We start from the raw sequence: 288358 nt of genomic DNA, 5'->3' as shown, positions 1-288358 counted from the left end.
ACACAGTATAATCTCAGCTGTGTTTAAGAAGCACAGTAAGATTAACAGCTGGTGATTCATCACAACCGCTGACTGTCCCATGATGGAACGCATTTTGTGGAATCGCACCCTAATTAATGAGACTTTCATCTTTGGATGACAACTAAGTGCAACGTGATAAAATTCCACGAAAGGCTCCTTGTGAGCTTGTTATTGCCCGATTTGGTAGTTAAACACAGCACATATAAAGACTGTCAAAATCCCTTTAAAGCCTCGTGAGTGCTTTTTTATTCTTCAATGTGATTTTTTAATTGTGATTTTAATGTGAATGAACTGGCTTACTCTGTTTTAGTGAAACCTTTTATGACGAGTGTAATTCTCCCAGCATAGACATTTAAATATATATCCCATTATGTGACAGTATGTGTGAAATGAGTTTTAGCCCCATATCTACCATGTCAATTAGAATTCGCTTTCCAAGGTCTCCTTTGGAGACTCGTCTTTTTTCCTGCATGTTATAATCGCCTTGTAAAAATGTATATCAAGCCATTCACATCTTATTTACAAACACATTTAACTGCAGTATTTGGATCATTTTTATATCAGTACATATTTTGCTCTAGAATAAAAAGTGATAGCAGAACATAACACTATCCAGGTTATCTACGCTCGCTGTCATAAAATAATGTCTCTCTTGTACTAGAAATGTTATTTCTCAAGAGATTCCATGTTTGATTTGACAAGGACCCAACTTTAGTGCACTAAAAAAGAAAACAGTGTATTTTTCAGTTTAGTGGCTCCGGTGTAGGCAGTTTTACGCTCAATTGAATCAGGGAAAGATGATGAACCTACGATAAGTTCACGGGATGCCAGAAAAATCAAGTTTCACCAATGGGGAAAAAATTCTGTGACCTGGTAAGGTGATAAGCAGAAGGCCAGAGATGTTACTACAAGACACCCGATCACTCCTAATTGGTTGACATGACAGAAGGGAGGAACTTACCTCTGCAGATGGTGCCATTCCCAACGTAGCCCGGCTTGCAGCTACACAGATGTCCTCGAACGGTATTGGTGCAGATCGCATTCTCATCGCACGAGTTCTGACGACTGGCACACTCATCATGTTCTGGAAGAGACATATAGCTCATGTGAGAAGCATTACAGCAGCAACAGTTGGCTAACTGAACTAGCCGGGGGATCCTAAATATGTCGGAAGATTCATCTCTCTTTGGTAAAAAGAGAATCCTTGAAGTAGAATTAAGAGGCTCTAACACGGCAATATGACATCCTTTTAGTCAAGCTGCCTGACTTTTTACACCTTAAAAAGAAAGTCGTCCTTCATTCATTTGATCATCTAAGCATCGTATCCACCCGTTGTGTTGTTACGATTTATGCTGACGAGATAACGGGTTTGTCGATTTAGCGTTTGCAATACTGAGTACGAGCGGTGTCCTCCCATTGAGAGTTTATTTGAAAGCAAAAGTCAACAATTTCTGTCAGCTCCAGCCGCTGGAGCGATTCCATCTTTGCTGCAGTCCATGTACACGTTACACATGAACGTGTTCCACTAATGAGACAATCTGATGAAGCTGTTGTGGGAACGACCTGGGGGCCGGCACGATGTAGAAGTAATATGCAGAATAGGGCAAAAAAAATTGCGTAATTATTCATATCCTTAATTGCATAATTAAGATAGCATGACAAATTGTAATAACGCCATTTAAGTCTAAATATGTTACTCGTTCATTCGAGTGTTAATGCTTGAATTTATCAGATTAATTTTCTAACATCTGATTTTCAATTTGAATATGGAACACTTTCAGATTATTATACGAGACGGTGGGAGAATATTTCCTTATATCCGAACAAAGTCTTTAAATACTGAACATGTTCTTTTCTCCTGAGGCAGCCATCCCTCTCCTTGGGGCGCACACTCCTCATGAATATGCAGCTTTGGAAGTCATGACTAATACATTTTCCTTAATTAATGAGTGGCAAGCTGAACGCCCCGCAGCAGCTAGCTGAAATAATTTAGCTTTTGTCTTCCCGATGAATGCTCCCTATGCTGAGATAAAAAAAAAAAGGGGGGGGGGGGGGGGGGGAGGCATTGTGTTTCCGCGTCTTGTTTTAAGACAACTTCACTCATAGTTTACTATGCTCAGATTCCTTCACCGGCCCCCGATTGTATTCTTATTACATTTGATGTATTTTCTAGCTCGGCCTTGGTGCTCACCTTGATGTGACGAGAGCTGAGCTGCGTCCGGGGTCACAGGGGGAAACAATATTGATTGGTTGTCGCAGTATTTAGCTGAGGGAGCATGGATTTCCATGAAATTAGTCCAGTAAATGCGTAATAACAATCTCCATGTTAAAGTGGCAATTTTCTGCAGACCCAGCAGTCAATGAATTCCACCTCGCACAGCTGCTTTGCATGGAAAGCTGGCTGTGTTCAGGAATGAGCTGATACTTTAAAGTGTTCCCTGAAGGCTTACACAGTGATGCCTTGACTTGCAAGTTTAATATGTCACATTTATGTTTTCTGTATTTGCATGTCCTACCAAGTGTACAGTTACACATTTTTAGTCAGCTGCTCTTCTTTTAAAATGTCCGTGTGATGTGTCTCATTTGCATAAAAAAATAGATACAGAGCGATTTCAACCAGAAAGTTGCATTAGCTGTTAAGTGTGCTGTAATTCTCTAGAACTCTTAAAATGCAACATTTTTGTTTTGTTTTTTTCCTTCTGTTGCAAATGAAGATATGTTGTTGTTTCCGTTCCCTTATTATAATCTCGGGGAGCCCAAACAAATCATTTACAATCTTTAATTTGCTACCCTACAAATTTGCAAAGCTCAGGGCCACGTCTGAGATGCTTTAGCTGTTTTGTACATTAATGAAAAGCGTGTTTCATTAATGTGCCCTGTCAGTAAACATGCACAGTGCATTATATTCTTGACGTCTCTGTGTATTCACCCGGGGGAAATGGAATCAATGCCTCTCCAGAGAGCGCAACATCAAGCTTTCCGCACAGCGGTGTGACACGCAGACAGAAATCACTGTGGACGGCCTTTGAGTAAGTGGAAAAGAATTTTTGCATCAAATCTTTATGAGGAGGCTAAATATAAACACTGGCCTCTACAGAGACAATTATGAATTGATGAAAACTTACATGACTCCTGCTCAAATCAAGTTTGATGGCTTTATTAAAATGACTGCTCCTTTGCCAGCCTTACAACGTGACCTTCATCTTCGAAAAGCTAACGTATACAGGGAGGGTTGCCAAGGTTACCGCGCTTGTCGCACCTGAGCTCAACATTCATTATATGTATCATTGGAATTGGATTTGATTAAATTTTCATTAAACCAATGTGTCTGCGGGGGGAGGCTTCCAGTGTCGGAATGTCAAACAATATGCAAGGCATGACCAAAATGAATAGCAGCTCCTTATTATCATATGATATAACATAGGTGTCAAAGTCAAGGCCCGGGGGACAGATACGGCCCGTCACATCATTTTATGTGGCCGGCGAAGACAAATTTTGCATTGATTTCATGAGTCAATACGAAAATTCCAAATTGTCTTGACTTTTAAAAAATAGAAAAATTGCTATTTTTATGACTACATTCATCTTTTTAAAATATTTGAACAGTTTTCACTCGTCTCTGATTTCAAAGCTAGTTATTCATCAGTTTGTTGTTAGCTTATACTGTATATAAGACATTTAATCATTACTGTGAGTTTACAATGTTTTTCTCAGTAATAAAAAATATTTCCCAAAGCAGTTAAGTCATTTTGTTTCAATCAGACAACAATGGAATCCCATTGCGTCAGTGTTATGAGTAAATATTAAACTCGGCATTTGCGTAAAGCGGAACACGACTGCAAAATCTATCATAAGATACAGTCCAGCGCGGGAGCTGGACATTTTCCTCGATCACAGATGGCACATAGCTGTTATCCACGTGAAGTTAGGGCTCATAATGACCTTCCACGGGGAAATCATTTGTGTTCTGCCTGCACTGAATCATAAAACTGAGTGTAAACACCATTCATCGTTGCCACTTATGCCAATTGGCCGAAGCTGTATATTCCAAACACAATTCATTATTTATTGTTACAGTTCTAAAATACAACCACACTATTTCACTTTGTATAAACAACTAATCACCGAGTGGAAATGTGCAACTGTGGATTGACTGAATCAAATATGGAATCAAATGGGGGGGTATTTCCCCGCACTGGCGGAGCTAGAATTTTTTTCCTTGGGGATCCGTGGGGTGGCCAAGGCATCAAAGCAGTTGGATTAATTTGAAAATATATATATATATATTTGTTTTAAAAACCCAAAGCATATTTCAGGGGGGACCAGTGCCCAAGCAGCTCCCCTCTCTCTCGATGCAGGGCAAATTAGGCCTGTATTAACTAACGTTAAATTGTTGATCCGAATAACTTGAGATAAAGTCCGAATGAAGAAACAATGCCCTGTGAGTGATATTAATTTGTGTGACCGCAGCTTTGTGGCATTTTGACAAACAATGTGCAGAAGCTCGCATTCCCCGACACTGCGTTGATTTCTCTGTCCATTCCCTGTTTCCCCCGAGCTGCCTGCCTGCTTCCATGGAGGTGAAATCAAGTGGAACCACAATTACTGCAGCTTCCTATTGTTTACGGGGCACTGTCAGCACAAAGGACAGCCCCCAAAGCAAGGCAGATGATAAAAGAGAAAGAGCACGAGATAATGTCCAATGGCATTTTATATCTCAGAGGAACTATGCAGTTTTTTTTAATATAAAGGAAAATTATTTCTGAACAGAGGGGTATATAAGTGTATGTTTTATATATATATATATATATATAAATAATACATATTTTATTTATTATTTCATTTATTATTATTTTTTATATTTATATATATTATTGTTATTTTTACTTTTTATACTTTTATGATTTTTTGTATACATCTTTTTAGTCCACACCATTGTTCAACTTTCTCTGATATAAATCCCTCCAAATTAAAGATATTGATCTCTTGTGTCATAAGCACGATTGCAATGCTTTTGATGGTAAGTGTATAGAATTGGAGCAATTACTGGAGCTTTTTATTTCCATGTCGCACATATGAAAACGTCGAGTGCACGCAAGAGGATTTATCTTGAGGAGCACATGTTGAGTGTTTTTGCTGCTCCGAGTCAGCAGCTCAAGACACTTTACAAGCTGTAAAATAGATTGATTGTCCACGGATGCTTGTCCCTGCGTGTCTGCCAAGTCCGAGCTAATTAAAGTACACTAAAAGGGGGGAAAAAAAAAAAACAACGAAAAAAAAGCGATAATGAAGAAGATTGTACAAACAACCCGCTCTAAACTGACACGATGACCTAAAAACAAGTCATCCTCTGTATTACATGAGGACAAAATAAAACACTATTTGTTGCTCATTCTCCATTTTGTTGAGAAGTCACGATACATTTAGATTGCATAACAAGTGTGGACAAGCTGAATGACCGCAATTACTTCCATATAGCCATACGGGCTCAGGCAGCCTGTAACGAATACATTCATGAAAATCAATTCCTTTCATTTTTCCGCAGGCTTCAATTTCAGATAACAAATAATTCATCATCGCACTTGCCGAAGCATGATACGACATTATTCTGGCAAGAGCCGCCAATTTTCAGCACCACCTCTGAATGACACCACAGGCTGTCCCTCGCCTTTGTGAAGGTAGCCCTGGTGGTTGCTTTGCACTTCTTCTGGCGGGCCATTATTATGAGCTCCTACCTGCTGTTGCAGCACCTGAAGGCAATTAGCACGCAGGTGGAGAAGTGATAGAAAATGTCGGACTTGCTTTTCTTTTTATCCACACACAACATAGGGAGGGCATGACGTGCAAGAGTGAGTCGGTTCTGGAAAACTTATTTTTGCAAGAACCGCACGGGAGACAGTATGCCCTTTTTAAGCACTTGCAAGCGGAGAGTCATTCGTCCCTGTGCGTACAGCGATGATCGAATGAGGTCTGACTTTGGATTCTTACAAGAGGGTATTTATTGAGAGAAAGCAGGGTGGGGGTGAGATTGGACATGTTTGGTGGTCACCTCAGCAACTGGTTAATCAGTGCGGAGGGTTCACAGCTCATTGTTTTACAAGGTCGTGGAAACAGAAACTAGTGGAGCATTTTCGATGACTAACTAAGCAAGAATGTTTCTACACCATTTGGAAAGTTTCAACAACTGAATGGTTAAACTGTTCAGAGTCAAGGAAAGGTAAAAGGTTTAAACAAAGTTAATAATTCTAGTCTACATTCCAACATAATCATACGATCAAAATAATCTGTAAACCTACCTGTGCATGAGTATTGGTCCACCCAGGTGAAGCCTGGCAAACAGTCACAGCGATGGCTGCCGGGTAGGTTGACACACACCGTGTTGGACTGACAGTAGTGCATCTGGGCTGCACATTCATCAATATCTGGGAAGAAAGAAAGAATGTTCTTTTAGTTCTGTGAAGCACGGATCAAATGTGGGAGGTCACAGAAAATAGTTTTTAAAGAACGGTCATTTGACATCGGGCTCGCATTGCGGTTGTTTCAAACCTCACCTATTTTTTTGGGTGTGGTCACTAATATTTGGGAATTTAGTTCACTTCTCTACCATAGTTAGCCATAGTAACATATTCTGTAAAATATTTTATCGTATCCAATGTTTGCTCCGCTTTTTGCGGGCTGCTGACAGAAATGGAACTGTCATTGCAAACAGGAAGGATTTTTTTTTTTTACTCGGTAGGATACGTCTGCCTCCCCCTGCTCATTCTCACATCTCTACTGCTTTATTCATGCAGTGATGTAGGTCACAACTGGAGAATAGCTAAAAATAAGACACGATAGGGCTTGTGTGTGTCTGATGCTTCCACCCCTTTGTGTCAATGTGAGTGTGTGTGGGTAGGAAGGTTTGTGTGTATCAATGTAGCAATTTAGAAGGATAAGACCTCATCTAACGTGCCAGTTACTGCGCAGAGGTTAATAAAAAAAACGAGTTCTCATCCTACTGGGATGATGACTCATTTGATAACCTTTATGTCGATAGCGTGCCGTTATCTGTTAGCATGAACGTCACACATAGCAGTTTAGTTTGATGTCTCCAAATACTGTTGCATCATCCTGCAAAATAGGAATGAAGAACAGGTGATACAAGCATCATTTTCTCTTGCTATTTTTGTTGTTGTTTGCTGCTGTGAATTGACATTTAAAGATTTTGTCGTTGCTTTGTGTGTCTTCTTGATGCACAGTGGAGGGATTTACCCGGGCAATTTGCATTCCCCTTCTTCACTGACCTCTCTTTGTCACCCTCTTTATTTTTATTTACACTGAAATTAATCTCACTCAACAATTATGCAGTGTGATAATTGAAGCTGGCAGAGTGTGACACAGAAAGCACACACAGACCAACGCACACACACAATTGATATTTGTTCCAGAACACATACGTATAAGCCCCTTTTCAATGACTAGACTCGTCGTGAATGAATAAAATATAATAACACACAATCGGCATAGCAACAATTGTGAGTAATGACATGACAACAGAAACTAAGGTCCAACATATCAAACTTTTCCAAAATATGTTAACCAATGTCAATGGCAAATACAATCCTAAAAGGCAAAAAAGAATGAATTGAATGCCACCAATAAAGCTGTACTTAACTCATCCACCGCCAGCCCAGTTCAAATGGATATTTGACGTCAATAGCTGTCAATGGTAGCGAACAAATTAGAGAAAACTTCCTCATTGACATAGCGTGTACTGGTGTAACGGGCACACGCATCAGACACCTCCACAGCGGTACACCAAGCCTGTCTAAGGACTCTCCGCCGCTGACTGTCTTTTAGCGTCGCTCCGTTGAGAGCATCTTGATGCACTGCCAGCACCACCATGCCACACAGGGAGGGAACTCCAAAGTGTCATGAACAGCCAACATCAAATCAATGGCCATCCTCTCACCTCCCTGAAGGACCTCTACCGTCTGGCAGGACCACCAGGACATACGCTGAGTTGAAGGACAAACACATTCAGCTTCTACAACAGGCCAATCACAACGTGGGACGGTAACCCAATTTCATTGCACACCGTGTAGTGCCAAAAACAATTCAAATGAAATGAAAAGAATTACATTAATAAAATAATAATGATACAAATAATTAATGAAAAATTAAATAAGAGACACAAAAAACGTGTCGGGGATAGAACCGTTTGAAATCTTACCAATGACACATACTATAAATATTTGATAAAGCAGGATGTGAACGATTAATTGGTGTCATTCTTTGTGTCATCGTCTGATAATTAACGCTGAGTGACGGGCTGAGCAAGTAAATGCAAATAGCATGTCAAGTTTTATTTTGGTATCAGTAAATTTTTTGAGCTTTGTTGTGGATGCGCAATGTACCTCAGAGTGTGTTTGAAGATTCCTAATGAGCTGTATTTGCGTCTCTGTTCTCAGTCGACGATGTAGGAACTTTTCAAAAACTTGGAGAAAGCTCAGCCGTCGAAACATCGGGCTTTGTAAATTTACGATTATAGATGACTGCAATCGATGAATGCAAAGCTCCGAGCTTTCTGGATGACAACGATGTGTCCATGCATCATTTTGCAGAATGTTCTTTGGAGTTTGTTGACAGTCTACCGTGACAACGAGAAATATCAGACATGCCTGCTAGCAACCAAAACAAAACTCGAATATCAACACTCAGCATCCTCGTAAGAGGAAAAACCCGAGCAGCGGTCCGCCCGAAACGACCCCCTGACCTTGGATTGAGGACCATCTCCTTGGTCAGCCTGGCTGATTAGTCCCGCACCACTGCGGAAAACTCGATTCTTGCGAGGTCAACTGTGAATCGGTGCAGTATTGCTCTCCACTCAAAAACAACATAAGGAGATTTGTGGAAATGACACAATCATGAGTTTTGCTGTGCGCCGGCCGATGGGGGAGTGCTCATTGGTAAAATGGAAAACCACCGCCTTCATTTAGTCAGCATGGGGGATTTATTTTTTATTTATTTTTTATTTACAGGCGGCCACACTTTCTTACCAGAACATCAGTGCTCTTATTCTGGGATTTATAACTGGTCTCAACATGGAAGAGACATTTTGGAGACAGACCAGCATTCACGCTCACCTTCATGCCATCATGTTGTCACAGTTACCTCCAAAGAGTAACTTAGTTACTTTACTGATTATCTGGCTAGCTTTTGATAGGCTATAGAAGACAACATTTCTTGACTCAATATAAGTAATTGTTTTTATTTAAGGGGGGAAAAAGGCTATTTATGGATTTTCACTTTGCGTAAATGTAATGTATTTTGTTGATTGTTTGTTTTGTTCCATGAATAGTACAGCTGTGAGGAATTTGGAAAAAAATACAATTCCTATTCAAGTGTCATTAAACATCACTCACTGCTGCACTCGCGACGCAGTTAATGGCACTTCCGCTTGATGGTGAATGCTAAGTGGCAGTTGGCGTTCTGTGAGCTTGTTAGAATTTTTAATTGCTAGAAACAAATGGATTGGGACTTTGTAAAATGGCGTCAGACAACTGTTGTTACAGTAAAAAAAAAGTGTTACTGTAATAAAAAATATTTGTTTTTTACAGTAACATATATATGTATATATTAGAAAAAATATATCTATTTTTTGTATATTCTTTTTACAGTAACTCGTGTTACTGTAAAAAAAAGATATATATTAGGATAACACGTTAATTTTGAATATGACTGATCCTCAGTGTGAACTGTACCCCACCCTGCCTGCACATAAAGTAAACCACTCCAAAAATTTGGATAAGACATCATTTGTCTCAATTACATCACCTGATAGCTCGTCCTTGGCCCGACCACCATTGTCCTCTCTCGCCACCAAAGTGCCATCAGCATGCCGTTTGCACAGATCTCCATCCCGACTGAAGCATTCTCAACTTATAATTGAGACAGCAACCTGATGCCCTGAGCAGCTGACATTCAAGGAAGTCTGAAGGACAGCTATGGAAACGAGCAGCGTGGAATGGAATACGCCGCTGGCGCAAACAGCAGGAAGAGGCACTCGTAATGCCATTTCCTCCAGCGCTTACACATGAAGTGCAATTAAATGCCAGTGATAAGCTGTGTCAATGGAAAAGAAATCCTCACAGTGACATCGTTTATCTGGTCAGATATCGTTTACAGCGAGTAAATGACACGACCGGACTGAGGTTTACAACCTGGAAAGGGAATACAGTATTGGCTCACTTGAGTCTCTGGAATGACAAGGGGAGGACATTTTGGGGACTTAATGGAATTTAGGTTTCACCTAAAATCAACAAACAAACAAGCACTATGGGAGAAAGAAGCGTAAATGGCGCTTCGGGCAAGCCAGTTGGTCTCAAACTTGAACTGCAATGGACTTTCGAGAATTAGCATTGCAAATGGCCACCTGGCTTTCTGCCTGATATGACATGGCAGGGTTAGGACAAATAATGTAATTTATTTGACTGTACTGATTAAAAAAATGTCAGCCAGAAATATCTGGAGAAAGAGTCAGAGACCGAATGGAGCATGGAAGGAGCACACAAAGACGCAACGGCCGAGATTCTCTTTTTCATGCATGGCCAGCGATCTGTTCACACACTGAATTTGAGGTGACATTCCACTTTTCGAGCACAAATCAAAGCAAGTCAGCCGACATGATTGTGTTTGTCACTCCGACATGGAGATCATTCAAAAGCTGACTTACCAGCCGATCCATTTTTTTCAACTCCGGAGTTCTGGAGGACGCTTCTATTAACTGTGAAGGTATCAGCATCGACTTGGACGATGAATTTTGGTTCTCGACTGTCAAGATATCAGATTGTCACAGGGCACTGAATCTCACCTTGATGGCTCTAAGAATTGCCTTCAGTGTTTATTTATTTATTTATCTATCTACTCATCCATCCATTCATCCCATTTATTTATTTATTTTTGACTCCACATTATATTTTAGTGGCAATAACAGATCATGTACAAAACATATTCTCAAAATGACATAAAAATAATATCCATCCTGTATTTAATATATATATATATATAATTGCCTAAAAATGACTGCCCAATCTAAATGGAGCAAATCTTTTAAAAGATTTTTTAAATCAATCATTACTGAAATTCATCAAGTGTCTAATTAAGCATAATGGCAAAGCATGATTCTAACTACTATTTAATGTTTAAAAAAAAAACATGAAAACAAGAGAAAGCGCATTCAACCATGGAGAGATCATTTCCCAGAAACTGAAAAAATAAAGGAAAAAAATATCATCGATTGATTTCCGACTTAACGGCTTCCTGTGCAAAAAGATACTGCCAACATGACCTTGCTTTGACCTCTGAACAATGCCACGGTCGCTTAGTTCAGTCCTCATCAATTCCAAGGCGACACGCAGGTTTGTTCATCTTCAGTTTCGCCCCGCCCCGCCCCGCCCTGCACACGTCAAGGTCACCTGCCAGACGTGCGCTGAGCGAGACACATTTTTAACACTCAACTTAAACCTGATTTACTCGAGATGATTTCAGGTTCCACTTCATCTACTGTCTGTGTGTATGTGTCCTCCATCACGCCTATGTCATGATGAATGCTTGGTCAACGGAGCAGGAGAGTTGGCGAGAGGGAGAGAGCGTGAGAGGAAATTCACTTTCTCCTCTGACTTTTTATCGCTCTATTTCATCACGGAAATCACCTCGTTTATTGTGAGCACTTCGCCATTCATCTCCTCTACTCAGTGGCAAACCCCCATTTTGTGTGTGTGTGTGTGTGTGTGTGTGTGTGTGTGTGTGTGCGTGTGTGCCCACATATGCTATATTAAAAGGAATGCCCTAATGTGGCGAACCGTTACGAGCCAGTCGGGAACCCTCGCTGGCAAAAAAACAACATTAAAAAAATGTAATTCAAGGCATATTTTGTTTAAACCGAGTTCATTGAGAGGCGAACTAGAGATAGTCAAATAATATCGTGTCAAAATTCATCTAAAAAGTAACTGCGTAGTAGGGCTGTCCCAAACTAACTTTTCGAATCAATTATTCAATCGATTCTTCCATCAAATTCTCGAGTAACCCATTTTTTGTGCTTTTAATTGTAAGATACTATTTCCTCGCAATGCAACTACAATGATAGCAATTTCAAGCGAAGAAGAGAAAGGGAAACTCTGACAGACAAAATAGAAGTTTGAGCCTCGCTAGTCAATCTGGTGAACGGTGATTGTGTTATTATTTTTGGCTAATGCTAATTGCTATCTTGGTTGACAGTTCCAGCAGCTGTAAACAAGTCAATACACTCATCATTTTCCTTTTTTGCTCATTGGAAGATGCCATTATTATTATTTTTATTATTACTATTATTTTTATTATTATCATTATTATTATCCATCAGCTGATATTCACATTCATTTCTTGCTGCATCCATTCCAAAACAAGTGCGAACTGCTCGGCTTGGGGAGGATGCTCTTGCCGCTTAATACTATTAATAATTCACAAGCACTTCTATAGCGGTCTAAAACGAAGTGTGCGGTGTGCCGGGATCTTCAGAGCAGGAGCAGGAGCAGGAGCGGGAGGACAGCGGCAGCGGGGTTCTTGGACTAATGTAACATGACAGCATTCACCTCAGATGATAGAGAGTGGAAGAAAACTATCAAAATGCTTATAAATATCTTATGGAGCGAGTCAAGAGAAGCGCAACGGGGGGGGGGGGGGGGGGCATAGGACGCAGGGAGCAACTGTCAGATGTGCTCCCCGCTCTGCGGCAGAAGAACATTTCACGCAAGTCACACGGACGACCGAGATGATGTTGTGTTTGCAAGCATACGTGTCGCTCAGCGTGCGCTCTCCAAATCACCGCAATAGATCGAAAAAGGAAGTCAAGTAGGGAAAATGTAGATGGATTCCGGAGGTAGCATCATCGCAAGGACAAGGAACGACACATTCACTTTATGTATGCCGGTAATAGTCGTCATCGACATTAATGACGCAGGGTCCCGTCGACGAGTACGCTCGTCAACTTATTTTATTACGAAAAATATTTCTGAGGAAAAAGTAATAACATCCACCCAAAGTTGTCAAAGAAAGCTTCAGCATCACTTTCCATCACTGTCACAATATTTTTGCATTTTCCAAATTTCCCCATAATTTTTCCGATAGAGCCTCTCTAGATTCGCTATCTATTTTACATTTATGCATTAAAAATGTGCCTTGCTTTCTTCTGCGAGCTACTGGGAATTTCATATATTCACTATATTCATTTGGGATGCTGCTGAGCTGACATGACACGTTCTCATTACTAAGCAATGAAAATTGCAAAGCAGAGGAAACGGTGGCACAGACACTTTAGAGGAACTAGGACAAAAAGCTTGGCAAACAAACAGCATCATATCATTAATAACCAAAACGACCAACAAACCGGCAAAAAAAAAACCCCATTAAATACGGCAGCATTTAGAGAACGTGAGGAAAAAAAATGGATAGGTTGTTCAAATCAAGCGCTCCATCACTGTCAGTTGTGCTTGGCTTCATGTGAATTATTAACTGCAATGTGACTTTCACATTCATCCTAATGAACATCCCTAACCAAGGTGAATGCCAAGTGCCAAAGCAAAAGACGAATCACGGTGAGCGATCGCCTCTGCTGATTCTCAGGACAGCATAAGTGTCTTTTTTTTTTTCTTCTTTTCTCTTGATGCACAACTGGAGGAGGATTGCTCGTTTTTTTTTTTTTTTCCTTTTACGTCTCACTGAATGTGCGGGGAGTGAGATTTATTGCACATTGAGCTTTATGTCATGCTTGTCCTTTGGAATCATGCTCGTGCTACAAGATAATCATTTGTGGTACAGTAAAGAGTATGATGATGTGGAAGTAAAACTCTTTCATTTTTGATAACGTGGAAAAAAAGTCGATATAAATCGTTGTTACGTCATAAAACGCCACACCGAATAATTTGCCATGTCATTTTAGTGCCAACAATTCCTTGCAAGTATGCAAATGCAATGCAAAAACAGAAAGCCCTTATGTAACCTGCTACGTTATGTAAATTCAAATTTGTCGAGTGACAGTCAGCAGATGATTCTTATTTATGTATGGAGGAGGATGGAGGGGGCGGGGCTTATTTAATTTTTAACTCCAACAAAAAAATGACTATATCCTCACACAAGTACCGGATAATATTCACAGAGCATTTCAACAATTATAATTTAATAAACTAAACATATTTAATACATAATATTTAATACTATATTTAATCAAATTAAATATACTTCATGAATCATATTTAATAATATATTTAATAATTTTAAAAACGCATTCCCTATTTCAGTCCTTTGATTGGGATTCACTCCACATCCCCAAAAACCTGCACTGGATCAGAATCAATAATGCGGACGGGGGAATCTATTTAGGGAGCATTCTGTTGTCACCAAGTGACATCTGCTCGAGAAAAACATTCATCATACCAAATGACAATCGCATTCCCCCCAAACTGTGGCTGCTACTCGGCAGAAATAGGTTTGCTTATGTAACGCGGCATATGCTTGAATATAAAGAATTGTGAATATCGATACTCGGGGTTGCAATTTTTGTCGGGTCGAGAAGGCAATGAGGTAAATTGCATTTGCTAAGAAAAATCCAGTTGCATGAATAAAGAATGACAGAGGTGTTGATTAGCAGAAGGTGAGGCCGCGGGTGGAGCAGACATCTTGTTAAGCGCAGTGAGTAGCAGATGCTGCAGAGTTTGCCGCTGCTTCTTGAATGATTCATTTTTCTTTTAGCATCAGCGACGGCGCAAAACATCACATTCTCGACTTTCTTCCAAAACATGCATTTTAATGACCAATAATGCTCGACTTTTTCCACATCTCGCTCTTTTAAATCCAAGTCGCGGGCGTAATCTCGCTATTGGAAAGTCATGCAAGTTTTAGTAGTTGACCATTTTCTGTCTGATATTTACACATCAGCTGGAAAACAGGAGAAGACACGGAGAGCGTTTTTATTCCGTCCTATACATATTTAATTGGAGCAAACTGTTCTAGAAGCTGCTTGAAGATGTGAATAGCATCTTTAAGAGAATGACTTGCTTCGGTTTTTGTACATCTATGGATCACAGGTAAAATGGTTGACGAATTATGTAATATCTGTACGTTCGCATTTTGGATGGAATAGACTTTAGCAACCGAGCAGCAATGAGGCGTAAGATCAAAGTTATACGCGAACAGCCAGGTGACAGACGTGCTCTGCTTTCGATTAATCGTCTGATAACTGTTGTTGCTTTGCCAACCAAGCAGCCATGTTGCTACGCTGATTATTTTGAGCGAACAGATAAGAGGCAGTTTACCTTTGTGTCAATCACAAGCACAGATGTTATTTAGGATAGCTCCAAAGATCACATTGGAAGCTTTTCTGAATGTACTAGCTGACATTTGCTTTAGTATTTATTTACTTCTGTTGTTTTTTTTTTCTTCTACCTTGTTTGCCGTCTTTTCGATATCATATGACAAATAGTGAATCTGCACCAGGAGGATGTCGTGAAAAAATATGAGAGTCACCTTGGAAAATCAAGAGGATTGTCACACAAGGTGCCAAAGGAGATCATAAATGTGCTGGAATGTACTAGATCTGCTCTATTACAACATAAATATATATATAGTAAAGAACATTTGGTGCCGAGTTGACCTGATGTCCTTGTAGTGTTTATTGGGTAGGGCATCTAAGTGTTACGTTGGTGGCCATTTTAAAATACAAAAATTTGAATAAATAAAAAAAATAGCAAATGAAATAAAAATTAAAAATAAAGAAATTAATTAATTAATACAAAAGCTTGCAAAAAGCAACCTTAACTTTTTACATAATTGAACTGTAAAGGCAATAAAATAAAGACCTAAAATATGTTTTAATCTCCCAAGGGAATGATGCCAATACGAAACTTTGAATTTACACGGAGAAGGATGTTTTTTTTTTTTTTTTTTAATGGTGAGATTACTGGAACATTAAAAATATGCTGATTGCTGAAGGAAGAGCTTCAGTCCAAAGTCACAGCTCATCTCCAACGCGCTAAAGCAATTAAAGCTGCGACAACTAGCATGGAATGCTGCTGGCAGCTTTAATTGTCAGTAGTTAAATAAGACACGAATACGGGGTAGCCTGTAAGAATCGTTCGGATGCAGTTGAGCATAAAATCACCACCGCGAGGCAAAATCCTTGACATGACGTCGGACAGCAAAAAATAAATCCTCAAACAAAGCGGACCGTTTTGGAGGCTTGGCTGACATTTCCTCATCAAATGAATGTCTAGGCTTGAATATTCATGGCGTTACCAACGGATTTATTTAATTTTTTTAGCTAGAATTTGATTTTTTTATGTATATATATATGTATTTTTTATACACAATGAATATTGAAACACAAATTACACAACTGGTGTCTTGTGTGGAAAAGACTTTTTAGTGAATCGACCAAGGTGACTTAAAGCCTGAGAAATTTTCACTACATCATACACTCTGTATTAGCTTCTCCAATTTTATAAACTGTAAAAGCAAGTTGCTCTCTGCCAGCGAACACAACATGAAAGTCGTGGAACGGACGTGTGCACCAGCCATTTGGCGGTGGATGAGAAATCCCATTTTTAAAAAAAATCCAAATGGGAAGGTTTTTAAGGTTTCCAAAGTAATCATTCATGCTTACAAAACGAAACCAAACAGCAATTCAGCCGATTTGGCCACGTTGAACAAATGAATAGTTGGAGGCAGCATGGCTGTTTTTAGGCTTCATTCCAGGGGAAATTTAAGCAGCAGGCCCTCCCTCCCTCCGGTTTAAGGATTAGCACAGCAATCCCCCCACAGCACCAAAATGGATCGGAAATTGAACGGAAAATAAGAAGGGATAAATAACCATATGAGGCAAGGGGCCGGGGTGATGCCAAGGACAGCATGCAGTCAGTGTTGTGCAGATGGCAGAGATGGATGCCACCCAAAAGTGAGTTTGAAGGGCGCCTGTGTGTGCCGCAGTCTATATAAACATGTTGTTGTTGTTCAGTGAGACAGGCAACAGCACCTGTAATTTACTTCGGGTCGTTCGCTGACATTTTACCAGTCCTGTGACGGCGGCCGCAGCAGACCTTTCATTTATTTATTTTTAAAAATGAATTTCTGTTGGGGTTTTTTTGTCCATTGAGCTCACCTCTGTAGTCCTAAAAAAGGACAAGGGCGTATTACTATAAATACTACGGGGTGGGGAGTCCTCATTTGACAATACCCTGGACCTGAGACGTTTTCGTGTTTACAAAGGACTCAACTCGCAGAGGGAAACAATTTTTCATTTGATTACAGTTTCTTTATAGTCTTACATTTTAGTACCAATATGATAATAAATTAATTTGATTACAGTTTCTTTATAGTTTATAAGACTTACATTTTAGTACAAATAATCAATTTACTACACGGGAGATTTGATAACAAGAGGGCAAATAAAGGGAATCATTTTAATTTTGAAGAAATACTTCAATACCCCAGCCTAAATATAATAGAAAAAATTAAAAAATAAAACAAAAATATTCATTTTGAAGAAGCACTTCAATACCCCAGCCTATAATATAAGGAAAAAAAAGTAAAAAATAAAAATAACAAAACACAATAAAACCCTATAATAAGTAATTAACGACGACTGGGAACCACAAATTTTAGGCGAAGGCACAATGGGCCTCACTCATTAAGTGCTTGTAAGTTTGTTTGGTTTGGGGTTATGATATAAAAAGAACAAAGAGAGAGAGAGAGAGAAAAGGGGGGTGGCAAAAAGCTTTCCTTTGCACATTAGCTTTCCTCTCCGTTGGATCCCCTCCTCCTCGACCTCCAATATTCCAAATTGAGGAGGAACATACGCCCCGGTTCCCTGCCATTACGCTCTTGTTTTAAGACCTCAGAGGCAGAGTTCCCACCGAGAACCTGATTGATTCGCAGAATAACAAAAAGAGCCAATTATTCTGCAATGCCACTGAGTGAGCACAATTCAGTCAGTCTTCCCGGCCAGTCCCGCAGGAGAGAGAAGCGTAATGCTCTTCCCATCACTGACGCTGAATAAGGACAAATGAGGGTTATTACCAATTGCTCCCAATCAATAAGCCGCATTCTTTCGCGTCGAGAGCATTACCATTAATGACTCCTCTCCGAAGACGATAGAGTCGGAAGATGAGCAAAACACGATACATGACGAGAGCGCGGAAGTATTTCCGTGCTATTCTCCTCCAGAGGTTCAGTTATGTGTGACTGACCTTAGCGGAGAAAAAGAATTTGCAGTCAGTAAAAGCAGACGCTGCGATTCATGCCGAGACGTCATGTTTTCCCCGAGTTTATCTGCAATCCCACGGCATCTACACAAGCTCGCAAACACACTTTCATCCCCGCTATGGGAGCTCTGCAGGCAGGCGCTGCCCTTGATTAGCACATTTCCAAACTGTGAGGATATGAATCTTGCCGCTTTGCTCTCCCATGGATCCGTTGGTCCTGTGTGTTTGATGCTGCTGCCCCCTCATCATTTGATATCTCACTGGTGCTGCTGCGATGAGCTGTCAATCCCTCAGTGTCCAGCTAGCCCTAAACTAAATATTGCAGATAATCTCAGATCATCTACGGACATAATAATTGCACCTCTACTGGGTACAAAATTGTGGGTTGACACAATCTTCTACAAGCCACTGGCGGAGCTAGATTTTTTTCTTGGGGGGCCAAGGATATCCCAGGGGGTCTGCAAAATAATATTATAATAATAATATAAAAAATAAGACAAAATAATATTTTTCCAAAGCCCAAAATATATTTAGAAAATGCTGAGAAAAATAATATTTTTATAATAATATTATAAAAATATATATCTATAAAATCCTATTTTTCCAAAGCCCAAAAATTCTTTGCAAAATGCTGATAACAATAATATTTTTCCAAAGCCCAAAAATCCTTTAAAAAATGCTGATAAACATTCACCATTTGATCTCTACAGGGACAGTGGGAAAGGTGAAAATAAAATAATCCAAAATACCCAAAAATCAATTAATTGTTGCTACTGTCACCCCCCATATTTTCATACCATTCCAAATTGAAATTTACCTCAACACTAAACAGCACAGTAATTAGTCAGTCACCTTAGCGGCGCGTTAAATACCACAGTTGACGGATAAACACGAAACATTTTGACAGTGTCTTAAAGGTCAGAAAAGTAAAGGCAAAGAATAAAAATGCTGAAAGCAGCTGCGCTGTCAGCTGAGATTGACTGGAGATCACGGGGCGTCATAAAGCGCTTCCCCACAGCCTCTTAGCTAAAGGGACACATCACACATTTGATGTCTGAGGTCCAGCCGCTCTGGAGGCTAAATGAAAGTGAGCTGAACAAACAGAAATTGCCCTGTTAGTTTTGATGTGTTGGCCTCACAGTAGGTTCTAATCGTGTTAACCGCAGCAGAAAAAAGGACAGCCGGCAAGAATCGCGTTGCAAAGGAATACTGTCAAAGAATACGGCCCTTATTGAAGACACCATCATGAAAATATGCTTCTATATATTCATTTGGTCAATATTTACTGGAAAAACACAACCGGAGGCGCAATGAAACCCATGGCAATTTCACATGAGCAAAAAACGAACTTCTGCGGTTGAGTTAGAAGAGAAAGCAAAGGGCTTCATGAAAGTGGTGGTTGCGAACAGCTGGAGATTCCTCCTAAATAAACCATTAAAGTGAAAGACGATATGGCGCATTTACATATTATGGACAGTATGGCGGGCGATGCGATGCCAGCTCAGTGGGGTTGTGTGCATCCTGTTGAATTTGTTTTACTAAGGAGCACGAACACACACCTTGGCCGAACCTGGCCCATTTTCTTTTAAAAAAGGCCTGACTCAGGAAAAGAAAAACATGCAAGCTACTATAAGACTTTCAATTATCATCTCGGTGTGAATGCTTTTCTATACTGTTCTGTGATTGACGGGCGAGTCTGCTGGGATTGCCCCCGTCTTATCTGTGACCTTGAACAAGATACGGCATGTGCTTGAAAGGGAATAGATGAACATGAAGAAGTAAATCTAAACAAATCTCTTACTGTACCGCTTCCTCATTATCGCCGTTATTCTTTTCAAGTGTAGTATTGAAATGATGGATATTATGTTGTCTTCGTTATACTTGAACAGATGATGTTGATTAGGTTTAAGAAATTGTGTTTGAACAAAAACATCATTGTTCCAGGCTGTAATTAGAGAACTGTCAGCCAGACAAAACCAGCGTTAATGTGTTTGTGTCCTAAGGCACTGAGCGAGCATTTCGATATGCTGGGAGACTCACTGACGGGATAAACAAGAGCTGATGAGGATAATAAGATGATCATAAGCCCATTAGTAGAAATGTGAAAAAGTGCAATTGGAATGGAGTGGAAAGAGAAAAGCCAATAAATAAGCCGTGCATTTTAACAACAGTGGCGGGGAGCGACACGCTACATTAGCATGGAAAGAAACCTTTTGGGAAACAAAATTTTCTCCTATACGTGAATATAATTTTTGCTTTTCGTCGAGTATTTTTCTTAAGAAGAAACGTTACTTTTTATATTACATGGCATCAACATCAAAAATAAAATAGGATAAATAAATAGAAAATAAGATAAATGGAAAATAAAATATAATAATAATAACAATAAATTTAAACTGCAATTGTTTTTGCTAAAATTATATTCTTGGACAATATCTGAATCTGCCCAACCTTATTCTAGGTTTATTTAACGATTGAGGGCTGAATGGAGTGATCAGTTTCTCTATAGTTAAATATGTTATTCACACAACTGACTGACCTGACAGAGGCAACATATTATTACACATGCAGTCACTCAGAAAAAAAAAATGCTAATTAATATTTGGTCACTGACTGTGACACCGAACGCCTGCATAAAGGTCAAACAAATTTGAAAGCGATCAAGAAGTCATGTCAAATGTATCAAAAGTGAAGGGTAAGAAGCTTGCGGCTAATCCATTTACAACAGTAACTTGAGCCGTCTTTAGTGAAATCCCCAAAGACGGCCAATGCTATGGCTTGCCGATTTACATTGTCGAACCAACAATCAGCGTCTTCCCATCCTCACTCGACAATCTCGGATGGGAGTGGTGCTTTGGGTAAACCTCTTTACCACGCAGATCAAGCAGAAGCAAACACACTGAAAGGCTCCAGGCTCCCCGGCTCTCAGCATTTTCAGAACATTCAGTCCAGGGTGGCGCCGAACCAAAGACAACAGCCCAGAGCAATGAGAAAATCCTTCAATCTGGCCAATGGCATGCCTGAGCGTCTTCATCGTATACAACCATTAGCTCCATCACAAGTAGTCTGAGCCCCCGGCACCCAGAGGCGACGTTTTGCTCAGCCAAGTCCAACAATCAGTAAACAGCAAGCACACTGACACTCTTAGATAAAGCCGTTTGGGTTCGGCTGGATGACTTCAACAAGCTCCCATTTCAAGATGGCTGCTATTAAAGTCTTAAAGGGGGCAGCCAGCCAGTCAAGCAGTCAAATCAGGGAACATGACAGTTGACAAGGGTGAAGTGATGTAACAAAAATTGAAATGCTCTCCATTTACTAAGAGTCGGTCAGGGAGTTTGAGCATGGTAAACAACAAAGAAAATATCGTCCCTACCTTCACAGTAAGTCGAGTCGCCGTGAATGGAAGCGTAGCCGCTCTTGCATTCACACTCCGCTTTAGTGTCCTTGTTTTTACAAAGAGAGTTTTCCCCGCAGATGACCCCTTCGGCGCAGAAGTCATAACCTATAAAATAAAATAACACCAAAGTATGAAAAACACTTTTTCTTGAGCCATCACCCCCATGACCCGCCGAGATGACTAATTTTGAAAGTACGAGGATTCCGCTCGACACCGGCGATGTGTATTTAAGTCACGATGTCTTTTTTTTCTACTCCGCAGATATATTGCAAGTTACGGCAAGATGAATCACAACCCCTAATAAAATTAAAGCACAACTGATCAGATGTTTACCCAAAATCAATTACAGCCAAACAAATTGCAGAACTGCGGTCACGCAGGAGATTTACAATTAAAGTCCAAGTCACACTTGAGTTTGGAGACAACTTCAATCTCTTACAAAATAAATGATCCTCTTTCCCGCGTTTATTTCCGACGCCAATTTTGAAAGTAAAAATAGAATTTTGCATTATAGCTAATCCCCCATCATCAGCGGCTTTCTCGCTAGCCATCTTGCTGCCTCATTTTCTATCCTTTACTTCAACAGCCAGCCTTAATCTTTTTATTCCGTATCATCTTCGGAACTTTTATTCACACTTTTACTCTGCATCCTTAAGGGGCAGCCACTTTAGTTTGTTCACTGGATGCAATTACCGAGTCAATCTTGGATATTCCACCAGTAATAGCTGTCTGCTAAAGCAACAGCGTTTGGGCAAATTAGCCTTGCTAGCTACGGCTAATTTTCTAAGAAACAATCAAAGTGGTTAATCGAGACAATAAATATTGCACGGGGGCAGAGTGTATTCCCATCACTCAACCTGTCTCTAAAGGATCTAAGGGATCAAGTAATTGTAACCCTGACATGCAAAGTGACCTTACCTTGACAAACATTGCAGCATCTCCCATCTCTTAATATCTGCTCACTGACAGAACAGTTGAGCTCTGGGCAGGTTTCTGTGACTCTCACCATCAGACCATTCTGCAAGTAGAGTGCAGCATACCATATCGCATTGGTGTCAAACTCAACGCCCGGGGGCCAGATCCGGCCCGCCACATCATTTTACGTGGCCCGCAAAATCACGAGTGTCGATGTTTCTTGCTAAAATGTCCAATTGTCTTTTCTTTTCATAACAGTGAGATATTGCAAACGTTTTTATTATCATCCCAATTTCAAAATGAATTTGATTTTTTTTAAAACTTTTGTGATAATATCTACACCCATTCATTTTTATTCAAGTCGTGAATGGCCCCACGAGGGAAACCGTAACTCGGATGTGGCCCGCAACAAAAAATTAGTTTGACACCTTTACCATATAGAGTTTGGCTCATAGGTCGGTTTTTCCTTTTGTTACGATGATAAATGTATCGCAACGTTTGTCCCGCACGTTCTACGTCACCTTGGCAAGCTATTCCCAGAATTTTTCATTGTATTATCTCACCTTCACCTCCCGGTTCGTCATCAACCCCGCTCCGTTGAAGGTGCTCTCATGTGCGACTTACTTGCCCTTTGTTTTCATCTTATTTGTCGAGTTATATTTTACACCAGCCAGCACCCAGAAGCTCTCATTAAATCTCAACAGGCGTATTCTGTACGCAGTGTAAATGAACCACTCGTGTTTTTCACTTTTGCTATTTGAGCTGCTACGCTTCCGTAGCCTCAGCCTTATGAAAAATGTGTGTTCCGGATGTGTGCGCTTTCTGATCACGCCCGGTGTCTTCTTTGTGCCACGGCTGTCATCAATATGATGTAAAGGCTACTCCACGGATGTGTTGTGCAATTTTAATGACACACTAGGGAGCCCCATCCGTGCAGTTCCCATACCGTTCCATGATGGAGTTGGTACGGATACGCTCCATCGTACATCTGTAAAAATTTGCTAGGGTTGTGGCTTGGGTTATTCTGAATCACCAAGTGCAATCTCTGTTGAGCTCTGGTTGAAACAACCGTGTTGAACGCTGAGCTGCCATCAATAAAGAGCTATCGAACCTACGTGTCCTTTTTTGGAGATGTGGGGAGGCTGCGTGAAGGCCAGTGAATTGGAGAAGGTTCAGTGTCACGAACTGTCTAAATTATATGTTTCGTAATGTCTTTCACACAACACTTCACGACTGAGGAGATTGGCATTGAAAGGCGGAATAGGCAGCTCATTCGCAAATAGTATAGGACATGCAGAGAGAGAAAATAAAATATCGTCAATAAAACGATGAAGACAAATAGGAAACAGTAGCAGAAGGTCGGTCAAATCAGTTGAACCTAGCTCTTGAGTTATTGCTCACGTATTGTCCATAACTTCTTTTTTCGTCTTCTCGACATATTTAGTCCATATTTTGTCACCCACAGCGGCACTTTTCTCCTTTGCAGACAAATGTCCGACCTGTGAGTAACATTCACATCTGACCTATTGTTAATACGAAGAATGCATTCAATTATGATCCACGCGGTGATAAGACAGCAGTTCACACGAGTCCTTTGTATTCCCACATTAATTGGTTTTCTTTTTGTTTTGCTTTTCTAATTACCTGGCTTCCTGATTATTTGGTAACAAAGAGAAACAGATTGAGTCAATCGAAAGTCAAACGGAACACTAACAAATTGTCTCGCCTTAATGAATATGTACAAGTCGAGCGGTCGCTACACATTCATGTCGGAAGACAAATGAAGCCTGGATAGCTGATTGCCATTCAAAAGGCAAAACAAAGCACCAAAAAAAAAAAGTTACCTTGCATTCCCTGCAGCTCCTGGATAAAACACGTTGACCCTCAGAAAAGACCTGCCCCATGTAACTGCATTTTGCTGAAGTGGAGAGGGAGAAACACTCCATTAAGGTCAGCACAAATTAAAATGTTTTGAAAACTCCGAGTACTTGAAACAACAAACAGCCTACCTACGTGCGATTGCTGCATGAATATAGTTCCAAGGCAAACACAGCCGGTTAATTGAGTCCATAAAATGACTTGTCCTTGGCTAGTGAGCCCAAGCAAAGGGGGAGGGGAAATCTAACCATGCATTAAGAATACAACACAAGAGACACGGCTACATATTCCTCTGGCAATAAAGCAGAAATAGACAATGAAGCCTATCATGTGAAGTCCTGCTTTTCTTCTCCCCCGGGTGTAGGGGACGTGGAGCTCACGCTCACAAGTCTGCAACATAATTCCCTTGTTTGCCTGTGCCAGAGTTCTGATGTTCATAGGGGAGGAAGAGGAGGAAGACTGAGCATGCAGAGCGGAAGAGAAAATAACAGCGGAGCTGGAATTATTCAAAGGCGGACTATTCGAAAGGGGATTACTCGGTTTGCAAAACACACATGAATTTTTGAGCATTTACCAAACGCGTATTCTTTATCCTCGGCCAAGATGTTTGTTGAGATACTTAAAATGGATGAACATGAAACCGATGTTTGGGATTCTCCAGTGTCATGTGGCCGTGTGGGAATGGCGAAATTATTATCTGAACCATAGAATCACATTCATCATCTAGATGGCCAGAGAGTGCCGCCCCCGAGTGGCCACCCCGCAGCGTATTTTTATCATCTCTACTCACGTCTGCATTTCTTGCAGCAGGTCCCCTCCACATGTACTGGCAAAGAGTCCTCGGAGCAATTGGCGGGAGGACAGAAAATCCTGCGGCACTCTACCACTCCATTCTGTAAAAAAACAACAACAAAATTAAATGAAACTTGTGTAATTTCTGGGTACATGCACTTTAAAAAAAAAGAAAAAATAATGCTTTCAAAAACACAATTATTCACACTTTTCAATTTCCGCACTCCATTGTATGAGCGCACCAGAATGTTAAAAGCCAAAACATAAAAGTAAGACGTGTTGTTTGGCCCGCTGAATAGCTTCAAGCTAACCGCGATCATCAATGTCATCAACAGTGAAAGACAAACAAATACTGCTTAAAAATATTCTAGTCACTTTTGGTTCTCTGGGCTGTGCTTTAAATTGATTTTCATTTTTGACGCAATAATATCCATCCATCCAGCTTTAGTCGGATCGCCCTCCCTCCCCCGTCTAATAGTACATGAAGTGATATATCCGCAAGTGCTGGAGGATGGCACCAACGACACCAAGCGGTCTGCTGGTACGGAGGCCCCGGAGGACTGACATGACTTTTGAAGCTGATCTCTCCTCGCAGACGCCTCGTCATTTCATGACTCATTGGAACGACTTCCCAGGGATACACACACACACACACATCACTTAACGATACGCTCACACCGGCTACACTTTGCCCACTACTAGCTGTGCTGCGATACAGTAAGTCGAATTACCAAAGGCTCTCGACGGCCAGATTCAGCACATTTCAAAGTCTGGCTGCCATGTGTGTGTGAGCAGACAGGGAGGCTAATTAGCCGGCGATTATCAGCATGCTGCCTGGAGCTAGCAAATTGGGTCTGACAAAGAAGAAATACTAAAGGAAAAGAAGTTATTATGGAATATTTCCTTCAACACCGTCCAAAAGTGTTATCTACCCATGCCTGGCCACAAATTCACAGACACGAGATTGGATGTTAATTTCATTTGATTTTTCCGTATTTTACAGACTATAAGTCACAATTTCTTTCCTAGTTTGGCAGGGCTGCGACTTATACTTAGGAGCGACTTATGTGTGAAATTACTAACACATTGTATCATTCACACTTAACCACTAGGTCTGTGGAATAATTGGAACTGCAACTGACGATGAGTCTGACGTAAGCCACGTAAGAGGAAGCGCTGCATCTTGTACTTTCGGAGTTAGCAAAGTTGTTTACAAGTGACACTGAGGATGAAGATTTCGTTGGATTTAATGATTTGGAGTGACATAGGTGGTTTGATAAACTTGTTATTCATGTTATAGTTATTTGAATAACTCTTAATTTCCTTAAGCTCCTTGTTTATGTAACGTTAGCATACGTTCAGCCTGTTGTTGCTTATTCTATTTTTATTTTTTTAAATTTTATCATGCATTTTATGGCTGGTGTGACTTATACTCCGAGCGACTTACAGTCCAGAAAATATGGTACTTTTAAATAATGTATTATATATTAATTTATAAAATGTGACACTCACCTTACATGCACAGTTCCGGCAATTTTCCGGCTCCACCCAGAGCTCCTTATCCCTGTAGACGAGGCCGTTGGCACTGCACGTCTTCTCGCAGTGACATCCCTCAAGCTGCGTCAGCCTGGACTCGGCGTAATTTAACTGCCAATGACATTAGAAGTCACAAAACTCAATGAAAGTATGACAATACGAGCAGGTTAACCCCTCGACCCCTCCCTCGCTGAAATGCCAACTTTAATTCAGCTCAACTGGGAACCAGTCATTAGAGAGAGGAAGAAGAAGAAGAAGTGATCTTCATTCAGCTCGTGTTTCAGGCCTCAGGCCATCAGCTACGGTGATGGCAAAGATAGACTTGAGATCCCGGCCAAGTCTCCTTTTGCTTTTTTTCCATTTTGTTTTATTCTCAATTCTCTTGAAGTTTGTCCTTCAAGTGTGATGCCTCTTTGACATCATTCAAAGAAGTGTTTGCACATCTCATGGTGATACAAATGACTCCTGACTTGAAGGGCAGAAATATGAAACACCAGGTGTGATTCACTAATATTTTGGAATATCATTACCATATTTTCCGGATGATAAACAGCTACTTTTTCCACAAACTTTGAACCCTGCTGTTTATAACCCAGTGCGGTTTATCTATGAACTTTTTATCATATTGTGCATATTCTCTTATATATGGAAATTAAACATTAACACGCCTGTGGTTTATAGTCCAGTGTGGCTTATATATGAACAAAACGGAATTTTTCCCGAATTTTAGCAGGTGGGGCTTATATTCGGGTGCGGTTTATAGTCTAGAAATTACGGTAGATTTATTCTGGGCAAGATTTAATCAATAGTGAAAAGAAAAGCTTGGAGTTAAATACATTCATTTCCTATGTCGTTGTGTAGTCCTCACACTTTTCAGAGATACCACCATTTTTTTTTTCTTCAATTAAAATATTGACTTGTTTAAGGTTGCCTGTAGGTCAAACTATGCCGGCCTGCCTTACTTATTTTTCGTAGGTTGATAGGGTCAGCTATGGAGACGAAGAAGTCTAATTAAATAGATGGAAGGAAAAAGTTGGTGGATAACAAGTTGGCTTCCAGCAGTAACATCTGCGTGTCTTAATTCAACTTTTTAAAAACGATTCCGTATTCTAGTCCGGTTTCAGTCGATTTTGTGTAATAGTTTTCAAAGACCATAATCTGAGTTACAGGAATACCGGAATATAAACAACAAATTTTATTTATTTTAATTATTGTCCGAAAATAAGTTGACTTTCTGCATGGCAAGCGTGAGCAATATTAATCTATATTAAAAAAATTAATTGAAAAAAAATTGGTCTCATTGCTGTATTCCATTTTCATGCCCTTGTATCAACATTGCTACGCATTTACTTATGCTAATTCGGACCAGCTGGCCCCAGCCTGCTATTTATGAGAAAATAAAATCATGAGTGTGAACAGTTGAACAGGTTGAGAAAAATTCATGAATCAGCATAAGTAGGAACATATTGGTAGACCAAAGTGATTACTCGGATCATTTCAAAGCAAGGTCCATAAACACATAGCAGGTTGCTCAAACGTCAATTCTCGAAACACGCTCAGAGTTCAGATTGGCATCGATGAATGGATGAACTGATCGGTGAAGAGAGAGAAAAACATTTCATTTCGAGGCATTCCCATTGGCTATTGTAGGGCTGCGTGAGCTTTAAAAAGCAGCCCAGTCAAAGCCCAAAACAAAAGCCCCACATTTGAAAGGTAAAGCATCAGCCCCCGAGGCTCCACAGAGGAATCACATTCCAGGAAATCGTGAGCGAGCGGCGTGCTATCACACGAGTCGAAAGCTAATAGACGTGTGACTCGAGCGGCTGATACGAGAGGCAAAGGCACTCTGGCATAATAGTAAAATGGCAGGAGAAGATGGAACTCTTCAATCTGCACACTCTCCTCGTCAATCCAATTCTCTGAGCGCATGAGATTCTTCATAATCCGTTGCACAGGCATGCTATATGCAAATGTCGAAGGAATCAATGGCTCGAATCACCTCTGTCTTTTTCACACGATAAGAAAAAATTCACCCTTTGATGAACTCTTCAAGTCCCACCACTAAAAAACGACATTTGGAGATGATCGGATCCTCCCCCCGCTGTGACTTGTATGAACAAATCAGGTGGCATGAACGGAAAAGGAGAACGTGTCAAGAACACAGCAGGATGGTAATGTTTCGTCGTAAATATTGTAGACTCGAATTGTGTGTGATTGTTTCAGAGAAATCAAAAATCAAAAATGGCTACGCTCGGTCACGGGAACGCAAATCACACACACACACACACACATAGATAGAAGTCATATATATGTGTTAACATGGTCCCGGCGGCCTGTCTGACAGATGAAGAATCTCCGTCTACATGTAAGCCGTATGTGGAAAGGATGGCCCTTTAGTTTCAGAAGAGCTCACTGGAACCGAATGTTAATAAAACCAACGAGCCGTACGGTAGGAAAAACCGGACCTGTGACGCACCACAGAACCACCTCAGGTTTTTGAACGGAATGACTCCGTTTTTTATTTTGCTGTCTTCTTGTGGGGGTGACATACAGCATTGATACTTACTGTATTGATACAAGAACTTACATTTTATGTACGGTGAACAATATTGGATATTCCTTTTGTGCGAGGCAATTGATCGTGCTTACCTTGAGGGTCATCTTTGCAAGTAGGTCTTGCAGATCCATAATGCCTTGCACTAGGCTCAAGAAATCACTACAGGTTGGACAGGCTGAAAGAAAGAGCGCAGCAACAATTGAAACAGCTGATCAATTGTAAACAAAAGCTAAGTCTTACACTCAGTTTAACTCATTCATTGTCAACCTAGTTTATATTTTTGACTTCTATAACCGTCAATGGCACTGAATGAGTTAAAAGAAAAAATGATTATGGGCCATGATAAGTATCGTGGGGGAATGAACTTTCCTGAAGAAGTAGGGCAGGGGGAATGGATGGCACACTTTTTTTTTTTTTTTTGATGCATGATATTGGTGAGCGCCATCCAATTTCACAAAGGGAACGTGTTCGTTTTACTTGAATGTACTTTTGAAACATCTGGTGGTTACTTACTGCGGTTGAGGTTTGGACACTGGCTGATGTAACCGTTGGGAGCGAAAACAAACTTCACATCCTGGATGATACCCTGGCGAGGAGAAAGCGAGAGAGCCACTGATGAGGTTTTTGTTTTTTATTGATGTTTATCAGTAGGTGTCTAGACACATTAGAGGTTGAGTTTCACATTTCGATGAAATCATTTGAAAGCATTTCATGGACATTTCATTAAGACATATTTCTTCCTTATTTATTAGACGGGAACTGTTGGAACTCATTTCGATGATGACGAGACAAGGCACAGGTAAGGCTGGAAAAAAGTCCTTGAAAATAACATGGAGGAAAAAGAAGCAAGTGAAGATGCTGACCAGTCTGCCAATCATTGTGAATGACAAAGTACAAGACGGTCCTTATGATAACCGCAGGGGGGGAAAAAAAAAAAAATCACTATCTTTAAGGAAAATGATAAATCCCCCTTATGCGGTGTCCAACAATTTCTCCTTAAAGTGTGTCGTTGAGAACATTAAAATGTGTCATCTGCTTGGGATATGAAAAGTCATTCACAGTGCATTTGGGTGGTCTTGAGGCTTGACTCACTAGCTTGTATGAGAGCCATGAGACTAACAGGATTGCAGCACAGATTGCCCACACAAATTCTTTCACACACACACACACACGGGCTGAGCACTGGCTGTTTCAGAAGAGGTTGTCAGAAGTGTCAGAATAAAAATGAAGGTGTAGATCTCAGATGTCTATCCAGTAATCTAGAAGCGCTGACCATACATCAGTGTCTACGATTAGGAGATAATTCAAGTGGAGCCCTGAAATACTTTCTTCCTTCCCACACCATGCTGTAAACAATACGCATCGCCATCTTAAGATCAGAAATACGAGAATGCATTTGTAGAAGAAAAAATTGTTTCAACGGGCTGGTGAATTTTGTTGGTGTTGGGATTTATTTTATGGTATTTATTTTATGGCAGTTATCATTTAAAATATTTTTTTTGCAAATTTTGTTGTTATTTTATGGTATTTATTTTATGGCAGTTATCATTTAAAATATTTTTTTCCCGACTCCAATTGAGTGACATCCACATATTTAGTACTGTAACCTTTTCATTACATGGGAGGAATTTTATTTCTACCTGGCTAAAACTGTAAGAAAACCGCATACGAAAGCCCGAGCCAAGATTCTAACCCAAAGCCTCTCAGCAGCAAGGCATGCATTCTAACCTCTACCCCGCCGCGCTGCCCACTTAAATAAGAGATGAAGAAAATTTGTAATGTATGAAAAAACATCCAATTTCAAGCTGGAAGTGTGTGGGCGACTAAATGTGTTTTAACTTGTGCTAGGAGACGTGCTGAGCTGAACAAAAACATGTAATCATTTACTCTCAGTGGTGCGAATTAGGGCTGACGATACAACTCATCACCATTAAAAGTTAGAACTTCAAATATAGTTGTCTGCTGCGCCGAGATAGTTTCACCAAAATTGACCCGTGAGTTGAACGCTGTTAAGAAATATTTTAAATGTTTATTGTGGCTGCTGCGGGGCGAGGCTTAAGGGAAGCATAAATGTGAGTGATTAAGTGCGAGTGTGTTTGTGTTGAAATGTTTTTACATGATATGCTGGATTCATTTTTAATCATTATTTTGTGTATTCTTATTCTTATTTGAACGTGTTGAAATAAGCCACCTCGAAAATGAGATGGAGGATATCCTTGAAAGCAACAAAACAATTTATGGAGGGACGCAAACGTGATTGTTTGAAGTGAAATGAAAATGTGTCAGATGGGAAAATTGATTGTCTGAATGGGTGTTTTTCACGATGGCTCCTCAAATCAATCATAGAAAAATATTTCAAAAAATGTTAGAGCTATTATTTTGAATTTGAAAACAAAAACAAACTGACAAGCCTTTTTCTTCAACCATATTTCAAGTTATATGGCTGCATTGCCAAGTTTATAATCTATATATCAAATTAATATTCCTCATTAGAATGAATCAAATTGCCAGTAATCTGTTGAAGCCGCCACAAAAACATTTTATTTTTGTTTTGTTTTTTTAAATAAAGACATTCAGCTGTGTTGTGTTAAAAAAAACACTAAGATGACAAACAAACAAATGTAAAGCAATAAACTGATTTTAGAATGTGAGAGGCAAAATCTTGGCTTGCAACATAAGACCATAAAAAAAAAAATTGTGACAGCTTAGAACTCATTTTGGGTTGCAACAGAAGACCAAAAAAAAAAGTAATAATAATTTGTGACAGCTTAGAACTCAAGAAATTCAAAGTGCCTCTGTATCAGAATACACTCTTCTGACCTGCTGATTCGTAACTTGTGAATATTTAATATGTAAGAACCGATAGCAGTAGATTGAACACTTTGACACTGGAGCAAAAATCTGAAGTTGGTTCTCCGATAGTTGCGTCAGATTGGGTTGACTCTTCTCCTACTATGACAGCCCTTGCAGCACACCGAGTAGCAGGTTCACGATTCAAGGTGTTACAAGCACACCTGTCAAGCAACATGCCAACCCAGATCAGTTGCAAGGGGAAATTTCCGCTTTTCTTCCATCACTTCACACAAACCAGTTTCCGTCCCATCTGTCTCTTTGCTGACAATCACTTCTGCATCGTGAGCACGAAACAAACCATGGGTAGAAGACTGCATGATTTAGCTGAATCTTTCAAGGCCAGAGCTAAAGAAAGAAAGATCCCCTTTAAATCCCGCGCTACAAAAAGAAGTAAAGCAGGAGCAGGCATTGGGGCGGCAAGACTGCGGCCTTCACAGCAAAAATAATTTACACCCAGCAGGGATTTTAGCTAATCGATATGTAAGAGAGTGCAGGGAAAAATGTCTATTGATTGGGTGGGCAGGGCTATGGGTTAAACAGGAACAAAATCATATCTTTGACACAATCTGTCATGTCCTCTGCCTGCTCGGAGCACACGCGGTGGGCTGAGAAAATGAGCGGTGATTAAAGATCGACATCGTAATGAGCTTGGGAGTAAGAGTTTCAGAGCACACACCGCTGAGGAAGCCCCCCCTCGCTACTTCTTCTAGCCCTGTGAAAATCTGCCCAATTATCGCAGGCAACTGGAAAAGTGAAGCAGGCGAAGGTACACCAAGGAATTGCGTGACTGCGTATGCATCTCCTTGCAAGGCTCACCTTGAATAGGCCGTGCTTGTGGCTGTGCTGGCCCAGCCAGACGCCACTTCCTGGGGTGAGTTCCATCTGAGGAGGGTCAATAACGCGCTCATAAATCCTGTCAGGACAAAAGACAAAAAAAATGATTAGATAATTGAAAAAAAAAAAATATATATATATATAATTTTTTTTTTAATTTATACATATGAATATATATATTTTAATATACATATATATAAATATAAATATATATTTTTTAATATATATAAATATATATATTTATATTCTTATTTATTATTTCTCTGTACTTTGTAATATGATCTCCTGATTTTTAGCATCCTTTACTACAGGGGTCTCAATGTCTAAATACGGTGAATAATTTCGGATTTATTTTTAATGTGTGTTATTTATGTCAAATCACAGTATGATATTTGTTGATTCTATTGACACGGGGGTATTTCTTAAAGCATGGATGACTTGCTTGCCGAGAGTAGAGTGCTGCTACTCTCCTCAAGCATGACTTCTGGGATTTGCCTTTCCATACAGGGTATTGATATCTGGACATGAGTAGTAGGCTGGATTAAGCAAGATTACTGACAAAGATGTAACAGGCTTTAGTGTTATCAAGGCAAAAGAACCTCAACAACAAGACTGTTTTTATCCAGCTTTAATACGTAGGCAGGTGCTCTCCAGTGGGCCTTGGAAAGGATACGGAGCAAACATTTGTCACTCAAAACGCCCGCTGTGAGACACATTCATAGCGGTATGGCCTAATTTATCGTGATGGTCTCTTTGTTAGAGAAATGGGCATCTTTCAGCGATATGTTTTCGTAAGAAAGACCAAAATGGGAGATTGTATAAACTAGGGGTCAACAACTGTTGAGACACCGATGGTTACTGGAAACATAAATCACGTGATTGATTTATAGAGATGGTTAATGATTGACACGTGGTAATGTACAATCAAGTGATCTAAATAAAAAATAAATCCACATTGGGTATGTGTTTTCTTAAATATCCCCCCCGATGGCCAACCAGGTTTTCCACAGTTCATCATTTTTGTTGTGTATTTTTTTTCCTTGCTCTATTTTGTCCAATAGCTAATTGCCTCTACTTGCAATTTTTAATCCACAATTCAACTTCTAAGGAATTCAGTGAAGGTAGTGTAGTTATAATTCAAAACACAACACAGTCATGAAAAAAAAATATATATAAAGCTCAATTTACTGCTTCTGGCAGCAAACAAAGTCACAAAGCAAACATTAAAGCAACTTTTAATTCTTTACCAGTATAATCTTTTATAAACATAAAAGCTTAAAAATGACATTTTAATTACTTGTACACAAATGATGTCTGGAATGCCATAAAGTATTTCATTTAAAAGTGTCTTTCAACACACACACAAAGACACGGCACAATGAAACATTAAAAACCAAATTCAAAACACATGAAACATCAAAGTCTGGTGAATTCCAAACAGTGAGGAGCAGCGCGACTCAGTATCCTGGTACATGGATGACTGGAGAAACAATAAGGATATAAAGCTGGCCAGCGTGTTGACAAGAACCTAATGAATGGCCTTTAAAGATAGCAGAAGGCTTTTGAAATGTATTCAAATTAATTGCCAGCAAGAAGTGTTTTAAGATGGCGGTGACGTGGTGAGAGGAGGTGGCTCAAGCCGTAGAATTCAGGCCATGCTGGGAGTTTAGGCGGGGGATTTGTGGGTGAAACCAAGACGATTTGAAGTGCCATAATTGATCCCGAAGGTGACGAGGCTGTGAGCGAGGACGGTAATGGAACAGCAGGTGAGCGAAGGATGAAGGTAGCGCATGTAGAAATGGAAGTTTGATTGAATCGTGGTATTTATGCGGCCGTGAAATGAAACACTCGGATTCGTGGAGTGGGAAGAACGAGGAAACAGGGCAATGGAGAAACTGTTTGCCAAGTGTAGATTTTGACCCAACTAGAATCCATTTAAGTTTGAGAAAATTTGCACGCAACCAGGAATGAATTTCAATTACGTTGGGATTGCTGGAGGTGTAGAATTTGATGTCATCCACCTTGTAGGATGTATTTGATTTTGCTGATGGGAATGAGATACGTGATGAAGAGGAGGGGGCCTAGAGTCCTGCCCTGTGGAACACTGGAGGTGATTGGGGAGAGCTGTTGCTGAGTGAATGGTTAAAGTTGAAGAAAATGAGAGCAGCCAAAAGCTGGGAATTAAATCAATTGGATGGCAAGTGGGAGATGATGTTGGGGGACATGGTGGCAAAGGCCATACTCTGATCAAGCAGAAGAATGATGATGATTAAACTAGATTCAGCTGCCAGGAGGAGGTCATTAGTGATTTTTATTAAGGCAGTTTCACGGCAGTATAAGTGGGTGAAAAGCAGACTGGAATTGCTCAAACTGACTGTTATGGGTTAGCTGAGAATCAATTTGTGAGGCAACTGCTCTCGAAAGTAGTTGGGATAAGGATGGAAGCTGGAAACCTTTGCTATAGGGTGACCCAAAATGATTGCAATTGCAAATTTTTCTTAATTATGCTTACGGTCTTATTATTCGTTAAAGTATTCCAAAGGATAACAAAAGAAACTTTTGGTGACTTTTGTTTTTCTGAAAAAGAATTGGACAACTGAGTGGAGCAATTCTCGCAGTATAAAAAAAAAAAAAAAAAACACTTTCCATTTAAAAAAAAAAAAATTATTAGCACCCACTCGTAGTATCTCTACTTAGCTCAATAGCTTAGTCACTTTGCTAGGGTAAATTTATTCAGCGTGTATGAAATTTAATCAAAACATTCATTTGCCTCTGGACATCGGTTAAAATGTTGCCCTGACGACAGCACGAGCATGCAAGGCCAAAGTTGCAAGGGCAGTTTTTTTTTCATCATCATCATCATCATCGTCATAAAAACACTGATCCGTGGAGGGCAATGGACATTACATCTAACAGATAAATCACAAAAACCTTTTTCATAGCTGTGGGGGTTGTTTCAAAAACAGAATAGAGGACAAAAGGTACAATTTGTAAGCCGGAAAGGTCAGCAGTGCAGGTAATTGGCCATAATAGCTCCATAAAAGTTCCTCGGTATACTGTAAATCAGTTTATGCGTTCACCTCAAGCGTGTTATTAGTTCGGTTAAACTGTATTCTTATTTAACATTAGGTAAAATCTTTGCAGTAGAAAATGTGTGTGTGTGGGGGGGGCTACTAACTCCTAAAATTGATTTAGTAAGTCAACAAAAGTTGGAGTCAAGGAAATACTGTGATGTCATTTGACATGTGACATTTATGGGTCAAATGCTATTTAAATGTTCCCGACTTTATCTTCAATTCTACATTGTGTGGATGCGTACATTTATACATGATCTATTTTTTGCAAAATGTTGTCGAGTCTGCAAAAGCTGTCACTGCACTAAAGAATGTCGAGGTGAGGTGATTTTTACTCTATTTTGTCTCCCCCAAGCTTCCCCTATTGTCAGCAGCTAAGCAAAAGTGACGGGATTCGCATGGGGCATGTTTGCATTGTTTGACGTTACCAGCGGCACCCATCAACAGCTAATTACACAGGATGTTCACCAGTCGACGCACCGTGGAGTATGATTAACAATGCTCTTTTATCACCGTGCTGCAGGTTTCACTGGATGGGCTACCAGAATGGAAAGCACAATTCACCAGTTTTTTGTTTTTTTTACATTTTTTAAAGGTGATTGCAGCACCCACCAAAATATTTGCCATAAAAAAAAAAAAAAATCTATGAACATCCAAGTACACCCATGCAACCTTGTTGGGATTATTGCAGTTTCTAATTCTGTTTTATAGGATATTAAATGAATTAAGAATGCCCAATAGTCTCTCAAGTATTAATTCCCTGGGGGTTCACAAACCTTTAATCAACAATCATAATAATTTCTCATAATTTTGCGGTTAGGTCCAAACAGTGTCTTTGTATATTTGACAATACATTAAAGAACTTTAAAAGCTTCAGAAAAAAAAAAATGTTACGTCATTTTCCTATGAGATTAGGAGTGCAGCCCAGCTTGCTGGTCAATAATTAATTTCAGGCACTTGGACAAACTGTGGAGCAGAATCACACGTATCATTCCATTCAACAAAATAGGGCAGCACTGCTCCACTTTTACACATGTGCTTCTCATGACCTTTATCTGTGTTTGTGTATGTTTGAATGTGACCTACATCTCAATTTAGATGGTAGAGGCAGAAAGGCAAATGTCTTTGTGATTGTTCCTGATCCTAATTAATAATAATAATGATAATAAAAATGATGATGATGATGATAATAATATGTATAATTGTATTTATAATATATATATATATATATATATATATATATATATATATATATATATATATATATATATACATTGGACAAAAATGGCAGCAGATGCACGGAAAATACTCCGTGTTGTTTATGGTATATTATGTGAAAACACAAACAGCTGCTTGTAAAGTCTGACTTGAAATATTGAAGCAGCTGCCCCTTTTTATGTGTTACTCGTGACAGTCGTAACACAGCGAGTCGGTGTACACGCCCAAGGCCACCTGTGTCATCACGATGCAACATCCATATGCTCGCTGTCTCGCGGCTGAACCTTGAGTTAGTTTAACATAAAAGCATCCACTTCAGTTTTCACCTCAAGCATAGTGTTCCGTGGCAGTGAAAAGAAAAGAAAAAAAAAAATCAAGACAGCCTTAATATCAAGCAATCAGAATCTTATATATATTTTTCTGTGGACTCAAGTTGGCCTATTGAAAAGCTTCTCTTGACACTAAACATAAGGTTGGAAGACGGAATAGAGGCAATTGGCACATTAAACGGCAACAACGCCTTTCAGAACAAACTTGGATGCAAACAATCTTGAGAATCACAGCACTGACAAATCATTGTGGGATTGTGATTTACGTACACATCAATACGCACAAGGCTGCTCATTATTCAGCTGCTGGCTTCTACTCTAGTTGTCAAGTCACGTTCATTCACCCGTTTTAGCGAGCATAAAGAAAATAGACACTTTCATCAATGTGATCAATTCACTACAAAACACTTTTTATGGATTTTTTTTTTTCATACATTTCCCCCAGTCCCCTAAAGTGAACATAATTTTGTTTGTGAGCATTTTCTGAAGAGTTGAGGGAGTTGAGAGACAACTTGTCTGACGTAACATATTTTCATGATTTTTCTTCACCCTTTGGCTTTGGATGTTTTATGAAAACTCAAGCAAAGTTACCCAAACACTTAAATTAATACGAGAGACAGAAAAGTTTTCATAAGAATTTCATGTTGCGGATTAGGAGTGAGCTTGGTGTACTTTTTCTTTCCTCATCTTTTTTGGCTGCATCTAAAGCATCGCTAATTCAGACTCTGTCATTGCAACCCAAAGCATTGATCGTCGATTTCAAAAGGGTATTCGTCAATCTCTCGTATCCTTCTACTTCTAAGTACTGTGTGAACACATTGAACAGTACCCAAATACAATTCTGTGGTTAAATATACAAGCATAGTGGTTTGCACCAGTTACGTAAATCCAGTGCAAGGAAATAAAACCGATTCTTAATGAAGATGTCACAAAAAGTCTTTTTTTTCCAACGCAGAAAAACAGGGCACAAAAGTAAGCCGCAATGACGAGTCTGAAAGTAGAGCATATGCAATACGATAGCAGATGTATCATGTTTAATGGACAAAATGACCCAATTCGACGACTTGTTGCCGAGCGAGGACGCGACTGCATTTACTCGCTGTATGGAAATGAAGATAGATCCCGATCAGGTGTCCTCAAGTCGAGTGCCTGCCTCCAGAGACGCCTCCGATTTTTTTCTCTCTCTCTTTCCTGGGGCTTAAGGTGGTCTTGATCGATAGATAGGGCATCTGAGAAAGTAATTTCTAAATACATTTCAAGAATATCAACTAAACCGCTGCAGGAGCTTAACTGGGGCTACACAAATTTCCAACTGCTTCTTATCTGGAGGCTACTTAGCGCATGACCTTATCTGCTAATAGAAGCTCCTGTCCTTTTCTGACAATAATGGAACTGGAGTTATTTTCTTTTCAGATTAAAGAAAAAAAAACGATGGAAAGTCTTGTAGGGAGTGTATTTATGTATCCAAGTGTCCCCTGAGTCTCCTTGTCACACCTTCTACTATGCCTCATCACCAGCAGGGAGCCCATATTTGGACGCCTGCCTGGCTGGCTGGCTTGGCGCTCTTAATGACACACTCCATCACACCTAACACAAGACAACAGTGAAACAACCTCACACACACATACAGTCGGAGGGCCGACAAAGTAACTGGAGCAGCAGGCTGATATAAGCTTAGCGGCGCTAATGCCAGCTGAAGGCTGATAGAGTATCCGTTTCATTGATGGTGACCTGGGTGTGAGTAGCCATATTTGTCACGTAACGACAAGTTTGGGGAACTGCTTCTGACGCCTGGTGATTGTGAATCAAATAATTATGAAATCAAGGCTGGGGGGGGGGAAAAAATAAAAAATAAATGACGCCACATACTTAATCCTCATCAAAAGCGGTTGGGAAGCTTTGATGAATGTCGTCCCATCGGGCAAATGTTCATAATAGCTTTGTAAAGCGATGAAACAGAAGAAATGGGACAGTGCTAGGTTTTTGGTTTTCAACACAAAAATTAAAGACTCAGTACCAGAAATTTATTCAAAACTCGTTTTTTTTGTAGCCGAGTTCTTCCAAATGCAGAGTGAATGTTTAGCAAAGTTTAACAAAGTTGAAGTAGACTCCTCAAGCAGAATATTTAACGACAAAACTGTAACATACAATTAGACATATCGATTAAAATCAATAAATTTGGCATTTTTGAACAATTTTTGCATCAGTTTCTAACAATATTCCGTCATTTTTCATTTCTTGTTGAAATAACCCGATTCGAAAAAAGGAAGAAAATCAATTCAGCATCATCACCCACAATAATTTCGTTCAACTGCAATTTTAGCATTAGCCTAATGCTCCACAGCAATGAAAAGATCATAACGTAGCTGATCTTCACATTACGAATGTTTTGCTAGTCCGATACGCTGGGTAGCAATGGAGAGGAAAAAAAATATATCCGAGCTCACTGGCATCGTAAATGAGGAACGCAGAATGTCATTTTATGGCTGCTGGACACAAAGGTAATACAACATGCATCATTATGAGACTCTCAAGGTGGCTCGCTCGTTCTCACTTTCTCTCCTTCATTAGGCAGTGACGCAATGAAACTAACGTCCTGCAATTCAATGTTTCATTTTCATGATTCAAAAGCAAATTGTGACCTTATTCGTCCTTGCACGATGGCAATCAAAATGTGATATTACTAAAACTGATTTGGAAATCCCTGGAGGCAAGTTGGCAGTATCAAAATTTGACAGCGCCAACCTGAGGGCGAGCACCTCTCCTTGATCATGTAGCACCTTAAACCTGCCGTTGGCAATACACAAGGGGGTCAGTAGTTTTTTCCTCTGCATTCCATTAACATAGAAAAAAAAACGCCATTTATACAGTAGGAGGCACCGAGGACCACCACTAAGCCGATTGGCCTATCATGGCTGAAGTGGCCCAGCCGTAGCAGCAGGGTCTCAAGATGGCGTGCCTTCAGGGGCAACGTTCCGCAGCCAGAACACACAGAGCAGAGCATTAGCCATGCTGGTGACTGCTACAAATATGCAAAGCTTAAAATGGCTTGAAATGACTATTGTGCAGCGGGGAGAAGCACAAGAGTTTTCATGACAACACATGGTTCTGCCTGGAGACAGTTTAGCGCATACTTTTGGCCACTCAGACCATGTATGTGGAATTAGATTATGAGTCAATATGACCAGTTACAGACTTTTGGAAGACTCAATGATGTCAACTGATGCTAATCGTCATAATAAAACGCTCGTTTGATGCTTAGAGGTCTGCTTCCAGTTCAACGTATTTTGCACTCAACCTCCCGCGGGGGACTCCAGCAAATCAGTTTCGGCTTCCGCCGTCTCAAGGACTGCACTCCTCTCTCATCCGATTATAAAGTGAACGAGAGGACCTGCTTCAATTAGCTGCGAATCAACTCGGCTGTGGTCACGCCCACAACGGCAAACACAATTTTTTTCAAACTGTGTCAAGATGTGTGCTTCATAAAAAATACCAGCACTTGCTGTAGACTACAAAATATTTCATATTGTGACCAATTATATAATGAATTGTTATGACTGGGAAAGCACATAAAAATCATATTCAATTTCAGATGTGGTAAATCTAAGCTTAAGGTTGCATTAAAACGTCGCTCAAGGTGTCTGATACATTTCAGGAGATGATGCCAAGTCATTTAGCGTGTACATGACCTTTATGAGTGTGACTTTTTAGATGAAAATGTCCTACACAATGAAGTCACATTTAATCCATCTTCTTTCACTGATAGAGCATTTTGCAATCTTAAGTGGGCCCCAGAGGCAAAGCCGTGAGCAATATTTTTTTTTAAACTGATGAATGAAATGCTGTTAGAATAAGTATGGGTTGAGTTTGAGACATTTTAGACTTTGAGACGGAGTAATCGTTTGATCCACTCTCGCAAAATGAGCATGTTCAGAGCTCATGCTGCACCCCAAGGAAGGAGCCTTGGAGGAGAAACCAAGCTCTACGTTGAGCTTGGCTTTTATCGCACTTTTAGCAGAACATTGTCTAAACTTAGTTCAAATAAAGGAGCTGGCATGGGGAACTGAGCATTAATGAGCCCCACGGCTTCGGCCCTTTGGGAAACGCTAGCCAGTGTGCACACAAGTTGACCTTCTGCGAGTAAGAAGGACAAAGACAAGGTTGCGCAAGACGGGCGGAGTCTACGTCATTACGATGATTAGCAAAACAAAACAAATGCGAGTCAGAGTGACAAGGATATGCGAGACTATAATGGGGGTGTGCCACTAATTCACTTTGGAAAAATATGGAGATGCATTTGCATAATGCGATGGAGTACTGTAAAAGCGTGACCTTGTCCGTGCTCCGTAATAACACTTTTGGAGGTAATGTCACGCAAATGTGTTTGCGTGATGAAAAAGGCCTACAGCGAAGAACTAGCATCCAATAAACGCATTGTTTATCCGCTCGCTCGTAGCCGGCTGAGCAAGATGGATGTATTCATTTCCGAGCATATTGCGAGAGGACTTTCCGTGCCCATAAATAAAACATCTGATGAAGAGCCGACGTTTGCAGGTAAAATGGTTGCTTTGCTTATTTCAAGCACTTTTAAAGCCGCTACTCATTTTACATATGGTCAGCTATAACATGATCACAGAAATGGAGGCTCATGAAAGCTAGGTTAATATTTAAGGGCATGATAAGCAACAATGTTGGAAGTCTGAGCAGTGCCATCTATTAAGTTGAAGCAATTCAGTCAGGATATCCTAAGTGGAAAGCCATGTACATGATGCCATGCAGGCACTGGAGGCTTGTTTTGTTGTTAAAATGACAGAGTGGAATCTGGTGTTGACAGGGAAGCAACACAGTGACGCAACGTGGAGGAGCAGATGATCCACAACCCCGGAAAAGTTTCCCTGGGGGTCACATTAGACTAAAGCGCTGAGCTGATCATTTGTGATGACTTGTTTTCAAAAAGTCATTCGCCAGCAAGCGCTGTCACCTGCCGCGACCGGGTCACGGTGAAATGCAGATTAGTAACAACGGGTCGGAGAAGCGAATGTGTCCAACCCTTACGCTGATGCTGCTGCGCACGTGTTTCGGAGGGGCTCGGTAACCATGGCGATTTTCACCCATTGATTCACAGCACCATGCCGAAGTTAACAATGTGATGTCTGAATAATTCTTCTATCTGGGGATCGATAAAGTGTCTGTCTGTCTGTCTATCCAGCTAGCTGGCTAGCCAGCTAATTAGCTATAGTAGGACTCAGTAAAGAGAATAGTACAATGTATCCTTATTTTTCAGTTAAAGAGGTGTTTTTTTTGGGGGTTGAGGCTCGTACAGTCGCCGGAATTCCAACCCCAAACATCTGAACTGCAACCGCTTATCAGCTTTGCTGCCCAACAACTGCAAATTAGCATAAAAGTCTGGATCGCGTTTTAAACAGTTATGTTTTGATCTCTTCTTTTTAATAGCCTCCCAGTGCCGGCTTTTATCTCCCGAATAGAGACGGCGAGCAGACGTTGCAGCTATAATTAATCGACAAAGCGCTACCCTTATGGGAGTAATAGGCATGTGGGAAAAAAATCAATCAATACTACAACATAACCCCCTGCGAATCATCCAACTTTTCATTCGAGATGGGTGACAGAGGCATTAGCGCTTCTCGAATTTGCACCGCTCGTTGGCTGAGTGGCTGTCTCGCCGCGAGTGCGTCTGAGGTAGGACAAGTGACGGCTTTCGGACTCTGGGGGGTGGACGACTGAGAGGGATCATAAGAGCGTGTTTATAGATCAGCTCTGACCGAGAGCTCTTGCAGAAAAGGGCTTTGACCGTCCAATCGATGAGCGATTATATCATTTTTAACTTCCACTTTATTATGGGGTGTGTGTTCCGGGTGCACCACCTCAGAGAAGCTTTAAGAAGGACCATTCCCATTACATGAGGTGAAATTGGTTCTTAATATGTTATGTATTCCCACAGCCGACGCCGTTAACAACCTGTCACTTCGGAGACAGCGGCAGTCAAATCCAGAGCTGATAATAGCCAATACTCATGAGCCGTATCAAAGTGGCAGCAAGGAAACGAGGACTTCAAACGAGGTGTTGAGTGTTTGAAAGGTACCTGTTGCAATCCACGTGCAGCAATAGGTGGGAGGAGCTTATAGTGAGGGCGATTTTGTGCCACTGGCCATCAGCAAGACGATAAGGGAAGGACTCGGTGCGGGGCTTGCCCTTGAAGCGGTAGTGGTAACGGATCTCCTCTCGAACGCCGCTGCTCTCCAATTCAAAGTAGCTAACGGGGGAAAGGAGGAAGGTCAGAGGTCATTAAACCACAAGATTTTTCATGAAGTCTACAATTTCCTAGCTAAACTTTAACAGCGAGTCAAACTCAGCATAGCGCACACACAAAATGAACAAAATATTCCCCACGCTGGTTTTGTGTCTGTCTAACTTCAGGCACTTGACCCGTATTCTTGCATTGTGTGCAGCCTCATCAGCTACGCTGAATTAGAGGGCAGCCAGCCAGCTGCAGCGGCGGCGGCGGCGGTAATGGCGGAGCTGCAGGCTCTCAAGTCATGGCATTTTAGCTTGCCCGTGGCAGCTGATGACCTGAACAGTGAAACCTTTGGCACAACACCGACATGGGAAACTACAGAACCGCTGTAAAATGATTGATAACATACAAAACATTTCCCCTAAGCTAGCAGCCTCCTTGCCAATTCAAATATACTGAGCTGGACAAGAACGCAGACACAATGGCGTTGGAGCCGAGCCCATTGAAGAGCAAAAGCTAAAAGAGTATCATGCATATTAATGAAGAGTGAAAAGTGTACCCTTCCCGCAGAATATCAATGTGGGCTACGCTGGAGCGGGACTGTTTGGGAAAATTGAATGAAACAGAGAAGAAGCAAACAGTATTCAAATGTAGCTTGCACGAATACGAAGAGGACAGCGACTGACTGTGAACCTGGAAAGAATTTGGTTTGGAAAAGTCAGAAATGAATAAATTCACATTTTAAAAGGTTGGGGTTTGCGTTCCAGGGTGTGTTTCCATCCAATACAGAAAGTACCCAAACATATTTTACAAATATATGTACTATAGGAAGGAGTGTCTTTTTCTAACCAGAAAACAATAAATTTATCAGGATAAGGCAAAATTAATTAATTAAAAAGGAAAATAAATTAAAAAAAAAACACATGAAAATAAATAAATAAACAGGAGGATGCCGAGCCAATCACGTAATCAAGAAGCTCAACCCTCGTGACACAGCTATTGACGGCCCACCAGCCACCCCCTCAGCTCAGGCTCATAATTACACCACATGAAGATTGCATAGTTCATATTAGATCGAAACACAAATAGATTATGACGAACAAGTGCTTTGACTCAAAACAAACATTGATTATCTCAAAGAAGTGTATTTAAGAGGAAGTTGTAGCAAAGTGACAGCGTTCCTGCAGCCCCAACGTGTGTCATTGGCCATCACAGATAAAAGGGGATGTAAATAAAGTCAAGGCAGGCCAGCTCGAGCGCCAGTCATCAAGCAGCGTGTCATCATTCCGAGATGAAATGAATCCATCAGCGTACGGCCGCGCCGGGCGCTGACCCGACAGCTCGTCTTCATCGATGATACTTGTCAGCCAAAAAAGCTTCATTTGCATTGAGTGAAGAAGAACGCCATTATAAAAGCTCTCCGGTAACAGCTCAGTTGATGTGAAGCCTTTTGTCAAAAGTTTATGGAGGCTTCGCTGGATTCACACACACCTTCATCTTGATTCAACTGGTGAAACAATCCAAAGCCATAAAATCCACTTCACGGCCGCCATTTGTTTTATAGAACATTTAGTAGGAGCTGTTGTAATAAGGAATATTTAATGAGGGGGAATAATCGACTGGCAAGGTGTAATAAACATGGGCTGACAGAGAATGAAAAAAAGAAAATCTATTTTAGTGCCACTGCACGGCACTAAATTTAACATTTGTAGATTTTAAGGGACCAATTTGGACACTGCCCTTCAGTTCCTCGCCGCTTTGTCCACGTCGTATCGCTGCTTGTCAACCAACTGCCAGCAGTTTCTCACAGTCTCAACATTAAGAAGAAAAAAAATCTGCTTGTAGAGCATTTTGAGCTAACAAGTGCTCATCTTCCAAATGAGCGCATTTCATTCCTCCGGGAAAAAAAAATTCCACTGCCGGGTGTGCGGTATATATCATCTGCGCCCTTTCCCTTCAACTTCGGTGTCACACATCTGCTTTATGGAGGGCAGATGACAGCCAATTATCCGTTCGGAAAGGAGGCGGGGTCAACACACATTGGGACTTGTCAATAAAAAGGCTGACTGAGACAAAGCAGAAAAAGCGCACATGCCGTAAGTGGTCATGATACATTGCAGCTTTAGATGTCACAGGAAGAACACGCTTGATGGACCAAGTAGATATCTTGATTACATCCTGCGGTCAAGACTGACAGGTGCACCCGTCTTCACTAACTCTATCGGAGGTTTATTGATGAGTTGAATTTCAGGACCACCGTTACAGACAACACCACGGTGACTATTTTCACATTGGTCTCTCTCGCTACTACTCAAAGAGATGTCGGCCATCTTTGAAAGATTGTCCCTGAATTTTTCATGACTAAGTACTCTTAACTGACAAGCGAACCTGCCCAGAATCATCAACAGAGACGAGATTCTCCCAACGGAGGCAGGATGAAGGAGATTTGAAGCGACTCTCGCGAGCAGCGTCTTCAATTACGCAAGTTGGAGGAGCTCTTCCTGTTGACAAGCGACATCGTCGAATGCTTTCAAAAACAAAAAGGAACAACGGGCTTTGAAAGGGAAAGAAAAGCAACATCTGAACGCAAATGTCAGGTATCGATGTCGAGCCGTTCCAAACGCCGGAGAAAAGCGGGCGACAATTGATGACCTTTCTATGTTTTTACCACGAACGGCAAAGTTGAATGAAAAACGAGAGATCTTCAGAATTTCCAGAGTAGCACTTCAACGGATCTGCGATGTTTCTTTTGCGTTTGAAAACTCAGAGCGGCGGAGTAGCTGAGCTTTGAATTTGTTTCTCACAGCCACTCGGTAACAATAAGCCTTACTGGGCTACTGAGGAGAAGTGCTGGCTGGACAAAAATTGTTCTTGCTAGGTGTATTCAGCACCAAAAATCGCTACAAAGAAGCGAGGAAAGGGTTTTATGATTTTGCAGCGGGGTCTGGGAAAGGCTTGCATTCAAAAGCTGTTTGACGCTGAGCAGGCTGAAGGATGAGTGGAAATTGCCGTTTCCTTGTAGGCGAGCGAGCAGAGAAGGTGGGCGGGAAAGGAGGATGACAAAGGGAATTATGGCGCGGCCAATATGATGGAGCTAGCTGTCGGGCGGATGGTAGAATGGAAGCTCTGCGTTCTAATGGTAAAGAATAGGCGCAGACAAGAGCTCTAATAGGGCCTTCAGAGAGGATTCACGGGTTCACGGAGGAACACAAGTCAGCAGCGGCGCGTCATTTGAGGTTCTGTCCATCTCGCCGACTGTAATTACCTAGCTTGGCGACAGTAAACAAAGACTGATGAATGGTTTGGAGTGTCTTTCCGGGATATTTCATGACCTTGAGGTCACTGTTTACAATGAATAACAGTTTGCTCATATTCAGATGAAGTGATAATCATATGTCTAATTGTTACCAATATTTGTGCCTCTCCTATTTTCTGCTGTTTTGACAGGTGGATGCTCCTCGCGGCCCTTGTGAGGATGAGTGGTGCAGATGATGGAGAGGGAGGGAGGGAGGGAGGGAGGGAGGGAGGGAGGGAGGGAGGGAGGGAGGGAGGGAGGGAGGGAGGGAGGGAGGGAGGGAGGGAGGGAGGGAGGGAGGGAGGGAGGGAGGGAGGGACGGACGGTCGGACGGACGGACGGACGGATGTAAAAACTGGTTGTCTGGTCATCCCTGTTTAACGGAGCACTTCTCAGAATTACAATCATTGTGTCAGATAATAGAAGAATGGAGATGGAAAAATAATATAGCGAATTAATTCTTACAAAAAAAAGAAGCGTGGTTATTGTGTGTAGTTTTGCCTTTTTCTTGAATCTGAACATTAACACATCCGGTACACACAAAGTCACACGTTCTCTTTCACTGTGCGAGTTGTATGCTTTTTAACAGAACAGAAAACATCTACCTTGAGAGAGAAAGGAGAAAGGAGAGAAAATCAATTTAGTTTGCCCTTTAAAACAACTTGTACAGTTTCTAAGGGAGCTGGCGGTCAATTCATTGGCGCTACTCATAAACGTCTGACAGATATGAAACAATCAGTCTGAGACTTACTTACAAGTTGGGCCGCCGCACACCATGTGACGGGGGCTCGAACAAGTCTAAACTAGACGATCAAAAAAATTGTACACTAGGCAATTAGCAATCGCGAAAAGGCAATGTCACAAAAGTTACTCTCCACTTACTTTTTGCGATTTCATTTCAGACGTAATTTAGCCAGACAAGGCCATCGCCATTTGAAAGCTTAGGCCTTGTTGATTTTGTACCATTTCATTGCCCATGGCTCGCCAATTGAAAAATTAACTGCCGGCAAAAGGTTTTTCTGTCCTCGAATGTTGTTCCGAGCAATTTTATGGCCATCGCGATATACTCCACCGTGCTTTACAATTCACGCCAGCCATGGCTAGTTTCTCAGAACCAGAACTCTTCTTGACAAAAGGCCTGCTATTACTACCACTGATGAAAAGACCAAACTTCAAGAGCAAGGTACGAGGCAGCTTTATCACTTCTACAATTGACTTTCCCCGTCTTTGTGCAAACGCCAGCTCTCACAGCGCTGGATGGTGACAATGAACTCAACCCACTTTATCGACGCCCTCAGTTGAAGTTGCATGAGAATTAAATTACAATTAAATTACAATTTAAACAACCACACAGCCTTGGCTTTAAAAACAAAGCATGGTATTCTTAAAACTAAATTTGTTGCCTTGAAATTCATCAATATAAATCAAAATAAATAGATAAAAAGTAAAATAATTATAATAAAATATGTATTATTTTTTATAATAATAAAAAGAAATAAATAAATAAACCCAGATTTTTTTCTCTCTCTCTCTCTCTCTCTCTCTCTCCCGGGACGAAGCTGAGAAAACATTTTACAAAATATTTTGAAATAGCAAATAAAATGCTGGTGAGTTCCACAGATTTCTAGCGGCGCTTAAGCCCCGCTTTGAAATACAAGTACAAGTTGAAGGCATGTGAGGTGCAAGGCCATTTCCTGGATTGCGTGCCTGTTTATACAACATCCTGCGATAAGCATTATCAGCATGCTTACAATTTTGACTCATGCAGACACAATAGACAGAAGCTTATCTCTCTGGCTTAGCATCCCTAAACGAGCGCTGACTGCGTCATCGCATCCACTACTGATCTAAAATGACGGGAGACTGATCTTTAACAGCCGTCTTAAGAACACATCGACACTGGCCACCTGCAAACAACTCGATCAAGGGGGGGAAAAAAAATCATCTTATTACAAAGAGTGTCGTCTAATCCGTTGCAGTCAAGTTGCGCCAGAAAGGATCTGGAAACAAAATGAAGAGGATTACAAAAGGATTACCTGTGTTCCGACTCATGGATGGAGAATATGACACCCGATGTTGAGGACTTCTGTTGGATGGAGGCCAAAAAGGTAAATTCACTTTTTCTCCTGAATAGCTGCATGACTTTCTCGGTGATGTGCGCCGGGGCTTGAACGGCTCTCCCAACATCTAAAGAAGGAAAATGTAGAAAATTAGACGAGGTTGTATACAGCTTTCTTGCCAAACATGCAAGGAACAAATGTTAATCTCACAAAGGAATGCAATCATAATTGTGTGCTTTCTTAGTTTCCTTCCTAATAAAGGCAAAATGTTTTTTTTTGTTTTTTTTCATTTATCAATTTATTCATTTATTGACTTATTCATTTATTTATGAATAAGGCAAACTTTTTGTTTACTTATGTATTTATTCATTTCTGATTTATTCATTTATTTATTTTTATTACCTTTGATTATTTTTTTATTGTACATTTTTATTTTTATTATTTTTTATTAACTGTTATTTATTTATTATATTACTACAAACAAGATGACCTGTCAAGTCACGGAATTCATAAATACACTCAATATATTTTGGTGCATTGTAAAAATTCAACTTCTCCTTTTCCGTTCTATTTTTAGATGACAGATTTGTTGCCGAGCATGGGCCAGCAGACTCCATTTTTTGCAGATCACTCAACGCTCTGGCATCTGTGCTGTGCCAGAGTTGAAATGCCTTTGCGCCAAACTATATCCGCGACTCCTCAAAATGTTTTGGTCTATATTCTCTTATTTTGGCAACACCGGCACATAAAGCTCGCCAGCGCATCAAGTCCACGGCAGAAAGTCCCTGAGGAGCTAGCCTGTTTTCGCATGCTCTTGGGGGGCTTTGCGGGATCCAGTTAAAAGTTTAGGCTGGAGCTAAAGATACAAACGACTGACTGTGACTACAAAAACAAAGGAGGGTAGCATATGGCAGTAGGGCTGCTTTAAAAATCCACCAAGGCACAAAGAAACAAAGACCAAAATGAATGCCAACTGCAGTTGGCATGTCACGTTGACTTCAGCAATGGGGGGGGGGGGGGAGATGTTTGATGCGGCCCAAAACAACAACTGAATAATGTAGTACTTCTGCGCGATATACAGCAGAATGGCAAGAAATGTACAACAAGGCTTTTAGAATAGCAAAGAAAGTTAACATTCTTCGTGCAAAACCAAAAGAGACAGAGAGCAGCACTCGTCTCAAACCACTGTCAAGCTTTCAGCACGCCTTGGCTCACATTTGAAAAAAATCTCTTGCCTGATAAAAAATTCATAAAATCCGAATGGATAAAAATTTGATGACTCCGTTGAAGAGCGAGAGAGAAGTAAATAACTCGTATGTAAACATGAAACGCAAAACCTCATTGTGCCAGGTAATTGGTGTCATGTGGCGCATCACTAACGAGGCGCAATCTCGGGAGGTTGTCATCCGACGACGTCGTCAACTCTAAGCAACCATCCACACATTCGACATTGTTGGATTCTTGTTAAGCTGTGAGAAATTAAGGCCGCCCCGTCTGAGAGCGCTGTCACTTGAAGAACAATCAGGCAGAGCCTTGATGCCAAACCCAGCGGAGGGAATACTGCTTCAAGAAAGCCCCTGCATTTTTGTTCTCTTCAGAAGTAAAAATGTTTGTAAACTAAAGCTTAAAGCTCCCTTTTCAACTTCTTCCTTCCACTGCTCCCTTTGAACATAAACTGTCACTTTCTACTGCATTTTGTGATATACACCGTGTTTGTGTGTATGAATAACGTGGTTTAGTTTTTAATGAATGTGCAGAAGAGTATCTGAATATAATTTAATGCACAAATAAAATCCGCTCCTCAACTATAAAAGCTTTGACGTGAAAAAAAAAAAAAAACGATCACAGATTGTGATTTCCGCAGGGATCCTTTGAGCCTGCTTTTTTTTTTTCCATCCCTCCATTGTGCATGTGCATGTAACTTACTTATTTCCGGCTTTTTTTTGGTGCTAATTGCAAATTGTTTTTATATTAAAAAAAATAAAAAACCAACATCATCATCATCATTAGGGAAATAACTCGTACATTGAAATTTAATATAATGCAGTATATATAGAGTCTTTTGTTAACAGCAACTCTCCACAGGACAACTCCCCCACACACACACACAATATCTACAACTCGACAACACAACTGGCTCAATCTGCCTCGAACCAACATAACTATTTACATCAGCATGACACACACACCTACTATAAATCCTCCCAGTGGGAATTACAATGTTCGCTTTTTATAGGTGCTGATCGAGAGATAGAGATTTTATATTTCATGGTCATTCTCAAGGACGGGGTTGTGATTTGAACTGAGCTAGGGTACAGTATTAAAATCTGATCTTAATGTTTCCTCACCTTTTTTTTTTTTTTTAATTAAAGTTGACAAATTACTCCCTCTAAATCCAAACTCAATCGCCTTCCCCAAAGCGGATCTAACTGGTCAGCACAAGGTTGCTTTACATTGTGACTTATCTCAATGATTCACGCTCTGCACACTTGAAAAATGCCAGGAAACCGGCTCTCATCCCCAGAGAAGCCGTAAACGACCACGTCATTAAATGTCCGCCGAAGCAACCGATCGCCAAATGAGCTAATCATCATACAATCAAGTTGATGGGCAGGAGCCTTAATTGGGTCCTCACGATGTTGATCACGCCAAGAGGTTTGCGTCATTTCCTAGCGGGCAATGTTATCGAGACAAATGGGAGGCTAAAAAATGTGCGGCGTTGCCGAGCAGCACTGAGAAATGCGATAAGGACGGCCGTGCCAGACAGGGACAAGACACACTGAGAGATAATATGGGCAAAGGTCACCCTGAGGTGCACTAGAGGTCATCTCATGACTTGTAGTCTCGCCAAAGACAAAATAAATAACACAGCCATTACATGTGAGAACCTCACATTCAATGTGACAAAATGAAGATGTTCCACATCTAAATCTATCAAAAAATATGCTTTGCATCTGTCTTGCAGGCGGCAAAATATTATTACGATTGGGAATGAAGGCAACAAAATGGGGAGATCGAGTTTAGCACGTCTGCCTCACAATCAAGAGATCCTGCACAGCAGAGGAGATTTTAAAATGAGATGTTTAGAGGTGCCGAGTTGACAGCCGGCCCAAATATATTGCAGGCGTATTAACATTTTCACTCCCACATTGATGGATGACATATGTGCGAAAGTCGAAAATGATGAATGAACTGCATCTCGACATACACATTAACTGTAGCAAGATGCATTTCTTTTTTTGTTCTTGCAATGCACACAATAGAAGTGAAGCTATCCTCCCCTACACTCTGAAAAATTAATTATTCAAAGTTGAAAGCTGAAAATGAATCACAGCTTATACAAATACCATTAATCATTTCATCATAGATTATATAGGTCATAGGTGTCAAACTCAAGGCCCGTGGGTCAAATGAGGCCCACAATATTATTTTACGTGGCCCGCTAAGACAAATTTTACATCGACTTGATGTCATTACTAAAATTACAAATTGTTTTCACTTTTAAATATTTGAACAATTTTTATTAGTCTCTGATTTTAAAACTAGTTATTCATCAGTTGACGATAATAAAATAAGTTAGGTTATCATCATGGGACACCAACTGAAGTAAATGTTGGTACTATTTATAAACGAATGCATGACTTTCTCTTGTTTGCCAAGATAAATGATTTATGGGGAGGGGGCATAATTGGGTAGATTTCCAATTCCTGAGGCGGAGTGTCACAGTGACATATTAGCAGTTCTCAGTCATTTTGCATTGTCAAGTTAATGCTTCAAGTTTTGAATGAGCCTGAGTAAAAAAAAAAAAAAAAAATCTGGTGAGGTGGGTGAAATTGTGGATAATTGTATCAGGGGTGGTGTTACATAAGCATTCATTTTTTCTTCTGTAACTCACACTATAAAAAAAAACATTTGCAAATACAATAAATAGAACATCTGACGCAGCAAATAGACAACAACAGTTTGTTACGTTGTGAGATTGACTCGGGACCCAAAAAAAAAAAAAGATCTTGTCACAGGAGCAAGTTTTGAAATATTGCTAACTCCCTGTGGGATAAACAAGTGAGTTCTATTGTAGTCAACACCATGGAGTCTGCTTCTTAAATCTTCCAGAAACCAAAACAATCGTCGTCTCCGCACGTCTTTGTTCTTCCAACCGGTTCTCCGGCCTTGTGATCCATTCACTGCCTCATTAATGATTGTAGTCTACAGCGGATGTTTGGTCTGATCAGACATTCCCAAAAATGTTGTTGCTCAGGCATTTGAATTTTAATGAGAAGATGCAAACGTGGGAAAAGCCTTCATCGCTTTCATAAAAGCGCCTCTCACTTTTCAGCCCTGTGACATGACAAGCCGGCAGTAGCCCCTTCACTTGTTTTTTTTGATTGGTTTTTTTTTTTCGGTTTCATCTGACAGTCGGGTGCTTCGGTGTGGAAGTTTGTGTTTTCGTTTTCCAAAAACAGTGAAGACTTAACTCAGTCACTGCCAGTCCAGTTAAAAACGTTGACGTCTATCGTCATCAATGGTAGTGAATGAGTTGCATATGCCACCTTAATTTTATTTTTTTATTTTCTTTTAATGGCAATGACTCAGAGGTGCTGTCTAATCACAATAATTTAAGCAATGAAATTCACCTACTTAGATAAAACTGCTACAATTTGGTCCAGTCTTTGTTTAAGATGACTTGGATCGAAATACTGACCTTTTTTGACTTTGTTAAAATACGATGCTAATGGAGAATAAATGATTTGGAAGTGTAGCTGCAAACTGAAAATATATCTACATTTTGTCCCCGAGATATTTACAATATGTCCTCCGTTTCAGTATAACACAGTCTATCATTACCCGTTTCTCTTTTTCACAGTCAAGGATATGTGAGCTCCTTTAGATGCTTTACGTACTAACAACGCTTCAGCACTTCAAGTTGGGAACAAATGTCTTCAGCCTTGAAAGGCAAGTATTTCCACACTTCCAACATGAAAACCTCCCACACGGTTTCTGTAAGGTGTTGCCACACACACACACACAGACAAAGAGCGATATGTTTCCTCTATGCATCAGTGTGATGCAAGTTTAATCCCGAGTACAAAAGTTGGAGATTGCACCTTCTGCCTTCAAGCTGCCAACCACTGAGATGATCAATTCACAGCAAAACAAGCAACAAGATCAACTACAATTTGAGATGGGGAGACAGAAATGGAGAGATGGATGGAGAGACGGATGGAGAGATTGAGAGCTAGAGAAAGAGAGCTAGAGAAAGAGAGTGACAGAGAGAGAGAGCAAGAGAGAGAGAGCAAGAGAGAGCAAGAGAGAGAGATGGATGGATGGATGGATGGATGGATGGATGGATGGATGGATGGATGGATGGATGGATGGATGGATGGATGGATGGATGGATGGATGGATGGATGGATGGATGGATGGATGGATGGATGGATGGATGGATGGGAGATTGAGAAATAGAGAAAGAGAGATGGATGGAGACATGGATGAAGGGATGGATGAGAGATTGAGAGATGGGGAGAGAGATGGAGATGGATAAAAAGAGGGACTGAGAGTGAGAGCGAAAAAGAGAGAGAGAGAGAGAGAGAGAGAGAGAGAGAGAGAGAGAGAGAGAGAGAGAGAGAGAGAGAGAGAGAGAGAGAGAGAGAGAGAAAGAGAGAGATAATTATGGCAAAAATTGGACAACAAGGACGTAACGGAGACACCGTTGTCTGTGCCTTTAAGAGCTATCCCCTTCATGTCAGATGAATAATTCAGATTCCATGGAGGTCTCTGTGAGGTGGGACCGGTGTCTCGCCTTCTCCCGCAGCAGTAGGACAGCCAGGAAGCTCATACATAAAAGATGAAAGGTTTGATAACCTTCATTGCTTTTGGTGCCACTGTAAAGACTTTATTGTGGTAACATCGTTTAGCTACATGGACGCAGCCTGTGAATTGCTCACAGCCTCCTGAAAAGAAAAAAAAAAACACTTCTTTGCAAATCTTTAATGAATTCTACACTCAATGTTTCCTTCTCACTTTTCAGTCATAGTTGACTTGTGACTCCAAACGCCACAGGTCTACTTTTACGACATTAGAAGCAGTGAGCGCTTTCAATTGCCATTTTTTCCAAGCTTCCTCAGTTTAGGCCACACACAAACGTGTTGAAAGGAGCAAAACATTCCTCCGATTGACTGACACAAATATTTACCTTGAGCGCCTACAAGACGGGGGTGTTTTCTTTCTGTACAGAGCTGAGAAGGAGACTTGTGATTTTAAACGTTTTGTGCTTTATGTTGAACTTGACTATTTCATGTTGAGTTGTATTCCCCTTTTTTTATCTTCCCACCTGGCTTCGCCATGAGCCTGCTTTTTCTTCCCCTTTAGAATTGAGATGTTGCCGACATCCATCTGATCCCACGGCAAGTGGGAAAGAAGCAACGGAGGTAGGATGAAACAAAAACAAAAATATCCGGTGGAAACTGTGGCTATTTTTAGCCACGCTTTGCAGACATTGTAATCATCAGGAATTTTAGATGAACGGCTGGCTGGCCAAAAGTATTGACAATTTGAGAAGTGTGATTAACAACCAATTTGTCACCCTTAACTCATTCCCTGCCAACCCAGGTCATATCGATGACGTCTATAACCATCAATGGCACCGAATGAGTTAAAAATGTTCAAGTGGCATACGCAGCCGTTGACATCACTCCTCATCAACTTTTTGAGCAAGCAAAGGTGCATGAAAACATGAGAACGTGTTAATTAGGAGATGCAAAAGTGGATTTATTACAATTTGAAATGATGCTATTTATAGTCACCGAGGAAAGTTGCAGGGGGTGTGAAATAGTTTATATTTCCTGGGGGATATAACTTTGCCTAATCTACAGGAGAAAAAAAAACAGCTCAATTCTCATCAGTGACATTTTAGCAGCCGTTCTCTAAAAAAAAACAAGAAAGAAAAAAAAACATGCCTTGCAGGAACTTTCCTTAATACATCAAACGTTTTGTTTCAGAGTCCCACAAATGATTTACCAGTAAAAAATAATTTTCATCCCTTTCCCATATGTTGAGCAATTCTGTTATTCATTAGCAAGAAGATGCTTGGTCCCCCCCCCTCCCCTTCCTGATGAATAAAAAATGTGACTTGCTTAATAATGTGGAAAGTCCTGTTGAAGTAATTGTATTTAAATTAAGATTAGCTGGCAAACTCATTAGCAGCTTTGTCAGTGATTTAACTCAAACATTCATAAATGTATACTTAACAGTTTCAACTCCACAGTATAATGGTGTCAAAAGAGATACGTGTTTTTTTTTTAATTAATTACTGTTGCCGTGAGAATAGTTCAGTTCCTGGTGCCGCCGCCAGTATTCACTTTAGTTGGGTTTGTATCATTTTGAATGCTCGCACCTCAATGTTTGTGGACTTGGCTGGCCTCTCGCTTGAAAATTGTCAGCTGAATATTGGCAGCCGGGGACCTGCCGCCGTCGCCGCCCCCCCAGCCTGACTCACGCTTTAAATGTGATGTTTTTCTAAAATGGTGTCAGCACCATCTGGGTGAGTCTGTGATTTCCTCTGTGGTGCTATTTGACATTGCCGCAACATGCTGCAGAGATTCTCAACATACATTCCGTGGGAAGGCAACAACCGAGATGTTCCGACGTCTGTACGTCGAAATCATTTTCTAATTAAATGTAGATATTTTGTACTTGTAATGAATCAGAATCCGGGCTGTGTGTGTCCACACCATGTTAAGAGCACTTATGCAAATATCAAGTCGTGTTTTGTTGCTGATTATTAGTACCCAGCAGGAGCAAATTAGCATTTTATTTATTTTTTTGTTCATCAAAAGGTCGGATCGCACGTGGCGATAAAGAGCTTTTAGTCATGCTTTTTGCTCAGCTGCCTATCCTAAACTAGCTTTCATTAAGCGCAGTGGTGCAATAATCTTGGGACGGGAAATGATGTGATGGAGAGATGAGATAAAGACATGCTGGGATGATTATTTCTGCAAAGCTTCTGCCCACTAGTCTCTCTCTCTCTCTCTCTCTCTCTCTCGTTGTGCCTCCCCCACACTCTTTTGGACACTTACTGAAAAGCTTGATTGCCTCTTCCTAGAGCTACTTCAACGACATTACAAAGTGTACATGCTCTTTCCCAATTCATGTGTTAAAACAGATCAAATATGCTCTCCAGCTCAGAACACAACATGATTACATCCAGCATGCATAAATGATCAGATCACGGATATTCTGTCACTCCGCCCCCGCAGACCCTTGCACACTTCCTAACAGACGCTTAATTATGGACTGTTTGCAGCAAAGGCTTTTTTAGAACTCGACACTCCATTTTTAAAAGTCTGAGCTAGCCACTGCCTGATAACAGCTACAATTCAAGGCGGGCAGACGTACGTGCGAGTTGCACGACAGCGCCACCTACAGGAGCCACACAAGGCAGACTTTAAACTAGTTTTCAAGCAATCTCAATGCAATAAAAACATAATATGAATATGAACCAAGCCATGCCACAGATAGCACAATTCCAAAAGTTATAGACACGCCCCCAAACACTTCAGGAATTCTCCACAAGATGGCAGCAACCTTCCTATTGACTGGGCAGAGCATGAAAACAGCAAGTAGGTGAGTTTTTGTGCCAATAAAGGCAGGTTGCCCCACCAAACAATACAAATGGCTAAAATTATGAATTGTGGATATGCGAGAACAAACTAACCGCAAAATTATTCATATTTTAGCTATTAGTTGCCTTTTTTTTGGCATACTGCTGAAATTGATATATTGTAGTAGAAGATATTTATTTCACACAAAAATTTCAAATGAAAACAGCTGCTCGTAAAATACAACCCAAAACATAATAACTAAAAAAAATGAAATTTTTCCCCTTCTTGGTGGGGAATTTTGTTGAAATAAAATCATGCCAAATGTTTCCCATACTGTTTCATGCGTTGGCGTATCTCTACACGAGTAACCAGGAAACCATAAGGAGAACAGGTTGGCAGGAGTGTGCGAGCTTGTTCATGTCACAAATATTAGGAGGAAGAAAAAAAAGAAAAGCAGGACTGTGAGGTCTGGGCGTCCTCCATTTCTCAAGCTTGGACAGCTCTGCCTCATATTTGGCTAATTAGGTGTGTGGCATCCTGCATTCATTCATTCCAAGATAGGAGCACACACTCAAGTGCACACACACAAACACACACTTTTTTTTCTCTTCCTCCCTCCCTCCCTTCTCCTCACACATCTCAACCTCCACGGCTACAGATTTTTGACTCAAGCAACCAGTGTTTGCGCCACCATCCCTGAACTCAAACAGATCAGGCTTTGAAGCAGCATTTGAACAATTCTCCTCCCGTGAGAGTCTCACAAAGCCATGCTTGAAATTACGACATCAATAAACATGCAAAATGCCAGTTTCATATTTGCCTTTCCTACAATGAAGGAGTCTAGGGGAAAAAAAGCACTCCTAAATCACTGCAAACGACTTTTTTTATTCATTCTTCTACTTTTACAATCTGCTTGAGGCTGAGGGCAACGCACAAGTTCAGAAGGAGCTCAGAAAAGCATCTGCAACTGACAAGACTTGCAACGACAGCTTCAACAGCGAATGGGTCAACCTTTCGGCATACTTTGTTTCGTATCGCTTTATCACATTTGAGCCCGCGGACATGCTGCATCCCATCATTGCAGCTCATACAGCCTTATTTAACACTATAGATCTCATTGCAAGTGGAAAGGAAGACAGTATTGAGTCATACAATAATGCAATTTAAATTTTTCCATTTATAGACCTTTTTTCCTCTAAATGCATAATTTCCCACAATCCATTTTCTGCTCGTGAATAGCCTTTCATTCACAAGTTATGCAAAAATTCTCGCCATCCTCAATTTATTAAAATCACAAAAATAAGTTGTGCTTTTCTTGCACCAGAAGGATTCTGGTGCCACTTGTGTGTCATTTTTAGAGAAGGTGCTCAAGGATGGATGAAGGGGAATGCACCTGAGAGTGCACATCACCACAAAGCATACAAGATGATCCAACTTTTACGGTCGCCTTACCTCGAAAAATGAAGGCTTTGCTGCTATTGTGAAGCCCGGCCACTTGGGTAATTCCATAGGTAGCATTTGCCAAGTCAAGTTCATTGATTATATCAATTTGGTAGTCTTGATCTGTGCCAAAAGCCAAAACTGATGAAGAGAAGAAGAGAAAGGGGCTTGATCACAATGAGCACATATTGAATCAGGGCTGCCGCATACGATGCTGGGCTTAAATTGCAGTTGCGTTAAAAGTCGATTTGAACGCATTTAGATTGGAGTGTTGCGTGGAAAACGCACGGTACTGCTCTGCAGCCCACACCTGAGCAGCAGCGGTGCGCACACGCATAGAGTTATCCTTTTTGGCTCTTTAGTTTGCAAACGGTGATTTCATCAAAACGCGACAATTTTTATTTATATATCACTTTTCGCGCAAAAGAAAATTCACGCGTATAGGAAAAATGACATTTTTTACGCCGCTCTTAATGAACGAGGTGTGATCGTCTTACCTGGTTTGGAAAAAAGCAAAAGGTATAATAAAGCCACGGAAATATCCATATCCATGTAATGGAATTGCGCTGTAGAGTCCCGAGCCGTGCGTCTCGCTGTATCCACGAGCACCTATTTGGTCCGTGTGCGCTGCTCCCACTCAGACTCTGTGTGTGAGAATTGAGGAATGGTCCACGACACGCGAGCAGGGGCTGCCGCAAAAACACAAAAACATCTCACTTAGGTGTTACAGCCCAGCCAGACACGCTCTCCTTGCACTAACAATAAAACAATACTATAATTGTGCCTTTAATGAATTGGTGTTGACCTCAAAAGGGAAACACAGTGAAGAGTAAAATTAGAATTCCGTGACACCCTCGTCTTCCAAAGTTCCACTTTTACAGGTTAATAAAGTGATATTTAAAACCAATAACATGGAGGTGGGGAGAGCAATATTCAGATTTCGAGTGGTAATTTCATATCATCCCGGTCTCGAAGGTTTTTGAAAATGACTTGACTTTAAATTGAATCTCTCCCCCAAGAAATAACGTTTACATGGAATTATGTCTCACAGCGTGTTAGCTTCTGTTAATATTTTTGGAAAAAAAATTGCAGTCTATAACATAATAAATTATAAACGCATAGCATAATAACTTAATTAATCAAAAAGTAAAGAATTAAACAGTTTGTGCATTATGATTTTATGCTGCAGTTCAATTAATGGTGCTGCTCATTCTGGTGTGCCCACCTAGACCACTGGGAGGCAGTATAATACAGTCAAGCACACACCAACAAAAAAGAATTGTACATCTATTTACTACTACTTTAAGTGAATCAGTTAGATACTATAATAATAATCATTTAGTATTTGTCTGTGCTTATTTTTTCTTCTCTTCTGGGGCATTTTTGCAGACAGCCAAAGTTAGAAACGGGTGTTTGCGCCGATGAGGGATCTAACACAGCCGACTTGCTTCCCGGCCAGCTTCCCTCCCTTTAATTCCTCCGGGGCTCGTCCACATGGAGAGCCATTAATCAGGTGTTTCTCCTGCCACCGTCTAATTTGTATACATTGTCAGGTTGTCCGGGTTACGTGTATCAAGCCCAACTGGCAAGAGAAAGGCCAACACTGTCTGCTTGATGATAATGGTGGTGGCTACACAAAGTGAATTGCCTGTTCCACCTGTGAAAAAAGATGTTCTACAACATAGACAGTGATGTCTACTTAGAAATGCTGTCAACTCTTCCATCCCTTCAAAGGAATAAGGAGCAGAACGTCTAAGCCTACCCACTGATCCAGAACGACAAAACAAAAAGATTGGAGGGGTAAAGAAAAAAAATGTTGTTTATCAATTCCCTTTCATGATGCTAGTTTAGTCATTAAGTCTTTTCCAATAAGTACTTAATGAGACATGGTGATAAGTGCAAATAAGTCAGTGCTTATTTCTCAGAGTGTTGTGAAGGCATGTCATTGTTTCACTGTCACAACCTGTCTGCAGCTTGTCACAACTATTTAGCGCACCTCGGAGAAACAGAGAACATCAAGTATGAAACCATTCTGTAAATGGCAAGAACCATGAAGGAATGGAAGGAGGAATTGTTTGAGTATATTTGTACGAAGCAGATAAAACATCATAACTGCTTTTCATTAAATTCATAACACACAACAGACCGAAACTATTTTAGCACAAAAACATGATTTGGTTCTTGTGGTTTTATTTGGGGCAAGGGAACACACACTTGGGGAGGGCTGCAGGGAGAGCAAAACACACTTTCAACATGATTAACTTTACCGTTTACTCCCGTTTTAAAGATGATGAATTACGACTTCAGCCCAGTTTTTAAGTATGCGGTTTGTTTACAGCCGAAACACGAGTGGCTACGGTGAGTGAGTCGATTTTTTTTCCCGATCTTTTAAGCAATTTAAATCGATTCGATCGATTTTCGATGAATCGTTACGGCCCAACCGCATATTTATTTATTTATTTATTTTATTTCTTCAATTGATATTTTCTTTTTTAATCGTGCAACATCTTGCTTAGCTGCCAGTGTGCTTGTCATACTGTCCAACGTAAAAGCAAAGTGCTTATGCCGGGTCTTAACGATTCTTCATTCACATCCCCATTAGCCACAGCGAGAGTGGTAGGTAATGAGTCTGCTCTATCTTGAGGATTAGAAATCTGGGCCACCTCAAGTTGGCCGTTTTACAACACTCGAGGGAAAGCATAACATTTATGCTGTCAGCCACAATTGACGTCTGACTGAATGTCATTCGAGGAGGGAATAGCATGCCGTTTATTTTCCTTTACATTTCAGCCACAATTGGGAAAACCTTTGTGATTGGCTTTTTTGCTCCCAAAATTGTAACCACAAGGCAATTGTGCAGGGGTGAAAGAAGCGTTTTGCCCCCCAAAAGCCTGGTGCGATGAGATTTGAAAAAAATGCAACATTTCCAAAGCACGGCCTATTTTCAGTCATAACTTTCTGAAAAGCGGCTCGCAAAATGCACTTGCTCGTTCAAGCGTGTTGTGAAGCTTACTTTTTAAAACATAATCATAGGTGACCATCTGTCGTCGAATACAACTTTATTCCGGGGCGCTATAATTCGATGAATTGCCTTTTTCACCGTTCTCGCCAGTTCCTTCACAATTCGGGATTTGAAAGAATAACAAGCGGCGATGACTACTTCAGAGAAAGCTATTATCATTGGCGCCGATACGATTCGAAGCTTATCTGGCAAATATGCAGGGTGGCTGAACTTGCTCTAATTGCTTTTTCTGCACTGGCTTGTCTTTGCTGACCTGTGTATTGCAACTCTCTCAACACAGCAGTCACGCTTTGACAGCCGATTTGCGATAACAAATGGACGTAAGGCGGCGGCGGGCCCCGAGCAGCTCATTCATTTACATGTGACAGACCTGCTCATATTTGGCTTCTGCGATCTCAATTACAAAAGCATAAAACATGAGCAGCCGAACGGTAATAAGGGGAGCTTGTTTGCCAATGTTTTCGTAATCTGGTCCAACGGTTTGGACAACATTAATTATTACAGACATCCATCGCGTGGAGCCGGTGTAATGAAGTATTTCCAAAACTAAAAATAATCAAGGCATGAGAAGCTATTTGAGATTCTCACTGCTATGCAACGTCAATGTTCTTCCTGTACTCTCGTTTATTTCTACTTGACCGTGACTGCCCACGCACGTAAACACGAATTTCCATCAAGTGTAAATGGCAGCTTCGGTTGTGTAGCGCATTTCAGGTGCTTCAAAAGTATTAAATACATTTAAAAGCTAAGAAAATAAAATGCTATTGGTGTGCATGGATAAACTAGATACACATTCAAAAATGAATCTACCCAACCATGCATGTGGATGTATAAATAATTAACTCACATTACAAATTACCGCTTTAAAAAACAGCAATTTCATTGCTGGTAAACTTTGAGAAAGAAAACTTGTTTTCATCTGTGATTGGACAAAATCCAGAAAATCAAGGTGACACAAGGCCTCTTATTCTCTTCCTTGTTTCCCCTTCAACGATGTATGATGACTCAGCGCTATAAAAGCACGGATATAACAATAAACCAGACAGCAGAAATCTCAGAAGATACTTGATACTTCTACAGTATATTCACTCATCAATGACAGCCCGTGAAAGAAGTTACGGCTCTGCCGGTGCCACGGGGGCCTTCCGAGAGGAGGATGTCCTACGTTTTTATGGCTCGTGCTAATATACACTCATAGCTAAAAGTCATTTGTCATTTCCTTTCTCTCTCTCTCAGTGTCTCGTCGCTGAAGGGGCGTGACCCATCGGCAGACTCAATGTAGTCAACTTCTAAGTGGAACCTACTGATAAAAAAAAAAAAAAAAACAGGTGGTGACCAATATCGACTAAAAGTCGTCACGTAACATAGAAAATATTGATTTCCATCAGAGCTGAGGGAGAATATTTAATTGCAGCAGAAATAATCTGTGCTATTTGGGAGAAAGGTCAGTCGATATCTTGAGATGTGTGTGTTTGTGTGTCTGCATGTGTTACTAAGAGAGGTCAGACTGTGTTTGTCCATGATGAGTCGATCACTTCGTCACTACACGTGGACAAATTAAGCATGGAAACATAATAGAGGACCGTATTTTTTGGAGTATAAGTCGCCCCGGAGTATAAGCCATAAAATGCATAAAAAAGAAGAAAAATACATGACTCATCATCAGTTGCAGTTCCAATTATTCCACAAGGCCTAGAGCGCCCTCTTGTGGTTTAGTGTGAAAATATGAAATGAAATGATATAATGTAATTTCACACGTAAGTCACTCCAGAGTATAAGTCGCACCGACGACTCAAGTATGAAAAAACTGGGACTTATAGTCCGGAAAATACGGTAGTTACGACGTTTGATATCGGAGAGCATGAATCTACCTTTTGGTAAAATGTGGTCATGTTCTATTCTGTATTTTTCGATCATTATGGAGGATCACTTGTGAATGGGTTGAGGAACGACGCTGTTTTAATCTGCCTCATTTCCAAGCCGACACTCCCGTGCGGTGATGATGCACCCAACAGAGCAGCCTGGACAATTTACAATGACAAAATTGGATCTTCTCTCCTGCCATCTCTGAACTAATAAAGGCTTCTTCTCCTGAGCGCATTCCTCCCGACTAACCTTTCACTCTACACTTCTCTTGATAGTATGCAAATAAGAAGAGAGAAATGGCGGCACGCTCAGTCGAGGTGTTTGCATAATTGTCGGCTTTGCTTCAGTGATTAAAAAACTAGCTTTGATATTTCTTGGGCCGTACTAAGTGGTTGTGCTTGGTAATTGCGTCCTGCCTTGTAAACAAATTGTCCTGAAAGAGCGTCTCCTGGCAGGGGCTGTGGAGCAGAGAAGAGTTAAGTACACTATGCTCATTACAAAAACACAAGTCTGGTCTTTCCAGCCTTAAAAAAAAAAATTATAATCATCATAAAACAGCAGTTTGAGAATACTGATGAATCCATGATTAACTACAATTCAAGGTGAGAATAACTTTCCCGTCCAAAAGTATTTATACCACTCAAATCAGAAAACAAAGTATTTTAATTAAATTGAAATATTTCACGTTCTCTCCGTAGGGGTTCTTTGCAGTGTCCGCCTTGGGATAATAACACAAAAAAAAAAAGTTTGTTTTCTAACTGGACACCCACAAGGTGATTCAAGCGCTCCCGATTTAACGACCAACTTAGAGACACAAGCGAATTATGCTATCAAACTAAGTCCACTTTAAATTATCGTTATTGGGATATAAGACTGGTTGGCTTAAGTCTGGCCTACCAAGGTAGCGCGAGTCATTGTTGGCGTGGAGACTTGCTTGGCGCCTTTCATAAATATCAGCACAATGACCTCTCGCGTGGAGCTGCGGAGAAGGTCACGGCGATCGTTGCGTGACTCGAGTGTTGTCACCGCTCGGACAATGTGAGCAGGTGAACCTCACAGAATGAGCTGGTGATAACAGCTAAGAAGATGACTCATCTCAAGGGCTAACTCCGCAATAAAGGTTTCAAAGTCTTAATTTGATTTCTTTCTGATTCGAAGTTTACCGGCGCTGCATGTAAAGCTGGCATGCGAACAGAAAATGTATATTACGCTGGTCAGTGTTTGCAATGTGGGTAGGTCACCCACATGCAGTTAAATTGGTGTTGCCATGGCATCCGCCGACAGAAGAGCAAAGTCCCGTGTGCCATGCTCTGCGGTGAAGGAATACATCACAGCGGAGACATTTATTGGATACAAGACGCGCTGGCATCTAAATGCAGATGTCAGCCGACAGTGAGACATTTTCACGTGGAGACAACGTTCACTGCACTGCCACGTATATATATAAAAAATATATACATACACAGCTATCTATACTCAAGATTGACATGAAAAGTGGTGAACATTTTTTGTAAATCTTGAAAATGCAAACTACAGCAGTGTTGGGGAGTTAATGACCTCATTAGTTTGCGTCTTTCCTAATGACTAGCACAGGGGGATAATGCACACAACTTTCAAGGGCTGCACAAACAGGATGAGATCCACATATTCTTTGTGTCTACCTTTCAAATTCTAAAGAACACAACACATCCAAAGGCCTTGGGGCAAGCACAGAATCCTGAGTTTCTCTAATGAGGATAAATCCTTTAAATATACTCAAATGCCAGAGATTGAGAGGATCAAGTCATTAAGTCATTCAGAGACAAATCCGTATTTTGTGTGTGTGTATCTAAACGGACTTTTTTCATAAGTACGGTTTAAAAAAATACAATGCTTTTAATTTAGCCATTAGGAGAAGCACTTGAGAACAAGCAACAAAGATCTCATTACGTCAGGTCGGATCTTCAATCGAATTCACTCGAATCTCAGTGGAAATGTCCCGGTACAAGCCTCCAGTCGGATTATACATTTCAATTGTGTAGCGTTGTCGATGATCAAAGTTTGGAGGGCTTATCTGTCAATGCAGCCATGTCAGGTGTTCTGCACGCAGACCTGATGGTACTTCCCATTCAGGAGCGCAACGCTGGGACCGCACAATAGCCGCCTGAGTGGGAGTTCTGGTCCCACAGCAAATGGAAGAACACAATGCACAATGCTTGTCTTAACACAAACGCACTGCTGCACAAAATATCATACATACAACCAGGCCAACTAATAAGTGCACATTTTTGCGCTCACTAGCACAAAAGAGACGATTTCCAAATGATGATAGTTGGTCAGGTTTTAATTGCACTTTTCAGAGAGCACAAAAAGAAAGGACTTGCAGTTGTTATTACAATTAAACATCTTTCATTGTGCGGTTAGACGAGGCGTTGAGTACTCTCATGAAGCAAAAAATAAACAAAACAGCACAAAGCGTTGTGGTCCTTGATGGCAATCATGCAAATGACTATTCTCGGGGATAACAACCGATTTTAACGTGCATGCAAGTAATCATTTGTTTGCCGGAATAACTACGATTGTGTATTAAAGTACAAGAAAATGGGCTTGTAAACTAATACAGGAACACAATATAAACTGCTTTTCACTTCTAAAATGAGGTACCAGATTTGCTTCTGGGTGTCATTGCAAAGTCATTTTCACTGGCAACATTATGCTAATTTACTAATCGAATCAAAAAAAATTATACTCAATGGAGAAAGCCCAAACATTTGATTTTAATATCATAATTTAATCCCCCACAAAATTGAATGTCTACTTCGACAATTAGAAGAAGTTGGTTTTGGTGTAGAGTCGATACGTCGATGGAAACTTTTGCAAATAGCTTATTGTCCAAGTCCATCATCATGTAGAAGTCATTAAAAATCTAAAAATGTTGATTGTGAGAGCTCCACAAAGAATCTTCACACAATTCCTTGTCAGAATTTCAGCATATCTCTTCAAGCTTAGAAGTAGTAATGAACCCCAGCTGAATGTGCACGACCGTACCCGGGCATGAATGAGTTCTGGCAGGTAATTCCACGGAGTATTTTTTTGACAGGTGCGCCTCCACAACTTCCTACAGTAACGCAAACAACGTCTATACACACAATTGTGACAACAACACAAAAAGGTCGCTAGCACAATGCCCGTGACGATTTTAAACCTCCATTCTCTGACCAGTCCACCTACCTCCAACCGATTGTTATTGTGGTGATTCTATAATGTTGTTGTTGATTCTGTCTATTTTTTCGTGTGGGCGTCATCAAACAGGATACCCACGGTTTGGCGCAATCAACAGCTGCAGAAGAATACACCGGTAATCACGATAAACTGATTGAGAAGGGCTTTAACAGGCTGAGTGTTCCTGGCGACTGATGAAAATAATTCATCGCATGCAGCCGAACGTATTAGACAATGGAACACATTTCCATGAAATGCTTTCTGGGAAAAGCTTTTTTGCACGACAATGAACAGCACATCAAACGCTTTATTTACTGATAATAGCAAACTGTTGGTTATTTTCATATATTTGTTAGAAAGGGCATCGATGTCAAGAGAAAAACTAAGTGGTTCTACAATGGAACCTTGCGGGACACGCATGGTACACTTCCAATTTGCTATCAATGACCTTTGGCTTTTTCTGAAAAAAATCATGTGTATTAGTTTGGATATTGGTGTCAAAAATATTCAACCAGGTCCAAAAATATTGCACCAACACAACCAGATTGTTCTTTTTAAATTTCACTCCTATAAATGTTTAAGACGACAGAAAGAAATGACAAGGATCATCACCTGGGTTTCCTACTGAATGTTGTGGTCCAAAACAAAACCCGACGATGGCCAATCCGTTATAATCACAAGCGTAAACCGTACCGAGCTTAGCTGGCACAGCAGTCGTCTTCCGTCTCAGGTACCGACGTTCAAACAAAGCTGTGGTTTCGCAACTCCTCTGCAGGATCCCGGGAAAAACAACATATGAACCGCAGGCGGTAGCAGCCAAATTTACACCCTTCATTGGCTATAAAATGTCAATGCACACAATTTCGTACAGTGATGGATGGGCTAGAGTTGCTCTCTTAAAGCTACTGTGCGGAAAAGCACATATTTTGTGTTTCGAAAATGCCATTACAAGTCATTAGCAATCGCCTGTTGGATTCTACACAGATTAATGATTACGCCTAGCAATAAATTTGGTTGATTTCAGTCCAGATTCAGGATGAATCACTCTACGGAAACGGCTCTCGAAAAAAAACTTCTGAATGATCTTTTGCTATATAACATTCCATGAATGTTATTACTACTTGACCTTAAGACTGCTTTGATACCGCCGTCAATCATAATGTACTACACGATTGCCTTGAAACGTGAATTGGAATGAAAGGCTTTGCATTTTGCTGCTTTCGACCGTATCACTCAAATAGCGATGAGCGAGTACAATATGCTTTCGATTGGAGATATGTAACCTAACTACGATATTAGCATTCATTGTTACGCTAGCGCTAGCTTCATGCCTTTGGAAGTAACGAATATGCAGTAAATTGGAAGCAAGGCTGATAAAAATTTGAGCTGCTAGGAATCTCATCTTCATTCCTGCACTCTTGTAGTTGGTTCAACCAGACGAAGTCTTCAACTATCCTGGCAATTACATTGTGAGCGGTCTTACTGCTGCTTCTCTCCTCTCGTCTGAAGTGAGGCTGACTATAAAGGCTTCGCCATTGATGGACCGGAAAGGACCTTAGGAGAACCACTTAACCAGAGGCCTCTGCCTGCAGTCCTTCATGTCATCACGTGTGGTTTAAACTCACATTGAATAGCATTTATTTATCACATCATACAATACGATAATACGATCAACGTCGCCCACTCGGCATTGCAGCCCGGTCGTGTTGGAAAGGGATCCATCTAGCTGTAATCCCTTCAAGGTTGCTTTTTTTTTTTTTTCCCAAAAGGGTTTTCAGGGATTTTTCCCCTCGCCTCCCCTGCTCGGATGGGAGATTTAGACCAATAAATGTCATTGATCTCCCTGAATCCCGGGCTTGTGAAACCTTTTGAAGCTCCTTTATGATTCAAGGATATACAAATACACTTGAATTGAGTCTAGTTTGTCGACAATCAAGCCGACGCAGACACTTCTCGTAGAAGCTACTCACACCATTCAAAAAAATGCTCATTTGTTTACCTCCCTCCTGGGAGTTTAAGATCAGGGTGACTTGACTTGACTTGACTACCTGGTGACTATGCGGGCAAAGCTTTTATGTTTTTAGCTTCCAGGGACGTGTCCAGATCCCCTGCGACATGAGGCGGCTAACTTTTAATGGCGGCAGATGAAGAGCAGGACAATGGAAATGATTCTGAGCTCATGAATAACTAGCGATAACTAACTTGATCTTAACACTTTACAAAAACATTTGCCGAACCAATACAATATTCACTTCCATCTGTTTTACTTAACCAGTATCTCAATTTCTCTTATCTAGTCAGACTTAGAGCAGATGGATTGTTTTATTTTTTATTTTTTCCTCGCGCTGTCTCGTCTGGAACCATATGGTTCTCGAGCCATAAAGATAAGCTACTACCGCTACATGGCATTTAAATAAATGGGGACGGAACCGGGCTCCTGAACCCGTGTCATTATTCCAGACCACTCGAGCAACTTTAGCAAACACGTTTCACATTGATGTACTTGAAATAGCAATTATTTTAAAAGCAGCAGGTCTAATATTACAACATAAAAGATATGATGAAGGCCCACACATAGTAGATAACAGATGGAAACAAAGCGTGTCAACACTTTAACAAGTGCACTATAAATTCAAAGAATTAAGCCAGAGGTGGCCTGACCTTTCGAAAGACTTTAGACAGGGAATTGGGGCATTTATCATTTTCTAATTAAGTTATGTGGCAAAAGCATATCCTGTGTGCCTAAAGTCTATGGTAAAATGGTGCTCGATCAGTATGAAATTATCACAGAGGCATGTTTAATTAATAAAAATATGAAGCCGTGTCAGAGCTAATTCATCAAAAGAGGACATTCCATAACTCTCGGGCTGATTAAAATGCTACTTTGGGTCCATTCACGAGTAATTGGGACATTTACTTGTATGTCATAAGTTTGTGAGGTTGTTTCCGTCCGCCCGTGAAAATCATGTTTTCATTGCGATTGGCCAACTGCAGTCGTTACGTCGTGTTCTCAGATATCAGATTGCCAAACAGAACATTGCCCCCACTGGTCCCAGCGTAGCTCCGGAGAATAGAACCACTATATTAAATACGTAAAATTAACTGTGGGAGACCTTGAGAGGTGGAGCTATAGATTCATTTCCCCGATATAAAATAATATAGGAATTTAAATTGTAATAATTTAAGGAGTGGAGCTCCTTACAAGCCCTAGGCTTCGTCTCCCTCCTTGCACTGTTATTGCTATAATAATATGTGCTAAACAATAAACTAAACTAAACTAAACGGAACTTCACGCCGCTTAATTTGCAGAATTTGTCAATTTATTTTTTCAATTCAATTTAATATATTCAATTGATTTTTCCAATCGAATTCATTTTAATTTATTTCTTTTTTTCAATTTAATTATTCAATTAATTTGTCCTTTATTAAACAATTATCAGCACTACACAATGTTTGCCAACTCAAGTCATATTACAATAATATATTAATTTCCCTTTTCTACTCATTTTACTTGCCTTCAAACAAATCTTGTGATAATATTTCTCCAGCCTAAATATGCAGATGTGGGTGAAGTGATGTGTGCTCACAACTGTTTGTAGCTTACCTCTCTGAGGTCTGCCATGTGATAATTTATGTATGGCTGTGCATGCTAACCGGTGTGCATCTGCGTGTGGCGAATTTGTGCTCGGAGGAGAAAATGGGAGATTCCTCCATACCGGTGCTGTGTTTTGGTCACGTGATGTCTGTGAATTATCTTCCTTAGCGATGCATCTCAGCTCTCAGCTTGGCCCTTGGCTTTGGAAAGCTGCACCCACACCACGCCAATAACGCTGTTAATCTAGCTGACATTTGTGTTCACTGCTGTGGGGCTCAACACCATTAAGATATCACCTCAGTGGGTTCAAGGTGGCGGTGCTTTAAAAATCCATCAAACTAGCAATCATTGTTTCGCACCGATGATGTTTTGCATTATTCATGTTTAATTTGATGCAAAATGGGAATTCCGTGCAGGAGATGAACGCCGAAAGTACCTTCATAAGGAACTGCAAGATCTTTATTTGCGGTTGCTTTTTACTTGACAGGACAGAAGACTTTGGATGCTATTCAAGATGGCGGCATGTGGAAATGAATTTTTAATTGGTGACTCCAGTGCGTGCTTTCCCTTTCTAAAAATGAAGAAGCTCTTTGCCCCCCTCTCACTACCACCACAAGGCTTTGTAAAATGCAATCATTGACTCAATATGACATTGATGAAATTGCTTTCTGTCTTCCAGCTTTGGAGCTTGTTTAATTAGACTCATGCAAGAGTATCAGATGCTCAGCATGGCCTGGGGGGACGTGCGGCGGCAGTCCTGGATATGCTTTTCTGACTTTCTCCAGACTGAGCAGCTACTCCCGGGCTTGTCTTCTACAACTTTGTTAGCTGAAATATACCTGCAAGGCGACAACAACCAGTAACAAGTGGTGCTGAAATTCTACCGCAAGAATTACTGTAGTGAACTGTAGGTTTTTTTGTTTTAACCCTGAAGGGAGTTTCTGAAAAGAATTTTCTACTAGCTTCCCCAGTGAAACAGGAATAAAACTTCCACTGTTAATACCAGCTAAAATTGCTGAAACTAACTCCCGCTGGTTTCTTCCGAGGTCCACTTCTGGATTGCCTCAAACGAACCGGAGGGGCTGGCAATTGCAAAGAATGCAGGTGTCAACGTGTCCATATGGACGACACGGTTCAGACCAGAAAGCCACGCTTATGCTTTGATATGGCTGTCAAGGTGATTTATGTTTTCAAATTACAGTCGAGGAGGCTGGACAATGCACTGGCGCTGCAGATGTTCGCTCATCAGTTTGTCCTCGTGAAAAGAATTCCTGTCATTGGCTCCCAACCTAAAGTCATTAGTTACTGTAAGTGTTTGCTGTGTGAAAGCATGAAAGCGTGATGGCCCATCTGGACTCGGGACAAATCAAAGCCCCATAACTCGGCAGGCAGATGTTGCCTTCTAGTCACTTTTATGCTGACGCGGACATACGGTTGATTTGACTCCGCTAAAATGGTGACGAGTGAAAGAAATCTCCTCAACGGGTTTGAAATATGCCAAATCTAAAACCTGCCAAACATAACAGCGAGGTCATTATTTTCCTCATTCAGAGATAACCAAGACGGATGATATTGAAAAGGTGTATGAGAAGGATAAGGACAATAAGCAAGACCTTGACTTTTGTTTATAGGAGAGTTTCAGTTCAAAATTCAACAGCCCCCATTAGTTCTCTACGTGTAAATCAACTTGATCGAACAAGCCGTCGGATAAATGCCCTGGCTCACGCGTTTCCTCCTCAAAGGCAAGGTCATTGATTACTCCAGCTCTGTTGTTCCTGCTCATTGCCAGACCGCAATAAACAGCCACTAATTCTTTGGACCGGGACACACACCTCAGTGAGGCCCCGGGCCATGGGGAATTGGAAATTGGATGTTATCGTTCTCAGTCCTGGCACACAATGTGACAAAAGAGGGCTTTCGCTGTGCTCCCACCATAAAGCCAAGTGATAAAGCAGCCATTGAGATGTGTCGACAGCCGATTAACTGCAATGAGTCCTCATTAATGTAATCTGCAACTATTTACCCGTTAAAAAAGAAAAAACGACAAGCTGTGCTATTCATTTATTTATGCGCACAGAAAGCTCCGTGTGTGTACAATTGCACCGACACAAAGCTCTTTAATAAAACAGAATTTGGAAAAAGGAGTTGGAATTATCAAATAAAATAGGTCCCAACTATTTGGTTTGACATTATTCAGGATTTGGGTGGGCACCGGTTCATTATAACCACAATGGATAATGCTTGAGGCCAACTTAAAATAGTAATGAAGCTTCAAATTTGCTTCATGAAGCAGTTGTATTTTTTTACACCTCTAGATGGCACTGACTGGTCACAAATGTTATAATTTCACACCACTTTATGAAGTCATGGACGCAAAAAGGTATCTATTAAAAATGCTAGATAAGAAGTAGAATGCAGTAGTTGGTGTGGTGTTTATTTTCCCTTCACAAATTAAGCAGTGTTTTGCTTTGGATGATTAACTTAATAGCCTGCAAGTGAAGCAAAGCCAATATTATCTTATAGCAGGTTTCCAAGAGTTTTCTGCCATGGAGCACATGAGCAAGCTGCCTCGGGGAATAAAATTTCTCAATAAAAGGACTGTGTTAGGAAAAAACTTCCTCTTCCTCGTCGTGTATATCTTATTTATTAGCCAGGATTCACGCTACTACTTTCCTTCCAAGCAAGTAACACAAGAAAACTTTTTTTTTTTCATGGTGCTCCATTGAGAGTCACTACAAAGACCAAGGCTAAACTATTGAAATGTTTTAAACAAAAACAAGTCAATTACCATCATTTCGCAGTCATACTAACTGATCAGCTGAGATTTCTGCAAATCATTTTTTTTTCCTCACAGCTATCGCCAAATCTAATTTATTTATTTATTTATACAGCTCCGACTTCATCACCAGCATTGGAACTGATACCTGTGCCGTTACCACGGAAACCCATGCAGCTGGATCAGTACAGAGGACTAATGTGTTCATCTGAGCACTTGCAAATGACACTATGGAGCATTGTGATCTGATTTTGTATTTGCTTGAAGTGCAAAAAAAAGGTATCTTTACCAGTGTAACCTAATCAACATACTGTTTCACTTTTATTTTAGTTCTCACAATTTTCTAGAACTTGTGATGTCTTGCTGAGACTGTGAAATTTGATGAATATTTCAGGAATTGCAGATGGTTGTCTATGTACAATATGTTTTCTAAAAGGAGCAGGCTGGAAGAACAAGGGGAAAAAAAATCATTGCACTGTTTGAGTCAAGTGTAAAATGAGTAGTTTCAATAATATGGAGGTTGATAGTCTGGAAACACAACCAGTATTCAAATTAATGTAGAAAAAAAAACATTTTACAATCACCAGTTGGCGTTAAAAAAAAATAGATTATTTGAAACTGATGGGCTGCAGAATTATTGCAAGTGAACAGGTCAAAGAGTAAGTTTCCTGTATCATTGCTGACCCCTAGCGGTCAAAGGTCTCCCCTTAATATCATGAACACACCTGGGGATGAGCAAATTAAATGATGGAAGGGGCACCATTTTTTTTTTTTTATCAGCACTCAGACAAAGAAACCTTATTTATGACCAAAATGCTAATTTTAATAAAGACAAAAATAATTGCAAATAGTGCACCAATGTACAGAAGAGTATAATAAGTGTCTAATGAAATGAAATTTTCAAATACTCATAGAAAATATCAAATGCTCAACTACACAGGTAATCCCATACACTTCATTCAAATGAACAAATGAATAGGCTGACTCACCTGTATGACGCGCGTCACTCTGTCCATGATGACAGCCCTTGGTTTCATTAAGCCATCACGGGCACGTCCATGTTGTTGGATGGACGCACATTTGCTCAATCCTCATGTAATGTAAATGAACTTTAACTGCGGTGGGATCGGGCAGGGGGGCAATTTGGGAATCGCCGTTGTACTCTTGCACCTTTGAGAGCACTTGTTACACCTATGACACACTCTTCTTCACCATTCCAGCCGCAGTGTTAGAGACGCTGGTGAATGATGTCTGCTCCCTGTCGGTTTACACCGGTATTACATCTAGCAAAGGCTCAGAAAATGAAGTGTGGCCTATCCCAAGAAAATATAATAAAAAGATAGGTTAATTTAAAATACCGAACTGAACTTTCCTATCATCAACTGGTTCAGATGATCAATGAGAGCAGCACAGACTTGATGTAAAGTTGTTTGACATAAAGATGTGAGCATTGAGCAACAATCGAGCATCGTTTCATCTTTTATCTTTGATCGTAACTTTCCAGAACGTGTTGTTTTCATCCAGTCGCGAAGCCTTTAGATGTGCCGTTTCGTGACAGCTTGAAAACCAGCTCGTCTTTATTACCCTTGGCATGGTTCAAAACAAGCAGATAGGCAAGAAAGAAAATAACGTTTATTGATCATAGGTATACATTTCATGGTATAATAGCGATATATATTATTGGCAAAGATACTATTATTCAATTGCATTTTTATACATAAATACAAAATTGGAGGTAGGGCCTCAAAGATTGATGACAAGTGGAAAATAAATGCATTTCACATATATATATTTTATATTATATTCTTTTTATATCTTACACCAATTCTAAAACATATATATTTGTGTGTATATATATATATATATATCTACTCTATTTCTAAATCAAATGACGTCATGTTGGAGGCACATATCTATATCCATAGGCAGCTGTGCCTCACAAAAGATCACACAAAAATGTATGACATTACTCAAGTAATTAGAAATTTAACCTATGTCGTCATAGGTCACACAGTAAGCGTGCCAAATTGACACATAGACATAATAACAATACCATATGAGACAGACAATAAGCTTTTCTGTGGTGATCACACTACACTGTACTAGTCCAAGACATCTATAAGGCCAATGGTTACCTGAAGATGTTTTGTAACGTATTGGCAAACACCAAGATATACTGCATGGAACATGTATGGCAGTAGCTAAACCTTCTACACACAAATCTCATAACCCATTTTTTTTTTACTTTTTTTTACCCCTTTGGTTGACTTGCAGGCAAAGTTATTCAAGTCATGAATGAATACGTTTTGTTCCTCTGATAAGTTCTGTCTCACGTGAACAGAAAGCTCATGCATTGACATACACATATTGAGTGAGTCACAATATATGGACATTGATTTGAGCAACACAAAGTGCACATGCAAGCTTATTCGTGTCATATTTCATGAAGCTATGTGGATTAAGCGCTTATTTTCTCACCCTTAAAATAAAAGTAGAGATATTACTGTTGCCCTATAACCCATTATAATACAACTTTTTTTTTTTTACATCATCATCTTTAAACTCTGGAGCATTTTGGAAAGGGGAGTGGGAAACCTGCACGTTTTCCTCGCCTACCGCCCTGCAAACATCTGATTGATAAAGTTCAGTCAAAACTAACACTAAAAGGCAATCGAGCCCACAGGGGAACGTTACGGGAGGACTCAAGCCAAATACACAAACGCTCAATAAAAGCAACAATCAGGCTAGCATTATTTCACAATCTCACTAGAATGTGTTCTAAGTTCATATAAGTTAGGCATGGCTTCGAGAATCCTTTTTTTTTTTTTTACATCTCTGAGCAACTGTTATTGCGGAAACCATCTGAGAACTCAATGCAATTATACGTGCAGCCTCTCAAATGCTGGAGCCTCACGGGTTGGCTCGCAGCCCACCATCTTGTTGCTTTTAAAGAGACTACAAAGCCAGCTACATGTATATTCTATGGTACATTTACATCAAGACTTTATAGCTTATAATTTGCTGCACTTGCCAGCGGCCAAAACACGCTTGGCAATCAGACCGGAGTTTTACATTTGAATAGTGTTTCTTTGCTTTATCTCTGTGGAACTATTCAGAAAGCACTCCCGTGAGAGTGTTTTTCCGTAGAGCATAACAATACAGTTTCATTCATTTGATAGAATTGTGGAAACCTGAGACCCTGTTTTCAAGCGGACATACAGAAGAAGCATTCTTCTGAAATGGCAAAGAGGTCTCCGGAGCTATCTCATATAAACACATCCAAGAAGTGAGAAAGAAGCCTTTCTGTGTTTTCTCGCCTTGCCACATCAAACATCTGCGCCAAGCGTTGTGGGGCGTGACACACACGTATACACAAAACCGACACAATACAAAAACAACACGCACACATTCAATCTGTCGTCCTCTCTCCTCTGCCGAAAGCTACAGATTTATAGTCAGGTATATGCATATTTTTAAATATGTCAATCTATATATCTCATTATTTTCGTGGGTGAGCCTATTAAAACGCACACTGTGATGTTTTCACAAATGGCTCATAAATTCACAACACGTACAAGAGCCTAACTGCGATAAATACACTAAATAGATATACGGAGTGACTATCAGGCTGAGTTTTAGAGCTTCAAAAAGGTTAAATGGCTTCTTCATCATGAACTAAAGGGCAGATTGACATGATTTACATATGCAGGGTTGAGATAAATACAGTATGGTCTAGTTGAGGAGGGGGGGGGGGGGGGGAGAAGAGACCCTCACAAAGAGTCCCTGGGGGGTCACGGACAAATATCACCCCAAGCAAGCATCTATAAGACAGCGGAGTCATCCGAGGCCAAAGTGTATCAAATGAAATGCATTGACGGTTTTACACGGACCAAGGAGGCACAAATTCCTGATTTTCTATTCTTCACTTTCTATTATGCAAAACAGTACAAGGAAATAGAAAGTCCAACTAAAGGACAATGTTGCTTTTGTAAATACTGAGGAGCAGCCATGATCATTGTACTGCCACTAGATTCATAGGAACATATTTTCTCACCATCTGTCACGAGTTTTCCTGCTTGTGCTGAGACATTTTTTTTTTTCCACATAAATATGGTTGTAAATACACACACACACACACACACATATAGTATATGGCCACATAGACAGATGACTCCATCGGGAGCAGCGAAAGTATTGCAGATTGCAGCTCTGTCCATTCATGACAATAGGTCACAAAGTCTCCCACGTTGGAAGGTTGCGGTGAAATTGCCAGTCATCATGAGTGGGAGGCAATGATAGACTTTCGGCTGAGCACAAAGCAGCAGCAACAGCGGTGGTGGTGGTGGTGGTGGTGGTGGAGATGATTCCACCTGGGAGGCCCTCCTCCCTGAGAGAAGAGTGAGTAGGGGAGAGGAGGAGGAGGAACATGAGGAAGACAAAGGGAGAGGGCGGTGAAACACTATAGTGGGGGGGCTTCTTCTGACACCCCCCGGCCCAAGGTTAGAGCTCTTCAGGGGCTGCTGTTACTAGAAAGAACTGAGCTGGAAGTCCGTAGGGGGCAGCTTGAGGCCGAGAGAGCTGGTCCCCAGCGGGTCCATCATGTTCTTGTAGCGTTCCCCACGATGCTTCATCAGGAAGGGACCCCAGTCGGGCTGAGGGGAGCAAACCAGCTTGAGACGCTGCAGCGGGACAGACAGAGGTCGCTGCGTTATTGCTCGTCCTGGTTTGTGTGAATTTGCATCCCAATTATGCTGACACTGTAAGTTCAATTATGGAGAAAAATTGAGAAACTCTCCGGGGGGGAGAGATTTTTAGCAGCTTTTCAACAGCTACCACGAAATCTGCCATTGTGTCTCAACCAGACAAAAACAATGTTTGTGCTTGTATTTCCGGGAAACTACATTACTGAGATGTTTTTAACAGGTCCAAATAAAAAATAAATCAGCCGGCTGCAGCAGGCTGCCAGGAAATTGGACCACTCCACACCTGACCTCAAATGCAAGTCAAAGAATCCATTTTAAAATCTTGCTGCAGCTCTATAAATCTCCAAATGGTCTTGGACTAAAAAAAGAACCCAAATGAAATGCTTTTCGGGTCACCTGGGAAAACGTCTATGTTGTGACAGAGATTGTGAGAGAACATGGAATTAAATATTCAACAGTAATTAAATGTGCCCTTTAAACAAACAAAAGGAAAAAAGTGAATACTCAGCTGCCGTTGTGTTTTCCTCTGCTGATGATTGCTGATTTGCCAACAGCGCCTGACTAAATGATTACCTCAATTAAGGTGCCGGGAGCGAGGTACATCTTGATGACAAACATGATGGGGATCCAGATGACGGAACAGATAACCATTAGCCAGCCCATCACCATAGACCAGGTGGGGTAGGTGTAGTCCTCGTATGTCATAACGCTCCACTGAGAAAGACTCAGAATCAAGATGCCCTGCGTGGATCAACGTATTGACAAAGTGACGATGTCATTCGGCTCAATATAGCCAAAGAAAAATGTGCCGTAAAGAATAAAATAAGTATAAACGGCAACGGAATTGAGGAAGTTGTGGAAATGGGGGGGAAAGGGAACAAAGACAGAAATAAATGAAGGCGAATCGATGAGCTCCCCGAGAGAACGGGACTTCTCGTGAGACCACCAGCCGGCCGACTGTGGCTCCATTTGTCATCGTCAGCCCTGCTTCTGTGCCGCGGCCATTTTCAGCACAATGACTAATATATATTCTGTCTCGTGGCCAATATTGAAAGGAAGGCAAGCTCTGCGGATTGGACACACACTGCCGGATAGCATGCCATCGCACACTTTATTGTTATTTTTCAAAATGACTTTTTTTTTTTTTTAAGAGGGGGAAAAATGCATATGTGTGTCCAAACGTTTCCCAAAGGTGCATGATAACCGTAGCATATGAATCAATGGGCAAATCAGAAAGGGAAATGGAGCTCAAATGAATACACATTTGTGACCGTGAAAAAACAAAGTGGAACATAATTGATAGATAAACAGATCATTTGTTTTCAGTACTCGGGCTTATATGTAAGGGCTGGACAATTTGCATTTGGAAATAATTGTGAGGCCATTTTAAACAATGTTGTCAGCCTACTTTAAAAACTTTTTGGAAAAACAATTCAGACTTTGTGACATGATAGCAATCGTAAAATAAGTCATTTTGCATTCTAGCGTTACAGGGAAATTGGAATTTGAAAGGCAATAAAATGGACACTTTTAAACTCAGCGTGTGTGTGTGTGTGCATGTGTGTTTCACCGTCAGAATGGTTGGTGTCACAAAGGCCCAGCATAGTCTCCAGAAGCGATTGGGCTGAAAACCAATCATCATTTCAATATCCTCGCAAAACCTTTGAAGCCCTGCAGAAGGAATGAGGGGGTGGAGGGTAAATGAAATAAGAGTAGATATTGCATAAAGTCACCAAACCGGGCTTTAAAAACTCTCTTAGAGGAGATGCCAAATTCCAATTCCTGAAGAAGGAGGAGGGAGCAGGTGGCTTCATTTCTCATTCCTGTCTGATAAATGACATTGAGTGGCATCAAGAGGCAGTCGGTGTGACGGCGTGCTGCGACCTGATGGCCAGCCAAACAGAAGCTGGAGGGGAACATTTCATCTACACGCGTTGCTTGGCTTTTACAACAGTGACACCTAGTGGCCAAGACTAGGACAATACTCCTCAAAGACCCTTCAGTCACTAAAGTGGTGTTTGATGAAACGTTTTACATTTAATTTTACTTGATTTAACTAGAACCTTAGTTAGGACATTATAATAAATAACGTGAAATGAGAGAGAGAGAGAGAGACGGAACGCGGGTGTTAAGAATAAAGACAGAAATCAATGAGTGTAAATCGATGCATGGCGAGCAGCCAACCGACTGCGGCTCCTTCATCATTGTCAGCCCTGATTTGGTGCTACAGTGATTTCCCGCATAGATCTGCTGCAAAACGGGTCAACAATGTTAACCCTGTTCAATATTTATCATCTCAAATCCCTGTGGATAGTCAACACGGAATTGAGCCAAGTCACGAACTCTGTGACTATATCTTAAACCACAATGTCACTGACAAGAAGAGTTTGTAACCTCAATCTGGTTAACAGAAATCACTTCTGGTACAGCACATAATATGAGCAATATGAAAACACTTGAGCAATATTTTGTTTGCAAATTTAAAATGTACTTAAGATGGTAAAATCAGTCTGTGTTTATTATTTTTATATCCTAGTGGGGTCCACCTTTTGAGATCTGACAATCTCACTTTTACACAGGCACAAGCATTGCAATCAATAGAAAACCGACTCCAAAATAATTTGCAGCAAAACAAAATGTGATCCCCACAAGGTCTCTTTTCACGACTTTGTGTATCAAGTTGAGTAACAGTGCCCCAAGAGGTCAAATCTAGTACTGCAGTGGACAGAATGTCAACTTTAGCCAGTTTTATTCAACCTTCTGACACAAATGTGAGGAAAAGTAAAAGCTTCGGCGGAAAAGGCTACAGACCGAGACCTGCTGTACTCACCATAGAGATAAGAAATCCCCACAAGCTCAAAGATGGCGATAATGACCAAGGAGTAGGAGGCTGCATACGTGTCCACCAACTGCAGCATGTACATGCCATTCTGTCACACACACACACAAAATATTATCAAAACTCATAGCCAGAACTATTTTTAGCAAAAAGCCTTTTCGGATTTGAACCGTGTGATACCTCGGTGATCATGGGAAATCCCAAGATGAAAAAGGCGAGGCAGCAAACCAGGGTGAAGATGGGTTTGTGCTTCCTCAAGTACTTGGGGAACTCGTCCGACACGGAGGTCACGATGGTCTCAATGGTTGCAAACTGAGAACGGAAAGAGCAGAGGGGGAGAAGGACGGAAAGAAGATGAATAGACAAACATGACAGAAAAAAAAGTGGCATCAATCTTTTCACCTCCTCTAGCCTCTCGCCTCCTGAGCTCGCAAAACTAATTTCCTGTCAACACCGAAAGTCGATTTGAGTCCAAATGCTCTCTCAGCCGCCTAATGAAAGGAACATCTTTTACCTTCCTGTTGGTTTGTGTGCTGCTACTTTGGTCAACATGCGGCCATATTGCATCTGGAATTGTTTGCCCTTGATTGAACGTGATCGTGGAAAAAGTTGTTAAATACGACCTTGTAATATAATTAGTTTTTGTTCCAAGAAAAAACATTATATTGTTTGGACACAATAGCATTTATTCTTTAGCACAACTGAATTGTGTCAAGATGGAAAAAAAATGTGCTTTTCATAATTTGACAGTAAAATGCAGATTAGCTCTACAACCACCGATTAATCCCAATATTTTTTTCATTATATTAAATGTCTTGGAACTCTGTGTTTTCCTACCTTCAGTTCTTTGTTTTGCGAATAACACTTAAGGCCAATTTCTTTTTCGCCATTCACACAGACCCCCTTCTGCTATTCGGAGTGTTTCAGAGCACTTCATCCAAAATCTGTCCCAATGGGCGGCATTAATGGACAATGATGTTAATTAGGTCAATGCGTGCGGCAGTAATCACTTTTAAGCTGGTAAAGAGTTTAAAGCAGACAGAAAGCGACCGCAATGGAGTTGGGACTCGTCTGCCTTTGTTAAGATTCTCTGGCGTTAGCCAAGTGTCTGGGGACACGCTCAGTTGCAGACTTCATTGGGTCACTGAACCCAAAAGAATCAAACACTGTATGCTTGGAGAAATCTTCTCACCTCGTCTATCTTATGAGCACGCCCGAGCATAGAAATCGGTTACCATGGTATCCAGGCCGAGAGTCAGGAGCATGAGAAAGAAGATGATAGCCCAGAATGGAGACAGGGGAAGTCTGGTCAGAGCTTCTGGGTACACCACGAACGCTATGCCTGGACCTTGGGTCACACACACAAATGAATTTTTTGCCCCCTTGTGTAACAGTAGCGAGCCAAGATGCTACATGCTAGCTTGCGTTCCTACCTTCATCTGCTACTTTATCAATTGGCACGTCCAACTCATGTGCCATGAAACCAATGACAGAAAAGATGACAAAGCCAGCAAATATGCTGGTGGCACTGTTTGTACATGTCACTATTACCGTGTCCCTGGTGGTAAACAAAAGGAAAGGCACCTTAGCTGTTTGTCAAGAGCGGCCATATTTTGAAAGAAAGGCTTCCGTTGTCCTAACAAGTGACACTTTCCAAGTCATTTGCCAGAAGCATCGTTTACCTTTTATGTGTTTACCTGTAGCAGTTATTGTGGAATTTATTGTAGGAGGAAAGCGTGATCAGGCCTCCCCAAGCGGCAGATAGTGAGAAAAAGATCTGAGTGGCTGCATCTTTCCACACCTGATGGACGAGAGACTCCACATTAGGAGCAGGAAGGAAACTTTCGAGTCACACTTCAAGCCAGTCAGCATCACGCACCTTTCCATCCATGAGTTTCTCCCACTTTGGTGTGATGAAGTAGAGGATGCCGTCGGCGGCCCCCGGGAGGGTCACACCTCGGATGAGCAGGATCACAAGTACCACGTAGGGAAAAGTGGCTGTGAAATACACCACCTTTCAAAAAGAAGTAATGATCAAAATCATGAAGACGCTAGGATTGACAAGAAAATCACTCAGCAGTAGGTTGCAGGTTGTACTTTTGTCCACCAGAGGACAGTATACTACAAGTTGATGGTATTATCTATCTTTAACAAGTGCAAACAGCAAAGTTACCTTCCCTGATGATTTGATTCCCTTGGCCAAAGAGGCGTAGACAATAATCCAGGCCAGAAACAGACAGCCTGCCAGAGGCCAGCGGATGTCTCCCGGGTATTCAATTCCTTTGGAGATGTGCAGCACGTTGTACCTGCACGAGGAGCCATCAAACACCAGCAAACAACAACACTCGACTGTCAATACTGTACACTATGTGTTGCTAAATTGTTAAAAAATATAAAACAATAATTAAAAAAAAACATCACATGCCAATGATGCTCCCATCTGGTAGCCAAATAAGCAAAATATTAGGAACACCATATAAGGCGTCCGTCCGTCACTATACTGCAAGAGTGTAATCCAAAACTCAGCATTATTATCTTTGAATCTCATTGAGGAAAGACAGCTCACGTGCTGGTTTATTTTTTATTTTTGTTAGAATTTAATTATTTGTGTTTATAAAGGATACAAGAAAATTTAAATCTGGACATCCAGTAGGAAGGAAAATGTGATATGTTCACATGAGAGCCTAAAAAACAGCAGCTTTAAGGGATGCATGTCATAAAACATACATTTGCATAGATTGGATTTTTTTTCTCACCAGCTAGAAGCTTCACTCACTTGAAGTACTCCTCACTCGGGCTGACATATGTCTTTCCACCTTCCACGGCCATGTTTAATAGCTTGCTCAAGTTTCCAACAGTGTTGGCAGACAGACAAAAAGAAGAGTTCTTGATTGAGGTGAAGTTTTTGTCCCGCAAGATGCACGAGTCTGTTCAAAGGAGAAACCGCATGTTTAATTTAAAAAATATACTTATATTAGTTTTTCCCAACTTTTATTGATCAAAAGAAGATGCAAAAAGTCACAAAAAGTACCAATGAGAATAGAAAGTGTAAAACCTCAACAGACGTCAATGAGTTGAAAATCTCATATTCAACTGAGCACACTACAAAGAAAATGCGTGAAAATGTTAAAAATGAAATAATAAAAAAAGGAATCAGCACGTTACCCGGGCGTTTCGACGGCACTAATTAGTGCTTCACTAACAACACGCCCCTATATTTATCTTTCTACTCAACACTTTTGTTGCAAATGTTGATTAACAACACGCCCACATTGTTTGTCAGAGAAATTTCTCAAAATCAGAAAAACAAATCATCACAAAATGTGTCTTTTAGAAAGACATTAACATCATAAAGGGCATTTATTAAAAAGGCAATAATGTTTAGTTCCGACGTTTTTGAGAAAGGCTGCCAGAGTAAGTAGTTCTGCTACCAACCAGCAGGGGTCAGTGGTGCGCACACTGCACCACTGCAGCAGCTCAGTCAGTACAGTAAATATGTCAAGCAAGCAGTTTTTGTGCTGAATTCACACAATCTCAAGAGGCAAATATCACGGCAAATTCGTTCAATTTCGATACAAATTCGATGCGTACTCTTTTCAATCACATTCTTTTGCATTTTACCATATTCAAAACATCATTTCACTTTTATAAACATGCTTTATGAAAGACAAAAATACATTAGGAACGCTCCAACTGCTAATAGATGTATAAAACATGTTAATATCATATGGTAACGTCTAAAATAATATATCAATATCACATCTATAATTTGTGGTCATATTGAGGTTAGTCAATACTCTAAAAGTCTCCAATGAAATGCACAGGCTATCAATGTGTTGAATGAAAAGCACCGCATAGACCACAGGTCAGGATTCATTTTCTGCAGGACACCTCAACTAAGATTCGTGACGCATTGCGCATTGTGCACTGCGCGTGCATGTGCGTGCGTGTGCGTAAGCGACCAGTGTGTGAATGTGTGTGTGTGTGTGTGTGTGTGTGTGGTGTCTTACCTAATAGCAGCATGTCTTTGTCCTTACAATCCACCGTGTTCCACGCATTCCTACAGTTAGCCCATGGCAGTGAGCCCTTCAACGAAGCGAACAGGTAGTACAGTGTCCAGCACATAATAATATTATAGTATATGGCTATCAAGACAGATATTATCAACATGGCAATCCCGCAACCTAAAATAAATAAATGAGACGAAATATAGCAATTACTCTTAATGAAAGTGGAGACTGGTGAGGATGGTAAATGCTGTTGCAGTTGATTGCAAGGGTTAGTGTACCTTGTAGTGCCGGGATGCACTTCCACACCGACACGGGGCCCTGGCTGGCAAACTGGCCCAGGGACACTTCCAGCAAAAAGATGGGGATGCCGGCGATCCCCAACATTGTCAGGTAAGGGATCAAAAATGCACCTGGAAGGGACAGACAAAGACGGGCTACAGAAAATGGCAATAACAGGGCATAGAAAAAGGCAAATAAAAAATAAAAAAATTGAGAGAGTGGTACAGGGTACAGAAAATTGCAAAAATAATAGGCTAACATTGCAACATAACATAACATTGCAAATATCACTGTACTGTTACTTCTATTAATAACAATACTTACAATTTTGCGTCGGAAATTTTCTACAGTTAAAAAAAAAAATCCGAAAATTTAATGCAGACTGCTGCCATTGATTAGTGGTTAAATAAAAGTGGCTACACAAAAGGAATGTTATGTCGAAATAATATTGAAAATGTATCATACAAGCGTATTATTATCACTTTTATAATATTAATATTTCTTCCATAAACGTTTGCGGATCTTATAGGCCTATCGGAGATGTTAGGAATAAACTTTGGTTTCATTTTGAGTGGGAGTGGGGGGAAGCATGCGGGGTGCTATTTTACTATTTGTTCCATAGAGTGTCAAACTCTCCAGCCCTCTTACCTCCACCGTTCTGGAAAGCAAGATATGGAAACCTCCACACGTTTCCCAGTCCCACTGCATAGCCAACCATGGAGAGAATAAAATCCAGTTTATTGGACCAGTTTCCCCTGGCCTTGTTCTCGTCCCCTTCCTCATCATCATCGCATTCAGCCTGAGAGGAGCAAACGACGAGATAATTTTCCAAATTATTTTAATTTTAAAATAAAAAACGCCCCAGGGTCCAAGATCAGAAGAATATTTGTTTTTCTGAACGAATGAACACATCTGCAGTTTTAAAACACAAACTGTCAGTTTGGGCCAAAACAGATCTATCAAAACAGAGTGGGTCTCAAATAATATACAAAAAAGTTTCGCTGAGTGTAGCAAGAGAGAGGGAGGAGAATTAACCCGCAATAGAGTAAATCTCATTATACACCCGCATTGAAAAAAATCTAACTATCGCGAGATCAACAATTCCTCGTAACACGTCACCCAAAAATCGCCGTGCTTTGCAGAAATTTGTGTCCAGTGTTTGAAAAAAAAAATAATTCCACAACCTCCAAACATCCTTTACCACACAACATGCGCAATAATACACTCAGAGGAATACAATAATCGGTTTTGGCCAATTCTGCAGCAACAGCCTGAAATGCAAGCAAATATTTTGCAGTCATGCACGTGCTTGTTTTTGAAGTCTGCCAACCGCTAAAAGAAAATACGAGAGATATGCACAAGTTGACATCACGTTAACAGCAAAACATCCGAGTCAAACGCTTGTTTTTCGCGGACTTACCCGCGTCAGGGAGCCTGCTTGAACTGACATGTTGCCATCTACGCCCATCACGACGGTGGTCTGGCTCAAAGGGGTCCAATTGGAAGGGGTGTTGTTCTGCTCCCCGTGCAAAACTGACGGCTCCTTCCCAAAGGCCGAATTAGCCGTCATCATCGCCGGGACGACAGGTGGGTTGTTTGTGAACGTCCCGTATGCTTTATTGGCGTCCGGTGCTCCCGTTGGTACATTTTCCGGGGGACAAAAACTTTGGCTTTCGTTGCATGGAGGCGGCGGCTTAGGCGCCGGGTGGTTGTGCTGAGGAGTGGCCGGCTGAGGCGGGTTGATTTCGGGTTTGTTTCCTGTTAATCCCGCAGTTCCGTCCGGCTGCTGCGTGGGGATGTGGCCCACCGGTTGTTTGGCCATGTCGTCCTGGAACATGGAAACGGGGAATGAAGACGACAAAAAAAAAAAAAAAAAAGTGTGTCACAAGTGCAGAAAGTGGAAGAATGTCGGGTCCATGCGGCGCATCTCTGCTAGGGGAGGCAAAGGGTGGACAAAGTGGCTTTCTGCGACGATTTGGGGACGCATTCTCTATTCACAGCTCACGGTCTGGACCGGCTGTGCATGTGGGGATGCGCGTGTTAGTGGGAGGGGGGTTGCTTTGCTATACCCCCTCTTGTGTCGTTCTGCAGGATTCTTTAATTTTACGGCCCATTTCCCCCTCGTGTCATTCAACCACACACACATACGCGTCCAACATTTTTAATGGGCAATACACAAGCTGCTGCGGGTCTATGCGGCTTCGATCTCGCACGACCACCACCGGCATTACTGCGGCTTGACCCGAGGCGCGCAATTATAAACCCGAAATGTAGCCCGTGGGGGTACCGGAATAAAAATGAACACTGTAAAAATATAGACAAAAAGTGTTACGATAAATAGCTAAGCCCTAAAAATATCACAAAATTATAAAGTAGTTTAAATCAGTGTGGAAATGAGCAGTGAAGTTCGACCGTATGCTGCATTTCAGCACCACGGACAGCGCAAAGAAAGCACAGCTAAGAGCGTCCAAAGGTAGCAAAGTCAAAAGTGTTCCAAAAGAATGCGAAACCATACGCAAGGAGGCGGAAATGGGATGTGAAACACTTACCATGCCGCGGAGTTCTCCGAACAGGCTCAAAGTGTTGTCCGTGGAAATGACGAGTGGTGTGAGCGAGCTGACTTGCTCGTGTGCGCGCCAAACCGGCGCGTGCACCGATTTTCTTACTCGGGGTCCGTGCGTCAGTGCAGAGCAAGGTGCCCTTGGCGGGACATTTTCGTGATAATAGCACTTTGATAAATCATTTGGCCCTGTGGATTGGGAGTTTTTTTTTTTTTTTTTGGAAGGGACACGCCACGGCGTACGGACGGGATGTTCACGCACAGGCGTGTATTTGACGCGTTTGTTACGCACGCAGTTATAATACCTGGACGCCGGGCGCGCGCGTTGTAACACTTACGCACTGCACTTAACACGTGTCACTTACACGTACAGATTTGCTCAAGTATACTTTTGCGCGCACACGTGAACGCGCACCCACGCCCACAGCACGTGGTAAAAAAAATTATATTTAAAAACTGACACCTTTTGAAGTGCGAACACTGGTTGGGACAACAAATAGTGTATCAAAACACTCTCACTGGTTTTTGGACACACACTACAGCCCCCCTTTTTGTATGTTAATCAACTTTGGGGGGTCTCTACAACGATTGCACAAGTCTTGTACAAAAGGGGGGGGGGGGGTAGCATCCTAAATCAATCTTGTGAAAAAAAAGTGGAGCCTGCGCGTGAGGCTGTGACGAGGAAAAGTACTATGTTAGATCCCTGAATGCTGCATTGCGCATTTAGTCTCCAAGCTTTTGTTTAAACAAGGAAAATACTTTACATGAATCTATTTTCTCACCTTCGGATTGTTTTTAACAATCGTTGCACACGTGGCAAATATTTCGTAAAGCCTTTCCTGTAGCAGCATGTGCTTATTCGTTAAATTTTTGCGCCTCAGCTAAAATACTCCCGTGCAGCGTTGCCTAGCGACCGCATGAAGCGGTATTGTTGCCAACTAATGACGGGGAAAATAAAAACGGGGCGTTTGTTTTGACTAATGTTGATACATTTAGGGACTGTCGCGCTTTAATCCGCACTGTGATACGAGTTATTTTTAATCACTGGGTAACATACACAAGATCACGAAGGCCTATTTTTAAAGATGAAGGTGAAAATAAACGAGTGGGATTACACAACCCGGAAATGCAGCACGGATTTTGATGTGGAACCGTTATCAATTATAAATAAAATAAAAAAATCTATTCATTTTCAATTACAATGACGCATTCTACGCAGCGCAACTATGAGTCAATGCTCCTTTTTATACTGCTATGCGTTTAAAAAGTTATGCGGTGAGAGAACATATGCTACTTTAAAATACTTTTTTTTGCAAATAGTCACAACGAAAAATAAAACTCTTAATCGCAGAATATGCTGGCGTGTTTAATCACTTTGACAGACATCGGCCGGTTTGTTCATGTATGTTGAAAAACCAACATTGTTGGACCAACATGAAACCAAAATATATATAAAAAATAGAAACACAGAATTAATAACAAATAGAAAGTTTCTAGCCTGTCGCTATGTATCAAAACATTTGTTTGTACAAATTGCGACTTGGATTTATCCCCCCACGTTCGATGTCAGAGCTGCAAGACTTAAATATGCGCACCGCGCTCCTTCCAAATCTGACTCCGTTCCAGATAAGAGACTGGAACCGCTGTATTAGCCTCGACTTTAATTACATTGTCAACTGGAATAATTGTAATTGATTTGTGGCTTTAACACACGAGCGCGTGCGCGCACGCGTTACACCTCGTACAAAACGCTCTCAATGTCCTAAATACTTTTAAATTGCCGCAAAATATTTATTTAGAATTATTTATAAAATGTCCGTTTTGAACGATCTTTGGAGATTTACGAGAAAGCGCTGCTTGACTACGTTTGGGTTGGTGCCGCGGTTAATTACACATGCGTCTATAATTAATGGTTCACTCCCACTGTCGCGTGGGTGATAAGCAGCCGCATCCATCCGAGGCGCCTGGAAACTCGTGATTCAGTGGTGGAGGTCACCCGGAGGCCCGCGACTCTCATCACCATCATCATCATCATCATCATCATGCTCATCATCACCATCACTCTCAGCTGACAAGGAACCTCACTTACGACATTCTCTTTGCTCTCCTCACAAAATGGCCAAACATATGAAGTTACTTTTTCTGATTTGGAACAGTTTTCATCATTCAACGAATGAACACATTTGAAAACATCATCTATCAGAGTAGTGTTGCATCATTTGGGGGGGGAAATATACAGCTTGAATACCTTGTGCCAGGGGCGGAGCTATGGGGTGGCCAGATGAGGGTAGGGCCACCCCATTGGGCAGGGCATGGATCAATGTGGGAACTGATCAATAAAGTCAAATTGTGAAAAAAATATAAAGGGAGGAAAATGGTTGGATTTAAAAAAATTAAAAAAAAAGCAAATACACAAACTTACAAACTTGATCCCTCAATATAGTGTCACATTGACAAGGAGAATATTTTGTCAAGGTGTTCTTTATTACAAATAAGTAAAACAATCCTAAAATGTCTGATTACATGTTCAATTGCCATACTCACAACAGCCATGTTGTTTTAATGACGACATTACTGCACTTTGTAGGTCAGCTTCCTGTCTCGGAGTTCAAAGGTGACCAAGAGTGAGCGAGGGTCCTTTTTGTTTTTGCGCAATGTGATCTTTCCTTGAAGCTCCTCCCCTACAAAGCGTGGACAAGATGTTACAGGACATTTTCCATTGGTTATAAGAATGAAGTTGAATCTAAAATCTGAACTACTGCTGATAATAAGAAACGTTAGAAGCCCTGCAGCAGTGCTGAGCTCAGACCTCCGCAGTGGTGGCTGCTCATAGGAACGATGATGTGCGTGTAAATCAAACGTACTTTAATCTATGTTAATAAGCACCACCGCCTCGTGCCTATATTTGTGCAGGGACGCAGAGTCTCCCACTCGCTACGCTACACACTCTTAGTCGCTGGAGGTTACGGGAGAACGTGATGAGAAAATGCTGAGCGTGGAGATTTCTCCGGCGACCGCCATTATTTCTGTCACGTACATACGCTGGTGTTAGAAAATCCTGGCTGCCTGCTGGCGCCGCACTCTGGGTCTGTCACTGCACTGCAGAGAGTTTGAGCAGCTGTGGGACTTGACAAAAAAAAAAAAAAAAAGGGGGGGGGGTACATTAACAGCACTGAGGGTGGCGATTCCAGATTTGGGAGGTACGGTATCAAGGAGAGGATCACGGGAGGAACATAAGAACAATGGGGAGATGATTAATTATTTTGGCTATGTCTTGTTTCAGTTTATTTGAAAGAGGGGAGCTCTGGAAAATAATTGAATTATCTTCCCTAAGGACGACAGGTTGAAAATGCCCACCAGCCCCACTAAGCAAAATCTAACCTCAAATTCTAACCTCTGGATAATCTTTTAAACTGAGACATACAAACAACTCCACTGGCGAAGCAAAAATTGGTGGTCAGTGGCCCTGCTAGCCCCCTCGCTAGCTCTGCCAGTGTACAACTCACGCCATTCAAGTCTAAAGACGACGAATTAAAAAATGTGACGACTTGGGTCAAGTGCTACGTCTCATGTCCTATTTTTCGGAAGCAGTTGTTGACACAAACATACGTTGATATCCAGCACAGTTCAAATAAGAGGTCCTTGGAAGACGTTCGTTGAGTCAAAGACCAGCGTGAATAGCGTCTAACCTGACAAGGACACAAATGGAGTTCAAGTTTTCTAAGAGACTGTAAACACGCTTCAATTGCACAAACATGGTGGACAAAACAACTATCTTCTAGCTGCTTAACACAAAGTAGGTGAAAGCGTGAAAGAATGACCCTCCTCTTCAATAGCTGAGGCACACAAACACACCGGAGCGTGACAAATGATTTGCTGTTTAATTTATTACGCTGACACCCAAAAGGATTTGCAGGGATGTTTTGTTCCGGACCGCTACGTCGGTGCGTGCGCTGTCACTGGCGCCGGCCGGCGTCTCGCAAACACAGCCCGGGAGTTAATTACTGTTGCGCTGCTACCGACGCATCAAAACGCATTCGATCTCCGTCGTGATAAATCACCAGACAGTCGGCACAAAGCGGCGGGATGTTTACGCCTGGCCCCGCGCCGCAGCCAATCAGAGCTGAAGGCCAACGCACACAGGAGGGTCACTCACTCCATGTTGTTGTGTGCGTAGACACCATCATCAACTTCAAGGTGACTTCAGGGACTTTCTTTGGGTTAGCGTAGAAGTGCGCAAGATTTCTTTGGAATTTGAGTGCAAACGAGGCGAAGTGTGTGTGCGTTATAAAGTATAGAATAGCCGCTATCAAGTGAAAAGAGAATGCTGTTAAAAACTCAATTTCTGCTTTACGGCCCCTGGAGGAGGTTGAGGAGTGTCTGGGTGGCGAGAGAGCATCAATAACCTGCCGCTCGCTCCCTTGCTCACCTACGTTTCCTTCTATACGCATGCAGCCTGGACATTCAAAAATGATTAAATACAAATATTTTTATTCAAAAAAATGAATCAGTTTTATATAAATATTCAGGTCAGTTTTGATGGGGGACTCCCACTTGGTTGAGGTTGCGAGCTGGACCAATTGCGAGAGAGTTGAGGGTTTTAAAAGACTCATATTTTACTTTTTTTTTACTTGAGACTTTGTATAGACGACTGCGGGCGTTTCCTAAAGCAGAAAAGAGAAGGCCGCAAAATCGTTTTTGACGTCACAGCATTTAGTGCAAAGAGCCCACGAGAACCAAAACAATCCAGATTTAAAACTGTGTATCTCTAACATAACTTCCAAAGTTTTACAATAAATCCCTGCGACAAAAAGTCCTTGCCAAAAAATGTTTGAGTAGCTCAAAATAATCGCCACTACTTAGTCGTGAAAGTACGCTGAGCAGTTTCTAAACTTAATGAAACATTACTATGCTGTAAATGGAACGCTTTTTATATCATGAAAGTGTAAGACCTCCGCTGCCATTTATATTTTGAAAATAATTTGACAAATCCTTCCACAAGATGTAGCAGCGGCAGATGAAAAAAAAAAGCAGTAAAGCAGTGCGGCACGACTTCAGATCCCTCAGGCAGCACAGCAGTAAAAGCAAAAATGAATTCATCCAGCGTATCACTACTCAAGCTCGGTAAAGCTGCCGCCGACGATTGCGGCGCCCGCAAATACGATTTCCGACACCTCCGTGTGAAGAAAGACTCATATTTTACTCGAGGAGCCTCGGTGGGTCAGTCAGAACACGGCTAAGCTGATACGCAAGTTACGGTACAAATAGTTGAAAACATCGAACAGCTGCAAAATCGTTATCAGGTTGTAAACTTTTCAATTCCAACGCTGTCGAGCCCAACCGCATTCATGGATCATCATTTGAGCAAATCGAATCAGTTCGGCTCCGCACATTCAGATGCTCGTCCGCCGTGCTCACGTTCGGCCGCCGACCAATCGGAACGCAGAGTCTCCGATAGCGCTTGAACTGCTACAGAGGGTTTGAAGTTTTTATCGTGCCGCCCGCTGCCGGAGCGTGGCCGAGGAGCGTATGTGTTCACCCCCACGGGTCATTTATTACAGTAGGCCGCATCAGATAGCTAGCCAGGAAGTGGACAGTTTGCCCCTGCGCTCTGTTCGCCCCCACGTCAGCGGACACGTCCGTGATTTGCATTATGATAGGCCGCGCAGCACTTGTAAAGCGGAGAAAATAACATACATGCGGACAACAACGGGTTCGAGGGAACATCTCGAGCGGTGTCTCATGCTTGAAAGCAGGTGAGCACCATAGAGCAACTTTTTGTGCCTTTGTGATTGTAATTGGAGTGAATTTGTATTGCACTGGGAGTGGCTTTATCGTTTTGATCGTGATGCGGATCATGCTGGCCTGAGATAGCGGTCCAAATCACTACTGGCAAATGCCACAAAAAATCAAATAAACTTAAATTCAAACTAAAATTAATGAATAAATAATAATCACTAAAATAAAATTAAAATAAATAAAATAATAAATGAATAAATAGAAAACCACAGACCAAGTTTGAGTGTGGAAAAACACAATCCAATTTAAACTGGAATGTGTTTTTAACAGTCGCTAAAATAAGTGGAAATAAAATCATTTCAATGTTAAATCTTTGGTGTTTGCTCAATGTCAGGGTTAACGTTTTAGATTTCTCCCTACCCCAACACCCGATTCAAATGATCAGCTATCGAAAAGTTCTCCCGATAGCAATCCTGATCATTTACCACTTCCGAAAATAATTTGACTGTATGCAGTCATTTCTGGTTGTCCATAATATCTGCATGCAGCATTTTTTACTGGTCAGTAACAAAGCTCCTCTCTGTCGACGCGCCATGAATCAAGGCGCGCGAGCGCTTATCCGATGAGTCTCACATGCTGTCTCTGACAGCTGAATGTGATTTGTTTGGATCCCCTTGCTGTCTCTCGCCGTGACGGATAACGAGTGTCAAGCGGTCTGAGGACATCACCAGCAGAGACGGATTACCTGACATCCTGCTGACGAGCGCCATTAAAAGGCCCCAAATACAGTAAAACACACACACACACACACGATCCGACGCAACTTGACAACAAAACGCTTCGTACTCACCCGCCTGGACTGTGAAGGGTTTCTCCAGTTGGAAGACGGTTTGTTTCCAGTGGGTGGTTGTCACCTGAGGACCTGTGGAGAACATCACCTGGCCAAAACAATATGAAATTGTTCCATTTACAATTGAGTTCAACTGAGATTTCTTTTGCAAGGATAAGTGCTTAGATCAGCAACGGAGCAGGTTGCGTGTCGATTGGCGACAAAACGCCTCGAGGAGGAGAAATAAGCTAAAGCGTGAACGTAATTGACTTTGCGTTAAATAGCTTTTCCAGATGTCAGCGCCGCTTACCTTGTTGCGGCAGCCTTTGTCAAAGAAAACGTCAAAGTAGCCCACGATTGCCTGCGATGAAAAACGAGAAGGTGAGTTCGAATGTGTGCTGAGCGAAGGACAAATCATTTTATTTTGAAGAGTATTATGAAGCTCTGTTAACATTTTTTTTTTAAAATCTCCTTCCTCTCAATATGAACTTGGTTCTCTCATTTGGGCTGAGTCAACAACATGTTCCATGTGCTCCCTCTAACCTCATCAGAGAGACTTGTCATCGCACAAAAGAAACACATTATCGCGTGACCACCAACTCCATGCTGGAAATATTGCTGACGATTAAAAAAAAAAGAAAAATCCACCTGGGAACATGAAATTAGCCAATGTTGCAATATCGACTTTAATGCAGCAATGGCTGGATTGCTACAAAAAAATAGCACCAGGACTTGAAATCCAAATTCTGTAATCTAAATTGTAATCTTTTGACGAACTTGAGGTTTAAAAATTTGAATCGAAAGCCTTTCATGGATATTCAAATGATGTCTATGAAGGATTTGTAGCATATGTATGTGGACAACACATCGGGGGGGGGGTGAGTCTATGGCCAGGCTGCCTTTGGTACCCCAAAACAACCCCCAGGATGATTTTCTCCCCCCACTGGAGGAACAGAGGTACTCTATCAATCTCAGGAGCGCACTTGTAGTGGCAATGATGCAGAACTAATAGCTTTTAATCCTGACACAGCTGACAACTCGGCGTCCGGCTTGCGGAGACAAAGAACTAAATCGATGAAGCAAAGAGAGGTGAGATTCCTATTTAATGCTCGTTTTTTGCCGGCGTGCAATGACGGAAGAGGTGAAGTGTCGTCGACAATATTCACAGAGCGCTAATTTTTGTTTAGGTTCTGACCAGAGTGGCAGCAGAAGAGGACAAAGTAGGACAAAAGAAGAGCATGTCAGCCCAATACAATTACGGATTTTAATGAACGCAGCAGAGATGCTCCGAGCTGTGGTAATTAGGAAATTTGCTGTAATTACTCGCGCAGGCCGAGATTGATTGTCACTTGTTTGAAATAACTTTTCGACTAAAGTGAAGCCAAAGACTGGGACTTTATCACACAAAAAGTGGATGAGGTTTTTATGCCAACCTTTCTTTTAGTCAGGACAATGAAGGGAGTTGCCTAAAAAGTTGTAGGCGGTGGATCATTTGTATAAAGACAAAACAGAATGGGACCCGGGACTGAACCCTGTGGGATACCTGGGACAAAATGGAAAGTCAATTTTGTGTTATGTATTTCAACACTGTCTTATAAATAAAATAAAATAAATAAAATAATAAATAAAATATCAATCAAATCAAACACATAAATAAAATTTAGATAAATAAATAAAACAAAATCAATGAAACAAACAGTCATTGTTTCTGTTGGTTGGTGGATTCTAAAACTGTATTGCATGGGACGGAAAGGTTGACCTAATGGATGAGCAAGATACCGAAGCCCACCATCTCTCGGGAACCAGGCTTTGAAAAGCCAGAGAGTTATATCGCGACCTAGCCATTAAAATACAAACCCAATGCTGTGAAACCACAAGTACCAGCTCGGATTTTTTTCAAAGTAGCCAATTTCTGCTCCTTTCACGGCAGCATTATATCAAAAGATGCTCATTTCCCCAAGTTGAAGGCAAGCGAGTAGTCACCATCATCACAAACACAACGGCACAGCAAAAACAGGAAAAGGCGGAATGAGTGCATTTAATTTTCATCAGCGGTTCGCCCCGGGCCCCAAATGTGTCCGTGATAAGTGATGACAGTGGGCTTCCTGATGGCCCATGGAGGAAACTCTCCTACACTGTGGCGCTCCAGCCAAGTCTCCAAGAAGAGTGGAGGGAAAATTAATAATTATCATCAAGGATAACGCCAACAGGGAGCAATTCATCATTGCCCCCCCGCTCTTTCGCCTGGCTATGTGTCAGTTAGGCGAGTGGCCCGGCCAGATACTATTATACAACGGTGGGGGGGGCGTGAGGGATGGGGCATAAAGAGGAGGGGGGAACAGAGGATTGCTGACGGGGACTGAAGGGAGGGGGGAGCGGAGAGGTCTAATGCACTTTTGATAGGGTTTACCCAGGCGTGGAGGCTTCAAGCATGAGCACCTCACAAGTGCATTGGTGTGAATTCCCTCCCGTGAATCTCCTCAGCCTCTTCCAGATTGCTGTTGTTCTACCGAGATGCCATCCTCGCTTGTGGACTACCTCCAAGAGGAGCTCCTCACATATGATGTCCAACACACACTGAACATCTAGGGCATAGGTGTCAAACTCAAGGCCTGGGGGCCAGATACGGCCCACCACCTCATTTTATGTGGCCCGTGAAGACACATTTTTCGATTTTGTCATTACTAAAATAAATTATCTTCACTTTTGTATGACCATTCATCTTTTTAAACAATTTGAACAGTTTGGACGAGTCTCTGATTTCAAAACTAGTTTTTCATCAGTTTGTTTTGTAGCCTATCCTGTATATAGAAGACGTTGATAGTCATAATGGCCCTCTGAGGGAAACTACGACTACAATGCGGCCTGTGACAAAAATGAGTTTGACAATCCTGATCTAGAAGATTCGGCAGTGCAAACCAGAACATACCAAAAAGCATCACGGAATTTTGACGGTTCCAGATCCTGTACAGTAGGTATCACATATCTTGTAGTGTGGCTTCAGGCTACTTCAACAGAAACAATAAACACGAGCATGTAAATGTAAAGAGGGATAAAGAAAGGGTGGCTGGGGGGAGAAAAAAAAAAAAAAAAAAGACAGAATGAGAGGATTTATCTTGCGTGTGAGCGGCACAGACGCAGGGGTTGTGCTGTTCATTTAATGCAAGGTTAGGCAGGCTGAGCTGATGAATGGACTGTCGACAGGAGAACAAAAGCAGCCGCTCCATCATAGGGCGGGCGGGCGGGCGAGAGGCACGGCGGCTCTCCCTCACCGATCCCCCAGCGCTGGTCCAGGAGCAGTTTACCCTTCACACATCCTAACCTTAACTACCACCGAAGAGCTGCGGACAATACTGACTCCAGATCGGTATCTTTACGACAGCGGAGCAGCCCTTGCGCGGGTCAATAATCATCTGTAAATCCTGACGCAAGCAGCGTTCATGCTGAAGGAGAGGAGAAAGGAACCATTTAGACTGGCCATTCCTTCTGAGAATAGACACACGTGTGTGTGTGTGTGTGTGTGTGTAGACAAACGTGATCCAAATAAACAATGCGCAGAGGCCGAATAATAATAATCACGTATTGATTACCCATGAAAGCAAATGACGGCAAATTACGTAGCAGTGCGCCGTAACACAAACGTCTGCAACACAATGCGGAGATATTAAAGTGAGGCGCTTGTGCTGCAGGCTCCTGGCGACACGGTGAAATGTGGCGTAGTCATTGGAGGAAGTTCAGCTGAGGGATGTGCTGGCAGGGAAAATGGGCTCATAAAGCATTTGATACGCTTTTGTGTTTTTAGCTAGCACCCGCTGAGGAGGACATGACTTAATTCATGTGTTGCCGCTTGACCTACACCTCGGTTTTTCTTTCGGCTTCAAAAGTTTTCTTTTGGCAAGTCTATTTCTGCCTTTTATTGAGAGAGTTGAGAACTTGAAGAAAAAAAGACAATAAGGTGTCGCTAAGATCGACGGGAACATCATAAAATGAATAAAAATTGAAAATAAATGAAAAATAAAGAAAAGCCAGGGTTTAATTTTGCGTATGTTTGCATTACCGTGCAATCTGTGCTTTTGGTCATCTTCAAGCAAAAGTCGCACGTGAACTCCAGCTCCGAGAGACGTACTTTATTGCAGTCGATTGTCTGTTGAGTGAAAAAAAATGAAATGAGAATATGAAATTACCACATTTGTATATTCCCTTTTTTTGTTTTTAAATCCAAATAATATTGGCTACCTTGAGGAACATTTTGCTCAAATTTTCAGGCCACATTGCTCAACATAGCTAAGAAAGATTTTTAATGGTAGCGTTACATTCATCATAAAATCAAAATATCAATGGCCTCAAAAATATTGGGACACAAATAGAAGCTTTAGTACAGAGCTGGTTCACTGCAAATCAAAATAGTTTCAAATTTAACCTTGCTCAATTTGTCCTAGTTGCTCTCAGCGAGAAAAGAAAAGAAAAGTCATCAGGTTTGCAGATTATGTAGCTCCAAGAGCGGGCTCTCAATTTTACGGAGTTGCAGTCAGCCTTAATAGAATGTTATTGGATTGTATCAATGGCTGTAATTTGGGGAGAGGGGCTGTCTATTTGTCACTGGAGGGGAGAAACTATCGATTAGAGGATTCAAATTCCATTACGTCAAGTTCTGCTCCCATTCATCACATCCACACATTGCTACTTAGCAAACGGGCCAAGCGGAGATGAAACGTGTCACGGCATTCGGGGACGAGAGTGTGACGCCACACCGAGAAGGTAAGCGCCGTTCGATGTGGAGACGATTTGACTTTTTTTAATCTCAGCGCTCAACTCGCAGTTTAGTCAAGTGTTTTATTCCCAGCATGCTCACAGTTAAGTAGTAAAGTTTCCTTAAGAGCAATTGGAACTTCTGTTTCATTTGTGAGGTCGTCGTTACATCTGCTGGATATGGAACGTCAAACAAAGTTGTTCCCGTCTTTATTTTTAGCTGAGACGATTCTCATGCGCCCATCAAACATTTTTATTTGCGACTATTTACCTGCACGATTGCAGGTTCCGAGATGAGCGTGTCCGCGTTCACCACTTGCACCACGGCCTCGGGCACGACAAACTTCTTCATGCACGACATGTTGAAGCCGTACACATTGTCCCAGAAGGCAATGCACTCTTGGTGCTTCTGGCGGTCTCCCACTGCTGCCAGGCTGATGTTGCAAACGTCCGGGTAGACTGAGGAGACCCCGGGAACAGTTGGTGGGCAAGGACAAAAAGACAGAGGCTGAGTCATTAGCAATTACATTATTCACAATTTTCACTAACTATTCACTAATATATTATACACTAATATTAATATTTTTCAGTCATCAGTCACTTCCACAATAAGTACCGTAATTTTCGAACTATAAGCCGCATTGGACTATAAGACGCACCAGCTAAAACTCGTGATTCAGGGTTCAAAATTTGCGATAAAAGTCGCGGCTTATAGTCTGAAATTTACTGTAATAATATTTAAATTTATTTAAAAGAATATTTATTAAAAAATAATCAAATTTTTAAACTTATTATTATTAATTTTATTATTCCTATTTATTAGATTAAATCTTAAAAATAATATACATAAACAATGATATACATTCATGAAGACCAAAAGGGAAGATTGTCCAACTTCGAGTCCAGCATAATAACGTTCGAAGAGAAGGCGAGCTTGCTGTCATCAATTTTGATGGTCTGCGTTAAACACAACTAGTAATTAGAGAACGCCTTTAAGTCGCGTGGGCGTGATGGCTTCCATCAATTTCCTGAATCAACGACAAAACGCGCTTTGGCCTGGTTTTTGTCCTACTTACAAAGTCCAAACTGCATTCAAGAGTTTCACTTTGTATGAAACGTCTTTTGATGTGTTTTCAAATATATTGCTACGGTTTCACTGCTGGCTGATGATAATGTTAGCACTAAGATGATGGCATCCCTACTGCGACCCAACATTAGCCAGGACAAGTCCTAAGGCAGAAAAAAAAAAAAAAAAAACCTAAAAGGCAAAACACATGACAGACTCATATAAGAAATGCAAATTTCAGCTAACGCTACGATGGAGCTGAAGTGCAAATCACAACAGCAAGAAAAGAAAATTAACAACAAACGAGAGCTTGGCACATGTGCTCAGGAAGATGGGAAATAGATTTTGTTTTGAAGGCACCAACCTTTGTAGCCCCTTGATGAGTAAGGACGATACAAATAAGCCTTCACGTGTGGAGCCTGACAGAGGGTTTAAAAAATTAAAAAAAGGGAGGGCGAATACTTTAGGGAGGGGGTGAGCAGTGCGGACAACCATGGCTGGAGGCTTCTATCTCCAAACCTCCAATTTGAAAAAATATGACCCATCCGGTGGGCAAGTTCAATTTATTTTGCCCGACATATGGGTTGCCGTTCAGCCCCACATAACCTTCAATCCGTCGGCCCATAAATTGTGAGCACGAATAACGGCGACGGGCATCTGACGGTCTCTCGTTATTAGCCGACGGCGGCGCGTGACCGCGTTGAGTGTCAGCGCGCCTAATGAGCACAGGAGCAGCTTTTCCTTTTACTCTTGATTACCGAAGCAACGGAGCGATCGTGAAGACCGGGTGGGGAGTGGGCTGATTTGCTGATTTGGCAAAAAATCCAGACAAGCTTGCTCGCGAAACGCACTGTAAAAGCAACGGAGAGAAAAGGCGAAGGAGGGGTTACTGTAAAAAGGGGGGGAAACGACGAAGCGAAAGGGGCACACTGATGTCCCCAGATTCATGGCTTTGACATCTGCGTCCTTCTCGACTCGCTGCGCTCAGCCCGTTTGTCATGACCCCCCCACGCACACCCACACACACTACACTTGCCCTCTTGAGCCCCCTCATTGGTCGGCTGTGAAAGAGTGGATGGGGGGGGGGGGCGCAAGAACGGATCGCTTTTCCTAGGACACTGTGCTATGCAACTAGAAAAACACAAACAATAATAATAATAAATGAAGGACCAGCTTTTTAGTGAGGCCATATTGTTTTGGTTACCACCGTCAAATGTTACTTGTAAAGCCGCAGTGTCAAAACCGAAATGTTTCAGGGTCGTTACAGGTTGAAAGTTACAGAAGCTGCAATGAAAGGCCATTTAAAAAGTTCAAAATTGGAGAGTCTCTTTAGGATTTTTTCTTTTTTGTTCATGTACGGAATTTTCTGCAATTTTCTTTAACAAAAGACTGAAAAGCCAGACCGTTTCTTTCCCTTCCAAACGAGACGTTCGGCGAATGGCCACGAACGGACATAATGACGGCAGTTACAACGCATTCCCAGTGGACGGAATTGTTCCCCTTCAGCTGTTTGGTGCAACTCCGATTAGTCTCGCCCTGATTTGTGGGCTGGCTCATTATTGTGTACAAGTCATGCACGAGTGCACGTTCATACAGAAATAAATTACAATCTGGAATCAGTAATACGGCAACTTCAGCCGTGTAGAAATTTTGAAGATCTTCAGGGGTAGGTTAATGACTACATGTCACTTTTTTTTTTTAACAGACATATTAAAATTAGAGCCCACTGGCACCCAACGGGAAATACTTTTACTGCAACTGTGTCTATCTTGTGCGATGGGCATTGAGAGAGAAAATGTAAGGGCTACCTGAACCACCATCACCCAAATAGAGGTCTCTGGCCACCAAGACAGAGTCCAACATGGATTCGAATAGCAAAAAGTAACCCTGCAAAAGACAAAATAGCAGAAATTAAATTCATGTGTGGGTGTGCTATATATACAAAATTAATATATAAAAATAAATATTTTAATGAAAAAATATATAGATAGATAGATAGACATTTTTTTAGAGGACATAAATAATTATTTTCTAGTATTTTTTGGTGGAAAAGCCTGTTAAAAATTGCTATGGCACCTTAGTTGCTACCATGACAGTTTTTAAAATTTTTCTTCCGGATGTAGTGTTAGGGACCATCAATAATATTGCAAATTACATGCATTGGCCTGTTCCTCTTTTATGAGGTCACAAACGAACAAGGTGAGGTGAGGGCCATGAAGGCAAACGTGACCTGGATGGAAGTATATGAGTGCTTGATGACAAAGCTTTTTTTTTTTTTTTGGGCTGTGACAAAAAATCTTGACAAGGAGTGGAACCTTAGCCTTAAGTAGGCTGTAGTAATCAAATCAGATTAGCGATAGCCTTATTATTTCAATTAAGATTCCATTTCATTTAAAGGGTGAGCGAACGTGAGGAACAAACAAGGGAAGCAGCAACGATGATTTATAACATTGACCCCATAATCACCACCATCAGCACCAAGGCTCAGCGCTGATAACCACGACGGTGACGATGCAGATAAACCCGAAGCAAGCGGCGCGCTACACGTCTTGTTTGTGGATGCCGCACGGGCCCCGATGCAAAGTCCGATACTCTCATTGTTGCTGACTATGGTCCACGCAATGACCTTAACGCTGTGCCGTTTTTAAAGGCCTCACCCGGCGTACAGCGGTCTCATAATTTAGTGCCAATTTCACGGGACACTGCTTCACTTGAAGGAAAAGGGATATGAGAGAGCGAGAGAGAGAGAGAGTGAGAGGGGGGGGGGGGGGCTGGGAGAAGAGTCGCACCTTTATGGTCAATGATGGTCCTGGATTACTGCCCCCCCCCGCTACCTTCACGATGATCCACACCCAGCAATTTTAGAAATTGAAATATTAATTAGCCACTTCATTAAGGGGTGCTTTGTACTTTATGTATGGCTTGCATATGATATTATTATACGAGGATGGGGCTGAAGCAATGTAGCTTTGTGTCGCTAATACACAACGCGGCGTGAGGCAAGAGCCTAGTTGAGAAAGCCGAGGTTGCAACCGTCCCATGCTGCAGCATAGCCACTTTGCATTTCCACGAGAGACTAATGAAAAGCCTAATGAGAACGGGCTGAAACAGCTTATACACATTAGCAACATTAGCATATAAAAGACATCTCCCTGTGGCCTCACGCAGTGCTCCAGCACATCTAAGTTTGCACCAACACAAAAATAAAAATAGCAAACAGCCTTTTACAGCTGTGTTATGTTTACACGCATTGCTCCCCCCCACAAACTCACCTTGACACAAAAGGTTACATTTTGTTTTCTAGACACACTTTCTAAAACACAGCAGATTACTGTTTGCAACCAAGGCAGGTCAGTGACCTGTCCTGAGGCAGCAAAAACGACCGATTCAACTCGAGGGCAGAGAAAAAGAATGAATTTCAACTTTGTAAAACACGGCATGGCGTAGCTACATCGTCTACGCTTTTCAATCTTTCTTACAGACAGCAGAAAGGAAGACGAATATTATATTAATATGAATATAGGTTGGATGGGATTAATTTAATATTAATACAAAGTAATACGTATAGAAATAATTAAATATTTTTTTAAAATTAATATTATATAATAATATATATAAATAATATATAATTAAATATTTTAAAAATCATTAACATTTAATATTTTAGTATTACCTGTCGGTGTTTTCTGTCGCACTTTCATAAGATACACTTCCAAAGACTACAGCCGCAGCCGTTGAAATACAATGTAGTGAAAGTTAACTAGTCTAAAAAAATAAAAATAATAAGAAGGCCATGATGTGATTTGAGGGAAAAATCATGTAGAAAGACTTCCTTCATTTTTTTGGGTTGTGACCTTTGGATACTCTTGCTTGTAGCTATCAGGATGTATTACAACAGACAATCTGCATCAGCAGTTTTCACTCCACTCTTCGGCATTCACAACACATCTGCCTCAATTACCGCAGATCATCATCGTCCCGCGAGGCCCACAGTAAAGTAAAGGAGAAGGCCCGTGTGCACGGATCCGTGTGTCTGGAAGTGTGTACGCGGAGGGGGGGGGGCCTGCACGCTTGGCTGACTACAGAGGGCAGCAGCGAGGCTCGTCTTGTAGGACTCTGTAGCCTGATGACACCAAATTAGCATAAACATATCATCCTGTGATAGATTACGGGCGTAATCTCTTGGGGATTGAACATTGAGCAGATTCCAATAGAAACCTAATTTCCCTTTTAATCAACGCAAATGAGAAATACACAAGATAGATAGTGTAAGAGCAATTTCATTTCCACTCCTACTGTAAGATGGCATCAATTTAAGTACGGAGCCACTGCAATGACGTGCCAAAACTCTCGCCTCTTCTAAATGAATCAAACACCATCGTTGATCATCTGGCCATGATTGAAGAGCAAAACTCGTATTTTAGCTGTGTATTATATCTTGATGAGTCTTGGAACTTTTGAGCCACCTTGTACATAGGCGGCAATAAACCATCCAAAGTCTTAGAAGACGCCGCCGCCGATAAATCAACATTTTACATCGACGCACCTGCGAACCTATCAAGTGAGTGTCGGTGACGTGAATGATTGACAGTGAGACAGACAAAAGGCGAGGATGATTGATGACTCCCGTTCTCTTCTGAGGCAGGCTCTCAATGTCGATAATGAGGCTAAAGGCGGGGCCGGCTATTAATTTACCTGGTGACAAACGCACGCTCATCTGATTTGATGAATTGTGACATGTTGTGCATTTAAAGTTTTTTTTCGTCGGACTGCGATATTTTATCAAGAAGCTACAGAGAACTTCTGGAGGAATTCCATTGCATCTTTGTAGCTCTTGAAGGTCTACGAGAAATTTTGGTAAACCACGAGTCTGTGCTACAGTAGCTATGACAAAGGAGTGCATCAGGGATCAACTTTAAGCCCCTTTTGTTTTACAATAGTGTATCATATGGTTTGCTTTGCAAGCCTCTCGTTTATGAACATCATTCAGCATGTTAATCATGCTAAGCTACACCTTGTAGACCGCACTGACAAACTGAATTTAGCTCTGCGCCATTTTGTAAGACTAAACCAACACTAGGAAGCGAGCTAGTGCCTATCACCAGTGATTGATCTCGCTCTGAATCTTTATTTAGTCTTTATGGAGCTCATGATGGCCAGCAGCCCTCTGGACTCTTATCTGATTCTCGCTTTTGTTTTTCAGCGTGCCAAAAGAGAGGAGCGATCAATGGTGTGAGTTATGAAATGACACCGGTGCTGCTCCAAACAGTCTTTCAAACACTAGCAAGACAGACAGACCTTCATGTGCCTCCTCCTCCTCCATCACGGACACATCACATTGATCAAGCACCGCTGTCCATTAGTCCTGTTAAAATTGTCCCCTGTGCACATTAACGGCACCTGGAAATGAACTGTATGAAACCGAACGTATTGACAAAAAAAAAATACTTCAGTTAATTGACACAACATCATTTCTCAAGTACGAACGCAATAATTTGGTGTCCAAAGTACGATTTAGAACTTTACAAATAATCCTTGTCGATTTCAATTTTCCTGCATTTGGTAAAAGCTGACTAAGAGGGCAACCTTTTAAATCTTGTTGTGTCTGAATTGTCTGCCACTGCAGCCTTGATGAGAAGTGACGAGAAGATTCTTCGATATATTAGCGCTATGTGAGTCGGTGTCATTAGATATTATGCGCCCTATCCTTCACCGTTCCGCGATCATGTCACTTGCCGAATTTCAATTTCCCCGGTGAAGGGATAGGAAGGCTCTGGCTGATGACCCCTGTTCGTGACCCTGGGCTTTCACAATGGATGAGGTTGGGAGGGGCGGGGGGGGGCAGATACAGGAGGCTCATGAATTAGGGATGACTTCAGCTGTGCGTTCAACTTTGGCCGTCTCGCCTGTATCACCATACAGAATCTGGCTGATAAATGGCCATCAAGTCAAAATAAGACTGCTCTTGCTGGTTAGCCATTCACAGGACATTACGGTTGAAGTTTAATCCCATGTTTTTAAAAAAAAATGGATGCTGACAAGAAGGTGATAACATAAACCAAGGTTTTTGCGGACTATGAAATGAATTTACCGTATTTTCCAGACTATAAGTCGCAGTTTTATTCTTAGTTTTTCATATGAGCTATATTTTATATGCTTTGCAATATTGTGTACTGACCATCCATTCCGAGATGATGACGTCCACTTTCTCCACGGGGAGGCTGATGTCTTCGATGCGGCCTTTCAGCAAAGTGATTTTGTCCTCAAGCTTGTTGGCCCTGCAGTAAAGAAAATATTTAACAAAACTTGCGACAAACTCGGCAAACAGCTCCATTCTTCAACTGCAGGGGGGAGGGGGGCTCTTGTCGGTTTCAAGCCGAATCTCAAATGCTGACACATTTCATTACGGGGCTGCTCGCTCAGCCGCGTTTTTGCTTCTCCCTCAGAGGGAAAAGACTTTCTGCCCTGTGTTTGAGTGCAACGGGATGGAATCGCAGGGAGCTACATAGAGGCAGTCTAAGTTTGGCAGTTTGTTTTGTTTTCTGAGAAAGTTCATGGTGGAAAAAAATGATTAAAAAATAAGAGTGCTTGGATGTATATTTTAGATTTAATTCATTTGATCAAAACCTATAAATGAGTGTTTGGATGTATATTTTCGGTTTAATTCATGAATTTAATCAAAACAAATTAAGTTGAGTAGACCAAAGCTGCCTGATAGAAAAACACAAGAAAATTAATAAGTCCAGATCTATCAAAGTTTTGGACGGATGTAAAGTGAAAAAGTGTAACCGAGGAGCCAGAGGATGAGGCAGCAACTGTATGATCACCTGTACCGTTTGAATGATCCTTCCCTTCAGTCCAGCCATTGCGGGTATCAATCTGGGTGAATATTCCATTATGGTGACACGTAATGTTACAGAGGACAGAACAATTACTCAAAGTGGCCCCGGGTGCATTTCTGTAGCAGCGATGCTTATCTCGAACCGTCTTCCCCCTCTCTGCCGCTCTGCTCGGGCCGCTATCACATCCTTCCAGATTCAGTACCCCCAACCCCCCACCCATCCAAAAATCCCGTCTTCATAACAAGGAAACACTGTAAACTCATTATTGGGGTAATTTAGAGGACAATGTCATCGGTGTCTGCTTTGTACGGAAATGCGTATGTGCCGGGCCGAGTGCGGAAAAATGGAATGACTATTGAAATGATTTGGATTCCGATGTTTTCAACATTTTCAACTCTCCCGTAATTTCTTTATATTGTTTTTAATTTGAAAGACATGCATACACAAGGATGCAACTTCATAAACCAATCTGCATAGTTGTATGGTATAAAAATGGAATATCCTGTAATCCATTCCCTTGCTGCCACTGAGAGGATGCAGGAGTTTATTTTCCTCCACTAATCGTTCGTAACGTTAACACCTCGGCCCGGTCGACCGACGCGATGGGCTGCCCAAGTCGCAGGGAGCAGAGCCAGGGCTGCAAGGTGCGTTCCAAGCGTGGATGATTAATGTTTCCCACAATTCCCCCACTGGTTCTCGGAGCTAGCTTCATTCTTCATTGAAGCACAAGCTGAGCGATCCGCTGCTACAAGCGCTCACTGATTGGTTGGGACTAGCATTGTAATATTCTCAACAAAGAGTTTTGTTTTTCTTTTTGGATTCATTTTATTGACAATTTTGCATACAGAGCCAACGTGGCGTCCTTATAACTACTACAGCGCCCCTAGTGTTCAGACTGAGACACTGCAGTCAGGTAAACCAGGTGTGTTCTTAAAACGCAACCTCATTAACATTTCATTAATCTGCACTTTTATTGGTTAAATGGGAATCCTTTTATACCTAATAAATTTCAAACATCCACAATCCGGAGCATTTTATTGGCCAATCCATCAATTGCAGCCAAACTATCTCGACATTATCCATTAAGGAAGTGAGTGTGAAGGAAGGACTCCAGCCTTTCATTTAAACTTCAGCGAGAGAGAGGAGACAGGAGATGAATGCTCCTGTGCAACCGACAGAAGCCACTTTAATTACAATCCTGATATTAGCAGCGGAGTGAGAGACTCGCGCAGAAAAAACGAGCGATAAAGTCACAACCAAAGCGGAACCTCGTCGCCGTGCGCGTTCCTTTGAGGGCGGAGCTCGGCGCTGGCAAACCTGAGATGCACCCTGCGTGCCAACTCCTGCTCCCACAGCGAGCCAGTGGGCTGTAAAATTAAAATGTCCCTTTCCTTCAGCAAACCCCGTTGTTCTGCTTATAGGGAAGCCTTACATAACTGCGATAATGGCACTCGTAAAGGCTTTTAAGTAAAAAATGTCATAAGAGGCAGAGCTGTGAAGAAGGACGGGGGCCGTCCGTCTCTGGTGGAGCTAAATGGATTGGAGGAACCCAAGCGTACGATGGACACATGCAAATAACTAAGTATGCTCAATTGGGGCACATTCAAAAAAGATGTGAGGCAATCTCAGCCCCCAACAGAGGACGCGAGCGAGAAAGAATCTGTGTAAAGGCAATTGATGAATAAAATAGGGCCAAACTAATGACGCTTAGTCGGAAAGAAATAATTTTACATGACTGAGACACTCTCGGAAGATTTCTATTTGCTTAATATTTTGAGAATATCCAAAGATAAAAAAAAAAATACATTTTGGTTTATGATTGTAAAGTCACATGTGGAAAAAGTTGAAGGGGTGTGAATACTTTTGCAAAGCAATATAAAAAGTCTCAACTCAATTTTCTTACCTTACTATATCCATGGCTTGGTAGATAATTTCCGATTGGTCAACGGCAATGACCTGCTTGGCTCCAGCCCGAGCGGCAAACATCGATAATATGCAAGTCCCGCAGCCGACATCTAAAACAATCTGTTAAGGGAAAAAAAAAAGTGAAACTGACGGCGAGCATGTACCGGATTGGGTTTCATCATTGCAAAAGCGAAGGAGAATAACGAATAAAAAGCATTCTGTATTATCAAGACTCGGCCGGCAAACAGTCAGATAAGGCTCGGCGGGAAAAAGGATGCAACAACGGGCAGAGAATCAGCGCCGGCCCATCAATCCTTCAAGCTTGCTTCGGGTGAATCGCCGCCGCCGCCGTGTTGGTTGATATTCAACAGATGGAGCCGTTGTAAGATTTACACACGACACGGAAAGTTCATGAGATGACAAGCAAAGATTTTAAAGGGTCACTCACAACTGTGTTTGCGATTCGTGGGACTACAGGCCGATATTCATTCTCCGAGTCTAATGGGCTTTGAGCATGAGATCAATTTGGGCAACCTGATTGCTCGAAAGCATGCTTAATTTTTTTTTTTAAGTTGCATCAATGTGACCAGGATCTATTTTAGTGCTTCAGCTAATTCGTTCACGTGCGCCAGCACGGGCGTTAAAGGCCCAGCTGTAGCGAGCACGCGCTCATCTGTATGTAACGTTTCCTCACTGTGCCTCTATTTGAAGCAGCTGGGCCCGCCGGCAGGTATCCCGCCGACCTTACGGGCCCGCCGGCGCCGCACCGACACCACATAAACGACACCTCTGCGCTGGGCGGCCGCATTGCCGCTGAGCTGAAAAAAAATCCTCCCCTTTTCAATCTCCCTCCTCCTCTGTGCCAAACGCGGATAATATACATTCCTCATCGACGTGAGCTGCCCCTCACGCTTCTCCCAGAGCAAGCCCCTATATAACGGATGGCCATGATATGGACCAGCGCCTCCTCGTTGACGGTCTTTGTTGGGAGGAAGGGGTTATGCGTTTTGTTAGGCGACGTTTGTTATCAGCGCTCGGCAGTCGACAGCCAGCGCACTAATAAAGTCAGCCGGAGGATTCAATCAGACGCTATCGTGGTATTAATGCTTTACCTGAAAAATGCACCGGGTTTGCGTTTAAGGCCTAGCAAGCTAATCTACACGTTTAAAACTCACGGGCACCTTGATGGCGGTCATTAAATCTGCCCGTTATTAACGTTGCAGCGGGTATCGAACGTTTTCTGCAAATATTCCGCAAAGCTACTCGGGATGTGTCGCCTTTATGGACCTCACCTTGTCTTTGAACACGTCGGGGTTGCTGTAGATGAAGTCACGGTAGCTTTCTGTGCGCACTTTGTCCTGCAAAAACAAATAAGACGGATGGAACGAATAAGACGAGTTGTCAGAAGTTCTGTTTATACATTTTAAAAGATGGCTGCTCAAAATGCGCAAAGCCTGAGAATTGCGTAATAATGTGATTTGGGAGCTACAGCGTTAAACAGCTTGTCACCATTCCGGAGATTAGTGGTGTTGTTCAATTTGCTCTTAAAACGACAAATGTCTCTCCTAGATTGCGTACTTTACTAAAACCCTTCATCTGAAACTAACCTCTGCTATTTATTACAAATTGGTAAATATCTATAAAACTCAGTTGGGGCAATTTAAAAGTTGTGGAAAGTAAGAAAAAGAATCACACCTTGTTTTTCTTACTTTCCTGTCTCTCTCACCACCTTTAGTGCGTCAGAGGCCATTTGCATCATCTTGACGTGCATCGGAGAGAAAACGTAAAGCGCTACGGTCCAATCAGGTTGGCCGACGGGATATACGCAAGTACTGCGGTGAGAAACGAGCCCGCACATCTGAGCTGTCGACACTTTGACGCCTGAGTGCTTAAGCACCGTACAAATTTAAATTTTCCACATAGCGGCAATGTTGGTGTCTTACATGACAGCTGACTGCTGACTTTGCGTAAAAACATCCCATCTCAAGTATGAGTGAATGATTCGAGTCATCCACTGCAGAGCGTGTTGTGCTGCGGGAAAAAGTGTCTCCATGTTTAAGCGCACACCTTGAGCATCTCCTCATGAATGCCATAATGACCGTAGGAGCTGAAGTAGGCTTCGTCCTCATCTTCACGAAGCTCGGCAACAGCACGCGGGTTAGCGGGCCTTTCGTTGTCAGCGTCCAGCAGCAAACTCTGGACGAGCAGCCTATGTGAGATCAATTTGAATTTAATATTTCAGTTTTTAGGACGCAGTGAGCAGAAAGCACACTCAACCTTTACAGCATGCGGAACATAGCGGTAAATGGAGCAGATGAGAGGCATTTATCTTTGAAGCTCACTTTTCCTTCTGCCATCTTCTCCCTCCCCATCCTCAGTCTTTCTGTAATTTTCCCTTACAGCGCCCTCTTCCAACCCCCCCTTACTTTAACCTCTGTGCTGCAGTGGAATTTTCCCTTCCTTTAAAACTTCTTCCACATGGTAGCTTCGGCTGATTAGGTATCGGAAATGGTGGCCCCCTGCTGGCCGATCCGTTGTATTGCAAATGTTAGTCACATGGGCCGCCAGATGTCAAACAAGCCCAAGTTGTATGATTAGAAAGGCAACAAAAAAAGGTGATGCAAACAAAACGGAAAGATGACTAACATTAAATTTTGTACATCTTCAAAGGATTGAGAAACAGCCTTCTCAGCAGAAGCCATCCTCAGCCGCAGTGCCGGATTAGTCTTCGCCTCCAATGACCCGCATGCCGACGAATCCGTCCTCTGGTGACCACCACACAGGTCCTCGGGGTCTACGGAGAACAAAAGATACCAGGGTGTTTCAAAAAATCATTTTACTTCATTATTTGTGATCAGTGCCTGTCAAAAATGGGGGCTTCAAACGTTTAGGTATATTTGGACTGTACTGGACATCTGAAAGATCTTAAGGCATACGGAAGAGTAACTATTTAAAAAAAAAAAAAAATGAAAAGAGAACCATAATAAGTACCAATTTGCAATAAGAGGTCATCCTGTATAACTGGCTTGAGGAAGTCATCACTTTCCCATGGTAAGAGATCATCTGGCAGCCGCGTGAGATATGACGGATCACATTTCTGCAAAAAAAGTCATTATATAATTTAACAGTATCATAAACAGTATTCAAATAACACCTTCGGAGACATTAATACTCACTGTTGAGCGGATAAAATTGATCAGCTTTATGTAACTGTAGTCATCTAAATCTAGGAAGAAAAAAAGTTTGCAGTGAAACGGAGAAATACCGCAACCATAACTTGCGTTTAAATCATTTCCGTTAATGTGTATTGCACTTACTATGCTTCTTGATGACATCTTTAAGGTTCACTTGGTGCTCAACTGTGCAGTGCTGAAGGGTGTCAGGCACGGAATTTAGTAATCTGGGGAGATGACAAATGACTGTGATTCAAGTCAAGTGACTTGACTTGACTTAAACTTGACTTGACTAATAACAACAATAATAATACACTTCATTTAATTTGGATGTCTTAGTCCACTTGTTTTTTTCAATCACAACAATCCATTCTTAACTGTCTTTGGTTAAAAGGTAATCAAATAAATTTTCTGCAAATGACAACTGCCCACTGTTCTTTTATGACGTCAGGAAAGCCATTTCTGCGCTCACCTGTCACAAAACAAACAGGTAACCTGTTGACTGTCCATCTCCTCCATCCATTGCCACTGCTCTTTGTCATCACCGGAGTCGCTATCAGCGTCCGACAGCTCCGGCATGTCCTCCGCATCAGCACAAGGATCTAGTCATGTTAAAATAACAAAAATAAAGAAATGCTAATATTGCACACGACTGACTGTTGCAGTATTGTAACATTAGCGAGCAGATGATAACAAACTGTGGTGGTGTAAACAGCATTAGCTAGCGAGGCTATAAATTTTATTCCGGGTTGAAATGCATGCTTCCGGGTAAATCTGTACATTTGTTGCTATCTAGTGTCATTTTTGGATTCATTTCCAAGACTCACGTGTCTCTGTGCATTCTGCCATGATCCCGCTTTGTTTGCAGTTTACTTCCTGGTGCGTAGCGGACACGCAGGCAGCACTTCCGGTAAACAGTCCACACGATGTCGCTGTTGGCCCAAACTCGTATGCGGTTAATTTATAAATAAGAAAAATAAAAAGCCCCATAATTTTCAAGTTTGTTAGGAGAGCGATTTGTATCTCTCTTGGTTACAAAAAAGTACTGTGAAGCATAGAAAAATTATGTTAAATTAAAATGGAATCCACAAATAGATCATTTACTCTTTGTAAAAATATATGATTTAAAAACTACGAGTAAAAAAAAAATGTTACTGAGGACGCTTCCAAATCATAACTTTGCGTGGACTTTCCATTCAGGGTCATTCTAATCAAAAGTAGAAGGTTGAAGCCAAGATTGTGCGTGTGTGGTTACTATGGAAACCTGTCAAGTCTTTTTAGATAAACGTGTACATTGTGCATGAAAATAAAGCTCATTTAAAGTGAAAAATGTAGAAAAATGTCAGTACCCTTACCGCAGTGCGGTGTCATCAATTGGTCACAAGGAGGCGCTATTACACAAGAGACTAGCGAGAAAAAAGTTTATTCATTCATACAAGGCAATTATCAATTTATTCATACATTGATATAAAGTGCAATACAATTAGGAGTGACAATTTCCAGTGAAAAATTATTGACAATTATCAATAATTAAACCACCACACACTTAACATATTCAAGCAAGCAAAGTGTAAGACAGTGTTGTTTCTCAACAGGTCCGGGTTAAAATAGTGGCACATATTTTACAGCAAGACTTTTATGTTTCAAAAGAGAAGCGAGAAAAGACAATAATTATTACATTCCTTTAAGATGATGCGGTGACCCTGAGCTGTAGGTTGGCTGCTGCAGTGACCTGAAAAGGGAAATCGGGAGCTGGAATAAATTGAATATTCTATACAGCAGGAAAAATATCAAAGCAAAACTAGCATTTATTGCTATCATTATATAAAAGCAGCAGTTGTGTGTTGAGGTGAGAAAACAATATGAATATTATTTAGAGTACCCAAAGATTCAAGTCAATGAATTATTCCATAGGTGACTCACTCAATCTTACAAACCGCACCGAGAGTTACTTCTTGTCGCTCTTTCCCAGATTGTTGATGGCTTTGCTCTCCAGGATCTCAACCTTGTGTTCAGGCTGAAGCACCGTGTTTGACACCATCGCCTTGGCCACAGTTTGGATGGGGGTGGACATGGATGTAGCGTAAATGGCAGAGACAGCACTCAAGAACTGTCTGGCTATCCATTCACCAGGACGACTCTCCTGTCGGTCCACCAGCAAAACCCTGTTGGGCCGCAGTATGAATATAAAAACTGTTTTGGCTGTAAAGTTACATTTCAAGTTAACTCACCCAGGTCTGTAAATAGCATATCTGTCAAAATCCAAGGCTTGTATATCTGCTTCCACTTGTCCCTGGAAAAAAAAAATGCTTTTAAAGATACGCAAAGGCAGATATAAAGAAGAAAAAAAAGGAGAAACACCTTCACTTTGAGGTAAAGGAAATTGCTGCTTTTATCTGCTCCTCTTGAAGACTCCAGGTGGAATTGTGTGCAGCCTCCAGCTTTAGCAAGCTCAGCAGATTTTAACACATAGTCATGATCAACTCGGACAAATCCTTCCTGAAATCAGACAAATTGACAACACGTGATATGACGTAACCTGTTTGCTGTAAAATAATTTTTTCATAGTAGGATCAATGAAGACATTTGATTGCATTCTCTTTGTTGAACTCACAGCCCCTGATTTTGCTCTGGTTGTTCCCAGGCAACAGTAGCCGACGTCATGGCCCTGGAAAGCAGCAGCAAAGTCCTCAAGTTTCTCAAAGTCCACTACCACTTGAACCTGCAGGCAAAAAAGACAAAAAGAGGAACCACAACCATTAATGCAACCTCATTGGGATATGTGCCAATTGGTTTCATGGTTGGCCCACTAACCACATTCTCAAAGGCTTCGTCTTCAAGGTTGAGATGGCGTCTTCCAATGAGTGTGATCTTGGAGAAGATGTTACGCTGCAGCAACTCTTTAAGGAGCACCTTCCCAGTTTCCCCAGATGCTCCGAGGAGGAAACAGCTCTTATTCGTCTGCCTGAAATTTTCCTCCAGAATTTTTAAGTTTGAGGCCATTCTGTGTGCCAGAAAAAAAAAATGAGCCACTTAATATCATGCAATATTTATCTGGAGCAGTTTGTACACTACGCCTTTGTCAAAACACTACGTGCGTGTAGCGGGGCGGGGCTGTTGGATAAAAATATATTTGATTTGCATCTTTGTTGACTCACTTATGCATACCAAAGGAGGCGGAAATGACTATTTGCATGCGCTAATATTGCCTTAGGCAAGCACACCATTTGCGCCCCTTTTTAGCTTTTTGCGCTCTTCGGTGTTCAAACGTCAGGCAGCAATATTTACCTGGTAAGATGAGCTGGCTCAGGGTCGTCCAAACACTTGAGAACAACTGCGACGATGACGATCGAAAGGGTGAGAAAGATTGTGGCTTTTCCCAGCAGTTTGACAAGAGGCATCACACGGAGCGACGACGGTAGTGACACAACACTTCCTGGTTGTGTTACGCGTTGTCTCCCTGATGATCTGATTGGTTGAGGAAGGCGGAAGAGCCCATTAAGTCCCGTGGATTGCTTTTTCACTTTATTTTTTATTTTTTTTGCTCTTTAAAGGTTGAATAATCGCCTGTCAATTATCTATACTTTTTTTTTTTTTACCTTTCTTTGCTACGACATGTCAATCGAAAAAGAACACTACTTTAGGGAGCCGGAACACAATACACAAAATACAATATCAAAGTCAAAGTCTGCTTTATTGTCAATTTCTTCACATGTCAAGACACACAAAGAGATCGAAATTGCGTTTCCTACTATCCCACGGTGACAAGACATATTACATATTATAAATATATATATTATATTGGTCCACGGACAAAACATTCAAGTGAACAATACAAAAAGTAAAAACAAGAAGGCACATACAATGAATAAATAAGAGCAATGAATAAATAATGAATAAATAAATAAATAATAAGAGCAATATGGCTTTATTACTAAGACTTTTAAAATATATAAATAAACAATGGGGAAATAGGTACAGAGTATATTTTGATCATACTCCAGTCAAAGGGCACATATGAAAATTAAACACTTATGAATATTTCTAGTTATTTGGAATTTCTTAACACTCTAGTTTTGGGAAGAAAACCTGTGCAAGGATGGGGACAACATACAAACGCTATACAGGAAGATTAGAGAAGATTATAAAAGATTCGAAACCCAAACCTCAGAACAGTGAGGCAGGTGTATCAACCACTAATCCATCCCATCTGCTTACTGGAAAGCGTCAGCCAAAACTATATATTCAAAGCAAATTTCCATTTATTAATTATTTTCTACCTGCATGTCAGGTACAATAAAAACATCAAGGTCAGGCTTCAATGCAAGTACTTTTTCGACATGTTTTGCAAGAACTACATTGTGGTGTGTGACACGAAGCCTGGAGAGCCCGAATCAAACCCTCAAAAGGCCTTTCACTTTCCTCAGACCTTTAGGGGGTTTCATTAGGCAAGAGCCTCACACAAAGAAGCCAAGTCCAGTCACATGCAATGAATTCATCAACTCCCCATGTTTGCAACACCCCGACCACTTGGAACACAAGGCATCGACCCAATCTAATAGAATATGATGGCGCCAGAGATGATCCTTTAAAGATGTCAGCAGTAAGAGACAGAAAGAAAAGAGGCCTTAAACTGGCACTCTGCTTAAATGAAATGTCGCGTCTTTGTTCTTGAGCCGCAGGTGCTAATTGGGCCGAGCGGCGGGGAGGAAAGCCGCCGCTGGGCTCCTGTCTGTCGCACCTGTTGGGTCATTGTCTCAAGCATTGATCGGACAGGAAGTCGCAGTAAGAAGGCTTATGGCTCTCTGGGTGCGTGGCAGAAACGTGGTTCAATTTCCTTTTTGGAGCCTCGCTGCTGGAGGTGGAAATGCCAATGGTGGTCAGTGGTCAATCACGGTTAACCATTGTTGGTCTTTTACTAAAGGATGTATAGAATTCACGTTGCACCACTTCCGCCGCTCTTGTGTTTGGCTTTTCTTAACTTTTCATATATATTTGACGTACTGTATTAAGACTTTCAGCCACTATTGATATGGCTTTTGTATTTAATTGAGAACATTGTCCAAGCAAGGCTGAGTTCTGCTTGTTAATTGCAGTCAATTTAGAAGACAGACGTTCACATTTCTTTCGTAGCATGTTCCTTTGGCCATGTCTTAGTCAAAACATTCAAATAGAATAGAATAGAATAGAATAGAACAGAATAGAATAGAATAGAATAGAATAGAATAGAATAGAATAGAATAGAATAGAATAGAATGCCCTATATTGTCATTTTACAACTTAGTTGCACAATGAAATTCGGATAGCTGCTCCCTTCCTAGTGCAAACATACCAAATTTAAAAAAGTATAAAAGTAAGTCTGAGAATAAAGTGAATGATCTTATTTACAGTATAGCTATTAGTCTAAGAATGAAGGTAAATGACAATAAATGACAATTCTGTGCTTAAGGGCTAAAAAAAAAAAAAAAAAAACCATTCACCTGACCCCTAACTATCCAGTTTCAGAGTCACTGTCGTTTGCAAATCAAAATTTTTGATTCAATTTCTATGTGCACAAAATAAATGTCGAGAGCCAAAAACACAGCTTAAGTTTGGGGAGGGAGTGCCGTTGGCAGACTCTGAAGTGTGATGCTAATGATGGTCATTAATGGAGCCTGACAGCACAATCTGCTGCCCATTGTCTCCCAATAAACAGCCTTACAGTCCACATGAGCCACACAGCAGCGGCGCTTTGACGAGCAGCGAGAGCGGCAGACTGCGGCCTGGGTGGAGGGTCGCACCTCAGGGGACGGGCCTGATCCTCAAGTGGGGATTAACTCAATTAGAGAGGCCCTGTTTGATCGAGATGCAGCCATGGATGCGAACCTATCTGAGGCTTCTGTTACTGTTGCCAGAATTTGTTGCTGTGTCTTCCTCAGCTTTGTTCTCAGCTCAGAGCTCCAGACAAACAAGAGTATCCATGGTGCTCGGCGCCGAGCTTTCCCGCTCAAAGGGGCCGCGGCTAAGCAGTGATGAGACCTTACTTTTTCCTCCTCCGAGGAACAATGAGCTCATTAAGGGAGCAAACAGATTAGAAGCGTCTTTCAATAGGCCGCCCTAAAAAGAGTCTGGGGGACCTGGCAGCTCCCAGCATGCCCAGTTAAGAAGACGCAGGCACATCTGGCAAAGCAACCTGACTTCCTGGAATCCTGTCTGAGAAGAATCGTCACTATATGCACGACCACACACACCATTTTTCAGACCTCCCATATTTTGAGATCTGATGAGCTGTAATGATCAGTTTCTGAATGGATGGCGAGAGAAAAGGAGGATAGAACGGGACGTTCCCAGGGAGGCATCAAAGTTGAAACAGTTGAATCTGCATGTTCTCGGGTGACGTCATCATAGCATAATACGGCAAAGCCTCTTAGCGAAAACTCAAAGCCAAACAGAAATATCCGCAATCAGATCTATTTGCGCTCTCAAATCTCCTCTTTGTGGAAGGAGCGGCGAGGCTTAATGAGTCCTTTGAGCCGGCGGCATCTTTAACGGAGTGGCTTTGGGAATGTCATCCAACTAACCTTTCGTCTCGTTCCCACATCGAGCAAGAGTGAGGAGCTTGTAATAGCCATCTTTCAATTTTTCTCCATTGCTGATAATTGTATCTTTATTTTGTACATCCCAAATGTAAATATAGAGCTATTATGCTTAAAAATGCAAAGAATATGACACGTAATGCATCGACTACATTTTAAGTCCGAAAACGTGTTCGAGGTGAGGCTTTATTTATTTATTTTTCACTTTTTTAAATATTTTTTTTGATAAACCTCAAAAGTCCAAATCAAAAACTCACTACTAAAACAGACAAATAGCTACTGATCTTATAAATAGTTATAAGATATAGTATTTAAATAGTTTTAAGCTTCACGATGAAGTGACTCTAAGATTAGCTTAGCAATTAGCCTCATTCCTTCATGAGAACGATTCTCGACAATATTTTAGCTGAATCGCCGCCACAAAGGCAATAACTTCTAATTTAAAAACGGCTCTGTGAAGTTTTCAGTTCAACTAATGACCATACTGCTTTTTTTCTTCCTTCTTCTTAATATCAATGTCAAAAACAGGTCTGCTTGTGTGCGAACTGATGAGGGCCAGAGCCGCCATGTTTATCCCACAGTCCCCCGTCTCAGTGTGATGCTGCTCAGCTTTGGCTGATCTTCCTCCGAAAGCCATTTAAGCTTGTGACTGAGATGGAATGGGCAAGAAGGCAGATCATGTCAGATCATGACAGACCCACCACAGCACAGAGACCTCCCTGCTGATGAGCAAACATGACTACAAATGGCAGAGCCTGCCGGACAATCACTTGGTGAATGGAGGCTAATTAGCTGGAGGCTAATGCCAGTTTACTAACAACCTGTATTAGCGTGCTCGCTCGGCGGGGAGTCGGAGATGACCAATGAGCGCTAATCCCTCATAAAGCCAAAGTGCTCCTCCCCGGAGCGGACATTAGCATAGCGTTCTGGTTAAGGCAGCTGCTGCTGAAACAATATATTGGACATGATGTTTTGCTTTTAGTTTGGGAACTCTTAAATGGATTTCATTTGTCGATTTGAAACACCATCCTCCATGTGATGATGTCATCTGTATCCACGAGAAGTGCCGAGTTATTATTTATGACTAAAGAGGAAATCAGTGCCAGTGTTTGAGGACATTCAAAACGTTGACGTACTGTACGTGATTTCAAAACAGACTCACAACCGGGTTCCTTCTCATTTCTACACTCCTCTGACATTCCCATTGCTTCTGAAAGCACTGCCTGGGTGGTGTGGAGATTACACGATCCCTGTGTGTGTGTATCAAGGAGAGTGCAAGGCCGATGTGTGTGTTTGGGATTAGCAAGCTTTAGCATTATCACCAAGACCGGACTGACCACATTCCCTCGCTCTGCCAATAATTTGAAGGGAGGAGAAAGCGGCCGGTCCATTAGCTCACACTCTGTTTGCTCAGGAGCCGGCCCCGCTCTGATCCCTTAAATTCTCCCTCCTGATTCCGAGAGGATCTCTGGCTTTTGTGACCGATGGATGGCGAGATAAAGGATGAGACTGAGGGGCGCTCCGATTCGGAGATTGCGGTCCTTGGGACATTCTTGTACACTTAGCAAACTCATCAGCGTGTGTAAACAGACTGAGACTTGTTAAGGGCTTCGGGTTGAAAAGTGCGGGGCACTGCCGTTGATTGGGGGGGAGATGTTCATGGACCACACTTGGTGTCTGCGGACGATGGGTTAGCCTAGCTTAGCTAACACGTTGAAGGGAAAATACGATGCTCGGGTTTGAACATTTTACTAAAGGCTTCACACTGGCTTCCGGTTAGAATATTTAAAAATTCTGCTTGTGTTCTATAATTCTACATAGCTCGAAGCAAACATGGTGAAGCAGCAATTAGCTGGAATGCTGCGCGCAAATAGAATAAGTTGCAAATAGAAGTTACGTAAGCCTGAAGGGGAAATGTTTTTTATGAGTACTTTCCCAATTCAAGATTTCAAATTGATTTAAATTTAAAACAAAAAATCCATTGGTCTGCGGTGAGCAAAAAGAAATCATGCCTGGAGAAGATGACAACGTCCATAATCAAAAATCAGACTTGAAAATGGCCTCCCCAAAATACATGTTGAAATGTCAGACAGTATTAAACGCAACATCACCTTGGACAAGAGGAAAGCAAATGTAAAATCCGTTTCCCCCAAAGGGATTGCTATTATAATAAGCCATCAATCATCAGATCTTAAGCCTTACCCCAAAGGAAAAGTTGTCTTTAAGCTCTCAGTGGCTCAATGACGTCCTTATTTTAAGTGGACATCAGATCAGATGTCACAATTAATTCCCCATAGCCGGGACCTCTCCTAATACCCCTCACAGCCAATTAGGGAACATAATGGCAGCAAAGATACAATGACAGAGCGCGGGAGTTAAGAGGAGCGACACATGTGACCCGTCACTCGTCAGGAGGGACGCCGAGGTAAGGTTCTTCTGGGGATTGGCGTCCGGCTCGGCCCGTTTGTGCAGCTTGTGATCCAGTAATGACCGCTTTGGTGTTGATCTGAGGGCCACCTGAGGGAATTCCCAGTCAGGCAACCACCGACTAAAAGCAGCTTTGATAGGCAAAGTGGCTTGGTTGCTGCCTACGCCGAGGAGGAACACGTTTGGGCTAATGGGACATGTCGCTGCTAACTTGTGGACGAGCACCTGGCGACAACGCCTGACTCAAAGAACAAAGAAGTTACGTAGTAATACAAGAATATACTGAGGCAAACTGAGGAATTCAAATGGAAATTCATGGATGGATGGATGGATGGATAGATGGATAGAGCAAAAGGGTAGAGGATGGAAAGAGAAGGAAAGAGAGAGAACGTGACAGAGAGGGATGGATGGATGGATGGATGGATGGATGGATGGATGGATGGATGGATGGATGGATGGATGGATGGATGGATGGATGGATGGATGGATGGAGCAAAAGGGTAGAGGATGGAAAGAGAAGCAAAGACAGAACGAGACAGACAGACAGACAGAGAGAGGGATGGATGGACGGATAGATGAACGGATGAACGGATGAACGGATGGATGGATGGATGGATGGATGGATGGATGGATGGATGGATGGATGGATGGATGGATGGATGGATGGATGGATGGATGGATGGATGGATGGATGGATGGACGGACGGACGGATGAATGGACAGATAGATAGATAGATAGATAGATAGATAGATAGATAGATAGATAGATAGATAGATAGATAGATAGATAGATAGATAGATAGATAGATAGATAGATAGATAGATAGATAGATAGATAGATAGATAGATAGATAGATAGATAGATAGATAGATAGATAGATAGATAGATAGATAGATAGATAGATAGATAGATAGATAGATAGATAGATGATCATCTCTCATTGCTCTTTATTGATTGTTATAATCCTACAAAGGGGACACCAGCGCTGTCAGTGCGTGTGTGTGTGTGTGTGTGTAAAGAGGGGCGTTGCAGCTGAGTTACGGGGGTTTATTCCGTCTGCTGGTCTTGTCATCTTGTCGGGCTGGTTGTGTGGTGAAGAATGATGAAGGCAGCTGGTGTGACTAAAGCGAGGACAGGTCCAAATTGGGCGGATGCGAGTCTTTAGCATAGAGAGGAGGAGATGGGACAGGGGTGGTGTCAGCAGTCCACGGGGCCGCTCGCAAACAGCACCACACCCACCCAACTGTTCCTCTTTCAACACCCTTCTGCCCATTTCTCCGTCGCTCTCTCTCTCTCTCTTTCGCCATGCCCAGCTTTATTTCTTCCCTCTCCTCCTCTTTTCTTCTCCGACCGCATTGTTAACAAAACGGTTTACAAACCCTGGCTGGTACATTATCCACGACCGCCTCCTGTGAGATTGATTTAGGCAAATGGATTCAGAAAGGCAAGGGAGGGTGGGAGGCTTGGAAAAGGGGAAAGCCAAAAGGGGTGTGCGGCGGCTTTACAAATCCACCACATGGGCCACGTTGAATATTCCTTTTCACTTGCATTTTGAGCAGCCATACATTAAACGCTCATTATAAGGCCTTTAGGCTCCAGAGGAGCCTCCGTCTCCGGGAGGGCAAAGCGGCTAAAGATGCACTATGATCTTCTTGCATATGCATGCATGGAGCATCTTTAGAGGCTTTCACATCTGCACGGCTCAGCGCCTTGACTTTGCGTCCAAGAAAATGACGCTCGAGTTTTCACGTGACATTTCGGTGATGGAAAACTGAGAATCCGCGATTCGCTAAAAATTTGCTAGCAAACTTCTTCAATAAAGACGAAAAACGTTCACCTTTTTAACGATATCATTTCACTTTCACAACAATCTCTTTTTCCACAACAATAGAATCATTTTCAAAATGTGTGTGCGCAAGGGGAGGGGGCAAAGGTTGACCTGGGCATCCCATCATGATAAATCACTGCTTAATGAGGAGTCTATTGTGTCTTCACATATTGTGCGAGCCTCCGCGGCCGCCCCTGCGCCGCCGCCGCCTCCTCCTCCTCCTGTGTCCCTTGGAGCGCTACCTTTGGGTTGTTAAGCTGACACAGATAATGAACTGGCCGCTTTGAACTGTCCTCACAATATTGACTGGTTGCACACAGCAGATGTCTCCCTGGCAGAAAGCAACTGGTAAAAGCACATTAGGTTAACAAAGAGAGCTTTGCTTTGCAGGGGTGGGGAGTTGAGAGGAGGTGGCAGCGGGTTCGGGTGGGTGTGGGAGGGGGAGGCGGGCGGGGGGGAGCAGAGGGCAAGCTTCAGAGTTGACGGATCTGGGGGATTATATCAAAACAACACATTTGCCAATTATATGACGGAGAAGTGACAAAAAGCGGACATTTTTGCTTTTAAGGGTGTGAAAAGTAAAAAGTGACTTCATCGCAATTATTATTTGAATCTATAGGAAATAGAGTTGTCTTTGTGTATTTAATCAATTTTATTTACAGAGCATTCTCATGATATGAATTGACTAAAATCCTTTTGGATGAGCGCTTGCGAGGCGACAAGTTTCTTTCTGCCAGAGGGACGGACGGCTGTCTAATGGGTCAATAATAAGCCGTGACTAAACGTCCCCCCCCCCGGAGGGGCAGCTTGGCCAGACATACGCTTGCAGAAAGGTATGAGCCACCAACACTGATTACCATATAATTGCAGCCATTGTATTTGACATGGAGAATTAGCAGCCCGCTAGGTGGCTAACTGGCCTTTTATTCTGTCTCTGACGGGACAAAAACACACGGGCGGACGCAATTCTTACAAATTTTTGACAGAAGCTTCGCATCTCCAAAATTTGGGCAATTTTGATTTTTAGGAGCCATTTGAAAAGGTGTCTGATGTTTATGTACAGCAATAGACCAAAAAAAACCACTCATGAAAGTTTCTCAGGATGACTTCAATTCACCTGCTCCTATTGGAACAAGATGGCGTGTCGGCATAATCTGTCGTGGTCAATTCAACGACGTGAGCTTGTGAGCTCGCCCCCACAAGAAGTGAGTCCTCGTTCTCTCGGTTTTGAAGGATGGAACGATTTGATTTGAGCTCGCGCAGAGCTTGTGAAGTTGAACACGACCCGCCGCGGCGGAGTCCCTTCACCCCACGTGTGGCTAAACGATCACTTCCCTGCCTCGCATGGCGTCAAATCTCCTTTTCATGATCACTTTTTACCCTTTAGGGCTTTTTTTCTTTTTGCCTGACTGGTTCTTTTCTGAACAGAGGAGGGAGAATCCCAGGAAGAATTTCTCTTCAAGGTTTTGTGTGATGACGGCTGAGTGAGCGTCCATTATGGAAGGGCCCGGACCACCACTGGATGACCCCGCTTGGAGTGACAAAACCCGATTGGTCACGGCCGCCGGCAGCTAATGGGCCAGAGAGGAATAGCCCTGGGTGGGTAATGACTGTATTCTCCGCTTTTCTCTTTTGGCCCTTCCGTTGCCCCCCGCCTCACCCTTACGGCCACCAGCCCGTGCTCCGCCTGTACTTCTTTGCACCCGCCCCGCATGCTTCCCTGGCCTTCTTGTCATTTACGCCGCATGTTCACAAGGCCTTTTTTTGTCACGGCGTCTGAGTGGCCCACTCGACAACAGATGCCGGTGATAGATCAGGCGATCGCGGGACCATATGCTTCGATGAGTCGTGGCCCTACGACAATGGAAATTAGGACCTCGCTTCAACTCAATAAAGCGGTCACATGATGAGAGCAGGGGCCTCGCTAGATGTTTGCCAAGTAAACAAAGCGATTGGCTCAAACGGAAGCTTAATGCTAACCTATTACTTGCGAAGTAAACATTTACTCAAACAAAAGTCTGCAAGCATAACGCTAACATAAAGCTTGCAAAGTAAACAAAGTGATTTGCTCAAACAAAAGTCGGCTGGCATAATGCTAACATAACATGTCGACGGGCAAACTTGTTGTTGTTCACTTTGGGAAAAAAACGGAATACAAAGCGGCCATATTGAATGTTATTTTTAGAACATGTTGTGGGCCAGTAAAAACATATCATGAATTGGTCCAGATAACCATAAGTACGTTTTTAGCTCATCAATTGAAATGAAAATGGATGATATTGCGAAATCTAATTTGGGATGTGTTGGCAGAAGATAGAAGAGATGGATGGAGCCAACAGCAGGAGAAGAGGAGGAGTTGGAGGAGGAGGAGGTGATGCGGGGAGGTCACAGCAGCTCTATTGAAGGCCTAAGACAACACCACACAGAATGATAGACTCCTCAGGATTGTTTGTGCCTCACGAGCCATTCTCCCTCCTGTCTCCCTCAATGGCACCCTTAACCGCACATGAGAGACTTTCACAGGTACCAGTGTGTGTGTGTGTGTGTGTGTGTGTCTGAAGGGTGGAGCTCAGTGGTGGTGGGGTTGTATTTTAGAGATAAAGCCTCCTAGTCCTATGCTTGATTGCCCCGCTATAGACACTCTCTCAGTGGCTCTGAATGGCTCCCTTAGACGCCAGTGAATAAACTCTTACTCTTACGCTTCCATACATCACCCTCCACCCGGCTCCTCTGGCAGACCCCCCCCCCAGCTTACATTGAATTTTCCATAGAGTGGAGCACAAGCCTTCAAACTGCCCCCCCCTTGCAAAAAAAAAAAAGTCCCCACACTTCTTTGCAAGTGGAAATCTTTTCATGGTCACAAATTCATGAGAATGTCCATTATTATCCATGTTCAGGAAATATTATAAAACAGAAGATAGAATTAAGAATCGCCGAGACTGTCCCGAAAAGCTTCTCTGTGCTCACATTGCCTATGGGGTAATAACGTCATTGTCGTTTTGACTTAAAACGTTAATTAGCCTTGTCCTCTTTCCCTATGCAAACTTGCATTTCCATTCTTAAAGCTTTATATGTAAAAGCGAGTGGCGAAGGCTCGCTGAATATCGCCTCCTTATGGTGCCGCCTTGTTGGGAGCATTCAAATTCAGCTGGCAGAGCCGAGGTGCACGGCTTTGCATATTACTCAGTCCTCGGGGACCTGAGCCCGGGCCGGCCTAGCTTTGTGTGGTCCTCAACCAAGCGGACCTCGGGGATTCGCTCGCTGTGATCAGGCCTCGATTTTAACACAGCATTTACGCCACCCTGTTTTTTTTCCCCATCGGATTTGGCTCCAAGCTGTTCCCCTTTTGCTCCTTTTGTGAATCTTAATTCCTCAAATCGGGATTGCTGAGCTCATACAGAATTTATGATACGTGTCAGGGAAAAAACTCACATCTGGTGGTGTTCTGATGTTTCTTGCTGAGCTTCTCCCCCGCCCCTCCTCAAAGATGATTTTCTTTCTAACGGCTCATTGGGACACTTCAAAATCACCCCGAACAAAAGATCCAATAAAGAAAGATACTTTGAGCCCCTCCGGCCTTGGCCAGCGTCACTGTTTCAATCATCTCATGCACTTGTGAGGAACTGTGGCTAAATTAGTCTGCTTAGAAAGCCACAAGTGCCTTAATTAAAACTTCATCCTCTTTCCAAATCCTCTTCGCTTCTTAATTCTCTGCCACTCATCCCTCCCTGGGCCAGAGCTGCATCTCATCCGGCGCCGGCGGACACAAGAAGCGGGACATCGTTGACTCGCACTCCAAACGCTTTTACTTGATCGCCGGGCCTCAATAGAAAGTACAGGCTCGATACAATGACGCTGCAAATTAAAAGGGATGACTGTCCAAATGAAATCAAGCGAGGCGGGTCCTTTCGGTCGTCCCCCCCCTTCCCCTGCAACTCTTCAAGACGTTCTCATAACGGAGAGGTGAGGGGAGAGTGAATGGAGGTTTTCTTCCCAGTCCTCCTCGAGATGCTCCTTCTTGCTAATTAACTCGGGCCCCTTTGTGGTGTCCCGTAAGGACGGAGAAGCTCAATAGCGCTTTCTGAATCGGCAAAGCGTCGCCGATCGTCTTCTGCTCTCAAGCTCGCTTCAATCTGCTCTTTGTCACATGTTGCAATAGCGCGTGAATTGATACGGCTTTTAATTAATTAGATCATTGTGCCTCATCAATGTCATTATTTCGGCTTGGCGCTGAGTTCTTGGAAGCGAGCGAATGGAGATTATCCATTTTTTTTGCAGCCTTGTTTATATGAATTGGAATATTTTGAATGGAGTAAAATTCTTATTTTTATTCCGATCTTCGCTTTCTCAGAGTGACTGCGGAGGATTTACATGAAAGATTGAGCACCCTTCTTACGACAACTGCTAGCTATCATTTATATTCCATCTGTTGGTATTTCGGACATTGTCTGAGATCTCGGACACATGTCGTAAAGCTAATCGGGTTGGATTCGCTAACCGTGACGATGAGATCTGCTTCTGCCGTGATCAATTAGTCTCTGTTCGTCCGCCAGCAAAGTCAAGCAGAACATTTGAAAGGCTGGGAAAGGAAAAGTGGAAGAAATACGAGATACTGTGGAGAAGTAAAGCGGTTCCGTCCTCCACCCAACTCTCGCCGCTTATCTTTGGAGTGGACGCACTCTCCCAAACCATTCTTCTCTTCTTGACCTTAAATGTTGAGCCCAGCAGAGCACAGGTCACGCTGCGATCGATGACCTTTGACCTGGCCCGCTCTAGTGGGCTTTTTATGCGAACGCTTTGTAGGCCTGAGCGGCTAAAAATAATGTGCTATAACTTGAAGTGGATTTTGAATTTCCTGATTGTGGGGGCAGTCGGGGCGCCTCACCTACGGCTTATCGGTAAGGCAAGGATGAATGACAGGTCCGAGTCGGAGCGCAGGCCGCTGCTCCATTCAAATGAAATTTCGGACTCCGAGCCGGGGGGTCTGCTGAGTGGAAAGTCAGTCACAACGCATTACTGCTGTTTGTCTGACTAAAGACCCCGAGCGTCCCGACGGTCATCATGCATCAGAGAATTTCAACAGGTTCAATGGAGCGGCTGATGGTGCGCATCCGGGTTGAGGAAAGCCCAAAATCGCCAGCCACCTCTGAGACTACGTGACCAATATTTGTCATACTGAAAGTGCTGAGCTTTAAATTGCCAGTTTGAATGATTAAAGAACGTTTTTTTTCTCTAACCCAGATTGCTACTGATTTCATTTGCGTGCAGCATAACAACCAAATGCTGCTTCACCATGTTTGCTTTGAAAGCTGGGCTTCACTAAATAATTGACCTGAGTTGACAGCCATACTGGGTTTATATTCAATTAGCATATGAATACATTTGACTTGAGCAATGAATGAATGAATTATCAAAATATGTATTATGTATGGATAAATGGACTTTTCAGGGACTTTGATTTTTGTAAAGGCTAGTTATGTTTTGATGCCAAAACTTGCCTTTTGAAATTCCACCGTTGAGCACGTCTCGTGTAGTTGGAATAATTGTCCAGCCGCATCATCCTGCACAAAACATAAAACTTTCCTTTAATTTTTGCTCCATCATGTATTTTTCACATAGAAAGCCCTTTCCTAACTGGCAAGTTAAGTAGCTGAACTCTGTTAAATGCCTATTCATGACCACATCAATGTTGTACTTGCCCTGCACACGTCTCGTTATTTGTACAAAAGCCAATTCGAGCGGTCCAGGTCAAAGGTCACCTACTGCAACACCGAGGAGGAAGGTATACATGGATATGAGCCAAATGTTTAGATTTGGATCTTCGATGAAACATGAGAGGCCAAGTGCAAAAAATGCTCAACTAGGATCCCTCTCACACACACACACACACACAGACGCACACAGCAGCGCATGCAAACGGACACTTGTGCAGCCGGAGCAGCCGCCCTGAAAAGATGACTGGTTTCCTGCTGTTATGCAAATGCATCAAAACGCTTGAGTGAGAATTATATATGAATCCAATGAGGCTTTCTCTCTCTTTTAGGAATGCTTAGCCACAAGTAGTGAGAAGGCTCAATGGCAAGCGTCCGCTTCACTCCCCGGCCATGCGTATTATTCAGCTTGACGAGACGCAATCTGACATAAGCACCCGGGCTCACTTTCACCCACCGGCAATCCGATTATATGGCCAACACGGCATCAATGCTGCAGGGCCAACAGGCAGTGAAGTCCGTCAAGCATCCCCTCCTCCACCCAAGCGCCTTCTTTCCCCATTCATACCTCCTTCTTCTACTCCAGATCCCCCTCCTATGCGTGCACACACAAATACACACACACTTCGAGGCCTACAGCCATAGTAAGCAAAAAAAAACCACACTTTTTTTTATCTTATTTTTTTTTTCTGGCCATGTTTGTTTTCACCTCTGAAAAAAACACACAAATGTGAGATGTGCTCATTTTTAGGGAATCCCCCCCCCACACACACACACACTTGACTAACAGTCACTGGCACACACACAGCTTAAGAATGCTCACATCTTGCACACAAGCATATATTAAAACATCTTTCAAACATCTCCGGCTAACAAAGACAGTATTAGGCAGCTGCATGAGGTGGCCCCCTGAACCCTGTCTCAGGCCTGGTCGTTCCATATTACTCAGATATATCTATATCAAATACAGGTTGGCCTGAGGAGAGTCACGGCGAAGGTCAACACCAGACTTGGAAGCTAAACCGGTGTTGACAACCACACAAGTCGGGCTTCTTGAACGTGCTGTGGAGCGACGCTTGGGTGCTCAGACGGGGCACCCGTTGAGGCAGCGGCTGTTTACATGACGCTACAGCCAAAAAGGCTGCCCGCAGGTGCGAGGATGGGGGGGGGGGGGGGTGCTCTTTGCAAATCCGTGAAACTAATGTCGAGATGAGATTAAACTTGCAGAGGGGCACATTTGCATTTTGCAATTGATTCACATTGTGTCACAGTGGCAAATTGTGAGCGCATGTGTTAGTGTGTGCGTGTGTTACAGTGCTCATCAAGGCGCCTCACAAGGGCTTAATGGAAATCGCTGCCGGATTATTGTTAAAACTAGAAGCCCTGCTTTAACGTCAGCGCATCAGCCTCTGAATACTATTTGATGGAAAAGACATAAGCAGTGCTTTAAGTGGAAAATAAGTATTCAACTTATTTGACTGTTGCCAAGTAAATTAAGTGGTGGGTAACAGCAGATTATTGAATTACTTAAATGATCAATAAATTAATAAAGCGATGGATGAAGAGATAAATAAATGAATGAATAAATAAATAAATAAATAAATAAATTGTGGAGTTATGGTTGGTTAGATTTTATGAACACAACCTTAAGTGGCACGATTTCTTAATTTATTTCTTAATTTATTTCTTAATTTCTTAATTTCATGTATAATAAGGCACATCCTTTAAATATGAAAAGTGAATTACAATAATCTAGCCTGTTTCCACATTGAAGAAGAGAAAAATGGAAGGAAAGCTAGCAATTACTGCAGGCCCCAAGAGAAGTTAAGTCAAGCTATCTGTCATAGCACCACATGCCACCAACTTCAAAATAAAAGCTTGTCAGTATTATTTGGCTGTGGGCCCAAGTGAAGTCAGTCAAGTTGGATGAGAATGAAAGAGAAAACTAAGAAGTTGAACTCCGCTGGCCAAGTCAGAGAGAACAGGTGCAGCGTGAGTTCATACGGAGCGCTTTGTGCACTGACATGGCACCGCTCCATTGGGGGAGAAGTGGAAGGAGGGGGCATGTTTAATACAGAGTTAATATCAATTTAATGCTTGTCACCGCGCCTGTGAGTCTCGGGGCTTTGCTAATTCGCTCGTGTTGTGAGGGGCTTTTGCGCCGCCTGCGCCAGATGCTGCGAGACCTCGGGCGCTGCCCGTGAAGCGAGGTGAAGCCGCGGCCAAAACACCCCGAGTGGGAAACCATGTCAGGGTGAAACCGTGCAGGCGCACCAACCCAGTGAACTGAAATTAATGTTTTATAAACTTCGCCTAAGATCTTTAGCCAACTCCTTTTGATGACCAAGTGAAGAAGCAGAGTGGTAGTGACAAATGATCATCTTAAAGCATTTGCAAAGTGATGCACTTTAAAAAGTGTGTGTTAGTAAGTGCTTTAATGAATTCCAAAGTGTTTAAAGAGTGTGGGTGGGGTCAAACTACACGGTGACTGGTGCGGTGTCACATCACGAGGACACAACCAGTCAGCGCAATCTGTCGCACCAAGGCCTGCTGAAAAGACGGGGAGTTCCCCGTCCTCGCCGCGCCCACGTCACCAATAAATAATGAGGGAATAATAAACAGTAACCACCTGTCGGACTCGGGCCACAATAGGACGACCCATGGAGGGGCTCTCATGCATGGGTAACATACTCAGCCCCCTTTTCACTTAACGCAGCAGAAACACACACAGCACAATGGTGGAGTTCATCTATTTACTAAACTGGACCGTCGCCCTTTTCTGACAAAGAATGCAGACGTCTGATCAAAAGTGTTGACAAATTGAATCGACGATCACACCGATCAAGTCTTCTGTAAGCAATGTGTGTCAATATGCAGCAAGACACGGTATTTGAGTTTGTTTGCTAACAGGCTACATGCTTGTTCGGGCATGGTGATGTCAGAGCTGTTTTGAAGGAGGTGGGACAGATGATAAGAAAAATGGTTTTTTAATGACATATTGATAATATGTCTTTAAAAATACAATATTGATTATTAGGTGGACTGACTGCTAAATCTATATAAAATTATGCAAACATGGTAGAAGTAGGCTACAGGAGAAAATAAATATTGGTCAATGATTTGATTGAGCAAACTATTCTAAATGTTATTTTTTGCAGCTATTCCGAATCGGCCCTTGGTTTTTCTCGTCTAGCCCATCAGATTTTCAATAATAATAATAATAATAATGAGTAATATGGTAATATGTTTAGTAATATTAAGTAATTTAGTTTTTCTCTGGTAACATAGTCATTCATTAAGGGTCAGATTCAGCAACAGTTGGATTTTTCTCTGAAATATCACAACTATGAATTACAATGTTTACGAATTACAACACATGGAATAATCGGCATTGAGCAAGCATTTATCGGTCTAAAACATACAAATGAAAATAACTCAAATCTGATGTGGTATAAGCAAAAAAAGTTACGACGTTTTCATATTTTTAAACCAGCGTCACATATGTTTCGGGACACAGGAAGCCATCTCCGATTAAGATTTTCTGTCGACCGGCACGATTATTATTATGATAGTTATCATCAATGATGATAATCATCATCTCGTTGCGCTCCCCAATGAGACGAAGAAGCACGCGACTGCAGAGTAAGATAACGTCATCGTATGAATCGGAACCGATGCATATGGTTTCATAACCACGCACATTAGCATCCCTATCGGGAGCCATGTTTCTAAAGTGGGCGCACTTATTCCTAATAAATGCGCAGGATAACAAATGATACGATTGGTGGGTGGGGTGTCTTGGCGGGGACTTGGAGCTCGGGTCTTGTTATACGTTCGCGATGTGCTTTTAATGGCTCTAATTGAGCCTCGGGCAGCTGTTTTAAGAAGCCGGTTCGGACGAGGCAAGCGAGCAAAGCTCATAGAAATTCGTCTCGGTCAGGCCGGGCCGCCCATGCTTCCTGCTAACCATCTGCTTAGCTCGTACAAAGGGAGGATTTTGGGGAGCCAAGTAAAGGAATATGGGCTAATAAAAAAGAAAAAAAAAAAAAGGGGTGGGGGTGCTTTGAAGGGCTGCTCGCTTCTCGAAGGTGTCTGTGTTGCGCGTCGGGCGCGTGCACGCCGTGCAAGACGCGCCCCTGATAGGCGTTGAGTGATGCGCAAAGGATCATTTCACGGGGGCGTTCCCTGGGAATGATTACTTAAAAAGTGACTGATGTTTGAGCACTCGTCACTATTGGACCTGCAAGGTTAGTGATTTGAGACACAAATGTTATTCGTAATATCCAGTGGATTAATAAAAAAAAAAGGTATTCCAATCGGATCTAACGGATCGTGACAAAAACCTACAAAACGCAATAAAAATTTAAGAACAAAACCCTTCCCAACTCTTCTTAACTATTTACAAAATTTCTTTTAAATGAAAATGTCCTTTTTGTGAGCTTATGCTGTGAAAAAAAAATTCAAGGAACCAAACTTTAATCACATTTTATATTAGGCATTTAAACGAAAATACTGTTTTTGAACTCAGCAAGTTTTGAAGAAAACAAATGACTTTGTTGTGATAACACCCTGTTGCCATAAATGTCAATAATTTATATTTTTAAAAAGTTCCGATTTAAATGCTCTATCCGTAAATACACATTTTTCAACAAAATAATAATGATTATTTAAAATACTTTATTTATTTGCGAAATACTCATTTACAGACGGTTCCATTTTCGGATAAAGATTCAAAATGAGCATTTTTTTTTTTAATTTAATATATAAACTGTAGCCTAAACGTGAACTGTGTGTTTATTTTCATGGAAATTATCATGCATTTTGCGTGCGTGCACGGTCCTTTTGCTCCGAATTTTCTGCTTGAACACTTTTGCGAGGTAAAGCTGACAGAACACGACGATCAGGGCCCAAGTGGCATTAATGCGAGTTTTATTTGAGCGCTCAGCAGTCTGCTCATATGAATGCGTTTGAAATCAAATCACAGATGCACTTTTATTCAGCCGGTTAAAATAGCAGAACAAAACCGTCTTTAGAAATACGGCTTCTTTTTTTTTTTCCTCCCTTCCCTCTTGGAAGCGGGGAGAGGGAGGCAGAGAAAGGCCGTCCGAGGGGGCGCCTCCTGCGCAGCTGAGGCTGACAGTTAAAGTTCATGCTCCTAACAGGATCAGCGGCGCACACTTCTCCTGTTGTGCGTGGCGAGCCGCGCTTGTGCACAAAGTGATATTTAACACATCTGTTAAAGCGTTTTGATAGCGACAATCCCGTTAAGACATTATTCCATGACCGGGGCCAGATTGAGTGTTGAAAATCCCATGAAACCCTAAAAACGCATTTGCATTTTGGAAGCGTCTCGACGAATACAAGAAAAAAAAAAAAAAATACACTAATACGATCGTGATATATTATTATCCTTCATCGGTGAAGAATGGAAAAGTACAAATTGTCATTTTATAACAGTATTTTCAACCTAAACCCATCTCCTATTATTAATTAAGTGAAAGTAATGAGGGGAAAGTGTACTAATGAAAATCGCACATAATGAGACAATATGTAAAGATTGGTCTTTAATTAGGCAGCGATAGCCCGGGCCCGACACAATAGGGTGAAAGGAAAGAGGTCCATATGCAAAACCGATGAGTGGACCTCTTTTGTGGTGGCCACATTGTGTCTTGCTTGCTTATGAAGTCGAATGCAATCATAAATTGCACTCCCCGGCCAATGGCAGCCCACTATGAAAGCTGCCCGTGAGGAGAACTTTGTTTGGCTCCATTGTTGAGCCTGTCAGGCCCGAGAGGGGTGGGCGTCGAGGGGGTTGCGGTGGGGGTCTGCCGCTATAAAGCTCCTGCGCCCACAGTGAGGAGACCACAGAGGACTTTGCAACCACTCGACGACACCATCTCCCCTCGCTAAGACACGCGGAGTAATTCTCCTCAGGCACGAGTCCGGGACCATGATGATCCCAAGCGTCATCGCGCCCCCCGCCTTCTACCCGGGCCTCTACCGGCCAGCAGCTCTCCCGCTTCACCACAGCTTGCCCGCCGCCTTGCCGACCCATTCCAGCTTCCTCGTGGAAGATCTACTCCGGATAAGCCGACCAGCCGCCTTCCTGAACCGGACGCCGCCGAGCGCCGCCACCACCTGTTCTTTCGCGGACGTGCGCATGGATCGAGGTTCGCCCACCGTGACGCGCGAGTCGTGCTCGCCCAAAACTTCGAGCAGCAAGGACGCCACTTTCCTCAAGTTTGGAGTGAGCGCCATCCTTGCGCCGTCACCAAAGACACGTAAGTTCTCCCGCGAGTCTGCGCGTCGCGGCAGCGCGCTCCAATCTAACTTGTCCCGTCCCTCCGCAGCGCCCTCCCCCCAGACGCTCCACAGCATGCACTCCAAGAGCTTCCATGTCCCCTGCTTTGACGGAACCTTGCAGCCCATGTTCCGGACGCCTTACTTACACCCAGGTAGACATGCTCTCACCCCTCCACCATCTTCCCAAAATAGAAACACTCAGCGAAGGGAAAAAAAAGTGTGATTCTCTAATGGCCTCTGGCCCAGACCCACCTACCTCCTAATTAACCAATTATCCTTAATCGTCACGCTCTAAATTAGAGGCGGGGCGGCCGGTTACAGCCCCCCAGCTTCCCATTGAGGGGCGTTTTTTTAGGGGGCATTTTTTTTTCCCACAGAGCCGGGGGGCCACCGGGCCGCAGTAGCTGCCAACAAAAGTTTTTTGCGGCACCGTGACCAATTTGGTCAGGCCCCACTGGGGTGAACCACCCACCCCGGAGAGTGACTTTTACCAGTCATGCACTAATTTCCCCATTAGGCGCCATTGAGAGATTTCTATATTCTCACAAGACCACATAGAGCAGGGGTGTCAACGTCATTTTTGTCCAGGGTCACCTATGGTTTCGACATTGTAAAGCCATTTAAATTTGGAACAAATCGACGGAGAACTTGTTTTGAAATCCAAAGCCAATAGTTGTTGCACTATTTAAAAATAGCTCTGTGATAATACGTTCTGAGGACCCCACTTGTCTATATTGCATTTGTGGAATTTGAATTAAGCAGGAACAACTAACCATTTTTATTCATCTCAGAGGGGGTGGCCATTTTGCCACTTGTCGACTGCAAATGACATCACGGCTCACCTGGGTTTGGTCATGTGACTTCGCAATTAGGAATCATGATGTCATTTTCAATTAACGACAAGTTCAGCAAGAAACAATTGAAGTCATATTTGCCTACTTTACGCACGCACCCATAAAATTAGTGAGACTGGAAGTGGCCCATGCTGTTAAACTGGGGTCCGATCAGAGCCAACATGTCATCAAGGTGCTTCTTGTTTCCAAAAAAATGCATTAAAATGCCCTCGCTGAGGATGTTTTTGCTTACAAACTCCTCTCTGCCTCTTTTTTTGCCCCTCCAGCAAGCCAGTGGCGAGGTGAGATGAAGAATAATCTCTTAGAAAAGTCTATAAAAGTCTTTCATTCAGACTAATCATAATGGAGTCCCTTTTATGGGCTGGACTGAATGGGCCAACAAAGAAACTCGGCGTCCTCAATAGCTTTTCGTGTTCATTTAATGAAAATGATTTGAGGGCACCACGAAGAAGAAGAAGAAAAAAAAAGCGCCCCCCCCCCCCCTTTTTTTTTTGTGGGCATCAGTATTCTGGTATGCAGTTGTGTTTAGTTTAAAAGTGTAAATCTCCTTTTGTGGCCGTAATATATGGCCTTCGCCGCCTGTCCAGAGTCTTTTCTGTGTTAGTTCATTACTACACAATTACCGTTCACGCTTTATTAACTCCTCTATCCGCCCACACAGGCCTCCTTCAAGGAAACGCTGGCTCGTTTGCATACCAATGCTCCCAATGTGCTAATTAGTCACCTCGTGCCATTTCACTCAAAAAAAAGAAAAAAAGAAAAAAGCGAGCCCCACCGCCAGCACCCTCAATGAACAACACATGGATATGTCATTAAATTAGTGCCTTTGTTATTTACCTTCTTTTTTTTTCTTGCCAGCATCCTCTGCCGTGCCAATCCCGGGAACTTTCTCGTGGCCACTGGCCGCCAGAGGGAAGCCCCGCAGAGGGATGCTCCGGAGGGCTGTCTTCTCCGACGTGCAGCGCAAAGCTTTGGAGAAGATGTTCCAAAAACAAAAATACATCAGCAAGCCGGACAGAAAGAAGCTGGCCTCCAAACTCGGCTTGAAAGATTCACAGGTAAAAACATCTTCACATATCGCTCATGCTGTTTTTCATTGGATTGTTTTATATTTAGTGTTTTTCATTTAAATATTTACAGTTTTGAGTTTCGTCAATCTGTGGCGTTTTTTCAGACTGCATCTTTTCAGACTTGCAATGTTTTAGTAAAAAAATTCGAAAACAAATTAATCTACTTAAAATATTTGTTTAGAAATTTATTTTGAAAACAACACCCGCAAGTTCATTGGGAGTCGCTGTGTTTACGCGATACATTTAAATATTTCAACAAGCGCAGTTAAAAAAAAAACCAAATGAATTTATAGACAAACAATATAAATTAAAATAAAACAAACCGTGGTGAAAAACAAATTGGCAGACATAAATGAAAAATGTTGCGGAGATAAGTTAACGAGTGTGTTGCCTGTAATGTAATCATCTGTCTGTTGATCTTAAATTATGTACATCAAAAAAGAGGAAACAATAAATATGCACCAAAATAAATATCTAAATTGCAAATAAGTCGAACTTACTAAAGATACCTGAACTTTTAGCAATTTGAAACCTCATTTTGACAATCACGGGTTCACGTCATTGCATAATGACGTCATCACGCACGCACTTTTTTTAGCTCCATTCATGCAGCTTACCTGCTTTGGCTTTTTTTTGCTCTACAGGTGAAAATTTGGTTCCAGAACAGGCGAATGAAATGGAGGAACTCGAAGGAGCGCGAGCTGCTCTCATCCGGCGGCTGCCGCGAGCAGACGCTGCCCACCAAGGCCAACCCGCACCCGGATCTCAGCGACGTGGGCAAGAAGTCTGAAGACGACGAGGAGGACGAGGAGGAAACATTTGGCAGGCAGACGACAGGTTCCTGCGGCGTCTCGTCGCCGTCGCTCTCCAGCAAGCACTCGGACTTCTCAGAGTCAGACGAAGAGGAGATCACCGTCTCGTAGTATTCCACATTCAACAAGACTTTTCCAGGACACATTTGGAAGAAGATACCGCTCCAACACACGACGCCGCGGACGCCGATTAGTTTCCCATTCAAAAAGTTTCAACGCAGCGCATGCGCACTCGCACCGGACAGAATCTGCTTCCGAGCTCCCATTTTGCTGTTTTTGCACAGCTTCGTTCCAATGTACAGCGTTTTGTACAATTTTGTATGGAATTTAATGCCAATTGAGTTCATTTGACCTTCACCCTGAATAGAGTTGTTTATTGAAAAAGATGTAGTTATTTCATTAATAATTTATATGAATTTGTTTAATACGTATGGTGTGTATATATGTTCATTTGACTTTTTTTGTACAAATACCAAATAAACATGTACATTCAAGTGTGTGTCTTGTAATAAAAAGTAAACAGTGATACCAAATCCAATCATAAATAACCTTTTTTTTTTAATTGAACCACAATAACTTAAGACTAAGACAGTGATATCCAAATCTCAGCGATGACAAAAAGCACCTCAGTGCTCAGATGTAGAGACTGTACACAAAATACTTCTTTTCAAGTACTGTAACAAATCAGCTAGAAAAGTGTCGGCAAAAAACGCTGAAATATCCTTAACTATTTACAAGGTTACAGTATGTTACATACATAGCAAAGAAGGCTAAACATTCATTGAGCTTGTAAGTAAAAAAACAGATAATAGTTAAATGCTTGAATAATATCAACAACTCTCAAGTCTCTTTTGTGCTTAGGAGGACCCACACAAACACACTCAACAGACGGGCCAGGGTCACAAACGCGACGTGCTTCCATGCTGCACGTCACTCTCAGCAGTGCACATTCAGCTTTTGGCTTCCACTCAAGATCCCGATGAATGTTGCATAGAATCGGTGGCGGAAACAAAGACATTGGATTGAAGCTAAATGCTGAATAACATGACTTTTTTTTCTTTTTTAACTGCTTGACTGCACAACCTTAAAGGCAGGTGTGAGGTTTAAAATAAAAAAAAGTCTTCTTACGTTAAACCTCACATATTGTCACAATCAACTCAATAAACAAAGCAGCACTCATTTCAACACTTACTTCCCTCTAAATCTTAACAGGATGTGATCAAAAACTCTTTCAGGATGGGATGAGGTATAAAAGTTACCAAAGCACTCCACATTTAATTTGGAACAACAAGCATATTCAAAATACACTGTAGCCATCTTTTCTTATTTCCACAAGCTCAGGCCAAGTATGAAAATCCAACTTTTCTACTCATTCACTCCTTCTTTTCATTCTCACAGTATTGGTGTTGATGAATTGTCGACAGTTCTCCTCAAAAACTTTGGAGACAAAGTCGACTCAGAGCCCTCCATGTTTACAAAAGCCTTTGAGATCAAGACACAAAGAACCCAAACGCATCTGTTGAAAATAAACAACAAAGTAAGGCATTTTTTGTTTAAACTGAGTACAGCACCGATAGGTCTTTGTGCTACGAATGATCATGAAGATATTATGGAGTGGTAAAAGCATGCAGAAGTTTACCGTAAACATGGAATTAATGCAAAATTCTGCCTAATGACATGAGGCCTATTTCACTCCTCTTTTTTTAATATATATATATATTTTACACCTGGGTACTTATTCTGATTATCATTATTTTTTTTTTGCTACAGTGTTTGCTGGCTTTGCTACATCATCATCATGCACATAAAAATAATCACTGAGTGAATGAATGAATTTAATGGCGTAATGGTGTCTGTCAATCGTAGCGAGTAAACTTTTCAGTAGAGCGTGTGTCGCCACCTGCAGGCCTGATAGGTGCACTGCCGCCCGATGACGTAACTTGGCGGTGATAGATTGATGGCTGGTGCTGATCGCGATGAACATTAGGAGGCTGTGTGCTTTAATTCTGTCGGACGCTGATGTCAAAAGCTCCTTCGCAGAGGAACCACGGGCCACAGTGGTGAAAAACAAACAAGAAAATTATAAAAAAACATAACACAGTGCAGCAGAAAACTTGAATCGCCTTTAGTCCTCTGAAATGTCTGTCTTATAAATATTTGGGTTGCCTGCACCCAAATTAAGGTGGCTGGATTTTTTTGTGGCATGAAGTTCTCACAGTGAGAGCAGTCCGTCGGTGCCCTGAATGCATCACAGGGTGGACTCCAGCGACGTGTCCAGGATGTCGTCCTGGTGGCTGTTGCTGTTGGAGTCACTGTCGTAGCTCTGAGGGCTTGACGACGTCGCGGCCTCCTTCAGGCGCATCAGCATGTTCATCTAGAGGAATATATTTTTGTTTTTTTCTCCATTATCACTATAAATCAGGCGTCAAAGGTGAAATTCCAGGATGACTCACCAACGGGTCTGCGTCACTGTCGCTCTGAGGCGGCTCTTTCCGGACTCCTTCTCTCGGGGCCGAGTAGCCATCGAAGCCCACGTCTTCCGGTCTCAGCTGCAGCAACGGGGGCCAATCGGCTGGAGCGGGCGTAGCTGACCACGGGTAGGAGTCGATCACCCAAGCGGCGGGGTCCTCCCACGCGGCTCTCCGGCCATACAACTGAAGAGCAGATGAAGTTTGATTGCCATCAAGAATCTGCTTCATTGACATTATTTTTGTTTCTCTGACAGAGTTGTGGATGACGAGGGAATGTTTGCATTACCTGCAGTCCCTCTCGAACAGCCTCCAGCATGTACGGAATGATGGAGTAATTCCAGAGATCGGTGAACCAAACCCTGGATCCCTCCACGTCAATCGGACAGGACAGGAAGAGACGAGGACCTGTCAGACAGCAACAAGGTGCAGACCTGAGTGATCGGCCGCTTCTCCACGTCCTCCGACCGATCGACAAAAGAGTGAAGCTGTCACCTATGGTCACATCCGAGGAGCTGTGCGTCTCCAGGAAACGGTTGAGATGTTGCCACACCCTTGGGATCCACTCGATGATCTTCACCAACTCCACGTTACGCGTTCGGCTGCCAATTTCCACCTCGATCAGCTTCCTCCGAAGGAAGCGTCCCAGGAAGCCTTTGACCGGCTCCGTGTGGTTGGCGCACAGCACCCACCTGATGACAACACTCAGCTCAAATTCCGGGTTGTGCGGAAGAACTTTTCAGTCGGGAGTTCAAGCTTACCTGAAGTTGTGGTGAAGTTGCAAGTTGGGCGCAGACGAGGTGGCTTGACTCATGGTGCCGATGATATACGGGCTGATGAGACACAATCCACATCGGTCAGATCTTCATAACAACTTCCAAATTTAGACTTATGCAATTTGGGACATCTGCACAATCAAGCTCAAGATCTGAATTCTAGTGGTGGCCAAGAACAATTGACCCAGTTTGAGTGGAACCAACCTGTGCTTGTGGCTGCTGTTAAAGACGCCGTTGAAGATCTCGCTGAGTGAGCTGACGTGGTGCAGGTTGTCCAGGATGACCACTAGGGGGCTCTCCTCACCCAACACCCCGCTACACTGCTCGGCTAATCCCGACAGATACTGCCGAAGCTCCTACGGGGAGGCAGCGCAGCATGTTAAATGCCACACAGATTTCAAATAACGTTTATATGTTCACCTTGCTGGATTTGTGATCCACGTTGAACGTGACGACGGCGTGAGGGGTCAGAGGTCGGCCCTCGAGTAGCAGTAGGTGTTGAGAAAGCTGATTGGCCAGGTACGTCTTTCCTGTGCCGCTGGGGCCCGACAGGATGACCCTGCGGTGCTCCCTCAGCAGGGAGACGTAGCGCTGCAACATCGGTTTTGGGATGAGCGTGTCGAACACCAGCGAGTCCACGCTGTCACTGCTCGCGCCTGCGGACACAAATGAATGAATGGATGGAAAACGACATATTTGGATCTTCAGCGTGAGGACGCCTGGATGACATCTTGATACCTTTGAGCTGGATGTTGATGGTGTTGCTGTCTCCGACCAGGTAGCCGCAAGGGAGCAGCTCGGGGGTGTGGGCGGCGCCGGGGCTCCGAGGCCTGTGGATGTCTCCGATGTTGTATCCTTCCACGCTGTCTGTGCTAAGGCCCAGCTGGCTAACCGGGTCCACGTGGGTGATATACTCCTAGTGGACAGCGAGTGCATAACAATTAGAGCAAGATCTTTTCGGAATTGAATAATGCGATCAGGCATTTCAAATTGCCACTTACTTTGAAAAGACGTCGGACCACCCCGTCCAACACGTCCCATTTGGTCTTGCCGCTGACACCGATGCACCCGATCAGAAAGCTCGGAGAGCGCGCCTCCTGCCGTTGACAAACAGCCATCTTGATGTCAACGTCGAAAGGCCGATGGCGGCAGCTCTGCTAGCGTTGAAATGCTTTGTCTTACCTGCGGCCACAAAGCGTCCCCGTCAAGGCTGACGACGATCTTCACGCGGCGACCCTCCTTCCTCACACCTCCTTCTCCACCCGTGTCGTCCAACAGCATGTCTGACAACAACAGAGCAGAAGCTGAATTAAATTCTGATGGTCCATTTTATCTGGACTTTATCATTTTCCACATTTTTGGAATGCTCTTACCAAGACTGGTGGATTCGCTGGTAGCCAAGTTCAGACTGTGCTGTGAGATCCCCATATTGGCTCCGGGAGCTTGCTGGCTGTGCGTGTGAGGGGGAGGGGACGAGGAGATGGACACTTGGGAGCCCGTCCTGCTTCCTTGATTCTCCAACTTCAAACGATCATTCTCCGCCTTCAGCTTCTCAATCTCCACCTGGAGACACAAGAATGGGCACGTTCAAGTCGGAAACGGGCGTCTGGTGACGAGTGATTTGTGCACGTCTGTGCCCTCCAACCTGCATGCGGTTCATGGCCTCTCGTAGCTGGTCGAGCTGATGGGCGGAGCTGAGCGCTTCCAGGCGGATATCTGTCAGTTTCATCTCCTTCTCCCTGAGCTCACTCCGCAGCTGCATTACCGTCTCCGCCTCGCTGTCCAAACATTCAGACAATCTGGGAGTGTTCAAAAAAGACATTTTAGGCACTATATCATTCAAAGGTGTGTAAAACATTGAGTCAGATTTGTTTCTGCCACTAGGGAGCGTTAGCATTTCATGTTAGATGGTACAGTTTCTTTTTGATTTCACAGCTCGGAACGTGAAGGAACTTGCAAACTTGCAAGCTTTCCAACTGATATTTAACGACAAAATCCAAAAGCGTTTACATACAGCGAGTTGGAGTGTGTGTTCCTGAGCATGTGGTTGGTCGCGCCGGTGCCGTTGTGAGGCAGTTTAGGGGAGGAGGGCAGCGAAGAATCCGTCATCTCCTCGATGTCCGAGTGGGATGAAGCTGATTTGGGAGATTTCTTCTTGCTGAACGCCTGTTTGAAGGAGCTTCGCAGCTGCAGGTAAAAAGAAAAAACAGAAAGAAAGAGTGAGAAACACCAAATTAGTGTTCAAGGCTTGGATGCAGTCCAAAAACAAGAGCAGGGAGGAGGTGCAGGGTCATGCCAGGAAAAGCAGTGGAAGTTGGCTCTGAAAAAATGCTGGACAAATATTGTTTCTCTCCAAATATGATTAATTAGGAAGGAATATTTGCATGGTCTTATAATTAAATTCGCTACAGTGATAAAAATGATGGTGGAAAGTTTCCTATCTTTTCATGAGTCACAGCCACTTTTTATTTATCTATTTATTTATTTATTTATTTATTTATGAACAGAATGACTTTTATCGCTTTTATCAATTTTCAAGAACTCTTAACACATCCGAAATTATTTTCCCAAGAATGTGAATGTATTTCAGGGTGTTTTGAGTCCCTTGAATTAAAAGAGCTTCGAGTCCTACGAAAGGAGGAGTGGTGAGTAAAGGGAAGCGGTGCTGAGGAGAGGAAAGGAAGTAAGTTGGTTAAAAAAAAAAAAAAAAGGAAATAGGTTAGTATCCTTAAAAAAAACGGGTTTTGCAGCATTTAGCAACCAGGATGCACTAATCTTACCTCGTAGACCTGCCACATGAAGCGAAGCAAATGAAGACAGGAGAGACAAAACAGCACAAGTCGTGCCGGTGTTAATGTGTTATGGCGACACAAACGTTCGAGCCAAGCCGGGTCCGAAGTAGATTAGCCGGACTTTGTTGACTGCAACGCTTCTGAACTATGAAGGACCCTCGCATGAGTGCAAGCTTACTACCCAGACATGGGGGAGGGAGGGAGGGGCGAGCGGGCGGGGGGGTGTTTATTATCACAGGAAACGTGACACAAGCGCTCATCTTTTAACACCAGCACAAAGCAGCGCTAAGCTCCGCCTCCAGTTCTACATTCTGATCGGGTTCTGACCACACAAGCGGCTGGCTAACACCACATAGCGCGTGATGACAGAAGTTGCATACGTCATCGTCTCGGACTTGTCCTCCGGTGCATAAGAATGTCTAACAAAGAAGGAAGAATTATTGACTAAAGATCAGACAAGTTTTTCAAAGAGTTTTTGAAATATGTAGAAAAGTCACGGGAGCTACCGTAAGAGGAGTTTTGACCTGCAAATGACCGAAAAACCGCAAAAATCAAATAGATGAGTCACCTTTTCCCCTGTGAAAGATGTCTGACGAGGAAACGTGCAAGGCCAAAGCACACAAAGACAAAAAAAAAAAAGAAAACATGTCTGATTGGCCTCTGGTGTAAATCTGACGCTTTGTCTTACCCAATTCTTCTTGTTTTTCTTCTTATTTTTAGCATCGGCGTCCATGTTGGAGCCCACGCTGGAATGGCTGGTGGCGCTAGCTACGCTGCTGACGCTGTCGGAGGAATGCTGCCTCCTGATTCGTAGATCTGGTTGCTTCTGCTGTTGCTGATGCTGCTGATGATGAACGCTGCCGTTACTGCTACCTGAAAGCCAGCGATAAAATCGGTTCAAAGAAACATCTCTGGATTTGATTTTCAATAATAGAAGAACATTTCTACCTGTCCTTTCCACTTTGGACGTGAGCTCAGGAGTGTTGATGACCCCGTTGATGGCGGCCTGAGCGACGGCGTTTTGCTTCTTCAACAGCTCGATGGTCCTCCTCAGCTCGTTCAGCTCAGAATCCTGTCAAATCAAACGTGAGCAGTCAAACATCTCGGCATTGTCGCTTTCAACGTTTCCCACCTTTTGCTCAGCCGTCAAGGTGAGACTCTTCAACCTGATGGTCATGTTGCCCAAACTCTGCTCGAACGCCGCCACCAGGTGAGCCTGAGGGACAAGCACAAATCACAGCTGCTTTTACGTGTCTCATGTCTGATTCAACAAAATCCATAGTAACCTAGCTTCTACACTCCTGCCACACACACAGACAGACACACACACATACTTTGTAAATCTTGAGGGCACATCTGCGCCAGCCTCACAGCAGTGTGCCAAGACATGACTCTGCTGTAATCTAAGACCTTCGGCTTGGCCACATATCTTTCGCCCTCAGTTAAAGCACGCCGTGCACTGACTCAGGCGGCAGATAAGCGTTGAAGCATAGCAAAACTTGTGCAATATAACACTGAAGAAAAAGTGGCTGGCTTGCATAGACTCCATTTCACAAGTGGTTGCATGAATTAAGACCATGTGAATCCAGATATATTTTTACAAGTAGACTCTGCCTCAACTAAAATCAAAGTTGATTTGCACGTTGACTCACGTTGGCGCTCAACTGTGTCGTCAGGGCGGAAACTTTCTCTTGGGAGGCATCTAGCTCGCGGCGTAACTTGCGGATCTGAGAACATGGAAAAAAAATATCCAACATAAAAGACACAGACATGAAAGCAGACGTGCTTGCCCCATAAAAACAAAAAAAAAAAAGCTGAAATTTGCACGTGTGTAAAAATGACAGCGGTGATGTATGATAGGGGCCTCCAGAGTGGAGCTACAAAAGTGTTCAGACAGGAACCGAAGAACCTGTGGAGGTGTGCAACCGTGAAAATGTTCCTCCAACTCTTGAACATAAAAAAAGAGAAGGCAAAAATTACCTCAGACTGAGACTTCTCCTCATTCTATAAAAGACAGACAGAAAAAAAAAGAATCGTTATGGGATGTCCCGACACTTGAAAGCAAGCCAAGATCACATGTCCAAACTCATGTTCTAGATTTCAGGTTTATAAAGTCAAAATTGTGCGGTGTACGATATCTGGAAAGCAGAGCTTCCGTCCTGAAGGCATTTCGCTGACATATCGCAACACGAGAGCGTGTCCTATTGTCGCCATTGTGACAATACTGAGAAAGACGAAGCGCGGGCCAACGCAACACACCCTGCTGCTGTTCATTAAAACAAAGAAACATGCGACGCCCATATTTACTGTACTACATGGATAATTAAGAATTCTTTACTTAACATTTCCTCTGCCTTCATAAAATCCAAAAACAGAGAATCGGTATGTTGGACTTCACAATTTTTTTTTATAAAAGTTAAATAGTGACCATGCCATACGTAATAAGTCGATATTATTTGATTTCATCTTGGCTAAAAAGTAAATATAATAGATTTTCCAGGAAGAGGAGTAGACTTCCAGAAAATCCATGATCTGAAACTCTATTTACATTTTTAATAGAATTAGAATTTCCCAATCACACGGAAAGCCTTCACAAAACAAAAAGAATTATGTGTAATGATTTTTTTTCTTCCTCTGGCAGCAGCCACCTATCATGTCATCTAAAAATTCCTACGCGTGTGGTCATGTGACGTTCATTGAAAAAAAACGATGGCGTGTGTAAACACACCCACAACTTAAACTATCCTGACAAGTTCACACGCCAGAAGTCTGTCAAATCCAACCCATCCGATAAGCAACTCAATCTCATCCACTCAAACAAACGCCTTGCGTAATGACACGCGCCTTCAGAGTCCAGAAGATGACCTGAAATAGTAACGCTGAACTTCTCGAGCCTACCGTTAGTTGAAAAGATGTGACAGTGCCTGTGAAGGATAAAGTTGTCATCACGATGCCTCCAGTTTGATTTCAATGGTGAACCTCGGGCTCGAGGGGAAGAACTCAAATGGGAGTTTGTGTGTCACACCTGCCCAGGTGAGTAAAAGGAGGAGGCGGGGCTTCTACTTTGATTGGCCGTAGTGTAAATGGAGGCTGCCCCATGCGAGTACGTGCGGCGTGTGTGATTGAGGATGTGGTTGGGTTAAGAAAAGAAAGCAAATACACACACGCACATTATTTTGTCGTTTTCTAAACAAAAGACAAAAACACGTCGGGCTGGTTTTAACATTAACTGCTTACTGCAACACAACAGGTTGAGACTGAGTCACCAGTTAACTAATTGACTGGAGAGACCAGAAATATTCGACCGTTGAAGACATGAAATTTGGAGTGACGGCGAAGAATTGTGGTCAAATCTTAAATCGGTCGATCCAATTTTACTTCCGGGTAACTACACAAAAAGACCTCAACAGTTCCAAGTTTCTCAACCACAACAACAGTGACATTTAGTGGTGAAAATTAGTAGTGCATGTACCGTACTGAATCAAGTTTGTTAACTCACCGTGGAGTACATGGAGGAGGTGCTGGAGACCAGAGAGAGGGACGAGCCATGAACTAGAGGGACACAAACAACAAATTAAAGTAAGTACAAATTTCTACACTGAAGATGTGATTCCAAGGAGTGATCTTCTCGGTTCCGCTGCCAGCCTGACCGTAAAAGATAAAACTCCTACACAGTGCAAGCGGTGGTACAGCCTTGGCGCTGGTCTGCAAATGACTCAGCTTCTACTTCAAAGCGTGCAGCTCACGAGCCAACCTCCTCCTGCTCGGAAGCCGATTAGACGGAACCAGGGGGGTAGCAAGACGCCGGGACGGGCTGGGCCCGTTGGAGTCACTCATTCACCTTCCAGGCGCAAACGGAATGTTCATCTCGCACACAAAACAGCAGATGTGCCGCTCTATATTTTGGGTTTTGTGCCTCCATCTTATCGGCGCAGATGGTTATTGTTTATTGTCCTTGACATGAGCAGCTTGCCAAAACTGAAGCGCCTTTTTTATTGTGCGGTAGGATTGCTTCAAAAACAAACTGGAGCCGACTTGGCTAGTCAATATTGACTAAGCAAGGCTGCGCTCTGAATAAAAAAAAAAATCCCCACACTTCAAAAAGCTGTGCTTTTTTTTTTGTAACCACCAAAGTTCCTCTGTAGAATTATCAAGGTAAAGTTTGAACAAATAGCTTGAGAGTGTCTTATAAAAAATAAAAAGTAAGGAAGTGTTACTGAATATTTTAAAAACAATGCTGCCAGTCTTTGTGCCTGTGTTTCTACCTCACTGGTGAACCTTGGCTCTTTTTTTCCCCCAATAAATAAGCTTACGAAAACAAAAAAGTGAGCCGTGCAAAGGCGATTATGGGCGTGCAAGGTTTTTTTTCGTTGTAATCCTTCCTGCGGTTCTCTTAACACATGTACTCATAATTGTTTTGGCACGGCTGGTGGGAAAAGAAAATGAGATGGATGTATTTCTGTTTTTCAGCTAATTACAGACTTTAGCGGAGGACACCCAGCCCAGATTGCACGCTCGGCACTTTTCGTACCTTCCTCGAAGCCGTCGCGGAAAGAGCCCGAGCGGCTCATGGTGCGAGTCTTCTCGTCGAGGGACATGCAAGAGTTTCTCAGGCGGTTGTCGCTGCAGGGGTCAAAGGTGACATCCTGGTTGGTCAGGCTGTTGTTACGCTGGCCGGTCAGATTGATCTGAGCTGTCGAGGTCGGGCTTGACGCTGTGAGAATTCAATTGCAAACAAAAACATTCAATTCCTATGTGGCCTGTGCCTAATAATTCCACCAGCTTGTAAATTGACAAAAGGAGATTGCGAGCGTACCGAGCTGTCCGAAATTGAACCGCGTCCCTGAAGGGGAGGTGAGGCTGGAGCCGGGGGAAAAGGGAGAGTTACTGGCCGATTCCTGCAGCCCACTGGTGGAGTGAGAACGTAGCCAATCACGGCCCTCCTCGTGGCTTCGCAGCTGAGGGGGCGGGCCGTACCTGCAACGAAGCTAAGGTTAATCATGACAATCGAATACGTTTGACTGATTTGGAATGTTTGATGTTTTTCTTCTTCCCCCCTCTTACACAGCCAAGTTAGTAGCTGGCACGAAGCATTATGGCAACATGAACATGGTAGCGATGTGGGGGGGGGGGGGACGCCCAAATCAAACCTGCCAGACAGTGAGATCTCTACGATGACTTCTTTGCAGAAGCACAACACAACCACGAAGGTGCCAAGCAGAACAGGTCAAAGCACCCAAAACAAAATTTGAGCACAAGCCCCGAGCGGTGAAGGTGGACACAAAGGGGACAGTACTGAAGACAATTTGTGGAAAATGTCCAGCAAGCAAGGGGTGTCAATACCTGAGTCCCTTCTTAGGCAGAGTGTTTCTGCCACAGAGTGGCCCACTGTGGGAGAGAAACACTTCAGATGGGGAAAGCAAAAGGGAATATGTCCAACTCGTACTTCTGAACTATTAAATAGTCGGCCTTTAATTAAAATGGTCTAAAAAAAACCCTCATGGATGTCACATAAGCGTGCACTTCCGTATTCTTACCACAAGGTGGCAGCATAGAAAAAGTAAAGGAGCCCACTAACCACAGCTCTTAGGACAGACAACCAACCACACGAAGCTGGTACACTTGCACAGCGACACCACAACTCAACACAAATTCCTCCCATTGCTGCGTTTTTGTCGCCCCCGAGTGGCGGCGCTTCACATTAAGCCTAACACTGCACACAGGTCCATTTACCTGTCCTGTTTCCGTGGCAGAGTGTTTCGGCTGAATTTAGGGCTAGCGGACGGGGAGGAGAGCGGGCTGAGGGAAATGGAAGGAAAACGCACAACAGACAAAGAGAAAGAAAGTTTCAGAAACAATCAAGGCCAGAAGAGATTCCCTTTAGAAAACAATTCAAGACACGGTGAAGTTTTGAAAAATTTGTGGGAAGACGCTGATGTCACAGCTTCAAAATTCGGCAGCTTCATCGACAGAGGGCAAAGGTAAAAAATAAATCTCATAAAATTAAAATAATGAATAAAAATGTTTTTTGCATGCACCTTAAAAGAAAGAATTTAACGTTTCACCTTTCCGACATGCCCGTCTTGACGCTGCCAGCGCGGCCCAAGGCGGACAGGGTGTCCTCCCTGTGGCCCCCGTGACCTCCTCCTCCAGCACTGCCCAGGCTCATGTCAATGGACTCGCTGCTCGTGTGCATACTGCTGACAGACGGGTAACCCACACTGCCCGTACCGCCGTGCCCACCCAGCGTGCTCTCCCTGCTCTGGGCCGAAGAGCTGCTGAATGTGGAGAATGTTGTGCCCCACGTTAGACTGTTGGAGGGGCCGGTGGAGGAGTAGATTGAGCCTGGACTGGACGCCTGTGGCAGGACAAAGATCGTGCAAAATAATCTTGAGATCATTTTCATTTTCAAACGGAAAAAGGAAAAAAAAAGAGGGATTACAATTTTAAATGTCGGGCTTCAACAAGAACTGAACAAACATATGAAAGCCTTTCCACCCAGATCCTGGATGATGTTGCCAGTTGATGATTCACCCAACTTCTGATGAAGCCTCATGAATCATGTTAGAATATTACAAAAGATGCATGCACAAACATGTCGCTTTCACCTTCGGGCAGTCAAATCAATACGTGAGCAAACCCGCAAAACAGGTTAGCGGGCTTCCTGTGTACACCATAACTAGCAAGCAAAGGGACAGATGACGTTATTGTTCGAAGCTGACATCTTTGTTTATCCAAGGGACGGCTCACCTGTTCGCTGCCCAGCGTGCCAGTGGCGGACGTGGGTGCTCTGCCTCCGAACATGGGGCTGATGGTCTCGCTGTCCAGCCCTCCATCGGCAGACTCGCTCATGGTGGTCACATGACTCATGGTAGCATGCGGGTTGGAGATAACGGTGGAGTTCTTCATGTTGTCCGCTGTGATGACCGGAGCCTGTTTGCTGCTCTTGCCACCAAACAACCTGCGGCCAATAAATTACAAACATGTTAAGAGAAACGGCAGTTGAAAAAATTTATTTTAGTCTTTTTTGTCCACATGCTATTAAAGTAAGAAGTTCTTCCTTAGATCTAAATCACAGCCAACACATAACTCTTTCCTGGTGTCTGTGCTAATCCGGGCTGAAGCTTTGAGGAGTGGAGCTGTGATGGCCAAGTACAAAAGTATGCACCCCCCCCCCTTTGAAGAGTTATCACTTCGTGACATTAATGAGGGCACAGTGTTGGAGTAAGACTCCCATTACACCCACCCTCGGACGCATCGCCAAGGCTTTGGAGGTTTGGAAGATGAGCTCAAGCTGAGCCTCGGGTTTAAAATGACCTCATTTGACCTCAACACGCCCCCACCTGTTTGATTATGCCTCAAAGAATACTCGTTTATGTGCTAACCTGCGCAGTGTTGGCGACGAAACCTGCTGCCTTCCCGTAAGAGGAACGGTTGCTGATCCGCCGCTCCTGAAGTTGTCAATATCCGAGACGCCCTTCTCCCGATCGGTCTGATTGGCCAACGGACCCCCGTTGGCCTTGGCGATGCCGAACGCATTTTTCCCATGCGACGTGACCGAGAGCACGGCGGCTTCGATGCTGCTGGTCGATGAGCGGTTTCCGTTGCGGGCGGCCGAACCCGAGCGGCCGGGTCTCGGGAGGCTTCGGTACTGAAGGGTGGAGCGGGCGCTGGCGGGGAGGAAGCTGTCGTCGTGGTGGCCGAGCAGCAGGCCCCCGTCCTGCCCGCCCGCCTTCAATCCGACCAGTGAGCGAACACCGGCTTTGGGAATTTTCCCCAGAGTGGCTGAGCCACTGGTAACGGTGGCGCCACTGGCGGTTACCATGGCGACTATGCCATGGCCTTGTTTCTTGAAGCCAAATGTGCTAGTTGGTGCGCGTTGGTGTGTCTGGGGCTCGGAAAGAGTGTGCGTGAGGGAGCTGGGGGTCGCTGTGTGGCTGGTAGAGACTGATTGTTTCTTTGCTTCATCGGCGGCGTCAGAGTTGAGGCCGTTGGAACGTGGAGAGAGACGTCCCTTTTCTGAAACCTTGACGTCATCTGTTTTACCTGTAAGACAACAAAACAAGATGGCCGCCATGAAATCACACTCAAACCGTTTCAGCATGTTACTATGAGAATTTTGTAAGATGTTATAAGAAACCTAATACAGACTTAATAAATAGCTAGTGAGATGCTAGCTCCTTAGCCATCTATCCATATAATACAGAACTAATGAATAGCTAGAGAGAGGGATGCTAGCTAGCAAGATGGCTCACGAGCTAGCTCGTTAGTCATCTATCCATGTCTAGTTATCCATTCACTAGAACAAATATAATCTCCACCAGATGTTCAGAGACATAAAAGAGTCAGTAACATGAGCTCAACAATCAAATATGTCACCTGAAGTATGGCTTTTGACCGTGACGGCGCTCGAGGAGCACGTGCTACTCGTGCTTTTGGTCCGAGGAGGCGTCACCCCCACTTGTGTGCTCATTCCTCTCCTCCAGGACCCCGTGTGGGACACAGAAGCGCTCTTCCTTCCCGATCCGCCCTTATCGGACTCATCTGAGATGTCAGAGGTGTTGCGGCGGCTCCACTTGGAGCCCGGCTCCATTTTGACCCCGCTGTTCGACCCTCCGTCTGGCCTCTTCACTTCGTCTCCAGACCAGGCCTGGTGGACCGCTGCGGACACCGAGTGCTTCTCGGCATCTGTCACAGGCTGTGAAGATACGTGAACAGAGTATAGCGGATTTAGTACTGCTGAAAAAGCAACTTGGAATCACAGAAATCGGTTAGCGGAAAACTTTAAGAGCTGAAATTTCAAGTCGCCATGAGAAGGGTGTTTTACAAATAACTTTTTTTTACCCGCAAATAATCATTTAAAAGTACCATCTGGGAAATCAAAGGTGATATTTAAATCTTTCAATTAGCATCATCACATGTCGAGCCAATTTGGTTTTCCGAGTGAGTCATTTGAAGCGCAGCGTCGCCGATTACGCTCGTGTTTACGACTTGACATGTTTTCTCGGTTTTCCGAACCTACCAAAAGTAGGTGAGTCAATGCTCGACTCAAAATGTCCTCCAAGACGACTGAAGTTGGCCTCGTCTGCGTAGTCTTTAAGTCGGACACTAAATTACAGCCGTTTGAGGGATGACAGCTGCTTTCAAGCTGCTCCTGCAGTTACCGAGGCAACGTCGTGAAAAAGCAGTAGGGCTCGCCGTTAAAAGACGATTAAAAACACACCGTCCGCGGCACGCCGCTAATATAAAATACGTCATTCCAGATGATGCCGACGACATCAACCTGTCCCCAAAAGTCGGCTAATGTCAGCATTAGCTGGTTCACACTGGATCTTGTGGCAAGCAAATCGAAGTTATCGCTAACGTTACCTGCGTGCTAAGGCCTTTGCGCTGCGCGGCAGGTGTGTTAGCATAGGAGGAGATGGACGAGCTGGTGTTGATGTCATCTGTGTCGATGTTGTCGCTGATGCCGCTGCTCACCGAGCTGCTGTCATCCCAACTGGACACAGAAAAAGGAAAAACTTATAAGAACAGTATTTTCAATTTCAAACGAGCCTGAATATCAAGCCGGCGAGACATTCCTCCGCTCAGATATTGAAGTTTGGAAGAATCTGGTGTCTCTGACTGCCTGCAGTTTCTTTCTTCTTTCTTTGTTTGCAATCGAAATGACCTCCGCTTGGGTGCGCACATACACGCACTCATGCACGCTAGCTGAATAGGGTTGTCTATCACACAAACAAAGCCTCACTGGAGGGGTGACATCATTGTGTGCGTGCGTGTGTGTGCGCGTTTCGGGGGGGGGGTGACCAACTCAAACAGATCCATCTGAACAAAGCAAACAGGCAAGGCGTTGATGCAGAATAAATGCATAAATTTGCGATTCGGTGGGGAACAGGAAGTCATGGTGGTTGGCAAACATAACTTTGAAAGGATCAGAGGGAGGCTGATGATGATGATGATGATGGCCACTGAATAGTTGACTGCTCACACAGCAGGCTGCAACTCACAATTATGTTGATATTCGTTGAATGTGTTGATATTTCTTTCGATTAATTCATGGAAAAATCATGAATTCAATCGTTGCTCCTGATGTTTTTTTTCCTACATGCAAAACTGATAATCATGTTTTCTAAAGTAAAAATAGACGATCAGTTTGCTTTCATGACTATCGATTAATTTGATAATCAATTGACGATTAATCCATTAATCATTGCACGTGATATATTTTTGCCTATATGTAAAACTGTTGATTGTGTTTTCTAAAGTAAAACGACAGGATCAATCTGGTTTCATGACTGATGATCGATTAATTGATGATTAATCGATTAATCATTGCACCTGTCCCTCTGTATATATTGTTACAAATTACAAAAAAAACCATAAAAAAGATTCACCGATTCCTTGCACATATAATAAGTACGTGTCGTTGAAACCAAAACACAAGGCACTGTGAGCAAACGTCGGCAGAATAAAAACGTAAAAAAAAAAAAAAATTGACGACCAAGGTGGTTTCACCAGCGACACATTATAAATCAAGTAGCGGAAAAGCAGCAATTCAACAACCTTTCAAAGCTTCCATGTAGGCTAAAAAGGTGCTTTGAGATTTAGAGCCACCACAGCAGCCACAGGGGAAAGTCCCAGAAAGAAAGAAAGAAAGAAAGACATCCACAAAGCCGTCAAGTTTGAAACACTTCCCGAACAAGACCAAATCAAAGTGGGCTCTTCAAAGTGGTTTCCTCTACAAATGACTCAAATGAAATTTACATGCAGACACTTGCACATCTAACACATCTACCTGTTGGGGGTGCCTCGGTTGCCGTGGGAACCAGAACGCTGCAGGAAAGCGTCAATCCGGACAGAATGCTTCATGACTCCATGCCGCTCTGAGCCAAAAGTCTCACACGCTCTTCCTCAGCGCTCTCAGTGTTTTTCCTACTCTCTCTCTCTCTCTCTCTTGCTCGCTCGCTCGCTCTCACCTTGGCTGAGTTCCTAGACGGGGCTCCTTTGTCACTTGCTGCAGTGATGCTTCATCCCCTGGGTACCGTTTATCTCTCTCTGGACTATCGGGGACCTGCCCTGCCGCTCTAAATATGAGCCTCCCCCAGGACCGTTAACCGGTTCACCGCTGAGGTCGCGCCACTAATAGAGAAGACGGACGCAGTCGCAGCAAGACAGCCCGAGTCCCGAGAGAGCGGCTTGAGCCAAATTCAAATCAGACGGCAACACAAGTCAAAGCCGCATGATCACAGAGTGAAGTCGAGGGACAATCCGCTTGCCGCTGTTGCCTCACTGCATTTTCCTGCTATGGTTTTTTTATGTGTGTGTTCAAGTGTGCAATTTCCCAGACAGATCCTCCCTGACATCTCTAATTAGAGATTGGGCTAAACGGCGCGGCCCAACCCACAACCTCCTGCCGGCCAAACTCGCCGCCACTTGACAACCGAGCAAGCCGGGGCATTAACTGCAAACGGCTACTGGGAGGAAGAACCGCTGGGAAGAAGTCGACATGCTCTGATTGCTTTTCCATTACATGTAATAAATGTACAAACTTCCCCCAAGTACCAACAAATAATTATAATTCTGGTTCAACGCTCCAAAATACATACACAAACAAATGATTTCTTTACAAGTTTTTTTTTTCCCTTTTTTTTTTTCTTTCTCGCCACAGTCTCTATCATGATTGCTGTGGCATTAAATAATCTTATTTCCATTTTTTTTTTTTGCTATCCGAAGACAAATGTTCCAATCAAATTCGTCTCGGGTGTCTCTATTTAGAGAGCGCTTTGCTTTCCGCCACAGGTCAAAGTTCAGGGGACAAACCTTGACGAGCAGAGTGGGGGGGGGGGGGAGGAATCCTGTCGGCCAATCGGAGCGCCATTCTGAGAAGTGTTTGTTTAACTTTTGGGCATGTTTGTGTCCCGACAGGCTGTGGCCGGTCGGTCAGCACTGACGCATTGTGACCCCCCCTCTTGAAAAACTTTGTCCGAATTCTGGCTCTTGTGCGCGGGGAACTCGGCAGGCCCAAATATGCACGCGGCCACAACAGAGCTACAGACCAGAAGTAAGGGGATTTCCTGCGGCAGACGGACCGGTCCAAACCGTACATGGAAGGCAAGGAAGGGACGTCCGCGACGGGACTCATTCTGGACTCGAGACCGTCCCGCCGCTGACGAGAATTGACATGATTGGACTTCCCGCTCGGGAATGTCTGCTCCTATTGTCTGCTTCTCTTTTGCTATCTACATTCATGAAATGGAGAACCTCCGGTCGCTTCCCTTTCACGCGGTCTTGATTCTGTGCTCTGTTTGATGTGTCAACACACTCACATTCAAGCGACTCAGCCGGATCCACACTATCAACAAAAACTCCTAGCACGTGATCCGCATAAAACCGAATACACACTCGCAACACCAGATCGACCGGGACGTTTAAAAAGTCAACTTGTTTTCATATAAACAATAGGTGTCAAACCCGAGGCCCGGGGGCCAGATACGGCCCGTCACATCATTTTAAGCGGCCCGCGAAGACAAAGTGTGGATCGATTTCACGCGTCAACACTAACCTTGCAAATTGTCTTCACTTTTAAAAAATATAGATATTGCTAACAATTTCTACTACCATTCATCTTTTAAAAATATTTGACAGTTTTTATTAGTCTGTGATTTCAAAGCTAGTTATTCATCCGTTTGTTGCGTAACTTATATTGCATATAATATTAGGTGTTGACAGTAATAAAACGGAGTATAATGCAGCCCGCGCCAAAAATGAGTTTGACACCCCTGATATAAATAGTCAAACGTCGCCCGAGTAAAAGAATAGAGGCCCATCCAGAGGCGCACATCTGCGATCCATAGTTTTGGACTCCTGAGGGTCGAATAATAAATAACAAGCAGTTGTGCTGCTGTGGATGAAAACAAACGTCCTTCTTTCATGCTCATCTGCTTTGCACGGCTCACAAAACAATAAAAACTTTTCCACTTAACTATTGAGCACAGGTCTTACGGCTTCGCAAACTAAAAAAAAACATTGTGCTATCAACACACAGCTGGATGGCGGAAATACGTTCAGTCAACCACCTCATGAAGTTTTCAGTGAGAATCTGTCCCATCTGATCATATAAAGAGGATCGCTACTATCGGTGTTCTTGCAACGACTAGACTGTCAAAATCCAAAGCAGCCAAATGATAGCCTTGTAGCTCAGCCCACGCCATGGTGGTTTGAGTGGGTGTTTGGGAGAACAGTTAACGGTCGACTTGGCAGCTCGTACCGAAATCCGTATCGCTGCCCCAGACACGCACGTGAACGTACGCAGACTGCAGCTTGTTTAGGATTCCAAAGAAAGGGGAAAACCTTTGTTGGTCTTGCTACAACAATGAGAAATGGGCAGGCTGCTCATATCTAAGAGCAAATATTAACACTCAAGCTCAATGACGTAGAGTTTTCAAAAAAAAAAAAAAAAAATCTTGAAAAAGCAGCTGAGGTCAGTATTGACTCACAAACTGTATCTACAGTATGACTCCAGGCTTCTACAGGGAACATGTTTGCTCGCTCATTAAAACAACACTGGAGGGGAGAAGAAGACAAACTCGAGCTAAGGTCCACAAGAAGATGCGGTGAAGGTGAGTTGAGGGAGGACAGAGGAGGAGGAGGAGCAGGCCAAGTGAACAAAACAGCATTTGGGCATTGCTCAACTCCTGCAGGTGGAAATTATTAGCATTGTCAAGTGTTCAACATCTGTCGGACAAACGGTCTTCAATGTTTTGGTGTCCTCCCTCTTCCATTTGTGGAATGTCCTCACGGACATAATTGTAAGAAACATATTTACGATGGCAGGCAACTAAAAATGATTGAAACACAATGTGCTTTCCTTAGATGGAATTGATTAAGGATTTGATGACTTGATCTGATGATGGATATTCGTAAGAGATTCTTTTAGAGTTTTTTTCTTGCTCACAGGCAAATTTAGCTCTTTTTGCAGGTGTTGCAGATAAAAAGTTCCGTCACGGGGTGAGGAGAAGAGCAACTGGCAGACAACCTGCATTTTTGACAATGAACCATCATTCACGGATGGAGCAAAGAATTATAAACAGCCGTCCTACTTACAATCAAATGATTCTCCGCATCATGTGGGTAGACAAAATAATGTCAATCTTGCCCAGCCTGGACTGGTTTAGAACTCAGCTGCGAGTTTAATCACCCAATCCTCCCTTTGAAAATGGTCCAATATACGTTTGAGGCTATCCATCACCTCTCCCCCCTTCAATATTCGGTCCACGTCGACGCCCTCCTCCTCCTCCCTTCATCATCATCATCATTCAGCAAATCAGTGTTGCATTTGTTATCCAACAACACAAAAGCTACACGTGAGATTTAAACAAGATGTGCAATCAGTGGTTCCGGTGCTGCTTCCTTTCCAACTTTTGTTTTTTTTGTGTGAGCTTGCCCTTTGAAGCCCATGCCCTCCTGGTTCAGGGGTCACAAGGTCTTTGCCCCAATACCATCGCACCACCCGACACCTTATCTTTTACAACATTGTTTCTTCCCGCTCCTTATCAGTCATCCGAAAAACATAAGATGAAGGCCGAGAAATGAAGGCCGCGTGGAAAAACAAAGAGAGAAGTTGCTAGCAAAGATGAAAGGTGAGCTGCGGGCCACTCGGTGTTACGGCTCACAGTGTTGCGGACAGGAGGAGTTCACTGTGAACGTTTATGCAAGACTTTAAGTGTGTGTTTGTGTGTGTAAGGGGAAAAGCCATCTTACGGGGGCAGAGGTCAAAAGTCACAAAGACAGGAAATTAGCCACACCTGAGGATTTATAGCTTAGGGGGCGGGGGGACAGCTTACAACACCTGAAACTATTAACAGAAAACATTGCCTTTTTGCCTCAATAATCTCTCTATCTATCTATCCATCTATCCATCTATCCATCCAGCAAGCTAGCAAACCGGCCAGAGCGTTGTCTCGAGACTGTTTAAAAATAACAACTCCCCTTAGCAGCACCGCTAAACTTTAACCAATTACCACGGGTGATGACTTTGTAGTGTCTAGACATCGCTGAGCGGTTGCTAGGCAACCAGCAGAGACATTTGAGGTCAGAACAATCAAACAAACAAGATCCCCGTGACTTGAGGAACCGATGGACACATAGCAACATTGAAGCCGACCACTTTTGAACCAATCAGAACTCAGGACTGGAATCTTACCTGTCGGCATCTCCCTGGCCGGACGCCGCGTTCCGATGCAAGGTCTCCCGAACGGCCGACATGCTGTCAGGCAGTCGGTTCAAACGGCGCGTGTACAGACCCAAACCTCCATCCGTCATGTAGCTGTAAAACACACGCAAAATCACATTCAACACAGACGTTCAAGTGGACTTTGAAGAGCTTCACTTCATCATGTCTGTTCCATTTGGCATCTCTGCACCAGTGAAGAGAACAAACGCTCGAATGTATAATTCTCAAGCGGTTGACAGAAAACAACAGTGGTCCGTCAACGAGCTCTCGGAATATTTTGGACGGCCGATGAAGCCAAAGGGGAAAAAAAAAAACAATCCGGTAAAGTAAGCACTACTGTAGATAATCCAAGCATTCATTTCAAGGATTCCGATTTGACCGTTAAATTGGAGGGTGACCGTTAGCAGCATTTACACAAACATTGGCAGTCGTCAAACTAAAACAACATTGACCAATCCGTCAAATATTCACCCATTTAGGAAAGTCCTAATGGAGCTAAATATTGACGCATTTCTCCCAGGTGTAACTCAATCAAATGTTTGCTGATTTAAATGGAGCTTGGACCGTTGGTGAGCTGAAAGCTTTCTGTGTGGGACTCTGATGATCGTGTTTTTACAGTTAAGTGAGTAGAAAAATAATCCCAGGGAGATTTTGAACACTAGAACTCTTTCCCATTCATCTCCGTGTGAAATCTCAGTGTGAGGGTACACAGTGTTTTCTTTGTGTGGCCATAACTTAAAAAAAAAAATTAAATTTAAAAATAAAATACTAAATAATAAGTTAATAGAAAATTAAAAAATTAAAAGCAAAATACAAAATAATAAGATAATAAGTGAATAAAATAAGACAAATATGCAAGAATAAAATATAAGAAAAGAAAATAAAAAATAAAAAATGAGTCAACTAAAAGATCTTAAAGCCGACACATTGTATGCACAGAATAAAATATTTTACGAGCGGAACGACAATTCCATAAGGCTTCAAAGGGGTGCTATGAGTCAGCACAAACACTTTTCTATTTCCTTTTTGGATTGCTGGCAAAAAATATTACAGTAGAGACAATAATATTAAAAAGTAATAAAAACACACTACTTTTTGATCTTACAGAAATAACAGACAGTCTTGCAAGGTTGAGAACGCTACACAAGCACATAAATACACATCCCAAAACACACAGAGGGAGCAGTGAGACTCTTCCATGTCTGAGAAACCTGTTAACCTGTAACCCACAACAGGCGCAACGTGCCTCCACAAGAGCGTTTATGGGCTGACTCAGCAGTGGCTCACCAAAACAAAGCCGTTAATCCAACACAAAGTAACCCAAGTTGGCATGATGATGATAAGACGTACCTTTCAGCTTCAAACATGATGAGTCCAAATCTAGATAAACGTGTCCAGGTTAGGAGTTAATCTCCAAATCAAAGTCTGTTATCAATTCTGCGCTTCAGTTTCGATCTATCATTCTTTGAATTAAAAAAAAAAAATCAGGTGAGGACAGAGTGGATATCATAAGTGAGTGCAGCGAGGCTTTTTAAAGTGTGCGGGTTGAATGTGTGCGAGGCCAGTTCTGTTGGTATGCGCTTGTGTCTGTCTGCAAAAGGTGGAGGAGGGGGAGGGAGGGGGAGGAGGAGGAGAGCGAGGGGGAGGGATAGGGATCCTAGAGGTTGATCGGGCAACTTAGCCCTGAGCTAAAAAGGTTGTTTGGGGGACGGCGGGGGAGTTTGTCAAAGTGCTCAAAGGGCCAGAAGAGCCGGGAGGGAGGGGCGGTGATTTATCTACGTGTAATGCCATCAGTCAAGTTGGGATGGGATGCAAAATCAATTGAGCGATTCGACATCTAAGGACCTGCTTTTAAAAATGCGACGGGTGAAAAGCAATTATCAATTCATCTCTAAGCTTTTAACGCTGGATTCATCAATTAATCTGCAAGTACTAATCGATCATCAAATTAATGGATCGTCTACTTATTGATTAATTAAAAACGGATTAGAAAAAATCTGAACTTGTATTATTATTATTGTCTATTTATCTGTCAGTATTATTATTATTGTACAAATGTCTAGATTCTAATAAAACATTGATACAAAACCGGGATAGTCATTGGTCAATTTCTTGAACAACTGATCTTTAACTTCTTTCACATTGTATGTAATTTGTTGTCAACTGAATTACAATTGGCTCAATTTACATTACGAGAGATATAAAGATAGCCAGCCGCTCCTTCCTGTGTAAACATGCCACCTCAGTGCAGAAGAACCAGTTAGTGGATGCTGCCATGCTTGTGAAATTGCTAACTGCGAAACAGCCTCCAGGCTGCAAGGGGGTGGCAGCAGCCGTCACTCTGTGTCTCGTAGAAATGTTTACGCTTCAGGGAAAATCCGCCCATCTAACACACACTCTGTACAGGTACACAGTTTAAAACCCACAACGATTTTTCTCCCAATACACATCATGCATTGTGATTGTGGAGCTGTACTTGAATTGTGCAGTTACAGTATATGGTTACAGATGTGCTAGTTGTGGCTCTATTATTCCAAGTTTGGGGAAAAAGAAAAAAAGGCTTGTTCCAACATGGGCACTAGCCTACGGCAAGATAACCATGTTATCAATATGTCTGCCTTTGTTTGAGACTGGATACTTGTGGGATCTCAGTAATACAGAATGAATGGATCTGTATCAAGTAACATTTGGATCCCAGGCAGGAAGAGTAAGCAAGGTACATCACTGCCCCCTGCTGGGAATTTATATAATGCCAATTTTTTTTTAAATCCACTCACCCACTGGTGACATCATCCGCCCGAGATGCGTTCTTGCTCAGAACATCTCCATCGCTCATGTATCCGGTGACCTCCATGGCGAGCCCATCGAGGTCCACGTCCTCCCCGGGTCTGTCGGCGAGGTCCCCGCCGCAGAGGCCCCCGCTCCTTCCGGCGAGCTGCCGCCTGAGATGCCCCGGGTACAAGTAGCGTCCGGTTTGGCCACCCGCCACGCGGCCGGCGTATCCGTTCCCCGTGGAAGGGGCGTCGCCGGCTTGGAGGCGAGGGCTGGACTGACCCAGTCGCCATGACGACAAGGAGGGTCTGGCGGAGGTGAGACTTAAGATGCTTTTCCCCCCTGCGCTGCTGTTGCTGCCACCGCCGCTGATGTCGGTGGTGACGCTGCCATCAAAAGTGGTTTCCAAGGTGCTGAAGAAACGGAAGGAACATCTGAATCAAAGTTTTTCAATTCCACATAAAGCACTGAAAAGCAAACCAGCACTAAACGAGATCTGGACAGCTGCGTCAACAAACAGATGTGAAGCCAGAACAGAGGTCGTCAGTCTGTGGCAGAAAATGAGATTAGAGCTAAACCATTCGATCAAAGACAGCATGAAAGACACGGTCGACGATCAAAGTCAAAGGTCCCCTCAGATGAAGCTTGACAGAACAGACGAGAAAAGCCATGACCATGACGTCAATCAGTCACACCCTCAGACCCGTTAGCTTGTTTAGCCGTATTCAAAACTAGCGTACCTGTGTGTGACCTGAGTTCCCCGCAGGCTGGACATGGTCTCCTCCAAGTTCTGGCGCAGGTCCGCAATGTTTTTAACAGTCCGCAATCTCCTCGTCTCTGGGTCTTCCCCTGAAAACAAGCAGAACACATCTTGATTTAAAAAATGAAACAAAAAACAAAATGGCTGCTGTAAACGCGGTCACCAACCCGAAAGGTCCTCGATGGAGGTCTGGTTGTTTTTGCTGAAGGCAATATCCCCGCCTCTTCCTCCTGAGCTGGATTCACTGCTCACAACTTCTTCACCCTCAGTTTGGGATCTACAGGAACATATGAAAGCGGTGCATTTGAGACCCCGTGCGCTAATAAAGACGGATAAACCTGATTAAGATTTAAATCTGCTGTGTTTCCCGTCTTGTGACCGGTGTTCAATACGAATGCTTAGTCCCAAATGCCGGTCAATCATGTGTCATTTTTGTCAAGGGTGGACATGTGAAGTTGTTTTTGTGATTAAGGCCTACATAAATCAACGGATCTGTTGCTTTGAGCCGCGCCACCCACAACGGCGCAACCCACCTATTTCTAACAGCTCACCTGTACATGAAAGGTGCCACGGTGGCCATGTTGGGGTGGGTGTGGTGCTGTTGGGTCTGAGGTAGCTGCACGCTGACTGTGTTGCTGGCCGTGCTCTGCGTGTTGTTTCCTCCGGGCGAGGGGGCGGAGCCGGCCTTCCCTTCGTGCAGGCTGGAGGTAGAGCTTTTGCTGTCCTTTTCCGGATGACCTCGGTGAGTAGCCGGAACCCCGCCGAGCCTCACGCTTCGTGGTCTCTCCTCTTTCGTGCCGGCTGAAGAGGCTTTCCCGCCAATTCCTGGGATTTTGCCTCCTGGCTTTGGTATTCCGCTGTGTGCAGAGGCGGAGCTCTCCTTTTTGGCAACTTTCCCCCCTTTGGGAATGAAGCTGGCAATTTTTGAGGTCTTTTTGTTTGTGTTGTCCATGTCTCCAGCAACAGGTGCTATTTCCTCCTTCAGCTCCTCTCCCCTGAATTCTGCCCTGTCCTGCATGGAGAGACGTTTCCCGACTTCCTTCCCTTTCTCCTTCTCCTTGGCCCGCTCCTTGTCTTTTTCGGGGCCTTTGGCGGAACTCTTTTTGGCAGTCAGAGCCCTGCTGAAAGTACGCTGGGCAATTCCTCTCAAGGCAATTTTGGGGCTGCTGGCAGTAGTGGCGTTAGAGGTTCCGTTGGTTCCCGGGCGGAGGTTGCCGTCATCTTCCTCAAAGGGGTCGGTGTTTGAGCCAATCTCAGCTTTCTCCACCTGCCCGCCGGGCGCAGCGTTGTCACTTCCTCCATTGGGCGAGGAGGAGGATTTAGATCCTCCCTTGCTGTTAAAGAGCTTAAGCTTCTCTAACATTGACTTTTGCGTGACAACTTTAGGAGGAGCTTCAGATCCCAAAGTAGCCTTAGAGGAGGTCTCCTTGTCCTGTTTTGTTGATTGCATGGCGGACGGTGAACCGCTGGTGGAGGAGGCAGCTTGAGCGGCGTGCTTGGAGCTCATGGACTTGCTCCTCCAGGGCTTGCCGTTGCTGCCGGGGTGGGGAATGGCGGTCGAGGGCAACGACGAAGCGGAGGTGGCGGGGATGCTGACGGAGGAGCCGACGGTCGCCGAAGGCAATGCCGCGTTTTCATTTGTTATCAGCGACGGCTGAGAGGCCATTCCATCTGAGGAATCTGAAAAAAAAACAACACATAAAAACACTGTAGAGGATTTACATGTGAAGAAAAAGTGCGGATGAGACGAGAACAAATGCTGAAGGGCAGTTTTATTTCACCCTCTACTCACACTGGCCTTATATGGCCTGGAGGTGGCCCGAGCTGGTGCTCCCATTATTTTCCTTTGAGCAAGCCACCAAAAGTGTTAAAGCCCCCTTTACACTAACAATGACAGGATCCCATCTAAAAGTGTTTAAAAAAACAAAAACAACGAAGAGCAGTCTCAAGTGCTTTCAAGTCTGGCCAAGCAGGCCAAGTCGCTGTCCTCGCTCGGCTTTGCACTTATATGGACTGCTTTTATGAAGCGTCTCTCCGTTCTGTTTCCATTTGAAAAATCTTAGGGAAGAATGAAAAGCTTTGAAATCAGCGAAAGAAAGTTTGGACAGCATTTCAACTCAACTTACCCAGAAGTGCCAGAGTTAAAACAAATAGCTGCAATCTGTTGCCTGAGAGAAATACGTATGTTGTGCTCGGGGCCGCATAGGTCGTCTGTGTGTGCTGAGCTTAGCTACCCCTGGCAGCAACATTTGAATATTCAAACACCAACGGCAGAGCACAAGGGAGGGCGTGTTGGCTATAATCCTTCGTAACCCTTCCAATGCGAGGATTGTTTTGCATCAATACGCACACTGTGTAATAAAGTCAACATCTGCACACCGCACCAAACATTTGACCCATTTGTTGTTCATCAGATTCTCCAGTTCTTTTTATTCACCTTCATTGAAAATAGCCACACGCTTGGAAGCTTTCCTCCCATCCTCTATTTAGTGAGAGCAGCCCAAAAACAATGCAGCCATTAGAAAGTGTTTAGGGTCCAATTAGCTATGCCGCCAGTTAGCGATCGCGAAAGTGGGTCAGGTTGCTAATCAGTGGCATCCCACTGGATACGGCTAAATGAGAAGAGCACAAGCTGTGATTATGGAGTAGGCAGACACTGGAAAGCCAGGTTGGGAGGAGAAACTTTGATGTGGGTCAGAAGGCTCGGTCCGTGCGCTCCATGAATGGGATGATCCTGGGACCGGATTGTGGACATTGGGACAAACGGCTGTTGTCATGACTGAAGCCGATGTCAAGGACTGCTCTAGTTAAGCAGCCGAGTATAAAGGAGACACGCCAATGGTCAACATGCTTGGGGAGAAAAAAAATAAAATCCGGATAAGGGTTCCGTGACACAAGAAAATGACAACTGTGGCGGTGATGATGCGAAATTAAAGCTGTTGTTTGCACATTTTGCCAAATCAGTGCAAATAAGTGTGCGGAAGCGGCCCCCTACTCAAAAAAAAAAAAGTGAAACCTACCCTTAATTAGGTCAGTGACCTCCTGAACCTGAGCAGCTTTGGGGCAAAAGCTCGAAAATAAACATCTCACTTCCCCAAGACATGTTGAAATAATTACAACACAACAACTTAAAGACCCCGGTCGTTAGAAATTAAAATAAAGACTTGAAAATGACAGTTTGGGGGCAAATGGCAAAACGCTTCTCGCCCAGCCTCCCACGACGTCCGGATATGATCACGACACTGCGGGGAAACGAAAAATGGATGATTCCAAGCTATTTCCTCCGACCTCTTGTGTCACGCACTCTTTCCATGTTCAAAGCATGTAATTTCATCTAAGTGCCAACATGTGCCTGCATGCGAATGCGAACCGTCCGGCGACTTCAAACACTCCAAAGTGTATATGTATAGTCTCCAAACCGTTACAAGGTTGGTGGCCGGACCAACGGCGGACCTCGGAATTGTTACGCCAAGCAGTAAATGCATAAGTAGCGTTGGCATCGGCTGACAGTGTTTAGACGCCAGTGGCGGCCCGGCTTGTCTTGTGGTCGCTCTGGTCACGAAACATTTGGGGACCGATCCTGGTCACAAAACACGTACGTTCGTGCAGAAGAGGCGTGAGAAATTAAATTAGCTTGGCTTCCATCTTGCCTTGAAATAGAAAAAAGTATAGGGAAAAGTTGGAATTTTTTTTTGCAATAAACTAAATAAATGCGCATCCAATTATTCGATGAACGGATGAACTGGTCTAACAAAAAATACGACCATGAAAATTGTCAACCCAAATAAATGTATGAATGTCTCATATTGTATATATAATAATTCGTTTTCAAAACAGAGACGAACAAAAACAGTTCAAATATTTAAAAATTAAATATTGAAATCGAATCAAATATCTAAAAATACAGATTATTTAAAAAACAAAAAGAATGGTAATAAAAAATGCGAACAATACCTCTATTTTTTTAAAAGTGAAAACCATTTGAAATTTTGGGCTTGTCTTCGCGGGCCACCAAAAATGATGTAGTGGGCCGTATCTGGCCCTCGAGCCTTGACTTTGACACGTCTGCATTAACCGATGGATCTCACTTCCATCCACATTTCAAGGCACAAAACACAAGGCTCGCGATTGCAGGTGCTCGCTCGCTTACTCATCATCATTCCAGATTCCTTCTCTCACCGCTCACTTATTGTGCCCCCAAAAGTGAGAGGGACAGGCAGCCTTTGTGCCAAGACGGAAAAAACTTTGAAGCCTTCCTCCACATGAATAAACTCAAACAGTGATGTTACAGCCCATCAAGGGGCCATTCATTTCATTGTGCAAGCGAACCAGCTTGACAAATGAAGACACACACAAAAACACACATCGGTGTGCACGTACACTAACACAAACTGCTCTTTGTCAGCCACTTTCTGTCATTGTGGCAAAAACTCAAACGGGCCACTTTCACTTGTAAGGTGTGAGTGAGTCGGTTCTGGTGTCGGATCCAATGTCACGCGACCCGATACAAGCTGCAGGTGTCGACAATTCACGACAACTTCAAACAAGTCACAAACGTTTCAACAAACCAGTCAAACGGACTCAACCAGCTGTCAACGCTCCAAAGTTAACATCGGTTTTGGGAAGAACTTTCTACAAGCGTAAGTGAACCAACCTCATGAGTGCTGCAAGATGTCCAACAAGAGCAGAGAGAGAAGATGGGCAGCAGAGTGCCAAAGCATGACCAGACATCCTCAGGCTGAGAAGGGGCGACGTGCTATGCTGAAGGGGGAGGGGCTTGGCATCATGTCAAAGTGTGGGGGGGGGGATGAGGCCCAACCAATAATTACCATCCTGTGTGCTGCCAATCAAAGCTGCAGCTCTCATTTTCCAACACGAGCCAATCTATTCTGCAATGTTTTCATACTCCATTAAAACTTTGGATGAACATATTTCCATAGCAATGCAGCCACCCGCATATTAATACATTTTTTACCATAAACTCCAATCCATGCTGCGATATATTTACATGGTTGACTCCTTCCCACAATTTAACACACGGACAGACTAAACTTGACATCAGTACAATGTTGGTCCTGTGTAGAGTCAGAACTTCCCCGTCTAATGCAGGGTAATGCGTTTACACTGTTAACACTAACAGAATCTAAATAAAGCCTTGGCCGAGCGGGTGGCAATTGAATCTATTTAAAGACTGCTCCAACGACAGACGAGAAGATTGGAGTCACACAATAACAACAAAATGTTTTATGGCTCATATGAGATAGCAGATATCGCTTGCACTTTTAATCAAATCCATATCTCAGTCTAACGACTTGAGTGACTCAAATAAAAAAGTAGACGCCTACCTCTGTTGAGCTGCGAGCTGCCTTTGGTCTTGTCGTTGAAGGCCTGGCTGCGTCTGTTTCCGGCGCCGCCGACCGAGCCTCGTGGAGCGATGTCACCGCCTGCAGTGGACGTCCTCGCCGAGGGGCCGGGAAGTCTGACGAGGACCCGATAAGTGTGAAAGAAATCACAATGAGGTGAAATTAATTCATATGAAAAACATACATTTTATATTTGCTTATAATCAAAACCACACTAATAATGAGACTATGTGTGTCCAGCTTAAAGTTGATGACACATCCATAATAAACCAGTGAGGGCACTCTTCCATTTTCCCCAAACGAGAGCAATCAAGGACATAATGAAATGTTAATTCATCACGGTGACGTCATTGTGAGACTGTCGGGATGATGCTGATAAGCGCTTTAATCATATTAATAAATTTCTTATTTCCGACTTGCCTTTCACTTTGACTGACTGTACATGCAAAGTAATAAGCTTTCTCATAAAAAATGTCATGAGTAATCTAAAATCAGTAAGCTTGAACTACAGCAGGATGCGCAATTTGCTGGGTGCCGATGAAAAAAATACAATGTATTTATTTGAGAATTGGTTTTTTTCCTTTAGCAAAAAACCATGATGACCAAAATACCTCGTGTTCAAAAGTACATATATCAAATCATTCTCAAAAATGGATGTGTTGATAAAAAATGTTGGAATGAATGTCAAATTTAACTTGATTAAATACATGCAGCAGAGAATTAACTTAAAATGCTTTTGAGATATTTGAGATGCCTCTAGAAATAAGAAGACAGAGAACAATGTAAACAAACGGGTTGATCTTAGTATTGTAGTCCACATATACACCACAAGAGGGAGCAATTGCATGGGTTGAGGGATCTGTTTTTATCCGGGTGCAGGTGCGATGCAAACTGAATGAGGATTGGGCAGCATGCAAAAACAAAAATAAAACTATTCCATAATATGGCCAAACGTGCATTGTTTTTCTTTGGTAAATGCAAAAATCTGAATTTGTTTTGGAATGACGCACCCCACGGATGCACATTGTCAACACAGTCTGTTAATTATTAATATAATATATAATATATGGGAGGCGGGAGGGTGGCTTGTGACCTCCCCCAACCACCACAAGCGCACACACACGCAGACGCACAATTATTGAAGGGTTATCTAAAGGTCTTCCACAGCCCATTTAGCAAGCTCGCCAAATGAGGCATGCCGCTAGACAGACGGAGGAGTCCGAAAATGTAGCCCCGAGGTCTCACTTAGCTTAACGCTAGCACGCATGCGTTTTGGATGCTGCTCGTGGTAGCGACTGCCCTTCGCCACAGACAAGGAAAGAAGAAAAACATCACACTGGGGGCAAACAAAGTGCAGTGGAGGCTAACCTAGAGGTCTTTTTCTGACCAAGGGAAAACTTGAGTAGTTTACTCTGAGAGCCAATCCTAGAGGAGAAGAAAAGAGATATGGCAAAGAGGAAGACAGGTCAGGTCCACATTTATAAATGGCAAGAAGTGAGAGCAGAAAGAGAGATATGAAATGGTGATGGCGAGGATCAAGACAGTGAGTTTACGACCATTCGCTCACATGGAGAGAAATTTGGACCGCACCGACGTGACCCTCAAGCCTCACCTGGACTGCATCTCGGCCTGCGCTGCTTTCTGGACTGCGGGGGTGGGAGTCCCATGCGGAGACTGGCTCAGCTGAGCCGGGGCACTGCTCTGCTGGCTCAAAACGGGGTGCCAGGTACGCGGCTGGGATGTTGGGGCGGGGGCCGGCTGGGGGTTGTGCCTCTGGGACTGCTGCTGCTGCTGCTGTTTGAACCGGGACAGGCTGAAGAAGAGGCCGAGGATGGCTTTTAGATTGCCATTGCGGATCTCTGAGGGTCACATGACAGAAAAGGTGCCACGTAAAAAAAAAAACAAAAAAAAACAGCTTCCTGAAGTCCAATTCCAAAACACACAAACACAACAAAAAGGACCTTCCAACAATCATCTTTAGTCCATTTTACCTTCTGAAGACAATCCCTGAGTGTTGACTCCTTTGGCTGCCAGGAAACTGAGGCAGACGTCAATGTTCTCAATCTGTATTAGGAGACACACACACACGCACAAAATCAATGTCGGCATAAAAGAACACTTAGCAATTTATTACCGGAGGTCACAAAATATGACTCGAAAATAAAGTTTACAATAAACCGCTGTAGAAACTCCACAAAGGATAGAGTGATAAAATAAAAACTAGCAAGGTCATGCTGCTACGCACTGAACACGCGTTCGTCAGGCTCCGCCAAGAGCCAACGGGCAAGTAAGAAGCACAACATAAATTAAGGCGCGCGCGCACACACATTGCTGACCTTTGCAGTCACGCAATGAACCATAAAACAAATAAGTCACAGTCAGTAATTTTGCTACGATCAAAGTTTACCAACGGCGTAAATAACACGTGCACCGAAAGAAAGATGCAATCTTTTTCTTTCCGAGTGGCAGAGAAAAGCACTATGATGTTTTTATCGATTGCAAAAAGTGAATTATACATTTGAGTCACATGATAGTGAATTCATCTATTACATCGATGATCTTGACAAGATGATGAAAAGAGAAACGAGCGCAATGCTGGTGGGCCCCCAACTTGAGTGGAAACAGTAACGTAACCCACGTCGTCAGTCTGTGACCTCTGACCCCAGAGCAGCTGTTTGAAAGGCTGGCAGATGTCGCACATTCCACGGAAAGCTCACCCTGATACAAAGTCAAACGTGTTCATCTTCATTTTTTTTTTTTGTCTGTCTGTCTGCGTTTCATCAAGTCAAACGAGTTGCTCGACAATCTTGAGGTACTTTAGAAGTGTCCCAATATTTTTGCCTTTGGGGATTTAAGATTTAGGGTAAGAATGAGATCAGACGTTAATTCAATTGACTGAACATAATTCAATGTTTATTCATTTTGACAGAGCGAGAGATTAAGTTAAGTGTTGCTAATTGGCAGTCGCTTTTGGAGCTCAAGCCCCAGAGCGACGACATCGAGATCAGCAATTGTGGCCTTCTGCATAGCGACAATTCTAACTGCCAACCAAACCCTTAAGTCGAGTGTGTGCGGATGGACGCAAGAGTGGAGTGTGCGCTGGCGTGTGTAAAAACAAATCAAACATTTGCATACTATAAACTTGCTTCATTCGCATTATCATATGAGCCGTTTACTGCAAACATCCCACAATCAAAACATACGAACAAACTCTTAACCTGACATCTATACACATTTGGAACTCAAAGAGTATTTTAATATTTAAAAAAATAAAATAAACTCAAGTTCAGGAGGTTCAGAAAATCAAGACTATTTTTTCTTTTTTTTAAATCTATTTTTTTCCACAATAAACAGCAGGTTGAATCATTATCCAAAGTGACTAAGAGAACAAAATAATAATATGAAATAATAGTAATTTAGTAATTAACAATGGCTTCTGTGATAACACAAGAATGCCACGTTAAGAGGTTGCTCCTAATGATGATATTAATTGCAACGACACAAAGGACTGGAATTGGACCGTGACATCCATAAATAGAAAAGAAAGAGAATTTGAGCGATGAGAAACGGGATAACTATAGACGGCGGACGGGGTCACGTATATGTGTGCATTTCAATGACAAAGAGGGCATCGGGATCAGCTGTGCTCTTGCCCCCTTTTCAGTTCTCAACGATGGAGGTGTGTGTGTGTTGGTTCCTCTCTGGTGCTTTGCGAGGCTTCAGTAGTCTGGCTGGTGGCCAAAAATAGCCCCCTCAGCTGGCACACTGGCCCAATTTACGAGGCATCACGTGCGGCCGTCGGCAGGCCGTCTCATTTCCCCGCCGAGGACCCGAAAGTGCAAAAATGTTGGAATCTGACTCGGGGCATCTTGAATGTCATCGCGCGGAAAATGTACAACCGCTCGGACTTACACAGGAAACAGGAGGAATATTCTCTCCAGCAAGAACAAAACAAAAATCAACGTTTGAAGGGGCGGCAACCTTCAAGGATAACATTTAGCGAGCCAGCCCAGGTTCTGTCAGCCGCTGCAGGTGCTCTGCCAAAACAAACCAAAAGATCACTTACCATCTGAGAGCGGCTCTTGGGGCAGCCATTGATGTCATCAATCTTCTCGTTGGCTGAGGACGGACGGAAAGAAAGAGAAGTCAAAGAATGAAAGGCGTCCTCCCTGATATCCCCCGTAAAGATGTCCGTGTGTCCCTCTAGACACTCTGGAGCTGAATGAGGAGAGCAGAGGTGCTCCAGCTGATGACTGGGACCCCTCCTCGCCTCCCCGCCGGGACTTGAAACTCTATCTGGGCAAATGTGAACGGGGCCGCCGAGGATGCACTGCTGCTTTCTCGGCGGGGGCGTGTGATGTCAGGGATTCCTTCCGTCCATTAAAGGCCCAGCCCGCAGCAGCTGAGACGCCACCAGCAGCTCAGCAGCTCAGCGGCGACAACTGTGCCAACAGCGCAGCAGCCGCGAGGGGGCCCACCAAATCCCAAATCACCTACATACCACCTACAATGCCCAAGTGGAGCAGGCAATAACCCACCAGACCCAAAATATTGCTGTTGCCGTTAATTATTTGTATGAAGACTTGACAGTGTTACAATTTGAATGGGATCTCCATATTCTTGTTTAAGATCAAATAAATAAACAAATAAACAAAATAATAAAGAAATAAATATTAGATAAATAAACAAATTAATTAAAAAAGTATTATTTGACTGCGTTTTAATAATAATTACTACATTAATTGAGGAGAAAAAAAGCATATTTTAAAACAGATCTTGGGGGGGTATGTATTCCTCTATGAAACTCCTCCGTTTAACTGGAAGGGAATACTACAGAACATTCTTAGAATCAGTGTGACTGCTGAAAGAAGAATGACATGCAGATTCAGATCAAAAGCATTCGTCAAGCAAACAGAAACCCCGAAGCAACCCACATCAAAATGCGCCGCGCAAACAGCGTACCCAATTCCCCGCTCCGCTGGCGAGACTCTTCCAAAACTCTTCAAAAAAAGAATCACGTGCAGATGCTCGACAAAGAGTGGCACTCTTTCTTTTGGGTGACAAACGGAGCCCGATAAATCATCCAAAATACCGCGTCAGTGTTTACGAGCCGCGAGATGCTGAGTTACGGTGGGCGGACTTCAGACTGGATGCTGGCGGCAGACGAGATGACAGCGACGGATGAACTGAGAGGACTGACGCGGTCACGGAAGGGGTGAAGGTCAAAAGAAGAATGTAACAAGTCAGAGAGCGAAGCATCACGTCAACACATCTTGTTTCAGTAAAACGGCTTTGCGCTGGATCCCGGTCAGTCGTAAAATACGTCGTCAAATTCTGCTACTGATCAATATAAACCCAGTCAGGCGCTGAGGTTTACAAACTCGGGTCAATTAGTGGAGCCCAGAATTCAAAGCAAACATGGTGAAGCCGCATTTAGCTGTTATGCCGCATGCAGCTTTTTTCCTCTTTTAACTTTCTTCTAAGTATCAAAATCAATTTCACAGTCAGAAGTTTCAGGATTTTTTTTTAAATCTATAGATTGTCGTCAATGTACGTTATTTTATTAATTCTTAGTAAGCAACTTTTATTCTCTCAACTTAGCCTTTACACATCATCTCCGAACTTAGAGTCACATGTCATCGTGATTTCCAAATGACAACAATGCGGTGTGAAAGTGAATCCGATCCCCTTTCAACAATTCAAAAGTTGTCTCTCTTACCGACGACCTGGATGATCTCAGCCAGCAGCACGCCATCCGCAACATCCGTCTGAAGGTCCTTGATCAGGCGCTTGTGTCCCGACTTGGCGAGGTAGTGGTTGGCCCAGTCGGTGTAGATCTGGCGGCGGACACACAAGCCACAGCTTTTCTCAAAACAAACAAAAAGAAGCCATGCCGAGATCCCGCGACACCCTCGCGTCCTGCGTGTCTTTCAAATTCCATCAACACTTGAAAACTTCAACCGGGTAGAAACAGTTTTATGACGCTAATAAAATAACAGGACGGTTGAATTGAGCGGAGAGTAGCCTTGTCTCTTTTGTTTGCAGCCCGATCTGGCATCTATCTGCGTGCTATTCAAATTGGGGCCATTGTGCTTAGTGCCGGGGCATTCATCTTGGAGCACACGGGCGGCTGCTTTCAATGGGCCACGCTGACATCACCCTCTGGGGACAAAAAGGGACTCTTCACCGCCATGGGGGAGGGAGGGAGGGAGGGACGGAGGGAGCAGAGCAAGCATCTGAATAATATGAATAGCGTCCTTCATAATTAGCCGACACTTTTGCTATTGTTATTTTTCCATCAATGGATGATAGTTGTCCTTTTTTCCCACAACTTTGGGGAAAAGTACTGAAAATTACACCACTTAAGCCCCCCTTAAAAAAAATTGAAATCGAGTAAGTCCTCCCCAGCAGTAGTTGGCGCTATACCCCGTCAATTTGACATCATGTAGGTCAGAAAGAAAACCCTCGGTCCGCAATTTCTTTACATTGTTTTCAGTTCAATTTTATACATCAAATGTACTACAGGTATCGATCGGTGTTTGGTCCCTCCCAAAAAAAATACAAATTGACACCGATTAAGTCTTCCCCGGCAGTAGTTGGCGCTATACTGCGTCAGTTCGACATTATCTAAATCAGAAAGAAAGGCATCGGTCCACAATTTCTTGACATTGTCTTCAATGTCATTTTATATATCAAAAGTACTATAGGTATCGGTGTTTGGTATCGGCGTGGACAAAAAGTGGTATCGAGCATCCCTACTTCAAAATAACTGAGCAGATTATACAGTCCAGGTTTACCCTTCTATGAAACACTCCTACTATGACCTCAATGAACTCACCAACCTAGCATTGAGTGATTCTTTTCTCCCGTCCGTAACCCGAGTCGGGAAAGCCGAACGATTGTGCAGCAACTGAAGGATCGTGTGGCCAGAGAACAAGCACAGCGATGCGCATGACACGATTGTGAACCTCACTTTGCGGTGTTTACACTCCAAACACAGCCTGCCTTTGCCATGGTGTTACTCATCAGAAGAATCGGCGATGGCGTTCAACAGGTGCGCACTTCAAAGCGGCTCACATGTTGCAAGCGCACGCTCTCATCTGGTCGCACGGCACGTTACACGCACAATTCAAGCGTAACGGCTCGTGAGAAAGACTTGAGTGGCATGGAAGGGAAGATAAATCCTTCACTGCAGGATTAAGATCACTGCTTTCGATTCACAGTGGTGCAAAGGAAGTCCAGTGTTCAGCGGCCATTGTGTGTCCTTTGAAGTAAGTTCAGGCCGCTAAATAAAGGGCTTGAGTTGGAATTAAAAGCGAGGTGAAATGGGTAGCTGTCAGGGACCGAGCGAGAAAACACAGGAGGGTCACATAGCCCAGGGGGGCCGGCAAAAGTACGGTCTGGCCGAGGGGTTCAAAAAAAAAAAAAAAAAAAATCACAACATTCGACTTTGAAGCCATTCTTAAAGTATTGCTTTCTTTGCGAGACCAGAGATGCCTTTGAGGTTAGACGTGGAGAGAGATGTCTCGAGAAGATGACAGATCAACATAGCGGAAGCATGAAGTCACTTTTTAGGTTCATGGTTGAAGTAAGGGTCTGAGGGCTGCAGACTCGAGTCATTCACTCATTCAATGCAAGTCCAGTTAAAATTGATCATCGGCTATATCGTCAATGGGAGCGAAGGAGTTAAAAAATGACTCACTATCAGAGGTTAAATATTCAAAACATCAGCTCCAAATGCTAAAATAAGACATTCATACTTACTGGGAATGACACAAATATGTCTAAAACTCTTAAATGAATAACCAGGTACTTTAAATTGTAGAGGGCGGATCTCAACATTCTCACAGAAATCGTAAACCTCTCCCTAATTTTGGAAAGTACTGCCCGGTACATTCCCACGATTCAAGCCAGCAGCAACCTGATACGTCAGGACTTTGTGGCAACTGTCATGTGCTTTTCCCTAATTATGAACAAAGCTCGTGGAAAAGTCTTCACGTATGCTAATTTGAAAAAAAAACAAATCGAGAGGACGAATAGTAATCAATGCCTGCTTAGACTTCTAGTACTGAGGATTCATTCATACAGACACATACAGAAATCCGCCTCGCATGCAAGCGCCCCTGCTAACGCTATTTGCTGAGTCACCAGGCGGCGGGAGACTCATGACGCACGCTTCGAGGCTTTGCACTGCGGGTCGGCTTGGCACGTGCCAGCAAAACCAAAGATTGCCCTTGACTTGAGTCACAACTGATCGGAGCACACGCCTAGTACTCTGTTATTTTGCAAAATCACTTCATTATTGTAACGTTTCCAATACAGAGAGCACAAAACACCACCTCGGTGCTTTTCTCACGTGTGTTAACAACCAAGATCTACCGGAAAACCATTATGTTGATACGTTTTGTGGCTAATAGTCTTGCTAATTTCAAGGTCCACTGGATTAACAAAGTTCTTAACACACATCTTCTAACATGAGAAGGAAGCACGGTGAGGCTTTTCTGCGTCAGCCGGGAAATTTTGAAACAGACGGACGATCATTCTGGAAATGCTAAAAACATTGGAGATGCCGTGGCTTCCTTACCACTTTGTAGTTGTGGCAGGAGAAGCGACTGAAGGTCCTGGCTGGTACCTTGAGGCCACCGGACTCTGCCATGTGTCACCAGGACGAAGACAGGTCGAGGCGAAACCCCGAGAGTGCTTCCTCATGAAGGTCAAGTGTAAAAAGTATATTTAGCACCCTCAAAGCGTATCGTTGTCTCATCTTGTTTTCCGGAATAAATTACGAACTGTTTCTAACTTTGGGCATTTAAGTGCAAAACAAAATGGACGGCAGTCAAAGCCAAGCGGTCTAATATTGAACTTAGAAGAGCAAACACGACACACCTGTGTAAGCCGTGTAAAAGTTGACCTAGGGGATCAAACTCAACACCCTCTCGCTGCCAAATAAACACATGAGCTTCACACTGAGCTGCTAACATCAAACACTCTTCAAGTTTACAACCTCCAACATTGAACACGATCTGCAGCCGCCTTCTTGCATGACTTTCTCTGCTTCTGTTTTTTTTTTTTTTACATCCTTGTGAAGTGGCTTCGGACCACAGAGAGCTCCGAGCGTCATGTCGCTACTTGCTCCAAGTTTGGCGCATGAAAGCTGTGCGGTTTTGTGAGACATGGCGGTCATCGTGGGCGCATGGTAACGACTTGGCATTGCAATTTAGAATATGGGAAGTATCTATCAGAAAGCTGAGAGAGCGAGACCAAGTTGAAAATAACTGCCGCGGTATGGAAAGAGGCCGCTCTGGAAATAGACACGCTTGCGTCTTGATAGCGTCGCTCTCTCAGTTTAGAAATTCATGAATGAACGTGACATCCTTTTTCAGATTCCATCCATAGAATGTTTATGTTTTTACACAGCTATATTTTTCATTTTTTTTATAAATAGATTATTCCATTGATGAATCGGCCACAAAACAATTTTCCCCACCATTGCCGTTTATTAACCATTAAAATCAATGATTGTTGTTTATTTGGCGATCACAGACAATTAAATAATATCACAAGGGAGGGATTGACGTATACATTGTTTTTCAAATTAAAAGCAGACAAATGTCTTATCATTGCTTAATTCAACATCAATCAGAAAATGATCGATTCATCAATTAATTCTGACACCTCTACGCGAGATGATCATTAAGTCCCTACAATCACAGGTATTTCTTTCCCTTTGACTTCCTTCAAAATGAGTCACCGGACACACCAAGGGGGGGGGGGGGGGGGGGGGTCATTTATCCGTCCATCTGTCTGGATTGGTCGCAGAGGCGCATAAGCACCACGAAAGTCGATAATCAATAGCTCAGTATTGAAGGACAAAGGATGTTGGACACTGACTGCACTTCATAAGAAAAAAAAAAAGGTCACTTTAATTTTTGGAGATGCTCACAGGTTCAAGTGTGTGAGCTAGTAATCTCACACACACACACACACTGACTGACCCCATGGGCCAGCAATCCCTCGCCCCCTCCCCTCAGGTTAGTGGTGTCCAATTAAAGCAGACCTCTTATCAAGTGATCTTTAGACTCTGGTAATAACCTGCTCCACTTCCATCTCCTCTTCCTCTGTGGTCTCACAGGCAGATCTAGATAAGAACCACGTCTGAGTTACACACAGAAGCGGGGCGAAAAGAAACGTTAACTCCATCCGATGCGGCGTCCGCCATTCAATTTCGGTCACACGCAGCGGCGGCTTGGCCTTCTCATCTACCCGCGCTGCATGAGCGCTTTACACCTGCCCTGCCCTCTTTTTATCACCACGTCCCAGATCCTGCTCAATATTTAACATCCATGCCGCATAAAGGACAAACAAAGGAAACTATACAAAGATCAAAGTGCAGCCTGGTCTTTTTTTTTTTTTTTTTTTTAACGGCAGGGCGACTGACACAAATTCAAAGCATGCCTGCACGTCGGAAGGTTTCAAACTGGTGAAACCAGAAGTTCCACTGACTTTAAAAAGAACTAACAATTCTCCAAAAAGATAATCCTGACTGAAAAAATGTCACCACTAACAAATTCAATGTCACTTAAAATGTTGAGCGTTCAGCCTACCAGTTTCATCGTAAGGTTCTTTGGTTCCAATCGACACAGCATCAAACTCATCTTCTTCTACGGACGCACACACCTGCCTCACATTGGCCGACCCAAGCGCATCCCAGCTTGCTGCTGAAGCTTCATTCCGAGAGCTGTTCAAAAATCTCCACCGAAAAAAAAAATCACAGGAATCCACAAGAAGGTCTGAAAGCACCTTGTGGGAAACGACGTGAGTGCTGTGTGCCGGAGCCACAGCAGGTCTCTCTAAACCCGAGGTGGGCGTGGCTAAGCACCTCCGGCTTGATTCCACCCACTCCAAAATGCAGCTGAGTGGAGGGAAAAATAAATCCAAAAAGTGGAAGGCAAGAGGAGCAATGAGGCGGCCAAAGCAAAGAGGAAGCGGGAGTGGACCCTAAATCGGACCCCCCACCCACGGCAACACATTGTACTAATGCTCTTCAATGGACCGTTGGTCAGATGGGAGGAGAAAGAGAGACCTCTTAACCCCTCCCCCGGTGGACCCCCCGTTAAAGCCAAAAAGTGAGGAGAACAGCCCAAAAAAAAAAAAGAACCGGTGCAGCCTTGATAGCAGCGTAGCCAAACCTCCAAAACCTCGACAGTGTTTCCTTTCTATTTATTATTTCGTAAATCCCTTTACTGTCGTTTGAGAAAGAGCCAAGATTTATTTTCTCTTCGTCCCACTTTGCTCTCTGATGGGCCGTCACCCGCAGCACACTGCAGCTGCGCCGATGCCGATTTATGCCGATGTGAACCAACCGAGGCTTCATAACCAAAGTGTTTTTTCTACACACACACACACACACACAGCCTGCATGCCGCCAACCACAAATGACAAGCTGAATGTCAAATTTTGGGAAAGGCCCAAGATTCACTAGAAGTTCCCACACTAGGGGACGCTTGATCACTTCCAGCAGGCTGAACCCAAAAGTGCTATAAGCATCAGGAAGTCAACAATAATAGTCAAATGCGGAACGTTGCGTAAAACTAAAATAGCAGTCTGGAGAGAAGACAGGGAGGGGCACCATTTTATTTTATCAGCGCTACTCAGGTTCTTATAGAACGGTAGTGTCGAACACATTTTTTTTTCGCCATTATGACAAAACAAACTGACAAATAACTGCTGGTCAAATATTAAAAAATATATATATTATTAAAAGTGAAGACAATTTGCAATTCTAGTAATGAGACACGAATTTGATTTGTCTTCGCCGGCCACATACAATGATGTGGCGGGCCGTATCTGGCCCCCGGGCCTTGCGTTCGACACCTGTGTTCTAGAACCTTATTAATGTCCGTTCCAATACTTTTGCTCACTTGCAAAATCTCTTAGTTAGTGACTGACAACACATTTTGACCTTATTTTCTCATAAATTAGAGGTGCAACAAAGTCTTCATGACGGTGCCAAATGTCATCGTAACCTCACGCGAGCTTTTCATCTTCTGAAGAGCGACGACACATGACGAAGCTTCCAGACGTCAAGAGTGTCGAAAATACAAACAAATAGACAAGCTCACGTTTCCATCAACATTTTCTTTCATTTGTCAAATTTACACGGCAAATAAACGCCAATCCCCCATTGGTGCTAACCGGCATTGATTTAAAGGCTCCAGCAGCACAAAATATGTCCGCATTTATATTTAACTGTTTTCGCACAAGCTCGTTAAGTAGAGCCGCAGTGAATGGCCCGGGAATTCACAGTCCCAGATAAATCTGTGTTGCGGTAACAAAAGGGCAGGGGGGGGTGTCAACCCCGCTGTGTAGGGGCTTTTGTTTTCTTTTTTTTTTTTTGAAGGGGGGTTCCCAGTTTAACTCTCCCAGGGTTGGGGGTGGCCCCGCAGCCTGGCTGTTGGACATATGGACACGCTGAGGCCAAAGAGCAAAAGACAAAAGCAAAGGGGAACAAAGTGGACTCTAACTGTGTTTTTGATTGACTTCCTCTCACATCGATCACATTCATTTTCCCATAACGTTGTCGATACATTTCAAATCATTGATACTTCCACATGAACTTTCACACCAATGCTGGCTAGAAGAACCATCACAATGGATCTTTACTGTAATTGCTCACATCCATCAATGCTAAAAATGACCTCCTCCTCCCCCAAGGCCGAAACGGCAACAATGAAGACGTCATTTTGGAGACATCTGTGCTCCAACCCCTGCGGCCATAGATGTACATTAGACGTATTCTAAAGGTTGCACATTGAGGATGCTGCGGGTTAAGAGCTCAGGGGACGTCATACGCGCAATCAGGTCGTCATGGCAACCAAGGAAATGTTCCAATTGTCGTGAATGTGGCAAAAAAATTCAATTAACAATACATTGTCCCATGAATTAATTCATAATGATTTTAGGCTATTTGTTGGTAAGTGTGTCAGATATTCTACTTGCAGATCTCGGCAGAACAGTGACATCACCACTTGTCCCCTCCCTCTAAATGTGGAGGTCATATCAGTTTACCAGCAGTCTCTTGGCCTGAGGTGACCTTGGCCACGGGCCTCTGGGGGGGATGACTTCAGCCCTCCTAGCCCCAATTCCTGCTTTCTGTTGACTTCCATCCCGAGATGGAGCTGATTGCGTTAGTTTAAGCGTCTCATTTCCCCAGTGGGTGGCTCTCACAATGACCCCCTGTCTGCACCGAAGAGGGGGAACTTAGTGCAGAGGAGGAGAGAAATTGAGAGCAGGAAGGCACCTTGCAGGGGAGATCAATGAGAGGATGCTTGAGTCAGTCCGAGCAGATGCTCAAGCTGAATTAATACGGTTACGCTCAGCAATGACTTCACACAGGAAGGCGAGGGGACAAGTGCACAGGAAGTGCAATCTGATGGCCTCGCATTAGGCGGAGATGAGCTCATGACTGGAGACGAAATGTTAGCGGATTGTTTGCATCCTTCAAATCAAGTGTAAATATGATTTGCCTTTATTCGGGTTAAGCACTATATATATTAAAATTCTGATATACTGATATATCTATTATATTATTTATTAAAATTATTATATTATAAAAAATCTATATATATATATATATATATATATATATATAGATAGAATTTATTAAAATGTATTATATGAAAAAAAAATTATTGCAGAGAGAAAAATTCTCTCATGAAGTCATGGCACAATTATCCCAAAATAAATCCACAAATGTGATTTATTCACTCTGAGCTAAAGTGGGATGCAACTGGATGAAACCACACATTTCCCAACAGCTCGATGCGGGAGACACTGGCCGGTCAGTTTCCATAAAATAGTAGAAGAAGTCAATAGCTTCCTTGTCATGTACACTAATGCAGTGGCGCCTTGACTCACCACATAAATGACAATATTTAATTGATAAGTATCCAATACAGGACATTATGACATCATAATCTAACACGTAGGTGTCAAACCCAAGGCCCGGGGGTTAGATACGGCCCACCACATCATTTTATGTGGCCCGCAAAGACAAGTCGTGCATCGACTTCATGTGTCAAAACTAAAACTACAAATTGTCTGCACTTTTTATTTTTTATTACCACTCATTTTGTTTTTTTCACCATTAAAATAAGTCATTTTGTTTTGAGAATAATTCATGGAGTTCACAAGTCACCGGATACATCCGCCGATGCAAATCTATTCCCTTGTGATATCTCGCCAAATTTAAATAATTTAAATGAGTGAAATGATAACGCGAGGCAATTAAATATCTCTAATAATGGACCATGTTTTATTGATGAAGCTCCGTGTCACTGTCATCCGGTGCTCGTATAGAAAACGAGAATTTAATATGCCGGCTATCGCGGCAAGGCCTGTCAATCTTGGCGATCACATTTGTAAATAGCAAACAATGAGCCCTTTCAGCTTCCCAATGTATTTTATGAATGTTAGTGTGAGATCGATTCGGCTTCCAGGTGGAGCTGAGCCTTCATTGTGACCTCAATAAAGTAGATATTTGCACAGGGGATGGCTTTTTCTCAAAAGATACTTATCAAGAAAGGAGCCCCTTATCAAGCTGTCACATGGACAAATCATTCCCTGTGGTAGTGTGTGTGTGTTGGGAGAGGGGGGGTCGGAGGTCGTGTGTGTGTTTATTAATGATGCTGAGCTTGCCGGAGAGTTGACAGAGCAAACCACATATGTGCAAATATACAAATGTTTGTCTTGCATTTGATTTAAAAATGCAACTTTATTTTCTTTCATTCATGAATCAAAAAATCTTTCCTAAGAAAATTAAAAATAAAAAGCAGATTGCAACTACGATAGGACTGGCACAATACGTTTGATTGACAGAGAAGAAAAAAAGAAGTGGCCTTGAATGAACAAGTGCGCAGATTTTATATTAGGGTGCATAGCAAAAACGAACCACTAGAGGACAGCAAAGTTGCAGAGCTTTTTTTTTTTAGTCTAAACTAGACTTCCCACATGCAGCAACGGTAGAGTGACGCGCCACAACACAGAGCAAGTGATGTCCTCACTGGCTTGTAAACACTAACGGGATCTCCTCACATGATCTAGTGGCTATCACGGATTAACTGTTCCTAACTGTACATAACACCTTGGTGTGTTTGGAGCCAAGTTGGTCGGCCAGCTGGGAACGGGTAGCGCACACCTCGCTGGGCTAATCCCTCAGATGAGTACCAGCACGTTCCATTGGGAACTTTCCAATGGAACACTTTCCATTGTGCATTTCCTTTACACATATTTGGAACCTTCCATCTTAAGGAACCGCTTATTTCTAAAAACGATAAACGCTATGATTCTCTTGAGGGAAGGATGAACAAACATTTACAATCAGGAGCGGGTCGTGAGTAGATGGATGGTGCGACACTACATGCAAGGTCAAAGGGTAAGCCAGCCGGGAGGTGAAGACGACTGCCTTATCAGCACCGCAGGGATGGAGAGAGGCAATAAAAAGGGATAGCGGCCGAGAGAGAGAGAGTCATTGAAAAATAGGTCAAAGAGAAAACGTGATTAGCCGTCAAAGAAGCGACAGCACGCTTGTATTGGCCTCCTCAACGCCTTACAAGGTTGCCTTGCGTGGCGTTGCTAAGCGCGCCCAACGTTTAACAAACACAGCAGAGTGCCCGTGCTGACACGTGCGGGCATCGCAGAGATAGCAAACACAACGCAGCCGACCGAGACAGCCTCGCTGACGTTTGCGTCTCCTCTGAAAACATGACCAATCATCTATCTATGCCAACAACATATAGTGACAGGACCAACAATTTCATTTTATAATAAACACGCAGATCCACTTGTTGCTAGGCCAAAAGTTCACAATGATAAAAACGTGATTATTTCTTTTTTTTTTATATGACCGAGGATTTTTCAAATGTAACTTGGCTGTCTTGGCGCAGCAAAACACCGCTGAACTTAACGTCGTGAAAGGCCGTTGCATTATATATGTGTTTTATCTAAGAGATCCAAATAAGTGGGCCAGCGAAGGAACTGTGCCGCTTGCTGTTGTTTGAATCCAAACGGTATTACGGTGATGTCAATTGCTGGCGGACGTCCGTAAAAAACCCCCCAAAAAACAAGCGAATTTACAAAGTAAAGAGATATTCGACTCCATCGTGAGTTTTGGTCCTGACCTGAGCGTTCTGCCTGATCTCCGAAGGGCCTCGTGGACGTCCCAAACCCAAATGTTGGTTCAGGGATGGAATTTGGGTCTTTAGTGGCGCAGCGAGAGCCGACGACCTGCTGGAGACTTGAGGGATCGGCAGCGCGCTGTGTACCGGTTTGGGGAGTCCTGACTTCATGCTGGAGGAGGCCACGAGGATGGCTGGCATCTTACCCCCGCCAAATTCTCTTGGCGTGCATCTGGATGTGCTCTCAGCAGGGAAGTGAGCTAAGCTCCCACCCTCAAATAAAAAACAGCAGGGGGGCTCAAAAGCCACGGAGCCCACCTGTTAGCGGTTCCTTATTTCTAAAATGTCAATCTTTCTTGGGTGGCAGACAATTCCATAAAGTCCAGAAAGGCAGATAAAAAAAGAATCCAACTTCAAGCTGGGAGGAATCCAAAGTGGACACGGTCGGGTCCACTCTCCAGTAATGAGCGTCATTAATCGAGCTGCGGCTGTTTCAAGAGGCAGAGCAGCACGTCTGTTTGATTGCGTCGGCGAGACGAGTCGAGTCGAGGGAGCAGAGGCGACGTACGCTCGCTTGAGCGACTCCTCGGCGTATGACAACACGGGCTCAAACACGCTCGAGTTGACTGGCTCGCTCTCCTTCTGCCTGCCTGCCACTATGGAGCAGGTGTGGCTTACATGTGCGCTGACATATGTGAGGAGGAGAGCAACACACACACACACGCACACACACGCTTTTGGATTTAACCCAATGTTGTGCATTCTCATTCATAAAATAATTGTGTCAATGTGTTCTCCGTAAAAGAGTTATTGGATGAAAACACATTTTTCTGCTGTATTAGTAAATACAGCAAAATAAATTTGCAGGACACTTCATTAGGTACACTGTCAAATCTAAGCAAAAAAATTTGAATTTGCTTGAATTTATTTTTACACTTAATATGACTTCTATAGCAACAAAGGCAGCAAATTGAAATTTCCACGAATAAATAATCTTTGTTTGCAAGACAGCTTGGACAATGGAAATAGAATCACGTTATAATATTTCTAAGGAGTGTAAAAAAAAAAATATATATATATATATATTACTTAAAAAAATGTGTAAAAAAAAATACTGCTTAAAAAATAAAAGAAAAAAATACTGCTTAAAAATGTGTAAAAAGTTAAATAAATAAAAAATAAAAGAAAAGATCATGCTTCAAACCCCACCACAAAACACTTAGACTTAGACAATTACCGTATTTGACGATGCTCAAAGCCAAGGCCAATGACAAGGCTATTTCCGAACATAACTTTAGATTACAAGTTGTGCAAACATCTTAAACACAGCGCTCAGCTGCTAAACACTAAAAATACCTCCCAACAATAACACACAAAGCACATAATTCAGTGATTATAGTCGAGGCACTTCCGATTAGACTAATCACGGAAGTAAAAAAAAACGATGTTTGACTGTTTTCATTTGTGTTTCCTCATCTGTGTCTGAATTGAAGGTATAATTACATGACGATTTATCTTCACGGGCCGTCTCTTGGATTTTCCAGAGGTTTCCTTTTTGTGTAAGAGTGGCCAATTAGTAGATTGTGGTCGGATGCTCAGCAAGCTTCTAAGGGTACCAAAAAAAAGAAAAACGGAGCTTTGCACTTGTGTTGGGTTCGGTTCAACGCACTCGAGCAAACTCACATATTCAAAATTAGCATTTACATAATTACAGATTCTTGTAACTGGATTAGGATTAACATACTAAATGTTAGGAGCGACAGATAAAAGGGTGAGCATCTAAAATCTTTTTATCTGATTTACAGATTTGTTTTTCAGATTGCCGATCGAGCAAAAACGAGGGTCACGCTGGAGGACTTTCTCAATATGAAAAAAAAAAAACGTTTTGTGAACAAAAAGCCCGATATTATTGGAAATCACACTTTTGGGAGGAAAATGTTGACCTTTGACCTTCAGTCGAGCTCATCATGAACTAAACTCACCCATATCCTGTCACCAAAACGAACACATTGGAAAGTACGCTCGCCACTCAACAGCCTCTCGTGTTGGTCGGAAAATGGAAAATGGGAAAACATGAGCATCACGGGAAGGGAACTATTTTCCCATGATCCACAAAGAGCAAAAAGTATTTTCACGCAGGCATCTTTGAAGTTACCTGACGACAGAAGACTGTCGTCTAATAATAGTTTAGCTGTAAATGGGCCCGCTATTGACGGCGAGACTTAAAACGACTTTCTGCAAGCCTGCTTGGTGTTTATTCTGTATTCCTGCTCGGAATAATAAACATCTGCGTGGGATGGACATTTGTGTCGGCGCTGCTCTACTGTAACTATGGCGATACTGTCAACAGAGATTACGGCGAGTATCAAATAATCCTGCGTTAAAAGTTCCGAAAAGATCCTCCTTGTGAGTCAGACTGAACTTCTTTCCTTTTATGCTCATTTCAGGGCTTTTAACGTGGGTGGGACGACTACTACACAAACAATAAAAAAAAAAAATAAAAAAAAATCATGTTCATTCAGGAGGGCAACGTTTGGCTTGCATTTGGTTTTTGGCTAACATTGTGGTAGAAAAGTGCCGACCTAGCATGTTAAAAGTGATGTAAATGTTCATATTGGCTCAGGATTGAAAAAGATCAACAGTTTGGACCCAAATCCGGTTAAAGCGCCGAGGGAGCCCCGGGTCAGCTTTACAGCCCGTTCATGGCTGCGGGGTACCAAAACACAAATGGCTGCCAAGTGCTGCCCACCCAGATGAGCACCACTTACTCACAGCCTCCATTCAATAAATTCTCCTTCCTTGCACAATGACGCAAAGGCAATAAAAGACATTTTGAGTAAGGGGAAATAAAAATAAATGTGATGTAACACACCTGCCGTAATGCCAGGCTAGGAAATGGAGACCTCCGTCGTCAACAAGTATTGAAGTACGCCAGTTAGCTGAAAAATTAGTTCTAAGTGTTCAGTTTTTATTCAGAGTCGTAAAAAAAGAAAATCTTAAAAGTCGTTTGAATGTTCAAAGCTTGGTAAGAGGAAGGCAGCAAGCCTCTAATTTAGCAGATGGTGGGAAGATGTTTCAAATCGAGGAGTGGCACCAAAAAACAAACCTATAGAGGCGCTAGAAAACTCATTTTATGGAGAATTTGCAAATTGTTAGGGCCCACCAGCAGTTTGTAAATTTGGGCGAGGGCACGTCTCAATTGTTGTTGCACTGAACGCCGACCATATCTGAGAATGCGGCCTGATACCAGGAACCATGTTACCTAGCAACAGTGGGATTGCAATGCTCTTTAATGCTTTCCATGGTGAGTGGAACTGCCACACCACCAACACGTTTAATAACAAACTGGCTACTAAAAAAAAAACAAATTGCACCTGCAATTTCAAGTGCATCCTTTTAGTAAATCCCTCTTTGCATTTATACAAGATCAGATTTATTTAAATATCCCAATAATAAAACATGATTAGGTCATTTGAATAATCTCCCTAATTTAATTGTCTATAATTCCAGCTCTGGTTTTAATGACATTGTCCCCAGCTACACACTTTACCCAAAGGCAATTTCTCCCTCTTGCTGAGGTGGCCTGGGTGACTTTGGCGGAGCAGATGCGCCTTGAAATGTACATGGACTGATTGTGACAGCGGCAATCTGGAGATCAGATTAGAATACGCGCTCTTTATCACACTACGCAATCCTTTAAAGAGCTTAGCGAGTGGCTCCAGTCTGCCTCTGAACCAGCATGCCGGTCGGGTCAGGGAACCCGTTCCATGTTGCCCCACTCTGCTCACCGGGCTAATCCTGTTTTCTGCCAACCTGGCAGCGAACAACCAACGCGGGGATGAAAGGAGAGAAAAGAAGTGACAGAAAGAATGAATGTGTGTGACAGCATGACGCAAAACTGCTCAAGGTTACGAGCGCCACTGTTTTTTTCGTTCCGATTCATACACCTTTCTCAAGGCCGTGTTCTATTACCTTAAAAGTTCTTTTGACATCAAATCAATCTTCCACCATGTCTTGAATCTGTGGTACAAGACAAACATTCAAGAAGATTTTTTTCCCCATTATGCCGAACCCACAAAAAGTCCTGAACGTGTCATTATGAGCAAGGTTATGTACATTCATTTCATTTAACTAGTTTTACTGACTATTTTGATTATTATCTCTTCAAATTCAAGTACTCAAAAGCTCTCCATCCAAAAACGTTGAGAAAAAGAGATTTGAATACAAAAGGTGGTGCAACACATGTAGACAAACAACTATATTTACAGGCATGTATAATTTTTCAACGAATTCAACTGCTGCTTACTGAGGACCATTTCCATGTCGAATTTAATGATGTCATTAACTGGGGATGAGCAAGGCTGATACAGTTCAATTCATCTCAATGGGGAAGGATTTGTGAACCGCGACAGATTTGATTGAGCACGATTTAATTTGGACAAATGGCTAGAGGAACTTTCAAGCTGTATTGAATCTTGTACGTCAGTCACACATACGAACATACGAGTACGAAAAAGAGGCGTGATGGTCACCCAATGTGATTTCCCAGCACAAGACCTGGCGGGTTGTTCGACATGTGTGTCCTGACCACAGCAGTCACCCGTAGCGCTCTTTCAGGAAGAGAAATAAATATCTATTCCGAGCGGACCCGAATAGACACCAACTGGACTCGAGATCAGACATAATAACTTGGGAATGTAACATGGTGTTAATGTAAAGAGACAGCACAGGTAAATAATGGCGCGGCTTGCTGGATGGTGGTGAGCCCAGAACTTTTGTTGCTATCAAAGCGGTCGTCTGTTTATTATGACAGCTCGCAAGCTTGCAATATTTTGGAAAGATGAAGACTATAAGGAGCAATTACATGGACTCGGGAGTAAACATTCACACCAGGTTCGAGTTAAAAATGACAAATTTAGGGGTGAGGAAAAGGACACGCATAGAAGGCTCACCCAAGACACAAATAGCCTTCAAGGTCTTTCAAAACAATAGTTGGAAGCAACAAACTACAAATACTCTTATTGTATTGTACTTATATGGTTGTTGTCATGACTTTTTATTCTTATAATTAATTTTTTTATTAATAATGTTAATCTTTGGGGAGGATGACACAAAAAACATAAGCTTAATAATAATAATAATATTAATAAAATAAAAACAATAACAATAATAGCAGTAATAATAGTAATAATAATAAAATAAACATTCAAACACCTTAAGATGTATTTCTGCATTCTACTACTTTTTATTACTTTTTTAATTTACAACGTATAGAAAAGCTCTTTTTGATGGCAAAAATGTTGCGTGCTAGCTAGCGCTTAAATAACGTGACATGTTTTGTGTATTTTTTGGGTTGGACCAAGATACCAAAACAGGGACATGCCGGTAAAAACCACATTTTCCTTTTGTCATCCAGTTACTATGGATCATATTTTTAACACAATTATCTGCGTGAGAATAATTTGGCCTTTACTGGAAAGCAACTGTTTGAAAAACACATTTGAATGGCGGGAGGCTCCGAGGGGGGGGATGTACAGAGGATGGGAAGAGAGAGAGAGGGAGGAACACGCTGAGGAGCTTGCTGGTTACAGCCGGGAGCCACCGAAGCCTAAAGCATCCTTTTACGAGCCTCGACCGTGTCGGATCACATCAGCGTCGCTGCCAGCGCCACATACAAGCAGACATCCGCATCCGAGGCCTTGCATGAAAAACACGAGAACCCTTGAAATGGGCCTACATGATGGGATCCCACGGCCCCTGTGGTCCGATTTGAGAATAGCGGGCGGCTTACATGCACAAGCACGAACACGCTCGTGTTAAACACGATGAAGTGCAGGTAAGCACGTTCGGCCTATGATGCTGCGAGTGAGCGACGTCCCGTGTGGGTATAAACAGAGCTGACGAGACCAAATAAACAAACGCCGACCAATCAGAGTCGAGGAGCTGTCGTTTGAGGACGCACTCCATGATTCTCACCACCAAGCCGCAACTACTGCTTTGCCCTTTCGTGGCAGTAGCAGCAGGGAACCGTGCGGCGATTTTAAATGAAGTCTTAGTAGCGCCGCTCTCGTCCACGCGGCCTGAATAAATGTATTTGGACAAGAACATTCCTCAATCTCAACACTGGGCCGGGTTTGGAATAGATTGGTTCATTCAGAGGGGAAGCCGGGGACACACACACGCACACACACACAATCTTCTTTTCCTTCCTTCCTCGTTAATCAGCTCTGTCTGAAATCAGTGGATTCATTGAAAATGAGGGAATTATTTAAAATGGGTTTGAAGTGAGGAAAAAAAAGTTTTAGACTTTGAACTTCACCGTTTTGTACTTGTCAAGGTATGGAGAGTTGGGATGTAATTAGAATTGGACTGAAGTTTATTATTCAGCTTGAGGGAAGAACGTTTCCTCGGCTGAACCGCCTTTGCAAATGTTTCCTTCTCGCGCTTCCAAGTCAAATGCCAAATGACACAAAGACACATTATATTCACGGCGAGGAAGTGGAACCTGCCCAGAGAATGCTCGGCCAATCTTAAACCAAGACCCCGTCAATGACCCCGAATGGGATTAGACTTGTGCATAACAAGAAAGAATAAATGTCAGCTTCAATGTGTTTAACTCCACCTTTAATTTGCTGATTAACTGAGCCGGCCGGCTCAGACTAACTACTGCTCGTCGGGTCACCGTGTTGACACGAGGATCCCGAGAAAGACAATTGTTTTATTCTTGACACGGAGTGGAGGCGGCGGTAGGGACACGGCCACCGGCAATGGAGTTTGTGAGAAGGTAATCTCTGTTCACCTTGCAGGCCGAGCATTCTCATTTGGTGCGAAGCCTTAAACCTCTACGGGGCATTTCTGTTTGTCTGGAGAATTGCCGTCTTTGCTTCTCAATTTATTTTATCACAAGAAGGTGATATTGCCATGACCCCCGGCGGCTGCTGCCCTGGAGCGGAGATTGGAAAAGTGCACGCCCAGGGTCAAAACATTTAAGATAGTTTGAGTTAATAATTTGGTGACTTTTACCACAATAAAACATCTTTGAGTTGGAGATAAAAAAAAAATCCTAAATCCACAGATACACTTTTTTCCTTGTCTTCAAAATCTAATATTCAATTGAACAGCCATTGCCGACAAATGAACTGTGCGACGATTGAAAAGGAGCTAAGTGATCATGCGTTGGTGATCGCTGGTGATTCCAACTTAATCAGCGTGCTTCGGTCCCTCAAGATATCTCCTAGTAATTACTATAATCAACATGGGCTAAAATCTTGTCTCTATGAATCTCCAATAAGAGATGAAATATGTTGCATCTTAGCAAAAAAAGATTTACAGTCCATTTGTCATCCAACTCAGCACTCGCTGATGTTTTCACGTTCACTTCTCTTATTGTTTTGTTTTCCCCCCCTTTGACCCAATTTTGTTCTCGCAGTGTATGATGAGGCCATTTGTCACTGCGCTGATAGGTGTGTGTGTGCATGTGCGTGTGTGTCGGAGCTCTCTCGCCTCAGGCTGAATGAACCTTCCTCCGCAGAGACTCTGAGCATGGGAACCAATCAGACGGCTCGTTTGCTCCAACATTATTATACAAGCAATCTTGTCGAGGTCAAAAGTGTCAATGTGCGAATGTGTCCGTTTTGAGGGGAATCGTGACGCTTCTTTTGGTGGGGTGGGGGGGGGGGGGAGGGTGGGGGTCGCCGGAGGGGTCACCTAGCAACGCCGAACTCAACTATTGATGGCGAGGTGAAATGACGCATCAAGAATTGTCAGCAGGTGAATCATCAATTAAAAACCAAGGCCGGTGAACATGTACGCTTCCAGACTTCAGAGCGATATGGAATCAATGAAAAGCTTCCAATTTGTATGGAAAGAGACAAAACACCGATTGTTGTACACAACTCAGAAATCTTAATGGCAACACGCACGCACACCCTTGCTTGAGGGAGGACGATCTCCTGCTCATGGTCTCTGTCTGCTGTTTCCATGGCAACATGCCCGCTATATCACTTCACAGCATAGCCGCCAAAAGACAAGAAAATAGCTATTTGTGCTCATTAGGTACTCAGTGCGGTGGTGCAAATCGAAAAAAAAATGGTCACAGCTTGAACGTCTCTAACATGGATTCTCTCTTTAGGGTCACATTAGACCCGAGACCGGGACTTAAGTCAGCAGCAAGGCTCGGTCTTATTACAGTACAAGAATAAATATGCAATGGTGCGCCTATTATACCTCCATGAAACAATATCGTCTCACTAAAATATGCACGATTAAACAGGAATACGCTTGGCCTTTCCCAGACGTTGCCAAATTAACTAAGCTGTATTTCAAGTCGAGGAGGGAAGACGTCTTAATAGGGTGTGATGAGAAACGAAAAAAAAAACTGTCTACAGCAATAAACTTTTCATTGTGGAGGAAATTGCTTTTACAAACAGTTTCTCTCTTTATGATTCTCGCAAGCATCAGGAGGAAACTTCAAAAGCTCGACTGTTCTATTTGTTCAATTTGAAATGTTAAGCTTGGTGGAGATTGGCGGGAGGGTGCAAGTTGTTCCTTCTCGCTGACTTTTATTCTTAGCACTTCGACATGAACTATTTCCTTTGTTTGAAAGTTGATGACCTCTTTGTCAATATTTACGCTTCACCATCATGTCTTCCAGGAGCTCCGAGGACAGAAGGCCAACTTTCAGATGTCTTCAATTACACCAGCAGACACTTAAAGGTTCTATCAAAAGTGCTACTTTGAGTCTGTGACGCAAAACAGAGAATTTTATGTCACGTGTTCCAAAATCTCGTGTGAGGTACGAGAGAGAGAGAGAAGCCACATGAAGGGAAACAACTGACGTCATGGCTGCCGTTCCACTCAAGACTTTCCGATCGCAACGAAACATCTGGCTCTTTACACCCTCCACCTCCGCAACCAATTAGCCCGTTCTCTCTCAACAATATTACAAAAAGCACGTTTTCCTTCATCCCTCGCTTTTCCTAAACAGTGGGGTACCCTGATATTCCTAAAGGTCTAATCCCACCAATATTCTCCACTGTTTACGTGGCGCGGTAGGCCGCGTTGCTATGACGACCGGCCACACCGGGGGAGTACTATAACTGCTGTGGAAAACTAAGTGCTCAACACCTAACGAGAGCCAAAATGGGATTAAACCAACCAGGTCAGCGTCATGGAAAAAGAGCAATCAAATTTGCTGGCAGGGTTTGAACAAAAAATAAAAATTCAGGCCTCACTTGATGATTCCATCCACGATAACCAACATTGGCCAATCGATGCAAGGATCCGATCGGTTCGCCGGGCATTCTTTCCGACACTGATCATTTAAATAGTGCCGAACAATGCGGTAAAAATAGACTTGAGCTACTACTGATGCATCAAGACAAGAATGTGACAAGTGGAGAACCCCTGAGTATCATGTGGACGCTCAAGATAAACAAACTGGAGAAACACAGGACATCAAACGATGTAAGCGGAGAGGACAATTCCTATTAAGGTACAAAGTAGATCAACATCCATCTTGTCCACTCCGCGCTACACACGACAGTGCAATAAAGCTTCTTCGGCTGCAAAAAAAAAAAAAAAGAGCACTGCTGTTTAAACGGGGATCCGTGTTGGATCATCGGAGTTATTGTTGGACTTGAATCTTCTGAAGATGTCAACCATCAGGATAAAAAGTAAACAGGACGGCTGTCGCTAGGTGACTTAGTCTGTTTGTATTTTCCATAGCATTGAACCAGGAACATCTTGTTTTGTTAGACCCAACTGCAGCATTTGATAAGGTAGGTGAGTTTTTTGCTGGCTCAACCACAGCATTAGGATTTTTTGCGTCAGCCTCATTTTTTTTTTTTTTTTTGTGTTAGCTTCAGTTGCTCTGAGTCCCACTATGCCTTACTGTATGGTGTTCCACAGGGTTCAATTGCAAGTACCTACAGGTAGTGAGGACAAAGCGGAGGCATCTCCAGAAGAAAATTAGCTTTCGGTAACGCTGCTGACTGGGCAACAAACCTGTCAACATATTGTGAATAAAAATGTGTCAACAGAACGTAACACCTCTGTTGTTTTAATTAAACACAATTATACGTCTTTATATTCCAAGAAATCAGCCACAGAGCGCTTCTTTTTGTTGCTGTAATTAAATGAACTGTTAGCTCAGCAAATTCACGATAATTTAATCTTCTTTTTTCGCCCTTCCAGGAAATGCCTTGAAATCCCCCCGCCTGTCCCCGGATCGCATGAGTAACACCCTCTTCCATTTGCATAAATCCCCTGTTAATTAAGACATTAAATAGGATCTTCTACGGACACACTTGCATGAGCTCACAGACGCCGCGCGGTGCACGAATTCATGTGCCGCCTTGAGCGTGTGCCTCTGTAATATGATTAAAGTCTGCCTGGAGACATTCCGCCGCCATGGTGGCATTTCACACTTATTGTTCTCAGTGACAAACCAAATTTACTGCTGCTCAACTGCTTTGTTTTTATCATTCATTAGAGAAGTGGTGCAAAATTATTTATTATTTTTATCATTATTTAATCTTGATTGTTGTACTTGGTTTTTTTTTTGGCCCTCACGATACTGGAGTCACTCGGAACCATTCCAGCAGAATTGGAGGTCATGCTTGTCCATAAAGTCAAATTTATTGTTGTTTGTTTCAATCAAACACATTTTATTTAAATCCGGATTAAACATATATGTAACATCGTTTTTTTTCAACTGTGTCAGGCGTGGCAACACACATAATCCAATTTCCCCTAGTTTCTTTCTTTAATTTGGAAGACCGATTCGAACCGTCTGCAATAACCACAAAACGCCACTAGATGGGAGCAAAGCTACTTAAAATGACTTAACGATAAGTATCCTGCACCTCCTATCAATCTCAAATTGTGACTAATGGAGGCATATTATGTTACATTTCCAAGGGTACGCAACACATAATTTACCATTTTGACGGATTAAGACAAAGGAAAAAGGAGAGAATGTGCTGAGGAAAAAAATGTCAACCCGAAATGTTTCTTGTAAAAGGGAATAAATAATGTAGCAAGCAGAAAGTCACAGATCCCACACCCACTCCCAAGACATCTGCTTCAAAAGAAGAGCAGACAGAAGAAGAAACCAAGCTAAACTGGTAAAACACCACACACACACAAACACACACACGAGCATGTCACTCCGCAGAAAAGAAGCATGTCTTGATCCAAACACGTTCCTGGAGGAAGCAACAAATGAAGAGCCCCACGCGCTCATGCGGCCCATTACCTCATTCAAACACACGAGAGGAACAAGTGCCTCTCGTGTCATGTTCTGCAAAGGCAGGTCTTCTTCCGTGGGACGGAGCCAATTAGAGCGAGCGCCCTAGTGATGTTTTAAGTCCTGCACGCTTGGATAAGCAGGAGACAGCAAGACGTAAGGGAGGATGGGAGAGAGCAAGACCAAAGAAAGGGTAATGGGATGTGGGGGGGCGGAGATGGAGGGGGTGAGTCAAGGTAGTCTTGGAAACTGAGGGGATGGCAGAGGGATTTTAGGGAGTTCTATACTCAAGCGAGACAGAAACAGAAGCAGAAAACTTAATCAAACTGAATTATTGTGGTTTTTTTTTAAATGCAATGACTTCATTGTCAACCATTATTCTGCAGCAAATTTGGTCTCATGCACGTACGAGTTCATCGTTCTCTCAATGTACAGAATCTTACTGTGTCCATTATAGGTAGTCGTTTGGACCGGTTACTGGGGGTTAATGTGGGCCCTCGTCAAGATCCGGGACAGGTTAACTGTCGGCAGCTAAGCCGCCCCAGGGAATAAAAGGTCTGCTCTAATGAGACTATTACGGGCCCCTCAAGGCCTCGGGGAAGCAAGGCACGCACACGGACGTCTTTTACGACATCACAGAATGGGCAGCCGAACTGTTTGCAAGCGGGTAAGCTAAATTGTAGCTTAACGATTGGAGCTGTTCCTGCCTTTTGCCCTTTTTCCTCTTCTTTTCCTTTCTTTTCTCTACACGCTTGTCACCTTGACACTTTATTACTCACTGTTTACTTGATTTACAGTCGCAGCGTGCTAACACTAACAGAAGAGCGAGCGCATTTAAAGGCGAAGATAAATTGGCTTTTAAGCAGCCGAGATTTCAGACTTGCATTGATCCCTCCTTTGATTGCTCACTGCAGGTTCGAGCCTTCTTTTTACTTTTAACTCATTCCCTGCCAACCCAGTTCATATCTTTGACGTCTATAACCATCAATGGCACTGAATGGGTTAATTTGGTGTTTAATAGGGCTGCGCACAAATGGGTGGTGACTCAACAACGAAACTATTACAAACATAAAAACGCACTTAGGACTGAACTAAGGGCCTCACTTGGCTTGTGGCCAAGTAGGACCAAAGTAAATAATGAAACAAGTCAATGGCTTTAAATGATTGAACGGATCAATTGATTGCTGCATATCGTTACGGAGTGCATCTGTCTCCTAATCAATACAAAAATGTGCTTTGCTGTTCTTCGAGTGGGAGTTGTCCACAAAGTACATTCATTCATCTTTTTCAAATCTTGCTCGCATTCTTCTTGACCTCGCTTCTTTCATGTTCTCATCTTACTTAATCCTCCAATGTACTTGCCTGTCCATCACACGGCATAAATAAAGAGCCGTGAGGCGTCCAAAGAGAAAACAATTGAGCAATAAACTTGAAACAGGAGAACCCATGGATTGTGATTTTGAGATATAAACTCCCGACGACATTAATGTCAACAAAGAAAAATGACATCGGTGCAGTCTCAATACTCACTAGTCACTTTGCAATAATGAAACAAATCTCCACTCATTTTATGATTTTCATTGGAGCTCAGCGTGTTCCGTAAGTTTCTTAACATTTCCCCTTCCTCCTACATGTTTACAGCCATTTTATTTCCTCCATGCGGCCATCTTGTTGTTTATTACCTCAGACTTCCCTGGGAGAATCCCCTGCCAAGACAAATAGGATAACATAAAAATTCCAAGAGCCAATTTTAACTCTCCCATTTGTCTTTCAGGCTTATTTGCAAAACAATAAAATAGTTTTACCCATTTGTCAAGCAGTTAATTGTTAAAACTCATTTGCAGTCTTGGCGGTCTGAGCTGAGATTTTATTTTTTCTTTCTTGCCGATTGCTCAAGTGATTTCTCTAGGTAATATTTCATTTTTTCAGCTGACAGGGCGCTACTTCCTGCCCCCCCCCCCACCTCTCTGACAGCCAGCTGGACTGTAATGCTGACAATTGATTGGCTGGCCTTTCTGCACCGTAACAAGACGAGCAGATAATAAACGGGGGCACGGGGAGGGGCTCGACATGGAGGACGTGACCCCTGATGGCTGACCTTTCCACATGACGTACAGAAGAGGTGAGGAGACTGTTCTAGTGGACTGGCGCTGGAGTGCACAATTAGGATAATAAAGTAGGACGAGATGTAGTGCGAAACACTTTTTGTTCCTCCTCAGCTCTCATCAGATGGTGACAATCTGTCAACAGTATTAAGATTTTCTGAGTCTCCAGTCAAAGATGGATCGATAATTTTGCATCGGCTGTCAACTCGTTCAGAATGCAAAACCTGGAAATGTGAGGACTGCGAAGAAGGCAACCAAGCGAGAAACGATATCGGATATTCCTTGGTGAAGGCTTTGACAGAATTGCTTGCGACATGACGGAAAAAAGTTTTGCCAGTCAATTCATCTTGTTCTTTTCACATAACCAGAAAAGTTGAGCCAACGAAATTATATTTGATTTCTTGCGTCTCATTGTTTGCTAACTGCACTCAGGGAGGACCAAGTAGAATAAAAAATTCTCCATCACGGTTGCAGCCAGAGGCTGAAGGAGGCACTGCAAGAAAAAAAAAAAAAAAAAAATCCCCCAAGCAGCTATAAATCACCTGACTTCCTGACAGCTATGGTGAGAAACAGGTCACCTTGGAAAGCTTCTGCCCTAGAAGATATTCACCTCGGTTATTTTTTCTTCAATTTGTATCATCCCCTCACACACACAATTAATGGAGCTAAGAAACAACAAGCGGCAGACAAGCACAATGTCACTGGATTCTCCTCTCGCTTGCCTGTCAGTCAAAACCATGGCCTCAGAAAGTGTCACCTTCCTCACCCCACCTCCATCTGATGGATTGTGCCGCTGGAATCGAGCACATCACGTGGTGTGTGTGTGCAGTGCATGTGTGTGTGTGTGGTGATTGTTCCTTCATTTGAATGTGTCAGCAACCCTGGAATAATACATGCGTGTTCAAATTTAAAAACGCTGTTGCTAGGTCATTTATTGGCACGTCAAGCCTCGTCTATTACTGGTTCACGTTAAATATGATAAATAAAAAATATCGAGCATTTTCATGAAATAAAAAGCTTGATTCCTTCTAATAAAAGTACAACTCGGCATTTGACCCCATTAGCACGCTCTAATTTTTCCAAAAAGTTTGCAGTAAACACATCATCAATTTATGGAGTGTTTATCAGGTGACAGGCAAAAGCAGAGTTTAAAAAGAATTTTTTTGCGCCTCAAAAGTGCTAAAATATGTGTAAATATTCCATTGAAGTCAAAGCTTACTTTTTTCTTTTCAGAATGGATGACAGGGTCCTCATGCAGTGTGTGTGTGTGTGTGTGTGTGTGTAAACTAAATCAAATTTGGAACGCTGGCACACATGAAAAAAAACAAAGGCTGAATTGATCTGAAAATATCTTTCTGAAGTTATTCTTGGATTCCGGGCCCCCTTTGGGCCATTCGAGTTCATTCTTGGGGAAACTCAGTCACATTTCAAAAACGGTTGTCAGGCTTTTTCTACCGTTTACACTGTCATGAAGAAGTAAACTGATCATTTCCATAATTTATTTACTATCGGGCCATTTGGAAAACGATAAATCCCCCGATGGGATCGCTATACTGTACAATTAAGTCTTTCATTTGACTGCTCACACGTCCTGCAATGCAATCAGTCTTTTATGATCCCGGTGCAACTTCGATGACAAATTTTATAGGCATTTGTGTGTGTGTGTGTGCTTCTACTTTACTGTAATTGCTTAAAATTAAACCACCGCTATGTTGGAGCTTCTAAATGACTTTTCCGCCTACTCTCCAGCAGATCATAAAAAAATCGTATGCAAGTGTCATCCAGCAACATATTTTTAGACACCAAATATATTTAACAATAGAAATGAGAATTACAAAAAAAAAATCTTCTCAGTTGCGTTGACCGCAAAAATTCAATATCACGAGAGCCATTCAGACAATATTAGACCTTGTACTGAACTACATCTCAATTCCATTTATTCTTTGTCAAGCTTTAATTTGATATCTCTCATGAGATTTGATTCACTTTAGTAAAAGGAAATTGAACAGAAAGGCAAAACTGTGTTCCACAACAACGTGAGCCTCGGTTACCATAGCGACGGGCCACTCTGGACATATTTAGGATTCAATTGCCTGTCAATGTGCACAAGCGTCAACATCTATGCTAGTATAACGTCACAGATCTGCTTCCGACCAGTTTGTCTCCACTGGCTGTGCACTTGTCATGTTGTTAATGAACGACAAGAAGAAACCTACACGGCGGTAATTCACGATGACAGATGCTTGGAGTGAAGCCACAGGGACCCGGTAATGGGTTTTCATCTGCGGACCTCTGGGGGTTCTTGAATAGCGCTGGTGCCAACAGAGTGGACTGGTAATTGTATCCTTGCTCTCGGTCAACTCTGGCCAATGTTTACAGTGGAGCTAATGTCGTTGCAGCTACGAATATAGCAAAATGTCAAAGGTAATGCAGCCATAATGTGTACAAATGGTCACTTTTAAGGATGAGTTGTCAACTCTGGATGTCGCTCAATTATTTTTAAACTTTCGTAGAGTCCACAGATTGATCAGACACAATTACTTGGTATGTAAATTAAAGGTGACAAATTCAGCTATCATGGAAGTGTGTGTGTGTGTGTGTAGTGGCTGGGCACTAGAGATAAAACTAAAATGATAAATGTCAAGCTGAGGGCTGGATGGTGAGCACATCCAGCGTCAAGAGTCGTTATTCCAGGAAGTCAAATCAGCTAGTTTTCCCTGAGGCATTTCCACATGAGAGCTCTTCATTTTCTACTCGCTGGCAGAAACGCCGCACACGAAGGCCAAAGCAGTCAGTCTCCGACAAAAAAAAACGGTGACAAGAGTGTAAAGGCAGCAAATGGACACGCTTGTCCATTGCATCAGTAAAGAAAACATCACTCCACTAAAAACATCAAATATGGCTTTCAGGGTGAGAGATGGTGAAATAGAAGCGAGAAGGAAAGCAACTTTGGAAGAGGTAGAGCAGACGGCTCACGTGAGGATTTCCTCCAATCCCAAAATGCTCTTTGTCCTGTCCGTCCTCACTTGCACTCATCTTGTGGCACCTTTGAAGTCGCTTTGCGTGTGTTGCCACAGGAAAGGGACGGATTGGGCAAATACAAGGTGGGGGGGGGTTCTGATTTATATTCAAAATCACACATACGCTGCACCTCTAGCAAAACTAAAATGAAAGAGAAATTTCACAAAACAAATGCAAGTGGAGACTTTAGCACCGCCGTGGGACAACGTTTCCGCGCAAGCGAGCGAGCTTTGGGACTCGAATGCATGTCAGGGAGATCTCGCTCGTTGCCCTTCGAGGCACGGGAGGCTTTCAAATCAAATTAGCTTTGATATTCCACGAGTTTTATCAGCAAACATCTGAAGAAATGCTCAGTGCCGTCACCGGTGCACACTGGAGACTTTGAAAAAGTAACACTCTGAAAAGAGAAATTATGACTTGTCAGACCTCAAGGGATGAGTGTGGAAGGCAAGGATGTCAAACTCATTTTTGTCTCGGGCCGCATCATAGTCATAGTTTCCTTCGGAGGACCATTATGACTGTCAATTCTGTACAGTATAGGCTACACAACAATCAGTGAATAGTAAAGACGGCTAAAATATTTTTAAAAATTGAATGGAAATAAAAACTGCTAGCAATAACTCTATTTCTAAAAAGTGAGCTAGATTTTTAATTTAGTATTGACACATGAAGTCGATTTGTCTTCGTGGGCCACATAAAATGATGTGGTGGGCCGTATCTGGTCCCCGGGCCACGGGTTTGAAACCTTTGGTTAAGTCTCACTCTACTTAACTATCAACACTAGAAAATGACCTTTTTGAAGTCTTACCTTTATTTATTTCTTACTGTTGGCCTCAAAGGCTTTATTTAATTCAACCTTTATTTTTACTATCTTTCTTTTACACGGCCACTACAAAAATCAGCCTCACCTTTTCCAAATCTCTCTGGACTATTTCAAAAGGCAACAAAATAATTGTTTGCGATTTTCCTGTGTTGTCTCTCGCAAGGCAACGTCCCTCCCAGCACTGGGGTTTCTACTTTTCCCAAGGGTAGACCTGGAGACATCATTAAATCCTGGTAAAAGCACCAGGAACCTCCCCAGTGGACCAAGGCCGCTTCATGTCACAAATTGCTAACAAAACACAAACAAACACGACGACACAGCACCCTCGGTCATGAAAACAAAGACTTCCTAAATAAATTCTTAAGATGGATTATTATCTTAAGTGGCTTTGCTGGAGTGAAGCAAATCTGATTGAGAACATGAAATATTTTTGAAATGTCCTGAAATTGTGACGCTCACTTTATCGAAAGGTTCTAGACTGAATGAGCCATTCGGTACTTCAGAGCTAACCTGCGGGGCGCTCACCACCCCCATAATTAAAGACATCATTTGTGTCATTTAATATTGATGTCGGGAAATGAAGACATGACCATTTGCCTGAGCTCATCTGGTTCTTTCATCTTTCACTTTTCTCACTTTGACACAGCCACGCGCACCTGAACATCTACAGGAGACGCCAAATGAAATATTTACAAGATCACTGGAGACTTCATTAACGACTAATTGATTCCATTTGTGGTTTTCTGATGTACACAAAATGGCTTTTAATACAGTTGGACAGAACTAGCCATGGTTCTGAGTCACAAGATAATTCGATTAATCCAGCTTGATTAAAGTCGAGGAACCAAAACAAGACTACAAGGCTCAAACAAACAGGTTGCAGAGTGGTGCGTAAAAACAATGGTCAATAGTTCCATTATTTAGTCCGGCGACGAGACGACTCTCCTACTTCAGTCGTTTCGGGAAAGATCTGAGAGTAGCTTCAGCAGTCGTATCCGAGACTCAGATTTATTCATATTTTTGCAAGCGAGCATAAAAGATCTGTAGCTACGGCGGGCCTTCGGAGGACTCGACTTCTCTGAGGGGGCTTCATTAGCCCGTGACAAAGAAACAAAAGCCGTGGAAGCTTTGCTTGCTAGGCAGCCTTCCACTCTTGACTTAGAACATTGTACGAAAGACCCTGCGTTGATTTGAAGGATACTTCGAAATGGTCACAATGGCCAGGGATCGAACCTCCAATCTCCGGCGTTGGGGGACCCCCACTTTAAATCTTTTCCTAAATGTGCTTTGCCTCTCATTCAAAGTCAGATGGGACAGATTGTGTCTTAGTGGAATGCATTAATGTGACAGTGATGAAACACCTTGGCTTTGCCAGTTTACTCACTTTGTCTTATTGACTCCGTTTATCTTCCTGTGCGCCGTTCTTATTAAACGGCCATATCACATGTGATCTTGCTTTGGGCGTCATCTTGTCACGTCCACGTGAAAGCCATTCTCCATCAGCCGGGGTAATGGGAGCACTTTGGTGCTGAGAGGCCAGCCGTCATTTTGGCGCTACAGGCCAATGCCTTCCCATTTGCCCATCACACAGGTTTCAAATCATCACTGTTAAAGGGCCCTGTCGTTTCAGGCGGGCTGCTTCTTCCTTCCACAATCCCATTGAGGGAAAGGAAGGCTAAACTACTGTATTTTCCAGAGTATAAGTCGCAGCAGCCATAAAATGCATCATAAAGAAGAAAAAGACATATCAGTCGCACCGAGTATAAGTCGCATTTTTTGGGGGAAATGTAGTTGATAAAATACAACACCAAGAACAGACATGTCATATTGAAAGGTAATTTAAAATAAAAATAGAATAGGCAACAACAGGCTGAACGGTACGGTATGCTAACGTTACACAAACAACCATAGCATAAATAACATGCTAACAAGTTTATCGAACTATCTGTGTCACTCCAAATCATTAAATCCAACGAAATCCTCTGTGTCACTTATAAACAACTCGTCTAACCCCGGAAATAGAAGATGTGGCGCTTCCTCGTCTACGTCGCTTACGTCAGACTCATCGTCAGTTGCAGTTCTAATTATCCCACAGGCCTAGAGCGCCCTCTAGCGGTTTAGTGTGAATGATACAATGTATTAATAATTTCACACATAAGGCGCTCCTGAGTATAAATTGCACCACTATGAAAAAAACCTGATTTATAGTCCGGAAAATACGGTAGTCAAATTTGAACAATAGAAATCACTCTAAATTTTTGGCGAGACAGGCTTTGTCCATACAGCGCCTCCCAAATGACCAAATGATCCCTTTTGCCAGCTATTTACTCATCAACCCAGCTGACAGCCGCGTCCCGGCCGCATCACTGTCAAGCGCACTATCAAGATCCCCTGCAGGGTGCTAATTGCCCGTGTCGTATAAATATAGCTCTGCGGAACCGTTACACAAACACACCCCAACGAGCAAATATTTCAGCCAGTCACCGCTGTGTGCCAAAGATCTCAGCAAATCCCTCCGGAGGCAGCTAGCAAACATAACTCCAAACAAAAAAAACATCTGCCAGCGCTGGCTGCCATCTTGGGTATTACTACAAAACAACAAGACCAAAAAATGTTTCTAGAGAGAAACAGGGATGAAAAAATAGACACTTCATAAGAATGATCCATAGCTGACTTTGGGTCAGAGGTCGGGCACGCCCCTACAACGTTTGCCAGTCAATCACAAACAGCAAAATGAGAAAGGTCTCCCGTCTGTCATAAATCTCCAGAGGTGTGTGAAAAGGTGGAACATAGAGGACCGCACCGTCAAGGCCAAGATTACAAGCCTAATCCAATGTTTGTCAGACACTCGCACTGATCCCTTAATCCCGACTGCTAAAGCGTCTCCAGTCAGATGGAGTGCCAGCAAACCAGCGTCGCCCCCACCTGAACCCCCCAAGACACAAACACCAGGATATGGAGACCAGCTGCCGCCCTCAGCTGTGTGGCAAATCTTTGTGTGTGTGCGCGTTGAGCTGAATAAATATGCATATACATGTGTGCGTTCACAGATGGCCAAAATGTGAATAACTACAAATCATGTCACAATACTCATTATCATATGAAATAAACCACGCAGAGTTGTTTTTTTTCCTTTTAAATATTATGACTGGTGGACCCATTTTATTCCAACATCCATCTTGGAGGAATAAAGAGATTTGGATGCCAACGTATCTGATTTTGAATTGTTTGAATGTACACTGGAGCATGCAAAACTGTGGAGGCTGCAAGGAAGTCAAAAAGATGAGGAAGTTGTCACACCCGTAAATAAATAAATCAATAAATAAAATCTGAATCCATCCACCCATCCATTTTCTGTACCAAACTTTTCTAAATAAAATGAAAAAATATATATATATACATGGATGCTTGTTCTGAAGAATTTAGCAATGCAATGAAGAGTCATAAAATTGTATACTGCCCACAAAAATCAAGTTTTTATCAGGGAAAAACGAGTAAAAATCCAATAGCAGCGTTCCTGGAAGAGGAATCCTGGGACTCGTAAGGAATGTTTGCAATAAAAGGCATGTTCAGCGCAGCGCCGAGGCTGTAAACTCTCTGCTGGTGAGGCGCACAATCAGCCCAGCCCAGCCCAGCCCAGCCCAGCGAGGAAAGCTGCTTCTCGTTTCCACATCTCGTGAAGTTTCATCATGTGGAACACCTACCTGGCTCTAAATATACATGTTGAATCTTGCAAGTGAAATATATTCAATTGAATTGAAAATGTAACATCACTGCCCTCTAAATCCATCGAAAACATATTCACCTTATGCCTAATGAGATTCCGCCCCCCCCACACTCTTCTCTCTTTGCTTGCTTCTCCTTCTGGGGTGGCCAGAAATGCCATTCCAACACTTTCCATTCTTTCACATTAGCGCTAATTAAAAACAGTAGGCATGGGCCTCCCCTATATACGTCGACGGTATGTACACAGTGTGTAGGTGGCGCCGAAACTCTCATTTTAGCAGCCAACGGGCATTTACACTTGAAAAAACAAAAGTTAGCAGTGGGAGTGAAATGATGTCGTTATGGAAACAAAAGCTCAAATGTGAGGAATCGAATCTGCAATTCTGATATTCCTGTATCAGTATGCTGTGATGCAAACACAATATTTTACAAAAGTTTAGGTTTCAACCTTTGATTTATAGACATTTTCTCATGATCAGCGTCAGGCTAAAAAAGTGGTAAGGCCTAATGTGACTTCCCCACATTTTTTTGTCCTTGCCTCCAGAAAAAAAAAAAAGTATTGCCGTCATAAGATGGGCGGCCAAACTGAGAGCACAATGCTGTGGGCAATGACAATTTATATTCTATAAGGACACCCATCTTTTTTTAGTCGTGTAAGATGTTGCGTATTAACATATCAAACAAGTGGAAATGAACACCCTCCCCCCATCCCCATATTTTTTTTCCCTTTCCGCTTCATCTCGTCCACCTTAACCTAACGTGAACCCCCCACCGGGCAGAGTTTATTTAGCACATACTGTGCCTTCTTTTCTTATTTATGGCTTCCACCAAAATTTGTCATCCACTCGACTGGCTGGACTGGTCCAGACTACATACGGGATGCTAACCTGTCACATTTAATGAGGCTTCAATCGCATCCAAATGGGCATGCATGGCTTGGAAAAGGGGGTTGGTGGGGGGGCGGATTCAGCACTGACAACCCTTTGCTTGTGATCGATGACAAATGGAGGATGAAGAATATCAGAGGATTCCTGATTTCTGCGGGGAATAGCCTCACTTCAGAAACTGCCGGGAACTGAAACTTACACTTATTGTACACTAATACAAATATAATATAAACTATAATATATGAATAAAAAAATATAGTATATATATTATTTCATTATTCTTTTTTATTCTTTTTTTATTCTTTTTATTCTTTTTTATTATTAATCGTTATAATTATTATTATTCTTTATTTATTATGTATTATTAGTTTTTATTCTACTTTTTATTTTATTATTTAATTTATATATATATATATATATATATATATACGTACACAATAAAAAAAATATAATAATATAATACAAAATCTCAGAACGCCAACCAAACCCATGTCAACGTGCTTTCTCACTGCAGATAATTTGAACCAAATGAGTTCATAGGAATTCGATTCTGCCAGCAGCTCGAGTTTCTTTCAAATAATTGCAAGCGTGCAGTGCCAACCCTAAGGTATACCACCTGCTCTGACACCCCCACCGGCATCCGCCGACCTCCCACACACTCGCACAACGAGAGTGCTCGAGGGCTCAGGGAAACACAAACAAATGAGAGAAAAAAAAAAGCACAATTCGGGAAACACACTGTGACATGAAAATTGGTCGCTCACAATGAAACGCTGAGGGGATTTTTAACAGCATAACATCAAGACAATTGCACTGTAAAGACACACTGACAACATGAAGTGCACGGCGTGCAGCTGCAGATGAAACATCTCGAGAAGACAGCGATGACAACATACAATTAACGTGACGGGAGAATGAGGAGTGACGGCTTCTTCAAACAGAGGAATGAAAAGCGGAAAATTGTGGGCTCTGTGACACACGAAGATAAATGTAAGATGGCTGACGAAACAAATACATGCATTGTTGTACTCTGTTGGTATATTGTGCGAGTGGGCAGCTCAGATTTGAAATGTGTTAAATGTTTTGCAGAGGATAAACAATATGTGTCTGACTTATATTGTCTGTCTACATGTGTTGATGCACCGTTTGTTTGAATTTCTGCTGGTTAAAATTCTCGTTAGCTTGTCTATGGCGTTTACCATTACGTGTTAGCATTAAGGTAGCGGAAAAAGTTTCTATTGTAATTCTATTTATTTTATATCTGGCTTAGCAGCAAACTTCAATTGTGTATGGCAATAAACAGCTCAAATATTTTTTTTAGAGGAAATATCTCTGCCAAACTCCTGCCCATCACTGCCAGCATGCAGCGCTCGTATCAAAGTTCTGTTTATAAGTCAAAGTAGAAAAATGGGTGTCTTGAAAAAGTCAAGTCAGTGCATATGCATCACTGCAAATGACCCAAAGGAGAAATGGAAGGATTGTTATTGCATATGAAACAGCAATCTAATTACGGATGACATTTTCATAAGAAACGCATTTTAACATCTACCTGGGGGGTGTTGGTGGAAATAGTCGGCATACAAAGAGTCTGCAACATGAGCGGAAAGACTCCCTTGGTCAATGTAATTGTCCTCGATATGCACAAATGTCACTGAGAAAAAGGAACTACATCAACAAGATGACATTGTGTAGGAAAATGAAAGCCTTGCCAATGGAGGACTGGCGTCACCTGCCCAGTGAAGAACAGACACTTCCAGGGACCCCCATGATAAATATATAATGGTGCAGGAAAGGAGCTGCACGAGTGAGGGATGAGGTTTTTATGATGCTCGTTTCATTATTCATGAAGAAGATGAGCTTTCGAGGATGCTTGCCTTATTGTTGCCGAGCTGGTATATTCAATGGCCAGATCCCACGTGCACAAATTCATTGACTGCTGCTCAAAGGGTTTCCCAGCTACATGTGGTTATTGCTTCCGATGGAAAGTAGAGACTTTGCCCCCCCCCGCCCTCCAAAAAAAGAGCCCAATTTGTTAGTGTCATAAAAGATGCAGTTAAAAAAAAAAAGAAGCAATGCGGTGCTAAAAATTCAATAGCTCATGTCATCACATTGAAGGATCTAACGCAGACATTTAAATATTTTATTAGTCTCCCACCTATCACAAGCCAAAGTGAAGGCAGCCCCTGATATAATTCAGTTTTAAAGAGACTAACCATTTTTACAGGATGCTAAACTTGAAAACGATATGCTTTTCAGGAGGCATGATTAAAAAAAGAAAATAAATAAATAATATAAAATCTAATAATATATATATATTTTTTAATCTACTTGAGACAGAAATGAGGAAAAAAAGATGTTTGCTTTGGTAAGCGCAGAGCAGGATTGAAGCGGGTTACGCGGCCCTTCAACCAGCACTATCGACATCTTGATCTGCCTTCAGCTCAATCTACGGGTCCTTCCCTTTCCCAACTCTCTGGAGAGTCTGGAGGAGATGGCATTAAGACCATGTTGATATTCCGAGAAGGTTACACTGTCTGGGTCGCCACAATTACCCCGGGAGGCGAAGAAAGGCGACAAACCGATGAGCAGATACCAAAGCAGAAGACAAACCAGGAAATCCAAAGCTAGACTTTGGCTCATGCATTTGCAAGCGAGACACTTTGGTTTTCCAAGCACACATTGTGTCTCCGAGTAAAACCGAGAGCCTCTCTGCTGCCACGCACGGCCGACACTCTGTGATGGCAGAACATGAATACGTGATTACGCTCGGGCGAACAAACAATGGATGCTGTTTCCTTTCATGTGGCCTCTTTGCTCCGAAAAAAGAAACACGGGCAGAGACACTTCATGAGAAACCAACTCAAAGACAAGCATGCAAGTAATGGAGCAGACACTTCCGAGGACTTCACAATGGCTTCAATAGATGTGATTTTTTTTTTTCGATACTGACTAATAACCAGCCTATTTAGTATGTTTGCAGTTGGGGGGTAGTTCCTGTTTGATTAAATCAGAAGATGGAAAAGTCAGATGATGGGAGTCAGACAGTAGTCCCATTGTTTGCATTAGAGTGCTAGTTTTGGAGGCTAAAACAGTCATTTGGGTTTAAAATGTAAAATATTGACATACAATATTAGTTAGCACAACAAAGCAAGCAAGCTGTTTCCTCCATAAACAATTTGCTGAGTTTTTTTTTTTTTTTACTTCTAGTTCTGGAAAAACTTATTTCTTTGTTGAAAATGCAGGAAAGACAATTTTCACATCAGCAAACGATTTGTTGCCTTGAAATTTTGAGTTGGTCCAACTTTCCTTTCATTTTTTTTTTTTTATTACTGAGCCTACTTGAAGGGATTTTTTTTTTTTCTTTCTTTAAGGGAGTGAGAAAAAATCTAACCATCGCCTGTGTTCATGTGTGTCGAATCCCAAGCCGTCTTTCAAACACGGCTGATTCATCGAAATGTTAACCCCTCAGCCAGGTGTCCAACTCCCCCGCTGCCAGCCTATTAGTCCGTATGAAGTGGGCATGTTTCAAAAACGTTATGCTACTGCAGCCTGTGTAAATCAGTGGAACAGGGTGAGGAGCCTGGGGGGCTTGTTCACACCGAGTCGCTCGCGGGAAATCAATGGTGAGGGGAAACAAAGCTCTTCATAAACGTGAATGGCCTACACAGATAGAAAGAGTCAAAGTAGGGAAAGAACAGTGGAATGCTAATTGGCGGGGGAAGCAGGGAGGAATTTACGATAACCCATGAAAAGGTTGGAATTAGCTAAAAAAAGATAAAAACACAGCATAGAAAAAATTTGAAACGTCTTAATTGATATCAGTGACAACAAGTTTGCAGCTAAAAAACTTCAAATGGTGCAAGTCACATGCAAATTGTAGAAGCCTTGTGTAAATGTTCTCTCGCAATGATAAATGAATGTCGTCAATCACAGGCACAGCACGTGCATGGAAATTGCACACCTGGGTCACTTGAGATGAGTAAAAGTGCATCGGAGGAAAAATCAATTTGGAACCTTCCCTTAGCCATCCGTGGCTTTTCCACCCCACATGCCATTTGGCTCCGCTCTCCTCGATTTACATATCAATGTCTTCGCTTATCTTTGGCAAAGGTCTTGTGGGCTGCTGGAGTGGACATGCGGAATGTGAAAATTATTATTCACATTTGTCTGCGTGAGATAAACAAGAGAATCTGAGCGTGTTTCGAAAACAAATGGCAAGACTGTCAATTTAACACCTCCACAAGAGATGGTTTGATCTTCTACTTCCAACTCCAGCTCTTGTGGTTTAAAGTTCAAAGCTTTGGGTGAAACGTCGGGCGGATGACTCAAGAACTTTGGGGTGAACTCAGGTTGACTTGCAGCTGCTTGCCCCGTTGTTACATCACCGTGCTGCATTTAAGGACAGCTGAGATTTTCACAATGAATGAAAACAGTCCCGTAGTGTAGTTTAAAAATAGCTTTTGTTTTTTTTTGGGCTCCGCAATGTAATTACAGACGTGCTGATCTTTGAATGTGATTTCTGCATGTTAATGGTTAAAAAAAAAAAACAGCCAAATCTCTCCCAATGCACCTGAACATGATGAATAAAAGATTGAATTGCCTTCATGAAATTGCCAATTAAGATGCTCCCTTGCCAGGCATATGCTGCGGAAATATCTAATCATGACACAAAGTCAGGAGCGACGGAGGTTCAATAAATTACGCGGGATCAGCGAAGGAAAAAGAAATCGAACAAGCAATCTTCCATTTGTTAAATCTGCCTCGCTGTTTGGATAATTTCATCACGGCTCACCAGTTTTCTGAAGGTGAGCCGTGATTGGTTGTGACCTGTGATGTCATTTTCAGTGGACAGCTAGTGGCAAAATGGCCGCCCAGTCCGATGGTTAACACCAGGTCGATTATTCTACAAAGAAATAATTCATCTTAACACTAGTTGGGTTGCACAGAACATATTATTAAAAAAAATTGAGCCGTGATTGGTTGTCATCTGGCAACTATGATGTCATTTTCAATGAACAGCTAGTGGCAAAATGGCCGCCCAATGAGCGGAATAAAAACAAGTTGATTCTGCCTGTTTAATTCATATTCCATAAATCATTCATCTTAACACTAGTTGGGTTGTTACAATTTGTTTTTACTTGGACAAATGCTCCTTGTCCCTCATCACCATCTTATATGTGAACATGGGGAATGAAAAGAAATATTGCATCCCTCATGCATTCACACATTTGCGATGGTGGAGGTGAAGCATTTCGCACTGCATTTGAATGGGCTGTTTTCCATACGCCACAACGGGACCGTTATCGCCAACCCAACGCTGAGATAGGGCTCGGGCTTTATTGCATTTCCATGGAGCAGAGTGTTTCCCGTTCCTTATCTCGGGCAGCTTGCGGTGATCCTTCACCGGGGGCTTACACCTCTCATCAATTCTGCCCATCGCTCCGCTGAACGCCCAAGCTTTGATTGGCTGCCAGTAGAAGCAGCCGCGGAGGAACCAAGTTCTCATTGGCTCGATTGTGTTCTTCATTAGAGAAGACCTGGACGGAAGGCTGACCCCAGTGCATGTTGTGATAAATGGATTTTGCTTTTCCCTCACACAACACGTATGGACACACATCTGCGCATGCTCAAGCTCTCTTGTGAATTGAGCATTAAATCTAGAAAAGAGCTGCTTGCAGCCTTGAGCTGGAGAACCTTGAAGCACAAGTGCTCACCAAAGGGCAAATTGAGAAAAGCAAAATCTGAACGGCCTCATTTGCTTTCCTGAAGAAGCAGAGGCCTTTGATTTTGGCAAGAGCTGCTGAGCCCAATGTGACCTTGACCGAGTGTTCTCAACGGACAAAAAGTATTTTCCAGTATGAATCGAGTCTAGCTAGAAAACGAGTGCATAGATGCTGTGTGTGTAAAAATATGACATTTAATTTGCTACATGTATAAATGAAGTAGGCTAAAAATGTGTATTTATTTTTATTTATTATTTTTTTATATTATATATTTTCTCTATATTATTTATATTTATCTATTTATATATATTTATATTATTTATATTTTTATACTATGCATAAATGAAGTAGCCTAAAAATGTGTATTTATTTTTATATATTTTTATATATTTTTTAACCAGTATGCTGCTGCTGCTGCTGCTGTGAAGATTGAAACATACAAAGCACACGTTTGCTCACAACACAACAACAACATGCTGCCGTTGCACATTTGCGTGTTGAAGTGCTTTGAGTTTTATCTCAGTCTGCACAATGCATCAAGGGAGGCCGACATCTGAGCTTCTGAGTCAGACCAGACGCCATCATTGGAGCCGTTATCAGCGCAGCTCCAGGAGGTCAAAAGCCTCACTTTGCCGCTTCAGCCAACCTGTACCGTCATTCAAGAGCTGGAGAGAGAAGCTCTTGGGGTTTTTTAAGGTTTTTAACCATCGACGCAAAAAACATTTGGGATTGAAGACACCAAAACCAATAAATAATATTTTGCCACAGTTGGGCTGCTTATTGATGCATTTGTCTCCGCCTGACCAAACAAAACTGTAAATCACTAATGCTGCTATGCACTGATGTTGCCTTCATGTAAATTAATTACTCAAGGAAGCTATGCTCGTTTAGATCAATATTTGTGCAAACATTGGCCGCGACCGACACGTTAGACTGCGTACCCATTTATCATAATTAAGCGACCGTTGCGAAAGATAATATCAACCGAAAAATATTGTACATAATTAAGGTTTTATTATGGAAAAGCATGTACTTGCTGCTCAGATCTAATACTGTGATACTATTTCATTAATTGAAGTATCACCAAGGGTGTTTGCATACATTCCAGACTATTTACCACGGGACTCTGGTCTTGTGGCTTAACTAATGATCTTAATGAGATCCACATCTGGCATGCCAGCAAATTGCAAACATATTTCACAAAATTGCATACGTGACATTGAGAGAATATGAGTCGCATGTTCTGGATGTCATACAGAAAAAATATGCACTATTTTGTGGAGGTAAGCTACTGGCAAAGAGTTGACTGAGACTCTCCAACAACAACAACAACAAAAAAAATCAATCCATCAAAAATCAGGATCATAAGGAGACAATTAGCTTCTGGATTTTTTTTTTTTTTTACATCATTACAGTAATTAATATTAAAATGATTTGCCTCGGTTTTGGAAGAACATGTTCCCGAATGCTAAAATGATCAATCAACCATGAAGAACGGCCAAATTAGGCAGTCTTCGCTTGCTTCCTGGATTAATATTTGATCAGCTACAACTCTCGATGCTATCGATTAAAATTCTTATTCGCTCTTCTCATTGATCCCCACAAACTGTGATCGCTGTTTATATGAACACACATCTACACACAACCTCTGAATGTCAATTAGAATTAATTGTAAAAGGCTTAAAAGCATTTAGTGCTTTGTAATGAGATGGTGGTGAGACTACTGTCAGTTAAAAATAAAGCAACTGATCGTGAATGGGGATACATTGTGTGTGTATGTAGGTGTGTGTGTGGTTTGTGGCGTGCATAAGTAAAGACTCTGTCCCGCTCATAAGACTTCCATTAAGAGCTAAGGTTGCATGACGGCGACGTCCTTCTGCACCATGTTGAATGACCTCAGGCTGAACATCCGAGCAGCCAAATAAAAGCCCAAAGCAGAATTTGATCCGATGGAAAGCAAGTTCACCTGCTTTTATTTGATATTCTGTCAAAGGGGGCGGGGTTAGAATAATCATCAGTTGGGGTTGCCTTGGATATAACCTCACGAAGACTGATGAGTTTGCGCTTTGGAAAGGACAAGGCACCGACGATCACGTTGATCCCCTTGATCTTCTGGTTCTCACATCCATCTTGGAGATGGCGGAGGGGAACCAGGTGTTAGTGATCAAGAACCTTTCGCTTGGTCTTTGACTTCAAGCCGGAGGCCACAGTCTAGCCCGGCAGCTGTGCATACGACACACCTGGATCAATAACAGCAGAGGGCCTCTATTGATTATGTGCGTAATTGATACGAGACTTGGGGGTCGTCGTGGAAGAGACGGCGAAGTGAAGCCGACCCGAATTCAAGTCAACATAATATTGTCTCCTCCCAGTCTGGACAATAAGAACGTGTCTCCATGGTAACAATATAGCCTCGTTATTGCAATGGCAAAGGTCACGTGAGGGCCAGGTTGAGGAGGAAGTCATTGAAAGTCCCTTGCACGTAGTGCTGACGAGACCTAGGACGAATTAGGAACGCAGAGCACATATTCACTGAGATCGTTTTGATCTGCAGGGTTGTCAAGGCTGTGGTGGAGATTATTATATTGATTCTCAGCTGCACATATGATGCAATATTCTGCTGTCTGATAGGAGGAGCTGCAAAAAAAAAAAAAATCCGAAGGAATGCTCCAAATCCTTGTACAATTACTAAGCTAAAATGTGCCATTCATTTCAATTGATCGCTTCAGATGGTGTCACATGACAATGATGTGTTTTAATGCCGAGCTTAGTGCTCCCCGAGGAACCAAATGACTCAATTACAGCATGTCTGCAAAAATCATGCAAGGGCTAACAATTTGCCGAGCTCGGAATGACCTCCTGGGGCTAATCCTCAAGATGGCCAGATCCTATGTAATACGAATATCAAATAAGATATCAACGGGAAGTTATAATATATTCATATTTATTCCAAACAGAAATGCTAGATTCCTCACATCTGGAATAACTACAATTACAAAAAAAATGAAGCTTTTTTTCCCCATGTTTACAAGCATGCAAATTCACTAATCAACTTTGACACGTTGTCCTTATAAGGAAGAAAAACAGGATTCGAGTTAGAATACTGTAAGCTACTTTTTTTTTTTTTTTTTGTTTAATCTATTTAAAACACTGAGTTGACTTCTTTTCCAGCAGAGTGAGCCGGACCATCACACACCCTGCTGGGGGCATCGCTCACAGCAGCATTTCTCTGCTCACACTCCACACACTCACGGAAATAGAACATTGGAAACTGCCACCGAGAAAGAAATAAAAAAATATATATATGTGTATAAAAAAATATTTAAACAATTTAAAGAATGATGATGATGATCATTATATATATATATATATATATGACCCTCCTGACTGACTTTTGTCCTGAAACATTTTTTTTAACAATTTTTTAACTTCATTTTAATGCTGGCGACTATAGACCCCGTTTTCTAAATGTTAGTACGTATCTATGAGGCAATCATTTTGATTTGCAAAAGTCAAGCACAAAAAGCATCCTGGTCTCAGCCACCTGTCCTTCATCCTCCCTCAGAGCGCAGGGTGACGGCCAGATGGCTTTAGAGGGGCCGAGCGGCCTCCCGACTGCAGCATCTCACCCGACCCCACCCCCAACGCTTCAACTGGGGTCCCACCTCCGCCCACTGACCCGCGTCCAAAGCCCCCCAACACTTGTCAGTGCTGCATGAATGGGCTAACGTTGTCTTTCAGCAAAACAAACGCTGGCTCGCTCTCTTTTTGCAGCTGCCTGCTTTGCTTTGCAAGGAATGCTTTAAGGAACACTTGTTTTCCTCGGGGGGGGGGGGGGGGGGGGCATGTTTATGCAATTTGAATACAAAATTGCCCAAAAACTTTTATCTATTACAAACCAGTATGTCACTTTTGCCAAGGCTAAAAACACTCGCCAGTCTCTTTGCTCGAATTCGTTTCAGATAGCACAAGACAATCAATCAATCAAGCCCTTCTCAATGATAAATTGTCAGCTCCTTCAAAGCTTTCCCCTTTCTCGGCGACAATCCAACCAATGACTAAAGCTTTGGCCGACAATTGGCAGCAACTTCTTACTGAAAATGCAGAGCTGCTCAAAGAGCAATCAATCTGAATTTAATGCACAATTTGTCTTCACGGGCCACATAAAAGGATGTGGTGGGCCGTATCTGGCCCCCGGGGCCTCGAGTTTGACACATGTGGTTTAGAGAATTTGATCAACAATTTAGCAAAGTCAAACAACTTTCCATCCATATCATGGAAGCTCCTCTGACTATAAAGATATGAGCAAAAAAGAAATCAAGAATACTGCAGTATTCTGTGCCAGTATTGCGATTCTTCACATTTTAGGAGAGCCAAGCAGTCAGCAGCACACCCATTTACGGTACATCTCATTATCGTCAAGAAACTCACCCATCAAACACCACCTAATGAGCAGTCAGTCATGACAAGAGGAAATAATACATTTGCAACGATTCTGATTGAACAATTAGCGTCAAATTTTCCTTCCCCCAAAACAAATTCATCTGCCATGTAATGTCAAGATCTTTATTTTACATTCTCAAAACCTACTGTACACATTTTATTTGAATTTCCAGTACAGTATCTTTGTTACTCAGGTAATGTACGCTAAAATGAGCAATTTCAAACTGACTCAAATGTAATATAGGGTTCGTTTGTTATGAGAAGAAATCTATTTAAATTTCCAACATTCTATTGTTGAGGTTATCTGAAGAGGTTTGAAGATGCTAATGGACTCCCAAGTGAGAGCGTTGGATCATATCTAAAGCCTTGAAGTCACCCAGTGAGATGTTTCGACATTCTCTGCTCTCCATGATTGCTACTTCAAAAAAAATGATTGTGGGGCGCAGTGGAGCTAGGAAAGCCACAAAGTGAACAAAATCCAATTACCATGCGCCGGTGCCGGTATCACGTATAGAATCTTGAACTCACGCAGTCGAGGTAATTGTCAGGGGGATATGAAACCTCTCGTAATACTCCGATAATATACAATCTGCCATATTGGCTCTTTCAATTGACTTGGCTCAGGTGAGCATCAGCTCGGTCTAATTCCCGGGTGAGTGTCCGACCTCATCTCGCTTTTGAGGAGGCCGCGAGGCTTCAAAAGGAAACGACACGTGTCGCTTCGGATAACTCATTGAGCGTACGAGAAGGGCAAAAACTCAATTTGTGAATGGTATTAGGTTTGGTCGCCATGGTAACCGCAAAGCCACTTTGGCTGGGATTACATAAATATCAAGCCTCGGAGAACACAGGACACAAATGCTTGTGTCATTTTGCATCTGCGGATGCTCGGCTTTATGGATGCGGCGCTTCATATTCATGTTGGACATATTCCCAAGTGAGTAATTTCACAAACAGATCAATAATTTCAAATTATAAAGTGACTTCAACAGCAACGCATAAAGGCCACACCCTAACATAAGCACAATAAACTGCACATGAAAAGGAGGAAAGGACCCAAACTAGTTATTCATTACGATAATTCAAACGACAACGAGAATCATATTCAACAGCGTGGAAAATGCCGAGCAAAGCTGAAAAGGAGAAAAGGAGCCACTTCATCCATCTTGGTGGAAGGCCCAAGTAATCCTACACAACCGCAAAGCGTCACAAGACGACCTCAGCGATTCTTCATGCTTTCACCACCGTTTTAGTTTGGAATTTGTCTTGTCATACTTTCTGGTTCATGTTGACTTCTTTGAAAAAGATATTTCTTTGCAAATATATTCACAGTGTAAAAGCCATGTGAGATCTTACACAAAAAAAAAATGAGAACTCACCCTTTTTTGGTCCTCCAAGCCATGCTGGACAGTTCTCCTCCTGGAGTGCTGTTTTGCACAAACTTCTGCCCCAGCCTCCATCTTCCCATAATATTCACGCTGGTGCACAGGTCGTCAAGTGAAATACACACTCACGGTATTTCGATCCCACTCGATTCGTTGCAGCGGAGCGTGAACATGGATCCGAAAAATGTCTGTCCATCAACTTTGCTTCATTAAATAGGTGAGAGTTAATCTCGGAGAGGGTCCTGCCTCAGCCGCCAGCCGTGACACACGCATAGCGTTCCTTCACGGTTTCTTGGCGCGGTTCTCGGTCTGGCCTGAAGTGAGCGTCAAGGCAGATGAAGAAAATCAGAGAACGGCGGGGTTCTCCTCTCTTCCAAGACCGCCATCGAGATTTTGCAGGGTATTATGATCATAATCCTTTCTTTTGGACAAGAGTCAGTGAGGAACACATGGGCGGGCCTCAGATGCTCCTAAGTAGCATTCGCCAATTATGAAAGACAACACGCAAAAGCTGGTGCCACTCTCAAAGGTCCGGCAGGGAGCAGCTGCTTGAGTAGAGGAAGACAATAGGCGAAGCAAAACAATTAGACATCTCAAAAGAGATGAACACAATCGTGATCAAAAGTCTACAATTAGTGGACCACTATTTTGGGATTCAGAACTAACTTTCAGCAGTCATATTAAATCAATCACTAAATTAAATGTCAATTTTTTTAGGTCGCCCACTGAGGCAATCTTATATACAAATATTGACATCAACATATTATTAGCGCTGATATATATTTATTGTTGCATTAGTTAGGTAGCCTCCCAGTCTTTCGTCTGATTTGTAGGGTGTATAATCTATCAAAGTAATTCTAATTTGCATAAATTCATTTTGAGTCATATATTAGGAGACATGTAGAAAACACAAAGCAAATTTATAAAATATAATAAAATATTATAATTGCTTAGCAAGGAGCTGGCCGCTTATGCCAAACTATTGAGCGCATTACTCACAACGTCACGCATGACCATTTTTACTTGATGTTATCCTCATGTACGTGCAAATTGGACTCGCTGTTTATTATTGGCTGAGAGCAAAAAGGAAATGAGAATTTGTTTGAGTCCCTCAGGTGTGCACGTTTCCACCTGACCACAAGCATGTCAAAACATTTTGGACAAATTTAGTCGGATTTTTTCGGTCTTCTAATAATTTTCAGGCGAATGGTCATAATGCAATTTTTTTTTTTTTTTTAATGAATTCAAGTGTTCCAATCTGTCGAAGGTTGGAGCTACACTGCAGCATCCCTGCAGAACATTCTGCGCCGAAAATATACTCTGGGCTGAGCTTTTTATAAGGTGTTGGAAAAATAATGCACACACAAACTACGGGGACTAACTAACACTAGACAAGATTGTTTTTTTCTTTTTTCATAAAAATCACTCTTACCTTGAACTTCTCGGTTTGTTTCGTCCTCGCGGAGAAGATGTCTTATGCGTGATGCTGTCCCCTGGTCTGTGAACGGAGCAAATGATGCGTTAAGGTGCTGTCGGAGATTTTGAGTGGGCAGGGCTGCGAAAATTTACGTCGTTGCGTGGGAGAGAGGCGGGGTACACCCTTGACAGATACGAATTAAGATTGTTCTGAAAGTCCGTAGTTCGAATGAAAAACTTGCATAGTGTGCCAAAACAGAACTACAACCGGGTTTGTTTCTTATTTTACGCATGAGAATGCGTCGACCGCGCAACCAATTTGAGTATTCTAATTTACCAAGTGTCCCTAAAGTACCATTCGGGGTCCCACGCGTTTCCTCTCGCGCATGTAAAATGACGTCACTCGTGTGTTTCTCCCTCAACGTCGAAGACGCTCCTTGGTTTCTATGGCGACACGACGCAGGCAGGCTTTTAGCGCCGCGTAGCGGTCAAATGCACATATGTCAGGAGAATTTAAAATCCAAAAGGAGAAATCAGATTAGCTACTACAGTTCATACAGGGACATGCCGGTCCATAAATTACCAAAAGGCCAAAGAGCAGTAAAAAGAATGATGATGCAATCACATATTAAAAATACATCTTTTATGACCGCTTACAGTGAACATTGACCTTATAATACATAACAATGACTCCTTCCCATTTCTACTATTATTGGGCAGTAGCCAAGGCACAAAGAGCAGTGACTGTTAAATCATCTTATTGGATAACGAAAACAACAATAAAAGTTTCGGTCCAGTCAAATCTAAGAATTGCAGGCTGACGAGTATTTAAATCCAGTCTCTCAAAGTTGACCAGCCAGAGATTTATTTTTTTTTTCCTGCCACTACATCCCCAAGATGTCTATATTCACGGAAACAACTGCAGAACTTGCTGCCTGCCTCTCTGAGGCGACAATCTGCTCCGGTGACAACTGCCTTGTTCCACCAGATAACTTTAATTCAATATTGAGTCTGGCGTTGAGCACTGTGGCCACCGCCTTGCTGGCAATAATCATGTTCAGCATGGGCTGCGCCGTGGAGGCCCCAAAATTTTGGGGGCACTTGAGGAGACCCTGGTGCATTATTATCGGTTTCCTCTTTCAATTTGGCATCATGCCTTTCACTGCATTTGCTTTATCGATTGCCTTCAATGTGCGACCAGCTGAGGCCATTGTCATCATTATTCTGGGTTGCTGCCCTGGAGGATCCTCTTCCAATGTTATCTGTCTTTTCCTGGATGGCGATATGGACTTAAGGTAAGAAGTGTCTGGCTCAAGTGAGTTGCTGCTATGTTGTGTGACTCAAAGTAACTTATCCTATCGTTTTTGACTATTGGGTCTGTTGGGCCCAAAAACAATCACAATTTGATTTCCCTTCTCTTCAGTATTAGTATGACAGCCTGCTCCACCGTCTTATCCTTGGGGATGATGCCACTATGTCTGCTTGTATACACCTCCACCTGGACTACTTCAAGCAACATCCAAATCCCATACGATAGAATTGGTAAATATACAAAACACATTAAGTACTGGCAGCCAGATATCTGAATACTGTCAAAGCAAAATCTTGTTTTACGCACTCATCAGCCGTCCCCAACCTTATTTGCGCCACGGACCGGTTACATGTCAGACAATATTTTCACGGACCGGCCTTTATATAAATAAATAATACATTTATATAAATACGATAGAATGTAATGATACAACTGGCATAAAACAAAATACAAAGCGCATAAAAATAAAACTCACCATTTAGTATCTGCTCTGTAGCTTTGTTTTGGTCGCTGTAACTGCATAACATTTTGTGGCGATCTCGGAATATTCCGCCTTGATTTTAATCTTTTTTTTTTCTCTCGGAAGTTGTAGCCTCTTCATCTGTCTCCTCTTTGGGTCTTTTCCTCTTTCCAAAGAAACTTTCCAAACATCTCTTTTTCTTACTCATTTTTGCAAACTTCTCGGGTTCGACTGAGGTAACATGCCAGGTGACCGGGACGAGCGTCTTGACCTGTCAAGAGGCACAGATGCAAAGACGGATGTAATTGGCAGAGAATCCCCAAACTTTTTGTGTTTTTCAAAATAAATTTTTACTCATTTTTGCTAACTAATATAGTGAATTTGGGTTTCCTCCTCAGGTATCACTGTTGCAGCCATCCTTGTCCCAATCACTGGAGGAATATATATTAAACATAAGTGGCCCCACATAGCTCAAATGATCCTAAAGGTGGGAATTTGGATTGTACTTGTCGACAAAGTGATAATTACTGTACATTGTGAATGATTTGTCCAGGTTGGGACCGTCACAGGCTTTAGCTTCCTTGTCGTCGTATCTGTGCTTGGGGCAGTTGTTTACGAGTATTCTTGGAACCTTAACCCTTCCCTTTGGATCATCGGGACTGTCTTCCCCTTTATTGGTTTTGGGATGGGTTTCATTCTGGCCCGCTTTGTGGGTCAACCATGGTACAGGTAAAGTTCATGATGTAAACGCTTTCAAAATGTTAAGTACTAGTAGGCTACTAGCTTGGTCATAATTTTGCATCAGCACAAAAAGTGTGTTTTAGTTTTCCTCTGCTCATATGCAGTGATTATCAGTTTTTTTTTTTTTTTTTTAGGTGCCGGACAATTGCTGTGGAGACTGGCTTCCAAAACTCCCAGTTGTGCAACACCATAATCCAGCTGTCCTTCAGCCCCGCTGAACTGGAGATCATGTTTGCCTTTCCCATTCTCTATAGCATCTTTCAGCTGTTGTGGTCTTTCCTGATTGTTACAGGTAAGCTTCGAGGTAAGCTATTGAATATTGCATACCAGAAAAAAATTCTTTCCAAAATTGGACTGCACAGAGCGTTTAACCACTTTTTTTTTTTCCTAGTCTATCACATTGTCTGTTTTGTTACAGGCTGAGGTTAAGAAGCAGTCGTTACGGCCAGATATGGCAATGAAAGAAAGTCAGATACTGTTCAAGACCAGTCACGGCTCTTCAAATGGTTAACTAGGAATTGGGAGAGACATGTGCCCTTAATGCTAAACTGTAGTTGTATCATAAAATAATAAAATAAACAGAGAATATATGAGGACACAAGGCTGGAGGTAGTGATCAATGTTCATGACAATAAAAGTATAAATGTAACATTTAACAGTTGCCGCTACGGTCATTTCGATGATGATGATGATCAATTCAGAGCTGTTGCATTTTTCTCCACAGGATACCAAGCCTATAAAAAGTCCCGTGGCTTTGGAACAATTCAAACAAATAGTGAATTTCCATCACTGGAGGATGGCTCTGTAAAAGAAGCAAAAAAGACACACGATGATGTGAACAGTGCCTTTGAATTGAACAAAGACGAAACGGCACTTTGACAACAACACCCAGAGAGAGGACATTATAAAAACTCATTAAAATTGTGAAAGTGGTGCGTGCCCTTACCCATAAAATATATTTAAATGACTTTCCATTGAGTACAGACTGCTTTATTTTGCTGAATTTCATACTTAGCCAATTCATTTAGAAAAAGAGATCTACCAATCATTTACAGGACTTGGTTGTTTCTCATATTTGTCAATAAAGTGAGGGTTAATCTCAGGCTTCCTTTTATTTATTAGACTGAAAATGTTGCTGATGGTTTTCTGTGCAATGTTGATTTTAATATAATCTCCGACATTTCTGCTTGAATAAAAAAAAAAGATTAAAAGTTAAAACCCCTATAATAGATTGTATGTCTGGTATCAGCAACTATTGTCCAGTATTAGTCTCGTGACCCACGCAGCGGAAGTGTCGCGGCTCGTCAGTGCGCATGCGCGAACCGGCAGCGCTAAACGTTCAGATTCAACTTTAGTCCACTGAGGAACTTCCCCAACTTGTTCGGCGGATTTGGGATCTTAAAGCCATTCGGTTTCTTCAAGCTCTTATATTTTACGTACATTTTCCCCTTAATGTACAAATACTTTATGAAACATTTGGATTTATCTCAGAAATAACGCGAATCAAGTATTCGATTACCATGATGGAAGCTTTATTGTAGAATTTGGTAAGTGTTGTCCTTGTTTTTGAGATTATGGAATTATTTTAAGTGTGTTTTACTTGTTTCTGAAATAAGACGTGTTATAGTTGTTTCGTGGCGGGGGAATAAACCAACACGTCAGCGCGCGTTTGGAAACGACAGCTTGATCTGTCGCAACAACAAGTTACAACCCTCTTCTAGAACAAGTCATATTTAAACGAGGCAGTCTTGATGTTGTAGTGATATATCGGGCTAAATTTGGCGCAATACTGCGAACGTTTCTGCCTTTTTCCGCTGTAGACTCATTCCGCGCCAAGGATTTCAAAAAGTGTTTACCTGCGCGGGACGACCGGTCCACTTCCTGTTTGGCGCGCTCTCATTGGCTCGTTCGGACTAAAAGGGCGGGAGTTGGCTTTTGATTCGACGGATTGAACGTCACTGAGGGCCAACCACAAACTGATATTTAGCACAAGTTTTTGATTCATATTTTTTGAAACAATATCGATTTGAGACATTTAATGTGGAAATATGAAAATATATTTTATTCTGAAATCAGACGAACAAAATTAGTATGCTATTCTAAGAAAGTTCAAATGAGTTTACATCAATAGCAACAGTATTAAAATATGAAATTTGCTTTTCTCTTCTATTCCAAGGTGGATGATGGCTTAATAGCCCCTTTGCTTTTGGTAAATCCTTGAAAATACAATTGATCATGGGCCCGCTCACAACACCTAAAAAGGCAGGACAATCAGGGTCTGTTGATCCATGGACACCAACTTCCAACCTGAAAATGCTCATCAGTGCTGCAAGTCCGGAGATTAGGAACCGAGAGAAGGAACTGTGTCCGCGCCCTGAATTGCACAAAGCTCTTGATTCTTCACAGGTATAGAATATTATATACGAATTGTACACTTGTGACAGACATCCAAGCACTTACATTTTGTTATTATTCTTTTGTAGGGTGTTGAGAATGGAGATGAGTCTGAAAAATTGTTAAGCAGAAAAGAAAAGAGTCTGGGTTTGCTTTGCCATAAATTCCTGGACTGCTTTCCGGATTGGCCCGACCCTAACGCCAACAATGAAATCTACCTAGATGACGTGGCCACTGAACTCCGTATGTCAATCAAGTGTATGAGTAGATGCATGATTTGAAGTTGCATCTTTCATGGGTTTTTTTTTCTGGCACAGATGTGGAGCGCCGTCGCATTTATGACATCATGAACGTGCTGGAAAGCCTGCACATAGTGAGCCGTTCTGCAAAGAACCGCTACACGTGGCACGGTCGAACCAATCTGGCCCAGACCTTGGCTGTTCTCAAGCAAGTGGGCGGGGAGCAAAAGTACTGCCAGCAGATGCAACAGATCAGACAGCGCTTCCTGGATAAAGAATTTGACATCGATAGCGAAGAGAAGGAGAACCAAGAGTCGATGCAATTGGAGAACGGTGAACAAAAAGAGCTCAATTTTGTGGAGCTACCTGGAGTGGAGTTCAAAGCAGGTAAGGTTGGACTACTATTATTTGGATTTAAAAATGCAACATGACTAATTAGTTTCTCTTTGTCCTCAGCTTCTGTTAATAGTCGTAAGGACAAATCTCTCAGAGTGATGAGCCAGAAGTTTGTCATGCTCTTCCTGGTTTCAAATCCTCCTGTGGTCAGTCTGGATGTGGCTGCCAAAATCCTGATTGGAGAGGACCCCAAAGCAGATCAGGACAAAAACAAATTTAAGAGTGAGTGTAACTTGACTGTCCCTTCAGTTGGGAAAAAATAAAAAAAGATCAGGTCATAAAATAGCCAGCATTTGTTTATGTTGTGTCTCTAGCTAAAGTGCGCCGACTTTATGACATTGCTAATGTGCTGCGGAGCCTGAAACTCATCGAAAAGGTCCACGTAACGGAAGAGAGAGGGAAGAAGCCGGCATTCCAATGGGTCGGCCCAAACGAACTCCCACAAGTGAAAGGTAAGAGGACGTTCTGGTCTGCACCTCCTGAATGGGCGCAAGGTTACATACTTTCAAATGATTTTGTTCAACAGTTCGAGATGTGACAAGCGCCCCCTCCATGTGTCCACCCAATAAAGCAAAGGTGCTAGGGTCCCGCCCGTCTGTGGAAAACTGTGCCAAAAACCTCTTTTCATCACCACCCGGGGCGAAACGAAGCTTCACCCGACACCCGTCTCTCATGAAGCTGGCCAAGAGCATTCAAGATGACCGACGGAAGATCAGCTCGGCTCCCAGCAGTCCTGCCAAAGGTGCTAAAAAAATTCCGTGGGGACAACAATGCTATTTTGATTTTAGTATTAACTTTTTTTTTCCTGCCCCAAGCTGACAGCGACTTTCCCAGCAAAATGGCCCAACTTGCTGCGATTTGCAAGATTAAGCTTGACCAGGAGTCAGCGTAAGTTTCCTTGCATACATTTGGTAAATAGATTGAAATTAGAGCTCCTACCCTCGCTCCCTCATGTCATGTATTATTCACTTTGTATTTGCGCCGACTTCTCCTGCAGTACCAGAGGCAACCATCCAAAGGCAGTTGCCGCCGAGACAATGACGACGTTTGCGAGACTTCAGCCAAGCGTCTCCATCCCGGCGGAGCCGCCTCAGGCATCCCGCCTAACTCCAAACGAGAAGGCTGGCGGGAACCCAAACGTGCACGGCACCCCTCTGGCTTCCTGGCCTTCAGGCAGAGTCGCCTACATCCCGGCGCAGTGCTCCCCCCTCATCCCCGTCATTTTACCCCCGCAGTCGGGCGGCCGACCCTACGCTGTCTATATGCACCCGTCGTCTCTCAGGCCCAACAATCTGGCCAGACCGCAGCCGACCAGTTACGCTGTACGCTCCATGACCTTTGAGGAGAAAACAGGGCGCAGCTCCACTGCCAAGATCCAACCCGCTTCCAGGGCACCGGATGAGAGCCCCTCGTTGGTCAAACGGTTGCATTCGGACTCGGCTGCGGAGAGCAGCCCTTCCAAAACTAGACGGACTGACTCCATCCTCAAGGTAAAAAAAACACACTTGCATGTGATTAAAAAAAAATGGATAGGGTGCAATAAAAAAAAAAAAAATGTCACAACTACAGGAGTCCTCCCCAAAGCCACTTCACGTCCCTCAAGCCCGTCTGAAGATTCTTCGCAGCTGTCAGCTGTCCAACCGGCCCTCCCCTCGCGCCCTCCACCTGGACCCAGAATTCATCAACACTCCCGGCAGTGACGTGATTGCGCAAACACTGGAGCAGAGCTTGGAGACCTTTCTGGACAGGGATGACAAGGCGGTGACTTCTGATTGCGAGACGGCTTTAACGCCTGTCAGAACCACACCCGTGCAAATTAACACTGAGGTAAGTGAGACCATACGCACAAAACTTCCAAAACAATTGGATTCTAGATTATTAATTACTCCGACTGTATCAGACTTTAGTTCCAGCTGGATACCTGATCCCACTCACCCAGCAACCTGTTGTCACGTACAAGGAAAATCAGGGATCAGCAGCAGAAAACAACAAGCCATCTACTCCTGCTTATGTCTACCAAACACCTACAGCGGGTAAATAACTACTTCTGGTTTATTTCTGGCTCGTTGACCGTAAAGCTGCGATATAAAACTGACCGTATTCTACCTCAAACAGGATCCAGACCACCCCCAGTCCAGGAAGTGACTCCCACCAACTTCCGTCTTCACGGACCATCTACAACCACCTCTCCGCACCCGAACCAGCAGGTCCAACGTCTTCACAGCCCCAGTCCCGCCATCCTCAACTTCACCCTTCAGAACCTGGGTCTAATATCCGGCTCCAGTCCCGGGAACACCTTCGCTTCACCTCAGACTCCTGAGCGGTCGAACGCCGTGCTCAGCCCTCTGACTCTGCAGCAGCGAGGGATGGTTTTCATCAAGCCCGTGACGGTCCAGCAGTCCTCGCACCCGGTGGCTCTAATCAGCATTCAACAGGTACCGATTGAGACCCAATTGAAAGCCAACCCAACATGAACATTGTGTCTTTTCTCCTTGCTTGTAGCCTTTAATGACTACCCCCAAAGGGACGGGACTCCCCCAGCCCAGCTTCTTCCACACACCGGTCCCCCTGTCCCCTCTGGCATCTGCAGTGGTCTCCCCCAGTGGACAGGCAGCCCCTAAAACTGCTTACATCCCTCAAAGAAAACTGGACGTCAACACTGAAGAAACACTCTGATGTCTGTATAATGTTTGTTTGTGCTTGGGTGGGGGTTTTATGCATTATTTTTTCCCTCCATGACTTTGTTTAGAATTTTGCAATGGTCTTGACTTCTGGAGAGTGCAAATGAGATTCAATACGTGGCAGCAAACATTTTTCCATTCTTTTGTTTTTCAGGCATGCTAATGTATGATTGGTTTGATTTCTGAAATGTTCAAGAGCAAACCACTCGTCTAACTCCCGCCTAAATCCGATGGTTATTTTGGTTTTTTTTGTTTTGACTGAAAGTTTTAAAAACCGCCCTGACTGATTCTTCGTCGCCAATGTTAAAAAAAAAAAAAGAGAGAAGTGTTTGCACATAGTATGTACGTGTATGATTACCCTTTCACAATGGAAATAATGAGTATGTAAAAATACTTCTGTTTAATTCTATATAGACTTAATCTTACATATTGATTACTTGCTTAATTTATACAAAAATAATCTCTGATATCCTGCTTCATAAAAATATGTCAAACATAAAAAACATTGTCTGAGATCATGTCGCTTGTTTGTGTCTTTGGCATTTGCTCAAATTATCTTGAATGATGTTTCTTCAGATATTGAAAAAAAAACACATTATAGGTTAATTGAATATTATAAATTGTCAAGAGGTTTGAATGGTAGTTTTGATTAATGTACCATGTGATTGTCTGTTTAAGAGGGTGACCCTCACCTCCAGTCCAAAATCAGAAGTTCTCTCACGCACTAAATGATTTCTCTAGCATTCAAATATGAGTCACTCCGAATATCCAGTTTCCCACTTGGATGAATACATCTAAATTCATTCAACTCATCTGGTGTTAAAATAGCAGCGCGGCAAAACACGGTCATCAATTCCGCCCTAGTTTATTGTGTGTAGGTAATCCCTAAACCCGCATGCAGCTGTGAGTCCGGGCACCCGCGTCGCTCTGGAAATCGGTAACAAATGTTTGCGCGGCTGACGGTCAAGGCCTCACTCAGCCTGTGATGAAGGGTCAGAGGGCTTGGCTCAGTCACAAGTTATTTTAGGAGGATACTTTCATTGAGGCGTCACCACCGATAGTGAGTTGGGACTTATTTAAGCCAGCCCGGTACGCGCAACGCCACAAGAGCGCACGGACGAAAATCAAGGTAAGCTCTGATTTGTTTTATATAACAATCGCTTATTGTGATCGTTTTTTTTTTTTTTTGTGATCCTGGCTTCTGTAAAGCTTCTATTTATATAATACTCACATACCATAGCTGTGAGGTATCAGACATGGCAGACACTGAAAGGTATTCATTGGGAAAGACCTTTAAGAGACATTCCAGTCTTTTGTTCAAAATCAATTCTGCCCTAGCTGAAGGTAACAAGGAAATAAAACTGGATGAGAGTTTATTGATTATTTTTTCTCTGCCTGTTAAAAGTCAATGTTGATTTTCTGTAAACCTTCCATGGCAATTATTTATACATCATTTACTACTTAAGTATTCCGTTACATACTAATTGGATAAGTACAAAAAATGATAATTACATTTATTTTTACAAATAATTAAAATAACTTCATCTGAAGTATGAGTATTTCAATTCATCTCGACAAGTGTTGCGAAGCCAACCATTTTTTTTCCACCAACATTTTTTCCATCGGTGTAGTTTACGTGTGCTTTAACAAAGTCCCACTTGGACCACATCCCCCCAAACAATCCAAAACATTTTTGTCCACTTAGATGCCAAACTGGGGAGGGGGTGCAAAGTGTGCAGCCTGCGAGAAGACCGTCTATCATGCAGAGGAGATCCAGTGCAATGCGAGGAGCTTCCATAAAACCTGCTTCATGTGCAGTAAGAACACTTTTGCCATTCCTCTCATCATCCCAAAAAAGCAAAGGTCATGTTTGGAGGTCACATTACCATCTGCAGCTGTCCAGGCTTCCCATACTTGACCGTATTTGTTTATCTGCCCAAGATTCGGTTGCAACCAAAGACTACGTGATGACTAGTTTGTTCCACTGGGATGTCTGAAAGGCCTCCGAGATAAGCCCGTGCCTCTGCGCACTGGTGGTCTTTTCTCCCAGCTTCACCTCGCACTTTCATCTCTTGCTATGAATAGAAATGCAATATCTAACTATGCGTAATGGCTCTGCTGACTGATAAAACTTGCTAGCTGCTGGCTTTGTTTAACCGTCACTCCAGTTTGACAACGTGGCCAGACCCGGTCACACTGGTTTAATAATAGGCTACAAATGCTACACAATATTCTTTAATGATCATTTTTTTCCCAAATTGTCATCTTACTGCAATAATATCCAGACACTGGTGGGCGAATAGATCCAAATATTAATTAGATCAAGAAGAACCACACCAGTATCAATATCAGATCGAAATTAGTTTCAGTTTTGTCAAACAGGCCACAAAACCGGATTCATCATTACACAGTTTGGTATTGGCGATACTGGCCCTGATTTACTTGGTATCGGGTCCAAAAAAAACAGTATCGCAGACCATACTGACAGCCTCTCTGTTTGTTCTGCACAGTGACCTGCAGGAAAGGACTGGACAGCACCACCGTAGCTGCGCATGAGTCTGAAATCTACTGCAAATCTTGCTACGGCAAGAAATATGGTCCAAAAGGATATGGATACGGCCAAGGGGCTGGAGCTCTCAGCTCAGATCCTGTTGGAGAACATGCCAACCAGCAGTCTGATGAGTATGATCAAAATATACCTAGACACGAAATACTAACAGACGGAAACGGACTTCTAAAGGAATATAAACGAACATTTGGAGCAATACTAAATTGTCCTAAAGGTTAGACACGTTTCCTCAATTTAGAAATTTTATTTTGACTTTTAAATGTTTTTTTTTTAATTTTGAAAAAAAAATCCGCGATGTAGTGAAGCCGCGATAAACGAAACGCGAAGTAGCGAGGGATCACTGTATACCTAGACACGATCAGTCACGTGACTTACATTCACAAACAAGTTGAATGGACAATTGGTCCATTAATGAAGCGTTCCCCAACTTTTTTGCGCCACGGACAATATTTTCACGGACCGGCCTTTATATAAATAAATAAATTTATAATTAATATATAAATACAATAGAATAAAAAGATAAGACTGGCATAAAAACAAATACAAAGCGCATACAAATAAAACTCACCATTAAGTATCTGCTCCGTAGTTTTGTTTTGGTCGCTGTAACCGCAGAAAATCCCGTTGGAAAGGGAAGCAGGGTTTTCAGCTTCGGGACGGGCGTCTTGACTTGAATTCACCTGCGTCAAGAGGCACAGGTGCGCCGACGGATGTAATTGGGAGAGAATCCTCAATTTTTTTAGATTTTTCAAAATAAATTCTTACTCATTTTTGCTAACTTTGCGGGCTCTATTGGGGAAACATGTCATGCGTCTTGACCTGAATTAATTGATCGTCTATAATATATATATATATATATATATTTTTTTTCTGTGCGGCCCGGTACCAAATGATCCACGGACCGGTACCAGTCCGCGGCCCGGTGGTTGGGGACCACTGCATGAATGGGTCCAAATTTTATAAATGCCATTATTTCCTCTTTCCTAGGTCTAAACCACGACAAACATCCACAAACTCCACTTCTAACAAGTTTTCCCAGAAGTTTGGTAGCTCTGACCGCTGCCCTCGCTGCTCCAAAGCTGTCTACGCGGCAGAGAAGGTGATGGGAGCAGGAAAGGTAAGAAAAATAGGATAAGATACTTTCATAGCTCTCTGACTTTGTCCGCTCAACATTATCAGCTATTTTGTTTCACTCAATAAACTGATAAAATAATATCTATTGATTTTCATGACTTCTGACTGGGCCAAATGAAATGACATTACTGTTTGAGTTTTTGTGTAAAATTAAGATGTCATGACTATTTCTGAATAACTTTTTTTGCAGCCTTGGCATAAAACGTGCTTCCGTTGTGCTATGTGTGGTAAAAGTCTGGAGTCGACCACAGTGACCGACAAGGACGGAGAGATCTACTGTAAAGGTATGATTCAAAACAAGCAGTAACATAAAGTATATAATTTATTGTGCTATTTTCTATTTTTCTTCTCAGTTTGCTATGCCAAAAACTTTGGGCCAAAAGGATTTGGACTGGGCAATGCTGCCATGTTGGAGGAACGAGAGTGAACACTGGATGTCAAGAAGGATGAACTAGCCTTAAATTAACATTGGAAGACCAGAATAGTAATAAAAACGCTGACTTTCCTCTGGTTTATGTATTTAATAAACCATATTTGTACCAAATCTGTCAACTTTCTATCGTGCTCGTCCTCTTTGGGTTCTGGGTGAGCTGGAACTTATTCTGGCTGTCAAAAAGTCTTGTTAGAAGTTTGCAGACAATTTGGTTTAGCGTGTGAAAAGAGAAAGACAATCTCCGAGCCCACACCTAAGAACAAGTTGCTTTTATTGAAATAACATAGTGGTCTTTCATTATGAAACTCATGCCATTCATACAAAACACACTTAGCACGTAGAAATATCTTTACTCTCCATTTTTAAAAAAAACAAGCGTGAGAAACTTAAAATGGCAATAAAAATTGTACATTTCTACAATATATTTGCAAGTGATGTGTTTGACTTCCACAGGTCAAAAAGGCAGCAACAGGCCTATACAAAAAGAAAATAAAATCCACTGGAGTGATTTCCCTTTTATAATGAGCCTTTGGATGGATTAAAAAAATAAATAATGACCCTGTGCTTTTTTTTTTTTTTTGGTCCGAAGCGGTGGTTTAAGGTCTCTCCTGAGATTTACACCATGTCCGTGTGTCTGAACAAACGTTGGTCGCGGCCTGGCGGGAACTGCTGCGTCCAGTCGATGATGGCCGGTTTGAAGAGGCCGCAGCAGCGCAGCTGGAAGAAGGACACCAGGTTCCTCAAGACACCCAAACTATGGAGAGACGGCATGGATTGATTGGACACAAATCAAGACCAGAACGGGGCCAAACTAAAAACTCACTTGTATGGATTTTGGGACAGGGACAAGGGTAGTCTGTGTTTTCTTGCGTGTATACTCAGACTCATTCTCTCGGCAGTGGTCAGTCCGAGGAAAGCGATCTAAGAAAAAAAAATTGCCGTTCATTGAGACGGATGGACTTCGGCGACGATACTTCAGCACGGTAACGAACGCCTCGCCTGGTAGAGCTGCAGGAGTAGGATGAAGCTGGACCAGCAGGTGTGGTATAAGGCCAAGAAGAAGATGCACAGCAACCACGGAGAGCAGTTGATGATGGCCAAGACCACCGCCAGCGGACCGTGCTCCTCGTGCTGCGGCATGCAATGTTTCGACCAGTCTGGAAACGCAAGAACTCATTCGTGATTTGTTTTAAACAACCTGAGGTGGCGCTGTCTAATAGGAAAGTAGTAAATCGGTGCTACGGAAGCATGACTCACACACGAGGCAACCGTAGAACATCCAGACGGCCATGAGCAAGAGGCAGATCAGAAAGAGGACATAGTAAAGATGATTCCTGGCTCCTGCAAAAAAAAAAAAAAAAAAAAAAAAAGCTTTCAGTCAAACGGAATTCACATTCGGCGGAAACGTTGCCTCATGACGCCGTTGTACCGATGCAAGAGTTGGTCCATACGGAGTGATGGTCCTGCTTGGCGACACACGCGTCACATATCGGGCAGTGGCTGGCTCGAACTGGTTTCTTAAGCTGAGAGAGATTCAAAGCGTCAACGATTGCACGGCGGCTTCTGTGATTGAGCTCGAGCAGTTTTGCTGGAATTCTTACCATGCAGGAAGTGCAGAAGATGCTCGGGTCCAGACAGCCGGCCTCAGCCAACACCAAGACATTCTGGAGAGGCAAAGAAACATTAGTGACAACAGCCTCATCATCCCCAAAAAAAAAAAAGTAAGACTGACCATTTTCTTCTCCTCCTCAGTTGCCTTTACAAATCCAGGGTCAGTCTTGCAGGCACGCAGGTAGTAGTAGAGCAGAGCGGTGGCGGTGAGCGTGAAAAGAACCTGCACCGTGGCGCTGTGGCCATGTGGGGGCGCAGACGTTAAGAAACAAGAGTCTACTGGCTGGGATAGCTCTGAATTAAAATAAAATTCAAAGCTGACTCTGGACAACATAGTCCTACATTCTACGGCACGTGCAAAGGATATCTGGTAGGAACCAGAGGCACCAAGTGACGAGCATCCAGAAGATGGAGGCCATGAGAGTTGTGGCTGGTACAAGTGACTGAAACATGGCACTGGGGAGATTCCTGTTGAGGCACAAAGATTCAGGTCGTGGTCATATTTTCACGTACATCCTGCAAAATATCTTACAAGAGCAAATAGATCCGAACCTCGAGGCCAAACTGACAGCACCAACCACGCATGCCAGCAGGATCCCTTTGAGCAACCAGGAGTCGGAATTCATATCCAAAATGGCAGCCAAACAGCCAAAAATGGCGGTGGAGAGCATAAAATGAAGAAACATCTAGAAGGGAGGAGGAAAACCAAAAATGACATTATGTCTGTGAAAGTAGAACGTAGTGATGTTTGCCTACTTTGTATTTGGTGACAATTCGTAAACAGCGTGAGTTGGCTCGGCTCCTCTCCTGTTGGACTTGGTTGAGCATGAAGATGAGGAGGGGGCTGTGCACCTGGTGGGCCAACTCCAGAGGTGTGTGTCCCTGTGAGAGGTACGACAAAAAAAATTATCATGAAACATACACACACTGCTGGCAGTGGAAAGAAAGATTCGACATATTTGTGGCACTCGGGTGTTTTTGAGTGAGGCTCACGTTGATGTTTTCCAAATCCAAGCTGGCTCCAGCCTCCAGCAGCACGCACGCGGCATCAACGTTGCCCGCCAGCACGGCACAGTGTAGCGGAGTGTTCCTGTTCACTTTGTCCACGGCGCTCACCGAAGCGTTGTTTTTAATTAAAAAGTTTGTGGGCTCAGGCCTGCGATGCAAAGACAATTTATTTTCTAATTTCTTGCTAACAGCCACATTACATTAGCAGACAATAAAATCATCTAGAAGTAGTGGACACCCGGATATCATCTATCATTTTTTTAAATGTTTTTCTTGATTTAGTTCAGGATTAAAGAGATTTTTTGTGTCACTATACTTTTTAGATACCATTGAATGAATTTAAAAGTCTTTAATTGAAGCATACCCGATAATCTTCTGGGCTGCTAGCATGAGAGGCGTCTGCCCGTTGCAGTCAGGGCTGTCAACTTCCTGGAAGGCAAAAAAGTCCAAAATTAGGACAAAAAAGAGCATGGTAGAGTAAAATATAATAGAAACGTGTTTTGGCGCTAACCTGCCCCTTAGCCATAAGATAAGCGGCTATGGCCATGTGCTGGAAGAGGATGGCGAGGTGAAGAGCGCGATAACCTTCTCCGTCGGCGATGGAGGGATCTGCTCCGTACCTTATCAGCTGAATGACCATGGGCAGGTGGCCCTGTCTGCTCACAGAAACACAAAATCTTATTGAAGACAGTTGGACTGAGAGGTTACTATTAGCATATGTCTATGACCGATCGATAAAAGATATTCAAAAGGTGTCGGTCGCCACCTTATGGCCCAATGAAGAGGAGTTGAGTTCAGGTCTCCTCCAAGCTGGTCAACTATTGCTCCTTTAGAAATGTAATACCTAGAAAAAACATGGTTTTAATTTACATACATTTATTTGAATATTATTTGCTCATGTTCGTACTTGACTAGCTCCAAACGATTGTTGATGGCCGCCCAGTGCAACAGCGACACGTTCTCCTTGTCCAGCTGCCTGACGTCATACCCGGCCTCCACCAGCTCCTTACAGCGATCCAAGATGCCAAACCTGCATGGAGTTCGTAGGGACACAAGTCTTAACACTTTTGCATTTTTTTTTTTACTTTTGAGATTTTCTTCAAACCACCTTCAGTGCAATATTTACGATGTGCAGTCACATTTACAAAGATGACAGTAAAATATTACAAATACGAATAGCTCTCACGTCAGTGAGAAAAGGGAGTGGCCATTTGGATAAGCACACAGGTATGACTCAGCAGATAATTTTTCTCATACTTCCTCATTCCCACGAGGCGCCGCTTTGTTTGAGTGCAAGTGGTGACTATTTTTAAAAAAATGCTCACGATGTCTTCATCGACCGCATGCCAAAAATCTTACTGTGATGCCTTCACTATGTCCCAGCTGCTGCTGTCATCCAGGTGCGACCGTTTCTTCGACTGTAGACTCAGGTCCAACGCTTCATCCACGTGGTTGCCAAACTGTCCGTGAAAAGCCGGCACGAACGGGAGCCCCATGGCTCCAAACGCTGCCGCTCTGGGCCCGTGACTGTGAGAATGACCTGAGTGTCCATCCTGACAGCTGTCATGTGCATGACTGTGCATCTGCAACAATCCAAACAGAAAAAGAATGTCCAAACTGTGATGTAATCCGCTTCATTGCAATAACAGACGGAAAACGTTATTTCAAAACCACTTTTGGGGTAGGTGTTGGAACATGATGCCCTGAACTTGCACATGACTTCTAAGTGGGCAATCTGAATCTGAAATATTTGTTGCATTAATTCATCTTTTTTTTTAATGACTGCATATTTTAATTAGGGTACATAATAGACAATTATGTTGACATGACAATAAGCGTGTTTTGAAAAAAATAACATTACTCCTGTGATGCTGAAAGTCATCAGAGCATCATGAGGCTTAAGACACTTGCAGGAATCAAGGAAACATTATCAGATCGATAAATATGAGGAAGACGTCTCCTGCACTGATTGCACGCCTGCACTGTCAGTCCCCTCTAATACTTCAAATCAAGCCCGTTTGTAGAAATTCTGCTGCCAACACAAGCAATGGTGCACACAAAGGAAGAAATGTCAAGTAACTAGCGTGCACAATGTTTACTGTAAAGCTACTAGCATGAGGCTAGCGACCTGCAGCTAACATTCTGACAGTGAGTGGAGAGAAGGACAGGTTATTCCGCCTTCAAGGAACTTGCAGACAGACGAGTTCGACAATGCTAGCAAGCTGGCAAATCAATTAAAATGTGACAAAAGAGTGTTTTTGCAAAGCGAGCCAAATGTAGTAGAGATGTATTATATTAAAATACAGACTTACATGACCACCTTTGCTCCAGTCCATTTTGTTGTGAAGGAAATCAGGGAAAGTTGCTGCTCATGGAAAGGCCGGAGTCAACAATTCACTTCCGCTACGTGCCTTTCAGAATAAAAAAGATATTTCCGTGACAAATATAATTGTTAAATAAATGAAAATCTAATTCAGTAAAAAATAAATGTGTCCTACATTTGTCTTAGTGAAAATTATATCACAGCCATAATTTATATTTTTGTGCATTTTTATCACTGTTATTTGACTGTGTTGTGTATCAATTTACAAATTGTGACGAAAAAAAAAAACACTAATTAAAATTTTACTGAGGTACATAACTGGATAACAATGGAGCAAAAAGACGCCTACACAACACAAAGTGTCACAGTCATTCTTAAATTAAGAAAATACAAACTAATTTGATGGTCACCCTTTAACAATAAAATATCCCGTCGCGCAGTTATCATGTATCAAATACTGCGTAATGATAATAAAATAATACACTTAATAATACACGGTTATTTTGAAGTGTTTAATTGACCATGTAACATAGCCTTTGAGTCAATAAGTTCCTACACGTCCACTTGAAAAGCAGCAGATGGCGCCATAGTTCAATAAATGGAGAGAATTTATTCCATCGAGCACTCGTCTTTTCTTGCAGGGTTTGCCACCCCTACACATTTCATATGTCCCATAAGAGCAATTTTCCCTCAAATGACATCAAATGATATTTCTCTCATAATAATGCACGCGCGCACACGCACGAGCACACGCGGATAAGCAGTCAGCGGCTTTTGAAAATAGAGGAAGCAGGGTCATCCAGTAAAAACATGTAAGGGGGATATTGGACAATGGATAGTACCTCCCAGCTGTGTGATCATGCTCACCAAGCCTCATTCATGTTTTAGCCCATTTGTGCAGTTCTTGAAAAACATAAATGTTTTCAGTCTATTTCAAAACAACTTTCCTGCAAAAAAAAAAAAAAAAATGCTACTTGATAAAAGTCACCAGCAACATCTTGGTGATGGAATTTTGAAACATTAATTTTTAAGGAAAGTGGATTACCAGTTAAAACAAAGATTTAAAAGAGGCAACACTGAAAAAAAATCTATGAGCAGAAAAAACATATACACACAAGTTAGTGATTACAATATTGCAAAGAGAGTTATGATATTAAACGAAAATCCTCATTTATTTTGAGGCACAGATAATATATTTTTTTTTTCAAAAGAGTGGATTTATCTAACTGAACCTGACAGCTGACTGTTTGATCGTAATGAAAATTAGGGAAAGGGGGGGTTCAGTAATATGCACTCTTCACAGAACACTTAACTCAGACTCTCTTGAGATATAAACACTGGAAAGTGAGAAGACCAGAGCTGATACAAGTTAATTATCATAAAAAGGTGCGTGTGTATGTGTGTTGGATGCTGCACAGCTGTCAGCCAATGGAAACTCTTCAATCACCATAGAAAGGAATAATAAAAAAATTCCAAGGCTCGTGAGTCTGCTTTCTCTTTGTTATTGGGATTTTTATAAACACTTCAAATCCACTACACTCCACAAATTCTGTTCAAATTCAGTTTGAGGTTTATTCAAGTAAGGAGCATCATCAAAACTTCCAATATGAACATAAAAAAAAGCCATTGCATGGTAACACTAATCGAGAACTGGTGGGGTCATCAAGTGGAATGAGTCTGTTTTTACAGACAGTTACAGACGCTTGGAGAAGTAAATCAGTGTGAATATGAGCTGTTACGCTTGGGTGGAACTGAGGACCTGCAAGGCCAGAGCTGATGAATGGCGCTAGATAAAGGCAGCGAAATTATGTCCTGGGCAAAGACAGATTGTCGGTCAGAGTTCAGGGAGGACAAGAGCTTCATCTTCGGGGTTCAGGGACAGCACCAAATTACAAGATAGGATTATTTTGTGCCTTCGCACGATGGTCGGAGAGAGACGATCGGTGGGGAGACATTACGCTGCGAGCCTCGGTTGCTGCAGTGAAATCAGTTGAGCTTGGACAAAAAAGGAATGAGAAGGAGGAATCCAATTTTACACACTCTTGCCTGTGTGCTCCTAATATTGCCGCAATATGGGATAACATGATATAGTACGACGGAACTTCCAAATTGCCTCACAAAAGGATACCGCTTGGTTGTTCAGAGGCCTCAATAGTGATGTCGCACGAGTCATCAATTCGATTCAAATAAGGGTTAATTTTAGAGCAGTGTGTTATTTTTGCGGGTAAACTTTATTTACTTGATCTCATCACTCAGTAAGGGCTAATGTGAAAATTTTATTTGGGATCTGTCACAAACTTTTGTGTGTTTTTTTTAGGACACAAGTGCATGGAAGCAGGGAGTTCAAGACTGAACTAGAGTCATCTAAAAAATTCCCCAAAAACCAAAACCAAATCATCTATACAAAAAACAACAAAAAATCAATGCTGAATCATCAAAAAGTCAAAAACCAAAACCAGTTTATCTATAAAAAAAAAAAAAATGGAAAAACCCCCAATGTCCCCAATATCCCAAGATGTAAAATAACAAAGCAACACAGAACATAAAAACGCACATGACCACTGACTGGAAGAGAAACAGCAAAAATTGTCTGACGGACACCACCGAACTAAATTCAAACAAACTGACAAGGCAACAAGGTACACCTGGACAAGACCCGAGCGGCTGAGTGATCTGATTGGTTGACCCGAGAGACCTGGTCTGACAAGATCAGGTAGAAACAAAAACCTAACAAGCAATACGTAGGAAAAAAAAATCCCCACAAGAAAATATAACAAATCAAATCTCACTTTAATCCAACCAATACAGATCATGAATACAACTTTCCTCCTTGAGATACTTTCAAGGAATTTTACAAAGTTCCACTGACGGTGGAAGATGCTTGATCGGCCATATTTGAACCTCGACACAAGGCTGTTGTTCGCTAAATGTAATATTTCGCTAATTTGCATTCAAAAGACATTTAGTTTGAAAAGTTGACGCTCACATCCATAAATTTTGTACTGGCCTTCACACTAGATATGGAACTGGTCATTCCTTCCTCCAAAACCTTGGCCAAGCCTTCCATATACTGGTTTAAATGTTCTCCCCTTTAACCTCTGGGCATTTAGCTGTCCCATTACTCAGGGGACCTCAGCCATTCGGGTCATGTCTCATCCTTGTTCTGTCAGAATGAATGCTTAAAAATGTTCTTCTGACTTCTCCCTCATCACGTTTAGCAAAACATTCCCAGCATGTGAAATTCAGCCAGCAGATCAGCCGCCCGCAAATGGAAAATTGATTAGTTCTGGACTTGTGATTTCTCCAGCGACTATGAAATGGTGGCTTCATTGCAAATTCTTCGAAAATATCAACTTTTCACATTTGCGTAATCACTCAAAACAGAGTTGGAAGACTGAACAGGTTTCTTGGAGTTTGTGACATTTTCTCTGAAAGCAGCCCAAATCATTTTGATCATACTTGACCCACGACGTGTGTCTTTGTGAGTTCGTTTTAATTTGCGTGAGAGATTCCACAGAGGTTAGGTGCTCTTCTCTCGGTCTTCCAGAGAACCACCTCCCTGTCCAGCAGTGCCAGGGTGGTGCAGAGCTGGGCGGAAGGGTGGTGGGAGTCGCTCGGGGAGGGGTCAGGCTTGGCGAGGGATGGACATCCCAACAACAAAGGGCCGTTGGGGTGATAATCCCACCTAATGCCCCCTGTCTGCACCATGTCTGCAGTGGCAGATTGAGTGCACTCATGCAAAAGGTTACTTGGGTGATCAAGTGCTCTTGTCGAGGGGGGAGGGAAGGCGTAAGGGGGACGTCACAGGCCACATGTCTTCAGTGGCCTCGACGGACTGTTGTCCGCGCAGATCAGCAGAGGCGGTGATGTTCCGCGGCAGCTGATTCAGCAGAGGCAGGCGGGGTGGCTCATGCATTATGCAAGGTCTCGTCATAGACTGCCGCCCGTACACAACGGGGGTCAGTCGGGGGTGAGACCACATATTCCGGAATGATATCGAAATTATTTACCACCTTTAGATACGTTGACATAATACTCTCCGAGGTACTTTCAGACTTGAAATCGCTGTAATACCTATGCCAGGCCAGTAGTTGGCAGTGTTTGACAGCAACGTGATATTAACATGACCTCGGCGAAATCTTGAAAAACACAGATGTCTATATTCTCGGTTATATAAGTGTGGGATTGTCTGCTTCACAATGCTGCTGAGGTTCTGAAATATATTTTTGGGAGGCTCATAAATTTAAAATCAGGCAAATTGAACGCATATCACTAAAACCAGTCAAGGTTGTACTGCAGTCTCTCGCCCAGACTCACGTGTCGGTCTAATGAAGAGAAGTCCTTCAGAAAATGGATGGATACCTTGATGAATAGATAGCAATAGGGATATTTACTGTCGTTCATGTATTTCCTGCCTTTGCACATGAAGGGAACCCAGGTAGCTGTAGTCATGCAGTAGGCATTCAATTAATTTTGCTTTCACTAAGTTTTATGATAAAGATAAAATACAAGTCCTCCAAATGACTAATTCAAATCTAATTGCGTGATTTTGCCACAAGGTCACCACAGTCTGTCAATAAAAACTTAAGCAGCCCTGCTCACACTCAGGAAAGCAATAAATTCTAAGAGCTCATAAAGAAACTGAAGAGGAGCTTTGATGACAACATTCTGTTAAGAACACACACAAAATCCTTGATTTGGAAGTTTTGGGCTCATTAACACCATGAGCAAAATAAAACTCTTTCAGCACACTGAACTTTAGTGAGCTGAGTTTGAGGATAATGTGAAGATGTTCTTCGAGTGCAATTTACAGAATAAGCACAAGTATTTACTTGAATTGGAGAGTTGTGTTTAATTTCACAAAGGGAGACCTTCGTAATATGAGAAAGATGAGAAATGAGAGACGACAAAACAAATCCACCCTTCTTAATTTACAGTTTAGAACTGGAGCATAAAGTATCGCAAAGTCAAGGAAAGATGTCCGTCAACTTAGCTAAATTTGAAACGATAAGGTTGCCCCCGGCAGTAGTATATCCACAATCACAGTTTGAGTCTCAGAAATGTGGACCTAGCAAGAGTATGACGTAATGTTAATCACACCAAATATATGTACATTGACAAAATGTGAACCGAATCTAAACCAAGATACATTTTGGATAAGTAATATAGGGCCAAGAGGGTGATTATAGCTTGCTATCTAGCTATTTAGCTAGCTAGCAAACCTAAGCCAAGATACATTTTGGATAATTAAGATAGGGCCAAGAGGGTGATTATAGCTTGCTATCTAGGTTTTTAGCTAGCTAGCTAGCAAACCTAAGCCAAGATACATTTTGAACATCTTGGATAAGGAAGCTGGGCCAAGAGCTAGCTAGCTAGCTAACCGTACTAGTCCATCAGGCAGCATTCTGCGGCTCTTGATGTGCGATCGAAGGTGCTTGAGCTGAATGTGTTTGTGGCTGTCGCACCTCTGACAAAGGGAGCCATACATAACACAGAGTAATCGAGGAGGACAAGCCAATCAATAGCCAGAGAGGCCGTTTGACCCACGCTTTAAAATGACAAATCTCCTGCCTTGCATCACGGAGATTGTCTCTCTCCTTTGCACTGCAACCAACGGTGAGAGCCGGCTGGCCAAAACAATGAGAAAAGACAGGAGCTCTGTCAGCTAACCAAAGTTGTATTTCTCTATATTCATACATGGCGCGTAAAAACTTTTGTGAATTTGATTCAGGTGAAGACAGACAGATTCTGAGCTTGGCGAACATGTGGGTCATGGTATTTGATTTTATTCCACCGTCACTTGTGCTATTTGTCTTCAAGTGGCCTGTCCTGTAGATTACTCTGGCCTCTGTCAGGCTCCAACCTCGCACTCACTGCTTGAAGGACAACCAACTCGACGGCGAATGGAGAAAGAAGAGAATGGGTCATTTTTTTTAGTTTTCTTATTCTGCGACATTTTCATGACGATTGAGTAATTCTGGTGAGGATCCCAGAGGTAACTCATCGCGATTCATCTTTGCTTGGCCGTTTCTAATTTGCATTCCGTGCTTTAGCTAGAATCTAATGTTTATCCACTGTGGCCAAGAAGCTCATGCTATGACGTACATTCTCAACTCTTGCTTGTCAACGGGTCTCGTTGTGACTGTGTAGAGAGGTTCTCTGCGGTTTTATTTCAGAAAACTGACCCATACTGAGGCGAAGAGAGCCCAGTAGAAGCCGTGCGCACAATGTGCAATGGAAAATAATGATGACTCACTAATTGGCAATTTCAAGCTACCGCCACGCTTTATAGTTAGCTTTTCTGCTTCTAATGCAGTGGTTAAAATCCAGAATGACTCGCTCAGAAAAAAATTTACTCGTTTGTTTAATTTCACCCTTTCACATCAATCGTCCTCTTTAAAATCGCTCTTACACAGAGTCTTTTTTTTCTTCCTCCAAAATACAAAATGAACTTAGTAATCAGCAATGTGTAGTGCGGTGATGTTTGTAATGTTTTTGCTGCTTCTTTGAAAGAAGTTTTTTCCGGCCCATTTTGTTTCCCAACAGGGTTGTTTTACAGTGAAGACCACAGATGGCGGCAATCTTTAAATTGATTGGACAAACAAGACAGAACCCCCGCCATTGATTGCAAAATCCACTATTAATGACTTTGCCACTCTGAGCACACAATGTTTTCACTGCACAAGTCACAAGAGGAAGAAGAAGAAACATTGCACAAAGACGGGCTGCTCTCAGCGACTCTAAAAAAAAAACGTGCAGTTCTAAGAAGATCTCAAACTAGCCGTGGTGGAGTAAATGCATCTACCGTGCCAGAGTCCTGCTGTGTGATTTTGTACTAGGGGAGGGGAAGGGGGGCGGCGAAGGTGGTGGGCTGGATGGAGGCTCATTCATCAAGTCATTACGGGAGGTGGCTCTGGTGGTATTTCTGCCTGTCCATCAGTAGAGGAGGACGGAGGAGACGTTCCCAGAGGAGGACACAAGCTCCCCCCCCGTTCCATCTTTCTTCATCTGTTCGCCTTCCTCCCCCCCTCCAATGCCCCTGGCCTGTTTTTCCTCTGACAGCTCACCTTCTGACTGCTATTACCCCCTCCCTCCTCTCTTCCATCACACAGACCCCCTTTACTTCCATCTCTCCATTTTCCGCCCCTCCCCTTCACAGCCAGCGTCCTCCCCTCGCATTCCCGCCACTTCCTTCGACCGACTCTCTTCTTTTTTGCATTTCTCCCGGGAGGCAGCCCCTGACTCTCAGATGTCCCTCGCATGCCAAAAATTACTATTGACATTTCAATTCAGTGGACTTTTTTTTTTTTTCTTCCACTGCTCTCTGCTGATGCCTTATAGCAGGAGGACATTTACATGTCAATGGGCCAGACAAAAAAGGGAGGCCGAGTCTGCCCATCTCCGTGTCCTTAAGACACTGGCTGTAACTCCAAATTTATGGCTTGGCTGGTGATGAGAAACCTTTTGTGCCTGCTCTATAGATGAGTAAATGTCTTATTAAAATTGGCTCGCAACAGGACTTGTTTGCGAATCCTCCATTTGCCGATCGATGTCGGTAAACCACAAAGCGATAAATTACAGAATGCCACTTAAAAGTGAAGCAGTGCAAAAGTAAACTGCTTTTGAGTCCTCATTCAATCATTGTTGTTTTTGCGCACTTTTGAAACATAATTCCAGCCTGTCAAAGAACAAGAAAATCACGTTTGTTTTGCAGCTTCACTCACTCGATACAAATTACGCCTTTTTTTTGTCCGATGAAAAGATTTGACAGGTTTTTCTTTCACCTTGGCGCCAGTTAAAATAAAACATAGCCGTGTGTGTATGGACCGTCTTAATGCCGCTTTTATTCTCTGCTCTTCCCGTGCCGCCATGTTTGGGATTGAGTTTCCTGCAGCCAAATCGACATTCCAAAGTGCGGTGGTGACAGGTGAAAAACAAAAGAAGGCTCGTGTCCTTTTAGGCACTGGCGGAGCTAGGATTATTTTCTTTGGGGGGGGGGGGGATAGGCGGCAGAGGGTCAAGGATTTGTTAAGGTATCCGTAGTACAAAAACAAAATATATTTTTATAAACCCCAAATATTCTTCAGAAAACGCTGATCATAAAAAATCTGAAAATATCCAAAGATCAGTTATCTAAGGGTCCAAGCAAATTTTAGAGGGGGCCCTGCAGCCCCCACTGTAGCGCCGCCACTGCTTTGAGGTCAACTTTGTCTATTTCCTCATAAAAATCAGTTTTGAGAGTTGTAAAGAAGACTACATCTGCATGCCTACGAACATGAATGTAGTGGATATTTCTCGGGAGGCTAGCTATAGCGCCACCTGACTAGTCCCGCAGCGTCGAAGCGCCGTAATTATCTTCAAGAAGCTGCACCGCATATGTAATAGGCCTGTTTTGGAGAAGTCTGGCGGCCACTCAAGGGAAGAAAAAAAAGCCTTGCAGCATTGATCTGCCCTTCTGCGTTTAGCTTTAGCATGGGTTAAGTGTTTAGCTTTAATTGGGACCAAATTCATGCAGGGGTTTGTGTAATTATGCCAGAGTCAATCCCCATCCCTCCTTAGCGCTATCGAGCAGCTGCTCGCTTCAATGAAAGCATGTGTCAAATTGTTGAAGAGGAGCCTCCGTGTATTTGTGCCCGTACCTTCCTGTTTGTGCAAATTATTTAAATCAATACACACAGGAGAGAAACATTTTAAAGAGCAACCAGACGCAGTTAGCATAGCAAAAGTAGTTGGCTGGCTCTCTCGTCAATGCAACAAACTACAAATCTTAAACTTATATTGCTCTTTTTGTTCTTATTTCATCACCAGATTATTAAAGTTGAACTTTTAAAAACAAACTAGAAAAAACAACATCAACTTTTAACAATATTGTTCACAATCGATCATTTTTATAATTTCCACCATGTCTCACGTAATGATTGAAATAGCGACACACTGTGCTGCAGGAAAAAAAAAAAGGGGCGAATGCGCTATTGTTGCTGATGATTGAGATCAGGTGGTCGCGCCAATGAGCCTCATCTTGAGATTTTGTTTGAACAAATCTTGCAGTAATTGTGATTGGTGTACCAGGCGCTCGTTCCATCACGCCGGTCCCTCGACACAAACACACAGATGCATATGAATAAACACACACCTAATTTATCGTCTCTGTTTTTACTGTGTGGACTTCGCAGGAACTGAAACACCGAAAACTGAATTTTTATCTTTTTACGAACAATTTTATGACTATATGAACATTGACTTGAGGGCTGTTATGAGTGCACATAAGTTTTAGGTTTCATATTTTTGGGAGACTTTTGCAGGTTCTTGTATGTCTTTTACAGATACTTAGCCCTTGATTGGTTTTTCTCTCTCGGGCATGTGTGAACTAAGCTGCAGAAAATATGAAGTAAGTAGATTATGTTTGATGATCCACACTTCATTTCTTTCAGGATTAGCAACTCCTGACTGCCTGGGTTTATGCTTTTTTTTAATGTTGAAGGATTCACCCAGGTGACAGAAATGTTGTGCTCCAAATCTTCATCTCCCCAGAACTGCTCAAAAGTTTTTATATTTTAGGAGAGAGTTTGAACCGAGAGAATCCCGCGACTTTGTTCAATTGAGATCGGCACCGCCGCGGATATCCCCGCCGTCTCCTTTGTGTGAACATAGACAATAATTACACAGATGGACATTCAATTAAAAGGAGGCCGTGCACCTTCACGGCTTATCACGGAAAAAAAAGAGAAGTGCCACGCTTAATTAAATGATTCAACTGAGGTCTCAAGGCCACGGCGCTGTTAGACCCACAGGGAGGAAACGCTGCGGGCGAGCACCATCTCGCAGGTAAATAAAACAGAGAAGCCAATTAATAAAACATTTCCTTGCCTTGTGTAGGGAACAGATCTTTTTTTTTTTTCTTTTAATAAGCTTATTCCATACGCATTCAAGGAGTCAAATGATCTGGCCGCCTGCCGAGGGGATTAATATGATTATGAAGAGACTCAAGGAGTGTTTTCCTAACGAAGGCCATGTCAGGGCATGTAAAGAAGTTATGTCAACACATTCGAATTCACCGTCAAGGTTTGCGGAGGGGAAGGTCGGAAATTCAAAAATATAGACGGAAGAAAAGGTAATTGATTCATTCACTGCCAACCCAGTTAATATCTTTGCCGTCAATGGCAACTGAAGTGAAATATCTGCAAAATATCTGCACTCATGTTTGGGAATGCAAATGATTACGAATTTAGGAATTTGAGTTTAGTGTGTGTGGTGATGTTCAACTTGATTGACGCAAGAGGCCATCTTTCATGTCTGCTCTTAACTCGCACTGCCAACTCCAACAGGTGGACTGAGTGCCCTGGGTGAGCCTCCGCTTATGTGCGTTTGAGTCGCCAGGCTCCGTCCGGGCTCCGCAAGACTGGCGCCAATTGACCATTTCCCAGGAATTCCTCCGGATTACATGCAAAGGCCTCCACAGATACTCTTTCACTGTTAGATCTCAACGGCTTTACTGTCATAAGCCAGCGGCTGCTCTGTGTGATACTTTGGCTTTTGCGGATTGGCTTGCTATTAATGATATAGTGGAATGCGAGTTTTGGATGTGAAGATCAGACGCAAGCGCTAATTTGTGTACGCTTTGTTTCGGTGGGCCGCTGCGGTTTAAGTCAAATCGTTTTTTGCTCATCCTCGACATAAGCTCTCCGGTTGAAAAGTATGAAGCGAAGTGTAAACAAAGCACTTTAAAGCACAACAGCATTTTAGCTGGTAATTAAACCTGGTATTTATTTTATTTCTTTTTTTTCCTGTTTTCTTGTTTGGGGTTAGTAATAATAAATAATTTGCTGTGGTTTTTCCCCTCTAAATCAAAATGACTAATTAAATATAATAATATATATATATATAATAAAAAATAATATAATAATTATGATAAATTACTCCATATTTATCTTTAATTAAAGTGTAAAAACTCAAATGTAACTTCTAACAAGCACATATCCACTGGCGGAGCTAGAGGGGGGCCCGCGGGGTCACTTCCTGTGACCTCTTGGCTAATACCGTGTGTTGGTTACCGTCATGAGCAATTGCCGGGCTGCAGCAATCCACCAGAGGCATGACGCACGCGTTGTCCATCTGGTATCCGCCATGTCCTGCTGAGGGACTCCCTCCTTCCTTCCTATTAATACGCGCCTGGTGTAAGAAACTGAATGAATCGGCTTGAAGACATTAATGAGACATTAATGAAGTATTGACCTCTGAGCCGCACTGCTGTTCACTCAGTCTGTTTGCTTGCTCGCGTACAAGCGGCGCTCAACAGGCGGTTTAATTTGGTGTTTTTGCACCTATTTTTTGCGCTGATTGACAGGTGAACCTGAAGCTACTGCAATGTTTAGAAAAGAACTTTTATGGGGACTATCAGACTATTTTTTTTTTTATTCATCACAATACTAAACAAAAATGTCATTTAAAGTGTCGTGTAAGAAAATATGTATCCAGCCATTTTGTCAATAAATCAATTTCATCCCTGTGTACGGAGAGATAAAGCAAGTCGGTGGAATGTAACTTTTCTTTTTCATGAAAAATGCCTGGAGAATACAAAAGAATAGCGCAAGCTATTATTTGTGCCACAATGGGGCTGTTTGGAATTTACAGCTACATCGTGAATAGTAGCATCTCAAGAGAATGTCAAAATATCTCTAACGTTCACATGTTTATGACACAAGGCGAGAAGATGAAGAGACTCGGGACTACTTTTGTGATCCTTTCTTCCAAGGTCAGACATCATAAAAGCTATATATGCAACATTTCGAACATTTTCCCATTCAAGTTTATACAGACAACTTTTATCACCAACTTGATTTTCTCCACACTATTATATAATTAAAGGCAGAGGAAGACATCATGTAGTCATCTTACTTTGCAATTGAAATTGCCAGTAAACAATGTTCTAAATGAGTGAATAATAAGTCGGCGAGGCCAATGAATTGTAATTACAGTTATTTTCTAAATGTCATGTAAAGCAAGAATGTGGAAGGAAGTCAATGTCAAAGTGGCGGCGTTGTAAAGGCACGAGGGAAGTAGTCATCCTTCGCCGTGATCCACTTGTGATAATCACATATTGTTGGCGGGGTTGGGGGGTCAATTCACTCAGAGTTCAATCAGCGCTCCTTTAGAAGTCGGAACGTAAGGAGAGGTGACGACATCCATTCATTCCGCGGCGGAATAATTAATTCAGAAAATAATTAGCAAAGCTGCATCATTAGCCGGTGAACTTTCCGTTTAATTAAATTAGCTTTTACACTGGCAAGTGACTACATTAAACCTGAACGCCTCACTGATTTACACGTGTCTTTATGTGCGCTGTAAATTTCCATTTATGTGTGCGGGGGAGGCATTCCATTTGTTCATTTCTTTTGCGTGCCACGTAATTGATACAAAACAATCAAGCAAATTTATATTGTGTGGGATTGCGCAGAAGGAATGTCACACTGGAAGAATGATTATCTATCTATCTATCTATCTATCTATCTATCTATCTATCTATCTATCTATCTATCTATCTATCTATCTATCTATCTATCTATCTATCTATCTATCTATCTATCTATCTATCTATCTATCTATCTATCTATCTATCTATCTATCTATCTATCTATCGGTAGCTTCATCGCTAACTACCTACTAGCCTGCCTCATCCGAATCATCGGAACACGAATATTGCGTGTGGACTTGAGCTTAGCATTTAATACGATCACCCCCAAGTGCCTGGTGAGCAAACGATCCTTCTTAGGTGTTAGCATCCCCCTGTGCTGTTAGATTTTTTCATGAACAGATGGCAACGTGGGTGAGTGGAGAACGACTTCATCGCAATCTTCATGGGAAACGGTTCTCCTCAAGGACGTGTCCCGAGCCCATTACTGTTCATCTTGAGGTCTGAACCAGTAAGAACTACATCTTCACACAATAGTGGTGGCCTTCTCGAGACTCAACGAAGCTCGAAAAATAATTGCGACCTCTCGTCCCCATTTTAAGGATATTACAGGTATGGCCAAAACATGGACGATCATCAGGATATTTATTATTACAGAGATTTCCCTCCCAAAAGAGGTGCAGAGTTGACTCGCTTCACCATCACCAGGATTTACATTCTGCGGGTAAACCTGCTAAAGGCCAAAATCTTTAAAGGCGTTTCTGTTAATGTTGTTTTGTGATAAATCTCATGATGGAATCCCTTCGACCAACATATACTCTCCATATGACAAAAAGTGTTTTTCTCAAGGAAAAAAAATCCTAGCTCCGTTAGTGCCTTACTCTATTAGAATCCAGTGAGTGGACATTCCCAATGATTTTCAAGCTATCGTATCTTCCGGACTATAAAGCGTACCTAAAAACCTAATTTTTTTTCAAAAAGCCGAAAAGCGCGCCTTATAGTCCCGTGCGCCTTATATAAGGACAACGTTTTAAAATGGGCCATTTATTGAAGGTAAGCCTTATAGTCCGGTGCGCCTTATAGTCCGGAAAATACGGTATTTCTATCTGAAATAGAAAGATCCTACATATTATTGTTATTTTCATACTCCGTTATAATCCGTGGAACATGATTATATACAGTCCAGTATAATGTTGGGTTGATAGACCGAGAAGAACGCTCCGTTCCGTTAAAGGGCGATGGCGTACATGCGAGTATTTATTACAACCCCAAGCCAACAGAGACGGACGGACGGCCTCTCGAGATGAGGTGCCTGTATGCAGTCATGTCTGCCCCTGCTCATCTGCGGCCCGTGTTAATATGATTAGACTGGATTATGGTAATGTGCGGGGGGATCTGGTGGGTGCGGGGCCATGCTTTGCCGCTCTTGTTTCGGGGAATAGCTAATTGGTCGGGCTGCTTTGATGTTGTGGTGACGGGAGGGGGGTCGGTGGGAAAAAGGCTGGCAGAGGCGCCTTACAAGTCAAGCCTGTTTTATTTTTGGACTACACCAGATTTGTGTTGGCGAGAGGTGGAAAGGAAGGAAACCTGATGAAATCATGCGAGAAATGAGCGCCGATGATTTTATCTAGGCCTTATTGCTAAGCTCTGGTTTGTGGTTTTTTTTTTTTCCGCAACACAAATATCTGGGTCAGAGAAGGAAACCTACATTCTGTCAAAAAAATGTTCAGGTTCAAGTGCATTAAATGACAAACTATATAATGAATCATTTCCAACATAATAAGAATGAAGTATACGATAGAAATGTCAGAATGGTGACATTTAGCAAAACTAACTTTTTACCGCAAAGTGTTTTTTTCCCGCCCTCCATCATACAACGTTAAGTGACATTTAGAAATAAAAATATTCTTTGAGACCTTAACGACGCCCCGGCATCAACACTGCTGCATTAAAAGTCGAAAAGATTTCATAAGTAAAAATCTGCAATTTTATTTGCATATAAAGGCAGCTAAATATATCACAATGAACAGAAAAGAGAGGACTAACATTTCCATACAATCAGAGAGAGCCAAAGAGAAGGGAAGGAATAAAAGCACGAAAAGAGCATTTACAGCAGCAAAGTCAAAACTACTATTGGCAACATTTTTTTTTTTTTGTGCTAGCAAGATTGCATTTACACACAGTGCAAAATTAGAAAGAAAACAAAGCAATAAAATAAAAAAACTATCAGAATGACACTTGAAAGGACAACATAAGCATGTTTAGGCAGGCAATCAAAAGCACCTGATGGATCGTGACGGCCAAACGTTTCCTCTCATCCAAAATGAACAAGACGTAAAAACAAAACAAAAACCCTGTGGAACGAAAAAAAAAAAAAAAAGGACCGCCCACCCTTCCTTCACCCTCGTTAAACACAACTTTTAGTACAGAGATTTTACAACATGAATATATAATATATATATATTTTTTATACATAAACTTTCCAAATTAGGAGTCATCGAATAGGATGGAATCTAAAGTAAACGTTTGGGCTGTAATTTAATAGCTTTCGGTCCCTGCGCGAGTTCCGTGTTGTCTAGCGGGAAAGTCGGACAATAAATAAGGACTTTTTTCTTCCCTCTCTCTTTCTGATTTTTGCAGAAAGAAAGAGTGGAGCTCTAGCTGAGAACATTAAAGCTAGTTTAAGGCAGTGTCCCTGTCAGCCAATAAGAAAAGCGCAACTGACGAGAAAAACTAACAAAAAAAAATCAAAACTAAAACACAAAAATGGATGATACAACAGCAAAACATAGATGGCATCCGTTGTTCGGTCAACCAAACAAAGAAATTGTACAAATTCACAAAGCATCATTTATCTTACAGATCTGACCGATATTTATCAAGAGCAAGATTGTTTAATCACAAAATTCCCCGGGAAAAGGAGAATACCGGTGTTCTGCATTTTTTTTTTGTCAGTGGTGGTACAGGATGACATTTTTCTCCCTGCAGTCAAAAAAAAAAAGCAACAAGATGCAGCTCTGAGATGAAAAGGGAAGTCGATGACAAAAAAAGTGGCTCATAATTGACACCCCCCCTTAAAAAAAAGGCAAGTGATGTCTCGAGGTGAAAACTTCCACACATGTTGATTTTGTGTGGGAAATACAATCACAGATCCAAAAAAAAAAAAAAAAGACCAACACCGATATTCTCCTTCAAGTTTGACCCGATACATCTCCAAAAATTCTTGGAGAGGACCAACAGTTTGCAAAGACACATTCTTCTTTTTCTTTTTTTGTTTTGTTTTTTTAATTGACATTTGTAGAAAAAAAATTCTCACCTCCAAGCCCCGCCCCCCCCCCCCCTTTGCTGTGGTCTCAGGAGCTGGAAGGATTGGGCAGGTCGAAGACGATGGGAGGGTTGGTGGGCTGGAAGCTGACGGTGCAGGTGGACGCGTTGATGAACGTCGTGTAACCGTCCGTCATGATGCCGTAGCCTGGAAAGCGCAACACAACCATGGCAAATGTCGTCACGGAAGGACTCAAAAAGGGATTCAAAGAAAAACGACAACTGACCTTCATGTATGCCGCCAAAGGCGTGCAATTTGGGTCGCACCCTCTTCTGGACCGTGTTGAGCAGCTCCACGCAGCCGACCCGCTGCAGCTCCTTAGGAACCCAGTCTCGGAAACCTGCGCACACACATTCCACATTTTTTTCCTTTTATTTTAAAGTGATCATTTTATGAATTTCATGTCAATATTTGGACACCTCTCTGCTTTTGCAATTTTGTATGCTAATCAGAACAGTCCAAACTAATGCAGTGGTAATGTTACAATTACAGTAAATATTTGTATAAAGGCAATAAATATAAAACAATCAATCGAAAAAAAGCACGATCAATATTTAGAGCGACGAGGACTTCCTATGAAAAATAAATCTAATTAATGGCTCAATAACTAGAAGTGATAAAAAGAAAAATGTGGAGGACAATCACATTTGAACTACTTCTATATATTGAAATATTTTCATCCAGAAAGCCAGCATGCAGTATTTATGTTTCTATTCCTTAAGCCAGCCTCCAACCAAAATCGGATCCGTGCTCTTGTTTGTGGCATCTGTCACAGTGCTACAAAATGGAGTTCACATGCAATCAACGCCAGGAGCGGCGGCGGCGGCAGCAGCAGCCCCTCCGTAGGCGAGGAGGAAGGAAATCACTCAATAAAAACAGGTGGAGAACGTAAGAAAAAAAAACGAAAGGGGGAGGAAAAATAAACCAAGTGAGTCTAAACACCCAGAGAGAAAACACAATCAGTCTGGGGTGATAAAATCAACAATACACGTTTCTTCCTTTCATAAAGTCAAACACAAATATTGAATCCTGAAATGTGTCTGCTACTGTTTCTGCTAAAATGAGGTATTAGATGCGGGGGCGATTGGTTAATTGGTCTCACCCAGCGGCGGGCCGTGGGTCATCAGGATGTCGATGCCTTCTGGGACCAGGTTCCATTTATCCAGCAGGGACTGACCCCGGGGCAGATTGAAGCCCCAGCCGTTGAACCACGGAGACCTGCGAGAATTCAAAACGGTTCAGTGTCAACATTTCAAATACGTGATGAGCGGCAAACTCATCTTTCGGCGCGTCCAATTCAAGGACGCGTTCCCAAAATAAAGCGGGAAGATCGAAACAGAGGGGAGCTCGTGTCATGCGTCAACATCACACCCTCGGCAGCCCCTCGGCAACCCGCTACCACATTGATTGACGGCAGCCGGGCCACCTCCGGCGGCTTGGATCAGAACGTGCGAGCTCCGGGGTGACAAGCTGTGTCTTTCCTGGCGCCCACAAAGAGAACCTCCATGTGGCTGAGTGGGAATGGATGGATGGATGGATGGATGGATGGATGGATGGATGGATGGATGGATGGATGGATGGATGGATGGATGGATGGATGGATGGATGGATGGATGGATGGATGGATGGATTTGGGTGGGTGGTTGGGCTGGGTGGGATGGATGGATGGATGGATGGATGGATGGATGGATGGATGGATGGGTCTCGGATGGATGGATGGATGGATGGATGGATGGATGGATGGATGGATGGATGGATGGGTGGGTGGGTGGGTGGGTCGAATGGATGGATGGATGGATGGATGGATGGGTGGGTCGAATGGATGGGTCGAATGGATGGATGGATGGATGGATGGATGGATGGATGGATGGATGGATGGATGGATGGATGGATGGACGAAAGCAAAGCGGGCAGATGTTTTATCAACGGACAGAGAGCAACTGAGTAGATGGGCCTTGATAAATTGAGCCTTCATTTATCACAATAGTGGTAACGGCAATAGAGGGCTGACAAGAAGGCTAAGGAAGATAGATTATCATCATGCCGTAAGACGAGGAATAAAGAAACTCCATCAAAAGCCGCACAAAGCAAAAGTAGATATTTGCTGAGGACGTCAAGATTTGGACTCTGCTATTCTTTGACTAGTCTGGGCCCACTATGTTTAGCTTGAGTACGAGGAGACGAGGGCTTCCAAAGCATCAATAAGTCCAGTTACAATGAGCAGTGGGTCACCTGGTCGATCGCAGCGGTGGGTGAGTCCGAGCAGACGAACCCCAAAAATCACGAAGCTTCTAAATATAAACGAAGGTCCTAAATGATTTAGACGTCTTCTCAGTGCGGCGCTCCGTGCGTACGTGCGCTGGGAAACAAAGGCGGCTCCGAAGCCCACGCTGTTAGGGTTTTCTGGTTAGTTTGATCCTATGATTATGTTGGAATGTAACCTGTAATAATTAAACTCGCTTGTCCTGTCTTAACAAAAGTAGTAGAACAAAGTGCTAAGATCTTTTGTTCTGATTGACTAGCTGCAGAGGAAGCAACCGAAGTGTTTTGTTCACACAACATCGTGAAGGACCCCCTGCTGTGCTTTGATCAGTCAGGGGCTTCGACCATTTGTCTACTCTGTCCCCCACTCTGTGCTTTGATCAGCCAGGGGCTTCGGCCATTTGCCCACTCTCAACCCCCACTCTGTTTCTCTTAATAAATATCCCCTCGCAGGAACAAGGGTTCAGACTTCATTCTGGAGTGAGTGAACTCTCCACCTGCAGGTGTCAAAAAGGACTTACTTGTCTCCGTGTGGTTCTTGCAAGATATTGTTTGAGTGAACAAATCTCTAACATTTTGGTGCCGAAACCCGGGACCCTCATACCCATCATCTGGCTGACGGAGGACGACGCGCTGCACACCGTCGACGGGCCAGCGTCCATTAGCCGGACCTGGTAAAGAAAGACCTGGGAAGGAAATTCTTCGCTGGGCCAGCATCTTAGGTCTGCCTTCGTCTGACAGAGGTGGATTGACGGGACCCGGCAGTGCAACGAACCAGGTGACAAGTAAGTTAAAGGCCTGAAGTTGTGTTGTGTTGTTAAACGCGTAACACATAGAGGTGCACGAGAGCCAGCTTGGGTTCAAGTCCCAGTGGAATGAACAGGCTAAGAAAAGCAGAGCTTCTTTTTCGTTCATCGAAGAAGTGTGTAGACTCTTCTTTGTCTGTTTTTCCGAGCTGAGGGATCTGGCTTGGGTTAGAGTCCCAGTGGAAGGAACGTGCTAAGAAACACGGAGCTTCTTTTTTGTTAATCAAAGAAGGGCGTAGATTTTTCTTGGTATGTTTTTCCAAGCCAAAGAATAGCTTGGGTTCAAGACCCAGTGGAAGAAACGGGCTAAGGAAAACAGAGCTTCTTTTTCTTAATTGAAGAAGGGCGTAGATTTTTTCTTTTGTCCGTTTTTCCAAAGCTGTTTGGGAGGGTTTTACACTCATCCCTGGATAGGCCTAAAAAGCGCTGGCGTTTGTGTGATTGAGTGTGTGACTGGTAGGATAAATTGACTAAATAGCAGTTCTAGCATTGATCCACGGCAATAATACAGGCTAGTAATTTGTTGAAAGGTCAATTTAAACCTGCATTGAGGATCCTCAAAGAAAAAAAAAAAATTGACAAAAATTGTAAAACCTTAAACTACTAAAATTAAGATGGGAAATAAGAACGGTAAATCTCTTGCTCTGCTCTTCTTTGAGATGAGAAGTTCATGGCAAGGAGATTTCTTAATTGTATGCAATACATGCTGAAGTGAAAGAATATGTATGGAATACAAGGAAATTAGAAAAGAGAGAGAATTGGATTGTGCTAAAATGTGGTTGAAAGCTTCACAAGAAAGAAGAGAACAAATCCAAAAGACAAAAGATGGAAAGTTGAAAAGTGATGAAGCCGCCATTCAATTGAGATTTGAAAAAGAATTCTGGGTACATAGTGGCATCCCATTCAATGATGCAGATGAGAGTGCTTATCAGCAACATCTTAAAATTCCGCTCCTCACTGGTTTCCCCCCTGACTTGGGCAGTTGGGTGAGAAAACACTTGATGGAAGCGGACACTGCTTGGTTTACAAAAAACATGCAGTGGCCCAGAGACGCTGACAATGGGATTGAGAAAGGCAGAAGTTTTGATGTATTTCATCTAGATGATGATAATGATCTAAATGAAGATACAACAATCTTCTACCAAAGTTCCCAAAGGGGCAGAGGAAGAGTTAGATACCAACAACGTCGCAAGCCACCATTCAAATCAAAACCCCCATCAGATTCAGACAACTGTTGGAACTGTGGGAGACGAGGACACTTTGCAAGAGTGTGTCGTTCTGCAAAGCAATATCAATCAAAGGGTGCAGGAAGGGGCAGAGGAAAAGCCAAATTTTTAGCATGACAAGTTTCCTCCTCTTTGACCGCTTATGCTCATACAGAGAAAGAAAGAATAGATGCCCATATGGCAGCAAAACATGTCATTGTCAGATTATTAGAATTTTCTTTAGATTATTAGAAGTCTTGTCCATCCAAGAAGTATGACAATGCTGTTTGTATGCCCAAATTACAAATGACTAGAGCTCAATTTGTGTTACACTAAAGTTAAAATATGCAAATCAAGTGGTAAAGAAATGCAACTTGCTTCTAGAAGATAAATAAATAAAATTAGAATGTGCTGTCCTCGTGTGCATGGGAGGGACCAGCTCATGATCGACCACAGGAAATGGCCAGCCTGTGACGAATCATTGTTGTTGAGACCTACCTTCTGCACGCGAGAGCTGTGCATGTGTGTGCGTATGTGTTAAAGTTAGAGTCCCAAATTGATGAAGATTGGCTAAACTTTTAATATAAAGAAATTTGCTAGACTGTTGTCTATTCAATTTACACCGCAGAACAGAAACAATTTTGACAGATAAAAATGAGAGGAAAAGAGAGAAATCTGTTTGCGAGCAGAAACTAATCCACACTAGTGTATGTTAAGTGTCGAGCTCACATGAGAAATTTGATGAAGAGAAAAAAAAAAAAAAAAACGACAGAACATGCTTTCAGGAATTGGAAGAAGCTAAATTGTGAATTTAAGATTTTGCAATGCTACATTTAATAGGAATAATTGATTGGTTGATTATACAAAATTCTAAATGCAAGCTAAATCTGAGAGATTGAGTTCTTCAAATTTAAACACAAAGAAAAAATTCAGATTAATTTGCCAGTTGTTTGTTTTAGTTAAGTTTTTTTTGGACTGGTGGATTGTTCTACCAGGAAACCTGAGTTGAAAATGATATATGAATGCTGTGTGGTGAGCTTGGATGAATTGGGACCAATGTGATAGTATGACTCCTTTTTGGAGACTGTGTGAGATGCATATGATGAGCATTGATGAATGATTGCCTGAATGAAAGGTTGAATGGTTGAAGTCGTTGGCGACTACTATAGAAAATTAGTAGAGCGACTTTAATGAAAGAGTGATTTTGAGCAGGTTGAATGTTAGAAAGAAACACGTAGCTTTTGGATTGATAATTAACTAGAAAAAAAAAACTGGAGAACCAGTTTCACATGTAGAAGATGTGTGAACTGAGAAATTGAGAAGCGTTTTGGAAAGACAGTCAAATTAAATGATGATGGAATCGTATGTCGTTAAGACCGCATTCTCCCATAAAGTTTGTCAAGGTGTGAGGCATGGGCGTTGCCAAGCCTCAAAAGGAGGGAGTGAGTAGGACAGATAGTGGAAGATAGTAAGAATACAACACTTTATGACAATGAATTTTCGAATACATTTGGTGTTATACTGTGGTAAAATTTTTTGTTCTGGTGTAGATAGGTTAGCAACACGAGAGATTTAGAGGTTCAAAAGAAAGACAGTTAAAAGAAAACATTTTTGATTTGGACAATTGCAGGCTAACAGGAATATGAGAACGATAAGAACTACGAGGTGGGATCCAATTTCATTGGGGAGATTGAGAATTCACAGCACCATACTCGAAGTCACATTTTTGAGCAAGCATGACAATAACATGTGAGAGGTCAAGACATACAGATCAGGGCTTGATGTGGAAAGCAGACCTCGATGAGTTGATTTTCAATAATGATACTGAAGACAACATACTGTCCGATTAAATTGGAACAATAGATAAAATGTAGCTCAAAAATAGGATGAGTTGCAGGATTTACGATATAAAAACGAGACCGCTGTTATTAGAAGAATTTGAAGTTTGGTAAACAAACGTTACCAGCAAATTGATGGAAGCAGCTACATTTGGAGATAGTCTTACAAGTTTGATGTCCCAGCCTGTCATTCTCAGTGTCAGGGTCCCTGAAACCCAATCCGAGACTTCACCTGCAGCCGTGAACAACTACAAAATGGTGCCTGGCTCTGAAGCACCTTTGACCTTTGGCGAAGGACAAGAAAAGACTACTGTTGTGCTTGGAGAGGGGCAAGTACACTCCGGAGGACAGACAACATCCTCGGGGACGGAAAAGACAGTGAAAAGCGGAGGAACTCACAATGATGAAAATTGACTCATTTGAACAATGGACTCATTCAAGAGTGATGGATGGGGTCGCTCTGAAGCAACGACAAAAGAACACCAACTTGAGAGGGTGAAGTGCGGCAAAAAGATATGGACTTGGAGCGTCCGACAACCAAATCGCACTCCTTGCTACGGCGTTACCAAATTTGGTGAAGCTTGGTTCAAAGTGGAAGGGAGATTCATTGTGCACTGAGTTTGACAGAACTGAGGAGATTTAATAAATAAATAAATAAAAATTTGAAAAATACGTAGGGCTACAGAGAAAAGCATTATAATCAGAGATTGAACGGATTTGGATAAAACAAATAGGCTAAAACGGTAGGAAACAAGAGCAAGATCTGATATTTTGGCTCATCAAGCTTAAGACGTAGAGGTCGAGTTATATAAATTTTAGAACAGGACATTTGGCAGTCAGGAGGGAGCTAGGTTGCTCAATGTACCTACTCAATACAATCGTAAGGTTTTTTGTACCACAGTGGAGGTTGGATGGTCAGAAAGTTAGGTACGTTCAATTTTTGACATTCACACAATCATGCATAGGAGTCACACGGCGACAGTTAACAAGACAATGACTGCAATAGGGGCCACATACGACTGCACCGACAGGAAAAAGTAGAAGCGAGAGAGCAGAGTATGGGATTATATGCTCAAACGTCTGCTATACAGTTACCAATAGGAGATTCTATCAAAAGAAGCTACATGAGAGATGGATTAGAATCTATTTGTCTGTGTGTTCTGTGTGTGTGTGTGTGTGTGTGTGTGTTCACACCCTGTGTGGGTGCGAGCGTGTGAGGAGAAAGAAGGCATGGGTAAGACAATCTCTTTTAAACCAGGAGGCAATAAATGGGAACGCCCCTGTCATAAATAGTTTTTGGTTAAAGGGAATCATTAGGAGGTGTTCAAACTCTTCCCGCAAACACTCCTATTTACCAGTTAAATGGGCACTACAATTGACTACGAGAGTTGCAAGCAACAGATAAAGAGCAGTCCTTGGCAGATTATATGATCAGGACGCTCAAACTGTGTCAAAGACAAATTTACTGCCGCTTGATCTTTCCTCCTCACAGGTCGACAACCCCATCAATCCAGGAGACTGGGTCTACATCAAAGTCATCAAAAGAAGGAACTGGGCCAGCCACGACAGGAGGGACCATTCCAAGTCTTGCTGACTACACATCCAAGGTTGCAGGACCCACAAATGCAGTAACGACGACTGCTCTCCAGGAGGAAACTGGATGGGAGCTTTGGACATCGCCGCTGTGTGCCAGGATGAGAGAGCCATTTCAGGTGGTGAGGGCTCTCCCACCAACATGGCTACACCATCGAACGGAACATACTTCATTCAGAATGGCTGGTGGCTTTGTGGTCACAAGGTATATCCGATGCTGCCCGCCAACTGGACAGGAGTGTGTGCACCAGTGTGGGTGACAGACCACACCTACAGGATACGACACCATTTGTTGACAGGAGCACATAACTCTACTGGACGTCGACGCAGGGCAGTTGCAACCTTTGACCCTCATGACCCTGTCTGGGGTGCGAACGTTCCGGATGACCATAAAGTATGGTCCGGCGGAGACAAAGTTGTCCTTGCGCTCTTTCCTCAGATTGGGGTTGGGAAACTATCGCTCTTCATCGAGACACTGAACTATCGTTTTCAATCCTTTGTGAATCTCTCACTGCAAGTCAACGATGGACAAAACAGAGAGATTCAAGCTATTAGACTGATGGTCTTGCAAAACAGGATGGTTCTGGACTTGTTGACGGCAGCACAAGGTGGTGTGTGCCACATCATTGGGACTTCCTGTTGCACATACATACCAGGAGAAAATGACACCCACATCAACGACGCCATGAATTCGCTGAAGAACTTACAGCAGGCCATGTCTAAAGACAAGATCCCATATCAGTTTGATTTCTTTTCATGGCTATTCTCTGGCAACTGGTGGCAACTGCTGTTGAAATTGCTGTCTCCTGTGCTTGTTGTGCTGGTGGTGTTGTGCTTGTTTACGACCTGCGTTATCCCATGTTTGAAGTCTGCTGTGTCGAAGTTTGTGTCCTCTACTGTAGCCCAGGTTCATATACAACTTCTTAGAGATGACGGATGTGATGACGATAATGAAACATGGATTGCGTAGATGCTGTTCTGTTGAGCATGTTTTACAGAAACTTGATGATTTGACCATCGAAAATGCTTCGCAAGTGATGGATACAATGATGTACTGTTTCTGTGTTTTTCTTTTTATTTTTTTTATTATTGATAGCATTCTGGTCGCCTAGGCCAAAGGGACCGTGTAAGAATTTTCCTGCTAATAACATCTGGCCAGCAGGTTTTTCGCTTACACATTAAGTTTGATTTGGGGTATTGAGGTAATGCCTCATCTTCACTGGAAGGTGTTGCTATCATTGTTTCTTGTTTTTATTTTTACCATTCTGCCTTCTTCATTATACGTATATATGTTTTCTTGCTTGTCTTTGTTGTTTGGGGTGACATAATCATATGATAAATCAGGAGGGAGATGTTAGGGTTTTCTGGTTAGTTTGATCCTATGATTATGTTGGAATGTAACCTGTAATAATTAAACTCGCTTGTCCTGTCTTAACAAAAGTAGTAGAACAAAGTGCTAAGATCTTTTGTTCTGATTGACTAGCTGCAGAGGAAGCAACCGAAGTGTTTTGTTCACACAACATCGTGAAGGACCCCCTGCTGTGCTTTGATCAGTCAGGGGCTTCGACCATTTGTCTACTCTGTCCCCCACTCTGTGCTTTGATCAGCCAGGGGCTTCGGCCATTTGCCCACTCTCAACCCCCACTCTGTTTCTCTTAATAAATATCCCCTCGCAGGAACAAGGGTTCAGACTTCATTCTGGAGTGAGTGAACTCTCCACCTGCAGGTGTCAAAAAGGACTTACTTGTCTCCGTGTGGTTCTTGCAAGATATTGTTTGAGTGAACAAATCTCTAACACACGCTTCCATTGGCGGAGAGCTGAGAAATGAGGTTAAAAATTAAACGTGAGGAGCAAGGGGAGCGAAGGCCACAGACTCGACTGATTAATTAGAACTAATCACGCAAATCAGAGCTAATGGAAGTCTAATGGATTACTGGGAGGACTAAGCACTTCTGCGAGGGAAATGGGGCGGCTGCTGCCGTAGCGGCACTGGCTGGCGGGCGGGCGGGGAGAATCTTAGAAAGCCGTGAATCAGAGCTGAGCTGGCGTGCTCGCTTGGCTACACACACGAGACACTCGCGGAACATTTGTCTGACTAATAGCAACAAGGCCAAACTTTGAAAAAATATATTTGCTCTCCCCATTCAGAAAAAAAAATGCTATTGAAGAAAAAACACACCAGTGAGATTTTTCCCTTCGCATTCATTCATCTGGGAGATGAAACCTAAACCCTTGACATGAGCCGGGGATCCGGAGGCAAGCCAAAGGTCTTGACTGAATGCAGAGCAGCGTGCTCGCCCGCCGCCACCGCCGCCGCCACAATGGCCCCATTGTCAGACGTCTGCATGTGAAATATACCTTCCATGCAAGTGCATTTGTTAACCCCCCACCAAGATTAATGGCGTCGCAGGCAAATAAAGGGAAGATGGTTTCCTGTGCCGCTATCGTATATATCTGAGTGTGCGTGTCCACGTAATTATGAAACATAAGTACAGCATGGCGAAAATACTCCCTCATATACGTTGACGGGTGAAAATACTCTGTCATGTCTTATTGACACTTGCCATCTGGAGCTTGTTGCCATGGAAACAAAGCAGAAGCGTTTGCAGGCACAGTAGGATGTAAAATACATTTACCCCCCTCCCCTCGCCTCTCAACTCAGCTTCGAGTGAAAGAACAAGTGAAAGTAACACACCAATAACGGGAGGATCTTCCGTAAGTCAAATAACAGTATTTGGCTCCGACACACAAAAAGCATGGCGAGCACAAAGGCTGGTAACCGTGGTAACAGGCACATTTAATGATCCCCCAGGGAATCAAATGGTGGAAATGGGTTAAAAATCAGCCTGCAGCGGAGGTGACGCAGACAGAAGCAATTTAGCCCTCATGCGCACAACGCCGATATTCAATTAAGCCGTTGGACATCATTAGGACGCCGTGGCTCTCTCGGGGCACGACTCGGCTGTTAACCTCTTTCTGGGTCCCCGGGCGGGCAACAATACCTCGCAACGTTCGGCACCGGAGGACCTTATTGTTTTATCAAAACGAGGCTACAAGACCGCAATGAATTGTAATTGAAAACCATCATAACAACAAGAACAATCATCATAAAAAAAAAAAAAAAAAGCCCAAGAGGACCTCCATTCTTTTTGTTCTCGTTTTTGCTGCGGCGGCGGGCCTGCATGTCTCGCTGTTGGTACGTCTTGATGCATGGCTTGCGCACACATTTGCTAAAATGACATATATGACATCATAAAAATAGATGCTACAGTATGAAAATGTTGACATTGTTCACAGCATTAAACTCACATAATGAGAATTTTACCATAATAAAACTATTAACAATAAAGTTGCCCAGCGGATGACCCTTGCATACTTTTATGACTATTATTTCCAGACTTATATTTATATTTATTTATTATTATTATTTGATTCTTTTAATCTTTTTATTTTATTTATTATCGATGGCCTTATATTTAAGGTCACTTGAATATAATGCACAACTGCTAATAATCTACATATAGACAGAAAGATGTGACATATTTTTTGATGTATAATTAATAAGCAACTGTTATATTATCCGCTTCCAAAATATTCATGCATTATTCTCCACTACATTTTAATCACGAGACCTGCTGCACCTTTGGCTATCAAAGTGGTACACGATGCCACAAAAACATTTGCACTGTGACCGGTTAACAAGAGAGGTGAGTCTGTGTGTGTGTGAAAGTGTGTGTAGGACCAGTGATCCATCGCATCTGGCCTCTCGAGTCAGCGACGCCCGGAGGTCAAAGGTGGGCTGCGCTCTAATTGATCAACCTGTCAGAACCAATGAGGAGGGCCATGTTAATGGGACTTTGATAACCCTCATGGGGGTGCACTTACCTGACACTCACGAGTATGCGCAAAGCAGTCCGACATGTGCGTGTGTGTGTGAGTCGTTGTGTTTGTGTGTTTAATCCCAGAAACCTGAGTAGCCTTATTAAAAGGAGCCAAGTGTAGCCTTTTGAAAAATGGCCTCTCAGCATCAAGGCCACCTTTGCAAACTTTGGGGACAAGGTGGAAAGTGAAGTCACAGGGGTGAAGGGTTTGTATGTGTGTGTGTCCAGGCACTAATAACCTGCGCCTGGTGACTGATGGAGTGTGGAATGGATTAATCTTGCTGCAGTCATGCTGCCAAAGCCAAGACGCTAAGGGTTGGCCACCGGACTTAGCCCGCTTAGGAAAAAGCTACAACCGTAGGGACACGTTGGCGTGCACAAACGCGGGTTTGAGACGCAGCCAGCTGCAGTTTGACCCGCAGACCGGCGACGTAAACCAACCGCTGTCTGAGCCAGCAGATGCTTGCGAGCAAACACAGCTGCTCTCGCCGACCCGGCGGCTTTCAGCTATTCGCAACACCGTAGGTGTGTTGTTCTGTGCGCGCGCATGTGTGTGTCTGAGATCCGTCCGATGATGTCGTTGGGAATTACAAGATGGGATATTATGCATGTACAGATGCACATAAAGGAGTAGCGTTTATAGTACATGGCAGACATTTATTACTTTAGTCAATGTTTGGGTTCACCAATATGCGGCTCCCGGGCTACATGCGGTCCAGCACCAACCTCCGAGTGGCCCGGCCTGACTGAATTAAAATGCATTGAACAGAGGGTATCTCGGTTTGCAAGATTTAGAAAATTCCTACAGTGTTTGATACCTTGAATGCAACACTTGCGTCATCTACCTACATTGTTTAGAAACGTGGCTCGCGGTGCGAAAAACAGGAGTTGCGAAAACATGTACGTTGGCCCAACTGAATTTGAAATTGGATAGCCCTAGTGTAAACAACTATCAGGTTAAACTTGATTGATGTACAGGCTGATAGCGATGACGGTAAAATCTGGTAGTACGATATTTTCCAGGCCACAGTCCAGTATGAAAAAAGTAACAATCAAAAAAATTGGAGGGAAATTCAAATCAGACAGTTTGTTCTTGTCTTCCTTACTGTTATCACGAGTTACTCATACAAAAATAACATTAAAGTACAAACTAACGCCCAGCTCCTGTAAATCCGACAACCGTGCCATCTGGCTAATTGAAAGCATTTGCTTGCATCTTACGATAGTGAAAATGACAGCCATAAATCTCTTACCAAGTCTGATTTGTGGAGATTTTGTCAGGCAATATAACAATGAGCTGGTCAAGTTAATGGGATGCCATTAAAACACAATTTCCTTCTCGCTGTGTTGATTGACAACAACAACATAAAAATACGCCACCGAAAGCAAGCGAGCCCGACTATGTGCCGCAATCGAGCCGCCCAATCGGCGTGATAACAGAAAGAAGCGCTGCTATAAAATATAGATGGAACTAACGGAGTGTTCAGCGATGGCAGAAAACTATTCACGTGAAATATTTGCATCTGGAGGCTTGTGAACCGAGTGTGATGGAATAAAATGTGTGCGTGCGGGGCACAAAGCTGCTGGTGAATGTTGCAGGTGGAGCTCAGGAAAAGCGGTGAGGTGGTGTGGGAACACGGATATGAACATGGAAGTCGAGAAGGCCGGGCAGATCTCCGGAAACTCGAAACCAGACTCATAAAAAGAAGTGGAATCTGGGTCCTATTCAGGGAGCCCATGGGGGGGCCAAAGACCTATTCAACCTGCTCCGAGACACGGGGCCATGGGTCCCATTACCCTTCTCCAGCCCCGACCTCCGTGAACTTGATCCAGGAGAACAATGGCGAACAGGGGAGGGTGGCGAGGCCAAGTGGAGTGAAGGGAGGCAGTGAGGATAATATATCTGGGAAATGAGGGAGCGGGGAAATTGGCTGACAAAAACTGACAGGCCACGTTTCATTCCCCGGCTTGCCTCCGAGGACCACGTTGGAGTCTTTTCTCGGAGCAAATTAAATTAGAAAAATGATGGCATTAAAACTGTGACCACTTGCTTGAAAGAGTCAAATACGAATCGGGCATCTGGGTTATATGTTGACTCAAGGAGAGGAGTTACCAATTTATCCCATCATTCTACTCGATTAATTTTATAAAACAAAAAACATTTTATTCAACTTTCGACGCATCTTTATGAATTTTTTTCTCTTTATTTAATTTCATAATCAATGCGTGTGATTAACGACAGTTTGCGATAAAAACATGAATACTCATGACTGATTACACAATCAAATCATGATGTAGATATTTCCTCAAATTTCCTTCTCGGCAAGTCTGCAAATATCGATACAAAAAAAAAATCTATTGACTTCCGATGTACCAAACAAAGCTCATCAATGAAGGTCATTACGATTAACGCAATCATGCCCCTGTTAGTTAATGACGCTGACCTTTAGTTCCTTCGTTAGTAATAATATCTATTCTTTATCACATGTCCTATTTTTGTTCCAAAAAGCTTTTACCAATGAAGCTACAGCTGCATTTTTTTTTCTTCCTCTGTATCGCGCTCTCCTGAGAAAGCCGGGATAACGCAAGCTGCAGGTTTTCTCACAGACCTGTCAAAGCGCACCCTGCCTTGTAGCAGCATAACAGCCAGACAGTCTTTGCTGTCCAGGTCAAAGATCGAGGATGTGGGGGAGCGGAGGAGGGGGCGTCCGAGGCAACAGGAAGGGCTGGCGGGGTCAAAGCGGCGCAGATACATGCCACTCTGTCTGCAGCTATTGTCTTGACCTCACAAGCAGTGCATGTTAGCGAGGGCATCGAAACGCGGCGGCAACAATAGGCACAGGAAAACGCACAAACGGCTATTGTTGGTCTCCAGGGTTCGTACCAAACAAGCAAATTACATGCGTACAATTACACGACCCAAGTATTGAGATGCATATCCATATCAGACCATTAATTATTCCTCATGAATATTCCAGGGCCTTCAACGTATAAGCAATTGAAATCACATGACCGAGTGTCACTTGTGACTGGCATCCATGCTGGTGGTCCAAACTATATTCTTGGCACGGAGAGTTGTGGAGGAGGTCAGCAGGAAGGAAGGGAAGTGCAGCAGGATGATGTTAATGGTATCACAACAGAGCAGATAGCCCGCCTCGCTATTTAAGAAGCCGTTGTTAATGCTGATTGATAGCTCGCCATCCGCAGCTACCTTTCTGACCGCGCAACGTGAAGGGGAGTCGGTGGAGTAACGATATTATCCACAACGGTATTATTAAGTTGGCAACACTCTCAGCAGAGTCTTACTCTATGTGGAACTCCACGATTGCCTCATGGTCACACCGAATGCATTATTTATTCATCTGAGCCTTTCGCTTGTGTAGATAAACAAGAACGGTGTCGGTAACCTTTCACACCATCACCAAGTAGAATCATGTCAGTGAGACGGCTGGTAACATCCAACTTGTGTTGCGGCAAAGTCACAACAATGAAGGTTTACGCAAGACCAACACACCTCAGGCCACATCAGTCGTGGACACGCCGCTGTTCAAATATTTATCCAGTCAAAGCAGGAGACGCAGCGTGGCGCATAAAACAAGATGGAACCTAATAGAGCCAGAGCAAACAGATGGATGCCTTCAGATGTCACGCTGGCCCTGCTTTAACCCACATATTGATAGTAGAGAAGCCCGCTGCTGATTAGCAAGCGTTTTTAGCATTTCTTCCGAATGACTCGCTAGCCTGAGGTCGGGGTAAGAGCTGGGACTCATCGCCATGTAGTCCCCGACTGGTTACGTCTTGGGCTGACTTCCAGGGAATTGTGATTGCATTTTAATCGCCCGGAGCCGCCTGCCCATGCCATGTATCCGTCCTCGCGCTGAAGACATCTGGCTAGCTCGGGGCTACCGTCGTTTAGCTTCCTCCCTGCTCCCCACAGTGCTCCATCTTTTGATTAAGCCTCCATTGCTCATAATCACAAGCAGAGCACTCCCTCACAACCTAAATTACCTGCGGAGCATGTACAGAGCTTAAATACGTATACAGGAGAGAACATTTCAAAGGACGGCAGGGACAAACACAAACTGATACATCCACATCAATTGCAATTTACGGGGCAAACTGAGTGGGTAGTTTCTACTAAGTTGAGCATCTCTAAGAATGTCAAACCTTTTGTCATGTTGTCTACATGATGAACCAAAGAACTACTTTAGTAAGGTGTATAACCTGCGTGCTCATTCGCGGTTAAGCTAGCAATATCGTTTTAGTTAGCACAGGTTACGGTATTTTCCGCACTATAAGGCGCACCGGATTATAAGGCGCACCTTCAATGACTGGCCCATTTTAAAACGTTGTCCATATATAAGGCGCACTGAATTATAAGGCGCACCTTCAATGAATGGCCCATTTTAAAACTTTGTCCGTATATAAGATATATACATAGACTTTGGACACGTCTGCTGTAGTGGCTCAATATTGGTCCATATATAAGGCGCACCTGATTATAAGGCGCACTGTCGGCTTTGGACACACCTCCTGTAGTGGCTCAATATTGGTCCATATATAAGGCGCACCTGATTATAAGGCGCACTGTCGGCTTTTGAGAAAATTGGAGGTTTTTAGGTGCGCCTTATTGTGCGGAAAATACGGTAATTAATAGTGCACGTACACAAAAAGGCGTGACCCTTTTAACAAGATCTGCAGAGGTGTTGCCTTATCATCATCTTCATCATCATCATCACATAGCTACCTTGTTTTAGAGGCTTCCAGGAGAAAGAGACTTCCAGTGTGTTTACACAGTGGCATCTCTGAACTAGTATTAATGATAGAGCCACTTAGCATTCCGAGGCATTGGTCTCAGCCACGCTGTTTGTTTCACAGGTCATTAAATTTATGCCGCAGCCCTAATGTTCATTACAGCAGCAAGCTGGCCAGGACTCTGTAACACTCGCTCACTGTCTTTCATCCCCCCGCCGTATTCCTCCTGCTGGCTTTCTTTTCGTCTCACATGTCTCAGAACGTTTGCTTGACAACAATTATTTCCCGTTTTAATTAAAAGAATCGCTGCAGCGGTTCCAGGTCTGCGGCACACTTTTAATTCACATGGCACACGAGCGCCAATGTTATTTTTCATCCAATTCTTGGACAGATGGTAAAGTGCGGAAGACAGGTTTGAGGAAAAACTGCACATTTAAAGAGCATTGTTCTTCTCGCTGCAGCGCACGCCAAACATGTTTGTGCGGCGCTTTTAATTGTACGTACTTAATAGCTTTTCAGGCTTAATTCCATTTCTGCTTTTAACAGTCAGTAGTGGTAGAAAATGTGGAAATTCAACAGCAGCATGAAGGAAAAATGAAAGGAATGGCTTGAACATGAAAGTAAAATAAATCTGAACATATGCTGATGAAAGGAGCACATTTATCAATTAAAAATCAAAGCAATGTTATACAATTTATTATTGTGGTTGCTGCAAAAGCCACTTTCTCTCCTTTTCAATTTCGCCGTCCTTCAGCCGGTGCCACCTTGTTTCAGTCTCCACCCAAAAAGCTGTAAAAGATGCAAGTTCTTTTTTTATGGCTCCTTAAAGCCAAGGTTTGACTATAAAAAAATAAAATGCTGTCCTCCACGAGAAAGCAAACGGTTTAAGCAGAAAGAATCAAATGGAACTTCTTGCAAATGCAGTGCACTTTGAAGGGCAAGTAAAGACGCTGGTGCAAAAAGTACAAAACAAAACAAAGAGCAAAAATCGAGTTTACACGATTGACTCTTAAGTGGATCAGCACTTGCTTATCCATAAATAAATATTAAGAAATATACTGTGATATTTATTTCATAAAAAATATTTATATATTATATACAAATTATATAATATATATACAGCTTAAATATATATATTTTCTAAAAAAGTGATATTTATATATTTAAAAATATATTTAGCTATATATTTTGTATTTTTAAAAACATTTTGGGACAAAAGCTTGTCATCGGTTCAATTTGAAGGAGTCCTTTCAAGCATTCAAAAGCTCTAAGGGTGACAAGGCCACTTTGGAGCACATCATCTACACAAGCTCACACTTCGGAGGCCAGTGAGAGGTCAAACGTGACACGGGAAAAAATAAATACCAGAGAGGGAGAAGTGAACTTCCTTTTGCATTTGACAGATGAATGATCTGCAGTTCGTCACGACAAAAGAAACACAATTGACCTTTGTTTGTAATTTTAGAGCAAAGGGCATTTGGACTTGCTCATACTGCAGAGCATTGTCTTCAAAAAAAACAAAACGAAAGCAGGTGTGCAAATACAGATGACACATTTGATGTTTTCTGTAAGAAGGAAGACGAAGGGTCAAACAAGCAATCATCATAGCCAAGCAAATTTGCTATTACGCCAGACGACTCATTCTGGCAAGAACACATGAATCATGACAGGAATTAAATACGGCAAATGATGGCAAGGATGTCATCATCTCGTTTGAAATTAGACGAGATGTCCTGCATTTCCAAGCGGCTGCTCACCACCGCGGATGGATGTTTACGACAACGGTAGAAAATGAAAGGTGAAAACGTGATTTCGCGTGCAGTTTCGCCACTGCTGCTACAAGGTTCGTCATGGCTCTCTTGACATTCCCATTGAAATACCGAACAAGGTCGACCCAGCTCTCAAGCCCACGAGCGTCTCCACACGCACAAATACACATTTTGCTGCAGTGTTGACATATATTGACAAATACTGATCTCAACCTCAGATCAAGCCATGTCGACAGTCTCTACACAACCTCACTTGTTTCGTGAATTCTTTTTTACTGGTGAGGGTCTAGTAGCCAAATTACACTCAAACAGAAATCAATCACCTTATTTTCCCGACTATAAATTGCTCCGGGGTATAAGTCGCACCAGCCATAAAATGCATAATAAAGAAGAAAAAGACATATATAAGTCAGGAAATAACATGTGAAATGATATAATGTGTTAATAATTTCACACATAAGTCGCCCCTGAGAATAAGTCGCACCGCAAATTATGAAAAAAATGCGACTTATAGTCCGAAAAATACGGTAATTGTATTTTCGATCGCATCGCCTGGTCCTGTACGCAACCCTTTCGTGGTCTTGCTTCGGTTGCGTCAGCCCTTTTTCATGCTCAAATATGTGATGGAGCTGTCGTCCGTGTCGCGAGGCAGACCCCTGCGTCCGCCTCACCCCTCGGTGACTGATGTGCACAAGGCCACTGAGGAGAGCTTTATTAGGCGGTGCCGAGGACTCATCACTCTCCCTTTGACATATTTGGGGCTTACCTTGGTGTGGGGGTGGGGGCGCTCAGTGAGCACTCAGAGAGATGTGAAACAGGACGTACGGGGCAGAACAGACTAGCCGAGCGAAGAACTTGTCTATGTGCATCTGAGGGAGGGAGGGAGGGTGAGTCATTCAGCGGGGAATGCTCCGAGACGTCATCGTGCAAAAAAGTGAGGGCGCCATCACAAATCCATCACTTAACCCTCTCATTCACTGGGCTGACACTCAGGTGAAAAAGCTCACGCAGCTACACACACAAATGTGCAGGCACGCACACGCTTAAGCAGCAAAACTGGCTAAGCAGCAGCACGAACGGAAAAGAAGCAGCCGAGCATAGTGAGGCAGAGGCAACTTCCACCGCAATCCATCCTTGTCAGCAGTTGTTTCACCATTTTATGCTCCATTAAATATAAATTCATATTCAACGTCAATAAATCATTATCTCATTAATTCTGAAATACTACTAAAATTAACATGACACCGCTGTCAACGCAAAAACTAATTTCGGAAAAGCTCGGGGATGCAGCGACAGTACCTTGGCTGCAGCGTAGGGGTGTATTTCTTTTTTGTTGGACAGGAAAGAACACACAGTTATATTGCAGCAGCAAAAAAAAAAAAAAGGGTTTATATTGACAAATCTGCAAGAGACAAAATTCAAGTGAAAATAGCAAATTAAAAATAAATAATTAAAAAAAGAAATGACCTTTTTTTAAAATAATGAAAATATTATTTTAAAAAAATTTTAAAAATAATAATTGAAATAAATAAATGAACTTGATTTTGAAGACGACTGCTTATCGGGGGCCTCGTGTGCGTTGTTGTGTTGGGCTGGCAGCCAATGCAAACTTTTAGGAACTGGCACCACTGAAGGGGTGACGACTTAGAGGTGATTAAGCTCAACAGAAGCCGACACAAATTCACACTTGGAAGACAGAGTCAAAGGAAAGTACAGAAGAAAAACAAAAAATGAGCACTATGCTGCAGAGTAAATAAACATGCGGTCCAAACAATAAAAGCGCCACACTACGCTGGGCTTTCCTTGCCTATTTCTCACTTTCTTATTCTCATACACACACTGACATGCACGCGCACACGCACGGCCGACCTTTACAGCAGAAAATGAATACATGAATAAGACTCAAATCTGCAAATGACAAATCTGCATTTGGCCCTCCAGAATCCCCCGACGTGAGCTACAGAGAGCAAACGAGGGCAGTTGGATTTAATCGGCGGCCTTTGGGAGACACACAAACACGCACACGCACGTGGAGCGTATTTACAATGTCAGACAACTACCAATGTGTATCGTTTTGGATTTACAGTGCCTTATAAAGTTTCTTTTTTTTTTCTTTTCCACAAAGTACAGCGAAAGGAAGCGGTTTCTCCCAAATAGTTCTCGTATTAGAAATCAGAACCAGCAGGATTCCTCACATACCTGTGACCATCCAGGAGTCTATTACAAAGAAGCTTAAAGAAGCATACTCGCATCTGATTATTTTTTATTTCATTTAAACAAAAGAAATATTCCGTTTTGCTACCTCGCATTGATCATTTATAATAGTTTGTACTCAAACGACTCCAGATCCAAAATTGTAAACCCTTAAAATTCAACAAGGTAATATCAAAGGATTGGAAAATGTGACAGAATATAAAACTGTGTATAAATAACAAGACATGTTTCTGTCCAAAAGATTGTTGCCTGGAGCAGTCAAACGATTCTAATAGAATCAAACCACCAACTGTCCATCTGAAACAGACCTTCAGCTTTCTTGCAACAACTTTGATTGACAAGGTCGTCTACTGTGTGTGTCCATGCGTATGAGTGCCCGTCCATATAAGTGTGTGTGTGTAAAGAAGTGAGCAAGCCTGGGGAAAGGAGCTTGAGCTATTTGGTCTGTTAAGCATCTGTCATTAAACAGTGTGTGTTGTGTATCTTTCATGGCCGACTGCTTTCACATCGGCCCACCTATTTTTCTGAGGAAAGAATCGAGCCAAAACAACGACTGACTTCAACGATGGCAAATGCTCTTGAGATAAACAATGTTATTAATTGCATTAAATGAACGGGCCACAATCGGACACACAGCGCCGACTTCGCTTAGCTGGCAGCAGAAGGCCGGAGAGGGCACGGTCGGCCACCCAGTCGGCGAGCTGCCGATGAAGTGAAGGGGTCACTACGTGGCTAAGTGAGACCTCACAGCGGACAAGAAGGCCAGACCTCGGGCCACGCTGGGCATATGGGTGTGACGGAGGTGTGGAGTTCGAGGAGGGGGTGGTCAAGCTGTCCGCTACTTCTCTCACGAGACCCCCCCAGCTGTCACAACAGACACTTAGCAGCCCTCACGCTAAACACCCACCAGGGAGCAAAGGCCGCATCCTTCCTTTCCAAGACAAGGAAAGAAAGGTGGAAGGAAGGACAGAACAAGAGGAGTCTCTTTTCCCTGTGACCCGCACTCCCCCACTAAATACACCATTATTTCTCAAGCGAGGCTCCAAGGCTGCTAATTATAACTGCAAAAGGATGACCTACATGATTATTTTAAGCCTGGACCAGACTGGTGAGAACCACCGAGCAGATAGTGCCAAAGCCTTGAACACGTAATGGCACTGCAGGTGGTGGCGCCGATTGAAGTAGCTTTCATCTTGACCATAAATAATAAGCGCATGGCATGTTAAAATAGACAAAGGGATGATGAAACTTTTCAACATATCATCACACAATACAGACTTTAAACCAATCCGACACATAGACAGCAATACAGGTACATAATATGATTACCGTATTTTTTGGACTATAAGTCGCAGTTTTTTTTTTTTTCATAGTTTGGCCGAGGGGTGCGACTTATACTCATACTGGCGACTGACCCTCACACACCTACCAAATTGGTGACTCCAGGTATCTATTTTGAGCCTGTATTTTTTATTTTATTTATTTTGAGAATTATTTGCCCCGTTTTAAACCATGAAAATAACCGAATAACATCAGCGCATTGACATTTGGTTTGATCTGGCCTCTGCTCGTATTTTGGTTATATTGCCATACCGTCCTCAAAACGCAGCGGTGATCTCATGCGCGTGGCTAGTAAACACTTCCCGTTCACAAACACTTCTTATTTTACCACACACCCCACAAGCCTCTGTCTGCTCCCTCCAACATTCCTCCGACAATCACGCCGGCCTTCCGCGAGTTCTTTCCACATGAGAGCCGATTGACAGCGGGTCCCGGAACCGTGCGTATCACTTAACCCCGTGTCAAAACACAGGTGTAACGTAAGCCCCGAGAGCGGGCGAAGGTCCCGCGCTCATAAAGGAATGCGCAAGCTGGGAATAGCATGGCGCATGTTAGCGAGGCCCCTGACAGAGCGTACAGAAGTGAGCTGCGAGGAGGGGAGCTGGAACACGGCCAGACGCCGACAGAAGGGAGGCCACCCCTTCCACTTTAGGGATTTAGAACACTACGGGAAATAAATGTGACTCAGTGAAGATGAGAGGAAGACGCGGCGAGGATGGCTTTGGGCTAAAAAAAAAAGAAAAATGAAAGCTTTCCAGTTTCTGGTCTTACCAGGGTGTGCCGTATATCCGGAATCCCTTGATGGTGACATCCGAGTCCTGCAGGTAGACACAGTTTGTAAGGAGCGACTGGACATTGTCAAAGTCCTCCGGTTTGAGTTTGGAGACCGAGGGGAATCGGTAGTAATCCTGCTTGACCAGCTCAGCCATAAAGTCCTTGTCAAAGGTCAACTCGTGATTCCCGGCGATTACCACCTTAAACTCGTAAGGGAGGCCACCTGGGGACGAGAACAAACATTTGGTGAGCGGCGGCGGCGGCGGCTTTAAGATATTCAAACAATCACAGAAGGGAAGAGAAGATATAAAAAAAACAGCCCACAGCTGTGCGACTTCCTTTTGGAATAGTCTGTCTTGCCCCGTTATCGTTCCACAGAGTCACGGAGGTCACGAGCACATCTGATAGTTGCGCTTGACCACGGCAGAGGACTATCCATCTCAGCAGACACTGGGCGGGCGGAAACGGGTGAACCTGAACTTCATAGCGATGAACATCTATTACGTTTCTCATTCCCTCATCATTCAATGTCTCCAGTGACCTTTTTGTGCTTCTCCGTCTGGGTGATTTGTCCCCGTTCCCTCTCGGCAGCACAAAACTAACTTACTATTTTATTCTAGCCGATTGAGCACTCAACCAAAGGCTCTGGCCTTTATCACCCTTCTGTTCACCCGTTCAACATTTCTTTTCCACCAGACTGTTTTCTTTTTTCCTACTTTTTTTTGGCATTCTTTATCTTAATCTGCTATTATGTGCCGTACTATTCAAATTAAAATGAAACGCACATAAAAGAACGATTTCAATCTTTTGCGTGTCGCAAAAATAAAAACGAATTCAGCTTTGAAAGCGACCTTGAAAGTAGCAGCACGCAATAAGTTCTCTGATAGTAACATTTCGAGAATCCTTTTTTTTTTTTTTAAATAGCAGCGGCTCTTAATGAGCCCCCCTCTCATCTCATCTGAGCATCATAAATTCCAATCTCAACTTAAACGCGAGTTTCCCAACTCTCCAAGTAGATCACACAACGACTTGGAAGTACACAAACACACAAGCAAATGTGTTCCCCAGTCACCACACGGTGGGGAAGGTGGGAAAGCTAATTACCATCAAAGAAATCTCCAGCACAACTGGGAATTTGCTCTGCTTTTTATTACTGGCATCATACATCTTACTGAGCATAAGCAGAGTGATATGCTGAGATTTAGCATTTATTCTTCCTTAATAAAGGGAAAGATTTATGAAAAAAAAAAACACAGTATATGTGGGGAGATTTTGTTGCTCCACTTGGAAGAATCATTTTTAAAAAGTGAAAAGTTATTTCGGGGTCGTTTGTGATTCACATTGCTTTCATATTTTATATGACTGTTATGAAGATTTAGAATAATTAATACTTCCGCAAAAAAATTTGCTTGAGCAAACTGCATGAACACTAAATACTGCATTGGATTTTTGCACAAATAGTTTTTACTTGACCATAAAAGTCTTTCAAACCCGTTTATTGAGTTTTTGCTGCAAAAACAAGAGAACAAAAAAGAAACAAAAAACAAAATATGCACTTGTTCTTTTCTCCAATTGGTGAGGTGGAAACAAGTCAAAGAGAAATGCTTTTTTTTTTTTTCGTCATGCATGACGTGCGTTCGCACACAGCCTTCCACGGCATGTGGTCTGAGCGAAAGGTCAAATGTTAACTGATCCAGGGTGTTAGGTCGCAAAGGTTAAACTAGACACTTAAGCGCAGCAGTCGTGAGGTCACGAAGGAGGGGCGAGAGGTTCATTGTGTGGTCCACGCTTGTTACGCGTGCGCCATGTGTCTCGTGTCTACCCGCTACGTCACTTATTATAAATCATTTTCTATGACATCAAAAAAAAGTCAATCAGGGTTAAAACAAAGCATCCACACAAATGAGTAAAGGCATTTAAGCTGTTTATTACCTAGCCAGTCGTTGAACTTCTTGACCTCAGAAGGGAGGCCCAGCTCCGTGAAGTCGCCCATGTGAAGCAGCACATCGCCGTAGGGCATCTGGATGCCGTCTGTACGCGAGTGCGTGTCGGATACGCACACAAATCTGGTGTGGCCGGCTGGTTTGGGAGTGTCGTAGGGAATCGGATCCACCCTGAAAGCACACAGAGTGGTCAGTCATGTTGACGTTGAGCTGGGTCACCTAAATACAGAAACGATCCCTTTTGTCGTCTTGAGCACACACTGAATTTGCTGATCAAAACATGAATTTAGAATGATAAATGTCATGCGGCGAAGCAAAAAGCATTTCAACAAAAGGTGACATTATAAAAGTGAAAAACGTGTTATTTGCCCTGGAAGACAAGCAACTGTTGCCTTGATTGGTGCACAAAAGGAGGGCAGCGGTTTCTTTGTGATGGGCCCGCTTAAGTGCTGTTGCATTAATGTCCTTTCTATCCATTTTCTAAGAAAAAGAAAAAAAAAAAAACACTTAGCCTGAAGTGTTCCTGGGAAAAAAAATGGCTTTTATTCAGATTTTTTTTTTGTGTTCAATGCGCGTCCTTTAGAAAGAAGTGGTGAATTTTTTTTTTGTTATTACTAAATGGAAAGAAAATCACAGTGAGCGTAATTGACGTCTCCAATGTGCAAATCTCCAGCACTCTGCCACTAGGCCATTATTTCATTAGAAGGGATGTCACTCCGTTGACAACATCAGACACATAATCAACGTTGCAATCTTCTAGGCATGTGTGCGAGAGCATACGGGCGGTTAACATGCATGCGAGCGCAAACATGGGCGCCCGACGGAATCAAAAAGCCGACGTGATTAGCGGGGATGGAAAACAAACACGGCCGCACAAAAGAATTTTTGTTAGGAAAGCGGCGACAGCGCTAGCGAGGGTCTAATGGAGGGATCCTGTTTTGCGTGGCGCGCGATACGACACGGTGAAGGGCATCACAAATTGCCTGGAATCTGTTGTTGTTCTGTTTTTCAGCTCAACACTTATCTGCTAGGTCACGTTAATAGTAGTGCAACAAAGGACAAACTGGTCGCCGTCTGTAGTGTGAGGCAAACGTGCAGTCTGGAGCCGCCACCGCCATCTGTCATCATCAGCGTGTGTTGATATGCATAAAGCACATTTTAAGCATGACGCTGTTTGCAGACAAGTTTCAAAAGAAAACAGAACAAGTTAGCGAAAAGAAGACTGGAACAATATGGGAAGGAAATAAAAAGATGCTACAGATTATTATTTGGGATCGAGATGATGGCGTTGACCTACATTTGATTTCGTTTCCAAAAATGGAGTACTTGAGATCAGCTGCTAAAAAATTGACAATCAGTTCTTTTCATGTAAAATTCAACTGTGAGAAAATATAAGTCTCGATTGAATTATTTATTTTCGGGCACATTGCTGTTTCACAGCTCTTGACACAACTAACTCCCCAAAAAAGAAATGAACAGAATAATTCAATGAAATAATTCAATTTAAAGATCATAAAAATTAGTTAAAGAATGATAGAAAAAATACTTCAAATTTGTTAAAGAGTATGGGGAAAAAAAATGACAAAAAATATTGTAAAACTGTTGCATGTAGAAACTGACAAATCAGTTTATTTTTTTAAATCTATCTTTGCATTCCATATTGACTCGACGGCACCACGACCAGAACATGAAAAGCATAAAAGGGAGGATTCAAAAGGTAATCATATTTTCACTTGACTTTGCACACTAAATTAGTGGCTGTACTCTAAAATACACACTTAAAGACATGACATGCCAGCAGAGCAGCAAATCTGACTGGAGTGTAGATTAGATTCGCTCTACTCTGCGGTGCTTGGACGGCAGCCATGCAGTTTTACATGTTTCAAGAATGCTCATCATGGAAGAAAGATAAATGCAAAAAAAAACAACACACATACAATATGCGCCCATTTATATGCATAGAAAAACAACCGTCCGGAAAAATAGCCACGTTCCATTTCCCCGTTTCTTTGATAAACAACCCATCCCGAGAATGTAAGTAAATACCAAGCAGCCTCGATCAATTAGAGCTGGTCTCAGCCACAAAGGCGTGTTGCAGTTGTTTTACAGTTACAAAAAAAGGGAAGCCATAAAAAAGAATTATACATCCGTGATACGTTCAGAATTGCACCACAAACATCTGATCTATAAACTGAGAGCGGCAAAATAAAGTCATGCTGCTCTCAAACAGCCGGTCAAAGAATATTTTCCTGCGACAGATGGAAGTATGCTAGCATAAAGGTTTGTGTCAACATGTCTGTACTTCAGCAAGAGGAAAGGAAAAGAGCAGGAGAAATGCAAATGCTTAGCAGGAGGGCAGTAGCACACGCTCAAATCCAGCATGACATTGGAGCCGACGCAATCCCGAAAAAGTCCGTCCTTGGCGCCACGGATGTCTTCGCAATCAACAAACGGCTGTTAAATTTCACTTACACCATTACGAACAAAGTCTGTAATGTGATATTAACATTTACCGTATTTTCCAGACTATAAGTCGCTCCGGAGTATAAGTCGCACCAGCCATAAAATGCATAATAAAGAAAGAAAAAAAAAGTCGCACCTGAGTATAAGTCGCATTTTTGGGGGGAAATTTATTTGACAAAATTCAACACCAAGAACAGACATGAATAGGCAACAACAGGCTGAATGGAAAAAAATTGCGACTTATAATCCGGAAAACACGGTAATAGACAAGAGGTGTCGAAAACTGTACAACAAATTTTTCCTTAAAAGCAGATCGCTAAAAAGAACTGAACGGAAGAGACCATTGTTTCTGGTTCTATATATCAAGCCGTACTAGAAGGAAAGGGAGGTAGGGAGTCGCCGCGCTTTCTACTGTTATTTCATTTGACTGAGCACACTTGGCTCTCCCCGTCCTTTGGAAAAAACACACAAGCAAACAAGGTCAAAGTTCAGCACCAGCTCGCTCCTTAAAATGTGACATTAAACTGGCAGCAGATAAGAAGGTCACCATCTCCGTCGCTCTCCGAGTCGCAGAGCTCAATACAGAAGCCGCGTGAGCGCGATGATTGATTGCACCGCTTTGCCATGTGCAGGTTTTGCTGATAAGTCTCCGGCAGGCTTGCTCGCTGACTGCATATCGTGCATTTATGTTGAATCTGGAAGGTCCTAAAAAGGAAGGACCTGTCCAGTCACCACCCCGTCCATCTTTCAATCTCTACCAGCTGGGATAGCCACTGCAATGAGATTTGCCTCTTGCACCTCTGAATTGATCTTCACACACTAATGAAGTCATCCTGCAAAGGATTTCTCATCGATAAGCCAACCAGACCCCAAAAACCTCGGAGGTCAAAGGGAGGTTGTGAAAATAGACTGCAGAGCCTTTCATACTTGATAAAAATGATCAAGATGTCTTTACTGACGGGTTCACAGCATGGAGCAACACTATATTCGAAATCAAAATGAAGAAATATTTTTTTTGACAGAAAAATAAATATTGTGTGACTACATGAACCAATAAATAAATAAAAATTACTATTGTGTAACCACACAACTGTTTTCTATTAGATTAAACAATTTATGACTGCATCATATATTTTGAAGGACAATTTGTACCCTGTATGGGCAAAATGTGCATTGTAAAGATATTGGTGAAATTTTATAATGACCACCCCCTCCAAAAAGTATGCAAATGAGATGTTTCACTGATTTCTGACTTTGGTTATCCTTTTTCAGTGCAAACATCGCACCACAACATTGCCCATGTGCAGCAGCATCTCTAACCTCTGTTGGTTCCCCTCCCCCTCCAACCGACTCAGCCCCCAACATGCCGCTCAGTCAACCACGCCACGGTGCAATGCCATTTCTCAGAGAGAAGCACAGAGCGCGCCTCTCTTATCTTCTGCGTTTCAGCTGTCTGAGCTAATTCAATAAACTTCAGAGGCACAAAATGAACACGGCAATAACGGATAGGGGGATGGCAACCGGGGGCTGGCTGTGCACAAGGGAACACAACTGAGGTGAGAGACAAGAACATGCAAAAAGAGGACGAAAAAAAAAAAAAAGAGATGTGGGGCGATTGGAAAACTGGCACAATAAACACAAACAAATATTCAAATAATTCAAAGAGACAAAGGCGCCACTCTGTCGTGAGGCCCGCCGTCTTTTTCTTCATTTGTTCAGCCAGCACGAGTTGCCCCCACGCCTCTCGTTATTTCTGCTATTGTAGGCAAATGTAGCACACACAAAGTGGAAAATCGGTGCGGGAAAAACCTTGCGGCACTACGTTGGGAAATAAATTGCTTCTGCTAATGCTCCTTTCATTACGGCACAGGCCTTAATTGTGCGGCTGACAGTGTGCGTGGCTGCGGGGCTGATGGGAGAAATGTAGTCAAGACAAGCGTGACGGGAATGCCGAGGCTAGCACCGAGAAGCTAGCCACGCATACCACAATATTACCGTATTTTCCGCACTATAAGGTGCACCGGATTATAAAACGTACCTTCAATAAATGGTCCATTTTAAAACTTTGTCCATATATAAGGCGCACCGGATTATGAGGCGCACCTTCAATGAATGGCCCATTTTAAAACTTTGTCCATATAAAAGTCCATATATTTGGACACGCCTGCCGTAGTGGCTCAATATTGGTCCATATATAAGGCGCACCGGATTATAAGGCGCACTGTCGGCTTTTGAGAAAATTGGAGGTTTTTAGGTGCACCTTATAGTGTGGAAAATACGGTATTTGAAACAAATATTGACAAAAGAAGTAAAAATGGTGCTGACTTGGGCCACGTCACTGAATTTCAAATAAGTGCCCAGTAATGCCGGGCCTAAACCAAAATCTCCAAAAAGGTTTTCATTCTGCCAAAATGGGAATCTGTACATTGTCAACTGTCACTTAACCCTTCCTGCAATTCCAGAACCATTTTGCTGGGCTACCGAAGCAGGTCAGGTGTGAAGGCAGGGGACTTCATCAAGAGTTCTCCTCTTACAAAACACACTACAAGCAGCAACAAGGCAGAAAAAAAACAATAGGTCACAAAACAGAAATGTCAATCAGATTCTCCGCCTTCGTTTTGTCTTGACAGTTGAGAATCTCAAATCTAAAGATGATACGCTACTTTTCAATGATGCAATCATTTGGAGTTGGGATCTCACAGTGGAGGCGAAGGGGAAGCATCAAAAGCATGCTATGAAATCTATGATGACATTATTTCCATTTCTCTTTGCCGGAGGGCACGAGAAAGATGAGATGTAAAGATAACCCAACTTTTCTGCAAGCAGAGTTTGTTCAGGAGCGTTTCAACATATTCTTGAAGTCGTCTAACGATAGGATGGAAAATGCAAAATAAATTGGTTCAATTCTATTTACAGAAAGGCTTGCGCTGGAGTACTGTAATATTAACAACGACACTTTTAATACATTTCTTATCAGAGGCAGCCATGCAAAGTAGGAGAATATTCCCATGAGAAAAATCATTCCGTCAACTGTTCGACCGAAAACTCATCTTTTTTCAGCCCTTTTAAATTCAGTGTAAATGTGGGATCAAGTTTACATAATCCATTCATTGTGAATATGTGCAATACAGTGACGTTGACCTATAGGTGCAGTCTTACAATAGATTATTATATTTTATTATATAGATTGGGGAACACTGTCAAACGTTTTTTGTAGTGGTGTCCTGTCAAACGATTGTCTGGATGAATGTGTGTTTGGGTGTTGGTTGAGGTGAAAATATTTTAACAAGCTGACCAACGTAGATAAGCTTGTGCTGGTGTCGCTCAAATACACAGATTGGCTGGCTGAATCAAAAGGATGCTTCGCTGTCTCGAGGATTTCTGCTGTCTTGATCGAAAAGAGCACAAATACTAATTGTCTTCTTAATTATTTGAGAGAGAAAGAGAGACCACGTTGCCATTTTTTTCTCTCGTTTTTAGTAGATAATCGCAAAGCCAGTGAGGGGAGATCGTCCATTAGTTAAACAATCACAGAGCAAATCTTTCTTTCAGGCAAATGAAAAAAAAAAGAACTGTCGAACTGGGTCAAGAATATCATAGCGGGCCATTGTTGTACTTCAGGTAAAGTCGACACTTTGTGGTCACAAAATTAAATACGGCTGCACAATCCAACAAAAGAAGAATTCTCTCTCTTTTTTTTTTTTACAAGGACAGTTATGCCATTGCAACAGAGCCATTAAAGGAGACATATTAAGGACATGTGACAGTTAAATCGCTTGTAAATAAATAGTTGGGTATTTGGAGAGCCGGCACAAGCATCATGTGTGAAATTGGACAAGCAAGTAAATCTTGTGTTATCTGTCGATTTGTGAAAATGTGTCTGTGAGCGAATTGTCACTCACATGATAAAAGTTTCTCTGCCTTGACTTGGCAGCTAGACTGGGCGACAATTCGCCACTTTCAAACCATAATTTTACTGACTACATTAAACATTAAAAACAATATGACAAAGTCAATAGTTAAGCAGAGATTTGTTGAATATGGAGATTAGCGACTAGCGTTAGGTAACAAACGTTGCCTTCCTGATTGACTTCTTTTATTGTCATTAATAAACTTAGATTTTTCCATCACACACTGGACTCCGCTTCTGAAATAGAAGACCAGACACATTTCGAAAGAGTCCCTAATAATGTGGCGAGTAAAGATTTGCTGAGCTAGACGTCAGGCTTGGTCCATTAGCAGTCATTGTTTGGATTTAAGACTAAATGCCAACCTTTTTTAACCTATTTACCTTGAAAGCTTAATTCTAAGGATCTGAAGAAAAAAACTCAGACATCAAATCCTTTGCTTTTTTTTGGGAAGGGGGGGGCGTATCCGTATTTTGCGCTTGCAGTCTGGCCCACATTCTACTCAAATTGGATTGGAAGCCATTAGTGTCCCAACTCGAAGCATATGTTCCAAGTTGTTGAGCATTTCATTTCACGAGACGATGGCGAGGGGGCTGAGGCACGAAGAAAACACACACACACACATCGAGTCTGCAGAGAAAAATAAACCAGACCTGGACTCAGTCTGTCGTTCACTTCCAGACACAGGCAGACGTCCCATGATGCCAAGCATGACCGTGGACTTCAGGGTCACATTACAAAGCGTTTTTTTTTTTCGCTACTGCGACATGCCGTGTTTTCATATATATGTGCTTCATAGAGCCATACCTTCTGCACTGAACAAAAGGCACTGCTGTACTCCATCACAAAATCTAAATAGTCCCTCTAGGAAACGGAGTGGGGGCATAAGAGGAGATTGTGTTTCAAAAGAGAAGCAATCGTCTCGCTTGAGTTTTTGTTCTCACTCCTTTTTTATTTTACATAGCCACAACTTTATCCACAAATACACCGAGAGAGGAACCGTCAGATCATTATCTCTCAAATATAAACAAGTCTTTACTTTTCCAGAGAAGACTCCATAAGCATTTAAAAACGGCAGGGGGATGGGCTGTGTGTGTGTGTGCGAGATCCTGGAGTTCCCGCTCGGAGTTTTAGAATGTTCGAATGACACTGCTGGCTCTGTGGAAGTCAGGAAACAGCCTAATGCGTTTATCCAAACACATATCTGGAGAGAAAGAGGCCCCACATCACCTTTTCCGACGGCAAAATAAAGCAAAGAAACGGCAATAAACATGCAATGTCATCCAAATATATTTCAAAGGAAATAAAGCTGGATGCAGCTCCCCATTAATAAATTGTATTCAGGTCTTTACCATTTTTCTATGCATCGAGTCAATTGGTGCAACACCGCCATTAAAAGGTTGAGATGAAACACCATGAAGAAGCTGCCACAACACCTGTCCGTGTTAATCACAAAGGTATGAAACTAAACTCTCCGGGGAGATAAATCGTGTGAGCAGGGCTCTGACATGCCACCAGAATGTGTTCCTGTGCTGCCCGGCACGTTTAGCCTTAATTCAAATTGAGGTATTTGGCTTGATTTACTGCCGCCTGTGCCAACCATTAAAACGACCTGACATAACATAAACTGCGAGGTGACCTTGTCTCCTTTTCCACATTGGAGGGACCAACGTTGGCTGCGCCGCCAGCCTTTCTCACAGCTCACCGGAATTCCATAACAAGCAGCTTGTGAACACTGCCAACATTGAGCAGAAGCTAAGTGTCCTCTTTTTAATCCCAATATTCCATTTTTTTCTATCTACCATTGAGCACGAAATGCCAAGTGTCTAAATATAATGCTGTTCAAATGTATTTTTGGTAAGACACTAAAATTTTACAAAAATAATGTAGAGTTAAGTTTGCTCAGTTGTGACTGAGTACAAATTCCCAATGTGTCTTACTTTAGAAAAACTTTAAGCAGTTGTTAAAGCCACTAAAAATATTAAATCAGTTTAGGGCTGTGCAATTAATCGATAATCAATTATAATTCCAATTATTATAGTCCACAATTACAAGATTGGCATAATAAAAAAAATCCAATGCACTGTTTATGTTTGTTTATACAAGGAAACCATACTTGATACATTTGCACCTTTTTTTGGTTTTGGTTTTAAAATAAAATTAAAAAAAAAAAAGTTAAATTAACAAACTCATAGGGTTTAAAAAAAATCTGTCCTAATATTTTTTACATGTTTAAACATTTTCTTGTTTAGGACCCAAGTTTGAATAGCCCTGATGTCAATTATTACCCAAATAATTTAGATTTTATTTTCCACAAACAGCCTTTCTTCAGCCTATTCTATCCAAAATCAACATTTCAATCAAAACTAGAGCGGCTTTATATTGTTTTTTTCTGAATACACATTTGGAGCAAGTCTTGTTTTCACACTCCTGACAGGTGTGTCACAATGCATGTGCATGTGTGTGTGTTTGTGTCACGCTTGCACTCACATGTGGACGTGTGGCGGTTGGAAGCGGCTCTGGTTGATGTTGTAGTGGGTGAAGGCCTGTGTCGGGTTGGAGCTGTACTCATCCACCGTGATGGTCACTTTGCCATGAGCCATCCTTCCGACGCGTGGACATGAGACGCCGTTTGTTCAGCGGGATTCAGCAGCGATGCGTGCAGCGGACATCCTTTGGAGCGGCTTAGAAAAAGCCAAGGAAGTCAGCAAACACCCGCCTCACCCACCCAGCACTCTGCCGGCTGCACCAAGAAGAGAAAAAACTTTCAAAGTCACCTGTTAACGTACAGTTTATTTTGTTTGTATTGTTTCAGAATAACCGCAAAAAGTTACTCTTTGAAAGGATGCGTTGATCTAGAATTGTTTCAAACAATAAAGCAAAATGAAAAGAATAAAAAGATGTTTTTTAAATTCAGTAAAAAAACAGCATTGTTTATCAGTAGCCTTTAGTTTGGCTGATTTCAAAGTAAAGAATGGAGCTATAAGCATATTAAACTGATGACATTTAAAAAACATTAAGCAAATCCAGGATTGAAAATCCTTTTCATAAAAAAGAAAGAAAGAAAGAAATCAAGAAACATCCACATGGGTAGCCAAAAATAAAACTTTCCCTCTCTTCAAAAATGATCCTGTTGCATTAAATCCCGTGTGGCATATTCTTGCATAACCAAAACTGTTTTTTTAAAAAGAAGCCCATATCAAATATTAACGCGGCTGAAGAAAAGCAGCTAAAAGAAGCATGTCGGTGCATCTTCGCCACTCACCGCCACGGTTGCGTCTGCTCGGACCCTCAGCCTCCCTCCTGTCTGACCTCCCTGACTGGTCGTAAAGTGCCCACCGCAGGCTCTGACACGTGTTTTATACCACAGCCCCTGATGCATACACATCACTCACTATCAGAGGGGTTGGGAAAATATAATAAGAAGACTGCCCTCAATTTACAATCTGTCATCTTTTTGGAGGGAAATCAACAGCTCCAGAGTTGATTTAATGGTTGCACGTTAAAGAAAAACCGCATGCCAATTTCAATAACAAAAAGAAAATGGCCCCAAGTCCACAGTAAACATTCATGCACGCCATTAAATCGGGGTTAGTTTTATGGATTTATGACTTGACTATGACTTATGGCAAATTCAGCATTTTCCCCCCAAAGGCCATTTCAAGCCAGGAACAAATGAAATATACAAATTATTCTTGCAATTAAAAATTATATTTGATTTTCTAGGGCTGCGTTGGAATACAGTAACAGGACAACTGCCGCATGAGTGTCTCGTGAAAGTGCAGATCTTCTCTAGCGCACCTTTTCTATTTTACATCAGAATCTAAATGACATTACGACGCCATATACAACAAATCTTGACCTTCCTGGCCTATGCAACATTTTGCTTAATTACAACACAATTGCATGTAAGAATCTAATTTTGCATTCTTATTTATAATATAACTAAAAGCATGACTTTTTTTTTTTTTTTGCAAAGATAAACTAAAATTGTGTTTGAACGTGTGTCTGTCTGCATTCAGGCATGTGCGCGCCTAGCTGCTCTAACTGTCTCCACATTCTATTGCTACTGTAGCAGCGACTAGCCAGAGCCCTCTAGCCTAGCGTGCTAAACCTCCTCCGACAGTCCCCCTTTTTTTTTTAATCCGAATTGTGCTGCCTTGCACTCGCAGCTCCCCACTCAAACCGCTTGGCTGTGACGCCGGTGCGCACACGTTTAGTGTCCGTGTAGTGTGCACCGCAAGCCGCGCATAGGCTCCAACTTTCCGCTTGGAAATCACCCCGGTAAAGCACAAAAAAAAAAAAAAGAATAAAAAAGAGGCGGCGGATAAATTGACCCTTTCAGTCAAGCACCGCGCATGAACACACTCGCGATGTGTAGCACACGAGCGCCTGCACGGAAAGGTCCGTGCAGTCCTGAACTCAGCTCCGGGTCTCCTAAAGAGCCCCCAAAGGTGGTCAGTGTCAAGACAGCGCCTCGCTAACCTCTTGTTTTTCCACGGAAATGACAAGCGACCTCAAGACGACGGTTTTTAAAAGCTGATCGCGAATTGTGTGGCTTCTCTTCCCTTTCTGCCATTCCTTCCTCTTTGCTTGCTTTCAAAAGGCGTGCAGAAAGGATCCCGTACCTTCGTCGTGCAGGGTTTTGTGCGGTTTTTGGGTCAAGTCGGAGGTAGAGAGTCGGGTCGGGGTCGCCCTCTACGCGGTGGAGAGACAAGGGTCCATGCGGCAGCAGAGGAGAGCAGGCGGGTAGAGCTGAGCGAGCGAGCGATCCGGGTTGGCAGGAGTATGGTTGCAGGTAGGGCAGAACCTTCGACCCGGTGGGACCTCGGCTGGCTTCTGTGCAAAGAAACCAGACAAGAAAGCGAGGGGGAGGCGGACGAGAGACGCTGACAGACAAGCGGGAGGGGAGAGGGAGTCAGAGGGAGCTGCCTCCCACCGACGGTGCAGAGTTGTAGTGAATCGCAGTTGCCACTGGGGTCAGAGAGCAGAGAGAGCAGTAGCGAGCACAACCCCCAGCCACCTCCCGTGCGCGCGCCCACACCGGCGGCGGGCACACGCGCGCAGTTGCGCGGGCGGGAGGGGGGAGGAGGAGGGCGAGCGAGTCCCGCGCTCGCTTTTGTGCTGCCTTCACTTACAGTCGGAAATGATAGTTTCCACGTGGGACTATAAGACGCCAGTCCATCGCAGCCCAGTCTAACCAATTACCGTATTGGCCCGAATATAAGACGACCCTGATTATAAGACTACCCCCTCTTTTTTAAGACTCAAGTTTGACAATAGACTTTTTGAACACCAAATTTAATTTTTAAACAGAAAATAATGACAGTGCATCTGAAACAAATGATTATAACAATATATTCGATTCGAAAGAAAAAGCATGTTATTTTGCC

The 288358-nt window shown here is 42.7% G+C and overlaps 11 protein-coding genes and 5 long non-coding RNA genes across 28 annotated transcripts in view; 7 read left to right on the top strand and 9 right to left on the bottom strand.

Moving 5' to 3' along the window:
- LOC148401119 (protein kinase C-binding protein NELL1-like) overlaps positions 1-75020 on the bottom strand; it is a 93456-nt gene extending 18436 nt beyond the window's left edge. The window contains exons 1-15 of the mRNA XM_088371589.1: positions 74777-75020; positions 59825-60016; positions 59340-59468; positions 49264-49414; positions 43780-43950; positions 33038-33134; positions 29882-29954; positions 29461-29543; positions 26788-26922; positions 25274-25376; positions 24450-24523; positions 22609-22708; positions 21667-21795; positions 6318-6443; positions 983-1105 (exon numbers count right to left, since the gene is read on the bottom strand). Of these exons, the coding sequence (XP_088227715.1) occupies positions 983-1105; positions 6318-6443; positions 21667-21795; positions 22609-22708; positions 24450-24523; positions 25274-25376; positions 26788-26922; positions 29461-29543; positions 29882-29954; positions 33038-33134; positions 43780-43950; positions 49264-49414; positions 59340-59468; positions 59825-59879 (1549 nt within the window). The 5' untranslated portion in view covers positions 59880-60016; positions 74777-75020. The remainder of the gene's footprint in view (positions 1-982; positions 1106-6317; positions 6444-21666; positions 21796-22608; positions 22709-24449; positions 24524-25273; positions 25377-26787; positions 26923-29460; positions 29544-29881; positions 29955-33037; positions 33135-43779; positions 43951-49263; positions 49415-59339; positions 59469-59824; positions 60017-74776) is intronic.
- A 377-nt stretch (positions 75021-75397) lies between these two features.
- On the bottom strand, positions 75398-90354 carry slc6a5 (solute carrier family 6 member 5). 2 transcript variants are annotated; one of them, XM_088371396.1, is made up of 16 exons: positions 88168-90354; positions 87039-87446; positions 86267-86417; positions 85618-85749; positions 85340-85513; positions 84106-84256; positions 83503-83635; positions 83209-83343; positions 83027-83130; positions 82763-82887; positions 82565-82677; positions 81510-81641; positions 81321-81420; positions 80061-80161; positions 79064-79231; positions 75398-78466 (listed from the first exon to the last, which is right to left on the bottom strand). In XM_088371396.1, the coding sequence occupies exons 1-16, from the start codon at positions 88168-88170 to the stop codon at positions 78314-78316; spliced, it is 2283 nt and encodes a 760-aa protein (XP_088227522.1). In that variant the 5' UTR covers positions 88171-90354; the 3' UTR covers positions 75398-78313. The 2 variants fall into 2 exon arrangements, with proteins under 2 accessions (XP_088227522.1, XP_088227521.1); XM_088371395.1 differs by having other exon boundaries at positions 87039-90354.
- Positions 90355-90641: 287 nt separating this feature from the next.
- prmt3 (protein arginine methyltransferase 3) lies at positions 90642-113413 on the bottom strand. Its single transcript, XM_088371397.1, has 16 exons — positions 113309-113413; positions 112954-113083; positions 112626-112708; positions 112485-112534; positions 112300-112405; positions 111955-112102; positions 111376-111517; positions 110601-110666; positions 109307-109428; positions 106740-106839; positions 102370-102448; positions 99767-99954; positions 98804-98890; positions 95057-95107; positions 94768-94855; positions 90642-90859 (listed from the first exon to the last, which is right to left on the bottom strand). The coding sequence occupies exons 1-16, from the start codon at positions 113328-113330 to the stop codon at positions 90750-90752; spliced, it is 1572 nt and encodes a 523-aa protein (XP_088227523.1). The 5' UTR covers positions 113331-113413; the 3' UTR covers positions 90642-90749.
- Positions 113414-113888: 475 nt separating this feature from the next.
- Positions 113889-115949, bottom strand: htatip2 (HIV-1 Tat interactive protein 2). 2 transcript variants are annotated; one of them, XM_088371400.1, is made up of 7 exons: positions 115770-115949; positions 115296-115485; positions 115096-115203; positions 114843-114980; positions 114713-114774; positions 114405-114646; positions 113889-114213 (listed from the first exon to the last, which is right to left on the bottom strand). In XM_088371400.1, the coding sequence occupies exons 1-6, from the start codon at positions 115880-115882 to the stop codon at positions 114430-114432; spliced, it is 828 nt and encodes a 275-aa protein (XP_088227526.1). In that variant the 5' UTR covers positions 115883-115949; the 3' UTR covers positions 113889-114213; positions 114405-114429. The 2 variants fall into 2 exon arrangements, with proteins under 2 accessions (XP_088227526.1, XP_088227525.1); XM_088371399.1 differs by having other exon boundaries at positions 114424-114646.
- A 2843-nt stretch (positions 115950-118792) lies between these two features.
- Positions 118793-120181, top strand: LOC148401115 (uncharacterized). The gene is made up of 2 exons (XR_015857571.1): positions 118793-119234; positions 119585-120181. It is a non-coding gene; the product is annotated as an uncharacterized LOC148401115 (long non-coding RNA).
- A 3625-nt stretch (positions 120182-123806) lies between these two features.
- On the top strand, positions 123807-130094 carry LOC148401113 (uncharacterized). 3 transcript variants are annotated; one of them, XR_015857574.1, is made up of 4 exons: positions 123807-124517; positions 124741-124911; positions 125623-125835; positions 128396-128468. It is a non-coding gene; the product is annotated as an uncharacterized LOC148401113 (long non-coding RNA). The 3 variants fall into 3 exon arrangements; XR_015857575.1 differs by lacking the exon at positions 128396-128468 and adding an exon at positions 129994-130094 and having other exon boundaries at positions 123807-124911; XR_015857573.1 differs by having other exon boundaries at positions 123807-124911.
- Positions 123952-129509, bottom strand: LOC148401114 (uncharacterized). The gene is made up of 3 exons (XR_015857572.1): positions 129481-129509; positions 128811-128873; positions 123952-125719 (listed from the first exon to the last, which is right to left on the bottom strand). It is a non-coding gene; the product is annotated as an uncharacterized LOC148401114 (long non-coding RNA).
- A 4759-nt stretch (positions 130095-134853) lies between the features above and the next one.
- Positions 134854-138556, top strand: dbx1a (developing brain homeobox 1a). 2 transcript variants are annotated; one of them, XM_088371405.1, is made up of 4 exons: positions 134859-135304; positions 135374-135478; positions 137039-137238; positions 137895-138556. In XM_088371405.1, exons 1-4 carry the CDS (start codon positions 134974-134976, stop codon positions 138171-138173), a joined length of 915 nt encoding a protein of 304 aa, XP_088227531.1. In that variant the 5' UTR covers positions 134859-134973; the 3' UTR covers positions 138174-138556. The 2 variants fall into 2 exon arrangements, with proteins under 2 accessions (XP_088227530.1, XP_088227531.1); XM_088371404.1 differs by having other exon boundaries at positions 134854-135478.
- Positions 138557-138595: 39 nt separating this feature from the next.
- On the bottom strand, positions 138596-219259 carry nav2a (neuron navigator 2a). Of its 5 annotated transcripts, XM_088371391.1 has the most exons (41): positions 219194-219259; positions 217756-218309; positions 173945-174062; positions 172292-172344; positions 170217-170289; positions 169838-170084; positions 169594-169650; positions 168208-168341; positions 163414-164542; positions 163030-163139; positions 162843-162951; positions 162108-162515; positions 159301-159423; positions 153468-153597; positions 152478-152796; positions 151484-152144; positions 150849-151059; positions 150164-150456; positions 149832-149897; positions 149442-149486; positions 148915-149075; positions 148630-148812; positions 147598-147650; positions 146079-146102; positions 145751-145825; positions 145231-145314; positions 145047-145170; positions 144787-144971; positions 143321-143493; positions 142952-143105; positions 142680-142869; positions 142489-142589; positions 142308-142403; positions 142045-142222; positions 141727-141962; positions 141511-141662; positions 141292-141363; positions 141026-141222; positions 140820-140938; positions 140516-140716; positions 138596-140436 (listed from the first exon to the last, which is right to left on the bottom strand). In XM_088371391.1, exons 2-41 carry the CDS (start codon positions 217834-217836, stop codon positions 140311-140313), a joined length of 7251 nt encoding a protein of 2416 aa, XP_088227517.1. In that variant the 5' UTR covers positions 217837-218309; positions 219194-219259; the 3' UTR covers positions 138596-140310. The 5 variants fall into 5 exon arrangements, with proteins under 5 accessions (XP_088227517.1, XP_088227513.1, XP_088227515.1 ...); XM_088371387.1 differs by lacking the exons at positions 217756-218309; positions 219194-219259 and adding an exon at positions 184404-185009; XM_088371389.1 differs by lacking the exons at positions 169594-169650; positions 217756-218309; positions 219194-219259 and adding an exon at positions 184404-185009.
- Positions 219260-220040: 781 nt separating this feature from the next.
- Positions 220041-222695, top strand: LOC148401110 (ileal sodium/bile acid cotransporter-like). Of its 3 annotated transcripts, none has more exons than XM_088371401.1 (6): positions 220041-220472; positions 220601-220719; positions 221348-221436; positions 221503-221678; positions 221825-221982; positions 222415-222695. In XM_088371401.1, exons 1-6 carry the CDS (start codon positions 220075-220077, stop codon positions 222567-222569), a joined length of 1095 nt encoding a protein of 364 aa, XP_088227527.1. In that variant the 5' UTR covers positions 220041-220074; the 3' UTR covers positions 222570-222695. The 3 variants fall into 3 exon arrangements, with proteins under 3 accessions (XP_088227527.1, XP_088227529.1, XP_088227528.1); XM_088371403.1 differs by lacking the exon at positions 222415-222695 and adding an exon at positions 222109-222365; XM_088371402.1 differs by lacking the exon at positions 222415-222695 and adding an exon at positions 222109-222365 and having other exon boundaries at positions 221825-221994.
- LOC148401108 (uncharacterized) lies at positions 222295-230630 on the bottom strand. The gene is made up of 3 exons (XR_015857570.1): positions 230538-230630; positions 223547-223648; positions 222295-222492 (listed from the first exon to the last, which is right to left on the bottom strand). It is a non-coding gene; the product is annotated as an uncharacterized LOC148401108 (long non-coding RNA).
- On the top strand, positions 223008-227918 carry e2f8 (E2F transcription factor 8). Of its 2 annotated transcripts, none has more exons than XM_088371394.1 (13): positions 223008-223237; positions 223867-224096; positions 224174-224327; positions 224402-224710; positions 224780-224941; positions 225034-225171; positions 225291-225461; positions 225535-225607; positions 225717-226209; positions 226289-226546; positions 226620-226752; positions 226835-227154; positions 227222-227918. In XM_088371394.1, exons 2-13 carry the CDS (start codon positions 223926-223928, stop codon positions 227393-227395), a joined length of 2556 nt encoding a protein of 851 aa, XP_088227520.1. In that variant the 5' UTR covers positions 223008-223237; positions 223867-223925; the 3' UTR covers positions 227396-227918. The 2 variants fall into 2 exon arrangements, with proteins under 2 accessions (XP_088227520.1, XP_088227519.1); XM_088371393.1 differs by having other exon boundaries at positions 225246-225461.
- On the top strand, positions 228373-231647 carry csrp3 (cysteine and glycine-rich protein 3 (cardiac LIM protein)). Its single transcript, XM_088371406.1, has 6 exons — positions 228373-228529; positions 229106-229217; positions 229911-230082; positions 230957-231086; positions 231294-231387; positions 231457-231647. Exons 2-6 carry the CDS (start codon positions 229106-229108, stop codon positions 231528-231530), a joined length of 582 nt encoding a protein of 193 aa, XP_088227532.1. The 5' UTR covers positions 228373-228529; the 3' UTR covers positions 231531-231647.
- A 143-nt stretch (positions 231648-231790) lies between these two features.
- Positions 231791-236568, bottom strand: zdhhc13 (zDHHC palmitoyltransferase 13). Its single transcript, XM_088371408.1, has 17 exons — positions 236468-236568; positions 235515-235738; positions 235063-235185; positions 234922-234999; positions 234667-234811; positions 234520-234584; positions 234141-234303; positions 233904-234029; positions 233700-233833; positions 233515-233615; positions 233269-233393; positions 233138-233200; positions 232966-233059; positions 232794-232877; positions 232536-232693; positions 232360-232457; positions 231791-232290 (listed from the first exon to the last, which is right to left on the bottom strand). The coding sequence occupies exons 1-17, from the start codon at positions 236489-236491 to the stop codon at positions 232152-232154; spliced, it is 1944 nt and encodes a 647-aa protein (XP_088227534.1). The 5' UTR covers positions 236492-236568; the 3' UTR covers positions 231791-232151.
- An 11992-nt stretch (positions 236569-248560) lies between these two features.
- LOC148401105 (uncharacterized) lies at positions 248561-249546 on the top strand. The gene is made up of 3 exons (XR_015857441.1): positions 248561-248650; positions 249274-249388; positions 249490-249546. It is a non-coding gene; the product is annotated as an uncharacterized LOC148401105 (long non-coding RNA).
- Positions 249547-250851: 1305 nt separating this feature from the next.
- On the bottom strand, positions 250852-288020 carry mpped2a (metallophosphoesterase domain containing 2a). Its single transcript, XM_088371178.1, has 7 exons — positions 287594-288020; positions 285456-285708; positions 276584-276765; positions 274649-274874; positions 253315-253430; positions 252439-252552; positions 250852-252359 (listed from the first exon to the last, which is right to left on the bottom strand). The coding sequence occupies exons 2-7, from the start codon at positions 285566-285568 to the stop codon at positions 252241-252243; spliced, it is 870 nt and encodes a 289-aa protein (XP_088227304.1). The 5' UTR covers positions 285569-285708; positions 287594-288020; the 3' UTR covers positions 250852-252240.
- Between the last annotated feature and the right edge of the window lie 338 nt (positions 288021-288358).

This window comes from Syngnathus floridae, chromosome 3 (assembly GCF_059516105.1).
Source record: "Syngnathus floridae isolate MCC-2025c chromosome 3, RoL_Sflo_1.0, whole genome shotgun sequence".
Lineage (NCBI taxonomy): Eukaryota > Metazoa > Chordata > Actinopteri > Syngnathiformes > Syngnathidae > Syngnathus > Syngnathus floridae.
The sequence above is the reverse complement of the archived record's forward strand: the minus strand, read 5'-3'. Positions and strand labels throughout refer to the sequence as shown.

Coding starts and splice junctions, on each gene's coding strand:
- htatip2 (XM_088371400.1), bottom strand. CDS start 115,882: ATGCCTCTTGTCAAACTGCTGGGAAAAGCCACAATCTTTCTCACCCTT. Junction 114,981..115,095: donor CCAGAGCAAAATCAGGGGCT/GTGAGTTCAACA, acceptor GTCTGATTTCAG/GAAGGATTTGTCCGAGTTGA. Junction 114,647..114,712: donor TATGCTATTTACAGACCTGG/GTGAGTTAACTT, acceptor GCGGCCCAACAG/GGTTTTGCTGGTGGACCGAC.
- prmt3 (XM_088371397.1), bottom strand. CDS start 113,330: ATGGCAGAATGCACAGAGACAC. Junction 113,084..113,308: donor GGCAGAATGCACAGAGACAC/GTGAGTCTTGGA, acceptor TAACATGACTAG/ATCCTTGTGCTGATGCGGAG. Junction 95,108..98,803: donor CCAAAAGCACAGATTGCACG/GTAATGCAAACA, acceptor TTTTCATCGCAG/GCAATCGTGGGCTACTTTGA.
- LOC148401110 (XM_088371401.1), top strand. CDS start 220,075: ATGTCTATATTCACGGAAACAACTGCAGAACTTGCTGCCTGCCTCTCT. Junction 220,473..220,600: donor GATGGCGATATGGACTTAAG/GTAAGAAGTGTC, acceptor CCTTCTCTTCAG/TATTAGTATGACAGCCTGCT. Junction 221,679..221,824: donor GTGGGTCAACCATGGTACAG/GTAAAGTTCATG, acceptor TTTTTTTTTTAG/GTGCCGGACAATTGCTGTGG.
- mpped2a (XM_088371178.1), bottom strand. CDS start 285,568: ATGGCTCATGGCAAAGTGACCATCACGGTGGATGAGTACAGCTCCAAC. Junction 274,875..276,583: donor GAAGTTCAACGACTGGCTAG/GTAATAAACAGC, acceptor TCTCGTCCCCAG/GTGGCCTCCCTTACGAGTTT. Junction 253,431..274,648: donor CGGATATACGGCACACCCTG/GTAAGACCAGAA, acceptor GAATTCTCGCAG/GTCTCCGTGGTTCAACGGCT.
- dbx1a (XM_088371404.1), top strand. CDS start 134,974: ATGATGATCCCAAGCGTCATCGCGCCCCCCGCCTTCTACCCGGGCCTC. Junction 135,479..137,038: donor GACGCCTTACTTACACCCAG/GTAGACATGCTC, acceptor TTTTCTTGCCAG/CATCCTCTGCCGTGCCAATC. Junction 137,239..137,894: donor TCGGCTTGAAAGATTCACAG/GTAAAAACATCT, acceptor TTTGCTCTACAG/GTGAAAATTTGGTTCCAGAA.
- slc6a5 (XM_088371395.1), bottom strand. CDS start 87,455: ATGTTCCAGGACGACATGGCCAAACAACCGGTGGGCCACATCCCCACG. Junction 83,344..83,502: donor GAATCAAATCATCAGGGAAG/GTAACTTTGCTG, acceptor TCTTTTTGAAAG/GTGGTGTATTTCACAGCCAC. Junction 81,642..82,564: donor CTCTCGGCCTGGATACCATG/GTAACCGATTTC, acceptor TTCCGTTCTCAG/TTTGCAACCATTGAGACCAT.
- e2f8 (XM_088371393.1), top strand. CDS start 223,926: ATGGGCCCGCTCACAACACCTAAAAAGGCAGGACAATCAGGGTCTGTT. Junction 225,608..225,716: donor AAGCTTGACCAGGAGTCAGC/GTAAGTTTCCTT, acceptor CTTCTCCTGCAG/TACCAGAGGCAACCATCCAA. Junction 226,753..226,834: donor CTACCAAACACCTACAGCGG/GTAAATAACTAC, acceptor TACCTCAAACAG/GATCCAGACCACCCCCAGTC.
- zdhhc13 (XM_088371408.1), bottom strand. CDS start 236,491: ATGGACTGGAGCAAAGGTGGTCAT. Junction 232,694..232,793: donor GTTCTACGGTTGCCTCGTGT/GTGAGTCATGCT, acceptor TTGCGTTTCCAG/ACTGGTCGAAACATTGCATG. Junction 232,458..232,535: donor TACTCCTGCAGCTCTACCAG/GCGAGGCGTTCG, acceptor TTTTTTTCTTAG/ATCGCTTTCCTCGGACTGAC.
- nav2a (XM_088371387.1), bottom strand. CDS start 184,601: ATGCCAGCCATCCTCGTGGCCTCCTCCAGCATGAAGTCAGGACTCCCC. Junction 142,590..142,679: donor CAGCGAATCCACCAGTCTTG/GTAAGAGCATTC, acceptor TGTTGTTGTCAG/ACATGCTGTTGGACGACACG. Junction 141,364..141,510: donor AACAGCAGCCACAAGCACAG/GTTGGTTCCACT, acceptor GTGTCTCATCAG/CCCGTATATCATCGGCACCA.
- csrp3 (XM_088371406.1), top strand. CDS start 229,106: ATGCCAAACTGGGGAGGGGGTGCAAAGTGTGCAGCCTGCGAGAAGACC. Junction 229,218..229,910: donor TAAAACCTGCTTCATGTGCA/GTAAGAACACTT, acceptor TGTTCTGCACAG/TGACCTGCAGGAAAGGACTG. Junction 230,083..230,956: donor GCCAACCAGCAGTCTGATGA/GTATGATCAAAA, acceptor CCTCTTTCCTAG/GTCTAAACCACGACAAACAT.